Source organism: Dichotomopilus funicola (assembly GCF_033296635.1).
Source record: "Dichotomopilus funicola strain CBS 141.50 unplaced genomic scaffold C8A04scaffold_20, whole genome shotgun sequence".
In the NCBI taxonomy this organism is placed as follows: Eukaryota; Fungi; Ascomycota; class Sordariomycetes; order Sordariales; family Chaetomiaceae; genus Dichotomopilus; species Dichotomopilus funicola.
This window is the reverse complement of record NW_026944041.1, coordinates 108,611-375,166: the sequence shown is the minus strand read 5'-3', so window position 1 is coordinate 375,166 and position 266,556 is coordinate 108,611. Positions and strand designations below refer to the sequence as shown.

Below are 266,556 nucleotides of genomic sequence, written 5' to 3'. Positions count from 1 at the left end.
CGTGTGCGACGGGTCGAGTGCGTCTCGAACGGCCGAGCGGGCATCTCTTGGAAGGGTCACTTGGTGCGCTGGCGGAGTGATAGGGTAAGGCGCCATCGAGACGTCGATGGGCGAATGTTTGGCATCATCCGAGTCGACGGTTTTGGGTGACAAGGGAACTTCAAACTCCTGGTCCCTTGGTGAAGCGCTAGCAGCGATGGGAACTGCCCTCGCGCCCACTCCTTGCCCGCTTGGGGCGGATATTGACGGCGCGGATGGCTCCTCGGATACCCCCAACACTTCCTTTAGCTTTTTTCTGTACTTTTCCTTTTCCTTCAACGCCCTTTCGAGGTCCGTCTTGAGGCCCAGCACCATCGACCGCTGCTTGTCCACCAGCCTCCAGAGCTGCGCATTTTGTTGCGATTGCGACTGCTTCTCCTTGAGCAAATACTGGATGACGGCCTCGGCGCTGCCGGCCGTCTTGATTAGGTGCGCAATCTCGGCGGCGCCATCTTGCGAAGACTTTTGGAGGTTCGATTTCGAGGAAATAACGGAAATGGCTGAGTCGATCGACGACGTTCGTGGGGGGTTCTTAACGGGTTCTACCCGCGTACCCGCCGGGGCAGGCATGGCTGCCGAAGATTGCTTTAAACGAGAGACGCCGGGGGGTTGTGCGGCGACGAGAGGGTTGGAGACGCTGCGGTCAGAGACGCTGCGGCCTTCATTCGGAAAATTCAGCGACCTAGGAGACGGCGACGGTCTGTCACGTTCAAACTGTCAGCACCTATCCGTCCATTTTTTCACGAGCACCAGGACCGTGAAAGAGACATCCGGCACGCCAGACAAAGGACGCACCCAGGGCTTCGCTGCTCGGGCGTGGTGGTTCGAGAGGAATCGCTATCCAGGTATGTCTTCTCTGACAGCTGCGTGCGGTCGTCTGGGGCTGCAGTGGTCACGATGCGTGGAACGGCGGCAGACTGAGGCGCGGGAAACGACGAGTCCATGGACAGAGGGCTAGCGGGCACCTGTCTCGACCTGGAAGCGGGCAACAGCGATTGGGTCAGTACTGTAGCACCGCAGTCAAAGTGGTGACCCAGCCGTTGCACTGCAGGGCAGATGCCAGGTTTTGACGCCGAACAACAACTTGTAGCTCGGAGCAAAAAATGCGGGAGGGTTTGTCCGTCAGGTCTCGTGGAGATTGGCTACAATTACCCCGGCCCCAACAACCCGCGACGTGGATAAGATAGAGAGATAAAGTTCTTTGCTCGGGCGCTGTCGGACCAAGCAAGGCGCCAAACATGAGACCGCAGCATGGGCGAGGAAGCAGGTGGGATGACGGATTCCCAAGTTAAGCCCAACGAATCGGTCGTAGGTGGAAGGAGAGGAGGAAGACGAGAGGAAGAAAGACGACCAATCATGACGTGGGGCTGGGGGGGAGTGAAGGGATCAAACAGGAACGGAAAGAAAGGAATATGAGGGCTGGCTCATCCATACCTCGTGGCTGCGGCGTTTGGCGAAACTGCCGGCGGGCTATTGGCCGTGTAGTGTACCGTTCTCCCGATAGTAGGGCTGTCCTGGAAGGGTGAGTCCATAGAGCTCAGGCGACGGGCGTGATTATGGGAAGCAGGCGAGGATGGTGGCCAGCCAGGCCGTCGAATGTGGTCGGTCGGTCGCTGTGGGTTGAGTCCGCAACAGGCCCGCAAAGGAGTCGGGCAGGGCAGGTCAACCAACACAGGCCGTGGGGAGCTTTCGTTTCGAGATTTCTGGGAGGCCCGGGCCGGCGTCGCACCTCATTGAAAGGCCAAGCAAGCACTCACTCGGTCGGAGTGAGGGGCTTTGGGTGGGTGCCAGAGTAGGTGGTGCGCTGCTGGGTGAGAGCAAAACGAGGACAAAAAGGAAAATGAGAAAAGTGGCCGGAATATTCGTACCGGCGTAACGAGCGACGATGAGCAGCGACTTGCGCGAAGCAAAGCAGGGTCGCCGCCGTGGTCAGCGGGCGATCAGGAATTATGGGTCCCTTGGGGGGTCGATAATTTTAAACCGACTGGGAAGTGCGAGCGACGTGCACACACCCACGGCGCTAAGACAGAGTTTGGAAAGGTCACGCAAGTAATTGCTGCAGGTGCATCGAGCTGCGTCCGCAAAACTCGTCGGTCAACATCAAGCCCGGCCGGCTAACGCTAGTTCAATATTTACTTACTCCGTTCGCCCCGGCACGGCACAATGTCTGCTGAGACCGGGAAGGTTGGGTGGCTTGGTGTTCCGGGTCTGGTGCTGCGTGAGTCGTGACGGGAGTCGTGATCAGCCGAGCGCGCGCTTCGTCTGATCCCGAGCATGGAATGTGGCACTTGAATTGCTGTTGCGGCAGGCCGCTGCGAGCGAGATCCGGGGGCAGGGGCGAGACATGGAAGGGAAAGGCCCGTTCCAGGCATGTGGGCTTCCAAATTGGCGGCAGTTCTGGCAGGTCCCACCCAACCTTCCTTGCCCCCAGTGTAATTCCGAGTTCCACTCAAAGCGAGAAGTGCGGAATCTGCCCACCTCTTGCCCGCAATCGGTCTGCAGCATCAACGTCAATCACTTCAAGTACACTAGACGACAGGCACCCCATTCAGAGCCCATCCGTTGTCCATATTCGTTTTCAATTCCCGATTTCAACGGCTTGCATTCTAAACAAGCATACGACCCCATAATTTTTCCTTAAACTCTAATATTTCGCTCTGGAGCTTCCAGAAACAAGGTCGTCTCTCCTCGCAATTTCCAAAGATATCCTGATCCGAATTATACCTCCCGCCCGGGCACAAAACCAGGTTTCTGAAACAAGTTGCCGTTGCAAATGGTAGAGTCTTGATATTACCCGACCTCCAACGGCCAGCCAAGATCTGGGTCGAAGCCGGGTCCATGGCCCTTTTTTCAACATCCAAGATGTCAGGATCGGTATGTACAAAGTAATACTAGGTATGTATTATGGCATCAAACCCGTCCACCTAGTGGTGTTCCTCGTACTATGTATGAAGGCCGATGCAGAGGAAATGAAGCATAAATTGAACCTATCTATTATTACCACAACGACAGAAAAAACACCGAGGTATGGAAGCGCGTCATTCCGGTACCTCCCTGTCAAGATTTCTCTCGACAAATGCACCTCGTCAGGAACAGTCAACGATCAACAACAAACTGCTCAATTACGGAGTTTCTGGGGGAAAGTGTCACCTAACAACAAATTGCGGCGGGGAAAAAAAGCAAAGCAAATTCACGTTTATCTTGTGAGGTGCAGGGGTTGCAGCAGCCTCAATCAACATTCCCCATGTTTCTCCTCAGCGGCCAACGAAAGACCATGTTTCTGAACATGGCCTCTGCTCAATTGCGGGGGAACAACGTGAACGTTACCACTTGTCTCATGGAGGCATGGACCACAGCCCCCCACGATCCGCCCTGCCCCCCGGCTTCTTGCGCGATGGCTTCATGCAGGGGTTTGCAGTTCGCGTCAAACCGGCCGCTGCAATTCCTCCGGTTGAGGGTTTGCTGCAGGGACACGGGCCAGCAGTGCCGGGAAATAATTTAAACCCCTCCTGATCGTTAGCCGCAGAAGAGCAGATGCAAATGCAGGAACCCGCAGCAGCGCCCCCTTCTGTGAGCACGACCAAACCAGCATGCCGGGTCTCGGTCGAGGACAAGTCGCCCTCAGGGGATCCTTGAAATCGGGTAGTCTGTCAAACCTCAGAATCAAGGTCCGACCACGTCACCCCTTTCGTCCGAATTTTAAGACTACCGACCGGTCCGAGTCCGCATCGGACCCTCTGCTCATCAAGGGATAGTTAACTTAAGTGCGAACAAGTTCCAAGTATAGCCCATTTATCATCAATTTCCGAAAGCGTCCCGGGCCACTGTGCTCTTTTGATCCACAACTGCCGGAGCCGAAATGAGGGCGCCACCATACCCAAACCTTCACGTGGGCAAGCCACCAATTGAGCCACAGCTCGTCCCTCCCCCTCCGTGCCCTCCTTACCACCACACATCGCCACCTGCAACAGGACGGGGCTCGAGGAAACCCGAGCCGACGGGCGCAGAGCAAAGAGCGGTGTGATGGCGGAGAGATGTCTCTCACCTTGGATAAGGTTAATTACTCGTATCCCCCGAGATTGATAGTCCCGACAGGTTTCCTCCAAGGATCCTCCCAGCCTGTGAAGCTTGCCCTCCATCATGAAGCATGGAAAGGCATGAGAGTGGTGGCTTGCCATGCAGCATCGAAATTCCAGTGCGATGGCCAGTTCCTGGACTTGATTGGGCCCCGTGCCTGGCTGAAAAGACGGATCCAAAGAACCGAAGCGCCAAAGCTTTTGCCAATGCAAGTCATCGTTCAAGAAAAAGGGACAGAGCTCCACGCCCATGCTTGTGTGGGCGAAAACACCTGATCCGTCTGCTGATTGGGTTGCGTGTTGCGGCCGCGTTGCCCCTGAAAATCTCCCGACCGCGGCCGAACACCAGCAGTGACCTGACCGAGTAAGTGGTCACGGGACGGCCTCTTCAACGCCCACTACTATGTACACACATGGCCAACAAACCCCCAACGGCTCAGATAATAAGAGAAAAACCCCGTCCCACAAATGTTGCCGAGGTCACCAACGAGCGCAAACACCCGACGGCTGACTTCCATACCCCTGTGGGGCCGTTTCGGCTCCGGCTCCGAACTCGGTTCCACCCAACGTCCACCACTGCAGCAGTCCCGTCCTCCCGGGTGCCGAGAAGCGGTTGACGCAAGCGATTTTCAGGGTCATCGCGTTGCGGTTTCAAGTTTTGAGGGATTCTCACGACACCTCACGCGACACACGATACACGACACACAACCCGCTGTCTCCGCACTTTTTATAGCTTTGCGCCTCCAGAAAAGAAAGGTCAAGACCTAGTGTACTCCCCGGATGGTAAACATCCAGGCCATACACATACAACGTGTTTGACTTGGAAATCATTTTGCCATGGCGTTGTCGTCCGAATTCTAGTGTTCTCAGCGGGCCCTGCAATCATCGGTCTGTAATACTCGACCATCTTTTGTACCGTCAATCGTCACGCGGGAGAACGGGCATCCCGTGGGGATGAATAACCTTAATTCCAGAACAACGTAAGAAGGAGCAACAAGAATGTCCTACATACAGAAAAACGGGTGTTTCCGCAACGGCCCATCTCACAGTTGTTCGCGTTTGGCAACTGCTCACATGAAACAACCACCGGCCGGCCGGAGAGGGAGGGAGCTGACGGTCACAAAACACGGCCCCTCGCGGTTTGGGGGAGGTCTCCCTTTAATCCAACCGCCCGGACATGAAGTCAACAATCAACAACAGCCCTGTCGGTTCGTTGTCTACGAAGCCTATTAATCCAACTCACCAAAATTGCCTTAAAAGTCAATCTGACATAACTATCTTGCCCGGAGGACGAGACAATAGTTACCTTCCCGCTTGGAAAAGGCACGGGCCCGAAACAACGATCCGGGGAAGGGGTTCATCAATCTTCGTCAATCCGAGCCCCTTGTCCTTGTCCTCGTCTTGGCCCCAACCGTGCCTCGAAGCTAAGTCGGTGCACACCCATTTCCCCGCGTTCTGGATCTCGCCGTTGGAGATCTTGTGTAGCCTCCTCACGCGACGAGCTAACTGCACTGCTCATCAAGCGGGAGCTGCAGGCTAGTGTTGCTACGTTAATCGCGGTAGGCTCGACGAAGTATAACCACAAAGAGCAAAGTTCATTACGGCGTAGCGAGGCGAAGCGAGGCCAGACCTTTGGGGTTGCACAACCAACATTAAGCTTCATTGCAGGCGGGGGAAGGGGCAAGGGTAAAGTAAAGTAGGGGGATCAAACGTCGTCGTTCCTGTCACTAGCTTTCCAGGTGAACTGGGCTGTGTGTTGTTTCAGTAGGAATGGTCCGCATGCTCTTAGCGCTGGTTAATGAAGGTTACGGAGGTACCTGCACCTTTCCATCAAGAGATCAGACGCTTTACTCACTTCCCACCTTTTTTCCCGAAGGGGAAAGAAAGCAGGAAGTATGGAAGTAAATAAACAAATTGAAAGGCGGCGGCTGGTTGGTACCGATGGAGGTGTAAGTGCTCCCGTCGGCGCTAGCGGGCATCTGAAACGAGGCCTGCTGATTTGACCCGGTTTCGAGGCGGTTTCATAATGGGACCGGACGGGAAGAAATACTCATTCTAGTTATAAGCCATGGCGCGCGTCGGTGGTATGCTTCGACGCGGTTGTCTTTCGCGTTGTGGAAGTGGGTGATGGGAAACAAGAGTAAACAATCGTAGTCAGAAAATACCCTCTGGACCCAGGCTCTCACTTACGGCTCGACTCAACCGATGATATATTGATCAAGGCATCACGTTAGACCAAGCGAGTTATCTAGATCGGACATAAAAGTCGGTGAATAGGATAGAAGCAGTTTCAAATACAAGGTGTACAAGTGTCGTTGTTGGTCACTATTGCTGGTGACTTCAACCTGGTTATCATCTCTCCCCTGAGCCACAAAATCCCGACGGGAGTTCTCATCACTTTTCCCATGACAGTAGTTACTATGTAAACCACCCAAACACTTGAGGGAGAGTTTCTTTAGGGTAAGTATCCGCTCATGGCCCGTTATCCGAGCTGTGACGGTGATATGGATCGTAGTTGCCTTTTCGTCCACACCTTCAAAGGGAAGCGGGCACAATCGCACCTTCCCTCCGCCCTGGGTATATGAGTCCCCTTCTCACTGCTCCTGCCATCGCCTCCTCCCAATTGAAGGTCAAACACTGGTTTAGCTCAGCGGTATTGGGAGGAGCTGCGACCACGCCACTACCGTCGTAAATCGAAATGGCTCTGGGTTCGATCCCCAGGTCAGCGAGGAAAAACACCGGTTTTTCGTAACCGCCAACCTCTATGCCTCCGGACGGGGATAGTGCTTGGTGGTGAGCTTTTTGTCTTTTCTTTTTTTTCTCCCGTTGTGATCTTGATTTCACTCGTGGCGTTTTGGAAAGTACAGCCTCAGAACTACCTCTTCGGGAAACGCAAGCAACAGCAATGCAGCATTGCCCCTTCCTGACGTAACCAGGGATCTGAGCACACAGCGATAGGATATGTAGCCCCCGGGAGCGCCGGCGTATTTTTACTTTCTAACATGAACAACAACCGACACAGTTACTAGCGGCTATACCACTGCCTATCGATTATCTTCTCCTGACTTAGTTATCTTCCTGGGAACGAGAGCAGCCGCGATGTCTTCGAGCTCTGCACCCATTAACCAGCAGCCCATCTTATGGACGGACGAGGCGTGGAAGGGCGACCCAAATGGGGACTTGACGCTCGAGTTCGAGGGTTACTCCTGGAAGGTCAGGGAGGAGGTGGTCACCGCTCACTTTTCTTGGATGGAGGCCGCCATTGCCAACACCGAGCCGGTAAGCCAAACCAGGTTCATTGACGGCTTCTGTTCCAGTATTCATGCCATGGTTTAGGGATACCCCGTCGTCATCGGCCCTCGGCACTCAGACACCGCTCGCCCGATCGTTTTTGCGTCGCTTTTGCAGTACTTTCATTCGAATAGTAGGACAACCCCCCTTTGATACGGAACACTCCCGCCTGGCCCCCTATCAACTTACTAACCCTCACCACCCCAAACTAGGCCTCCCGAACCAGCTCTGGGAGGACAAACCTTCGTTCTACTCCTATGCCCGATACTATTTCCTTGCCTATACCTTTGAGCTTGGTGGGCTCAAACGCGCGATGATATCCAATTTCGAGGGTCTAACCGACCACGTCTTGGCTCTCAGCAAGCATCGTTGCTGGCACTGCGGCCCTGCGGCGGCCGAGGCTGACGGGGAGGAGATTCAACATTTGATGTCGTTCCTGGATGCGGCGCTTTTTATGGAGAAGCAGGAGTGGAACGCCAAGATGCTCAAGGTCATCTACGACGCCGGAGACAAGCTGAAGGAGAGGTTGATGGGATGGGGGGCGTTTGAAGACTTTGTCCGCGACTTTGCGGTTGGAGCACGATTCGCCAAGGCCATCGGGGCCGATCGATCGTGAATGGGATCAGAGGGCCAGGGCATGAGATCGAGGGACTTGTGGACTGGCTGTTGTTTCTGTCCAAGCTACGAACACTGAAAGCAGACTTATGTGTCGGTGGGTGCGGGCGTGATCAGGAATAGGCATACCAGCAGGCATTTTGTCTTTCTGGAGGAATGATTAATGCTTGAGTTATCCTTGGGATTTTTACTTTGCTGTTTTTCAGAGAATATGGGGGTTTCACCCTTACTTCACGTAGTAGTCATTCAAGAGACAAGTTGGTATTGTGTTAACACTGAACCGCAAAAGCCTGAGTGTCCGTGAGTCATAATTCCTTTCTACCCAAAGATATCTCAACTCATTACAGGCGGCGGTAATATTTTCAAGGCAATTATTATACTTGTGCCACGCAGAAATTATTACTATTACAAAAACAAACCACTATTTTATACCGTGGGATGTACGTCGCAAAGATGATCATCACTTTCCATACCCCCTTCCACTGTATCCACCCCTCTCATACTCCCTATCATAACCCCTATCATAACCCCTATCATACCCACCACTCCCATAGTCACTCACTCTCCCACCACTCCCACGATATTCCCCTCTCTTAGCACCATACCTCCCATACCCCCCATACCCACCGCCTTCAGACCTGCTCTCGGAACCCCCCTCATCCTCCCATCTCTCCTCAATCCTCACCGAAACCCTCCTTTCCGGTAGAGGAGATGCTGATACAGGCGGGGGACTAGGCACGCGAGGCCTGGGATGGTACTCCCGTTCCCGCTCCCGTTCCCGTTCCCGGTCTCGTGCTGGTAGACTGTCAACGTACCGGTATGTTTCGACTTTGACTTCCGGGGTGGGAGGGCGGGTGGGGACTGGGACTGGGATGCGGACGGGGACGGGGTAGGGGATGAGGCGCTCGCGCTCGATTATGACTTCGGTGTCGTTGCCACGGGAGTGGGAGCTCGAGCGGGAACGGGATCGGGAACGGTGCTTCTTTCTGTGCTTGGGTTTCTTTTTTTGGGTTGGGTCGACGTCGACTGCTATGACGTCTATTGTGTCGTCGTCTTCTTCTTCTTCTTCTGGGCGTGGTCGGGGAGGTGGTGCAGGGAGGGCGAGGACGGGAGCTGGGGGTGTGAGAGGACGGAGGATGATGGGAGCCGGAGGAGGTGGAGGTGGAGGGGGGACAACTGTGGTGATTCTGCGGCGGACTTCGACGAGGCCTGGTTGGGGGGGGTTGCTGAGGTAGAGGTACTTTTTGTGGTGGTGGCTGCGGTGGTGGGACACTGGGGGGGGTTAGTTGGTGCTCTATACAGAAGAGGAAGAGGAAGATGTGGACGTACTGATGGTGCTGGATATGGTGGATGTTGTGTAGTGAGGGGAAAATAAAAAAAAAATAAAAAGGTATATTCGTAGTTTGTTGATATATTTAAAAATAGTGTAAATACGGCCAGAGCCGACTCAGTCTAAAGAGAAATTATGACGACTCAAGTAACGTCGAAACCGTTGCAGCCCGTTGTGCATAGATCGTCCTGTTGATGATCAGACGATGGAGATGAGATGAACCTCTGGAATACTGGATGGGGCTTCGCCAATATGTAGGAAAAACTAGTCTCGACAGAGTCCGGCTTCTTGGTTAGAGTCTGGTATTTGGTTTCCCGAGTCTAGCTTATCCCGGCTATTGTGTTGTGCAATACATAATGGGATTGAGAGTCAAAAGGAGCAGGGTCGATGACGTCGTTTGTGCGCCGTGCAAACAGCCCTGCTTCTGGAAATCCGGACGGGCTTTGTCGAATCAGATGCAACGTGCGGTCCTCCTGCATGGTCTGGGGTGGTAAGGTCTGGGCGCATGGAATTCGATCAGGACATGTAGATCGTGACAACGTGTGTTTGTACGCCTGACATAAACAGAGTCTCAGAGTGCATTAATATCTAACGGATACCCCGAGGCTCAAAGCTCATCATTAGATACATACGGTACCACAGCCCGGGCCGGATTCACTTGTATGAGGCTGCTGTTCCCCGGTCTTTGGCGCGTGGGGGATGCATGGGGCCTAAGCTTTTCACCCCACGCCTAGAACACGGTTCGCGGGGTTCTTTTCTGTCGCTTCCTTTTTTCGACACCAGCATTTTGTCCAACCACAACATTTGGGCAATGTCCTCATTCTTTCATACAAATTCTCCAACACGTTGCCAACTCACCATCCGAGCTCGCCAGCGCACGAATGGCTTTGCAGGCGTTCTGACTCACCTCTCAACCGCCTATTCCGAGCAACAGAACCGAACACATGCCGGTCACGGACACCTACGCAATACCGAGCGTCATTGAACCTGATCAAAAATTCCTACGACACTATATATTCCGGCTTCCCCCGTTCATATGGAGACTTTCATTGACGGTCACCGCTCCGCATCCTAACTCTGGTCCTTCCCGGTTCGCTGAAATCTTCACACCGAACCAGTCTACCTCACCTACCTCTTTGCCTTTACACGATTCTCACCTTGTTGCTGTATCAACACGTGAGACTCATTTTCAACCTCCAAGATGATAAGAAAACGAGCCCCCGGGACGAGCTGGGACAACCCAGACGAACTCAGTCTCGCCGTGTTCCCCTACGAGCTCCAAGCCGCCGTTTTCAAAGCCGCAGTCGCCCCCCCGCAAATCATCTTCACAGAGATCAAAGGCGACGAAATGATATTTTCCGAGCCGATCAACAAAGGCCTCGCCCTCGCCTGCAAACTCTCCCGCGAGTTCTACCTCCGCTGCAAGACACGCCACCGCTTCAACCGGCACCTGACCTGGGTCGATCCCGGCCGTGACATCTTCTACCTCCACAAGGACAACCACCTCTTCCGCAGCCAGCGCCCAGCCTCACCTCAAACCGTCACCGTCCCAACCATCGGCTTCTACAACAAGGCCGTCGTCAAGAACATCGCCGTCGACCTGCAGTACCTCGGCCCCCACCCGCGTCACGAAGCCCTCGTCCGTCTCTGGACCATCTTCCCAGCCCTCCGGTCGGTGCACGTCCTCGTCCCGAAGGGAGAGCCGGGAACCCCGACCCCGATCACGCGACCGGACACTCTCGTCCTGTCGGACATGCCCATCCGGCAGATTGTCGCCGCGCCGGGCTGCGCCAATGAGCTCTGGCTTGCGGTGCGCTATCAGATGAAGAAAGTGTGCGGGCGTATTTTGGAGACGGAGGAGGCTTGGTCTCATCGTCAGGTCCCGGATGTTTTTGGGCATTTGGCTGGTTTGGTGCCGTCGGCAGAGGAGGGAGAGGGATTGGCGGAGGTGGTATCGAAGGCGTTGGCTGAGGGTGGGTTTGGCAGTGACGCTAGCGACAAGTAGGAACTTGACGGTGGTGCTACCGAGGCATGGGATTATTTCTGGCGTGCGAGGAGGAGAATGGGACGGACTGATTGAACGGGCGTTGCTGGTGACTCGGCTTCGTTGATTCTGCTCCTTTGGGTTCTTTTGTTGGCGTTGTCGGTTGGGACATGGTCTTGGGTTGGCGTACGGAGGAATATTGACCGGGAGTCGGTCCAGCGACAGGAAGCATTCGGCGATTAAGGGTTCCAATGGGTTTACTAGACTGGGGCAACAGGCTTCGCAGCGAACAGCGAACAGCGAACAACGAACAGAGCTGTAGCGAGCATGTAATAGATGTAATAATGAAAAAATAACTAAAGCAGCTTTTGATGTTGGAGTGTCTCGCGTGACATTGACAAACAAACCTGCCTCCACAGCCACGTTGAAACGACACACCGGCGTCCATCATATCAACACGCGGCCAAAGAAGAGCATCAACAACATGGTATACTCAAAGCTAACCCCAACGCCGCACAAACAGACTTGCCACCACCGTCCACCACCGTCCACATACTCACATAACATCATCGTCTCTCATCTCTTCATGTCCATCCATATATCAATCATGCCACATTAAACGATCACCCCTCACGAAAACATCTTAACAACCTTCTTCAACCCATCCCCCCACTCTCCACTCCCACTCCCATACCCCAACCCATCAAAATCCCTCTCCAAACTCCTCCTCTCCCACCTCATCCCCCCATCCCGTCCCCTCTCCACACTCGCCCTCGCCGCCCCAACACCACCACCCGCGGTAGCATTACTAACCATCCTAACCGCCTCACCCACCAACCCAAGCGACTCACCCACCGCCCCGGCCCCCGCACCCGCACCCGCCATACGCGCCAGAGTATGCAGTGCGCGTTCCAGCATGGGCGGGAGGCGCAGTCCGAGACGGGCGAGTAAGGCCGTGAGGGCGCCACCTGTGATGAGGGGCATGAGGACTAGGGCGAAGACTTTCATGGGGTGCCGCTTGGCGTAGTAGAGGAGGTCGCGGAAGAGACGGCGGAGTTTGCGGATGAGGCGGGAGATGAAGCCCGGGCGGGGACGCCGGTGGGAGGAGGTTGAGTGGCGGGGTTTGCCTCCTGGTGTATTATTAGCAAACTGGATGGGAGGGGGGGGACTAAGATGGTGATGAAGAAGGGGGATAGGGGAAGTGGAAATATAGTGAGGGAAGTATAGTGGGAGAAGGGGATAGAAGAAAAGGGGACATACCAAAATTACTAAAAAACCCCCTCGACACACTCGGCATGGTAAAAAACCCCCTCACACTCTCCTCCCAATCTCCACCACCACCACCACCACCACGCTCCCTCTCCCTCTCCCATTCACCCCCTCCCCGCGACCGTTCCCTCTCCCTCTCACTCCCCCGTCTCTCATAACTCGGCCGGCGATGCGACCCCCGACCATCATCATGATACGCCAGCCCATCGATATCATCGTCGTCATCACCCCCGCCGCCAAAGATTGATGCCGCGATGCCGCTTAGGGTGCCGCCTACACCTGCTGCGCCTATGATGCTGGCACCGCCGCGGCTGCGACTGCGGTGTCGACTGCGTTCTCTCTCCCGATGCCCCTCCCGGTCACGGTGCGACTCCCGGTGAGGTTCCCTCTCAAAATACCCATCCCCAACCACCACCCCGCGACTGTGGCTGTGGGTACTTCCTACATGGGAGCGAGAGGAGCGATGGTGTCTCGAAGGGGAGCGTGAGTTGCTGCGGGAACGGTCTTTGACGTGGTGGCGGCTGCTGCGGTGGGATTTGGAGCGTTTGGAGTGGGATTGGGATTGGGAGGTGCGGGCGGATATGGCGGAGGCTGCGTCGTCTATGAGGCCCATTTTGGCGGGTTGGATGGCTGGTTATGGGATTGTTGGGTTGTTGGGTTGTTGGGTAGGAATGTTGTCCAGTTGTTGTTTTGCTATTTCGGTTGCTTTTCTTGAGATGAGATTATGCGCCGGTGCTGTCAGTTGAGGAGAAAGCTGTGAGGGGTCGGTTGGCCGAAAATGAAGGAGTGAATGTCGCAGTTTAGACAAGTTGTGGTCAAGCCTTGCGTTGCTGTCGTTGTTGTCGTGGCAATGCGCCACCGTACAGAAATACAAAGCCTCAAAAAAACGAGCGAAAGAAGCGACAAGACAACGCGTCGCCTAAGAACAGGGTAATCCTCTTCCACGTCGGAGAAACCTTGCTTCCTTGCTTGCTTACGCAAAATAACGTTATGCACGCAGTCACGACATGCAAAACATCAAAGGATGAAGAAAAGAAAGAGGGGATTTTCGGAACAAGACAAGTTTGTCGCAGCCTTCTTCCCCCGGCAAGTTCACCGCTGAAATTCATGAGGCTGGGGAGCTCAGCTGTGTTTCCGAAGCTGGACCCCTGTTTTTTTTGGTCAGGGGTTGGGATTGGGGGAGGCTGGGGTTTGGCTCGGCAGGAGGCTGGGGTCTGAAACGGATGACAGGGGAAAGAGAGTGAGTTGGACCCTAACCCTGAGACCGGCCAAAGTTTGTTAGCACATACTATGTATGTACATACATACGGATAGTTAGGAGTACCGAAAAGGAAGCAAACAAGTTGGAAACAAACATGTCGAAGCAAGTTAATAGTGTAGATATAAACCAAACAAGAACCAGTATCTATATCCAAGGCTCTATGTTTTATAACCCCGCTCAAAACTCCCAAACTATTGATATACCAATATCCACCGACTACCTCTATCAACTCTCCTCATTCTCGTTGTCAACCTCATTCTCCTCCTCCTCCCTCCTCCTCCTCAACTCCTCATAATCCGGCATGAACCGACTCACCACCACAAACCCCAATCCAATCCCAAACATCAACACCCAAATCGCATACCCCCACAACCACTGCGTCCTCGCGCCCACCGCAAACAAACTCGCAAACAACGCCGGCGAAAACGCCCTCAACCCACTCGTCAACGCCAACGCCAGCGCATTCAACGTCCCCAGCGTCAGCGGCGACGGCGAAACATCATTAAGCGCCAGCTGGATCGCCGTAAACGACATGCTGATCCCCGATCCAATAGCCAGCGCTACCGGCGCGGTGATCCAGAAGAACGTGACCGCGGCCGGGGTGCCGAGGCGGAGAACGGTGTTGAAGGCGGGGAAGAGGACGAAGAAAACGGGGTAGCCGATGGCGCAGGCGCGGAGGACGGTGTTGGTGCCCCAGCGGGCGTGCATGGGTGGGAAGACGAGGAGGATCCAGGTGGCTTGGGCGAACCCGTTGACGGCGAGCATGAGGGAGATTTGGAGGGGGGTGAAGCCGAAGCCGCCTAGCTCGATCTTGGTGAACCAGAAGACGGGCACGATGGCGGTGTAGGAGTGGGCGAGGAGCATGATGTGGCCGTAGGTGTAGAGCACGATGGGGACGCCGGGGGTTTTGAGGAGGGAGTAGATCGTGTGGGTTTTGGGGGGTTTGGGTGGTGCTGCGGATTCCTCCTCGCTGTGAGATCCTCCTGCAGCAACGCTGCTGGTAGGGGAAGGTTTTGGCAGTGTCTCCTCGACAAAGAGGGCCGTCACGACCACGGCCGAGAGACCGACGAGGCCAACGGCAAAACTCGGGAGGGCATAGGGGTAGTCCAGCAGGAACTGGATCCCGCCAAACAAGGCGGGATACTGTCGAGCAGGGTTGGTCAAGGCGCCGCCCATCAACGGCCCAAACAAGATCCCCAGATTCCCGGCAAACGCAAACCAGCTAAACGCGCGTGCCTGCGTCTTGGACGTGCTGTGCTCCGAGATCATCGTCCGGATGGTAACAATCGTCCCCGCAAACACACCCGCAAGACACCGAAACAAAACCATCTGCCAGATCGTCGTGGCCATGCCAAATAAAGCCGTAGCGCAGGAGACGCCAAGCAAGGAAAAGACCAACACCGGCTTGCGACCGAAGCGGTCGGCGGCGCGGCCCCAAGCGACCATGACGAACATCTGGGTGAGCGAGAACAGCGACTCGATCAGGCCGCTGTAGAACCCGACGTCGGCGTCGGCCAGCTTGCCGTTCTCCTGCGCCATCTGGTTGACGTAGGGGAAGATGGAGAAGAAGGCCACGGGCTCGATCCAGCGGGCGTAGCAGAGCACCACAATCTGCCACACGGGCAGTGGTTTGTCTTTGGGGTTGTCGCCGGCGCCATTGTTGCCGTTGATGGCCGCGCTGGTGCTCGCGGCCGCGTCAGCGAGAGCGCCGTATTCCGCGCCTTCGTTGTGGAGGGCTGCGTCGCCGCCGGAAAGAAGGCGGGTTTGCTCGGTGACGGCTTTGACGATGTCATCGGCGTTGGTGTTGCCATTGCGGCCGTCGCGTCGGTCTCTCATCTTCGAATTTCAACTCTTTGTGAAAATAAAAGAATGAAGAAACAAAAAAAACAAATCAAGAATGACACAGGCACAACACCATTGCGTCTCAACTCGGCAACATATATAGACTTCCGTCTGTATCGTCTCCTGGTCTCTGTACGGAGACACTAGTTCCAGTGCGGCCCGGCGAGGCAGGCAACTCGCGGCTGGCGTTGCTCTTTCAACAGTTCCGTGACGGAGTGGAGACTGCGGTAGTGGCCCTGCGCTTTCGGGATAGCATTGGCCAATCAGCTGCGGGTGAGCGGGTTCCCCAAGCCCCCGGAACGTGCGCCCTGGGTTGGATTAGTTGTGGGTCTGCGGCCGTTAACTTTAGGCTCTCACTGATGACTTGCTCTGAAAATCGACACCATTGACCTCGGAGCTCAGCAACAGACCGGCTGCGTAGAGTCCGAGGTCTCACACCTTATTTACCGCCCTATCAAGAGATAGCGGTACCCTCCCTTTACACCTTGACCAGCTGCCACATCCGGAAGGCTGCTCACACCACGCGCCCTGGCGCTCCCAGTCCTGGACAATTTGGTGTGGTCTCACAAACTCGGTCGTCTGGCACGCCATCCAGTGCCGTCAGCATCCTTCAGCATGGTCCTTACCCGTCCGAACCGCCTTTACATAGTAACCTTTAACGTTAATCCATTACCCGACGGTAATAGGCCGGAGTAATAAGTTAAATCGAAAATGGCTGGTGTGTTCGTCAACCTACGCGCCTTAAAGAGAGACGAGATAGTCAAACCTTACTTAATGCGGGATCAGTGAAGAGATCGTAGGATTTGTCATCTGCAGGCTACTTAACGGAGTGAAAGTGTGACAAGCTCTGCCGCTTCTGGGGGGTGTGTACTGAGCGAGGAGACCTTTTAATGTGTAGAATATCCGGAAGAATTGCCCAACTATTCCGTCAACGAGCCTCTTGCGATACAACCAAGGTGTAGGATGTCCTGCATGATTTCGGTATTAGGACGTCGATAAGTCCCTGCAGACAGATGGAAAGCAAAGTGACGGAATACAAGGTACAAGACCGACCGGCTAAGCAAGGGATTTATATAAGAGCTCTGCATTACTATCGGACATTAACGAGTGAGGGTATCTATCATCGCAATCATAACAACATCCAACCCAAAAACGACAGGCTTTTTGTCTTTCCTCTCTCCTCCCTCCAACCCCTTCGAATATAACCCAAAAATCAGAAGCCAGAAGCGACCGTGTCTGACCCGCGCCATGCATGCTATGAGCCCCGACAAAAGAACGCTGACCAGATAAAACCCAACACCAAGCCCGGAACCAAACAAGATCTAACCACCCCCCACACCCTTCGTATACCTCCACAACAAACTCGCCCCCATCAATTTCCACTTCGGCAAATACAACCTCTGCTCCCCAGCCCTCCCCTTCCCTTTCGTCTGTTTCCCCCGCGAAACCCCACACGTCGTCTTGTCACTCCCCCTGCCCACCGAGCCCCCTCCATTAGCCATCTCCCCATCGCCCACGGGATATTCCACTTCTCGACTCCCCTCAGCCGGCGGAAGTGCACAAGCAGCCATCATCCCACGCACCCACCGCCTTCGAAACCGTTTCCAGTCGTCGTTTGTCGGCCATGGATCGCACCACTCGCCTTCTTCGTCGTTGTCGTCGATGATGTCGTCGTGTAGGGCGTGACAGTCCCATTTTGCGATTCCCCCCCCGCTCACGCTACCAAAGGTATTGACGTTATACCCAGCACTATACCCAGCTGATCTCCCCCCGGCTATATCCCCAAAACCGTTTCTAGTGCCATCAACCCCGCTACCGCTACCGCTACCGCTACCGCTACCGCTAGCAGCAGACGCAGACGCAGACCCGGAACCAGACCCGGGCCCATTAACATAAGCCTCATAAGCATCAAACTCATCCCCGCCCATACCCATGCCCATCCCCATGCCCACCCCGCCTGCTAACGGGTAATACAACAATTCATTCGTATGTGGTCGACGCGGAGGGGCGTTGATGTTGGATTCAATGTCGAATTTGAAGCGGTAAGCTTGGTGGATTTGTTGGGGGCGTTGTTGTACACTTGGACTTGATGCTGATGAGGTGGTTGGTTGTAGGCTTGGTATTGCTGGGGTGGTTGGTTGTTGTGGTGGTGATAATAGGGGTTGGAGGGTGCCGTGTGGTTGGGGTGCCTGAGATTGATGTTGGGGAAAGGGAAGGGGGAGGGTTGAGATTGGAGGGAGTGGTAAGGCCGGGAGTGGGAGGGGGGAGGCTGTTGTGCTATTTGCTGGGGTGGGGAGGCCGGTTGGAGATGGTGCTGGTGCTGAAGCCGTGGGAAATGAGTTTCCGGAGTAAGGGTCGAGAGATGGTTTGGCCGTGCCGGGTGGTGATGGGTAGCCTGCCGGCGTGAGTCCGCCGACCCCGGCCGAGTAAGACGGCGACAATACCGTCGACGGCAGGCCGTAGCTTGAGACCGGCGGCATCGGCGTCAACGTCCCCGGAAACCGAAAGTCAAACTCAAACTGAAACTCCTGATGCACCACAAAAATAAGCGTCTTCAACCGCGCAAACTTGGCCAAACTCGCCAACAGTTTCCCCATATTATTCTTCGACACCTTCCGCCCCAGCACCGGGTGGAAGATACCCGGGTATATGCCGTACGACGTCCCCAGCGCCAACCTCGTAGCATGGTCGCGCACCAGCGGGATCTGGCTTATGAAATGCAACGTCCGGTGAAGCCGTTTGACCAAAAGGTACGGCTCCAACAGTAAAATATCCCGCGAGACGTCGACAAATTTGGTTGTCCTGCCTAGCGTCAGGGGCTTGTAGTGGTGGAGGACAAACGACCGGCTTTCTCGACACACGGCTGCGAGTGCTGGGGGAGGTTCCGGGTGGATGTTGGCAAACATGAGGCCTTCTTGGGCGGGTTTTTTTTGTTTGGCGTTGGGCGCGTCTAGCACTTCGTATACCCTTGGTTCGGGCATGGCGGATTCCCAGATCATGTTGCGGATTTCAGGGGGTAGACGTTGGAACTTGGTGAACTGGCCGGTCGTGGGCTGCCCAGGGCAGCAGCATGGTGATACCTCCTCATGGTGCATGGTGTTTGCCTCGAACTTTTTTTCCTCCGTCGTCCCGCCGGCTCTTAAAACGGCCGCAATAAACCAAGCGCCCGTCTCGAGATATATCTCCCCGGTTCTGCCGTGGGCCCAAGATCTTTTTAGCCACACAAACGAGATCTCTTCCCGTGATATCCCGCTCCTGAAAATATAGCCGGCCCAGCCCCTCGGATCGATGACCACACACCAAACTCTTTTCTCCACACTTCAATTTGAGCCGCCTTCCAACGACAAGCCGTGTATTGCCAGAAATAAATAGCTGGCTGGACCTAAGACGTCGGTGAACCTTCCCCCAAATAACAGTCGTCTTGAAACTCGGTGGCTGTAGGAGAGAGAGATATCGGGGGCTCAGGTCCGAAATCTAGAGCGATGAAGGGATGGAGCACGTTCTAGATCGTGTGGCCAAGTCGATAGTAGGTTGAGCAAGCAAATTGGGAAAAATAATATAAAGGACACCAAGCTGACTAGGACGAAGCTAGACAAAAAAAAAACGATGGCGAATAAGAATAAATATTACCGACTGCAGCCCAAGGCCTGATATTGTGTCATGCGACCACCCTCCAAGTCAGGCAGGGTCCAGAGCAAAGCAAAAAAAGGAAGCTGGAAAACAATTTCCCCAGAGAAGAGACGAAGGGAACTCAAGGCACCACCATCCAAGAATTACGGGGGGGCAGACTGCAACTTTAGACCTCCGATACACTTTGACAAGGTGACCGACCAAGACAAGCAAGCGAATCCACCTTCCACCCGGGCCCGGAACCTCACTTCGCCTAAGGGGAAACCAAACCCCGTCCCGTCGTCCTCGGGAGCGAGCCGAGCACAAATACACGTTACATACGTTCGGAAACGAATCAGGGGTCGGTCGGTCGGGGTTTAGGGTAGGGTAGGGTGAAAGGGTACGGAGTACATACGACTCTGATCGATATTTCCGACACACGGGAGTGAACGATGCAGGGCAGCGGTATGTATGTACCGTGTACGCCAACTCACGCATGAAAGATGATGGGCAGTCTGCACGTCTACCCCGGGACATTTCCCCCCCTTGCTGCTGCCCTGCCCGGAGAAAAAAAAAAAGCAAGAAACGGGATGTGCATGTACTACGAAACTTTCCGTCCCGTCCGTCGGGGGGGGAGAACTCTTTCTCGCGCGGGAACTGGGCGACAGGAGTTGCAGCAGAATGGGAAGGAGGACCCGCGGCCCACAGGACTCGACTCGGCTACCAGATCAGATAGTGGAATGGCAGGCTTGGTCATGTTCGTGTCATGTCATCTGGATCGGCGGGGCGAGCCTGACGAGGGTTGAAGGGCAACACGGCTGGGTTGTACTGTGTATGGAGGCCCAACCACAGCGAGGCCAACCCGTCAGCTGGGCCCCGCGATGTGCTGCTGCGGCTTGCGCTGGGCGGGGGAGGGGGAGGCATCATGGAGATTGGGGGTCCTTTGTGCGGACAAAAAGTGTCGAATAGGCAGGCCGAGACAGAACAAGGAGGCCAGTGAGGTCAGTGAAGGGCCTCTGCAGAGCCAAGGGAGGAGGCAACAACGGTACGGATGGGATGGGACGTGGCAGCCAGCCGGCTCGAACGTGCTATTCTTAGTTTGGACGGGCCACGTTTTAGTCCTGCAGTGATCCAATTCATCAGTGAGTTTTTTTCCCGGGCTTACCGATCTGGGCTGGGTTGGTTACGTTAGTGCTTTGGTGGCTGGCATGAGAGTTGCAGTCGGGTTTGTGCGCCCGGGTTTTGAGATCGGAGGGTAGCGTGGGCGTGGGCGGCGGTCGGGGCTCGATCGGCGAGCGCCCGCAGCTTGTGGGCGTGTGAGAGCCCTCCTGGTTCTCGTCTGTAAGCTTGCGAGGGGGTCCTGTGTTTCCTCCAGCATAAGCCAAGGCGCAAGGACCGAGGAGCTGGAGGGCGCTCTGGTGTGGGTGGGTGAGCAAGGACCGGTGATAACGACCAATCGCCCCAAGGTACGTCCCAAACTGAGCGTGAGAGGGCCGTGAGGGCAAAGTTGCTGGGCTGAGATTGGCTGAGGCTGGACCGCGCAGGACACGGAGGAATGTGGGGAGGCTCGGAGCAATACGACCTCGCCCCGGTAATGCATGCAGACTTCAAGGTCGAACAGCCCGAGCGGGAGGGGGATTTTGAGACGGATCACCCGAAGGACCTTCAAAGTGCCTTGTGCCAGACCGAAACTCAAAACAAAACGCTTGTCGATCACTCTCAGGTTGTTTGGAGCTGAGTTTGTTCGAACTGGCGGTCTCTGTAACTATGCGGCGACTCATCAAATCGCTACCGGGTAACAAAGCTCAGCAAGCTAAGTTTAGTGGGGTATCAAGTGTGAAGACAGCCCGAGGAAAGGTAGCTGGGTCATAGCTGTAGAAGAAAGGGAATACAGAACACAAGGCAAGAGAAAAATAGAGTGATAGAGCAGGGCTGAGAAATGCCCAATGCCCAAGTCGCGGAACCGACCCCGGGGGGTTGCAGCTGGGTACCGTCGGAAAACGAGACGTGATGCAAGTGACCCTATGAGCCGGGAAAGCGACAAAGGGTCGATGCACGGCAGTTTCGCCTTGTTCGTCATTCGGTTTCGGCTTTTGTGCGAAAGGTTGGCTTCGGGTTCACCGCATCTTGGGGAGAGTCCGTCCTTGTTGCCTGCAACCGATGGAGAGTGTCAATGGCCGGAAATCCCGGATGCGCGGTGGTTTGGTCGTGATGTTTGAACTGAAGTGGTGGATAAATCGGGTTGTGCTGATACCTTGAAACTCTGGTAAGGTTGACTAGAGCCGTTGCGCCCCGAGATTCAAAAGTGCCGGACCCGCCCTCAAACAGCAAAGGAATAGTCATGAATCGATACAACGTTTCAAAAGAATTCCCGGCATCCGGCTCAGACTCTTGTTAAGGTTTTCGATTTGTCTCTGGCACTTTTTCTTGAACGGCACTGCTGAGACCTGAGTGAAGTGAACGAACAAACTTTAAGCTGAGGGCAACCGAACTGATCTGATTGGAAGCCAGGCCGCCGCGCTGACATTCTCAAACCCAGCTGCAATAGTATACCTTTTGAAACAACTAATAATTCTGTCAAATATCTTGAGCTTCGGCACTTTGTGATGAGACCTCAAAGGGGTTCAAGAACTGATTGACCAGGGATTTCCAGCGTTCATGTCATGAAAGGAATGCACATGGAAAAGAGTGGGTCCTTAGGTCTGGAATCCAGCGGATTATCTCTTATTCCGAGACGCCGAGGTCCTGCCGAAAAAAATTCCATACTTAGTCCACTCTCGCGACACGCGATTTCTTCCTTTCCTCTTTTTTTTCCTCGTGCGGCGCTGGACTTTCAAAAAATCATGAGTTTCTCTTGCACGAAACCGGTCCCCTTTCGGACCTCAATGGTATTCGCGGTGTCAAGTTCCAGCACAGAGCGATCAAAATTGCAGGCCGGCCCCTTCGTCAGTCCAATCCATCCAGCGAAAATCCTCTTTTGGGGGCCGGGTGGTGACGTGGGGGCTGGACATTACTTTTTCCCTTTGGATTATCATGCGGACGACGGCACGCCAATGTTAATGCAGCGGCTCGTTTTGAATTGGCCGATGATGCTCCTCCCTCGTCTGGTTACCCGATGACCGTTCCTCGGTTTCTGGGATCTCCTTGTTTTTTTGGAGAGGGTCGGTCATGCGCCGGAAACGAGATGGACGCTCATGCGGCTATTGTCGTCGGCAGAACGGTGACACTATGCTCTACCTATCCATGGTTGGGCCAAAACCAGGACGATGAAATGTGTTTTGTTTTGAGACGGTGATTTTGTGATCGTTTCATTTCGTTGATCTTGCGGTGGGCATCATCAAAACCCGGGTGACCTGGGTGTGCTCGTTTACCCGTTCCACACACTTCCAGGTCGATGATATCAGAAGATGTATGTGTTTGTTATACCCTAACCGCTTGATCAAATAAGTGGAAATAGAGCCGACAGGCCCAGCCACGGATGGGTGAATAGTGCTCATATCAATGTCATATCTGCGTCTATGCGTGTAAAAAACATCGATCATAGCTCAGCCCCCCCTTACTTCGAGCTGACCGGGTTCGACCTGCCGCGTCCCTACTCGCCAGGCTCGTCCCCGATCTTCTCCAACTTCCCCATCTCCCGCTTCTCACCAGCCTCTCCAATCAACCTCAACCTATCCAGCCTCGTCTTTTCGCCATCCCCATCTCCATCCACAACGAACAGCACGAGGCTGGTGATGTTCTGGAACTTGACAAACCTCAGGGGGATGTTCGCAGTCCCATCGGCGTTCCAGTCATCCTCGGAGATTTCAATTTCTTGCGTGGCACTCAGGTCTTCCGCTTCGTCGAACCCTAGGTTGTGAGGCTTGTTCGTAAAAAGCTTGATCGTCCGCGGGCGTAGGGGAACATCGTCTTCGTCCTCGTCATCCTCGTCGTCATCGCCGCTAGGAGGGATAGAAGTGATCTGACCAGAAGCAGTGTCAGTAACTACCACGTTCATGCGGTTCACCATTTCCTTCCCCTCCTCAGGTTAGCTTACCTGTAGTGTGTGGAGCTTCAGCGCGGACTGAAAAGGCATGAAGAGCAACAACTGCTCATCCGTATCACTCTCCACCCAGTCCTTAGCCGCGGTGCTCTTCCCCCCCGATAACGCGCTCGGCTTCGCCGTATCGAATAGGACCCGTACGCTCCCCACATCCGGGTCAACATTCAACAGCTCGCAATGCCGCACCTCAATCTGATCGGTAACGTCGGTATATCCCCTCGGGAGCGCGGCGCCCTTCCAGTTCGGGCCGGTGGAAGCGCTGCCACTCCCGCTCCCGCTCCCGCTGGCCTCGCCGCTCTTCCCCTTGCTGATGTTCTCGACCTCCTCGCTGAGCTTGTTGAGTACCGATTGAAGCTTCTGGGGATCGGAGCCCTGGACGCGGTCGGCGAGCTTGCCATTGCGGAAGATGATGAAGGTCGGCACGGAGGTGACGCGGTAAGCCTGGGCTACGTCTTTCTGCTGCTCGGTGTCGATCTTGACGAAGGCGACTAGCTTGGGGCGCGAGAAGGCGCCTGACATTTGCTCAAACACGTCGGCGACTTGTTGGGAGGGAACCGAGTTCTCGGAGTAGACTAGTCAGGTTCCCAAACTACTGATTAGCTACGTCGCTGGATCACAAATTTACTAAAGCCATGCCCTCAAAAGATGGCGGGGTACATAACACCAAAGAATGGGATTTTGGGGGGCCCCGTACATTGTGCAATAACCAGTTTGGAGCCCGCCAGCAGCTCGGTGAAGTGCGAGGGCGAGGAGATTTTGATCGACCCTGCCATCTTGGGCAAATATGTGTGTCGTGAAGTTGTTCGTAGAAAAGGAAATTCGAAGCTCTCTGCCCCGCGACAAGCTGCAGGAACAGGGACCTTGGGCATAGGTGGGATGGAAGAGCAGGCTCCATGGGAAACGTCAAGTGGGGAGACCGGAAAATTCGCGCTTGCCTGGTTCCGGCTAGTGGTAAATTGCCACGCAGTTTGACAATCAGCAACACCAGAGGCTCGCGAACCTGACAGAGACAGCTATGTGCAAAAGAAAGTCAACTCTGTTTGTCCCTAGACAGATTTTACATCGATCTTCAGAAAGTGTTAAGCCCTCTCTTAAAGGGCGGACTTACGGAATCAACGTCAATAAGGAACATGTCGAGAAAATACAAGAGTGTCAAGGTGGAGCGACTTGCTGATTCAGGGACGACTTACTCCCCAGACCGTCACACCAACTGCCTGGAGCTTGCTGAAGTCGGGGGGGAGGGTTGCTCTTTAACCTCGTTATTCCTTATTTTCAACGTATGATTCTGGCAGGGAAGCAATATGAGGAACAATTAGACGACAACCAAATAACATGTTATTAACTCAAAACCTCATCTATTTCTGAACGCCCGCCACCTTTTCATCACATTCACCAGAGGGGGGTAGTTAAGTCTCAATAACTAAAAGGAGTATACTGCTCAGCAGTCTTAAAAAAGGATGGCGACAACGGACGACTTATTTCTTTTTCCGGACAGTTTTCGTGCTGCTCGAGATCGATTTGCGCTTCGACGCCAGGGACGGCACTGCCGACGACGACGACGATGACTTCTTGACCGGCGGCGGCGTCCGATCCCGGGATGACCGATGGGACTCCGACGGCAGTGCCAGGTCCCGTCGGCTGTCAGTGTGTCGAGACCGGCTACCACCGCTGGAAGGAACTCTCGCCCCATGCGCGCGACGATCCTCCTCAGACGAGGTCGCCTCTCTAGGGTCGCTGCTCTGTCTCCGAGGGGGTGCGGTGACGTGGTCGGAACCGTAACTAGCATAGACGTCGTCAACCTCACCGACAGTGGTCCGCGTAGGCGCAGTAACAGAACGATGTGAAGCGCGTGGCCCTGTCATGTACTGAAAGGGATCGGACTGAGCGTCGATAGAAGCAGGAGAACCGTCGGTGATAGCCAGCGGTCTGCCCATCGTGGGATCTGAGGGATGGCGGACCGCGGCCGGAGGTTCGCCGCGCATGTAAGTGTAAGTGAAGGGCGAGGAGCTTTGATCCCTGTCCGCAGCGGCCTGGCTCGGGGTTCTCGATGAACTGGCTCCCGATGGATGTCGGCCCCGAGATGCAGGCGGTGGAAAGTAGCCCATAGGTGGGTAAGCCGACGCCTGTTCTGGGCTGCCCGGCTCCGGGGATGGCTCCTCCGAACGGCTGTCGCCGTTCACTGATCCACTTGGTTGCCGAGAGCCGAGATGTGAGATAGGAATCGCAACCCGTTGGTCCCGGCGTTCTCGTCGCTCCTCAGTCGCCATGCGCTGCAACCGCCGCTGGTAGGCAGCCAGCTCCTCTTTGCTTAGTTTGACGTCCGTCCTGCCCTTGACTTGAGCCCGCCGTATTCGGGCCATAGCAGCATCGGCCAATGCTTCCTCCGCCGGGTCCAGCAAAGGGAGTCGGACACTCTCCCCCCCATCCTCGTCCTGCTCTGATTCCTCCGTTGTTTCTGCATCCTCCCCATCCTGATAAGCATAACCCCTCCGCGACCGAGTATTACCTCCCCCCTCCTCCCCTGCCGCCGTTAACCGAAGTGGCCCCACAGCATTTGAGACCGGCCCAGCGCCATAATCATCGCTATCCAGCTCCTCAACTCGCTGGTTCCAATCCCCCCACCTCCCCTCGTCCCCGTTGCGCGTTTCATATTTCCTCCGCTCGCGCCTTGATGGTCTTCCCCAATGGGGCGCAGGTTTGGGAGCTCGCGGCCGACCACCTAGACCGCCTCCCCGGAAAAAGCCTCATCGATAGGCTTATCCAAAAGAGCAGCGTGGCCAAGAATGACCACACCACTCGCGCCAATCAACCACATCATGAGGCCAAACACGCCCGAGAAAAGGGCGATTGGGATGGCGATGACGTAGAGACCGGTGTATAATTGCATCGTCGAGAAGCGTTGCTCCCCGAACTCAAAATCACGGCCGTCGAGCTTGCCGATCACAAACATGCCGACAGACACGAATATGATGTCGAATAGCAGCCATGGACTCGTAAGCAGACCGTAGATGCAGAGCATGCAAAAAACGATAGCGTAGTTACTCGAGAAATGGCCGAGGTTGTAGTTGACACGGGACTGCATTTCGGCAAAGTTGGGGGGCTTGTTGATGCGCTTGACGTCGAAGAACTCGGAGACCGGACGCAGGTTGGCAAAGCGACCGGAGAGCGAGCCAGAGCGGAGGCTAGCGAAGCGATCCCCGAGGTTGATGCGCGACGTCAACACGTCTATCGGGATCTGTATTCCAGCCATGTTGACGGTTGTTGTGTTGTGGAACGTGTAGAAAAGTTCCGGTAGAATGGGCGCGGGGTGTCCAAGGACTCAAGGGCGCCTGAAATGGGTTTTATAGGCGAGAAAAAGGCTGCGGCAAAGAAGTTTGCTTTCTGTTTCGAAGCAAAGATCTGGCAAGAACGCGGAAGTCAGATTTTGAGACGAATAAAAGAATTCCGACCACGCCTCAGCGGGCCACTCAAGACGTCGAAGGTGGCTCGGCGGCGCGAACCTTTTTTGCAACGTATCCACTGGATTACGTCGTCAATTGAGGGCGCTTGTTGTAGTTAGGGGCTTTCCATACCTGCTGCCTTGTGAGGAGACGCAATGGGGGATGTCACTGATGACGAGTCCCGTCTCGTGTGGTTTTCTGTGTGGGTGAAACAAATTATCGTGCTTTTTTCGGCACTGAAGATGTCGGCAGCTTTTTGGAACAGGGGCCTGAGATGGTGATCTCCGAAACAGGGGAGTGGGCGACCCCAGCGCCGCGGTCCTTGTCGGGACCCTGGTCACTCCTGACCCACTGCCAGGGCGACTCCACTCAGTCTCCGGTTCACCGCTCTCCAAAATCAAGTTTCCACGGCCTTGAACTGGCTTCAATCCAGCCGTGGGAATTGGTATGAAGAAAGAAGAGGGAGAAGAGCGGAAAAGGCGGGAAGGACCAGTTTTTCTAGTTCTACCCATGAGTTGTCTCGGCCTGCCAGCTGCCACCGCTGCGTTGGCGGTGTGAAGTGGGGCGGTCCGCTGCTTTCCTGCAGGTCGGGCCTGCAGCTGCCAGCTGTGCCGTAGCACATTCCGAGCTCAAGCAATCAAGACTCGAATGGTGGGCAGCATTGCGGGAGGGAAAGGCGTGGATTGTGGGATCCACGGCTGCACATGGCAGCAGCTCGGCATCGTGCGTAATTCTATCTCATGTGTGCCCAAGTCAAGTCCATCCGATCGGGTGCACACACATGGCATCGCACCAGCTGTCCCCCTCTCGCTCAGTCCCACATCACCTTGTAGGTAGGTGCCCGTTGGGCAAAAGCCACCGGTTGTGTCCTCGTTTTCGCCTCTCGGCTCCGTCGACTGCGTGGGGTAATGTCAAAAGGGGTTGTTTGGTTAAAGAACGCGCAGCCCAATATGCCCCACGACACATCTGTCATCGGCATCGACAGACTGGTCAATAGTCTCAAGACACAGTTCTCGAAGCCACTCGCTAACACGCCGTTCTATTCGGATCTCCTCACTGTTTCACTACGTGGTTTTGGTACCGGGGCACAAGAAGCTCCTTCCGTATGGGCCGCGAACTTCCGCTGTATCGAAAGCATGGCATCCGCGTGTCTTTTCGAGAACTCCAAGATGCCTGGTACGAATGGAGGTAATGCCTGGGCGGGACACTGCGAGGAAACAAAGGCTATGAGACACTTCCGCTATCCAAGACTTTGGGGCATGGGGACCAGGAACGACGGGACCGTCCATCTCCTGGATCCGAGTGGTCTTGTGAGCACTTCGTAAACCGCGCCTTCCGCGGTATCCTAACGTGAACATTGAGAAAGAGCGTCCGAGCCGAGTGTCTGGCCATCTGTTTCTTCTCCTGGACACGGCGGGTGCGAATCAAATTTTAGAAACGACTTTCATCGTTCAAACTCCGGAAAATCGCCTCTCCAACCATTACCCAACTGTTTGTTTCTCTTGGCTACTGGCGTTACTCCGGGTGCCGCCTGAGTACCTAGTAGGTAGTTGAGGGTTCTAGTTTGTAACATTCGACGCACAGGCAAGCATATCTGTATCCTCAAACAGCAACTTACAAGAGCGGCCGTCTAGTAGAGCTTTCTCTCGGTTCGAGGAGCCTCGCAATCCGCAGAATGGGCCGTTTTGACTTCGTCGCCATCATGGCGCTTGCCCTGTCAACTATTACTAGCGCCCTTCCAAGCAACGACATCATAATTCCGCCGCCCAAGCCTGCCCCAGACGTTCTTGAGGAGCTTTTCAACTTTACTGTGACGGGCTTCGAAGCCCAAGCAGTTATCGCAAGTGACAGGACCTAGTAAGCTCCGTAAACCCCCTTTCCCTCTCGCAAATCTCCCTAACAGCTTTCTCAGCATCAAGTTCCACGTCGTCCCATTTGAGGGCGCCACGTCCGCTCACTGTTTCGCCCTCGGCACGACCGCTACTCATTCCCTGACTTCCTTCCCTCAAACCTGGTGCCACCACGGCGGTGACGAGGAGGCCGATGACTCGGCCACGACATCCGTTCAGGACCCCACCCATGACCACCTCTGGTTTTCCTTTACCCTGGGCACCGATTTCGACCCGATTAACCCCACCACCACCGACGGTATTTGGAGTATGAGTAGCGGCTCTGGCGCGTATCTGAAGGTGACACGCCAGGTTGATGCGCATACTCGTGATGAAGCGTTTGTACATATCCAAGACACGTCCTTGACAGTGCTGGGAGAGGGTTTGTGGGCTCATGAGGTGTACACCGGGCCAGTCAACTTTACTATGCCGGCCTTCAGGGCGAAAGAGTTCGGCCATTGACACGTGCAAGGGAAGATAAAAGGGGTGATATTTGTTGTACATGGGGGTGGAAAGGAAATTGTAGCCGTACAGATAGCTGAGACATAGTTGCTCTAGATAGTTGAAACCGCCTTGCACTGTAATAATGTAACTGGTCCTTCAATGACTGAGAGATATCCTTGTTTATGACCACGCTTCTAGAATTGGACTTCTAGATCTCGTTTGTTTCTCCGTTTCCCTCTTTGTTTCTTTCGACCCCCCACCCCTTGTTTACTCTGCTATCTTTTTCCCTGCTTCCCTATGACTTTTTCTTGCTTTCTTTTCCTGTTCAGTCCCAGCAACATCCTAACTCCATTCATCACCTTCCTTCCTTCCCTCCCAGCCTCAGGCCAAACACCCACCCACCCTTTATAAACCCGCCCCACAGCACACTTTCCCAACCGCCCCCCCAAACCGACAACGGCCGAATGGCGTAGTTGGGGGGGCCGTGGGCGTCCACCTGGTACACCACGAATGCTGAGCTCCGGGGTTCGAACCCCGTGAGCGCCACCGAGCAAAACCCTCCCGTGGGTTTTCGTAACCGCCTCCCATTCCTTGACCCCCCACGGGGGGTTGAGATGATGGGGCGGTGAGCTTTTTGATGGGTTGATTTTTGTTTGAGGGTTGGTTGAGGGTTTTAAAATATATTAAGGGGGCGAGGGGTTGATATGTGGGAGTTTGATTGAGTGGTGGTGGTGAGATTAAGGTGGTGATGTTTTTTGGCTATAGGTTTTTATCGTATTTATCATCCGTCGTCAAGGGTTACAAACTCCAATCTTCGCAGTTTACATTCTTCCCTTGCTACTTTCTCGCATCTGCATGTTAGCATGGGAGGACAAGTCAAACGGAAATGGGTATGATGGGCTAGGGACCGTCGGGGAAAGCACACTTCACACGGACTTCCATATAGATCAAGATATCCAACAAAGCGTGGTAATATTTCGACGGCTTTCCAAGCCCGCTATGTCGCAATGACAGGGATCACAACACGGCCTATATACACTCCGCCAACACAGCATTTATGACCCCCCTAGGTATCCGCAGATCCCATCCCCATTTACAGCGAGACGCACCCATCAGCGCCATTCTCAATAAACACGCTGCCGTAAATAATACCCTCGTCAATGCCGCTCTCCTGGTACCCCGAGTTGACAACATCGCTGGTGCCGGTCGGCTTCTTGAGGATGCCGACCTGGTACTGACCCTCGCCGGCGTTGTTGTTGGACACGGCGTCGGTCACGCTCTCGAGGGGGGCGTCGCCTTCGGAGTAGTAGACTTGGAGAGTGCTGAGCGGCGGTTAGTGATTGGTCTCTGGTCGTTATACGGGGGGATGGATCATGGTTTTTGTGGGGCATGAGGGGATGTGGTATGTTTTGGAAGGGGGGAGGTACGTACTTGGCGGTGAAATCGAGGGTGACGGCAAAGTTCTGCCACGAGTCCTCGAGGATGGGGGTAGACCAGATCTGCTTGTTGTTGCGGTCCAGGACCTTGTAGGTGTCCGCACCGAGGCTCTCCTGGCCGATGATGGTGCCGGTTTGGAAGTTGAACTGGTTTGCGTCATCTGGTTTGTTTATTAGCATACACTCGCAGGTTTTAAATGCTACCGCTGCAGTCCAATTCGGTTCGAGGATTGAATTTTGGAGTGCTGCGGTAGGGGGACACTCAGAGGTAACTTACACGCTGTTGACAATGTTAGTAAAATGTAAAATAATTGACAAAACCGAGATATCAAGGCGACTTACCAGCAGACTCATGCCACGCCAGAATATACTCATGGCTGAGGTTCAGGGGCCGCGCCGGGTCAATCTTAACGCTCAGGTGGATGGTCTGGATACCAGTGGTGCCCGGGCTGGCGGTGTTGGTGTCGCCCTTGAACTGGAGACCCGCACGGCGGAAGCCCTTCTGGGTCTGGAAGATGCTGTCATCGGAGATGGTCACCTCAAACGACTTGAGGGTGTCGTTGTCGAAGTGGGCGGTGTCACCCTCGGGGAACTGGATGATCTGGCTCCACTTGAGGCTCGAGCCCTTGACGTAGTCTGGGTTGAAGAGCGAGGTGGAGGAGCTGTCGAAGTCGGTCAGCTCGGTCGTGGCGGGGATGCGCCCGTCGAAAGTGATGGGGCACTGGACGGCGCCGGTTCCGCGCGGGAGACAAGCGGCGCTGGCCGTGGCAGCCGCGGAGAGCAGGCTGAGGAGCGAGGTGGAGTGCATCTTGGGCGGGTTCGGGGGGGGGGAGATCGACTAGAAGGAGTTCGGTGAAGGGATTCCTATCGAGTTACAAACAACAGAGAGATCATTCAGGAAACAGAAACGAGTTGACGCTGCTCCCTCGAACTATATTATATACCCCCGAGATCCCTTTGAGCCCTTCACCCCACGTCCCAGTTTTCAAGCTTTTGGAATCGACCGGCCATAGGCCGATCGTAAATATTTTGGCTGAATCTCCATCTGTTTGGCGAACGGCTCCAGGAACCGTTTCCAGACTGTTGATCGCCCGCAATTGCGGAAATGTATCCCAGTCGCCCCGTGTCCTGAAGGGAGTGTCGTTCCGTGTCTCCAGATGGTAATTGTGGGGATCCCGGCCGACGCGCGCCGGCCCGTGTTCCGACAAGATGAACCCTAACCCTCAGGTCCTCTATTTGCACAAAGTGACAGAGTAATTAAACGGTAGCATTCGGTCGCTTCCCAAAGCCAGAAAAACAGCCCGAAGGTGATAGCAGACATGGTGTGCCGGGCTGTCAAGAAGACGCCATTGCCTGTCCGCGTTTGACAATGTTGCATTCTTCCCGCTGCGGCCTTCAAGAGCCGACCAGGCCTCCACTCAATGGCGAGTAACTTGATATGTGTCTGTCGTCAATAAATGAAATATGTCGGTCAACTGCAGACCTGTTGTCTCCGTAGGTGGTTTTCGTTGCTCGTTTCGGAGTCTCATTGTTTGGGTGCTGGCATAGTTCCGTTGATTCGAAGAGCCAATGTATCTTAGCGCTCCGATCTGCCGTTTCCGAGCGAGGCGAGTTTTCAGGAACCAGATCTGCTTTCTGGAGCATGATTCCGGGGTTATCACATCTCAGTTCTCTTTACGCATACACATACTCTCGTAGCGGTTTCGGTTCGATGTTTCTTTGGTCGGTTCGCATGACTTGCCCTTCAATACCGACAAGAGTATGTAAACACCACCCTTTTTCTGACCCTTTGTCGCCCGTTTCAGGGCAATAACAAAAAGATACGCAGGGACGGCCCTGAAGCTCAACCTGTTTTCCACAAGCGCACATGAGTTTTTCTCTCACGACAAGTCAACAAAGTTTAGCTCTAATGCCCCAACATACTGTGTAGGTTTTGCAAACCATCCAGCAACCGTCAACCTGTGGATCTCAAACAATTTGACACTGAGGAGGCCGTTGAATGTGTTGGCCATCCCCTGACCTGCCAAAATCACGCGGATGAGCCAAGATCCAGCAACTCACGCACGTGACTGAACTCTCAGCACTTTCCGGCTCAGCCCGAGCGGGCCCGAGCTCCTCAGCAAGTCCCGGGCCAAGGCGCCGATCGATGGGCAAGAACCGGGCCGACCATTGGGCAGCAAACGGTAGTGCCACAATGGCGGAGCCCAGGAGGGGCTGAGCTGCTGTGAGTGGTTTGATTCCTTTCCTTCTCTTTGGCCGGTCTTTGGCCGTGTTCGTCGGGTGAGCGAAGAGCGAATAATACGAAATACGGCGGCGTGCGCAGTCTTGGCTTTGCTGGAGCACTGTCGTGGGTGAACACTGGGCTGGCCTCTCAGGGGACGGGTAGAGGGAGATCATGGCTTGTAGAAGAGTCTGGCTAGGGGTGAATGGACTGGCCAAGAGCTATGAGGCATAAAAGGTGTTTAGGATTTTTGTGCGAGGTGTTGTCTATATAAAGAGCGAGTTCTGTCAAACTTGGGAGAGAATGGAAGTTCTGTATCATTCATCCATTCACTGCGTTCCTCATCTGACGTGTCTAACACAACACAACACCATCATCATCACCATCACCAACTTCACCACCGTCACCAGCTTCGTCCTCAACAAAATCACCATATCAACATCACCACAGTTTTACCACTACCACCCCACACCTAAGCCACCACCATGTCCCACCGCCTCACCATGCACTCCAAAGACAAAGAAACAGCAGACGTCCCACCGCAGATCTCTGACCTGCACTGTCAGTCCCCCGATCCATGTACCGAAATAATCTCAAAACCATTCAACCCTCGCCCCCCCAAAGATCCCCTTATCTAACACCACTCTCCCAATCCCCAGGCTTCACCGAAACCAACGGCATAATCACCACCACCATGTTCGACGTCCCCGGCTACCGTGTCGTCCGCGTACTAGGCACCGTCTACGGCCTGACAGTTCGCTCCCGCAACTGGGCGGCGTCTTTGGGTATGGTGCTTAAGAGCGTGGCGGGCGGTGAATTAAGGTGGTTTACGGATATGGTAAGCCACAACCCCCTTCCCTGCCTCCCCCCCCTTCCCTCTCTCCCCTCACTATCCAACGATCACTAATCCGCTGACAACGACGATAGCTCTATAACGCCCGCAACGACGCCATCTCCCGCGTGGTATCCGAAGCCCAAGCACGCGGCGGAAATGCAGTGATTGCGATGCGGTTCGAGTCGGGCGACCTGGGCGGGTTTGCGCAGGTGTGTGCTTACGGCACGGCGGCTATTATTGAGAAGATTGATGAAAGTGTGCAGACGCCGCCGCAGTTGGAGAAGAGTGCTTAGGGTTTTGGGGACTCATCTGTTTTAGAGAGAGCGGGCGAGAGGGGAGGGGGGGATGTGAGGGGTGCGAAGGGGGTGAGGTACACGACGGAATCGGAAATGTTTCTACTGCTTAGTTTATATATACCTGCGCGATACCAATTTCGACATCAAATTATATCCTATTGGAAAAAGAGACCCCTAACGCCATTCCATGCTACGCGCTATCCAAACGCCGCGCCAGTTTAAACGCTATCGTCTCAGTTGCTTAGAAAGAAGAGAAAATAGTTCATACGGCCCTCTTCTTGCCATTCGGCTTTGGGTGGGCAACCTTGAGCCATTCGCCGTTGAAGGCGTTAATCAGCCAGTTAGTCAGTTCTAATTTGTTTAGTTAGCCCCTGATCCGGTAAACAAACACCTCAAGCTCAGCATGGGTCGGCCACTCACTCTCATACACAATCCGATGCGCGTTGTGGAAATAAATGCTGTGATCGCTGTCCGGGAACACATGCACGTCATAGTTATCCACGCCCGCGAGGTCCAGCTTATCCAGCAGCGTAAGCGAGTTCTGGAAATGCACATTATCATCCGCAACGCCATGCATCAGCAAGAAGCGCACATTCTGTGCCAGAGCCGACGTATTGAGGATGGCGCTGGTGTCGTAGCCGTGCCCGTTGGTTTGCGGGGTGAGCATGTAGCGCTCCGTGTAGATGCTGTCGTAGAAGCGCCAGTCCGTGACGGGGGCCACGGCCATGCCGTACCGGAACGTCTCGCCGCCGTCGCGCTCCAGCGTCTTGAGCGTGTTGAACCCGCCGTAGCTCCAGCCCCAGATGGCGAGACGGGTCTCGTCGATGTAGGGCTTCGCCGCCCAGATCTTGGCCGCCGCGATCTGGTCGTGCGACTCGTATTCGCCCAGGTTGCCGCGCACAATGACACGGTTCTTGCGCCCGATGTAGCCGGTCCCGCGCCCGTCGACGGTCACGCAGATGTAGCCGAGCCCGGAGGTGACGAAGGATTGGAAGTCGACGGCGAACCGTTTGTTGACGGTCTGCGAGCCGGGCCCGCTGTACTGCTGGAAGAGGACGGGGTACTGCTTGTTGGCGTCAAAGTGCGGGGGCCGCCGCTCGACGAAGTTGAGGTCGACGCCGTCGACGTTGATGGTGCCGTAGGTCTGAAGGGGCAGCTCGTGCTTCTTGGCGTTCTCGGCCAGGGCCTGGTTCTCCTCCACCGTGTGCTCGTACTTGTGCGGGTTGCTCGGCGTGCTGATGACCTTCTGCCAGGGTATTCCCGGGCCTTGGTATGATAGCAGAGCATAGCCGCCGCCGTTGGAGAACGAGCTGGCGTAGTATCCTTCGCTCGAGACGTCCGAGACCGGTGCCAGGTCTTCGCCGGTGAGCTTGACCTGGTACACATGACGTTGGATGGACGATTCCTTGGTGGCCACAAAGTAGACCACGTTCTGGTCCAAGTCCACAGAATACGGAGAGTCGACAACTTCCCAGTCGCCCGACGTGAGCATCACAGGGTCGGGGTTATCCAGCGGCGTGAAATACGCCAAATGGTTACCATCGCCGTGGATGATGAGGTCAATGTAGCCGTCATGTTCACGGCTCTTGGCCGGGTCGGCAGGGATGTGCTTGGTCTGGTGGGTAATCTCAAACCAGCCACCATCAATGGCCTTGACGTCTGTCGTCCTGACCGTCTTGCCAGCGCGGGCGGCCACATCCACCAACACAACACGCATGACATCGCTGACCCTGTTCGTCTCCTTCACCAGCACTTGGCTGCCAGCCCAGACAACCTCTGTGATGAGGCGGTCGTCATCCGCGAACCCTCCCGAGATATCGACCGAGAAGACATCGCCGCGCGTTACGTCGTAGAACTTGAGCTCGACGACAGGGTTGTGTGCGCCCGCTTTGGGGTACTTGATGTTCCTGACCTCGGGATACGACTCCTCGCCGTCGACGGCCTGCGTCCCGCTAGGCCGCGAGAGGAAGTACTGCACAGGGTACTCGGGCACGCCGGTCTCGTTGGTCCGTAAGAAGGCAATGTAGTTGCTGTCCTCGGACCACCACGTCGCACTGGACCCGGAGAACACCTCTTCCTCGTAGACCCAGTCCGGCACACCGTTGAACACCTCCGAGCCGCCGTCTTTGGTGATCTGAATCACCTGGTCCGAGCCGGCCTTGCGCAGGAACAAGTTATTGTCCCTAGTAAACGCCACCCCATCACCCGCGGGGTTCCACTGGGCCAGCTGGATCCGCGCTTCGGGCTCCCCCGGAACGAGGGGCTCAGCAGTTTGCGACTCGACATCGAAAATCCAGTACGTCGCATACGTCGAGTGGCGCCAATTCGATTCCACATTGGTACCCAGCAGCACCCGCTGCAAGTCCCGACTCAGCGCGGTCGTCTGAACATTATAGTTCTTCTCCCCATACGCGAAGTCCCCCTTCTTCATCAACACCCTCGATTCCGCCACCTGCACGCCCGCGGCATTGGCACTCTCTACATTCTGCGACCGCACATCCTCCACAACCAGGTACCCCTTCTCGCCCGCATCCTTCTCCACCAACAACCCATCCTCACCATTCGGCCCGGCAATCCACCGAATGGAATGTACCTCAGGATGCCAAAAGCTGCCCATGACCTGATCCAGCGTGACAGCCTTGCCCGAGCCTCTTACCACGGTCGCCTGCGGATCGTGCGCCGTCGCGGAGGCGGGCTTGTACGACTTGGACGCGACGTAGACAACGAGGCCGGCGACCCACGCAGCGACTAGCAGACCGGCTGTGATGAGGAGCACCCGGCGCATCCCACGGTCCATGCCCTTGCCTTTACCACCAGCCCCATTCTTATTCTTCTTCTTGTTGGCCGCATGTTGGGCAGAGCTGCCGGTGTTATTGCCGAGGAAGGGGCCCGTCTCGAGGTCATCGGTGTTCAGCTCGTCTTTCAGCTCTTCGTCGTCGTCATCGTCCTCATCATCGTCATTGTCTCCGCGACTGCGGCGTTGCTGCTTCTCATAAGCAGCCGCCTTCTCAGCAGCAACGCGTTCGCCAATGCGGTCGAAGACGATACTAGTGGTGGAAACGGAGGACCCAGACTCGTGCGACATTCTCGATCTGCTCTGGCTTCGCGTTCGACGATCTCGGCTGACCTCGTCGTTGTCGTTCGGATTGGGAGAGCCGAACGGGTCGTCTCGATAGGGAGGAGCCATGGCTGCTTTAGCTACCTATTTGGCGAGCTGCCGCGGGCGAAACGGCAACGGCAAAATGGGGCCGGCTGAAATCGACCGTCCCTTCGGGACGGGAGATTCGTTTGAGAGGGGCGGCGTGCCGCAAGGGCGAACACACGGAAAGCAAACAATTGGACTGGGTCTGCCAATTGAAGGACGAGCAGATTCAAGGGAGTGGAATGAGATGTAACTACGCGGTAGGCAGTGCCACCATGATGGGTGGACCGGCGATTCAAGCCGGAATGGGGACGGATAAAGCTGTGAGCTTGTTGTTTGGGGGAAATGGCGGGTTGATAGACACCGATGGTGTGACGGAGCTGCAGTGACACGAGACATCGGGGTTCGCCGACTGGCATTGTAATTACCTAACGTAAATTCATCCCTCCAAACGCCAATAACACCATTAACCCTAACCCTAAATACAGACAGCCGACAAGCCTGGTATCAAACCCCCCTACTCCTCCCTGGGTACTCCTTCTTACTGTCCGGGTTTCCGGCAAACAAACACATACATCGGAGTGAAGATACCCATTTTGCCCCCCTTAGCCACACCCTTGGTACAGTACCACATAGTGTCCATCAGCGTCGAGACCTCGGGTGGCGTTCGGCCGAGGAGGATTAGGAGGCGGTAGAAGGCATGGGCACACCCGCGGAAGGGCTCCCACATCTTGAACACCTTCCAGAAGTCGGGCCACCCGGGTGTTCTCCATGCCCACCAGATATTACCTCCGGGCCCGTAGTACCAAGGTGCAGGCTCGCTGCGGAAGGCCATGTCCTCCTCGTTGACGAGTTCGAGGCCTAATATAAGTCGCTTCGTTAGTCACCCCAGGGTAAATTACCAAAAAGATCCAACTCGGATTCAATACGTACCAGCCTTCTTGACGCCTTCCCGCATATCAGGCACCCACGGCATTCGGGTGATGCCGTTACCAAACTCAATCCAGTTGCGCACCTTGCGGTGTTCGGGTTTGCTCTCGTCGAACTTTTCGGTCATGGCAAAATCATGGAAAGTAAAGGGTGCGCCTGGCTTCAGTACACGCTTGATCTCGAGGTAGACCTGGGCGGGATCCGGAGCGTAGCACAACGACTCCACCGAGTAGGCCGCGTCGAAAGATTCATCGGGGAATGGGAGTTTCTGACCACATTGTTAGTTCGACTGTCTTTTGAGAGAGTGTAGTCAGTCCCCGCAGACGGCCTACATACCAGAAAGTCCCCATGGACCAGCGAGACGAGTTTGTCTAACCCAGCTTCCTTGTTCAGCGCCGTCCCACGCTCGACGTGCCATGCGTTGTTGGTGATGCCCACGATCTCACACTCAATGGTTGAGGCAATGGTCCTCGCAGGTCCGCCAATGCCGCAGCCAAGGTCGAGTACCCGCATACCCTTTTCCAGCCGGGCGATCTCGGCAAATGTCTTCTCATATGCCGTCATGCTCTCGCGGATGGAGAGGCCTGGCCTGAGGGGTGTGTAGTGGAACTGCTGGCCCCTAGATATGACTTGCCGTTAGTTACTGTTGACTTTAAGAGGGGGGGGGAGAGCTCCTAGAGTACTAGAGTAGGCCAAAGAATATGCGTAAACATACCATCCTTGCTCATACAGCGGCGTGACAAGATCGTAGTAGTCGGATCCCACCTGGCAAGCGTTCTTCTGCCTTGCGAGACGCTCATCCGCTGTCGACCAGCTGATGGCATCCACATCAAGCTTGCGAACGTTGGAGGGGTCCCGGGTCCAATGCGCAAGGTACCGATGCAGTCGGTCTTCGGCATAGCCTGCGGGTATATGGGACGCCATGGCTGTTCTTTGCTGCTGCTTTTTCTTTTTGTTTTGGTGCTGCAAGCTCACAATGCGGGTTCACGGAGCGGGATAAGTTCAAGGCACGCAGTTCTAAATTCTTAAAACCAAGGGAAAGAGCCCCAAATAAATACAAGAGGGGACGGAATGCGCAGGAAAGAGCCCCTCCCTAGGGACGACGACACATGTGAACTCCATCGGACATGTCGGAATACCCCTCGGGACGGCATATTATTGGCATAGTGCAGCTGATACTCTGAATAGAGCCGCTTGACGTGCCTTAGTATTGTTCTCGAGTGGGCTGCATGACGATTCGATGAGAGGAGGAGGGTGAGACTCCATAAAGGGAGGCCCGAAAATGCACGCGCAGCTCGCAACCACTCACATGCTCTTATGGTGGTACATAAACCCTAACCCTGATGCGTGGTGTAATCCACGAAGTTCCCCATGCCAATTGGTCTTGTTCCTCTCAACATCCAACATTTTCATCCGAACTTGTCGTAAAACCTTATTTCTTCCGACGCCGAGTGAGAAAGTTGCCAAATGGTCGCTTCTCTAAGCGGCTATAATATTTTAAAGCCCCGATAATGGTTTTAAGTCGTAGTCTCACGATAATTGATGTTAAACCGAGTCCTTAGCTGCCCGGCTGTTTACTGTTAATGGCTCTGTTTTGTTCCATGTGTCGGGTGTCTTGGTTGGCCCAACACCATGGCCCCGAAACGGGAATCCGCGCCGCCCGCACGTCGGGTCCGGGCCAGGGCCACATATCAAGGCCGGTGGTTGACTAGGGGGGGCACTGCGATGCTCCGACTGCCTTTGTGGTCGTTGTCGATTTGTGTTTGTTGTCAGGCCAGCATGGACGGAGCTGACCTACCTCAACAAGATTGACTATTTCTTTTCTTTTCTCTCCGTCCTAGCCTTCAAGGTTCTACCAACTAGTCATATCGTAAACGACTTATCTTATTGTTCACTTTCCACTGCGGTCTTACCATGTGGCCACCCCCTACGGCCCCCGAACATTCTTTCGTGCATCTCTCACTCAGGCCCTCATGGCCGCCACCCAGGCCGGGTCAGCTCATGATGGCCGGACTTTGGAACGAACCCCCAATTACACCTTAGTGTAACGAGGTAAGGACTCATCAAGTTTGGCCGAGCACCTCTCCCCTCCTTGGTTCACAATTTCTTTTGTTTCTTCGCTTCTTCTTCTCCAAGAACCCGCCAACAAAGAGGGTGAAGAAAGGAAACAAGGCAGCTCGGGGCAGCCCGCTTTCACTTACCTCTGTTCTTTTTTGACAAGTAACCCCGACCACGGCAACTCTTTCTCACAGTGAACCTCTGCATCGCCCCCACAAGGCCCATTCGGCATCGCGAAGTAAACCCGAGAAGAAACAACCCCCGACAAGTGAACCACCATCAAGAATACCATCCACCATGCCCCCCTTCATATCAACCGACCACGCCCACCGGTCCTTCGGCCCCGTCGACCGAGCCGCACTCGCTGAAAAACTCCCCTCGCGCGCCGAGCGCGGCCTCCTGCGCATGGGACTCGTGCGCTCCGACCGGTGGAAACAGATGCCTGCCGAGGGCTTGTACCAGCTTGTTATCTCTGAGGTCCTCGATAACGGCTTGACTTATCCGCTGGAGCGCAGCGGCGGAAGGGCGTTTGCGGTTACGTCGGTGTTGGATTTGGGGCTGCGGATGATGGAGAGTGAGAGGGGGAAGCAGGGTGGGTATTTCCTTTCCCTCTAGGCTTGTCTTATGGAGGGTCTCTTGAATGTCAGTTGCTGATATGGATATTGTCGAGTTTAGCCCTTGAGAACCTCGCGAGGAAGGCCATCTGCGTCTGGCGGGAACGGCCAGTGCCCGGTCCAGTGGTTGAACCGTGGGTTGTCGACGTGCCCGCGGCTGTGGATGAGTTCCTTCGCTGTGTGCGCTACCGTTTCCCCATTGTCAAGCTCGACGATCGCAACGGCTTCTGCCACGAAGAGGAGAACAAGACGTTGCCGTATTCGTGGGTCGACGAGTACTCGACGCTGGAGCAATTCGATTTCAACCCCAAGGCGGCTGCTGTGCTGCACTTGAACTGGCAGGTTAGTCTCACGTTTCGTTTGGCCCTGGGGGTAGGAGAACTGAAGGTGTGTTTTAACAAAAAATAAACTAACACACCCACACAGCTAGTCGAGAAACTCTACTGGACCCGCCTCAAAGCCGACGTCGCCCGACGCCAACAACGCGAAGACGAGCGACTCGCCGAAACCGTCCGCTTCCATCGGCTTCAATTCCACCTCGGCGCCATGGTCACGCACCACCTCTGCCACCTATTCGTCAACTTCCTCCGCGGGTCCGACGACCTGCTCGCGCGGGGCATCACCGACACCGACTTCCTGCGTCTCGTGCGCCGCTACGACCCGGGCGCCGAATTCGAGATTGATTTCTTTGGAGGGCGTCCCAAGTTGTTCATCGATCGCAGTGCCGCCAGCGAGCAGAGCTATGAGGGCCAGAGTTATGTGATTAAGCGCGGACGTGGTGGTGGCCGGATGGCGGCTGTTGTGGCGCAGTACAAGATTGAGAGTTATCTCAAGGGCGGTACGTTATTCTCCCCCCCTTCTCCCTTTCCCTTTGCCCCAAGACCCCCTTCCCCACACCCCCATCAGCACCAACCGTTGGTTTGGTCGACTGCAGAGCGCCAGAAACCCAGAAATCCAGAAAAGGCAGCGAGGCGGAAAACAAACGCGCTAACCCGGAGGGCCTGGCTAACCACCACCAACCAGATTTCTCCGTCCCCCTCCTAACCGAAGTCCAAAGCGAAGTTTTCCCCATGGAGCGCTACCAAGAAGTCCTCCGCCGTCACGGCGGTGCTAGCCGTAGCAGCAGTTCCAAAGAGAACGAAGACTGTGACTGGCGCGAAGGGCAGACACCCGGTGGTCCGAGGCGTGTAGCGACAACGAGCGGTTCGTTTGAGCATCGCCGGATCGGGTCTACTAACAGTATGGGGATGGGTATGGGTTTGGGGAGTGTGGGTGGGAGAAGTGGGACGGCGGCGGCTGGCGCTTACAGCGTGCCGTGGGATGTGAAGGGGACGGAGTACCAGATGTTGAAGCAGGCGTGCTTTGATCCGTGTGTGAAGGTTGTGGATCCGAGGGGGGTGTAAGACGGGCGGATGGATGGATGGATGGATGGATTCAAGGGGGGATCGAGGTGCTTGCTGTTGGGGCATTGTTTTGGAAGGTGGAAGGGGGGGTTCGGTTGGCGTTTGATGAGGATACCCATGGTTGTACTGTACACTTATTCCTGTATTTTTTCTTTCTTTTTTTCTTTCTTCGTTGTGTTTGTCTGAGATAGAGATACAGAGCGAGTTTTGAAGAATTATGGTTGTGAGGCATGAAGAGCTCAATAGCAAAGTTGATTTATTTTAGCTTTTTACGTCCGGCACACGTAACGTCTGGCCTCATGTGAGGAATAGACACCCGAAATCGGTGACTCGGCAGGCCACCTTCAGAGTGAGCGTCCGTATTTCCTGATGATCCGCTGAACCTCTTACTTACCTAGGAACCAAGCAAAGCCGGGGAATCCCTGCTCGGGACTCTTATTTCTCGAGCGAACCGACAGGTCAGAGCAAATGTTTGTTCGCGGATGTTTCTCCGAAGGTGATAAAACACAACTTGCCATTCAGGCACAGAGACAGCTAACTAGCGCCGGGTAACGCGGGACCGCTCGAGTGGAGCGGGGCTAGGACAGGAGGAAGGTGATGAGAGACGCCTCGGACGAGAGCGAACGGTTGCGCAATCAAAACAACATCACAGGGATGAGGGATGATGTATGAGTGCACGGGTTACTGGGACTAGCGACTGAGTGGCTCGAGAGTGGGTAGGTGTGTGGGCTGGGTTGGGTGTTGCGCGGTATTGCTGTCATATGGTGTGGTAAGGTGTGGTATGGTGTGGCCGTGGTGCTGTTAACCGGTGAGCGGCTTCGGACAAGCCCCCGTCCTCGCTCCCTCCGAGTGCGGAGAAAGCCGGGGGGAATGCCGTTTGCCGAGCGGGTTGGGGATGAGACGAAGGTCAGTTGGGAGGGAATGTGGTGCTCGAGGTGTGAGGTGAGTGTAAACAATCTTTTGCTTGCTTTGACCGAAGGTGTGGGCGAGCGACCATGTGTGGTTGGTTGGTGATAATGTTCAAACCCCGAGCAATAGTGTCGTTGGTTGATGGCTTCCTGTCGGGAGAATATGCACATGTGGTCGAGATAGTGGGGATCATGGGCTGAACCCAGTTCATGCGAGGCCGTTAAGGAGGTGGCTTCGCTTGGTGACGCGACTTGGGCGCAGGTACTGTGTGTAAATCCGGGGAAACGTCCAGGGGGGAAAGGGGAACAGGTTCCCAGTTTAAAACAACCAACAATCCCATTTTGGGAGCTGGTGAGGGGGCGAGCAAAAACACCAAGCATTGCACAATCGGCCCCCGTCAGTATTCCCGGCAAGAACGAGCAGGAACTGGTCTTGAGGATGATGGTGCGGTTGGCACCAAGCAAACGAAGACTCGGATTATGATCACGATCACGATCACTTGAAGTTGGGAACTCAGAATCTCCGCGGCAAGAACGAAAACTGGTCAGCCGACGGCGTCGAGCGGCCCCCGAAATGGGCCTGGCTTGGAAAGGAGGCAATTTTCTGATAGTGGAGTGGACCCGTATTTTGATATAACAAAGACCTGTTGGTTGTCTTCACTGCTGTAGGGCATACTCGCAGACGCTGCTGTGAGGTTCTTTCTTGGTGTTTCGGCTGCGGCAGGTGCTGCGTTCCGAACTTCCCGTCCATGTCCGTCCCTCGGCGCCACGTTTCAGATCCCTCAACTCTGTGCACATGGTTGACGATCTAAACACAGCTTTTGAGCCCAACGGCCCCAGCCGCGGTCGCAGTTCCTGCGGCGGAGTTCGTCAAGGTTGCCCGGAACCACCCCGTTGGGAACATCCTCCCAATCACATCGTGGCTAATAGCCGCCCGGTGTTTGGGGGCAATCCCGGAGTTTGGCCGTCAGAACTCTCGCTGCAATATCATGAATGTCATGTCACACAAACAACTTGACGTCGTTGATACTTGGTTCGTCCCTTTTCGTCCCTAATGACTGATCATCCGATCGGTCTGATACAGACAGTTTCGGACCGTTTCGGGCCTTGACGGGCTGACTTGTCCGAGCAGATGCAAGTGCGAGCCATATACCCGAGCAATCTTGGCTTCTCTCCTGGGATGCCAGAAGCAGTTACTCAAGACCCACGTTTGTCCCCATTTGGTCACGATTGACGAGACACTATCAACTAGTTCGGGGCAAAGAGGCAAACAAACCATCAACAAAGTGTGGTATGTTGCACAAGCTGTGAACCTTGCGCGCGCGCTGCGCTTCTTTTGGCGCGGATCGCGCTTAAGCGCGAAACTCGGAGGCCAGCTGATGGTGATGGTCCGTTCGTCTTGGCCGGGTGGTGTGGGGAGTTGGGAGGATGAGCCAGCTTGCCAGGCAAAGAGGGCTGACCGGGCCAAAGGTAACCCTCTCCAAATCTTGCGCAGTCCGCCCTGCCCGTCCTGCCACGAACTTGAGGCACTGATCTTTGTCGAAGGAGGGCGATCACATGAGACGGTGTCGCAATGATATATAAATGTGCCTATCCGCCCGGTCCAGGTGGCCTCCCAAAAAGTTGGTGTCCCATCAACACTTGCAGCCCAACTGCCAACCACCTTTGATCTTGAGTCCTGTCATCCGCCCTCTTACACGCGACTTTGGTTCTTTATCGAGAGATCAACCAGTATGTAAGTGACCTCTTGCTGCCCCAAGAGGTGGGCAAGCACTGACACACGCCGTGATCCAGCTCGATATGTCTCAATCATATTGGAAGTCGATGGCCAGCCCCACGGCGCCTCCTGGGAGCCCTGAACTCCTGAACAGCCCAAAGGTCAACGCACCGGAACAGTCAGGTGGTTGGGTCCATCAAATGATTCTGACCCGAACGCCGCCTCACTCGCCGCCTAACTCGGCGTCAGCTTCGGACATTGGGGCCGACTACGACCACCACCCCAGGCCGCCGATAAGGTCGGCTACCATCCTTCATACGCCCCCTCGCTTTACTCCAGAGCGTACCGCCACTCCTTCTCCTCCTCCTCTTCCTCCTCGTAAACGGGCGTTGAGCCCCCATCCGGATTCGCGCTCAGCCAAGCGACTGAAGACTCCACCAACCTCGACGACCGCGTGGTCTGAAGATGATGCCCCGCATTTTGACGACGATGAGGCCACACAGTGCGGGGATGACCATTACCAAGGTGGCCTCACGCAGGATTACAATGATAGCCTGAGGGCTAGACAACCCATCATCGACCTGACTGGGACAACCGGTTGGCTATCCGGTATCCTCAGCACGACAGACCCCGCGAGCATGAGAAGGGAGCTAAGGGCCAGGGGGCCACGGTACTCCGTCTACGTCGCCGACAATTTCACCGAGGATGAGATTAGAGAGCAGTTAGAACAACTGCTGAAAACAGCCCGCGCCTACTATCTCCCAGCCGACCCGAAAGAACCACAGCGAGTGGTTCACCCGGAGGAAGGGGCCAGCAGCCTGCACATTCTCGAAACCTTTTTCGATAAGTACGTGAATTCGGCCAAAGACGAGGACCCCCTGTTCGATGAGGAGGAAGAAGACGTCCTCGATAAGTTTATCGGTTGGCTCCGGGAGATGCCGATGCCGCCGCAGGTCGGCCGGTTTGGGAGCTTGTATGAGTTCCGCAGACACTTAAAAGAGATGGCCAACACACCGTTTCCCAAGCAGATCCAGTAGGTTTCGGCGAGAAAGGGCGCCGCGCGATCCTGACCCTTCTGCGGCAGCAACCACTAACTGGCTCGCAGCGTCATCGTTGAGACAGGTGGAGGGGCGCAGCTTTCGGTGCCTCTGCGATTCAGCCAGATTGGCGAGGCAGCGGCTGAAATCCGCGATCTTTTGAGGGACATTGCCGGTTTTTTCTAAACTGGCGCGCGAAACAAGAGCTTTCTTGTAGGGTTTGGTGCTTGAGGACCGACGGCTGGGCTTATTTTCCGTGATACACTGTTGGTGGTTTGTTTCTTGGATGTCTTTGTAGTCGTATAACTGTATTTTATCTGCGTTTCATCAACCTTATTTTCTCCCGTTCTCCACAGTATAGTTGAGAGAAGCTGAAGCCATCGTGTTGTTACAAAGGTCGTGTAGTTGTCTGTAAGATGCGAGGCGCTGCTACCTGTAACTAATCCGTATGGCCGTACCTATTTCTCCGGGATTACCCGGAGAACCAGGAAGCCAGGGCTTTCCCAGCAGGTCACAGGTCGAATCGCGGGTGCGGGGCCAATCGCTGAGGGGGGTAACGCCCACAAAATTTATGCTTGCGAGAGCCACGCCGTGGGCTGCAGAAGATCCGACGAACTTAATACGTTTCTAGACGAGCATTCCTTTTGTTGTCAAGGCACGATCGTTTGGAATCTCTAGCGAAGCTGGTCTCTGTTTTTCTGGTTGTTGTTAGGTGGAGTTTCTCGGGAAGCGGTTTTGAACGAGCAAAATTCGAACTCTGAGCTTGATTGGCTGCTGCTGAGCTCGGGACCCGCCGGGCCACTCGAACCAAGCCTGCCCAGTCCTCTCTTGACAATTTTCCTCACGTCGGCTCCCCCAAACTTCCATCAACCTCCCCCGTCTCAAACTCCCCTCAACGCAATTGCAGCTTGATTGCAATTGCTCCCCCTCACCACCAAGAGGCGACACATACCTGGAGAACATGTTCCGGAACGCCCTCCGACAGAGCACCCGCGCCGTCGGCGCCCTCTCTGCCTCGAGCAGAGTGGCTGCAGTGAGTGTGCCCGCCAAATCTCCGCACGCCCCCGACCACCAACCCGACCTCAATCCCATCGGCCAGCGCTCGCGATCCATTTCAATCGGCCCTGCATGCACCCGGGAAGCTCAATTGACTTCTTTTACCGCGATGCACGGCCGTGGAGCGAATGTCGCAAGCTTTGGGGGAGAGCTGTTCCAATTTTTTGCTACCCTGCGCAATGCTCGGTTTTCGGCTAGGCTAACTAACCCGATCCCGACAGCGAAATGCCGCACCCACCGTCTCTGCCTTCCAGGCCCGCACATACGCCGAAGCGAAGGCCTCCCCGACCGAGGTGTCGTCCATCCTCGAGCAGAGGATCCGCGGTGTCCAGGAGGAGTCCGGTCTCGCCGAGACTGGTCGCGTCCTGTCCGTCGGGTACGTTTTTCAGCGCAGTTTGGAGGGGGAAAAGTCTTGGCGACTGAAGGCCGAAACATCAAACGGGAGGACAGGGGGGAGGTGGGCTGTTACCAGCCGGACCACCATGCGACGATGTCAAGGGGCTATCTACGGGACGGCTATACGGGTTACGAGATGGAAATGCGATGCTGACTTGGTGATTCTAGTGATGGTATCGCCCGTGTGCACGGCATGGCCAACGTCCAGGCTGAGGAGCTTGTCGAGTACGTTTAACATATTCTTCGCTATGTCGCCCGTCAAAGCTAATGCGCTTCAGGTTCGCCTCTGGCGTCAAGGGCATGTGCATGAACCTCGAGGCCGGCCAAGTCGGTGTCGTGCTTTTCGGTTCTGATCGTCTCGTCAAGGAAGGCGAGACCGTCAAGCGTACCGGTCAGATTGTGAGTGGACGACATGAAAATGTGTTGGCCCAAGGGTCGGTATACTAATCCTCTGATTTAGGTCGACGTTCCCGTCGGCGCTGAGCTGCTCGGCCGTGTCGTCGATGCTCTCGGCAACCCCATCGACGGCAAGGGTCCCATCAACACCAAGGAGAGGCGTCGTGCCCAGCTCAAGGCCCCCGGCATTCTTCCCCGGAAGTCCGTCAACCAGCCCGTGCAGACCGGTCTCAAGTCCGTCGACGCCATGGTTCCCATCGGCCGTGGTCAGCGTGAGTTGATCATTGGTGACCGTCAGACCGGCAAGACCGCCGTCGCTCTCGACACCATCCTCAACCAGAAGCGCTGGAACAACGGCAGCGACGAGACCAAGAAGCTCTACTGTGTCTACGTCGCCGTCGGCCAGAAGCGTTCGACCGTTGCTCAGCTCGTCAAGACCCTGGAGGAGAACGATGCGATGAAGTACTCCGTCGTTGTCGCCGCTACTGCCTCTGAGGCCGCGCCTCTCCAGTACCTGGCTCCTTTCACCGGTAAGTTTTGTCACCATATTCGCTCTCAGCGGTACCCATGCCGCGCACGTACTATGCTACTTGCCACCTCGAAAATTTTACCATTTTCCTTTTTGCCCGATTTTTCGCCGTGTTTGGATCAGCCATGTCATCTACCGGACTGATATGCGTCCACCCCCAACGACGACGACGACAGCTTGCTAACGTTCTAAAACCTTAGGTGCCTCGGTCAGTGAATGGTTCCGTGACACTGGAAAGCACTCTCTGGTCATCTACGACGATCTTTCGAAGCAGGCCGTCGCGTACCGTCAAATGTCCCTGCTTCTGCGTCGTCCCCCCGGACGTGAGGCTTACCCCGGTGACGTCTTCTACCTCCACTCGCGTCTGCTGGAGCGTGCGGCCAAGATGAACGACAAGCTCGGCGGTGGTTCCATGACCGCTCTGCCCATCATCGAGACCCAGGGTGGTGATGTGTCCGCCTACATTCCCACCAACGTCATTTCCATTACCGACGGCCAGATCTTCTTGGAGGCTGAGCTCTTCTACAAGGGTGTGCGCCCGGCTATCAACGTCGGTCTGTCCGTGTCTCGTGTCGGTTCCGCTGCGCAGCTCAAGGCCATGAAGCAAGTCGCTGGTTCGCTCAAGCTCTTCTTGGCCCAGTACCGTGAGGTCGCTGCCTTCGCCCAGTTCGGTTCCGACCTTGATGCTGCTACCAAGCAGACCCTCGCCCGTGGTGAGCGGGTAAGTTATACACCGATTCCTGAGACATAGGTTGTAGTTGTTAAACATCCGCTAACTGGACTTCCCCCTACAGTTGACCGAGCTCCTGAAGCAGAAGCAGTACGCCCCCTACGCCGTCAACGAGATGGTTCCCATCATCTACGCCGGTGTCAACGGTTACCTCGACTCTGTCCCCGTCGACAAGATCCTCCAGTGGGAGTCTGACTTCCTTGCCCACCTCAAGACCAACGAGGCCGATGTCCTCGCTACCATTGACAAGGAGGGCGCCATCAGCAAGGAGCTCGAGGCCAAGCTCAAGGAGATCGTTCCCAACTTCATCAAGAGCTTCTTGGGTTAAAAATCTACACGTAATACCAAGCGCATTCCTGAAATGATCTACGGGGCGCTTGCCGAGGATGAGGGGATGTCTATACCGCAACGTCCGTGTGTTTCTAAAGCAGGGAGTTTCCATCTTTCGTGTGCTGGACTGAGGAGAGGCGTGCGAGAAAGGGGGTGATAGACCCGTCAGCCCCGTTGTAAAATAGAGAGCAGACTCAATCAAGCACTCGATTCCTTTTGTCCTGAACCGTTGTGCCTTCACTCCTGTCCCGCTTGGTCGTTGTATTCTGTTTTGCGGTTGGATTACGGGTGGGGCGGGGTTGAAACGACTACAATGTGACATCATGAGCCGGCCGTAGCTTCTTTCTTCTCAACATCCAATATCACTCACCAACTATTTGGCGCCAACACCAAACTCAAACCATAAACCGCCTGGATCTTCTTAATCATCGTCAATATTGATCCGTGCTGTATAAATCGCCTAGTTAGTTAACTCACAGCCCCTCAGCAACCGCTCCATCTAACCCCGCATATGAGTTTTTACAACTCCGCAAACATCAAGATCTCGAAGCATAGAGGTTACCTGTGTTAATGATATTGCCAGTACCGACAGGACAGGGACCTAACCAAACGAATAGAAATGTCCCCCGACTCCTCCACCACACCCCCGGACATGTCCCCCACTACTAAAGAGATCCTCGGTCGCGTGCGGCAGATGATCCCGCCAATGTTGGAGAAGTTTCATAAAGGTATGTCTACCCTCGCCTATCAAGTTGAGGAGTTGAATCTGTTTACTAATTATGATGAAATTATAGGCCAGCTTGGGCGTGTGGGTGTTATTGGTGGTAGTGAAGACTACACGGGGGCGCCGTACTTTTCGGCGATGGCGAGTGCCAGGTTGGGGTGTGATATGGTATGTACTTTGGATCTTGTGTGGTGCTGGGTATTTCCGTTTTGTGGCATTTTTCGTTTTTGATTTGGGTTGTATTTGCTTTCTCGTCCTATTATTATCCCATCTCCTGTTCCTCTTACTTATTTTGCTCCTTTATGCCCCCTTTTATCCCTTGTTTCACTATTTCTTCCCCATCCCTTTCGATGAAGAGAGAGAGCTGTGTAGAGGCCGGGAACACAAGAAGAAGATATTTCCTGCTGCAACCGCGGCAGCAATGTCGCCCCCCAAAAGTAACAAAATGCTAACCTGCCCTTCTCTTTAGTCCCATGTCATCTGCACCCCCACAGCAGCCGCCGTCATCAAAACATACTCGCCCAACCTAATGGTCCACCCCTTAATGCGCTCCTCGCCCTCCCCTTCATCAAAACAATCACCACCACCGCCATCAACATCATCACCCCACGCCTCAGACAGCAACATCGACGCACCGTCCATCGCGAACCGCATCATTCCGCTGCTGGACCGCCTACACGTCCTCGTCATTGGACCCGGCTTGGGCCGCGACCCGCTCATGCAGGACACCTGCGCCTTGGTGATCCGCGCGGCACGCGACAAGGGCATGCCGCTGGTGTTGGACGCCGACGCGCTCCAGCTGGTCCAGCGTGAGCCGGACCTTGTCCGGGGTTACCGGCTGGCGGTGCTGACGCCTAATGTGGTTGAGTTTGGGCGTTTAACGTCTGCGCTAGGTATTGAGGAGCGGGCGAAGGATGCTCAGAAGCAGGCTGGGGAAACGGCCAAGGTGGAGGCGCTGGCTGCTGCGCTGGGCGGGGTTATGATTGTGCAGAAGGGGCCGCGGGATTACTTGAGTAATGGGAAGGTCACGCTGACGGTGGACTTGGCTGGTGGGAAGAAGAGGAGTGGTGGACAGGGCGATACACTGACGGGGAGTATTGCTACGTTCCTTGGGTGGCGGAAGGCGTACTCGGATGGGATATGGGAGACGGGAGGCAAATTGGATGAGGAAGAGCTGGTTGGTCTGGCCGTGTTCGGAGGAAGTGCCATTACAAGAGTAAGTTGCGAGTTTCACTTCCTTTTTGCTTGCCACATTCCTGTTTTTTTCTTGATATCTAGCTGAGCCCAAAAAGGGTGTCGATGGCTGACGATTGGGTAGGAGTGCTCGCGCTTGGCCTTTGCTAAGAAAGGCCGCAGTCTGCAGGCCAGCGACCTCACCGATGAAGTGCACACCGCCTTCCTGAATCTTTTTGGCGAGGAAGAGGAAGCTGGTGAGGGTAACAGCGCGAGATTGTGAGAGACCACCGATGCTCTCGATTCACTCGTCTCTCTCTCTCTACCAGAGCGCGGATGTGATCGGTCCTGCGGCGCGACGGGAAGGGCGGGAGATCGGCTGCGCTGTGACAATTTCTTCCGGATGGGCTTGCCTTGGACTTTGACCCCCGACTCCGTCGTTTCACAAGATTTCTCGGCCGACCTTTGATGGGATACGGAGGACGGATGACGGGCCACAAGATGTGTGGTGCTCGAGCGTCCAAAGACACACACACATACCCCCCCACATGCTTCCCACGTATACAACACTAAAAAGGCGCAGGCACACAGACAGATACACAAACACAAGCACTTTGATCTCGTGTGAACTGCTTCGATCGGTCCTTTGCAGATACAGTCCTGGGTACGCCTGAGGTTCGAGTTGTGGTGGGCACAGACGGGGGCGCAAGCCATACGGAGCGCCATCGGGGAATTTCTGTCTAGGTGGCGGTGATATGGCGGTGCCACACTCCGCTGTCCTCGCTTCCCGGCGTCGATGGGTTCCGAGACCACAAGTAATCAACAGAGAAAGGAATTGTTTTGTGCTGTCATGCGATTTTCGTGGCTGTTGGACGGCCCTGCTGTCTCTTGATAAAGGGCGTTGTTCTGATATCAGTGCCTCTTGTTCCCGCACCATCCCCCTCTCGCTTGGCCTCCTGGAGGGCCGGGTTGGACAAGCCCGTGGGACTCGGAACACCACGGAGTCGGACCAACCAAATCATCATCCTCGACCCCGGGGGGGCCCTTCTCGGCGTGGAGGGCAACGCAACATTGGTGAAAAGGCCGGGCATCGGAAACTTAGCGAAGGAGAGAGAGAGGGAAACAGCGAAGCACCACCCTCCGCCCCCCTTTTGTTCTTGCTTTTCCTGCTTGGCTTCACCCGCATCGATTGGGAACTGGGATCGGGCAATGGAGCCGTGCGGGCGGGAGGGAAGGGAAAGGGAGGATCACTACCGTCTGAGGTCCCCGAGAGGCGACGACGTGCAGAATCGAGATGCAGCAGGCTCCGCGGATGGGGAGGGCCGGAAGATCCTCAAGCGGACGGAAGGGGACCACGGGGACCACGGGGGACGGCGGGATAAGGCCCAAGGGTTTGGACGGGCACCACTTTTCTAGCAGGATCTGACAAGCGAAAAACAACAAAAAAGTCGGGGGGATGAGGGGGTTGGCTGCAATGAGCTGCTTTAGCGTGCATCGTGGTGGACTGCACTACAGGAGGAAAACAGGAGGAATCTGTTTTTGAACTTGTTTTCTCTTTGGTGGGTGTGGGTTTGCGTGTGTGGTGTGGTGTTGAAACCTTTTTGCTTTTTTTCTGTTGCAAGTTTTTCTTGGACCTTTGCTCTGACGTCCCATGTCGTGCGCCAAACGGGTGTGTGCGGGGGAAATGCCACAACAGACTCACCCTGGTTAATTACCGTTGATCATCAAGAAGGGTCCTTGGGGCCGTCGTGACTACACGACATAGTAGAGATATTACACTATGGTGTAGTGTAGTAGATGACTCTCGGAACGGTTCCTTGAACCTTTGACGACAGAAAAAGGTACCACAGGGTGTGCGTGACGGCGAGATGAGGATTTCGGGGTCTTGCCTAGGTCGTTCTGTGTGTCTCTTCCTCTTACTCGCTAGTTAGTTCCTCGTAAAACGCGTGCAGCAAGCACATGGGGAACCTCTTACTGGTGGGAGACTGGTCTCATTCTCATTCCCACAAAGTCAACTCACCAGGGTTTTGGGTTTTTAGTGTTGTGAGGTGCTGTGGGACATGCATTAGTGACTCCAGGGGTTCCGCGGAGAGGCGCCGTAGATCCGGCATGTGGGCGCCGAAACCCTGCCACAGTCAGGAAAGAGCAAAAACGACGTCTCTTCTCTTCTTGTGGGCGGCGCAACCTGTAACTTTTTGCAATTGCAGACTGCGATAGGTTCGGGGCAGAATATGACGGTTGTATTCTTTTTCGCTTGATGAAGTGGTCAACGTCCCCAACTGGGATCCGGATCCCACCTATGCCCCGGCGTTTGCCGGCCGTCAACGGAAACGGTTGGAAGGCTCGACCCCCGACCCGCGAGCTCTCTCCTTCACCCCGGTCGGTATTTCGCCATCCACCTTGCGAGGATTTGCCGGTCGGTGTGGGTTGCTTCGGTCGAGGGTCTTGGACCCGACGCCCTGGTACCCACCCTCCTAAATCTCTCCGTGGGTCGGAGGTTGGGTCATCAACTGAGAGGTGTGGTGCGCGCGATTCTCAGAAAGACGGATGGATGTGATGACACCAGAAACGGTAAAATGATGCTCTCTCTTGGGCGTTGCCAAGCTGCGGTCCACGTTGATATCTCACATGGCAAGTGCCATCCATGTTCCCGTTGGTCCTCTTGCCGTTGTCTACCACTCTTGTCTCGAGGCAGCCCACCATCAAGAATCAAGTGGCCTCGCTGATCTCACACAAAAGAACATCAAAATGCCGTCTGGAAGACTATTACTGACGCCACGATTTAGCTCGTACGGCTGCTAGTGGAGGCTCGGGCACATCAACCATAAGTCCGGTGGTGCCATACTTTGGGGTCCTACGAACACTCTCCGTACTCCACAATCCCTTCCATCTTTTGAGAAGTCAAACGGGTACCTCGATGGGCTCCTCTTCTTCGAATTGTTGCGTTGTCCACGATCCAAACCTCTGGGAGGGAAAGGGGACCCCATCCCACGGGGCTGACTGTCCCCACTAACGTGCAAACAAGAAGCAAATATCAACAGACTTTTCGCCTCCAGAAGGAGCGTCATGAGAGACGACATCGCCTCATGCCGAGAGATACATAGCCCGCGAAGAAACAAGTGCCCTTCGCGCCTTCTCGTTTGTCACCATTGTGACGGTGACCACTCACATGAAGAAGGGGGTAAGAGTGGTATTGTCTTGGCGAGATCCGGCCGGCGCGGACTGAGATCCAGCGAGCGAGTGATGACATGCACATCACCCGCATCCGGTCTTCTTCAACGTCCAGGGAGGCTCAAGGGGCCGAGACTGGACGTGACAGGCAAGACAGGCTTGAAATAATTTCGCGGCGAGACCTACATGAGCCAACGACTCGGCACTGCAGACTAGTTCTTGCCATGCATGGTCGATCACGGTGCTGGAGGAGAAAGAGAAAGGGGTCTCCTCCTTCCTCCTGCAGAGAATCTGTATGTATTTCGGAACCTCGTCCCTTGTTCAGCAACAAGCACGGTTCGGGAAGCGACTGCTCATGGGGGAGAGGCGGCGGCGAACGGTGCGTTGGTGCGCGTAACGCGAGGGCCCCAGCATCACGCACATACCCGAGGGTTTGCCATGCGCAGTGCAACAGTCGGTTTGACTTCGGGGGCGTAACATACGACGCATCTCGAATCTGAAAATGAGGTTGAGACACTGTCAAAAAACTCGAGGCGAGCAACGGCAAATGGGTGCGGGAGCCGGGCCAAGGAGCTAAGCCAGGCTGATGAGTGTGAGTTTTTGAGAGTGTCGCACCTGCTGGGTTTGCTGCATGTGACGAACCAGCTGACAAGGCCAAGGGTTCTAACGAAGCAGACCAATCACAGCCCTGATTTTACCCTCTGAGTGGGTCCATTGCCTGGCCTCGCGGTTGTGTCGCGACTTCTAGCCGTGTGAGCTGTGGGATCAATAAGCTGAGCCGCAGCCTGGCTCTTGCTCTTTTTAAGAAACGCCCCTCCACTGACAGCCGAATCCGGCCTCAACAGTGCTTTTTTTCAAGAGTAGCGCGTCCCTCCAGGCCTCGACGGTGGACCGTTCGTCCCCCCACCTCCCAAGGAGATGGTCCGGCCACCACGCCGAGTCACTAGTCGTCCCAGAGACCCGGAGATGCTAAGTTAGCGTCGCGCCGTCGAAGTAGTGACGCTCCGCTGGGATGAAAAGCAAACGTGGGTTGTGGGCTCCCTCTCTGTCTCTCTCTCATTGTCTGCATGTTTTGGCCGAAACTTGGCCGACCGGCCGGCCAGGTCGCGGGTTAATGACGCTTGGGAGACAAGATGGGTTCCACAGTGAGACCTGGTATCACAACCATCAAGGCACGATGGCCGATGAGAGACGCCCCCTCTCGATCCCGTCCGCCCTGGCTTTCTTTGGATAGGTGGGCTGGTGATATTTGGGCCGAGCACTTACAGCTTCAAAATTTGCCAACGCCGGATGGTGAACTACTTCTGTCCGTCGGAAAGCCGGAACAAACGAGTGTTATTATTCGAGTGACTGGTCTTTTCTCCATATTCCTTCTTTTGCCTCCCTCGCTTTTTTTACCCTGTTCCTCGTCTTTCTTGCCTCGCCTTCTGCTTCTGTCTCCCCACCAGCTACCCGCACGATCTCGCCTCTTATTTGTTCTCTCAGCTCCCGTGTGTCCGACACACGCTGGTTCAACGTCGAGAACGAGCCAGTCGAGCCCCCGGAGAAGCCCCTGCTTGCCGTTTGCTGCATCTGCTGCAGAAACCTCCACTACGCTTGCCCTCGGGATAGGTATCTAGCCCATTGGACGATATCTTGCTGCTGCGATTGCTGCCGACCCTAGGCCGGACACCGCGGCCTACTATTCTATTTCTTTTGCCATTTTTTCTTCCTTTGGTGGGGGGAAGCCGGACCACCTTGCAGGTCTTCCCGTTACGAGTTTTCGTCGTGGCATGGCGATATTATACTAAAAAGGCGCGATAAGCAGAGAGCACTGGCGTGGGTTGCTTTTGCCGTTCGTTCTCTTCACCCGGCCGAAAACAGTAACCCCCCCTTGCCTCCCTTATCCGAACTAGGAGCCATCAATTTCACCAGTTCTACGAAGTACTCGAAAACGTGCTAGAAGTTCGGGTGGCTGTCGCGGAGGTGAAAAGAGAAACGATTCCCGAATTCTTTCTTTCAAAACCTGCCCGGTTGTTGATCTCCCCCTCGGACCCCATCCTCCTTCCTTCCCCGACTCCAACAAGTCACCCCACCAAATTCACCATTCTGCAGTGGAAACTTGGATCTCTCTTTGAACCTGCAGTGGCATCTTCGTCCAACCAAACCACTCTTTCCCGTTATTACTTTGCGTTACGGCATTGTATCACCGGTTACGAAACGGGGTTCGAAGTTTGGTGTTGTTGATGCCGATTCGGCCGGCGCATCAATTTCAAGATTCGGCAGCTCGCGCAACCATACAAAGTCATCGCCCAAACTTAAACGTCGACCCTCCTCGCCAACTTTTTAGTTTTATTATTTTCGACCCTCCGAACAGCAAAAAATTGTCAGGCCAAATCGACACTTCTTCCGACTCCTCGACCTCGTCGAGGTAAGTCTACAATATATGCAGTGCAACCACAACGTGAATCGCTAATCATCTCACTTCGTTCGCTATACAGGGACCAGCACAATGGCGACTCGATTTGAGATGCTGGATAAGCAACTCGACCGTTTGGAAAGGCTGTTTGCAAGGAAGAAGCGGGTCACGGAGTTTGACGATAACTCAGAAGTTGCAAGGAAGAGGCCTGCGACTCCAATCCCTTTCTCACCACGCTTCGACGCAACCTCAATGAGCTTTCCGCAACCCTCGTATATTCGGCCAACATCCTCCCGAATGATGGCGAGGGAAGAGATCTCCATGGCACCACAGTACATTCGGCGAGCTCGAAGCCTACCCGAGGCATCTAACACTCCCAGCCTGGGGGCCCCGGCACCTGAGAATGAAAGCACGACCGCTGTTGGCGACGTGCTCAGCGAATTTCCAGCTGTCCCATCGCGCCAGCCCTCAATCGCGGCCAGCATAGCCATGCGGTCGTCTTCAAGCTCCCCTCAGGCCCGCAGCGGTCGCCCATCACCAGAACTAATGGAGTTTACCTTCTCCCCATCATCAGCAGGTCCCGACAGCGACTCGTCCGCCACGGGACGACGCTCCAGGACCGGCACGAGGACACCCATTCGGACGCCTTCTGTCTCCCCGAAAGCTCAGTCTGGTCGGACACGGTACTTCACTGGTGCTCAAGAATCTCCGATTAGCCCGGCATCGTTGCAGCAGAAACTCATGCGTTCTCCGAAGTCTTCACTTCGGAAGTTACTGGCACCACCGCTTTCGGCCCGGCCCACTCTGTCGATCAGGACTAAGCTAGGTGATGATGGCAAGAATATCAACAGGTCTAGGAGTCTGTCGATATCGGGCGCCAATGCCAGGGATGCGAGTGAAGCTCTACGGAAATCCATCAGCCTTTCCAATCTCTTTGCTTTGGCGCCGTCGAATCCGGACACTGCGTCCTTCAAGGAACCCAGCCTGAATGATTTCCTTGCATTGAGCGACGACGACATCGCTGATGGTGAGAACACTTCGCGGGTTCAGCCTGCTAAATTAAACCCCCCTACCTTCGGGTTGCCTTCAAGTCCGTCGCCTACCGCCTCGCCGGTTCGGAGCAAGCCAGCTCACCCCCTCCTAACCCTCTCTCCGCCCTTGGCTAGCCGCCCGGCCGCCGCCGCCGCTTTTGAGGCTGCAAGGATCGCAACAAAGTACCAGTTCGACCTCGTCTACGTGGTCAACCTGTGGCCGAGCCACATGAGCCGGCCCAGCCATTCCTCACCCCTCAGCCGGTCCTGTGGCACACCTGTCGCAACCTCTTTCTCCACAGCCCCGACGCCATCCCCACCCGAATCTCCAGTCTCTCAGGTGTCTGAATATGACAGCAGCCATGACTCCCGAGCCCCGACTCCCCGCGATGTCCCGCGAAGTGGAATCACTGGGCGTTTGCTCGCCGCGTACGGCCTTACATCGCTTATGAACCCCTTCCGTATCTCCGCACCAGCCCATCAAAAGATGCTTCGCACGTCCGACTGGCTCAAGTATAACAATTACACCGGCATCAAAGACGAGTTCGCCTGCGGCTACGGTCGCTCTTTTTACACCGGGCACAGCGCCGCTAGGGGGAGCGACGCCCAACACACCACGACTGCACAGCATAAGAACCAGCCTGCCAACCGTGGCATCGTATTTGCTGCGTTCCGGGTGCCGCGTGAGGATGGAGAACCCATCAGTCTCAACCCCCAAGAGCTTGAGGAACTGCACCAGGATGCCCAGGCACTTGTCGATATGCTCATCGACATGCACATGACCCCTCGCCGGAGTCCCACTCCTATTTCGGCTACACCAAGCCGGAGTCACACTCCGATCCCAACACCAAGTCGATGCCGCACTCCCATCCCAGCAGCCTCGATCCGATGTGCTGCAATGGGTGTGAACACAGGGATGATGGGGCCAAGCACACCGCTGGTTACGGCTTAGAATGCGGACCAGCAGAGCATTTGAGTTCCCTCTCCCCGCGCGGAGTAAAGACACGGCATGGAAATACTACTCAGGGACCATCTCCGTCCGACAACGGCCGGAAGGGTACTTTACGCTCTCTATTATTATTTTTCTTTTCTTTTTTACGTCCTCTTCGCCGTCAGCACAGCAACGGCACCTTCAATCAAAGTAATGAGGCCTGGCCTGAGCAAAAGGTACTACGGCACATCAGGGACACATACCCGCGGATATATAAAAACAACTGCAACAGCCAGTGCAAAAGGGACGGACAGGTGGACGGGCGGCATTACTGATTTTGTTTCTCCTTTCTTTGCGCTCAAAACCGGTGCATCTTACATTTTACCCAGTGGCTCTCCGGGCTTATTATTTTCTTGCTACTTTGCACTCTCTAAAAACTTTTCTTTGTTCTGTACTTCCCACCCTTTTCGTTTTTCTTGACGAGCATATGAACGCAACGGATGGGGGATGACGAAAAGACCATGGGGATATTCCGAGGAATGGAGTTGGGTGATGGATGGAGTTGTTCTTGTGTGCGGTGAACAATTGGCTGGGTATGTATGTACTGTACAAGGACGGCAGGTCTGGGACAACAGCACCGGACGAAGGGATTGTCTGCAATGAGATATTGGAACTCCAATGAAACAAACATGCAAATGAATTTGGCCTTCAAAGTTTTGACCGTCTGCTTCGATTCTGTGATTCTCTTGAAACATTTCTGAGGATATGGTTGTCTTGTACTAACTAAGCTGATATTCGCCCAGTTCACAATGTCCGCGCTGCGCGCGCCTGTTTCTCAGACTGGGCAGCCCTCGGTAGTCCTTTTCTTGAAGACTTACATAAACGCTGGCTGATGAGCCATTAAATGACGTTGATAGAGAGGGTGAGGATTGGACGCCATAAGGTTGAACTACGTTGTGTTCGGACTGGCGGGCTTTCACCATACATACCCATTGAGATATCTAATCTGTAGGCTGATCTCCTCGCCCCTGGCAGCACGTTTGAGGCGGCCGGGAACTGTTCTACACGGGAACAATCTCTAGCTTTGCGTTCCCATTGAGACACTACCGGCTGCTGCTAGCCATCTCGCCTCATCGATTGTATTGCCACGCATCGTGACAGTGTTTCGGCTCACAGAAAGAGCAGGATTTTGAGAAATGTGGTCACGGAAGTTTAGGGATTGGTAAGCCGGCATGACGCCGGTCGGTCTCTGAGGCCGAGGCTCGACTGAAATTCAGACCGAGCAACGATTTGGAGCGAGGGTGAACCCGCCCAAAACGAAGAAGTTGCATTTACATGTCCCACCGACAGAAAGCACCCATGAAACCTGCCCAAGTGATGAATGACTACCCGCCCCCAGAGAGGCCGAAAAAAGGTGCTTGCAACTGAGCCCGAAAACTCCCCACTCCCTAAAATGCTCATGATTTTTTGTCTTGTTCCGTTGTCCAACCCATCGTATCCGTCCCGCATTTTTCATTTAGCGGACGATGGCGTCGAAGCGCTGCTTGAACCACCGGACGGTGTCGTCACGGTTGATGCGGTGGCTGGCACCGATTCTGGCCTTGGCACGACGACGGCGGGAGACACGCTCACCGGGGCGAGTCATGCAGCAGTAGAAGTCCATGCCGTAGATACCGATACCTGGGTCGTACTTGATGCCCAGGTCGATGTGCTCGCTGATACCGAAGCCGAAGTTGCCGGTCTCGCTGAAGTTGCGCTTGCGGAGCTCGTACTCCTTGACCTTGAGGCCACGCTCGAGAATCTCCTCGGCCTTGGGGCCACGGACGGTGACGTGCACGGCAATCTTTTCGTTACGGCGGATACCGAAGGTACGGACGGTGTAACGGGCCTTGCCTGGAAAATGGGGTGGTCAGTAAAACGGATTGAATTTTTTTGAGGGACGTAGATTGGAAAGACTCACTGTACACCGGGGTTTGACCGGAGAGCTGCTCCAGCACCTTGGCGGCACGAGTAAGTCTGTCACCAGACTCGCCGACGGAGATGTTGAGCACGAGCTTCTGGATGCGAAGCTCGCGCATGGGGTTTTGGGCCTTCTCGGACTTTTATCATGTTAGTGAGACTGAACCCGGCATGTTTTATGGGTGGTGGGATCTTACCATGGTGGCGGTGTTGTCGATTTCGGTGCTGGGCGACTCGTCGATGAACAAGATATTTCGAAAAGTGAGGTTGATTTTCGCTCCACGAATTTGAGATTGTGCGTGTGGGGCCTGGTTTGCCGGCCGGAATGAGAGTGTGGTGGGGGACAAGCCGTGGCGCCACCTTTGGCACTAATTGTGGCTCGAGGTTCATGTAAGATGTGGCTGCAGCGCCCAAGCTCCCTTCAGCCTCGCGCGTTCAAATTTCCAGGCCGTTTCTGCCTCCACCGCGCTCCCGATTCAACCATCCCGCGCGTCACTTTGAAGCCTCCACCGAGACCGAGAAGGGACCGCACCTGGCAAAGTCAAAGGATTTTGCCGCCCAAGCCCAATTTTTTGCAACCAAAACGCTACTCTGTAGCACCCGCCGCCAAGATGTCGGCGAGCAACAAGCAGGGCAAGATGGTGAGTATAACCTTCTCCCCGCCCACACCGCTGTGCAGGCTTGCGTGTTGACATTGAAAGACTGACAAGGCAAATTGCTCTTAGGCCGGTTACGTACGTACTATCCTCCCACGACAACTATCGACGCGACGACAGATGAAATGCTAACGAAGCCCCTAGATCAACTACCGGATGCGCGTGACGCTCAATGATGGCCGCCAGATGACGGGTCAGGTTAGTGTTGCCCAACCCAGTGTTGGCAAAACTGGGTTTTAGCATTCGTTAACTTTGGATCTAGATGCTCGCATTCGATAAGCACATGAACCTCGTCCTCGCCGATACCGAAGAGTTCCGCCGAAGTAAGCGCAAGCAGAACAAGCCGTCCGCCCCTGGTGCGTCGTCGTCCGCCACAGTTGTGGAGCAGGAAGAGAAGCGGACACTAGGCTTGACGATCGTCCGCGGTGCCCATATCGTTTCGCTCTCCGTCGAGTCGCCGCCCCCTGCCGATCCCAGTGCTCGCTTGGGCAAATCAACAGGAGCCGGCCTCACAACAGCACTTGCGGCGGGACCGGGTGTTGCACGGCCTGCTGGGCGGGGTGCGGCAGCTCCCATTTCCTTGGCCGGCCCTGCTGCTGGCGTTGGTGGTGGTGCCCCTCCTGCTTTCCCGGGCTTCCCTGGCGCGCCGGGTTTCCCCGGCCGTGGTGGTCGTGAGTACCATTCCCCAGCTACGTTTTCTTTTTCTGATTCTAACTCCTCGGCAGCTCCTCCACCTGGGTTCGGCGGTGGTTTCCCACCTGCCGGCTTCCCTGGTGCTCCCGGTTTCCCTCCTGGATTCCCGCCAGGTGGTGCCCCGCCGTCTGGCTTCAACCCGCCGCCGCGGAGATAAAGGCACAGTGTTAGGCCACAATGCCAACACAAAGACCACGCTTTGCCGTAGGCCTCACATCGAGCGCCCGCGGCAATTTACTTCATGCCACAAAGCTATGAGCTAGGCGAGACATATCTGCCCGGATTTATGGAGATTGGCTGGTTTGGGCGGCGTTCAGGGGTTCATGAAAACTGCGATTTTAGAGCAGGTCGCAGCCTGTTGTTCTAGCCATGGCATGAGGCGGCGATGATACTTCTCCAATTAGCCCAATGAGCGATAATAGAAGACGCCTGCCACCTTGAGGACTTGTCATTGGTTCTCTTCACAACCTAACTATTTGCTATTGTTCCGAGACGTTTGCGTTCGGGCGTGACGCAGACCCGACACATGTATAAGTGGTCCGTGCGCAGAAATCCGGACCCCCAAATTTCTTTGCAAAAGTGCTGGCCATGCAGATCCGATTTCGTCGCTAAACCCATCCACCGATCTCCAATTAATTCCACAACGCATCGTGACCGCGACGAGGGCCCAGCACCAACGCCAAACTCGCAGCACCGCCATCAAAATGGCCGCCTTCGTAAAAGCTGTCAACGCCAAGATCCGGGCACACCCCGTCCTGAACTATGTCTGCTCGACACGTGAGTCCCTGCCTTAAATCCCCTCCGCCGGTCTTCCCGCCAAGTATCGGCCGGCGATCGGACAAAATTGTCCGATATGGCCGGATTGTCCATCCATTCCGAACCGCAGCCCTTTCAACGACGGAGGTTATCCTTTGAGCAGGCCGTATAACATGGAACTGTTCCGGACCTTGTTCTACGAGTCGTTGATAACTTGGAGGTTGCGTTGACTGCACCTTATTGGAGTTGCGGGACTTGGGCCGAGCTTTGCGACTCCTGGTGGTCAACTGGACGGAGCCACAACATTTGCCTGACCTTGCCTTATGGTTTACTGACCAGCTCCTTCGAAATAGATTTCTGGGGCCCTGTCTCCAACTTCGGTATTCCCGTCGCCGCCGTCATGGACACCCAGAAGAGCCCAGACCTGTACGTTTTGACCTCCACCGGCCCTACACCTACCTAACTTCCGCCTATCTCTCCCCTTTCCCCTCATCGATACACGCCAGCAGCACATTCTCCCCTTCTGCCGGTTCGGTGTCACGGTAGCTAACCCATCCCCTTTCTCTCTCTCACAGTATCTCGGGCCCCATGACCGGCGCACTCTGCATCTACTCAGCGACCTTCATGCGCTACGCGCTCGCCGTGACGCCGCAGAATTATCTGCTCTTCCTATGCCACTTTGTCAACGAAGGTGCGCAGCTCACGCAGGGGTACCGCTACCTGCAGTGGACACGATGGGGTGGCAAGGAGCAGGCGTCGCTGTCTGGAGCTGTTGAAGCTGGCAAGGGGAAGGTGGGTGAGATTGAGGGGAAGCTGAAGGAGTTGGCGAAGAAATAAAGGGGATGTTGAGTGGATGGGGGAAACGAAATGAGATGGAGGGAAATACAGAAAATAACGCGGTTTAAGGGGGGTTGGGGACACTCAGGACGGCAGTGGGGGTTCCGTTGCCAGACGACAGGGTTTGTTGACAAGGCTCTTGTTGACAATGCTTGCCCGTGTTGGTGGCGGGTATGAGGGGATTATATGAAGATGTGCTGGGGAGGAACGAAGGTGCCATGGATGGGTTGGTGGTTGGTTGGCTAGTTTCGAGAGGGGTGGGTGATGCAGCGGATCCCCTCACTGGTGGTGGAGGGAATTCATGGGTGAGCTTACCCCCCCTTGGCCTAGGGATCTAATCCTAGAAATGCGGGCATGAGAGCAAGGCGCCGCAAGTTGAAAGGAATCTATAGATGATGTGCATGACGGGGCGGCTGTAAGATTCAAGCGCGGCGCGCCGAGCGGGGAATTGCCTTTAGCGTAAAGGCGTTAGGTTCAACAAGGTCGAGAGACAAGTGTGGCATGCCCATGTCCTCTTAGTGATGTGATAAGTGTGCGTGGTTGTATCAACCACTCTTGTTGGATGGTTTCGTTCGCTGGCGGCACGGATGGTGCCAACATCCGGGGAACTTTGACTCCAACCTTCGGTTTCTTTCTCGGGATAAGCAAGAAAAGATAGCTGTTAATTCGGAGACCGAAGGAGTAAATGTGGGAGGGGTGTAATTGGTGCGAACCGGTGAGTGACCAGCAGATCAAGCTGTCTGTGTTGCCGCCAAGCGTCGAGATTTGGGCTTGCGTTGCTCAAACCGACGCGGCTTTCAATCAAGAGATTCAAACGGCCGAACCCTATCCGTGCGAATGCCGTTTTGTGCCTGGCTGCCGCTGTGTCGAGCCTCCCTTTGGTTCGGCGACTTTCTTGATTCTCTTGGCTTGCCTAGTGATCCCCCGGGAGGAGCCTAAAGAGAGATCTCATCTCTTGGCAAGAGTCCCTTGACTCTTTTTGTATGTGCGTGGACATTGGCTCTCTTGTAACTGAACAACTCAGCCGAGACAACGACTCACCAATCCCACTCAAGAGAGTTGATGAAGAATCGAATAACGAAAAAAAAACTTAAGACACAGTTTTGCCAAGGCGCCCACCCGCCGGACCGATTATCTTTCTCTTCTTTCATTTTCTCTCTGGCCAGATCATCTCAAGCCCTCAACCCCCCCAAAGAGGTAAGAAAGACGACTTTAGTTTTCCTCCGGCGCCGGCGGCCGGCGCTTGGCAAGGGCCTTGCTGGCTCAAGAAGACTTCCCGACTCTCCGAGCTTGCCGTGGGGGTCCCTTTTGACACGCCCACCATGCCAATTGCTGAACGAGATGATCCTTGCCAGGGGCGGGCGGGCGACAGACAGAGGACTCCCCCTCACTTCTCACCCTAGTTCGGCGGTAACGTTCGTTCCAACCTGTCACGGTATTGTCTGTATGTCTCCGGCGAGGCATATGCAACCTTGCATGCTGTCCTACGACTTGGGGTAGATTCGCGAGGTTCAGCCGCCCTTTCACCCAACCGTTTACGGGTCGGCTGCAGTACGTAACAGATTAAGTTTGGTTCTGGCTTTTCCTGATGTGGAAGAGTATGGTATCACTGGGAGGGTCCCGTGACTGTTAGTCCGTTGCGTTGGAGTGTGTGAGCCCGCACTTGGGAGCGATGGCGTCGATGTGCGCTGGATGCGCTTCAATAAAATCACGCATGGCTGGGGAATGCGCGGCGAAAGAGGGCAAAAAAAGATAGGGCGGGGAAATACCGATGCACGACGTCCTGTGCAGTTGTGATGCGACAAGAGGTTCTGATCCGTCTTGGCGGGTTGGTATTCAGCGCATTCCATTGAGTACGAAACCGAAACGCCATGCTTGGCGACCGGAGAGAACGAGATGCGCATGTCTCAACTCTCAGATCCGGATGCACGAGCTTTGCCCCAGACCGGGACAGTTTTGGGAAACCATGCAGCTCCGCAATCTAGTCCCAGGCATGGAAACGGCACGGATAGGCTCGCCAATGGCGGGGTGGTGACGAGGTGCCTGGCTGCGGCTGCCGCTGGTCAATAACCCCCCCATGAGGTGTGTTGGTGAAACGCGTCGACCGGCAGCCCGGATGCATGAAGGATGAGGCCGGTGTTTGGTTTGTCCCATGATTTTGGAGACCGCGGATTGACGAGATCTGACCGGTTTCCAAGATTCCAAAAGATCAACTGGACGGACTTTACCCTCGGCTCAACGAAAACGCCGGGCCACACATTCATCTTCAAAGCCGAAGGAGCGCCTAGGTTGTGCTCACTGCTCACCCGGCCGTCGGCTACTGCGGCATTGGCACGGTTGCGGCTAGCCTCCAACATCGGGAAAGCTGTAAGATGATCACGAACAGAGTGGTGGATTTCTGGTCAGCGTGGTAGTGGTGATGGTGGTGGTCGGCCGTGTCCTCGCAGTCTGAAAACGACCAGGGGGGCTAGGAGCGGCTTTCCGGGGATGTGTGTCCATCCCACCACACTACGTAGAAAGCTCCGTGGGAGGATGGGGGTTGTCTTGTTGACTTTAGCAAAACGACTTAGAAACGGGTCTGGTTTGGTTGGTTGCTCAACAACTCCGGAAGAGCTGGGTGCCAAGCTCCCGCAAGGTAGGAGCGGGGCATCAGGATGGGAGCGGTATCTTGCGTCAGCTTGTCAGATAGAAGGTTGTGACGGCACGAGGCGTTTCGTCGCGCCTGAGCTCGGGCTCGTCGGCTAGGTTGTGTCCTGCATCCTCACAAACATCCCGAAGGTAAAGCCTAGAAAAAGTGGGAAGCCGGATTTTTTTTTCTGTTGCGATGGCATGTGCAAGAAGCACGCTTGTCATTGAGCACCATTGGTGAGCCCCCACTAAGGCCGCTCCGATTACCGGCCTCCAATTGGCGGGCAACACTGTAATTTTTTCTCCAATGAGGCTTGTCGAACAAGGCTGGGCTAGAACGTTACGCGAGCATCCATGCCACTGAGCTGGACCACATCGCTATCATCAAAATACTCTCGCTGTCATGGGGGGGACAAAGAGATTGACCACTGACCGGTCACCGACACCTTGGCTGGTTCATCGATTGTCAACCATTTGAATGAGAGGGGGATGCCGGGTCGTCCGGGGGGGTGGATGTGTAGCATGGGCGCCGCCACGCTGATGCTTGTATTTCATCGTCCAAAGCTTATCTCCATGCCACCTCCACCGAATCATGATGCTCGACTTCCAGCCATGGATGCTTGGCAAGACATCTTATAGTAACTATTTTTCGCCCAACTCTTCAAAGGAACTCATACACAAGGCACCTGGCGCGGGGCCTTGGTCATGGGACCCACGGGAATGGCTCTGGTTGTTCCCGTTCCTGGGCATGGACGAAGGAACGATGTGGGACAGGAGGTGACAGGAGTCCGGAAATCCGCTCAGCACACACCCCTGGCCGGCCGGGCCATGCTTCACCCTGGGTGTTCGCCTTGAACGTCCGTTGTGCCTGCCCAAATGCCCCTCCTCTGTTCGACTCCTTCCTCACAACCCCTCCGGGGCCTCTTGCGTCGGATCTATGAAGTCCCCTGCCCCTACCCCCGGTCTTGTCTCTGCCAAGCTGGCAAGCGGCTGCCGGGCATCCCGCTACACTAGGTAGAAGCTCGATGAGGAATTTTTTCCTTCGTTACCGCGTAGTGTAATTACCTGTCTTGGGAGAAGCTGGACGACCCCACCATCGCGTTCTACCCCGCCGTCACCGTCATGCCCCTGTCTGGCCGTTCCGGAACTTAGCTCGCAGCCACCCCACCATTTCCCATCCCCATCAACTGCTGCTCTTTAAGTCTTGCGCACCCACTCGTCTGTTGGCGCCCCTCTTTGTTTCTCTCCTTCTTCTTCCTGCAAACCGACCGCCAAATCAGACACCAATTGACCCAGGATGGCGTCCAACAAGCCAGTGAGCAACTACGATGAGGACGTCTTCGAGGAGGAGGATGCCCCCAAGGAGGCCCAGACGGTCCACCACATCCGGGCCAACTCGACTATCATGCAACTGAACAAAATCTTGGGTGAGTCCGTCTTGGCGGCGCTGAGGGTGTTGGGATGCTGGGGGCTTCACCAAGTTTCCATCCCCTAGTCCACCGGGCAGAGTTCCCCTGCTACATGGGGGCACGGAAAGAAGTCGTTTGCTAATGCGGGCATTGCTTTGATCCCTGACAGTTGCCAACCGCGGTGAAATTCGTAAGTGAAGCCTACCCCTTCTTCCACCAGCTTGCCCCTGAATGCTAACGTATGGGTGCTAGCTATTCGTGTACGAGCGCTTCCAACTTGACTCCGACCTCCGACGATGTTGAACATGTCCGGCTCACATAAATTCCACCACACAGATCTTTAGGACGGTGAGTCACACCAAGGCTTGGGGAGGGACGGAGCAACGGGGGACATGATCCAGGCCCCCCGTTCTTCTACACTCGATATCGCGCTAACACGCTACGTGCAGGCCCACGAGCTCTCGCTGCATACCATTGCTGTTTTTAGGTGATTACCGACCTTCACAGTCTCACGGCTCCCGCTAACTGTTCAGTTATGAGGACCGTCTTTCGATGCACAGGCAGAGTACGCTTTCCGCCTAACCCCAATCTCCTTCTTTAGTTTGGGTTGCGAGAATCGCCCGCTGACGAAGGGGATGATACAGAGGCCGACGAGGCGTATGTCATCGGCAAGCGCGGGCAATATACACCTGTTGGTGCCTACCTCGCCGGTGATGAAATCATCAAGATCGCCGTCGAGCATGGCGCTCAGATGATCCACCCTGGTAGGCTGCTCACACTAGAATATATGATTGATACCGCCGTTAACACGGACTAGGTTACGGTTTCCTCTCTGAGAACGCGGAGTTCGCTCGCAAGGTCGAGAAGGCTGGTCTTATCGTGAGTATTGCCGGTGCTTTTGTCTATATTACCAACCCGGATATCAATCATACTCACCATCTCTCAATTAGTTCATTGGGCCCTCTCCCGACGTCATTGATGCCCTCGGAGACAAGGTCTCGGCCAGGAAGATTGCCATTGCGGCTAAAGTCCCCGTTGTCCCCGGAACTGCGGGTGCCGTTGAGACGTTCGAGGAGGTCAAGAAGTTTACCGACGAATATGGCTTCCCAGTCATTATCAAGGCTGCCTATGGTGGTGGCGGTCGTGGCATGCGTGTCGTGCGCGATGAGTCTAGCCTCCAGGAGTCTTTTGAGCGTGCCACCTCTGAGGCCAAGAGTGCCTTCGGTAACGGCACCGTCTTCGTCGAGCGTTTCCTTGACCGCCCCAAGCACATTGAGGTCCAGCTCCTCGGTGACAACCACGGCAACATTGTCCACCTGTACGAGCGTGATTGCTCCGTGCAGCGCAGGCACCAGAAGGTTGTTGAGATTGCGCCGGCCAAGGACCTCCCTAGTGAGGTGCGGGATGCTATGCTGAACGACGCCGTTAAGCTGGCTAAGTCCGTGGGACTGAGTAAGTGGAAAGGCTGGAGAGCAACATACATGTTTCTTGACGGCATTGACTGACACATGGAAGGGAACGCATCGACTGCCGAGTTCCTCGTCGACCAACAGAACCGCTACTATTTCATTGAGGTCAACCCTCGTATCCAAGTCGGTATGTGAAGCATTTCCCATTGGCATATACTAACCACCGACGGTGCCCGATCCTTGCTAATATCCGCACCACAGAGCACACCATTACCGAGGAGATCACCGGTATTGATATCGTGGCCGCCCAGATCCAAATCGCCGCTGGCGCAACTCTGGAGCAGCTCGGCCTTACCCAGGACAGGATCACCACCCGTGGATTCTGCATCCAGACCAGAATTACAACGTACGCCGAGGTTTACTCCCACTCTAATTTAGGCAGGTAAAGCTGACGTTGTACGATAGTGAGGATCCGGCCAAGAACTTCCAGCCCGACACTGGCAAGATCGAAGTGTACCGTATGTTCCTCCTTTTCTTCCATTGTCCTAGCCTCCTCCGCCTGGAATACTAACAAAATATATAGGTTCCGCTGGTGGAAACGGTGTCCGTTTGGACGGTGGTAACGGGTTCGCTGGCGCTGTCATCACTCGTAAGTTCCTTGAAACTTCTAAGTCTTTGGTTGGTGACCGCATGCTAACTTTTGACAGCCCACTACGACTCCATGTTGGTCAAGGTCATCGCTTCCGGCTCGACATACGAGATCGCCCGGCGCAAGATTCTCCGTGCTCTGATCGAGTTCAGAATTCGCGGCGTGAAGACCAACATCCCCTTCTTGTGCTCACTCCTCACACACCCGACCTTCATCGAGGGCAAGTGCTGGACGCAGTTCATCGACGAGACGCCCGAGCTTTTCGACCTGGTCGGGAGCCAGAACCGTGCCCAGAAGCTACTCGCGTACCTCGGTGACCTTGCCGTCAACGGGAGCAGCATCAAGGGCCAGGTTGGCGAGCCTAAGTTCAGGGGGGATATCATTATCCCCGAGCTGTTTGATGATGCTGGAAACAAGATCGATACCTCGCAGCCCTCCACCAAGGGCTGGCGCCAGATCATCGTGGACCAGGGACCCAAGGCCTTTGCGAAAGCGATCCGTGATTACAAGGGCTGCCTTCTCATGGATACCACCTGGCGTGATGCTCACCAGTCTCTTCTCGCCACCCGTGTGCGGACGGTTGACCTGTTGAACATTGCCAAGGAGACCAGCCACGCTCTTCACAACCTGTACAGTTTGGAATGCTGGGGTGGTGCGACCTTCGATGTTGCGATGCGCTTCCTCTATGAGGACCCGTGGGACCGTCTCCGCCGGATGCGCAAGCTTATTCCCAACATTCCCTTCCAAATGCTTTTGCGCGGTGCCAACGGTGTCGCCTACGCCTCGCTTCCCGACAACGCCATTTACCACTTCGTCGAGCAGGCCAAGAAGAACGGTGTCGACATCTTCCGTGTGTTCGATGCTCTGAACGACATCCACCAACTCGAGGTGGGTATCAAGGCTGTCCAGAAGGCTGGCGGTGTCTGCGAGGGTACCGTTTGCTACAGCGGTGACATGTTGAACCCAACCAAGAAGTACAACCTGGAGTACTACTTGAAGCTGGTTGATGAGCTTGTTGCTCTTGACATTGATGTCCTGGGCATCAAGGATATGGCTGGTGTTCTCAAGCCTCATGCCGCCACTCTCCTCATCGGCGCTATCCGCAAGAAGTACCCTGACCTGCCCATCCACGTTCACACTCACGACTCGGCTGGTACTGGTGTTGCTTCTATGGTTGCTTGCGCCATGGCTGGCGCGGATGCTGTCGATGCTGCCACCGACAGCCTGTCTGGTATGACATCGCAGCCCAGCATCAACGCCATCATCGCTTCGCTCGACGGCACCGACAAGGATCCTGGCCTCAACCCTCACCATGTCCGCGCTCTAGACACCTACTGGTCTCAGCTTCGTCTCCTATACTCGCCTTTCGAGGCTCACCTTGCCGGCCCCGACCCGGAGGTGTACGAGCACGAGATCCCCGGCGGTCAGCTCACCAACATGATGTTCCAGGCTTCCCAGCTTGGTCTCGGATCCCAGTGGCTCGAGACCAAGAAGGCGTACGAGCACGCTAACGATCTCCTTGGCGACATTGTCAAGGTCACACCCACCTCCAAGGTCGTTGGTGACCTTGCTCAGTTCATGGTCTCCAACAAGCTGTCGCCGGAGGACGTTAAGGCTCGCGCTGCCGAGCTTGACTTCCCCGGCTCCGTCCTTGAGTTCTTTGAGGGCATGATGGGCCAGCCGTACGGTGGTTTCCCCGAGCCGCTGCGCACTAACGCCCTCCGTGGCCGTCGCAAGCTGGACCAGCGCCCTGGTCTTTCCCTGCCGCCCGTGGACTTTGCCAAGGTCAAGAAAGAGCTCTCTCGCAAGTTCGGTGGTCCCCTTACCGAGACCGATATCGCGAGCTATATCATGTACCCCAAGGTCTTTGAGGAGTACAAGCAGTTTGTGACCAAATACGGCGACCTCTCGGTCCTGCCGACCAAGTACTTCCTTTCCAAGCCTGAGATTGGCGAGGAGTTCCACGTCGAGCTCGAGAAGGGCAAGGTTCTCATCCTTAAGCTCCTCGCCGTTGGCCCGCTCTCCGAGAACACTGGCCAGCGTGAGGTGTTCTACGAGATGAACGGTGAGGTCCGCCAGGTCACCGTTGACGACAAGATGGCTGCCGTTGAGAATGTCAGCCGTCCGAAGGCCGATCCCACCGACACGAGCCAGGTCGGCGCCCCCATGGCCGGTGTGCTGGTCGAGCTGCGTGTGCACGATGGCACTGAGGTCAAGAAGGGCGACCCGCTTGCTGTGTTGAGCGCCATGAAGATGGTATGTTGTTACCTTTGACCTTGCATCAAGCATTTCACGATCCAGTCTTTTTGGTAACTAATGACAAATAGGAAATGGTCATCTCCGCTCCCCACAACGGCGTTGTTTCCCAACTTGCCGTGCGCGAAGGTGACTCAGTCGACGGCTCGGACCTCGTGTGCCGTATCACCAAGGCCGACGCCAAATGAGTGGGTGGGCTATGATGGCGGCTGCTATCTTAAGCAGCACCCGTAACCCTCCGCCCCGCTATACCCCCCTTTCCAACGCCGACGACGCAAAAGGGGCCGGTCGAGCGGTCATCCCGACGCCGCGCTGCTCCGCCCTGTCCCCAAAAGAACCGCAATTCCCAACAATATCATATCCTGCTATGTAGCACTTAGCAACTTAGACAAGTATGAGATATGGACATGGATCAAAACACAAAGGGGGAGTAGAAAAGGGGTAGGGTGCTAGGACGGGGGATGGTGAAAAAACACCTATTGGACACAGATCATACAAAGATTCTGTCTCCGGTACGGAGCCCAAGCCAAATAAGGGGGGGAAGGGTAATATACGGGACACGACCCCCCTAGAACGGGAAAGGAGGAGGATGTGTGCATTTGGTTGCTCTTCTGTTTTCTTTTTGCGTTTGGGAGGGTCAATTAAATCATCGTGATCGATCGATCGATAAATCCAGTATTGGATATGACTTTTCGTTAGATTAGGCTATTCATACTTGGTTCATATGCTGTGTCTTTCTGTTGGATGGTTGGCGAGTGACTGTGTGATGATATCCCAAAGTTTGTCTTCGTATTTTGAACCTACTTGTGCGGTGACCGTCGTAGTCTTGAAGGGGTGATCGTGAGTAGACTAGGTCTTGCTACGAGGGGCACGGTCGGGACGGAGAATTGTTATCCCATTTTAAGGGCGGTTGGCATCGTCACGAAGATATCACAGAGAGCGGGGCGGAAAACGTAAGCGAAGAAGCAACAATCTTGAAAGCAAAGTTATCATACACATGTTGTACTTAACACAGGGGAAAGACATAATGATAAATGGCTCCTCCCCCGCTTTTTTCCCCCTTTCCTCCCCCCTTATCCATCCATCCATCATAGCCAGTACACGCGACAGAGATGTGGAAGCAGGCGGCAGAAGAAAAAGAGAAGACAAAAAAAGAAACCCCCACCTCCCCAGCGCCCCAAACACGATCCCGTCGCAATCAGCTCCAAGATGAAAAGAAAGAGATAACGACGTCGGCCTGCCCCAACTAGCCAGTCAAGCCTAGCCACCATGTTCCCCAGCAAGCACACGCACCCCCTTCCAGAAGAGACCAGGGAAATCCATCCTTCACGCCCTAACCCCCTTTTGTTAGATCTAATTCATGCTGCTTCATTCCTTTTCTTCAGATCTTGTGTCACAGCGCCCATTGCGAGTGCCAAACATGTAATATCCATGGACTGCTATTGCTGTTTCTGTTGTTGTTTCCCCCACTTTTATCACCACCACTGGCCCCGAGCGTCCCTCGGGGGTGGGACAGCCCAACCGAGGTCCAACACTTTGACGGGCCGCCCTGGCATCTGGTTGAAATCGGGTGATTCAAAGGGGTAGAACCAACGCTGCTGGCTTGGATCGAAGAGGCAAGGGCGCTCAAACACCACGGGGACAACCTTCTAGAAGCCGTAGCCGGTTGGCTGGGGCGCGAAGCCGTTGGTTTGCATGTAGGGGGCGGGCGAAGGGGCGCCGCTGACACCGCCGCCGGGACCGGCCGTGATCATGAGGCGGTTGCCGCCCAGGATGGGTGTGTTGTCCTCCACCTTCTCCTGCTCCTTCTCCTTGGCCTTGCGGGCCTCGTTGTCGGCCTTGAGCGCGGCCATCTCCTTTGTCTGTTGGCAGAGAAGGTTGATCATGAAGGGCATGGTGAAGTCGTTGAGGCCGTTGCGCCACGACAGCTCGAGAACCAGGTCGGGGCGGATGAGGTCGTAGCATGCGTACAGCATGCCCACATAGCACTCGCGGTTACCAACGTCGACAAACTATCTCAGTGTTAGTACAGGTGACGAAGGGAACAAAACATGTTGAGACTTACGTAGCGGAGCAGCTCCTCGACGATATCAGGCTTGCCCGAGATCGCCGCGGTCTCGATAGCGTCCTTCCACAACTTGTCTTGTTTAGACAGGTTGATGGATTTCTCCCACCGCTTGTTCTTGCGGTAGATGCTGGCGGCAATTTGGCGGAAGAACACCAGGTCGTGCTTCTCAAGGCGGCCAGCGAGGTCGACGGCGTCGTAGTTGTCATAGTTCTCGACCGAGTCGCGGAGTGTCTTGTAGTCCTCTTCCTCAATGAGCAGGTCGTTGATGGCATCGTTGACGGTGCGCTTGTTTTGCGACTGCACATTGAGCAGGAAGGGCTTGATGAGCGGCAAGTTATCCGACTTCTGGAACAGACGGACCACGCGATTGACGTCGATCCGGGGGGTCAGAACCTGCAGAAGATCGGTGAGAAGCGAGGGATGCTGCTCGAGGTAAAAGTTGATGGCCTTGTAGTACATCTCGAGATTGGCAACCTTGACCGTTATCTCCTTGAATTGTTGGTGTTCCCAGGAGTTTTCTGGCCGCTCCATGACGGCGAGCGCGGCGTTGTCGAATTCATCGTAGTGGTAATAACAAAATACCAGCTCAGGCCACAGGTTGGCCTCCTCGCAGGCACGGATCATCTTCGGCAGGTTCATCCTGCTCCAGAAAAGCTTGAGATGCTCCATCAGCCGTTCGGGGTGGTATTTGGCAAGGGCAATACCGAGTTCGGTGAACATGCCCATGTGGGCGCGCTCAAGGCCGAGACCTTGCTCAAGGAGGTTGATGAGCTCGTCAAAGTAGCCCTCGCGCTCGTATTGCTTGACAAGAGCCTGCAGCTGCTCTGCGTCGACAATGAGGTTGAGACCGCAGATCTGGGCAAGGCGGAACTCCTTCTTGCCAACACAGGCCTCGTGAACCTCCTTCCAGACCTTAATGTTGTTGGCCTTGCGAGCACAGTCCACAGCGGCTTGGTAGTCAGAGAGGTGGACCAACGTGGTGGCGAGCTTAGCCCAGTTCGAGATGCTGGTGTAGAAGATCTTGGCCGCTTCAAAGAAGCCTTCCGCATAGGCCTTGTCTCCCGACTCCTCGATGTTAGCGACGTTTGTGGCCCGCAGGAAGTCTTCCAGCTCCGGCAGCTGGTCAAGGCGGGCATAGCAGAAGGCAAGAGCCGTGTCGATCGCGGGCTCGCGAAGCGTCTTGCGAGCCATCCGGAGGAACTTGATCAGCTCCTCGTTCTTGCCAGCCGTCACCGCAATCTCAATGACTTCCTCGTAATTCTTGGGATCCTCGGCCTTGATGTATGAGTCGATCGAGTCGCTAACTCGAAGCCCATCAAGCTGAGCCTTAGCCACCTTGCTCCAGACCTGAGGAATGTCAACCTCCTCAGCGTAGGCTTGGGCACGATCGATGCTGACGACGTGCTCGACCAGAACATTGACCGCTGCCTCCTTGTTGTCGATCTTCTTGTAGACCTCGAACGCCTCCTCATGCAGGCCGACTTCAATGCACACATTGGAAATTTCATCCGACGAGAAGTTGTCAAGGCGGTGGATGTAGTCCATGACACGGGCCTTGTCCGCCTTGGCGGCAGTGAACAGGAGAAGGTTCTGAAGGTTTTGGTTGTCGCTGAACGGCGACGGCTCGAGCACAATCTTCTCTAAAAGCTCGATCAGCTCGGCAGGAAGATCGGCATTCAGGAAGCACGACACGGCCTCGGAAACCTTGGCAGGATCCGTCGACTCAGGAACCGCAGTGGAGATGACCTGGTCGACAACGGAGCGGCGGTGGAGGTTGTTCTCGCTCAGGACGAACATCCAAAGCTCACGATCCGAACGCTCGAGGAGATACCTGGCCTGGGCCTTGTACATGGCGTTCTCGTTGGTGATGTTCACCAGCTCAAGGTCGTTCTGGCCCTTGCGGTAGGCAATGTAAGCCAGGTTGGGATCCCGCTTCTCACAGTACTTGCCAACGGTGAGAGTATCATACTGGTCGTTCTCCTTAAGGAACTTCTCCGGATTGTTGTTCGAGTCAATGTAGATCTTCGCCAAGGCGTTGTACACGGCCTGCTGTTGGTTGCCAGCAGCCAGCGTAGCCTCAAGGAAAGGCAGAAGCAGCTTGAGACGGTTACGCGTCTCGACTTCCTGGACCAGCTCATCGATGGGGATCGACGCGGGGTTGACGGTAGAAAGGAGATTCTTGATGATGTTTTCGTCGCAATCAACGTCCAACAGACCGCCAATAACACCGGGGGTTCTGGAAGGGTTGACCTGCTGGACATAGACCTCGATGGACTTGAACTGTTGATGTTGGTAAAGGTAAAGCACCAAGTCGTGCACAAAGTTGTAGCGGTCGCATACAACCATAAGCGGCAGCATCTCGCTGAGTTTGGCCTCCTTGAGGAAGTTCTTGACCTTTTCCGGGTTGTAGACGTTGTTGTCACGGCAGATGCGCTCAACCTCGCGGATCTGGCCCATCTTGGTGGCAGCCTCAACGTACTTGAAGACGACCTCGGGGTCCTCGCTGACATTGACGATACTCCCCAGGAAGTAGTAAAGTCCCTCGGCGGTCTTGTACTTCTCGAAAAGGTCGATCAAACGCTGGGCGCCGAGAAGCTCCGCGTACTTGGTGGCGATTTGGACGACTGACTGCAAGTTCTGACGGATGTTGTGCTTCATCATGGCGTCGAGGCAGTCAATCGACTGCTCAACGGAGAGACGGCCAAAGTATTCGATGAGCCACTCGGCGTTGAAGTTGGGCGAGCCGGGGATGTTGACAACGACTCTCTTGACGGCGGCGGGATCTTCATACAGATCCAAAGCCTTCTGCAAGAGCCCAGCTTGTTCACACAGGGTCGCGATGCGGCTCTTGTCAAAGTGGGAGAACATATCATTACCGAGAATCGCATCGGCGACCTGAGGAGCATTGATGAGGTTCATCTCCAACAGGCGGGTCTGAAGGTGGCCTTGCTCGGGCTTGTTGTCCTTAAGAGCATCCAGGAGGAAAGCTGTGGCCTGTTGGACCATGCCTTGCGACTGGAAGATATCAACGACCCGTTCGAGATCGACAAGAGAACCGCCCTCATGGTTGGCCAGAGATGTGGCAAACTCGGCACCCTTCTCCGGGTTGACACGGACGATATGCTGAAGGAGCTGAACAAAGTCGGGCTGGTAGCTCGTCTGAGCGCAGTAGGGCAAGATCTTCTCGAATTGGCCGGTCTCGGCAAAGCCAGCGACCACCTTGTGAGGCACATTCGCTTTCAGGTAAATGGCCAGCGCCATCGCCATGTCGTGGGGACGAACCATGTCGCCAAAGGCTTCGGAGCACTCAAGTTTGTTCTCGCCGAGCCACTTTTGTAGCAGCTGCTTGCGGTTCTGGGCGAGCACGGGCTGGGCCAATTCGATCGTCTCGTGCTGGTTGAGCGACCCCTTGTCGAGCAACAGGCCGAAATACTGGAGAATGTTGGACATCTGCCCTGGTTGCGCCGGGAGCCGCTTGAATCGCTCAATGGTTTGCGGCGTTCGTAGGAAACCACGGGGAGAGTTGGCGGCGACCTTGGCGGCCTCCTGGTAGTTTCCGTTGGAGAAAAGTTGCTCGAAGCGCTGCTGGTAAAGGTTGTCGGCGCCTGGGAGACCAGCCCGCGAGGCGAGTTTGAGGGCCAGCTCGGTGCCGTGGCTCTCCATCACGTACTGCACGATCGTGTTCTCATCGGCGCTGACGAAGAGAACCTGGCCCTTGCGGTTGATACCAAGCACACCACTCGAGTCTTTGTCGCCGCAGGCTGTGAAGATGGTCTCCCCAGAAATACGGTTCATGAAGATGCATGTCGCACTCTCCAGATCGTAGAGGTGGATGAAGCCGTACTTGGTGATTAGGTAGATGATCCCGTACTTCTGGGAGACCTGAAGCGCAACCGGGAAGTCGCTGGCGGCTTCTGGCGGGAAGAAGACGTCGACAGCCTTCTTGGGGAATGTGGGGTTCGTCTCGGCGTGGTCGACCTCAACGATGTGCAGCTTCGCGCCGACGGCGGTTCGTACGGCGAATGTGAAAAGCTTAGTGTCCTCGGGAGCACCGTCCAGCCGGATCGTACCGAAAGCGGCGGCATGACCTTCGATTGCCTGGCTGATGCCGCGATCTTTCGAGTATAGCTGCATGGCACCAACGACGCGCCCTTGTTGTTGAGAGATGCCAACCACGGCCATCCATTTACCGTCTGCGCTGGTGCGGTAGTTGATGATCTGGTTGCCCTGCAGGGTGTTAGCGGCCACCTGCAGTCACTCGGTGTTTTTTAAGCAGGAATCCAATGCTTAATACATACCTGGAGGTTGCTGTTGCGGTCAAACACCTTGACGGGCGCCGCCTGGGCGGGGTCAAAAACATCCCAATGGTAAACGGCCGTGTCTGTGACCAAACCAAGGGTGGTTTCGCTTGTCCACTTCCAGAAGGCAACATCCTCACTCATGGTGGTAGACTTGAGCTTCTGCTTCTGCTCCAAATCGAAGATTTGAAGTGTCCTAGATTGGGCCTTCAGGGCAATAACTTGGCGGGACCAGTGCATAATTGCGCTGTCGGCCTTGATGGGCCGTCGGATGACGTTATTGCCATTCTTGAGATCGACGATAAGGACTTCGGGGGACGACGACTCGTCTTTCTTGTCTCGCAAGCAAATGTAGGAGTCTGATTCTAGAGTCTATGGTAGTCGTCAGTGGATGTTCGAAGCGGATGGCTAAAGCGTGTGGTAATTTGGGGTGAACCGTACACAGGTGTTGAATGTGATTGCCGTTTGGTTGACGCCCAGGCTGCTGAGTTGGAGCAGCTCCTGGAACTTAATTGGCAATGCCGGCGCCATAATGTATGTGATGCGCTCGATTGCGCGGAGTTAATGGCGAGCAGCAGCCAACTTGCCAAACCTGCTGTGTTGTAGTTGATAGTCGAAAGGCCGGGGGAATCGTCGTGACGTTTCGTTGAAAGGGGCGGAAATCGGTGGAGAACCCGAGGAGCTGGGCTGGGACAGCAGGCGAAACGAGAGCGGAGCCAGCGATTATTAGCGATTACCCGCGACCAAAAGGCTCAATCAACAAAAGGTCAAGCGTTTCGTGAGAAGAGAAGTAAAAAAAAAGGCTGCTTCTAGGTTGAGTTGTTGTGATGCAAGGTGGAAGCTCGTGGTGGCCTAACGCGCAATGCAGGAGCGGAAAATGAGTGTTCCTCGTTTGTGCTCGTTGTGGGTGGCAGGAGCGGCAGCCGGATGCGCCTGTGTGGGTAACTTTTTTGGCTGATCTGTTAACAGCATGCTTGGAGGTGGGTGCGATGCTGTGCCAGGCTGAAAACACAGGGGAAGGACGACTTGAGGGCGAGCAGGGATGCTGAATTCGGCTTAGCCGGCAACGCTCAAGCACCAATCAAGGCCGCTTCATGAACAAGTTCTCGAAGGGAAGCAGTGGCCATGCTCTGTCCTTTCCGAATTATCTCATTACAGGTTGGAACTACAACGGCAGGCGCTATCTACAACGCTCGTTCTTTCCCTTACTATCTAGACATTAAATCTCCGCCTCCGGAAACAACTCGAGTCACTGCGCAATGTTTTTGAGAAACGTGCTTCAAAAGGCAAACCGGGCAAGTGCCAGGTTCTGGCCCAAAGTTGTCTATGCTGAGTCAGCCGATGCTAGTGGTGGGGATGTTTGCCAAGACTGCGACTGTTATCGATAACACTTTTCGCAAGAAAATTGGCCAAGGGACCTCGAGAATTTGGCTGGCTCGCCGCGACAGTGCTTGGTTACTGCTTGTCCCTCACCAAAATTTGCGACAAAAATCCGGATCCCTACGGACAAACTTCTCATAATGGGTGTCGGACGTCGTATGAAGAAGCAGGGCGCTCCTGAGCCGCTGTCAGAAGAACATTTTGCCAATCTCAAGCGGAAAAAGGGACTCCCCGTCGACGACGCCCCGGTCGAAGCTCGCTCCAACAAGAAGCGCCGTACGTCGTCCAAAGCGCAAAAGCCTGTCAAGAATGGAGATGCCTCGAAGGCGGTGGGGAAAGAGTCCAATGGCACCGAGAAGGCCGCAGGTGCATTGGGAAATGGTATAAAAGTTGTGAAAGGGAAGCCGAAGAATCTTGCGACACTAGCATCTGATTCGGACGAGGAAATGGCCGATGAATTCGACGCTTCTGACCTCGAGGTTGCTAGCGGCTCCGAAGGGGAGGAGGCACTTGGCGATGATTTCATGGGCTCTGACTCCGACAACTCGGTCTACGACTCTGACGAAGGCAATACCAAGAAAGAGAAGTTCGTTTTCTCAGACGACGAGGATGACGACGACGACCGGGAGGAGAGGTTGACCGCTGCCAACATCGAAGGCCTTTCGAAGAAGCTTGACCAGCAGCTTACACGGGAGGCCGAAGAAAACGAGGCGGAACTGCGTCAGGAAGCCCTCCAGACCAACATTGACGGGGACAAGCCAAATGTTCTAGACGACGAGGATGACGATGATGAACTGGCGGCAAAGACGAAGGGCCTTTTGGCGCCTGACCTCCAGATGTTGAGAACCAGGATAACGGAGACAATTCGGGTGCTTGAGGATGTCGCCAATCTGGCCGAGGATGGGCGGAGCCGGGCGGAGTACACCAACCAGTTACTAAAGGACGTTTGTGCCTGTACGTTATGATGCTCGGATGGTTCACCATTTTGGCCTTGGGTGGTCGTGCTAACCAAAGCCCACAGATTACGGATACAACGAGTTCCTGGCAGAGAAGCTCATGTATGTGATCCACGGACGGCGCAAGCAGCCGAAGCGGCAACATAACGGCGGCCAGGGCTAACAAGACGCAGGAACCTTTTTCCACCAAGAGAGGCATTTGCCTTTTTTGAAGCCAACGAGGTACGTTGTACATAGCTGGATTGTGCCGTCTCACCTCACTAACCAACATCTAGACGGCGCGCCCTGTTGTCATCCGTACGAACACTCTCCGGACACATCGTCGGGATCTTGCGCAAGCCCTCAGTCAGTATTTTCTGTGTCCCGGTTCGAATTGCGAACACTAACACCCCAACAGTCAACCGTGGTGTCACCTTGGAGCCAGTTGGCAAATGGTCCAAAGTCGGTCTCCAAGTATTCGAGTCCACGTAAGTAAACACACCATTTACACTTCATATTTTGGAGACTGACTTCCGATAAAGTGTGCCATTAGGTGCAACTCCGGAATATCTCGCCGGACATTACATTCTGCAGGCCGCCTCTTCGTTTCTTCCCGTGATGGCGCTGTGCCCCCAGGAGAATGAACGGTGTCTTGATGTAAGCTACCACAGCCATATCCGAGCTCCGGTGTCATGTTGTTGACTTATTTTGTGATACAGATGGCCTCTGCTCCCGGTGGTAAAACAACGCACATGGCAGCCTTGATGAAGAACACGGGCGTCATCTTCGCGAACGATCCTAGCAAGTCTCGTGCTAAGGGTTTGATCGGAAACATTCATCGCCTTGGTGCTAGGGTAAGACTCGACCTAGGAACCCCGGATCCACGCCCCTGCTAATCCACTGAGTAGAACGTGATCGTTTGTAACTACGATGCCCGCGAGTTTCCTCGGGTGATGGGTGGCTTCGATAGGGTGCTGTTGGATGCGCCTTGCTCTGGTAGGTGACATCCCTTTTTATTCAAGCTGCGTCAACTAACCCACCCAAGGTACCGGCGTTATTGCCAAGGACCCCTCTGTCAAAACCAACAGGGATGAAAAGGACTTCATTCAGTTGCCCCATCTACAGAAACAGCTTCTTCTAGCTGCTATCGACTCCGTAAACCACGCGAGCAAGACAGGTGGCTATGTTGTCTACTCGACGTGTAGTGTGGCCATCGAAGAGAAGTAAGTTGGGCCGGATTTGCAGCACTGTTGAAACAAAGATGCTAACTCCTTCCCGCAGCGAACAAGTTGTGGCGTATGCACTCAAACGGCGGCCGAATGTCAGGCTTGTCGAGGTAAGCCTTAGTCCGCGCGCATCACCGACATCGTAGTATGTGTAATCTAACTCGTTCTCTAGACCGGTTTGCCTTTCGGCAAGGAAGGATTTACCAGCTACATGGGCAAGGCGTTCCACCCGAGTCTCAAATTGACCCGCAGGTACTACCCCCACTTGTACAACGTCGACGGGTTTTTCGTCGCCAAGTTCCAGAAGGTCGGCGCCACGCCGGCCAACGCCGTCCTTGCCAACGGCAAGAAGGACAAGGATGCCGCGGCTGTCAAGGCCGCTGCAGAGGACGGTGACGACGAGGTCATCGATAAGACCCCCATCGCTTCGGAGACTGAGAAGGAGGATAACGATGACTTTGGCGGGTTTGATGACGAAGAGGATGAGAAACATATTGAGCGGGCCAGGCGTAACGCTATGAGGAGACGTGGTCTCGACCCGAAGGCTTTGAAGAAGGGGCAGGAGAAGGGTGCGGCTAAGGATGGGGAGACCTCGAAGGCGGATGTCAAGGAGAAACCCAAGGATGCACCCAAGCAAAAGACAAAGGTGAAGTCGAAGGCGAAGGAAAAGAAGTAATTAGGTGGGAAAAATATCACGCCATGTTGCTAGTTTGTACCTTAATAGCCCCACGTCTGGTTCACGGATCGGATAACAATCAGTCGCACCGCGTCAAATTAGGTTCATGCCATTGAATTGAGGATAGTGTTGGCTGGCGTTTGAACAGTATAACTAATAACCCCAGAGTCGCAAAATCACAGAAGTCCTAGGGAAGCTGTGAAAGCAACAATGACACAGCCTTTTCACGCAGCAGGATCGCAGTTAATCATACCAATACCGCTCTATTTTCGGTTGTCCCAGGCTCATCCCACGCAACTTTTATTCTCACCTTGCTGCTATGACACGGGGGGAGCTCGCCAAGTCTGAGGTTCGCTACACTTTCCCTGAATATTCCTCTTGTCGCCAAGGCGAGAACCTTGACGGCTTCAGGAATCAACCGATCACACGAGAATACCGTCTAGGGGTGAGAAACGGGTCAAAATCCCCATCGCCAAGCAACAAGACCAGAACCTGTACAGGATTGCCCCCACGTCAGAGCGGACTTGATTACTTTAATTCTTACCGAGGATGTATGGTTACCATGTCCCTCGCCTTCTTGTTCCTTCGAGATATCGTTATGGTCTTGATTATCCACACTATGCTCATGGAAGGGGCAGATTCCCCGCGTGCCAAGTAGGTTGAAGTACCTTGATGGCCTTCTAGGTGATGGTTTTAGTCTAGTGCAGCCTTGGTACGGGCACCCTTTTTGACCGAAGACTCACCGTGTCGTCGATGAGGGCCTCTCTGTTTCCGCGCCAGGGGAGTCAATAATAGCGACACCGAGACTACGACTTGCCATGGCACACATCACGAAGTTTTCAAGGCCAAGGCCGCGCGTGGGGGTTTAGCCCGATGGGAGACTGTCCTCGCGTGAGTAACTCTGATTATTTAACCAGTGCCTGCCCTCTCCCGGCATCCTCATAAATCCCGCGAACTCTACTCCCCAACCGCTCCCCAGAATTACTCAAACGGTCAAGAGATTTGAATCAGGACCTCGAAAATGGCGCCCGTGGGATACCGTACTTTCCTCATTGCCCTGCTCCAGGCATGGTATGTCGTGGGTTCGCCCCAAGGGGTCACACCTACGTCGTCCACAACGCCGACACTTCCCCCGTCCCCGACGGGGTCTCTGTGCAGCCCGCACGGCGATCACTGTACGCAGTCGATACCTGTTCCATAATCCCACAATCCACAATCCCAACGAACTTCACTTTTTGTCTTGACCAACTAATTAGGTACTGACCGTTTACCAGGGCATTGCGAACGCCACCCAAGTAGCACGCAGTCATCATCCTCACCATTCAACGACCCAACCCAAAAGTGCCACGCCCACGGCGACCACTGGCACTGTCCCGACGGCGTCCCCGAGCCAACCACTCCGCCTCCATCCACCATCAACACAGCGACAACGACGATGACGACGACTACCTCGGCCTCGGCCACGGAATGCCACGCACACGGTGATCACTGGCATTGTCCCGAGGGCGTTCCGGAGCCGACCTCGCCGCCTGAGCAGGTTGAGTCTGGGACGGCTACGACGACGACCACAGCTGGGCCTACGGCGACGGGTGGTGTAGGGAGGGTGGGTGGTGGTGGGGTGAGTGCGGCATGGATTGGGTTGGTGGTTGGGCTTGGGGTGGTGGTTTGGGTGTGATTCCTCCTCTACTAGGAGGTCATATGGTCATTAATTAGGTACGGGGGGGCTTCTGGTGGAATAATTTAAAACCCATTGGCATCGTGAGCTTCGGATGATGGGAGGAGTGCACTCAAGGGAAAAGCAAGCAGGTGGGAATACAAAATCTCCTTCAATAATCAACGCTGAACTGTGGATTTATTTTATAGCCACCTCGCATATCATCTAAAGTATAAGATTCTACAAGAGCTGAAAATTTATGCTATCTCTAAGGACTTCACCGAACCTCGCTTCTCCCTGAGACCTTTAGGCTCGAAAAATACCCTGGGGTCCGCATATGTCCCCCCTACCCTATCCCACAAGGCGGAAAACTGCCCAAAGTTGAACTGGATGCTTTTGTGATGCACCGTGTGGAACTGGTCGCTATTGTCATCTGCGGAAGGGCAAAGAATGAGCACATGGACAGCGTTACAGCACAGCATTGGAGAAACAGAAGGGGTGAAGGACAGGAGACTTACGGAGTAGAAAGGTCCAGATGTTGCTGATGAAAAAGACAACAAGGTGTCCCACATCCGACATGGGGAAGAGGAAACTGTAGGCGTAGACGGGCAGGCTCATGATCCACCCCTCGATCGGCTCAAAGGCGTACGCGGCAAACGGCGTTGGGATGACATACCTAGAGGTATCCACGATGTAAGGGTTAGCAAGAGGTTCTCAACCTTGACAACATTGGTGACTGGGTGCCCAGTCCAGGGTCCTCACATGTGGTGCTGGTAATGCGACAGCTTAAACAACATAGGATGATGAAAAGCCCTGTGTAGCCAATACATGCACGTATCGCTAAATAGCGCAAAGAGCGGGTACTGTGCCACCTCGTACCAAGTGCTGCCCGTCCCGAACGGGTAGATCTTGGCCCACCCGCGCACCTGGGCCATAAAGATAGGCACCGTCAGCACGTTGATGATGAGCAAGGCGGTCAGGGAGGCCGTGATCTCGGCGCGAATCTGGTTGGGTCGGTACTTGGGCTGCTTCTTCTGGGTCTGGTCAAAGTTGAGATAATAGCAGACGGTGCCGAAGAGGAAGTAGAAGAAGGTGCTGGAGATCCAGGTTAGGAAGAAGATGCTGAGGCTCTGGCGCCATATGCCATCTCGTTGCCAGAGGCGTGGGTCTGCCGCAAGGTGACAAAGCCATGCCCTGCTCTTGTCGATAATAACGCCGGAAGCTTGTGGAGACGGTGATGGTATCCACCAGTCTGGATGGGTCGTGTTGGAGACTCCCGCGCCACAGGTGGCCTGGGCTAGCCGAAAGGCCGAGCGGTAAACGTTGTCCAAGAGGACTGGGTCGAAATGGTTGAGGACTGTTTCCATTGTCGTTTCGTCAACGCCCTTGGTAGGTTGTTTGTAACTAGCACAGAGCTGGCTTGGGAGGAGGATAGTCAAGGGGGAAAGTCTGATTAATATTGGGAGGCGGCGGCAGGTGCGTCCATCTTGCGGTCAACGAGGTACCGCTGAGTACTTTGTGATTTCTTTTGCCTGTGGAGTTGATCGTCTGATAACCCATCCATCTAGACCAAACATAGACAGTCATCAACTACACTTGTAGACGTGTCAGTGCCACCAGAGCTGAATATTTAGTTTCGGGTTTTGTTTGAGACATGCAGGACCCGCAACAACAAAAGTCTCGGGAGATCATCAATGAGTTGGACCAGGCGGTCTGGGCCCGACGATGAGCCCGACGGTGGAGGTCGTAGTTACTTGTGATCTGCCACACAGGTGGGTAATATAAGACAATAGAGGGCGTGTTGAGACTTTGAGTAAAACATTCCGTCGGTAATTAACGTTAACTTAACCTCCTACCAACACTTGACATCGGCAACTTTGTGCACACGCACAGACTCAGTTGCACTGATAGTTCGAGGATGTATGAACCAAGAGCTACCGGCTGGGTGAGCGTGATCATCAATGAGCTTGTTAGCTTTCAGATCATAGCAACCTGCCCGTTGCTGGACTGGTTCGTCTGCATCGCATACGATGATTTTGATTCCTCATTGCTTTCGGCTTCCGAGGCCCTTCTTTCTGAGCCACTCTCTTTTTTTACTTCTCGTTTGCCGACTGTCACGGCCACATCCATCGCAGCTTACTTGGGCTGGGTCGTTTTCCAGGCGTTATTGTACGTCTTTGTTCCGGGACCTCTCCACCAAGCGCCACGAACTCCAGGAGGGAGACGCCTTTTTTACCGGCTGAACGGATTTTGGGCGTGGATTTTGACGCTGGCTATTGCGGCCTATGCCTCTTATGCCGGCTTCCTTGACCCGGCGCTTCTTGCAAAGCACTGGACCACATTATTAGCCACGGCTCTGGTATATTCATCCGCCCTCATCGGCATCTTCTACATCAAGGCCCGTGTTGCGCCCGACGACAAGGGCGACACACTGTTGACCGGCAAGTTCCCCTTTCTTCCTTGACGTGTAGCCGACATAAGACATCTAACACCATCTAGGGCACTTTTGGTATGACCTCTTCAATGGCGGAGAGCTTCACCCGCGAACCGGACAGTTGTTCGACTGGAAGCACTTTAACGCCAGCCGAACGGGTGGGATTCTACTATGGACCTTGATGTACGTACAAAGTTCAATCTCCCTCCATCGACCTGTCCATTTCAGCTGACTGGTTTCACAGCGATCTTTCATTTGCTGCTTTGCAGCACCAGAGATTTGGCTCCGTGACGAATTCAATGATTTTGGCTACTGGATTCCGAGCCATTATTGTTGCAGAATACTTTATCTACGAAGACCTGTGAGTGCAGCCATCTCGAAGCTGGTCAATAGTAACATCTGCGTACCCAAGTGCTAATTCACGGCTGGCGGGCAGATTCTTTGAAACACTCGATGGCGCCCACGAACGTTTCTCATTTTATAGCATTTACGGCTTCACTGTGATGATGCCACATCTGTGGACCTTGCAGACGCAATATCTTGCCTCCCATCCCGTGAAACTTTCCACAGCGACGGTGGCCCTGCTTGTGCTTGGCTTTGCTGTAGGCTGGACCATTAACCACGTCGCCAACGACCAAAAGAACCTTTCACGGCGGACAAACGGGAAATTCCGCATTGGCAGTCAAGAAGCAAAGACTATCGAAGCCAGATATGAGACTGCAGACGGGAAAACACACCGCACTATCCTTCTCTGCTCAGGTAGGTACCTCCCTAGCTACATGATCCCTTTCCCAGGATTTGGCTGCTCCCTAAGAGACTTAACAAAACATGTACTAATCGATACACGTTTGTTGTTCTCACAGGACTCTGGGGCATTGTCCGTCACCCAAATTACATCGGGAGCATCACCTACACATGGGTTGCGTGTTTGACCTGCGGCAGTGGTCATATTCTGCCTTACATGGAAGCCATTCTCGTCGTCACCATGTGTGTGCACCGCTGTTTCCGCGACGAGGCACGATGCAAAGCCAAATATGGGAAAGCATGGGCTGAGTATTGTGAGCGTGTCAAGTGGCGTCTGGTTCCGGGGATCTTTTAAAATGATCGGGAGGAGGAGGGAGGAAAAGAGGAAGGCAGCTGAATAAACGCCTGACAAATTTTGTATTATTCGGTAATTAGTAGCCATGACCTTTGATGCTTCCTTAGTCAAATTGGTACATACCTAAGATACCTAAGCACGCCGGTGGGAAAACAGATCTGTTTCGCAATTGTTTGGTAATTAATACGAGGCTAAATAATTACCTTATGACCAAATCTCAACTTTTCAGGAAGGACACGGAAACCACCCGGAAGCTGTCCAAGCAAGTTATCTGAACTTTCATCTACCTAGGTACTTTCATTTACCGCCGCATCTTCAGCAAGGCCCAAGCAGCCAGTCTGTAACCCAAAATAATCGCCACCACGATGCCCACATTCCGCCCCTGATCCCCCGTACCAACCCCGTACAGGTCCAACACCGCTCCCCCGTCAATATGACATTGGCCCGGCAGTGATGGGTATCTGCATTGGCATCCCACGCCACAGCTGTACGTCGCCCCGTCAAACTGCGTGACCATCATACCCTGGAAGACATAGCCCTGCGAGTTCCAGTAATGAAAGCCATACTTGTAGAACGCGTTCAGCTTCGCCGGTGGCACTAAGGTCCCCGCAGTCGCGAAGGCGAGGACGTTCAACAAAGCTGTGACCACCAGCGCGCCGACAAAGTTGGGGATGATGGTCACAGACAGGATGACTATCCCCTCAGCGGCCAACAGGTTCAGATACAGCCACGCTATCCACGTGAAAAACGCACCGGCAGACGGGCGACAACCTGCCAGCCAGTAAAACAAAACAGAAAACACAGCGGAGAAGAGAAACAGATAGGGGATCCCCACGACGAAATTGGACAGCAAAAAGGAACCGGGTCCATACAGGCCATTACGGCGGTCCAGACGGAACTGACGATAGTCCTCAATGAAAGCGGGGACATACGTCACGGCCATGAAAGACATGAAGCCACAGCTAACCACCAAAGCGTTGATCAGTAGCTGGATCGAGTCCTGGTCGTCGCGGTCCATCTGCAGCCAGACAGTGCCCGCCAACAGACCCAGCCCTGCGTACATGGCTAGCCGCAAGGTGTATGCCAAGCCATCGCGGTACGACTTGACGAAGCTTCGGTGGATGAGAACCACCAGACGGGTCAGAAACGGCGGATTAGACCCGGGGCCTGAAGGGGTGAGACCAGTGAGACCAGCGAGTCCTGGCACGAGCTTGACCGAGGCAGTCACTGCAGCGGCGGTTTGTTGGCGGAAGGACGAGCTGTGCCAGCAAGACGCGAGCTCGGCCACGCGCTTGCGCTCCGAGACCGCGGCTTCGTTTTGGGCTTGGGCAAAATCCGTGTTCACCAACTCGAGCAGGAAGTCGGCCGGGTTCATTCGCTCCGGGACCGTCACGCCGATACTGGCGTAGTAGTCCACCAGCTGGCTGATGGGGCCGAAGTAGTGGGGTTTGCCGGCTGAGAGGAGGAGGAGTTTGTCGAAGAGGTTGAAGGTGGAGGTGGACGGCTGGTGGATGGAGCACACGACGATCAGACCTGTTTGCTTTGCAAGCTGTTTGAGGTAGCTGACGACGTGGCAGCTGGCCATCGAGTCGAGGCCGCTCGTGGGCTCGTCAAGAAAGAGGATGCCAGGGCCTGTGACGAGTTGCTTGGCCACGGTCAGGCGTCGTTTCTGACCATGTGATATGCCGGTCCCCACGCGCTGGGTCGCCAAGCTGCTGAGACCAAAGGACGCCAGCAGCGTGTCGATGCGCGCTTCGGCCTCGGCCTCGGCCCCAGGCCCCCCACGAGGGACGCCCGCGAGACGAGAGGCAAAGTGGAGCGTCTCTCTCACGTTCAGCGCGCCGATGAAAATGTCGTGGTCTTGGGCGAACGACGTGACGTGGCGGAAGACGTTGATCGGCAGCTCAACGCCGTTCACGAGGACTTGCCCCGTAACCTGGGCTGCCTTGATGGGGCGTTGGGCAAGCACATTTAGGAATGTGGTCTTGCCGCACCCCGACGGGCCCATGACAGCGCAGCATTCACCTGCAGATAGTTAGTTCATGCTTAGTACTCCGTGCCTAGCCATCCTTGATTGGTAAAAATGGGGGATGGTAACCAACCAGCTTGCATGATTCCCTCAACATTGTCAACGAGCGTCTTGGGCTGGCCGGTCTTGCCCTCCTTGACGGTGACTGTCAGCCCGCTCCATGATAGCGTTTCCACTGGGGCGTTGAGAAGCCGCTTCTCGGCGATAGGAAGTTGTTCGGGGTCCATCGCCAATCGTTTCGGTCCCCGGAAGAGAGAGTATCGTATGGTTCCAGTCTTGCAGTTGCGAGATTGGATTCGGAGACGGAGATGGGTTGCCTTCTTCAAACGAAGGGAGTCGAGGGACCCAAAAAAGCAACTCTGCGAGGATCATGACTGAAAGTCACGACGGCTCGTGAGATAGTTAACATTTTCTTTTATTTTCTAGGCTATTGGCCCTTGGTCTAAAGCCCGCTAGCAAGAGTGAATCATGAGATCTTGGTTGATAGCCGATCATGCTAGATTGGGTAAGTCTAGCAATAAGCTTTCTGAGACTCTGAGTCTCTGACCGCCTCAAAATGATACGATCGTGGATCCACCAAGACCCACGTCCGTTGAAGTTTAAACATCAAACACTGTTGGGGTGAAAGAATGTAAGACATGGCTAAATGACAGTGTAGGCAGACCTTCGGACTTCCAAATGCGGAAGTTAGACGGGTGACAATAGAGAACATTGAAGATGTCGAGTTGCAACATCATGACCACATCGTCAGTTGTCTTAGGTAGCTGCCGAGGTAATTGCAGCATTTTGCCGAGCGTGGCGAAAGGTTTCGTAGCAATATCAACCGTGGCTCCAGCAATTCAACCCGGGCGCCCTACCTCCACAGGGAACCTGCTCTACATCAGCCGCTAGGTTGCCCGAGAAACGTCCCCCCATGTCCAAAGGCGGTAGTCGGCCCGGACCCTGAACTCGAGAGTTGGTGCCTCGCTGATCCCAACGTTCTGATCGACAAGTTGGTTGAGACTAGGTACCATACCGCACGGGCTCGTTCCTGCCGTTGTCATGGAGTTTCACTGGAACCACGGCAGGAGGGGGTTTCTCCGGGACATCGGGGGAAAGTAGGTAGGTAGGTAATTAGCTCTTTCCGCCACGGCTTCTTCAGCGACAAATATTACAATATCCACGAGCTGTAATTACACGCGGATAGCAACAGCATGTCTGAATGGCATTCCAAGTCGACAATGAATCAACCCCACCCCTAGCGTTTGCGTCCCGCACTATCTCCCCTTCTGCATCGCGGGTTGGTGTAAAAAAAAAGGGCCGAACGCCGAGACAGTTCCAGCTGTACCTCGCCCAACCTACAAACTCCGAGCAAATACCCGACCCCGTCGTACTAAAATTCGGTGTTTCACTTTTCGGGTCCAGCCCCCTGTTGGGCGCGAGGGACTTGGGCAGTGGGAGTGACCCGAGGTCGGTTAGTCAAAGTAGCTTGAGGCCTGCCGTTGACAGGCGGAGCAACACGAGGTCCGGTACCGGTATTGACAGTCGAGGTAGCTCGGGGTCCGGCACCACCGGCAGCTTGGGACCCAGAAGCGGCCGCCTGCGGGCCCGGTTTCAGAGGGGTCTCCTTACCCCCAAACATCATAACCATCCGTTTCAGCGTCCCCTCGTACTGCGGCGAGCCTGACACGGTGAAAGACGGGGTCGGCTTGACCTTTCGGTTGCCACGCCGCACACCTCTCTTCTTTTTGGGGTTGCCCTCATGGTCCACGCCCGCGTTGATCAGGGCAATCGGCCGGCCTGACCGGGTGAGTTTGGCTTGTCTGCGGGTCAATCTGCGGCCGGTGCTTGTTGTGACCTCTGAAACGTGGGGTTAGTATAATTCTTTTAATTTGACAAGCCGGGTTGAGAAACTCGCCTTCATCAAGATATTGCTTGTGCCTTGCGGCGTCGTATCGATAGCGGGCCACGGTGGTGCCCAACCACATAGAGGAGGAGCCGGGCATTGTGCACTGGAGGAGGTCTTGGTGGTGTTTAATGGCCATGATCCCTTCCATCTTGGATTCGCATAACTTGGAGGCTGCGTCTATGATGCGGTGTGCGTGCGAAGGGCGCTTGCTCGATGGTATGCCATAGACCTATATCAAAGAGCTCTTGTTGTTAGTACTCTACCTACCTACCTTAAGGCATAAATATGAGAGGTTGTCTGCCAAAACGGGACTGCAGCCTTCGAATTGGCCAGGGGTATTAGGGTAAAGGCCATCATCACCTGAATATCGCCGTTCATATCGGTGTTGTCAGACGTAGCGTAGTAACCTAGCTGCCCATCTACACAGGGACTGTACTTTAGCTTCCATAGGTTCCATAGGTGGGTTGCTTCATTGCTTACATAGTTCGTCCAGAACGTCCCAGTTACCTGGGGAAAAAGTCCGATCTTGTACTCTAGCTGCGTAGGCGAAGCAATCGGGAATTTCTTCCCAGGTGTTAGGGATCATGATGTAGAACTTGGCGCTAGGCGCCCGCGCAAAGTGGCTTCTCATATATCCTTGAATTTGCCCCTCTGGCGTTAGGAAGTCATATCCACCGCCACCGGGGCGGCCTTTCCGACTGTTATTCGCCATGGCGGCACCGGCAGCGGCACCGGCAGCCATGATTAAAGCTAGGGGGAATTTGGCGGTTTAGGGAATTGTGACGAGGCCGATTAGGCTTGATAGTGGTGTAGCAAACGAATGTCCTGACTTCCCAAGAAGAGGTGAGTGAGATGGTGCATTTATATTACATTAAGACTTTAGCGATGGTTCGATGCGTCGACTGTCGCGGTAATAAATAATTCCAGATGCGTTGGGCCAGGAGGCAGTGAACATGGCCCAGGACGGGTCACCATTGTTTTAGCCAAGACTCATCGGTTTGGGGCTTCGTGATGGTTCAAGACTCCAAGCAAGGCCTTTAACAAAAGGCCGCTGGAATTGAGGATCGAGACTCTGCCATACTAGAGGTAGGAGTTATGCTTTTGGCCGTCTTGGGAGCGGCCCGTCAAAGAGGCAGTGCTGACTCCTGAGTGCCCGAATCCTGCGCTCGCTCTGGCCTGGCAGCGAGGGGCCGGGCTGGAAGCTCAGAGCTGGAATACTCAGGAGCCAGCGGCACGGGTGCCCAGCCCCCAATGTGGAATTGCTCTCCAATGGAATGTTGATTCCATGTTTGGCCGCATTCAACGACCTTGCTATCATCAAGTACTTTCATTAATTAAGTGTTGACCCTAGGTAATAGATTGGTGTTCGAGAAGCCTAGAAATACGGTAACACTAACATCACTGCACCGCACCCGGAAAACGGTTGGAGCACGTAATTACGCCCCTCACCATGGGTTACTTCGACAAGTATCACCTAGATTCGCGATTCAAGTCGATACGCACGGGTTACCATCCGGGCGACCCGCGCTACCACTATCATGTTGTCGTGGATTGGGACCAACGGCGCACCATCACTGTCGGCACCTCAGAGGAGAAAGACGAGGATTTCGTCTTCGAAGCCCTCAATGAACATATCGATGATCTCCCCGAAGACGTTGTCTGCATCATCATTTCAGATGACTTCGAGCTGCTATCGTCGTTCACCGACTCTGCCAAAGATCGGACCTTAATTCCTTACTACCCCGAGCCTCTCGATTTCCCATCACAGTTGCCAACCATACGCCGCTCGCAACTCACGGAAATCGACCGGTTAGGAGTCCAGACTGATCGCGTCATTTACGAATCCGTGCCTGGGAAGACAAAGCACGCCGTTTTCAAGTATTACATAAACGAAGGCAACACTGCCATGGTCTGGCACGAAATCAACTGCACTTTAAGAATTCCAGTTCACCCAAACATTGTCCCCTTTGACCGCCTTGTTGTTGACTCAGCCGGCCCAGGGTTCCCGGATAAGGTTGTGGGCTTTACCACTCCCTTTATCCCAGGGGGGACGATCAAGGATGACATCAATCGTGTCTTTAAGCTCAAACATCTCAGACATCTTCTAACGGTTCGTACCTCCATCATCTGGTCATGGAGAGAAAACGGAGAGAACGAAGGGCATGCCGCTGACCTCCTTCAGGCTATCGACTATCTCAACCTCAGACTGGGCATAGTCCACGGCGATATCTGCAGCTGGAACCTTCTCATCAACCCGGAGACGGACGAACTCAAGATCTTCGACTTCAATCTTGCCTCCAAATTGGGATGGGAAGGCGACAGGAAGAACCATGGTACGTTTGGCTACGAGGAAGAGCGCAACGATGTCAAGCTGGCCGCCTTCACGCTCTACGAGATCATCACACAGGACTTGTCGTTTCGCGAAGAGCACTACCCGGAAGATCTCGATATCTCCATGGTTTTGCAGAAGGAAGAGTGGGTACGACACCCCGACGTTCGTCTTGAGGAAGGCATCGAGGTCTCTGAGTATCGACGCGTTCTTGAGGACTGGGTCGAAACTCGGAAATTGGTTGATGCCCAGATGAAGGACTACAAGCAAGCGCCTGACTTTATCGACTGGCCTTCTTCACCACCTCGCTTTCCGATCTTGGACGACGAGGAGTGGGCTAGTTTTGGTGGTCGGTATCGAATGCGACAGATGTTGATTAAACGCGGTGAACCGTTCATTAAATGGTATGTAATTCATTGGCTTTCCACCAGAGATCTTGAATATGTTCTAATGCTTGAAGATAGGGTGCGTCCGCCCTCTGTCGATCTCCCTCTTCCAGAGGGTCAGCGCCTCCTTGCCACTGGAGAGGTAGTTGGCTAGGTAGCGTAGATAGGTGGTAGCGTGTTGGTTACTACTTGAGGCTGAAGGATCAGTCGTCGGATCCAGCCGTGGCGTGGCTGTGGCCTTTGAACATGTAACCAACACACATCAACACGCAAAAAGTTACGGCAGGGCTTTCTCACAAGCTTGTTCCTTCGCGGCCATGATGAATTTTGCCAAAGCCGTGTAAATTTCACCTGCGCATGGAGTGAAGATAGGATCCAGGTCTAGCGTTCAAGGTCTCCTCTTGTCCTTGGCAATTGCAGCACCGACGCGGCGCCGATTCCACGGTTGACTGCTGCGGCTAGACGCTCACGAGAGTAACATTAAGGATAATACGGTCACGAAAAGCCATCACGACTTGCAGATGTGTATGAATGTACGTCCAATCATTGCGGCCCTTCCCACGGCGGAAAAAGGGAAGAACCGCACCCAAGATCGAGCGCCAGGAAGAGTGAAAAGAATCCCACTCCCCGTCTCTCTCCATTCTGTTCGAAAACCTACGACTTGCGTCCTGGGTCACAAGGACCTCCGAAATCGCATTTGGATCTAGTTCCGAGAATGTGAAAATTTGCGTTGTTCATGGAGAGGAAAAAGGGAAAGAAAGAAACGGCGCGAAATTTTCTGGTGGTTTTGAATGAACCTGAGTGGGGCGCGTCATGGGTTTGTGTGGCTCAACGCATTTGTGGCTGGTGGAACTGTGGCGCAGGCTGGGCGAGCTCGGCTTATAACCCCTGTGGTTGAATCAAGGAAGCCGCTAGCAGCCGAGCTAATTTGAGACAACCCATTCTCCACCAACGTCGGTCGACCCGCGGAATTTCCAACCTAAGAGGATTTATTGTCGTTCGCTCGTCACTGAGGCCCTCCCCAATTCCACACACAGCTCCTAGATTCCTATCCTTACCCAACATGAGCGTTGCGCCGACAGTCCCCCGGTTCCTTCTTCCACGGCTGAGCTGGGCTGGCCCGCTTTCGGCGAATCCCGGTTTCCAGGGAGCTCCGGCAGCTATCCTCAACCAAGCAAGGGGTGCAAGCAAGACGGCAACATGGCAGCAAGACCAGAGACGGTCAATTTACTACAATGGACATCATATGAACAAGGCAACGCCGCTACGGGGTAATAATGGTGCCCGACCAGCAAGGAGTCTGAGCAGCATGGTTCGCAACCCAACCTTCCGCCGCTCATTCCACGCCACTGCCCCACGTATGCGAGATCACCACTTCGACACCCTACGCTTTGTGCAGCGCCTCCAAGAAGAAGGGTTCACGGAGGAACAATCGGTGGCTATGATGAAAGTTCTCAACGATGTCATCGAGGAGAGGTAAGACATACCCCTCTTCCTACCTCACAAGAGTCAAGCTAACCCATCTCACTCCCACCCCTCAGCATCCAAAACCTTACACGAACCATGGTCCCCCGCGAAGAAGCCGCCAAAACGACCTACACGCAGAAAGTGGACTTCGCCAAGCTGCGCAGCGAGCTCCTCTCAGCAGACAGCACCGAGTCCAACGCGACACGGGCAGCACACGAGAAGCTAACCAACGACATCACTAAACTCAACGGCCGGTTGCGTGACGATATTGGGCGCACCCAGGCCAGCGTGCGCTTGGATCTGAACTTGGAGAAGGGCCGGATTCGCGAGGAGGCTGTCTCGCAGGAGCTGAAGATCAAGGAGACGGAGACGAAGATTGAGCAGGAGGCTGCTGCGTTGCGTCAGCAGCTGGAACAGGTCAAGTTTCAGACGCTGCAGTGGTTGATGGGGGTGTGCACTGGGTTTGCGGCGCTGCTGCTTGGTGCTTGGCGGTTGTTGATGTGAAGGGGAGGCCGTGTCTGGCGTTTTGCATGGGAGGGACCTGGGGTGATATATGGCGGTACATAGGCGGTGGCAGACACATAGCATGCAATCTGCGGAGCGAGTTGCGATGGTTATCTTGTGCTCGGTTTTTCGCACCAGCTTGAGAGGAGCTTGAGATACAGAAAATGAATGATGTCAACGCAGCGGAATCACGGCCCAGCGCAAATCAAATCAGAGGCGGGTGAGCAAAGAAAGATCACAGAATTTCAATTCAAGGCGCTAACGTGACAGGAAATAGAGAGTAGACCACCTCGCGGGCCCTAGTATATTCCCCCACCCTGGACCATTGATATACAAAAGCGACTGCCTTTCCCTGGCAGCCGCATATAGGGGTAAGAAAACAAGCCATCTAAGGCTGAATGAAGCCCAGGCTTGGAGAAGAGAAAACGGTGGGTGAATTGGTGTTGTGTTGCATGGTATCGTATGTGCGCGAGGTGACGTCCCCCTTCCTTTTGTCCCATCCAGTGATGCACGCCGTCTCCGATCGAGGGAAAAAGAATCTCAATAACTCGTGGCCGCCCAGGTCCCCCCGTGCGTTACCCATTGATTCATTCGTTCATTTTATTTTTCTTGAAACTATACGCTGACCCCGATCCAAGGCGTGAGGGGATGGAAAGAGAAAAGAAATTCGTTGAGGAAACCTGTTCAGGTGGCCCGATGTCAGCGACGAACTTGGGAGGAAGAGAAGTCAAAGCAGAAGAACAACGGGCCAGCAAAACAGGAAAATCGGAACGGACCTCCTAAGCCTCGATGATGGTACGGGCAGCGTTGTACATGGCGTGCAAGTCGCGAGTGGCCTTGGTACAAACGCCAGCGGGACCGTGGCAGGTGGCATCACGCTTCCAGCAAGGCATGCCAAGGAACTCACGACACCAGCCTATCTCAAACTGGCGCGCCTTCAATGAGCTGCCCTCATCAATGGCGTTGATGACGGCCGCGGCGGCCCGCTTGGCCTTCCAGCACGCCTGGCCCTCGTTGGTGCAGCGCTTGACCTGCTCGAGCGCCTCGGCAGTTTCGTCGCGCTTCCAGCACGAGGAGCCGGTGAAACGGGTGCAATACCGGTCGGGCTCGGGCTCGGCCTCGGCCTCGGGAGACGCCTCGCGCTTGTCGATGGAGGCGTTGTGGTCGGCATCTTCAACCGGTGCAGGCTCCAGGGCGGCCTCGCGCTTGTTCTTCTTCCAGCACGGCTGGCCGAGGAAATCGGTGCACCACGGCTCAGGCGCACGCTTGACTCGGTCGGGAACGACCGGGGTGACCGGGGTGACCGGGGCGCTGCGGCGGGTCCAGCATGGCTGGCCGTGGGCCTCGGCGCAGAAGGGTTCGGCCTCTGGGTTGGGATTGGCCTCACGTTTCCTGCACGGCATGCCGAGGAACTGGGTGCACCAGGGCGAAGCCTCGCGCTGGACCTTGTTGGGGATGTCATCACGCTTGGTGTGGGTGGCAGCGGCTTCCTCGTTGGCGCCCTCGCCCTTGAAGCCGAGCGCCTGGTAAAAGGCGGCCGGGTTGTCGTGCGAGGCAGCAATGGCTAGGGCAAGCTCGCGGAGCTGGCGGGCGGCGATCACGGAGGTCTCGCCCTCGGTGATGTCGCGGGTGACGAGGTTGTGGTTCTCTTGGATAGCGTTGGAGAAGGCGGTGGTTGCGCGCTTGACGGTGTTGCAGGCCTGGCCATCGGCCTCGCAGTAGCTCTTGTCAAGGTCGGAGGTCAGCGCCGCGGCGTCGACCGAGGCGGCAACCGCCAGGATCGTAATTGGGAGAGAGAACTTCATGATGTGCGCCGGTTGTTGAAGGCTAGGGGGAAGAGAAGATGGTAGTCAAAGAAGGCGGAGGGGGGGTGGGTATATATGAAGATGGAGTACCGGAACAGACTGGAAGTGTGGTTAGATGAGTCTCCTATTATCTTTTTCAGGCGATGAGGACCGTTGGAGAGACCGTTTGCTTGTTGCGGTGGAGAGAAGAAGGGAATTGTACGTTTAAGGTTGAGCATCATGATGTTCTTATAGACGGGTTGTGTGGTGGCCTTCGGTCTATATAGAGGTGGTCGCGTTTATTGTGTCAATAGGCGTGTATAAACTTAGACACGGCTTAGCGACTTACAACCAAACCTCAACGCCAGAAACCCGCCACCTTCAATGCCTCGTCAAAGAGGCCCCTCAAAGTTTGATACGCATTGACAGGGCGAAAAACGAAGTATACCCCCAAGTACCACCACACAGTATCGGCCTGGTGTAAGAGGATCCGTCCTAGCAAAGAACCTATTCAGATCCTAAACCGGTAATTGTTGCCTCCTGAGTGGAAAGGCTCCCTTATTTCAGTGACAAAGCATCCCGCTTCTACGCCCATTTGCGACCGTCCGCGGACACTCTCCGTAGCCCGTAATCATCAGCTCGGGGCCGATCTATGAATGCCCCTCCCGAGGGTGCCGAGGGCCAAGAAGTCGTGATACCCGGCATGGCGGGCGGAGTTGTTTGGTCGTCAAAGCTGGAAGCAAGGGAATACCCCTTTTAGGTGTTTATTCAAACCCCGTTTAGGAAGGTGTGGCTAGAGTTGAATGGCAACCACGACCAACCAGATTCGCAGCTGCCCCAGTATCCCAGCAGAAGTTCCTGCTTAGCTTGTTTGATCAATTCGTTTTCAAAATTTCAAAAGGAGGGTCGTTCCTGGAGCGGGGACCGGTGGGAAGGAGGTCCTCGGGAGGGTTACAGCCTGGGTCGGGCCTGCCACGAGGAAAATGCCCCCGTCCTTAACGGACATTCGCCGCCCCCTCATCTCCGCTCCGCCACCCATTTGTCCGCTAGCATGAAGTTTGCATCGTTGAATTCAGATCGCGGTCGGCAAGGCTTGAATTTGGGAAGGGCGGCAGGGGAAAAGTCCCCTGCATCTTGGAAGTTGGCGATCCCTATCGTTCGCCGGTCTGGTGATCAAAGCAACATGAGCAAGTTGTGTTCTCTTTCTTGGCCTGACGGCTGTCGGTTTTCCAGCTCGTCTCGGGACAGGAGCATTCTTGCGGCGCAAGACTTTTGTTCTCGCCACTGAGCCATGTCATGAAAGAAGTTGTCTAGTTCTTTGGCCCGAGCATGCTTCATTGTTGGTGAATTTCCACGTACGCTTTGGGGGTGGCTTTTGGAGGCAACCGTGGGGTCCATGTACTCGGGTGAGCCTGCTTCTCATTTTCAATCTCGTCAGTCGTGCCTGCTTGACGCCTTTCCGAGGGCTCTCGGATAGTTCCACAGCATAGAATTTCTCCTTCCCCTCGCGTCGGTCTACAAGAATTTCCCAGATCTGCCCCCACTATCGACCCAGGGCTAAGGTTTTATGAATTTCGGGTTTCCCGGCACTCTCTGTAAGCGAGTTTGCAATCAGAATGGTCCAGAAGCCTTATTCTGAACCCCTTATGGGTTATCAAGCTCCTCGGTTACCGTTAAGCAAACTTACCAACGCCCTAGTGGCGTTCGCAGAACACGTTTGTACCCTGACATTGCAGCAAAAGCTGTGTAAACGCCATGTAGAGAGCTGCTGATTATCTTTATTTCCTTCATTCTTCCACTGTGTCGGAGGCAGACCCGTTGGACAAGGCCTCAAAGCAGGGAGATTTCTCGCTGCAAGACCCTTCCGTCTTCCGTCATCGACGGATCAGCTGATCTTGGAGGGGGGACGAAAGAGGTCCATCCCAGTATGGTAATGGCCTTTCTCAAGGGCCATGATTCGAGCTCGAGAACTGTCAGGATGCTTCAGGAGAATAACAGGAAACAGCTAGGTGAGGCGATGGGAGTGTAATCGGCATCGGCTAATTATTCGAAAAGAGTTGTTTTATAATTCCCTTCTCACCTTAAAATTCTTAAACGTGTATTGAAGCCAAAACACCCTGTTTACACCGAAAGACACATCAAGGCTACTGAAGAAAACCAAGATGAACCGGTTCACATCTCCCTTGCCATCCACGGCCATATGCCAAACGGGATAGATTCAAAACAGCCACAGAATGCCTTGCCTCGCACCCGCAGACATCCAACAACTCACTCCCCTTCACGGAATACAAGGAAAGCCACGTTACCGTATACGGCTATGTATATCCCTCCCTACCACCCATTTTTCGGCCCCGCAGTTGGGCATCGGCACCGGTGCCGCAACCCGGCCTGGGTATCGAGAAGGTTTTCAAAGGACCCGAGCCGCCGCCTAGAACACACTCGATCCGGCTTGGGTCGCTCGCATACTCCCCTCCTGGTCTCTTCCGTCTTCCATTTCTCGTACCACCATCCTATTCACCTCCCAGCCTTATCGATGTTTGGCCCCTGCATGGGAACCAACTGGTTCCCCTTTTGGACCAGGAGCAGATATTAGCGCCGCAGGCTTTGTGTCGACTCTCTTGGGGTGGGCTCGAGGTTAACGCCGAGGCTTTTCTCTGCTTCTTCGTCTCGAGGCTGGGCTTGAGCTGCCCCCACCCTCCTGGGCATGCCAGAGTTCGCCTGGTAGTATGATTCCCGAGCCTTTTCTGAATTTGATGATGGCCGGCTAGTATATCAAGCCTACGCCCGAAAACTGGGCTTCCGATGACTCGGACATCCGTACACTGAGTATCTAGTGGGATGTTCCCAGCGCCCGACAAGACCGACTGGCGAAAAGATGTTGCCGATGGTGGTTCAGGGCTCGGGGAGAAAGACGGGCGGATACATCATAGGCTCTTCGAAGGTTTCAACTTTCAAGCGCTTGAACATTCGACATCACGCTCCTCTGGCGCGGTGCCAGTGGTTTCAGACTTTCAATGGGATTATGGGAGTTTGGCCACAATGATCATGGACTGAGCGGTCGATTCGACTGGATTGGGGGTTCAATGGTATTCCAGGAAGTCCCAAGCAGTAGCTTATCGTCGGAGACTAATACATTATGATTAAACCGAGCGAGGGGGTCATTATAGAAACTGACAACAAAGCTTGAGAGTGACCGTGAAACCGTGATTAACCATTGGTTTCACCATACCTTGCCAGCTTGCCTTAAATCTCAACGATATGTTCCTCTAAGCAGACTTTGCTCAAGATATTACAGCCATTCCTGTCTGCCCTAAAAACAACAAACCCCCTCCAGAAAAACACAAAAAAACAAACACCAAGGCCACAAAACTTAAACCAGTGTGATGCGTCAGCCGCGAATCGAACGCGGGGCCCATCGATGGCAACGATGGATTTTACCACTAAACCACTGACGCTCCGAATTAGGATAAAAACTTCTTCCCAATGCGACCTTATATTAAGGGGTGGATAAGGTGGGGTGGTATCCTCAGCCCTCGCACAAACCAACCCCTGAATGCCGCATGAATCTCGACCCGGTCTGGTCTGTGTGGAGAATTGATGGAATTACTCCGTAAGATGTGTTGGAGAAAAGAGGGTTAATTGTAAGGCCCAGCGAGCAATGAAGGTTGAGAACTACCATCTTGAAAATACACACATCGAACTCGAGAAATAACTGGGTTCGAAACCTTACACAGGATGTTCTTCAACTTCTTCTCTTAAACTCTCGATTTCATGGTCTGATTACTCGACCGATATTTGACATTTTACTTTGCTTTAATTATCGACGATGATATGAGAGCAGAGGATGAGCTCACCGGATCATAACTCCAACCCAAACTGCGATAGATGACCCTTGTCCACAAATGAATCAAGGAACGACAAAACATGCTACACTAGTACACTTGGGCCGAAAAACCTGCAAAAGCCTTCCTCTCTTGCTGGGCACGGCTCCCCATGGGTCGAGGATGGGGTTTGTGTACGCGGCACGGGGAGTAGACGAGCACGCGGGGTTAGGACTGAGTTAGGAAATGAAATAGGAATTGGTTATGATCTTGGCCAGTCTGTATAATTGAACCCGAGAGACTCTCCTGCTAACTAATGGTCTTCACCTTCCTAATCATTCCACCCTGTCTACCCCCTGCGAAAACGCACCGCGCGTACGGTCGGGTCACGTACAGCACGGCAGACAAGCATGTCGAAAGCGGCAGTGTCAAGGCGTATCAGCCGTTGCAAATCAACTTCAGGGGAGCGCGGCCTCGGGCGATTGGGAGCCATGATTGCAAGATCAACCGGAAGACAACGACAGCGATCCTGAGAAGTTTTAGACAATCTGTGGATAACGGGGAAGATAGATTTTTCCGCGGGTGGAAAGGGCACTTACGATCTTCAGGACATCGAGTGAGGGTGATGACTCCGGTTGAAGGGAAACAGGCTTGATTGAGGGCGTTGTCCTGGACTTCTTCGCCAGGAGTTGGCACAACACGCCGTTCCTTGTGGATGGAAATATTGAGACCCTCAGCGTAGGCGATAAGCTCTGCTGCGGAAACTCGGTTCCGAAGACACCGTGTGCTTCCCAAGTGGATTCGGTGGGCGATGGTCGCTTTGTTGGCTCGGCTGAAGATGATGGGATTAGGTTGGCGGTGAAGATGGGAGGGTATGAGACGGATGCATTAGAATTCGGCTTGGTTTGTTGCAGTTCGGCCGACTCGCAGTCTACCAGCACGCCGAAAATCCCGGGTGATTGGTACACAAGAGTGAAGGGAGAAGCACTCGTCAGGTCTATGTGCTTTTGCGGCGGATGCGCAAGGGGCCGTGTAAAATTGTGCGGCAACGGTGGCCTGAAGGGATTGATTGGTACACAAGAGTGAAAGGAGACTTATATGAAGGGGAAACGGAGAGTTTGAAATGCTTTCACTGTCATTTTTGAGGATGGTGTCGGCTTATATCGTGTTTTTCGGATACAGGGGCTTATATCGTGTTTTTCGGATACAGGAGGCGGCTTCCGTGGGGCGGAAGAGTACCTATGTTCACTATGTGGAAGTGATTACCTCGACAGCATGAACGGGGCCGAGGGAAGGTGGGTTGCCGTTATCAAGGTTTGTTCGGCAGCCGAGACTGCTCTGTCAGCGAAGCAGTTACCTCGGGACGTTGGAACTGATTGTATTTTTAGCCTGAAGGCGATGGTTTAACTGTAGAAATGTGCCCTTTAAGGGGAAGGAGCGTCCAGAGTTGTTTTCCTAGCCATTGATTCATTTCAATGGCAAGAGGCCTACTACCGCATCCTTTGTCACCCACTGGTGGCAGCTTCAACAACAACAAGATCATAACTACACCCTTCTCTATAGAAGCGAGCTGGTCATATTGACTAGGTATGAGTTAGGACTTTAACCTTACGCTAAGAAAAGAGTAAGTGCCTACGTTAGTAGCAAGTGGCAACCTAAGCGGATGTAAGACATGAAGATCTTATTGTAATTACTAATTAACTAAGGGTTCACAGAGTTAGACAATGCAACATACAGTCAGAGACAAACGAAACCTTATAATTCAATCTCCATCGGATATTTCCATCGGATCTCCGACGTCTACATCCTCAGGGCCTGCGTTATCTGCATCTCCGCCATATCCTCCCATAACTACATCCTGATTTCCGGCTCCAGCAATATCCTTTTCAGCTGCTTTATCTGAGCTCTCATCGCTACCCAGGAACTCTTCTCTGCACAAAGGACACCTTGGCGGCGGCCCCTCCGCGACCGAATTGGGGGCAAAAGCGGTTACATCATCCGATATCGCCCGACCAAATTTTAGCAGACACACCGCGCCGCACCAATGGCCCCTCCCCTTCTCGTAACAAACCAGGTTCTGCCACGGCCGCGAGGAGTACTGGGTCGACGGCAGGTGCTCGTCAAACGTCTCGAAGCAGATAGGACATGTGTCGTCACCGGCTCGGCGCAGCGCGTCAAACTCAGCCTCCGTGGCCTCCTTGTGGTTGTCTCGGATCAGCCAGTACCGATAGACCTCGTGATGGATGTAGCTGGTCGCCGCGTCGGCAAAGGGGTGTTCAAAATCCCTGGCCTCAATGAATGGCTTGGTGGTTTCCCTGACCCACTCCGTCACAGCTGTGGGGTGCTCGTTGACCGTCTCATTGATACACCGGGCAAAGTCGACGGGATCCGGCGCCGGCAAGGGCGACTCCTGGGAGTACGGGCTTGGGCGGGGGTCGAACCGGACCACGAGGCCCGCGAAGACGGCGAGGATGTCGCGCGCGCGGGATAGGCTGATCCCGATGTCATGGACCAGGATGAGGCGCGCCCACGTGAGAAGCTCACCGCGGGCAGTTTGCTCCAATGGGTGGTTGTATAGACCGCTTGGGGCCCGAGCCTTCCCCTCGCTCCGGCAGCGGTTGAGAAGGGCATCACAGTCGCGGGTGAGGGTATAGTACCGAAACACCCGACTTGACATGCTTGGACGTATTATCTCTAGCACAGGCAGGCTGGTGACGGCCTTGAAACGCTCATCTCGCTCGATGGCCGCCTGCAAGGCCTTTTGTCGCGCAAAGACGACCTCCTGGTGTCGAAGGGCGGGTCTTAGGTCTTGGGCCAAGCCCCCATTTCCATCCGCCATCAGGGCAGCAAAAGCCTCGTTGGCCAGCTTGCGCCGGATGTGGCTCGCCCAGTTGTTGAGAAACGGTTTCTTTGTGAGACGGCAGGAGCATCCACTCGAGGGAAATGCGAAGCCCATGCCATCGTCCTCGCCGCCCTGTTCGTCTAGTGGATAATCGTCGCGCGGCAGCAACCGCGATGGACTGGGGTGAAACGCGGTCGCTCTGCAAACCAGCTCATTGAAAAGATACACCATATCATCGGCCATCTCTAATAACTGGAGTTCCTCATCGTCGTCGTCCCACCCTGACGGTACGATCGCCGCGTCGGGGAGAGCTTCACAAAGGCTGCTAAGACGGGAAAACATACGCGTATACAACCAAATCAGCAGGCTATTACAGTACTCCATCGCAAAGTTTCCCCCCGACCTCGCCATTCGGGAAAACTCAAAGTAGACCCGCCGCCTCTTAGTAGCCATCGGGCCGTCATCATCGGGTTCTTGGGAGCCTTGCGGGTTTGTTCCAACTTTGACAGGCTCGCGCAGAGGCACGTCACCCTCGCCTGTGCAATCGGGACACCGTTCACGATTGTCGTCCTCCTGGGCGGTATCTGTGGGGGTATAGTACCATTCTTCGCGAAATTCTAGGTTCTCTTCTTGAAAGCAAAGTGGCAGGTTGTCGTCCGCGATAGTTCCAGATATGAGGTGGTCGATATTGAAGGTTGGGTTGCTACACTTGATCAAGTACTCACATGTGTGATATACGCCTGGAGCGCACAAGAAGCGCCGTTTTAGTTTTATACACATGGTCGATCCCACTTACTCGACGTCTTGGTTAATCTGTTAATTAGTGATAGTGTCTTACTTTCACAAAAGCGACTGATCCGTCGCCGTTTGTGTTAATTAATCCGAGTATGAGTTGTCCTCTCGGGATCCTGTTGTAATTCCGGTGCGTTAGCTATCCGCCCAAACGTCGAGGAGGAAATTACCGTATGCTGGTATCTTGAGGCGAAATGTTGACGGATTAGTAGGAGTCTTTTCAAGGCCATTTTAAGACAAAATGGGGTTAGCATGGTGCTTAAGTAGTATATGTACATAGTTCTCTAGGGTATCTGAACAAACCCCTTGCTCACCTTAAGACTTGAGAACAATGGAACAATGAAACAAGGTGAACCTCGCTCTTGAGAAACAAGGAGGCCTAGTTATAGCGGTCTTTTTTTTCCCTTGTTACCAAAAACAGATCATCATTGGCTTCGTGTTTGGTCCTCGGGTCTTTGAGCCATTCCCCGTGGTCACTCCCTCGAGGCAAACCGACTGTTCAGACCATGATCAGAGTGGTCATGATAAAGGCCGCTATTTTACTTGTGATCAAGTTGCTCAAAAACTTCTAGCCACAAGTGGAGCTGAGAATTAGGCGAAAACAAAATAAAATAAAAAACGATGGTAAATAAAATTTCTCCGTTGTTTAACTCTAATGCATGTTTACCGCGCCAGGGGCAGTCAGGGGAAAGCAGATAATCACGGGCGGGGGTTAGGGTTGGTTGTGCGATGTCACGAATACCCCTACTTGGAATGCAACCAACACCCTGCTGTGGGCAATGGCTATGATTTTAGGACTTTCGATTTATCACTAGTTATTTGAACCGGCTCGCCCTAAACGCAAAGCTTTCAAACCATCTGGCTCATAACGCCCAAAGTCCCGCTACCTGAGACCTTCATCCATATACTCCGACATTGCAGGGGCCAAGATTCCTGCACATCAACCAAACCTTCCCTGTACATGTTGTACATACCAAGACCAACGCTATCAAACAACGCAAAAGACTTCCCATTCATGTCTTTTCTCGTCTCAGGCCAGATACCGATACGCGGAGATATCGCTGCCTTCGACTCTCTCCAAGTACTCCCGGGTAAGCAGATCCTCGATCCGCTTCTTGATCATCGAAACTTCAGGCTTGAAGCGACCAGCAAGCTGCCCGATGACCTCGGTAGTGAGTTGAGTGTGCGATAGCTCCTTACGTTGCCTACAAGAAATTCTAGTCAGCTCACGTTTTCTGAAGGGGGAGGAAGAAAAAAGGGGCAAAACTAACTTCATAATCCGCACAATCGCGGCATCCACCACATGGGCCCTGGTCTGGTCGTTCTTGCGTTCGGTCTCTTTGCGCTCGTCGTTGTCCTCAACCTTGGAGGTGCTGCTAATAACGGGCGCCTTGATCTTGATGGTCTTGCTGACAAACTGGGCGTTGAAGGCAAACTTATCAGTCGGCTTGACATTCTTGGACATTGGCTCCTTGGCGAGCACCCGCGACTTGGGCGGGATGGAGAGTGATCCCAACGTGCGGATGAGGTCAGAGGGGGGGATATTAGTTTTGGCCTGAATCTCTTCAAATGACAAGCTCGCGTCGTCGGCGAAACCGTTGAACAACTCCAGCACAATCATGCCGTAAGTCGAGACGTTGAGTTCATACCGGCGCTCCTTGCTGAGCGGCCCACTCTCCTTGCCGGGTATTTTGGGAAACACACATTTGACGTCGGCGCTTCCCGCTGAGGCCACCCAGGATAGAACGCGGCCACTGCGGTCTTTCAGGTAATACTTAAAGAAGCTTTCCTGAAGTCGCTTGATGGCTGGTGGGAAGATGCATTCCGCTCGGGCACTGCCATCTTCTTGAGCTGCGGTGCGATTCATAACCTCGGGTGGCCAGTTGTTCGTGGTCAACACGTGGATACCAAGGTCCGATTTGACATCGGCATCGCCCAAATTCCGGACGTGATCCCGGTAATTTTCTGTGAGGTCCTTCGACAGCTCCATGTCCTTGAACATGCCCTCAAATTTTGTGGTGAAGTGGTTACCCAGCTCCCCCCTCATCCTGCGAACGAGTTCCTTCTCGATGTGAATTTCGGATTTGTTGTGCAGCAACCTCCTGGCGAGGTGCTTTTGGTGGTACCGCTCAAACATGTCGCGATCGGCGAGGTACCGGAGGAGAATGATAGCCTTTTGCAGGACCACCTCCACATCTTCGTCCGACTTGCCCTTGAGGCCCCGCTTGAGACTATCGTCAATGAAGAGCGACACGAACTCTGAACTCCTGTTGAACATGTTGATGAATTCAGAGAAGCTCTTCGTCACGGCGGACTGAAGAACTAGATCTTCATTGAAACATGTTTTCGACAGGTTGTCAAACTTGTCCTTCAGCTGCAGTACATCGTCTACCCACTTAATCGAGGCGGCCGTTTGTTGCGCCGCCGCACTCAGGGGCTGGATTTTGGCCTTTTCACCAGCTTCGGCTGGCTCTTCCGCCTCGGGGCCCGTCGCAGGCGCGGAGAAATCTGTGTTTTTAAGGGTCTGCTCAATTTCGAGACCCAAGTCCATCACACGACTCTGCAGAATCACCCTCAGAGCGTGTTTTGTCTTGTCAACTCTCGAGATAAGTTGGTAGAGTATCGACAAGTCATCGTGACGGTCGTTGTCAATCATACTCTTCAATCCACTCCCCTCCATGGCCAAAAAGTCGCCGAGCTTCGCGACAATCAATTCCTTCTCGACAACCAAGGCAATCTTGTCCGTGGTTAGGATAGAAAGCGATGTGTCGCAGCGATCTTGCTCTTCGCGGAGCCGGCGTTGGGTGTGATGAAGCCATGCACTAGCGTTGCCCTCGCGGAGCAGTTTCTCGCACTCATTTTTGTAAAACCCCTGACTCGCACTGAGGAAACGAGGCTCGAAAACGGTCAAGTAAAGCTTCGCATTTTCCAGCTCGTCATCGGTTTCGTACAGAGCTTCCAGCATTGATGTTATCTGGCGGAGCAAATTCCGATCGATGATGTCGCCATCCCTCTCCATGTTGATCAGGTCCAAGACCACAGCGTTCAAAACGTCAAAAATGACGAACGGCTGATTGAGCTGTTCTGAAGCCTCGCCCAATGTATTCCGCAAGATGTGGTCTCTGAACAACCCGATCGTGGCCGCAAATATGGATGGTCGTCTCGACTCAGCGACGTATGTTCGTTCGAGATACATGAGGATGTCGGCGACCATGTTCATCGACATATTGTGGTCCTCCCATGTGCTGCGAATCCCTCTCAGAAACCGCTCGCCTGTTTGGCGTCGTTCGTGCGCGCTGGACCCAGGTACCTGGAGCAGCGCGATGCTGATTAGATTTGCGGAGACCAGGTCTTCGATGGGTTTGAGGACGTGGTCGCGGAACCATTGTTCCTCGAATGTTTTGACATTGTTGTAGAGTAGCTCGCCTTTCTTTCGGAGGACGATCTTGTACGAAGCTCGGTAGAGGTGCTCGAACGAGAGTCTGCTGGCGTTCTTGTTGTGGATGTCGGTTAAAGCACCCTTGAGGATCTCCCAGCACGGCGTAAATTCGCTGTTCTCCTTATTCATAATTGGCTATAACCGTCAGAATACATAACCTCAAACAGCTAGTAGGGCCTTCCCAACAACCACGAAACCAGAACAACATTGGCCACCCGAGAAAGGCCGTCAAACGAGAGAGAAGGAGGGGGAGGGGGGGGTTCGCGTGGTAGGCGTACCTTCCGGATTGGCCGGATCTTGTTTGGCCGAGACGCCATTGTAACAATCGCCAACTATCGGCCACCGGTTTGAAGGAAAGGCCAAATGGATAACAGCAGTTAGGTTGGAGAGAACGAGGATGCGGGACGGGGTCGTTGAGCCGGTGCCGAGACGATGGACAAATGAGCGACGCCAGATGGGGGTTCGATCGTGAGGGTCGTGGTAAGGGGCGTTGGAACAAGAAGTCGTGCGGAACCCCTGTGGTTTATTATGAAAGGGTTCCGCTTTACTGGTAATCTAGGCACGGCGATGAATAAAGATTTAAGTTTAAAGCCTGCTGGGCAACAAACGGTGATAACCTCAAAGAACGGATTTCGCAGTCACCATCTTTGTTCAGTGCAGCTTCTTCGATTTGTTCGCGGTTTGTTTCAGGAGCAAGTAATGAAATGGAAAGGAAGAAGGGAACAATAATACGCCAGGAAGCTGACCCAACATCTCGGAACCTTAGGAGAAGCGCTTCGCACCCAAATAAGGTTCCGAGGCAAAGATGGGCGGGAACAACCCACCCCGATGGGCACGATGGCGGAGGTGCCTGGACTGGACTGAGCTGCAGCGCGTGTCCCCGCCTGCCCTGACTGCCCCTCTGGAGAGCTCACAATTTACAGGGGCTTTCTTATCTTATCGGGGGGTCCAACCCCGGCGCGTCTCGCGATCCTTATCGATAAGAACTTTTTGTTAGTGGCGGCGGCAAATGTTCGGATTTGCCGGAGAACCAAAGCAGCATTCAAGGGAGCTCCCGTTCACATGCCCGCCTTTTAGCAACCCATTACATGCAATACAAGCATTATTTTTCTTACTCGGCGATCACCACACATAACCTCTTCTGTGAAACATGGCGTGCCAACGACCTCTAGCCTCAATTCTCGGCATATCAAAGCTGTCATCGCCCGTATCGGCCAGAACCTCGACAGCTTTCCTTCGCCCAGCACGACGAGTCCCCAGGCCTCCCCCATCCGCAATGATCCGTCTTGCCCACAGCATCCCACGGCCATCGCCGTTCACTCAACCAGAACATCAACCCACATCCACAGCGACTACCCCCCCCTCATCTTCCTCAACACCATCCACAACACCAACATCAACAGCCCCCGGATCCCCAACACCATCATCACCAACAACCCCCAACATCCTCCAACAACCCCACTACGAACTCACCTTCACCTGCCGCCCCTGCAGCACCCGCTCGCGCCATCGCATCTCAAAGCAAGGCTACCACCACGGCACCGTCCTCGTCGCCTGCCCCGAGTGCAAGAACAAGCATGTAATCAGCGATCACCTGCGCATCTTCAGCGACGCTTCCGAGGCGCGCACGGTCGAGGAGATTCTGCGGGAAAAGGGAGAGACCATTCGGAAGGGGACCGTTGTTGTTGGTGGACAGGAAGGGGAAGGGGAAGGAGGAAGTGGGGATATGGAGTTTTGGGAGGATGGGTCGAGTAATCCGCGCCAGCCGTGGGAGGATCAGGCTGGGGTGAGGATTGGAGGGTGGGGGAAGAAGGAAGGGGACGCGGAAGTGGATGAGAATGCCGCGCCTGGATCAACGTTTAAGAGTGTAAAGCCGGGGGATAGGTGACAAGGGGGTAGGAGATGGGACTCAGATGATGACGAAACGGCGATGATTGGGCATATCAGGATGGATGCGGCTAGATGGCTGGGCATGTTTTGGCCATGGCCAATGCTCATGCAAAATTAATTTGTAACAAAAAAGGCAAACCGACCGGCCCTATATAATCAAGAACTCCCACTGACCTACTTGGTCAAATCCATGAAAACACCCAACATCCACACCTTTGCCCGACAGATTCACCCACATCTCGTTAACTCTGCAGGAAATTCCGCCGATGCTCCCTTTGCTCCTGCCCGCGCACCTTTCTCTTCTCCTTCTTCTTCTCAAACTTCTTGCGCTTCTCGCGCCCATACCGATCCGGCGCCGTCAGCGCCTCAATCTTGCGCTTGCTCGACCGTTGCTCGCGCCGCTCACGGATATGCTCACCCACCGCCACCAAAGCCCGCGTGTACTCCGCGCTCCCCAACCGCCGCTGCAGTGTCTCCATAGTCGTCTGCGCCTTGGCCTTGAGCGTCTCATAGCGTGCCTTAAAGACATCGTTGAGCGAAAAAGGCTGCCGGATGGAAGGGTCTGTCAGGTTGCGCAGAGGGCGGAGGATAGTCTTGGCGGATGCGAGTAATGTGGCGGTTGGTGTCTTGAGGGAGAATGTCTCGAGAAGGTCGATGGCGGCAAGCTTGCTAACAAGCATTTCGGGCTTGGGCTGTCGCTCCCTGCGGATGATGGAGGCCAGCTTCCAGAACATGTATTTGATGTCGGCGTGTTGGGCCTTTTCTTTGGCGTCGTTGTCTTCGTTTTCTTCATCTTCGTCACCCTCTTCCTCGACCTCTTCTTCGCCTTCCTCCCCCTCTTTAGCTGGCTTCTCAGTTTCGAGGTAGCCGCCCAAGAACGTGATTATTTGCACCGCCTCTTGTGCCAGCCCCTCATCGACTTCGGGTGCGGAGAGAATTCCGAGCGACAGCCTCACCAGGTCGGTCACCTCATCCGCGCCAAGCTCCAAGCCATAGGACCCGGAAAGGGGCAGTGTTTGGCCCTTGGCGGCATTTCGAGCAAAGTCCGCCAAGTACATGCTCAGTAGTTTGATGGAAGTGACCTTAACTGTGGTGTGCGAGTGCGCTAGGCAAGTTTGTATTTCGGACCACAGTTCATCTGCCTCCGGAGCGAGCACCTTCTGCGGATGTTTCTGCACCAGTGTCTGAACTGCAGTCAACGCAATGTTGGCTAGCTCCCAGTCCGCTTCAAGCGCCTCCTCGTCGCCCAGCACGCTGACCAGCTTGCTCGTGATGAGAATAAGGTCTTTGTTGTCGTTGGCGCTCGGCTCTCGGCCCCCGAAGTAGAGCCCGAAGGCGTGTAGAGCAAGCTTCAGCACCGCCGGGTTTGCATCCTGTCCCACCCATGATCGCAGCAGCGTCATGAACTTGGTCAAGCGCTCCCTGTCTGACACTCGGAACACCTCCTTGATCAATTCCCCGGCCGCGAGTCGACACTTCTCGCTGTCGTCATTTGCCAGCACAAACACCAGCGGGATGAAGCAAGTCGCGGCGACTTCCTGGGTGAATTCGTCCGCCGACTTCTTCAGAAGCAGATTGATAACCTCCATGACTGACAGCCGGCCGCCCTCGCGCTCGTATTTGAGGTTGGCAACGATAAACTTGAGCTGCTTCTCCCACCGGTTCCGCTTCTGAGGGTACTCGCGCAGGAACTGGAAGAAGGCGCCGCGAGCCAGGTCGCGGGTATCCTTGTCGTCGTTGGTGATCATCACGGTACCGACGTGGTCCAGCGTGTCGTACACTGAGGCAGTCTCGAGCTTGCGATCTAGAACGGACCGCAGGAAATTGAAGGTGACATGCCGGTACATGGGCTCCGTCAGGTCGTCCTTGAGTTTGCTAAGTAGCATGTCCAATGCAGCGTCCCTCATAGGAATCTCGCGACGGTCGCGAAGAATGACTGAGATGAGCTTGAGTGCGGATTGAGAGATATCTGAGGTGGTTGTTGGCGACATGGAGATGGCCTTAATAGCTTCCTTGTGAGCAACCTTGTATAGCCCGCTCGAGTCCCCGTTTTTGAACGGCACCTTGGCCAAAACAGGGAGAAGCTTGAAGGCTGCGATCTTGACCTCTTCCTCGGCTGATAGGACAGCATCGCCAAGGATTGGCAAGAACCCTGCGATATTGCTCGGTGTGCGAAGACCGTCGTGCTTCTTCCACACAGACCGCAGGATATCGATGGCGAACCGGACAAGCTTGTAGGTGTGTCTGCTGGTGACGCCGCCGTCACTCTTCTTGGCAGCCTTCTGAACTATGTATCTCTTGAGACGAGGGTCAACCTTGGGCTCGGCATGGGGCTTTTGGCTGTTGTACACTTCCTGGATCACCTCGTAGCAGAACACCAGGATCTGCTGTGACGCTGCGGCCGGATTCTCAAGAAGGCCCTTCGTGATGCGAGTGAGGAGTTCGTCGATCTTCCTAACCGTGCGTACGTCAAGCTTTTCAAGGAGCAAAGACTGGAGAGGCATGGTGAGATCACCAAGACGGATGATAGAGGCTGTCTTGGAAATAAGCTCCATGGAATCTTGGCTTTTACTGCTCTTCACCTCCTTCATTTGGCTCACGTATTCCGCAGCGTCCTTCTCCTGGCCAGCAACACCAAAGATATCGTCCATGATGACGGCCATGATAGAGGACAGGCAGTAATCCAGGTCACCTTGATCAAAGGTTGGGATGGCGACTAACAGAATCGAGTGCAGTGTGTATGAGAGAACATGCAGCTGATGACCCCTGACGAGAGCGCCGCGCAACTCTTTCAGAATGAACTCCAATTTTTCGGGGCCGAGGATGCCGGAAATCTTAGCCAGCGTGTCCCGGGCCATCTCGCGAGATTCCCAAGACTTGCTGCGGAGGATGTGGGAGATGTCGGTAAGCACACTGGGAAGTTTCTCGTCCAAGCGCTCTTGTGGAAGCAGGGTGAGCAGCTTCGCAATGATAACGCCCACGGGTACTCTGGCGCTGACCGTCGTCTCGTCCTTCTCGTGTATGTACTTGAGGAGCGTAGGCAAGAAGTTGTTGACGATTTCGGCACCGAGTTTCTCTTGATCTGGCAACGTCCTTGCAAGGCGGCGAAGGTCCGCGACCGCAATCCCACCGTCCACATCCATTGCATCGCCCGGTCCTTGCGAGACCGCCGTCGTCAGCGCATCGACTTCCTTCTCCAGTAGACGAATGACGCGCTTCTTCCAATCCGGTTTGGATTCAACGTAGGAAATAAATCTCCTGAGAATGGCACGGTACTGCTGCCATTCAAGCGACGCGGTTAAGACTGCGATGGTGTTTGTCGCTTGCGCGCTTAGGCCATGATCGTCGCCACCCTCGGGGCGGTCGAAGATGAAGTGCTCGAAGAGAGGAATGAAGAACTGGCTGATGTGTTTGCTCCGCAGCTCGCTCTTCTTGTTCGCCGCCTCGAGTAGACGGATGGCTTGCAGCTGTCTCGACACAGCCGGGCTGAGAACGTGGAAGAAAAACGCTTGATCCGAATCCTCTGAGACTGGTACTAGTGGAGCGAGGTCGGAAACAGGCTCCCACTGCGGCAGATGGGCAACCAAAAACCCGAACAGCCGCAGTATCTCGCGGCGGACAGTCTCCGAGGGCTCCCTTGCCCCAGCGTAGATAGCCGGCAGAATGGTAGTCGACAAAATTTCGACGAAGGTAGACTGTTGAGGCCCAGCCCAGGATTGTTCCGCAGCCGACACGAACTTGCAGAGCCCGTCGGCGGCGTTAGACGAGAGCACCCCGAACTCTTCATCCTGCTGTATGTAATAAAGAAGGTTGTGGATCAGAGGCATCCATTGGTCAATTGTAAAAGGGGTTTCTCGGTCCTTCGTGATTGCATTTAACGCCGAAAGCCGAGTGTTGTAGTCCGGTTGGTCCAGGCGGCGTTGGGCGTACGAGTTGAGGTCACGACAAATATCAGCCACCTCCTTTGCCCAAGCCTCTCGTGAAGCAAACACCTCCAAAACCTCGGCAAGTGTCTGCCGGTTCTGTTGGTCTTTAAAAAACCCAAATAAGGACGCGATGGTGGCGTACACCTTGCTCTTCAGCTCAGAATTGCTCTGGAGATCCTCCAAAACGATGAACTTCTTCAGGATGAGCAAGATTGATCCCTTGATTTTGGGGTTGACCTTGCGTAATGGTTGGTTGAGCAGGAACGTAGAGATCTCAACCATGTCCTGAACACTCGTCGAGGTCTCCACGACAGACGAGATGGCAACAACCGTGTCCACCGCCGTTCCTAGCAGGTTTCGCCCAATCTCAGGTTGGTTGCGGAGCAAGGAGCTGATTTCCTTGAGAATGAGGTTAACATTGGGGTCTAGCAGGTCCGACTTGATCAAGTCATTGAACTCCGATTCGACAGCAGGGGCTTCCGCCAGATGAATTAGGCCTTTGAGGATATCGAGTGCATGTATCTTGACCTCATCCCTAGCCTTCTCAATCCCTAGTGTCTCAACGATTTTCGGCAACACTCTCTTGTCGGTGGAAAGAAACAGAGCGGCCTTGGGAAGGGTAGCCCACGTGCCAAGGAGCCTCCAAGTCGCCGACACACCCTGAGTGGTCTCGGCCGGAAGTCTGTCGATCTTGGGGGCGATGACTTCGTTGACAATGGCCTTCTCATACGGAGACCAATCAAACCCAGGAGCGTTTTGAAAGAGTTTGCACAACGACTTCAAACCCGTTGTCCGCACAACCTTGAACAAGGACGAGTTCTGGACCTGATCTGTTTCCTCAGATTCTTGGTCTTCGGCCCCTGCACCCAGCTGTCGACAGGCAAAGATGAGACAGTAAAGGACAGCGTTGACCAAGGGCACCATGAACGACTCAACGCTCGCGCCGAGTTCATTGATCACGGATTCGATCATGTTTAGCAGACCGACCTGCTTCCGAACAGGGAGAGTTTCGTGGACAAACACGCTCTCGCGGAGGCCCTGGGAGTCAACGACTTTGATGCTGCGGAGGTCGCCAAGTGCAATGTCCAAGAAACTTCCCATGTCTTGGACATCGAGCTGCCGAATCACGGCCAATCGCGTGGCATGAAGGCCATGGCGGCCACTCGCCACACCCTTCTTTGAGATGGTTCGCCCATAGAGCAAGTGGAGGAGAACAGGCATGACATCTGGGCGGTGTTGAGGTTGAATCTGGTTGTCACCCTGAAACAGCACAGTGAGCTCATTCTTGAACCTCGCCTCGTCGAGAAGATACTCGAGATGCTCCTGGTATGGCTTGATGGCGTCGTTTTTCCAAGCAAGGATGGACTTAAGAGACTGTTTCTGTAAATCGACGTCGCCATTCGCCAGCAGCTTCAGCAGTGATTGATACACTCGCTGGCTCTGGTAGAGCACGCGCGGGTTGTTGAACTGCGCAAAAACACCAACAAGCGCCTTCCTATCAAGGAGGGACCAACTCCCCTCGGGCGATTCTTCGGCGTCATCCCCAGCGGTTTCGGACGATGCCGTTTCGCCATCCTCGGTAAACGAAAAGAGATATGGTACCAGTCTCCTCGACCGCTTTTCTGCCAGCACAGGCAAGGCAGCGAATGCCTTGAGCGCCTTGCTCCGTGCCCTTTCCAAATGTGACTCAACGATCTTCTGGCCGTCCTCAAACGCGCCAAGCATGTCTTGGGACGGGTCATCCATGACGCTTGTTGTGGCGGCGGCCGTCTCGCGAAGAGACATGAGGTTAAGACAGTCAAAGTTGGTGAGCGCCTTGTGGTTGTCTTCGCCAGGTGGTTTGTACGGTCCAGTCCATTGCGGTGCCGGCACCTCCAACCATTCGAAAGCAATGTCCGCCAATGCTTCCTCTCCCGGCTTGCTCTCAGCGACCTTCTTCATCGCCTCAATAGCATCATCCCAAACAGGGGACAAGGGCACCGTTGTCATTCCAAACAGATACGCCGGGATAGCACGCTTCAACCAGGAGTCCGACTCAATGTGAGAGTAGATTTGGCCAAGCTTGCGAAGATGGACGGCAATGGTCCGCACGCTCTGGAGGTTGAGGGGTAGTTCTTCAACCTGAATCATGTTCGCCAGGGCGGAGTTGGAGTCAGGGGTAAATTCCAAAATTTCCAAGATCTTCAGAGACGCGAGGCGAAGCTCGTGAGATGATGTCGAGAGGTTGTCGGTGAGACACTTCACTAGAGGATCTTCCTCTTCTTGCTGGCTATCACTGCTGCTTGTGCCTGGTGACCGTCGGAGTTTCTCGCTGACGATGCGTTCGTATTCAAGGAGAGCCTCCAGGAATGCTGGCGAACGACAAAACCGAGGCGCGGCCGCTCTGAGTAACGGTGCCAACGCTTGATCAACAGAGCCAGCGGCCGCACACATACGGAGATAGGCGCGGAAGCCATCGCTGAGAATGAAATTGGCCTCGTCGGTCGGAAGTGAGGAAGATGGCCGAAGGGCCAGCTTCAGCTTCTTAAGCAGCACCTCCGCTATCCTTGCGTTGGTTGAAGGGTGTACCGATGTCGATTCCAATATTCGAAGCCGCGCCGAGTATTTCGGCAAACACTTGTCCCTCCATGTTTCCGGGTCCTTCCCGAACCCACCACTTTCTGGGAAAGGAGTGTCACCCAGTCTGACAAATTTTGTGACAATCTGGTCCTGCCAGGATTGTGGGAGTTGGAATATCTCTTTCGTTCCCGGTGTGGGAAGTCCACCGGCCTCAACCATCCGCGGTAAAAGTACACAGAGCGTTTCCTCGTTGGTCCCTTGAGACCAATGGGCAACGATAAATCTGACCGCATTAGTAAGAATTCGAAGTTAAAAAGTAAGGTGAAACACACTTTTGAAAGTCTTTCATGAACAAGCCACGGAATCTCTCAGGATTCAGATCGGCCAAATATGAACAGAAGAGGATGTACCATCGCATCAACGGTTCCTTGACCATCGTCGCGTTAAATGAAGACAGAGAAGGAAGAATGGCATCAATGGGGGCCTGAGCCCACACAATGGCAGTGTTGACGATGATTCTTTGGAAGACCCGCGCTGCATTCATGGCTTCCAAACGTTCCTTCTGAGAAGAAATCGACCCGAGAAGTTGGCCCAAATCCTTCAAAAGCCCACTCCAGTCATGGATACGGGTGCCTTTCCGTACGCCAACCATAGTCCCCAAGATCAGGACAAATAATACGGAGCGCTGTCCAGCAGCCGCCTCAATTGCCTCCTCAGCCACCCTCGTCTCAATGGTCCGGAAGGTATCCACATTGGAATGGTGTATGATGCTGGTGAGTACGCCGCAGCAGACGTCTGTCCATACAGTGTGCTCGGGTAACTCCAGCTCCTTCTCAGGCACCTGCCGCAACACGGACGCATAAACCTCTGGCCCCGTCGAATGTATACCATCGCCCACCCCTTTTATTGCCTCGGCAAACATGGTCATAACACCTTGGCTGTACAACTCGAACTGCCTATTCCCAGCGACGCTTTCAAGATCTTGCCTGACGTGCTCGACAAATAATGGCAGAGCCTTGTCTTTGTGGCTGGGCGCCGCCGCCTTCTTGACTAGAAAGCTCATAGCCTCAGCGGCGAATCGCGCAATGTGCCCGGGGTTGCGCGCCTTGCCCATCAGCGGTGCGACAGCGTCATACGTAGCGCGAAGGTCGGGGACGAGTAGTCGCGACAGGTATTTGAAGAGGAACGCCAACGCGGCGAATGTCCACTCGATCACCTCAACGTCATGGACCTTGCCGGCAAGTTCCACAATGAGGGTGAGCGCGCGGGGGTAGTGTTTTTCGAAGCGGACGCCGAGATCGTGCGCAAATGCCGTCACCAGATCTAGGAGAGGCTCAAGGGCCTCTTTCTCGTGCTTCGCGATGTACTCGACCAGCAGGTCCATGATGCGGTCCTCATGGTAGAGAATCTGGGCGAGCGATTCTGTTAAAGGGTTGATTTGTCGCTTGAAGGCCATGTACGGTCGGGAGATGTTGAGCTCAGCCCATTTGTCCAGGCCATTGCGAAGATATGAAGTCGTCGCATCGAGGTCTTCGGCGTCGAGATCGTGGCGTCGGACTTTGCGGAGGGGGTCGAGGGAATGGAGTTTCGAGATTTTCGTGCTGAAGGACTCCCATCGGTGATTCTTTTGGTGGGGGGTCTTTTTAGACCCCCTCGTAGTCTTTATGATGCGGCCGGATGTTGCGGACGGCATGGTGGCGGCTTCCCAATTGCCGTTCGGTGCCGGCGTTGTCCTGTCCTGCGACGGCTTTCAGCCTTTCTTTCGATCGTTGGACAAGGCGCTGATGGGAACCGCTGCACATAATTTTTTTGGCCGAGGGAGCGCCAGCCGAGCTCAGATAAGACGATAAGAGCGGGGCCACCGCGCTTTCCGCGTCAGATATTCGAGTAAATGCATAGTTGGTTTATTACATTTTCATGCGTCAATCGGCAACTTCACGTTCTCAAAGCTATGCTTGCTTGCTCAAGCAGGAAGGAACGAAGCAAAAAGAGATGAAAGCGTTGGATCATGCACCTTCCCGCAAAGAACAAAAGGGTTTCTAGAGTAAAAAATGCTAGCAAGGACTTCACTTTTCCCACTCGACCTTAGAAATGGTGTCGTTTTCCAAATATCACCCAACCAAGGTGTCGACTTACACGCCTTCATCATCCCTTCGATAGAAACATAGCGTCAACTGGATCCCAGGCTTTGTAAGACGACTTTCCGTTGAGAATGTTTCGCCGCGAGCCCTACGTCCCGCCGGTAGCTCGGTTTCAAACAAAACCTCAGGCGACCACGACCGACGCTTCCACTCCCTTGGACAACGCCAATGGTACCGACAACACTAGCAGCATTGATAATCAAACGGCCAAAGGCAACTCCAACCAGGAGGCTGAAAACAGCCTCGACGATGACATAGCCACCTTCCTCCTCCCGCAAGCCCGCCGACAAACAAATATTGTCAACGCGACCACGGCCGCCGCCGAGAGCGCCAGCGCCCACAATCCGCACGGAGCTTCTCTCACGGCGAGATCGGCTGTCCAGCTTCCAATCCGAGCTCCCTACGCCACGCCCGACGGGCGGGTATACTACGTATGTAACCAGTGCAACCAGAGGTCCGGGTTCAAGTCCAACGAGATGCTGCGGTGCGTGAACTGCGGCGGGATGACGATGCTGAAACCGAGGGCGAAGACGTACGTTTATTGTGGAAATGACGGGCTGGCGTGTACAAACAGCTCAAACTAACTGTGATGCTTAGGATAGCTCAGTATTCCGCCAACTAAAACGCAGAAACAGCGCGGCGAGGGCCAGGGGGGACAACCAAGGTACTTGACTTCTAGCCTAGGCCAAGAAGCAAATTCAAGGAGGAAGGGCAAGGCAAAGCATAGCCGCGGTTGTACCTCCTTTAAGATAAATCCCAAGGTTCCGATTCGAGGTCCGAAAGGATATTTCAGCTGTTTAAGGTCAGCATATTTTGCAACATTTGTGCTGGCGCTCCTCTATCCTCTGCATATACCACTTCCCGATCTTCCTTGATGCACTAGCGCCTCCTCCATTAACCCTCCCAGGTAGCCGACCTGCCCCTTAACCCTCCAGCGTAAAGTCCCACTCCTTGAATGCCTTCCTGAACGCCACCACATCCGCGGTCTCCTCCTCCTCTGACTGGGCTACATCCTGCCAAAACGTCCGGTCCTCCAAACCAAGCAACTTCGCCATAACCTTGCGCGGATACTGAAGATCAAACCGAATGCTCTCATCAAATGGCAGCAGCAAACTCTTGCCCACCACCTTCCCACCATCCTCCCCATCCTCCTCCGCCCAGATCCACACCCGGAAATAATCGCCTGGTACCTCATCCGCCGTATCAAATTCCTTAGTCACAAACTTGCCTAATTTCATGTCCTCAGCCAGCACCCGAAAGCCCGCCTCAACCAGGCCTTGGCTCACCATTGTCGCAGGTACCGGTAAAAACTGCCAATGCACGTGGATGTTGCGCGCCCTATTAATCTCCCAGGTAACAGCGCCTAGTTTCCTACCGGAAGCTCCAGCTACCATGCCTTGCAGGGCGTCACGGAAGCGCTTCATCTCGGCGAACGTCTTCTTGGCCTCCCCACCATTACCATCAGCGGCGGCGGCATCACCGTTGTCATCATCGCCGCCCATGGCTGCTGCGCTAAGTGACGCCGCATGTGTAAGTGGCGTGATGATGAAATGACCCGGGAACTCCAGCCCTTGCTTCCCAAACGTGCCGGCAGCGGGGAGGGGGCCTTTGGCAGTAGCAAGGTACGTATCCTCGCCTACACAGGCAACCATATGCGTGGGCAGGTTGGGGTTGGACAGGCAGAAAAAGCAGCGGTCCGGGCCGGGAGGCGGAGAGCGCTCGCGACGGTGGTGATGTTTACGCCGCCTATTGTGGTGATCTTGATCGTGTGAATGGGCACCGAAACGGCTGAACTCGGCTTGATCGGCGGTGCGCTTCTTGGGGACGGGCTTAGTGTAGAACGGCGTGAGGGTGCTACCCACAGGGGGTGTGATGATGGCGTCTTTGTTGAGGGTAAAGGCGTACATGGACTTGGCCTTGGCGGTGTTGGCCCAGGGGGCAAGAGATATGAAGCGAGTGAGAGCAATCCCCTTGTCTTTATCTTCCTCTGTCTCCTGGGCGAAGAAGGGTTCGCGCTCAAACGCAATGTTGCCGGGTGACATCGCGAAATGATACCGAGGTTTCAGCACCTCGCAGAGTTCCGCAATGGTCTGGCTGGAAGGTGCCGTTTCCGCACCGATCTGCAGTTCCTTCCCTTTGGAGCTGTTCTTCCATACGCCGGTCGGCCACATGGTAGTCAGGAGAATGTCTGCGTTGTTGGCTCCCCGGAGCGCTTTGGTGTCCCCTTCGGTGTGGATTGGCTCATGCTGATCTTTAGACAGCCCAGCCACAATGTTCAGGTCCACGATCCCGCCCAACGCCACGATACGCACTCCCTCAGACGTCTTCGTGACACTCCGTTTGCCCAGATAGTAAAGATTCGGGGCAACTTCCTCGTCTTTTGCCACCCTTTCAACCACCCTCGGGGGCAGCTGAATGGTGCCCACGGTGAAATATGTGGGGCACGGGATCTCAATCCGCCCCTCGAGCAGGTCCGTTAGCTGGTCATCGTCTTGGGCCTCACCAAATAGGTTTCCCGTCACCATGACGAAACTGAAGACATTTTTGGCGTGGAGAGCGGCGAGTTTACCGAAGGCAGACCGAAGCTGGCCATTAATGCTACCGAAAACGAAGCTGATGTGGTCAGTATGGGTGATATTGTTAAAATTGAGGGTGCCGCGGACTAACATCTTCGTTGCCATTTTCAAGGACGCAAATGCTCACAATTCCTTGGCTAATGGTGGATGCGATGAAAAGAAAGGAATCGAAAGGTTGAAGCATAGAAGGAAGGATAATTATAGGCGTGGCCATATGGCGGAAGGAAGTCCTCAATTTGAAAGAAACAGTATGCAACCACAGAAAGGTTAATACATTGTATGGAACTCTCAATGTTTAATCCCTAACGGTGTTGATGAAAAGTGTCGAACATGCGACTTCGTAATATGCATTTCCTGCTTTGGGGTTGAACAACCGATGAACCTGAGCGCGGTCGCGATGATGCAGGACGCGACAGGTCGGCTTATCTTATCAGTCCACCCCGCTTAAAGAATACTTCCCACAACGATCAATATGTACATAACTTCACCAAGTCAATGATGAGGGTGACCAAGACGAAAAACATGAGCCCGTGGTGAATACAGGCTGGTTTTGAAAGGGAAATATCTCTCAACATATTTCTCTCTTGTCTCATACTTTCCCAGCCCTCTCATCCAGGAACTTTCCGCAACCGGTTGTACCCGCAACGCAGGCCAACTTAGGTAAAAACAGTGGGCCTTCCGGCCCCATACCTTCGGCTCCGGCTCCGAGACCTCGGACCCAAACCGTCGGGTGAGCCCCACAATTGCCGTCCGGGTTCGGCACCGCCCGTGCCAGCCCGGCAAAAACAGCGACGTGTCCATGCCGGCCCAGTCCCGGTGTTAGACAGTTTTCCCAGTGTGTGATTTTTTGTTTCAGCCGGATTCCACTAAAGTGAAGGCATTTGGGGCATCTGCCCTTGTTTTTATGGTATTTCTTTTTTTTTTCTGATCTTGTTTTAATTATTGTTTCCATCATCTCTATTTCTCTTTCCAAACACGGCACCTCCGAAACATCCTTGTCCTAACGCCTTGCAATCCCAAGAACCGCAATATCTTACCAGAGATGACCACGCCACCAAGCAGGCAAAATCACCTCCAAAACAGTTAGAAACACGAGCTCATGAAACCCCTGCCCTATATCAACACAACATAACCTTTCACCCATGTTTCAGCCGTGTTACGCCAATCCCGAACAGGTATGCATGAAGGTTATCATTCTCCTAGTACAAGCCCTCGAACTGTTGACGACTAAAAAAAAAACAGATCGATGTAACCATCTGTGGATATTGCTGAAATTTTGAGTGAGTTATGTTTCATGCTCCGCTGTGTCGAACATTGTGGAGCGACGACAAACAATAACGCCGGACACACAAGTCCAAACTAAGTGCAAACGTCCCAAGCAGTTGCACCGTGACCAAATTACAAACAGTTCACGCCTACCATAGCAAGAGGAACACTCAGGATAATAATAATTTTTGACTTTTTTTGGGCTTGTCTGGTTATCTGTCTCAAGTAGAGTACAAAATGCTTTTCCTCCTCCCCCCTCACACATCCCGATGCTTCTCTCTTTCTCTGTAAATCACCCAGAGTAAGAACCCGGGGGGTGGGGGGGAAAGATAAAGAGAAAAGGAAATATAACAACAGAACTGGTTGCGCAACACAGCTCGGGGTAAAGGAGCAGAGAAGGCTCTCCCCCTTCCTATGCCCACATCCCACTCCCGCAATCACGACAAGGAGTAGGAGGGTTGGGCGCATCGCCATCAAGGAGAGGTGTTGGTGGTGTGTGGGTATATACAGAAGAGATGGATGGGTGTGTCAACACAGGGGGCAGGGGCTTCTTGTCCCATCACAAAGCGGCCTCCTCCGTGCTTCTCCCATCTTCTCCTTCCCCCCCACAATTATCCGGCTTCCTCCCAATCCCATGGTTTCGAGGTGACCAAGCGTAACCACCAAGCTTAATGACCCTTCACACGCTCCTCCCTCTCTGCCAGCAAAAAAAAAGGGTCTTCTCCGTGGTCTTCCCTGGTGAACGTTCGGATGCTGGAGATCTATCATCTTTCAATCATCTCCATCGTAAAACAAAAAGCGACCCATGCGTACAAAGCCGTCGTAGGCAGAATCGCAGCCTTCCATCCCCAGAATCTGGAGGAATGCCTTGGCAAAGCGACTCGAGGTATTGCGTTCAATCGACAAAGGGAAAATATGTGATAAAAAGGGCTGCGGTGTATTTCATGCCGAGCCGGCGTGGGGAAAATGGGGAATCCGTAAAGACGTGCGTAGACTGACAATGTTGAGGAAAAGGTTTGTGGCCGCGTCCGGGGATTGGGTGCGATCGTGGCAGCCGTGTGGTATAGATTTCGGTGCGGTGGTAATCCGGGCTCTAACAATGAGCGCTGGGAACTACCACCACCACCGGAATCGCGATGCGAAGGGATAATTAACAAATAAAGGCCGGTCCCAGAGCCACGATCCGAAAATAGTGACAACACAAACGGTGAGGCGTTGAGAAACCCAACAGCCAGGCCGTTGCTTGGCTGTCAATTGATGGGTGGAAACATCTGCCGCATACTCGAAAGAGGTGATGCAACGGTGAAAGATGCCGACGTGATGACGATGCCTTATGGAGAAGAAACCGGGGCGAAAAAAAGGCCAGCCCATGGATGCCGGATCCAAGGCCCCTATGCCTGGATAAAAACGCCACGCTATGCCAACAAAGGTCTAATGCCGAAAACAAACATGCTTTGGATTTGCCGGCGATTGTTAGATGATCAGTCCTTCCGCCGGCGAGCCGGTCTCCAACCTCTCAGTTAAGAGACGCGAAGGAGAGCATGGTGATGAAGAAGTTGTAAAGACATAGGAGATTATTAGTGTCCGAGTGGTATGGTTGTATTCACATGATGCCACCGATCGGGGGAACGGCCCGTCGGTAGCAAAGGTGGTATGGCCGCTTCACGATATAGTGCGGCTGTCGATACTGGAGATCGAGGTTGAGGGTATTAATAAGATGCCATGCGGCGCGCGGGTCCACGGCTGGAACCGAGGCAAGGAGAGGCCCCGAGCATCTCTGAGAGTTCACGCTCACGAGAGCCGCCACGGCTGGGGGCGGTCGGGGAGTCCTGAAGGCCTGGGTCTTGTTGACCAAACGCGTATGTCTGAGCACGGCCCAGACCCCTGCGGCCCTGGCGCAGTCGGTTCATCTCCCGCTCGCAGGTGTTAACGTGCTCGGCGGCGTTCATCTCCACGTAGGCCTGTGGGTAGCATCGCTCGCGATGCTCGGCGAAGAAGCCGCTGTAGCCGCCGTCGAGAATGTAGATCTCCGGATAAAACAGCTTGGGATAATGGGCCGCGTTCTCGTTTCGGTCGCGGGAACGAACATGCCTGGCCATGATTGGAGCCCGGTGGGCGGAATACTCGCAGTGAAAGATGAGAAGCGTGCGGCCCTGCATTGGGTTGTCGACTAGTTGTCCAGCAAGCAGCTCCTTGTCGTTGTAGTTGATGGCCCCGTTAATGTGGCCTCCCTCATACTCGTACTCAAAGCGGCAATCGATGATCATCTTGTGGTCGTACTGGCCGCTGAACTTCCCGTCCAGAACCTCGAGCATTGTCTCACGCGAGATGCGGGGAATGTTGTCACACTCGTCCTCTGGGAAGAAGTGGGGCAGGATTGGCTCGTTCTGTTCCTCAAGGTCCATCACAGATTGCAAGGCCGAGCAGGCAAACGCTGGCCCATCCTTCTTAGGAGCGACGACATCGCCGGGGTTCTCAAACATGCTCAACGATCGTCGATACTGCTTCCGGGGGCGGAGGAACGGGTTAGCTGACCGTCTCCCTTGGCCCGTGATGGGCGATCCGTTGCGCGATCCACTTGTGGAATTAAGGCTGTTGAAGAGTGCCTTCGGCCGAGAGGTGGCCATGGAAGCACACGGGCTGTTCGCACTCCTGGGACGGCGCTCCTGTGGCGGTGAGTCCTCAAAACACTCGCTGAGCGACAGGGACGAAGCAGGAGAAACGCCGAGATGGCCATCCCCACCAGCTCCAAAGCGAAACGGGGGAGGCTGACTCTCTCCCTGAGGTCGTCCGATCGTGCCAATAGCAGTAAACCCTTTAGTACGGGTGAGGGAAGGACGCCGAAGCCCGATCCGTTTGCGCCTAGGAAACCTGTGTTAGGAATAAGAGAGAAAAGACATGCCGCAAAGGAACCGAAGCACTTGTATACTTACTCGGCCGCAACAGGCTTCGTCGGTTGGATGGAAGCTGGACGGGGTATCGGGCTCTCTGCCATCATATCGTCTGAACCAGGAGTCGGCGAGGGGAGCTCAACGTGGGCTGTGAATGGAACCTTGTGCGGCAACGGCGACATGTCCATCATATCAACACACCCTGGAGAAGATGCTGGAAGGGGCGGCGTAGTCACGTAGCCTATTCACAAAACAACTCGTCAGTCCTCCCATTCATGGCCTCTCCAACCTCATTCGAGCGTTTTCGGGCTTACCGCGGCCATCCAAAGCATCCATCATAGCAGCTGTCGTAAACAGGGCGCGTCGTGGTGTTGGGAGCATCGGGCTGCTGTTACATTGAGAAGTGTGTAAGCCATTGAACAAACCAACGATCCGAACAAACGAGCCAACAGAAAACACTAACCTGGCATCATTGAGCTTGAAGTTCTGCGACAAATCGGCTGCCAATGAAGTGCCTGGTGAGGATACACGAGCTGGCCTGCTGCCAAAATACTCGGAGCCTTGAAGCTGGAAGGTGAATTGGTTCCGGCCAAGGGGGCTAGGAACTAGGCGTGGGCCGAAGAGGTTGGACTGGCCAAAGGATGAGGGCGGCGCTGGGCGCATTGCGGCCAACGGGGAGGAGGTTTCCATGGCGCTGCACGATGATGGTGATGCATGCACAGAGACGGGAAGATTGTAGGGCCCTTCAATGGCTCAGCCGTCAGGGGTGAACGGCGGGAAGCTGTCGCTAGCAGGAAAGACAACTGTCTTGACGAGCGACGGCAACGGTGCGTTGAAACCGAGATGAGCCGTTGTCGACGACGATGAGGAAACTCGAAAGTCGAAAACCGAAGCCGGAATGGTATCGGCGTGGAAGTCCAGTCGACGTCAATTGGCGATAGCTACCTCGGATGCACCTGTTGCGAAGGTGGTAGGATGGAAAAGGTGTGAGGCTGCAGGAGCCAAACTTCGTTTTCTCTCGTCGTCCGGTGCAACGCGGGCGGTCTGACGGTTTTGGGGCCGGCAGAACAAGGGAGGATGCAAGCCTGTGAATTATAGCGGGGGTCCCGCTTTCTAGCCCAGGGCAGGAAGGTTTGCTCAGGGTGTACCAATGCAGAGGGTTGTTGCCAAGGGCAGGAAGGGGGTGTGCGCTCGGACGGCTAGCTGCACGAAATCGTCGAAGAGTACAAAGAAAGAAGACCAGAGTACCGAAAAAGGCAGAGGCTGAGTGGTGAGGTGGTGAGGTGCTGTTGGCCGTGTTCAAGTCGATTCCCGTGTAGATGGCGTGTCGGGCAATTTCTTGCGGTTGAGGGTGCGGGTTACGGGAACCTAGGAAAGTCCAAGCGACTGACCTGTTGAGCACACGGAGTAGTTGGATGGCCGGGGTGGTGCCGGTGCCGGGACGGGTTGTTCATGCGACTTCTCTCCGTCTGATAAGGCAAAATACGGCACGCAGCCACCGCTCACTCCTGTCTGCTTTCCCGGATGCCAGAAACTCGATCGCCGCTCGCCAGGTTCGCTGTTGAAGGGGAACAGAGCTCACGATCACTGGGTTGGCGGCGGTTAAAGAAGGATTTTTTCCTTCCCGGCCTGGGTGCAGAGCGTCGACAGGGAAGCCTGATCCAGCACTCGAGTTCCTCGCGGGCAGGTTGTCAGGGGCGATTCGCCGGGTTTGGCATGCCCGGTTGTTGCGGTTACTGCGCACTGGCGCCAGGGACATCAGCAGCGGGGGCCCCTGTTCGAGCAGAGAGCTTGTGGGGTGGGCATGGTGGGGAGCTCCTTCCGACAGGGGAGCTCGCACGGGACGGCGCTTGGAGGTTCGGGACATTAGGAACCCAATCGCTGTGCAACGTAAATTGAAGTCACATCACCGCCAGCAGACTAGACACGGAGCCTGCATGTACCCCCTAACGCAGCAAATCAAGACACAAGTACCCGGCCATGGGCCCACCGATCTCGACTCAGTACCTTCCCGCAGCACCAAAATACTGGCGTTGTCGGATGGACGAAGACGGTCTGAAGAGGGGACGCTTTTGGATCGATGTGCCTCTCGACGCCTCCTGGCCGCAGCCCCGGGCGGCCGGTCTGAAGCTCATGGTCGGGCGCAGCAGCCGTGAGGATGGAGACGATGCTCTTGCAGGATTCGTTTCTTTAACGACGTCGGCTCAAGCCCATCAGGATTATTTACGGAGCTGGGACAACAAAACATCAAACGATCAACGGGACAAGGGAGTGAAAGATCCTCACGGATGGGAAGCAACCTCAACATGATTCCCTCTCAAACTGACAAGACGTTAATTCTTGAGGAATCCATCAGAACGATAAGCCCTCGGTCTGGTTCATCGCCGATTTCAAGAGTTGATCCGATCGTCGTCGTTTGGTCTCAAGCCAAGCTCTGGGCCTAGGTGGGAGGCCAGGCCAACTTCCGATGGGATGCGAAAAACAAGGCGATCGGGGTTGATCGGTCTTGGATGCCATTCTTGCCGCCGTCCCAGTTGCGAGGTCAAGACGCTGAAAACTGGCGCCCGGCTCGGTGACGTTTTCGTCGCCCGCATTACATATTAAGCACCTCCTCCACACCCTTTCTCCCTTGTTGGGGGAGAAGCCTCTCGCTGTTGAGCGCTCGTTATCCTTCGAGAGCTGGTCAGTGCCGGCCGGCCACTCAGCACCGCGAACCTGCGAATTTGCGGAGGGGGAAATCCCCAAGAGATTCTCTGGCTCTGACTTGGCCATGAGGGTTCGAAAAATCACTTAAAAATGTGCGAGAGCTTCGGGTGTTGGCCATGCTCCCTTTGTTCCTCTCCGGGCAAGACAGACAATGTCGAGGTAGAAAGTTTATCCTCATGTCAACAAAACCTTCATTCTTTTTGGGGGTGACAACCTTCAGCTCCAGCTATTTCCTGGCCGCGAACAACTCAAAAACTCCAGGCTTTCCCCGGATTCGATCCTCTGTCTTCAGTCTTTGCGTCATCGCAGAAGCACGCGACAATCCCAATACAAGATTTCGACAGACGATTGCGTCAGAAAAGCGCCGGGCTCATTTGGATTCGACGTGTCTAAATGGACGGTACAGCCTGTCTATTGTGACGGTGCAAACCTCAACACGGCTAAAGACAAGTTGATCATCTCCACACCAATTCTTGGCGGCAACCTTGATCAACGTACCTCTTCCTCTCCTCTCCATGTACCTGAGCAACATACATCACAATATATAAACGAAGACGTTGATTCAACGTGATTCCCAACATTCCAACCGTAAGTGCCGTAAGTGCGATACGTCTTGCCAAATCGCCTAAAAGTACGGTAAAATTCAATCGTAATAGGGCTTCAATAAAACACATGACTCCTAGCATCGCGATCGTAAATCAATGCGTTGGCGTAACGCATTGGTCACGATGGATAATTAGGTAGGTAGGTACATGAAGAGCAGAAGAAGAGGGACTTGAGTCGAGGTTGAAGCCAAGAGTTGGTGTGGAGGCCTCTAGCCGTGTTGAGGTTTGCACCGTCACAATAGACAGGCTGTACCGTCCATTTAGACACGTCGATTGGATTGAGTGCGGGCAGCGGCGCACATCGCGCCCCTGGCAACGGGTGGACTAGGGGCCCCTGCTAGCCCTGCGAGTCTCAGGTTCAGAGCTTCGTCGGTCCCTTCGAGACGCTGCTCCGTGAAGCAGCCAAGTGTGGTTTCCGGGGCAATAACTTTTGGCATGTGTTCAGAGCGTCGACCGAGTCCTGCGCAGTGGAGTGTCCACGCCTCCGTCCACAGTACACTAGCGGAACGAGAAACGCCTCTGAGGATATTCTTTCCTTGCTTCCTCGGCCACCTTAGACATCGGAGAATTTACTCGCCGTGGCGCCGCGAACGTGGACAACGAGCAGCCTCTTTGAATCCAATTTGGTGGATGCTGTTTACTCGAGTACGATGTATCGTGTCGATGAAGGAACTCTAAAAAGGAACTTGAACCCGTCGATTGCAAGGCTGGAAATAGCATCAGTGTTGCCTGGCAGGGAGTTTTTGACCTTGCTCCCTCGTCCCAATCTGGCAAAACGTCATCCATCCCGACAGGGCTGTGGCCGTCCCCCCCTTGCTTCGCGTCGGCGCGATTTTCCAAGGCTGAAAAGGATCGCCGGATAACTCGCCAGCCGGGGCCAGCCGACCCGTGGCTTTTTCTTGCCTGCAATCGAATGGCTTCATGTTCGACGCCCGAGTATTTCGAGACAATGAGCGAAAAGGGGCCTCGAAATGTTCAAAACTCGAAAAATCCGGGCAAGGGGCCACAAGCATGATTTGTTTACTTTGCTCGGCGCTGGCTGACATCAAGTTTTTGTCGTCGAGTCGATCACAACCAACGACCCGCATGACCCATCGCGAAAGGTAGCGGGATGTCGGGCACCGATCTAATCGCACCGCACGTTGAAGACCTCGGCGAGATCCCCGAGAGCTCCCAAGTCTATTCGTACTGTGGTAATTTCACCCAAGTTCAGCTGCCACGCGCCGATGGCTTTTGCTTTCCATGTTGTGGGTTACATTCCCCAGCGAGCCCAGCTCACATCAGCCACGAATGAGCCTTCCGAATGGCCCCATCCCCGCTCATACTTGACGACTCGGTTCCCGCAAGCGGATTGGGTATGAATCCGATGAACAGAACAAAGAGGGGAAAGGAACCTGGAGCCAGTTACCAGGGCTCGCAGTTTGCTTGCAGAGGCCCACTTGAGGAAGAAAGCCCCCACTGCGAAAGAAGCCAGCGCCGCAGGGTTTGCGGCGGCAATGCAATCAGGGTCAGATGCAACTCATGTTGCGTCGGCAGCACACTTCACGCAATGGGACGTGGGATGTTGGCTTGGCGATTGATCGAGGTTGAGTGGTTGCTTCACATTTCCCCTCTTTTGTCTGATGTTGAGGGACATCCGACGCGGGGTAAAACATGAGGCACACCCGGCACAGAAAGTAAACAAAACGGGACGCGCCTTCTCGGGTGCTCAAGTAAACATCAGCTTCCCCGCGTTGGGCAGCCTCTGTCCCGTGTCTCCCGTGGCATGCTGCGGGGTCGCCCAGCTGTGCCAGAACGCGGTGTCACCTGATGGGGCCGGGGTGTCCAACCCGCTTTGGAGCGGGTTCGAGGTGAAACCTCGGGCCTGTGACAGCCGAAGCGCGCGCTTGAGGGGTTGTTAGTTTGTCTCCAACATTTCATCACATCTGTGTCTTTGAAAAGCATAACCACACTACGAGTAACGACGCTACATAGGACACTAAACGCTCGGGCAATACCGCCACTTGTGTCTCACTCACCAACAAGTCACGTTGACGGCAATTCTTCTTGCCTCAACCCTATTCCCGTTTTATCGACGCTTGCGTGGGGCATGATGAGGTGAGACTTCAAGTCTTGAAGCGGGGTTTCTCGTGCACTGTTTTGTGAATGGGAAAGGAAGAGCAACCGCCTCCCTTGTTCTCCGAGACACAAAGGTCACAATGCTTGCTGTCGTGAGCCGAAGCTTGACGATTGAGGGGGAAACGGATGGCGCGGGGTATCTGGACTCTGCAGTGCCGCAGCTTGCCTGGCACAGCAGAGAATCCTTGATGGAAACCGCCACAACAACCGGTCGGATGGTCGAGTTCACGCCGCTCGGGTTGAGCCGGTGTGGCCCAGGTGGCGAGAGCAAGATGCGGTGAACATTTTTCCACCTCGTACTTCGTCCGTCGTGTACTTGATACCTGAAAAGTTTGATGCGCGGCTTGTCTGGATCCGCATTTTCGGCATCCTCTTGTCCTGTTTTTAGAACTCGATTACAATCGCCGTTTTCCCGTGTTTGGCCACCCAATTGCCAACGGATAGTAGTTCCGTGAGATGTCGAACCTGGTGTCAAGAATTGAACCGTTGAGATACTATAGTTAACTAACAACTTAAGGTATGTACTCCGAGACACTATGACAATAAAAATGTGAACTAACTATATCTGCATTCAGGATTAACAAATTACTTTTGCTGGGAAATTATTGACATTAATATCAACTCGTCGAGCCCGTGTAGTAGTTAGTTAATGAAAGAAATGCTATCAGACATTATTTTCACTAATGTATGAAAATTGCAACTAACACTTTTTCCTACGCAGTACTACCCCAAGTAGATTTTTGATCGAGTCGTTATTTTCGTTGGTTAATCTGATGGACTTTGGGAATATTTCTAACGCTGAATAGTCTTGCAAAGTATTTAAACCGAAACTGTCTAATAAATTTTCATTTTGCATATCTCGCTGAGCAATACTGTGTCATTCCAAGATGGCTAACCTGACCTAAAGTGGTAAATCCACTCCACTATTTTGTGTTGTTTCAATCATCAACAACTCTGTTACCTATTGCAAGAACTCGTGACAACCACTTGGTTGAACCATTTCATTCTCACACGATTTTCAGCTCCTGGCCAAGCTTTGAACATACCATGAAGCAAAAATCTCATTTCGCTTTCCCTGGCCGGAATGAACCCCTTGAACCCTGAATGCATTGCGCTAGCTCACTCAGGGTTTGAACGGGAAGCTCGGACACAACGGGTACCTACATCTCCTCAAATAAAAGTTTAGGGCTGCGTTGACTGATGCAAGGAACGTGTTCAAATTCCCGGAATCCAAGACTTGAGGTCCACATTCGTCTTGAGACCTGACAAGTCCGATTTTGGGGGGTGGCTTCCTCAACCGGGGTTTCACGAGCGGATGCTGGAGGGAAGAATGAAAGAGAACACAAAAGGAAGATCTCTTCGCTCCGATCGGAGAGATGGCGGTGAGGTTGGCGATGGTTGACGCAAGGCACAAGGGGCACAACTCGTGATTGTCGCGGAACTTGGGTAAGGTGAGTGGAGAGTGAAGTGATGTTGGCTGGGAAACTGAGTGGTGGTCTGTGTGCTTTGAACCCCTGAGCAAGGACCCCTGGGATGGAATGGTTGAGTTTTTTTTCCCTCAAGGCAGGCACTCAACGATGAGGCGAGTTTTGCTGGTCATCTGACAATGCGGAGCCAGCCGGTTGCTGGAGTTATTCTGGCGGTGTTCCATTTGGGGCTTCGTTCATCTCCGGTCTTCTTGGGGACAGCGGTGGTCAGGCAACCGTGGTGTGTGAGGGCGGAGGTTGAGGTGGTTAACGTTAGCCTTGGTACAGGGCTCCTTGCGTCACCGTCGCTGGAACTGATCACCCAATATCGCAAGGAGGCCTGAAACCTCCATGAGGCGGTGATGGGGGTTTTGGAGTTGGAGTGAATTCTGAAACCGAGAGATTCCCACTCCTGGAGCTATTTCTTGGTATTTGGCGATAACGTACAGCAAATAAACGAAGAGCTAAGTGTTGTCGAGAGTCATTCGACGGAGAAGAAATGGCAAAATCGAACCTCTAACTACAGAGTCACGATATCCTCCTTCAGAAAGGTGTAACTGAAAGAGACACGGGTGGTTGATGAGAGCTCAAGACACCGGGGTTCGTCATTGATGGAGGACAGTGCGGCAGGGAAAAGCTTCCGTTATAAAAAGCTGATGGTATTTCACACTGTGTGGCTGTTTCAACGAGTGTTTTTTTGTCTTTTCCTCCTGAGATGACGGAAAGCTTCTTTCTCGTTTGGAGTTGCGAATCGGGGGCCTCGGTAGTGTAAATAAGCTTGTAATTCACTTAAACAAAATTGACGCATGAAGGGAGGTGTCAACCAATTCTACATATGCGACAATGGGGGGTGCCTTGCAGGACCCATATGGCCCTACCCCCGTTTCCCGTTATCAGATGGAAGCGGTCAATCACGGCATAAAACAAGCCCCGCTAAAAACTTCTGGGTGGTGCGTTTTGCGCGTCAAGTGTCAATGCATTTAGATGAACAATAATGTAGCTCCGGGATTAGACCGCAACAGCACTCGACAGACCACCAAGTATGGCTAATAAACGGAAGCGCGCGTCCAAGGAGGCAAACACAGACACTCTACCTTCCCATAAACGATCGAAGAAGGATACCCTCGCCACCAATGGCTCAGCGAAAACCAAGTCGGGGAAACCACTTGACAAGTCGCGATTCACCGAGCACCCGAATGTCGACGAGCGAAAGCGAGAACTTGACCTGTACAACCGTCTAGGGAGCGAGGATGTCGCCGATCGAATCGAGGCCGCAGATGCGATTGTGTCGGGCTTACTGGGAGACGACTGCGTTCCGGAACCCGTGCTTCTGCGACACCTCGAAAAACGCCTTTTCCGTGGCCTTGCGAGTGGGAGGAATGCCTCGAGATTAGGGTTTAGCCTAGTTTTGACAGAATTATTGGGTCAGCTATTTGGCGACAAGGACCTGGCGAGCTCCAGCTACCCGGGGTTGACCTTTGACAAGGTGCTGGGCATTTTGTTGGAGAAGACACAAGCAGGAGGCAATGTCCCTGGACAAGAAGAGAGAGATCACTACTTTGGCCAGCTATTTGGTCTCGAGTGCTTTGTGCGCTCTGGAATCCTCTCAGATCGGGCCCGATGGTTGTCAGTCCTGGAACTCTTGTTGAAGTTGTCCTCGAAAAAGACGTGGCTGAAGTCGCAATGTGGCTATGTCATTGTGCAGGCTATCTTGCAGATAGACAAGGAGCTCGCCGAGACCACTTTTGACAAGCTGTTCGCGGAAGGATTTGCCAAAACACCAGAAGGTGTTGGCATCTGGATTGCGGCCCTTGACCGGTTCCCCTCCATGAAGGCACCGTCCCAACCGTGGCGACACCCCCTGGCCACCACGTCACTGGCGGCACTCCCAGTTGCCTTGAAAGATAGTGGGAGAGCGGCATCGTCGGAGGAGAGTGGTGGTAAAAACCAGCCTAACCAGGGAAGCTGGTCCGCCCAGCTCCACTTCGTTTGGGACCTTATTCTGGCCCATTACATCAAGCTTAGCTGCAAGTCCGCAGACGACGCTGCCGACCAGTTTAAGCAGTTTTGGAACCGCGTTGTTGACGGTCAGTTTGTGATTCCACCTCCCAACACGCCCTGGATTAACTAACAGTGTCTGTAGAAAGTTTCTTCTCGAAAAACGCTTCAGAAAGCCAAAAGTTCTCGGGGTTCATGATCTTCCAAAAGATTCTTGAAGGGGCCAATGAACACCAATCGATTGTCGCGGCTCTTTTCAGCAAGAACTTCATGGTTTCTCTAATGAACCAGGCAGCCAAAGAAGACCGTTATCTCCATCGCGCGGCAATTAAGGCTCTGAAGGGCATTGAGAGTGTCGTCGAAACGACCCCTGGTCTTCTTCCCACCGTTGTTAAAGAGCTTCTTGGGAAACATGGGGCTTACAACTTTGACCAACGCACCAACACCAAGACTTTGGAAAAGCTGCTCCAACATACAACGCCCGCCACAGTGAAATCGGTACTCAAATCGGTACAGCTAAAGGACCCATCCAAGAGTAGGCTCGACGAACCCAAGTACTACCAAGCACTTGGTCATTATTTGTTCAAGCTCGCTAGCGTACCCGCCGATGAGACGGAAACCGATGCATCGGGCAATTCAGTGCCTGGCTTAGCGATCAACGCCCTCACCGAGCTAGCCTACTCGAACAACTCTGTACCCGAAAACATCAAGGAAGCCTTACGTTCCAGGTCGACATCGGCGTTTGCCAAACTGGTCCGAAGGCCGGAGGATTTTGGGCATCTCTGCAACGCTATTTTGTCCATCGAGGCGGACATCAATCCGGATGACGAAATTGCCTCCACGGTTCTTCCCGATGTGTACGAACGGCTGAAAGACTTGCTCGAACCTGAAAAGTGCACAGATAACACAAGGGCACCTCGGCAAGCGTTGGCCTTGCTGCATGCGGTGGGAATTTTGCAATTCTATAACCAAGATCCGGATGTGATTGATCTCTTCGAGGAGCTCGGGCAGTGCTATGAGAAACTGGAGAACCACGACGAGGATTCACACGAGGGTATCTCCGAGTACCTGGTTGAGATTCTCCTTGCTATGGTTGCCCGGCCATCCTCGCTCATGCGGCAGGTGTCTCAACAGGTTTTTGAGGCTTTCACTGCGTACATGTCGGAAGATGCACTCCAGCTCTTGTTTGACCCACTCTCTGCTGAGGAGAGTGCAAAGGGGCAACTGGCGCTGTTTAGCACCGAGGATGAGGACATGATGGAAGTTGAGGCTGCCGATGGCGAAGAGAGCGATGAGGAGCAACTTGACTCCGACGTTGAGATCGTCGACCTCGAAGACGCCGGTTCTGAAGCCTCCGATGGCGGCGAAGACGGGTCTGATGATGATGAGGATGAAGGGGAGGAAGAAGACAAAGACGATGATGGACCTGAAGACCCGAACCAGGAAGCTCTCGATGCACTCGACAACGCGTTGGCTGAAGTCCTCGGCAGCCATCGACTCGACCAGGACAAAGACGCCGACTCAGCTGCATCAGATGACGGGAGCGATATGACTGACTCCGAAATGATGGCGGTAGATGAGAAGCTGGCCGAGATCTTCAAACAACGTGCCAAGGCAAGCAGCAAGAAAAAGGAGAAACAGGATGCCAAAGGTACCGTGGTCAATTTCAAGCATCGCATCCTCGACCTGCTCGCCATCTACGTCAAGAAAGAAGCAGCCGTGGAAAAGCCCGGTGCGGCCCACGCCACACACGTCTTCCGCGTCCTCCTCCCCCTCCTACAACTCATCCGCACCACAACCACCAAACCCTTGGCCAACAAAGCTGCCGACATCATCCAGACTTTCTCCAAAACGCTCAAGCGCGCCCGTAGCAACACCAGCACCAGCGCCACCAACAGCACTCAAGCTACCGCATCCACACCCACCGTCGCCCATCGAGACGAACTGATTACCCTTCTCGCGCAGCTGCTCGACGAAGCGGGGCGGGATGCATCACACGCCTTCGCACGGTCGGTTTCAACAGCATGTCTGGCCGTGGCGTCGGTCGCGTGCAGCGACGAGGAGGGCGAAGCCGCGGTCTTTGCGCTGTATTCGGCGACTCAGCGGCGGTGGTTCCGTGGTTCCGTGAGGATTCAGCCGGCTGTCTTTGGCGATTGGTTGAACTGGTGCCAGAGTCATGCTGCGACGGCGGCAGCGGCGGCAGAGAAGTCTGAGAAGGTAGCGGAGGTTGTGGAGACTGCGGAAGCTGCCGAAGCTGCGGGACCGGGAAAGAAAGAGACGGGGAAGAAGAAGGGTGGGAAGGGTAAGAAGAAGTAGGGCTGTGTTTGAGGTGGTAATTCGAAGAAACATATAAGAATGCTTGTTGGCTAAGTACCGCCGGAGCGTAGTCATTAGCCAAGGCCTATGTTAATGATGTACTGTTGGTTTCATGTCACTTGATATCAAAGACAAACCAATATTCTTGCGGTCATGGCCGTTGCGGGAGCTGTTCATGCACCACTACCGTATGGGAATTGATATATTCCCCCTTCAGCAGCGTGAAAAGTGGAAGAAAGGAAACCACAGTTTGTCGCTTTCCTATGGTACACTCAAAACGCCCGCCCATACCCACGCCGCCTATTTGGGCCTTTTACTCATCCACCTTGTCCTCCTGCGCCTTCTTCGCCAACCGCTCTGCCTCCTCCCGCAGCGCCTTAGGCACCTCTTGATGCAACCCCTTAGTCGGGCCATCTGACCCGCTAATCCACGTCATCTCCAGCTCAAACTCCTTGTCATCGTCATGCGCAACATAAATAATCCGCGCCGCCTCCTTGACAGCCTCCTCCAGCGTCAGCGCGGGCCCCCCAGGACCGCCCAGGTCTAGCTTCTCCAGCTCCGCTTTGGCCGCTTGCCGGCCCTTGCCGGTAGCAGCTCCGTAGTAGCCCCAGTAAAGACCAGACGGCTCGATCATGTAGAGGCCGGGACCGCCGTGGGTCTTGCCGGCGACTTTCCCACCGGCACCGACCGAGGGGCCCGAGCCAACTTCGCCATCGACCGGTAGCTCGGCCGTGCTGTCGAAGCCACCGACGATGGCGGTGATACCGAATGGACGTACGGACTGGTATAGCGTGTATGCCTGCAGGTAGCCTCCCATGCGCGAGGCCAAGTCGGCTGTCGCGATGGGTGTCTTGAAGGTGTCGCGCCAGGAACGGGCCTCGTCGCGCGCGCGCTCGATAAAGTGCCGGCCGTCGGGGATCATGCCTGAGTATACCTGTGTGAGGAAGGGTGGGGTTAGCTCGCGGGTTTGTCGAGTAGAATCTAGAGAGGGGAGGGGGACGAAGGCAACGTACAACACCTAGGTGCCTGTCGACTGTTGCAATGCGCTTGTTGGCATTCGGTTTGAGTAGCTTGGATGTGACGAGCTTTTCGACGGCCAGCACCACGCCGTCCTTGCACCGGATACCGACCGAGGTCCCGCCATTCTCAACTGCCTTTACGGCGTACTCGACTTGGAAGTTGCGGCCATCGGGGGAGAAGATGGAGTTAGCGAGATCGTAGCCTGTACCTATCGAAGTCTATGGAAAGCAGCAGTCATGTCAGCTTTTGAAATGCGTTGTTGCTTGGATGTCTATTGTTGGAGGGGAAGGACGAGGGCGGGGGGTAACGGCTGCAGCAAACTAAACGTACCATTGTGAAGGTAGACTTAGGGTAAAATCAGGTTGCGAGGTGACGTTAAAATTTCCGACAACCAAGAGATTACCAGACGTCGTTTCGTGGTTGCTCGTAGTGGTCCAGTTGCGGCGATAGTTAGGGTGTTGGAGTTGGCGGCCGGCGGGTGGGAGAGCTGTTGCTGCATGAGCTCCCATCAGGCAGCCTGGAGCTGCGCGTTGCTTCCCAGCAGGGTAGCTGGGGTTGGAAAATGTGGCGCATACCCCGCCTTGTTTTCAGCCTTGGGGCAAGCCACAGTTTAAGTGGGGCCCAACTAAGGAAAGATAAGATAAGACCCGGTTGCCCCGAGTTTCGTGCCCATTGTTTGGGTTGCCCCTTTTTCTAGGAAGCTATAGCCATGAGTGGTTGAACCACACATCTGTCGATGCCGTACTGCCCCTTGTCAATTCCGAGGTGTTCATTTTGCTTCTTTGGAAATAACCTTTGAGAACTTGACAAAATGACCCTTGAGGCACATCGCGCGAGGCTCAAAGAAGTTATCAAAAGGAAGGGTTAATAATGCCTAAGTTCGGAATTCACAGGCAGTGGATAGTTTTCAGGGTTAATTCCATTGTTCGAGCAACACAAAGTTTATTCATGGTTATTCATGGAGGGTTATCATGATCTTAGAGCTGGATTACGTGGCCACTCATGGTTTTGGCCGAGGATATGTCAGGGCCACTCTATGGCCACGGTGTTCATCTCAACATCTTGTTCTATATCTTGAACAACTAATAAAGATGCTTACGTGTTACGATGTTCTGTGTTAAGAAGCATGGAGAGGTCAAGCTTGGCCGACTCTGATGCTCAAGCTTGGGGATTTGTAACCACTGAGCTGAGATGGGTTGAGCTGGTAGGTGAGTCGTGAATTGCATCTTCCAGCCGAGGCTACCTTTGTTTAGAATTTTAGGTCATTAGACTACCAGCTGCCCGGCTTCGGGGTTATGCGTTGTCATATTGAACTCTTAGACGGAACAGGCCATCGTGAAGCACCCTCAGCTATAAATGCTTCCCCTAACCCCTTTTTTCTAGTCATGTTTATGATGTTAAGCGGCCGCAATTCTTAGCACTATCAACATTCACAGCAACATATTATAAAATACATAGTTAACCACTACCATGGAATCTCTGCCGAGCTACCCTGACTGCCCGGGGCGATATAGTGTCCCGGGCTGTCTGGAGACGTTGCGAGATGGGCAGCTCTTCTGCTTGTTCTGCCAGCGCGTGAGTTCCCTTCCTTTATTCGCAACAATAGCAGCCTATAAACCACTGACACAGAACACTAGAGGTACACGCGTATTCTGGAGTATTCAACAGACCTTCTGCCGGGAGACGCCGAACCGTCTTTCGCCCCCCCTGTGCCCGGCGTGTTGCAGTCACACCGCGAGATCGGCGAACCTTCTGGTAGCGTACCGCATCTTGTAGTAGACCTTGAGGAAGATTTGAGGAACGAAGAACTGCTGGCCCAACTGCGCCCTTTATTCCCTGACACCCTGCTTTTGGACAATTGCTGGATTGGCCGAGTCTACGACAATTCTGAAAGCGACACCAATGGGTCGGTCTGGGTGCTGGTTGAGGTAGACACGGAGGATGTGAATCACGCGGTGGATGTGCCGGCCCCTCTTCCGACGACCGATAGTCCCCCCAGTCCTGGCGCCTCTAGAACCGAACTGTTTACGACTTCCTCTGGCTTTGAACCCCAATCGGGCAGTCGCGAGACTAACTCCCACGGAATTCACGACGGTACAACTCACCAGATCCAACCCTCACCTTTCGCCGGGTCCTTCCTAGAAGAACGCCGACCCCAATCTGAGTCTTGGGTCCCTATTATATTCATCCCCAGGCACACGCGTACAGTATCATCTCAGGCACCGCAGAACAATACAAACACTAACATCAATGAGGAACGTGACCATTCCATTCCTCTGCCCATCGATAACCATGACGACGACGCCGACAACGAGAATCACAGTACTACCAACAGCGATGACACCCTGACCTCCATGACCTCAACGGAGCTAAACCGTTATCGCGAAGCTCTCGCCAACCTAAGCCGTCCTAGGCCGAATGACCTGCCCCGTCACACCGCTCGCGAAAGAAACAACCTTACGAACGGGGTTAACGGCCATACAAATGGGGTCAGCGGCGTCAGAACACCAGAACACCTCGCCGTCGAAAATGGTAGCCGGTTCGCCGAACATTTCAACTGCCCTTTTCAGGGGCCACAGACCGAGGACGAAATTGAGCAATGGATTGCGGGCTTAATAGACGTCTCGGCCGCGGGCCCCTTGGTTAACGCCCACACCAACCATGTCAATGGGAATATTGAAGAGGATGGCGATCCAATTACCTTGTGGGTGTCTGCTGTTCGCAGGCTGAACGAGGAGTTCGAGTCGGATAACGATGAGAGTGCTTAGCTGTAGTGCATATTCCTGGAGGAGGGCAGAGAGCTTTTTTGGGAGGGTGAGCCTGTTTAAGAGGGTTGGGGTAGGATAGTGCCCTGAGGGTTGTAGTTATGCCGGACTTTTATTGCTTCAGTGGAGGAAGGGCTAAAACAGGAACGTCGAAGATCTTAGCGATGATTTAGCGTTGCGCATATAGAACAACACAATGCCAAGTTTGCACTTGAAGTGGTTGATATATCAGCTTGTGTGACGATCAAAGTTGACGTCGTCAACATCTCACACGGTTCTAGCGCGATATCCTTACGGACTGCCTGTTAGGCTTGTACCGTCTAATTAAGGTGGCTATGGTGTTTTCAGGAGCTCAAACTTGACCCCCTTTACCCCAAGCCACCTTGAACGCTCTAACGCAAGGAAAAGTGTCAATCTACCCCTTATTAGGTATCCTGCTCATATGTACGTCTTACTGGCGTTCTTGTACCCAACATACATCCCACGACGTAAAAGATCCAACCCATGCCATTACCCACCAAGCCTCAAAGCATCTCCTCATCTTCCCTCATTGCCATCGCTCTCCCGTACTGATCCTCCATCGCCGCCTGCCTCCCCCAATCCATACCCGCCCCAACATTTGTCGTCTTGTACACAGGGTCGGCGTGGGACGAGTTAAAAGTCCGGGTGAAACACCCAGCGCTGAGAACAGCAGAACCCGCCGCCGCCGCCGGTCCCTGCCGCGGTACCGCCGCGGTGTCGAGCGAAAATGTCGGCATCGCTGTGGTGGACGAGATGGTCATCTGCTTGTTGAACGGCGGTATGGCCGCAGCCTCAGCATACGCCCGGCGCACGGAGTCTTCGTACTCACGGCGAGCCATCTCCTCATATCCCGACGCCATGTACGGCTCCATGTCTGCATCCTGGTGATGGGTTGGTGGCTGGTATGGTGTGCTGCTCGGCGAGGCGATCGAGATCCACCGTCCATCGCCCGCTTGGATCGGTGTCAGCGGCGTGCCATCCAGCGACATGACTGTCTCGGGTTCTGGTTCTGGTTCGTCCTGCATCATGCCGAATTCTTGTTGGAGCTGCTGGTCGATCAGGTCTTGCTGTTGTTGTTCGAAGCGTAGCCGGGCGAGGGTCTCTTCCTGTTCCACGGATGTCATGCTCCATGTCAGGGTCGGGTTATCCGTGCTATTGCGTGGTGGGCAGGCCCGCCAGAGCTCCATTAGGCGTAGCTTTTCGGGTGTGTCGACGGTCTTGAACAGCTCAAGTTGGGCGGCGGAGAGACCGGAGGTGTCGACGCTGTGTTCGCGGAGTACCTGCTCCACGGCGGCATACTCACTTTGGGGCGGCTCTGATGCGGGACGAGGCGGCTGTTGATGTTGCTGCTGGGTATCCGGCTTCGCGACGTGGGCTGAGTGGGTGTAATGCTGTGAGATGTAGACGATCTTGTGCTCCTTCTCAGGTTCTTCCACCGGGGCTGGTGCGGGTTCAGGAGCGGGCATGGGCTGAGAAACAGGGCCCAACGTGAGGTTGCGGTGGAAGAGTGCCGCCAGTTCCTCCTGCTGCTGCAAGTGGGTGTACACGGTAGTCATGATGTAAGTGGTTTTTACGCTATAGCGGACGGTCAGCGTGTCTTGGTCGTCGCGGAACCTGCGTTGGGCTTCGGAGGTAGTATAACACCCTAGCCTGTTGCCTGGACTTCCTCGTTTCGTACTTTGTGTGTGTCTAGCCGGTTGGCGGGTAGATACGGCCCGAGTAAGGGACTGCAAGGGGGGTGGAATGGTGTTTGTGCTTCCGTTGAATGCGTAGCGAACTGCTAGCAACTTCGTTTATTGACTATGCTAAGTACTGTATACTCCGAAATGCCACTTTTCGAGAACGGTCCAGTGACAAAGGAGTGGAAAAGAAGTACAGAAGGGAGCGTGGTTGCTTTGGCAGGTAACTCGGAGCTTTATCGGGGATGGCGGGGCAAAGGAAAGCTTCACTTCTCACAACGGTACGAAGGAGGCAAAAGAGAAGTAACAAAGGGAGGGCCTCGGTGGCAGTTGGCGAGTTGGTATCACACGAGGAGTTAGCAAGTTGAAGATACAATGCAACCAATATTCAGAAAGAGAAGAAAGAAGACGAAACCCCCAACTTGATCCCTTTAAAAAGCCGCTTTAAAGAGCGTCATGGATGGACGGCTGTCTGGAAATGATGAGGGGCTGGCCGGGGCAGGCTAATTTTGTTGAATGGAGGGGTGAAAGGGGCCACTCGCGTGGTCGATAGGCACCAGCTGCCCAATCACGGGAGCTTATTAGGCAGTGTGAAGGAGGTGGCTTCGAACAGCTGTCAGGCTTCAACGGCCACATGGGCAGCGTGCCTCTTTCCGGGGTCGAAAGGGGCAATTTGCGGCCATTGGGCATCATTTTTACCTGACACTTTGCTGCCCACCACCGTTCTGTGGCCGGCGGCACGCGCCCTGAAACAGGCCTGCGGCCATGGGTCGGTTCGGTCGAGTCACCCCAATGAAACTGTGACACGAAGGGTGATGGGTATTCGCCGAGGCGGATAAGTACAGAATGAGGGAAAGACGGTATTGACACAGAAAGTACCCGACCCGCGACGATGAAGAGAGCGTGTAAATAAATGTCCATGGATCTGAAGATGAGATGAAAATGGATGAATTCGGAGGAGATCCCAAAGTTGCTGGACCCACATGGAGGGGTGTGCAGGGACTGGGCCAGATGCGCAAGGGTGCCAGCCACAAAGGCTCAAAGCCACACTGGCCGCCACAAATGACGTCGACGTGTCACCCTGGTACCCCCGCGGTACAGAACATGGACGGATGGCCTTAGGGAGGAAACTTCCTGGGAAGAGCCGATATGCAAGGTGCAGGCTCAAGGCTAGCTTTACTCCGGGCTGGCGAGGCGCGCATAAAAGTCACTTTGTTTCTGTTTTCCTTAATCTCTGCCCCACAACAACTACAACTCGACAAGAGATAACACCACCTGCTTCCACATATCGTCACCATGGCCTCCAAAACTAGCCGGCCGCCTAATTACTGTACGTAATACCAGTCACCTCCAGCCCTTACTCCCCGTTAACAACCCCAGACGCGATCCTCGAAGTTCCCGAGAACGCCTCAGCCTCCAAGATCCGCGATGCCTACAAACGGTAAGCCCATCCCTTCCTACCACTTCCCCACAACTCTTGTCACCCCTTAGAACTAACTAACACGATCGCTTGCCTGCAGCGCCGCCCTAAAAACACATCCCGACCGCGTTCCCGCCGACGCCCCCGATCGCGCCCAGCGCACCCGCAAGTTCCAACTCGTCAACGATGCCTACTACACCTTGTCCGACGCCTCGCGACGACGCGAATACGATGCCCAGCGCAAGCTCTTCGGCAGCGCTGATAGTACCGCTGGTGCCCGGCCCAGCTCTGGAGGGGGAGGAGGAGGGAGAATGCCAGGCGGGTTCAACTTCCCCTCCGGCGGTGACCCGTTCGCAGAAGCCGACGCTGAGGCGGCGAACGCCGGGTTCGGTCCTGGTGGCGGGATGCCCGGCGGGATGCCATTCTCGTGGGCGTGGGACTTCTTCACCAACGCCAACCAGCAGCAGCAACACGGCGCGCAGGATCAGGAAGAGCAGCAGCGGGAGCGGGCGCGGACTGAGGATGCGCAGTTCGCAGATGTGTTTGAAGAGATGCTGCGTGAGGAGGGGATGGCCGAGGAAGGGCCCGGTGGGGGCGCTACAGGCAAGTTTTGGGGCCTGCTGGGCGGGCTAAGCGGTGGTGCGTTGGGGTTTATCGTAGCCAATGTACCAGGTCTCGTGGCGGGTGCTGTCGCTGGGAATCGGCTCGGCGCGGTGAGGGATGCGAAGGGAAAGAGTGTTTATGCTGTGTTTCAGGTAAGGCTCATGACCTCCGATGGGTAGTTGTAAGAGAGGATTAGTCACTAACCTTGGGGATAGGAACTGCCGCAAAGTGACCGGGCAAGGCTTCTCAGTCAGCTGGCTGCTAGGGTGCTGAGCCATGCGGTTGGAGTTTGAAAATAGAATAGGGGTATGCTCGAGGGGTAGAGGCGTTGGTGGCTTGGGTTAATGGGATTTGGGTTGATTTAAATAAGAATTAAGGTGGTCATGTCAGACGGCGATCTCGATTCTCTTAAACAATGACAGTTAACTGCGCACTTGAACACTACAAAGGGAAAATAGGGCGCTTTTCTGTCGTTATAAAAAGACAATCGAGTGATAATACCAAGCAAGGCCCGTCCAGTCTATCGATAAACCTAAGCCCGCCATAATATCTACAATCATCTCATACGGCCGTTTCCTAAATAAATACCTAACCTGCGCCAACACCCCAGCACCCCAGCGCCCGGACCACCTCATCATACACCTCAGAGATCACTTCCTCTTGTTCTTCCTCTTGCTCGCCTTGCCACCACCCTGCTTCTGCGTACCGCTCGTCTTGGCCTGACCAAGCTCGTCCACCGACTTCTCAAGCAACTCAAAGTCATCGGCTGACCCACTGCTGGGCGTGGCCTTACCAGGCTCCGAGTCAGTGTTGTCGTTATCTTGGTGCTCGAGCTCAGTGACCTCATTGACGTCGTACTCTACGTCTTCACCGGAATCGCCATTGCGCTTTGAGAGGAAGCGACCGATCGCAAGATGGTAGGCCCAAAGGGGAAGGCGCACGATGGCCGTGTCGTAGACGGTGGGACGGGTAAGCTCGTTAGGCTGTGGAAGTCATGTGAGTCAATTGCTTCTCTTTTGGGGAGTTAGGGGGGTAAGAAAATTCCCAGTCAGGGGGTTGAGAACTCACATCAAGAAGGAACTCGGCCACATTACCCTCCTCGTCCTCCTGCTCCAGGTAGACGTCTCCAAGTGAATCGACAACCAGGATCTTGCCGTTCTCAGCAACGACCCGCTTCTTCGTGCCCGTCGGCCCGCTACCCTGAGTCTGTGGTTGGGGCGTTGCGGACCCGGACGCGGCTGGTGATGTACGTCCGCGACGAAGCTTCCGCACATTGCCGCCACCGCTACCCTGGGACTCCTTCTTCGCGTCACGTTCCTGCATTCGGCGCATCTTACGGTTCATGGGCACGGCACGACCCTCTTCGTCCTGGTACATCTGCTGTTGCTGCGGAGGAGGTGGAGCCGGGGCGGCCGCAGTCTGGCCATCCACCCCAGGGACGTCGATGCCGAGGTTCTCGCCCCACGCGGCGTGGCGGGCAAACTTGATGTAGCGTTCGACGAACTCACGTTGGCGCTTCCAGCTCATGTACAAGGCAATGTAGTGAGCGGCGCCGCCGGCGAAAAGGAACACGCCAAAAATAGCGGTGCCCAGGCCGGGGCGGTAGCGGTTGTAGTAGTACTCAGTGCCTTTCCATGTGGGGAATCCATTGGACAAGAAGTAGTCGTAACGATCGCGACCTGGCCCGCGCAGGACGTCGGCGACGATGGAGAGGCGCGCTTGGCGTTCCGAGGCGCGCTTCACGGCCGTCTTGAGCTCGGCGGCCGTCGGCTTCTTGGGCACCTGTACGCCGCCAGCTTTCCCACCCTTCTTTTTCTGTTCTTTCTGGGCTTTCGTGCGCTCAGCCGTCAGCTGTTGGCGGACCTTGTCCGGGTGCAGCTGGCGTGACTTTTTCTTGTAGGCCTTATTGATGTCATCGTGGCTTGCGGATCGACCGATGTCGAGGAAATCGTAGAAGGTAACATCTGGGCCCTCATGGGTCATCAACTCATCGCGGACGCGGAAGATCTCGCGGTCTGGGGAGAAATCTCTCATTAGCTTGGACGAATTCACATCGTAGTGGCAGCAAGGATTCTTCTGTCCAAACAAACAGGAAGCCAGGGTGGACAACTTTACCTTCTTTGGACCAGGCTGCTGTCAAGGGCGTGAGGAGGGCCAACAGGCCAACAGAGATTGCCGAAAACTTCATGATAGCATAATCGCATGCGCGAAGAGCCGTCGTCGCAGTTTTTGGTCGACACAAACGGTGTGGTGTTGTGTCCGGCACCAAAACTTTTCTGAAGTGACACGCTGGAAGTTTTGGGACAGCATTGACAGGGCCTTTGCGATTGCCAAGACCTGTTATTTCGGCGCTACAGCAGGGATAAGAGCCAACCCCAGTCAACGTCCGCTGCCTCAAGTCAAAAGGGACAGCAGCCGAACATGCACACCAACGACAACCTGGAGTAGGTGCGAGACTACACTATGAATACAAGCTAACTTTATTGATTTATTGAAATCCACAATATGAGAAGATTATTGTGCTGGAGCGGGTGGACTCGGTCCCACCCGCACGCAGCTATCGGTACAGAAGGCAGTGTATGTACCTAGGTCTTTGTCTTGATGGCATCAGAACCATGTTGGAACACATCAATGTCCTGAAAGAATAATAAGGCAACAAGCCGAGATGATCTCATCCGGCGCAATGGCTCGCGATTCTAGTTATTAAGAAAGCGATACTTGGTTGATAGTGACTTAATGAAACACCTAGACTTAAAAGATTGTTGAAGTAAACCACCGACCTATCCTAGAAAATCGACAACTTCCCGTACTTGCTCACATGTGGTTTCTCGCCGCGAAGGCAGATAAGCCTGTGCCAAAAACTGTCAGATCTCAAGCACAAAACAAGGAGAGTGAGAGATGGGATCCGGGGCAAAGGTAGATGGGAAGCGACAAATTCAACTTACGGAGTCCGCTGATCATACGACAGCTCCATGCCATTACGGCCCCACTCCTCTTCCATGCCCAGCCGATGTTTTGACTTAGGCTTGCCTTCCTTCACCCGCAATTTCTCAAAATACACATAGGCGCCGTAAAAAAGTGGCAACTTGGCGCCCGCCGCCGGGCCCTTCGCCTTGAGGAAGTTTGCCATCTGCCCACCCGCGAAGGGCTTATCCGGCCGGGAGGGCCCATAAAGCTGCCCGTAGATTTCCCGGTAAAGCTGGGCTTGTGTGACACCAGGCCGCTTGAGATGTGCCTTGATCTTGCGCCGAATTTCGTCACAGGTGTCAAAGACGGGCACGTCGTCGTCCTCCTGGCCATCCATGTAGACGTTGCTGACATCGTAGGCTTGAGCCGCCGCCACTTTGACTGCTGTGCTGCTGCCTTTGGAGAACGGTGCAGCGGCACTACTGGGACCCGAGGAGTTCTTGCTGTTGTTGCTGGTCTTGGCCTTCTTGGCACTGGGGGCGGCCACGGCCTCGGAAAGCCCGCGTTTGTGGAAATAGTCTCGCGCGGAGCGATAGGCGACTGACCCGGCGCCGTTGTGCAGGCCCTCCTTCGCGAGGAAGGTGCTCAGGGACGACACGCCGATGCCCAACTCACGCGCAAATGCAGTCTTGGTCATGCCGCTAGCCACGAAGAAATTATTAATCCTGCTGCGGAGTTGATCACAGTCCTCATCCTCTGCAGGAACATCGGCCGGGCCCGTAGAGTTGTTCATGGAGGGCAGGGGAATAGGCGTATGGCTCTCAGTGGACTTGCGCTTCTTGCTTGCGCTCGCTGACTGTTTGGCTGCGGGAAGACCGTTCTCTTGGCCACTGAGCTTTGTGGGGTTGTTACCGGAATCTCGTTTGACTGGCGAGTTGATGGCATTGGGCAAGGCCCCCAGGGCAGTACGCCCATCATGCATTTATTGTTGGTTTTTGGCGAGGCGAAAGAAGGGCGCGGCTTATACAGACCTGAGGAGTCATTGTAAACGGAATGCTGAAGCGTCACGCGTGTGGAGCGCGTCTTTAGAACTTTGTGTCTGCGATATTTCCCTTGAGGCTATTTCGTGAACGATAAAATTGAGAAACTGAGGTTCCTTGATGGTAAATCCGACACGACAGTGAGAAGCAAACTGATCGCGCCTAGTGGTAGTGTAGTGTTTGTTTAGTTTGGAGAGGGCGATGGACGGGACAGACAGCACGCCTCGACCGAGGGGCAAGTAATAATGACAAGGGTACCCCCGTCAAACCAATTTCTGGGGCCAACTCCTCGAGTCCATTTATTGAGACAATCTTTGCCCAAAATAACCAGAAACAAATTCCAGCAAAATAATTACCCCGTGACAATTGCGGTGACGGCACGTTTGTACGAAGATGTCGTCATTGTTGTTTTCCGAAATGTAACGTCAGTGTAAGAAACGAGGAAGCAATGACGAAGATTTCCTCGCAGGTCATCGAGCGGGCATTCGCAACCCATGAAAACTCATTTTGGCCCAGAACAGACATTGAGATCGGAGGTGACGCCATTCATCGGTACGGTTCAACGATGCCAATCTTGTTTCAACTCATTTGGCGAGATCCATAAGTTATCAGAAAGCAGAGCTGGCAATGTCGTCAGGGTTAGGGTCACTTACACGTCAAGCCTCGGTGAAACTCGCAGTTCTTGGCCCGTCACTGTGCATCATCTAAGTTCTTATGAGAGAAAATGATTAGTTAAGTAAACTAGACGCTTATCTATCCCTCTGCTGTCTTGCCGCGGGTGATAATTTTGTTGCGAGAGATCCACGATTCATAATACCACTGCATTAGTTGACCAAAGGCCTGTTTGATCACTAATTACCTGCCCGTGTAATTCACTTGGTCTTTAGATTGGTAGTGAGTAAGATAGGCATTTCTGGAGGTCTCCGCTAGGTAGTGTAGTCTAAATAGGTACCTTAGGGAGGTATGTAAAACGACAAAATGAAATTATCCTCATACCCTCCCCTGCCTTAACTGTTCTGCGTCTGAATGAGAGGCCATGTGCCCCAGAACGTAACACAACCCAACATTCTCCCGATAATACCAAATACAATGTTCTTCACATGGCTTACGCCGCATCATTTCTTCCTTGGACCTTTTCCTTGTCAGTTGGTGATATCCAGGTAAAATTTTAGTATACCCTCGATAGCGGCGTTCCGTGGCCGGAATGGCGGGTCGAGAGCCCATTTGTCCCCCTCGCCGGCGTCCTTCTTCTTTCTCCCCCCCTTACCCTCATCGAGATACGGGTGCATATGATCCAGCGCCCCGGGGATGGAGTCCTAATCCCTGCTCAAGGTAAATCCTCCAGCCTCCATACCATCGGGTCGAATGTCTGCCAGGACTGCGAATAGTGCTAACATCGCTAACGGCTCCGCACACACGGCGGCCTCTCCCTTCCAACTACACATGACGGACTTCTAGCCGCCGGTACCATTTTCGGGGGAATAACTATCATCGAGGAGGTAAGGGTGTGCGTGCAAAAATTCGTGGAGGATGGTCATGGGAACCAGATTGAATGATAGCTTGTGGACATTGAGAGGGTTAATGGCCTGGTTAATGGTACCTTGGTTATTGCATTGGAGGAGGGCCGTATCAAAGGCGGAGAGTACGATACTGTGTGTGGACAAGGTTGCGCTTGGTTTCCACGAGGGCGGGCAGATGTCGATGACGCTACGGTGCTCCTTTTCATCTTTGTACTCGGGGGCCTGGTAAGGACGACTTGCGCACCACCCGTAGCAACTTCTTGAGACTTCGTCGTCTGTGACAATTCCATTTTCGCTGTCGTACATACGCCCCTTGGGCAGAGGCATCCACCGCCTGAGACCCCGTGCGCCAGCGTAGATACGCACGTCAGCTTTTTCTCGCTTGTCGGTACGAGCCCAGTTGTAAGCGGAGTCGTGAAAGACACGAAGAACGTGATTGACTGAATTTTCTGAGCGTTTATCGTAGCTACCAAACCATTTCCGCCATCTTTTGGACATGGGGTAGCGTCTGGTGCCGTTCTTGGGCGTTTTGAAAATGACGTTAAAAACGCGGGCAAAGTCTTCATCTGTGTCGCTTCGGAGGCGTTCGAAAGCTCGTCTAGCCCAGCGGCGGGCTTCGAGGAGATAGAGCGCTTCAAAATCTCCGCCAGCTTCCTCATCGCATGAAGGGTCAATGAAATACAGATTCACCGGCGATTCGCCTTTGGGGCGTGGGAGATCGATGTGACGAGGCATTCCCAGAAATAGCTAGGCTGGGGTCTTGGCTCGGCTGTGGTGTTCGACATGTGGTCGTTGCTGGCTCTCATGGATGGCTGGGGTCGATGGCTCAATGGGATGAGAGGGTGATAGGGTAATGAGTCCGAATTAGAGGGGGATGGGAGAGAAGGAAAGCCAGGCTTTAAAACCCTGGGTCATTATATAAGGACACATTCTATGTTTGAGACTTCTTTTGTCACAAAAGCTTCGCTGTTACAAGCTGAGTGGTAAGCCCAATTTAGGAGTATTATAGTGCGGGCACCTTTGCATCTCAGCTTATCCACTTATGTAGTTTGATATCAAAGGAGATCAGCTTTCTACCAGCGGAAGTCTTGTTCTGGCGAAATAGGAACTCGAGATAATTAGAAACAAAAGTATCCAGTGTACCTAGTCTAAGGTACTCATTGAAGCACCCATTCAAAGGTAACTCTAAATCATACCGGTATTGTTTGAAATAAGTACTTCACGAGGACCAGGATGGTCTTCATAATGGTCGGTTTGAGATACAGATATTCCCAACAGACTTGAACTCTACCGAGGAAGCTCAAAATCTTTGATGATGACTTTACTCGTTCACGGGCAGTCACGGCAGTGCGCCCGTTAAAGGCTAAGGAGTTTAGTTAGCGGTGTACTAATTACTCTCTTGGCGGGCAGCGTATAGTAATTTTATCTAGGTATCTATATGGGAATTCCTCAATCTTTTGCTAAGTATTAAATACCTGTGTCATACACAGCAAACCCCCCAGGGTCGGTAATGCTAGGCCGACCTGAGCACTGAGGTGACAGGAAATGCAGGGTTAGGGTACACACTGTGTGTGTTTGGTGGTAGTTTAAGCGAAACCGAACACGGGGAATACTAGTATTTGACCCACAGTGCGGGTGTCCTCCCCACAGCCTCCTAACCTGGGACGTGGGTGTCCATATTGGGAACCACCCCCAACTTTCAGCCTGTTTCGGTCTCGGACTTTCAGTCTCTTCTCTTTCAGTATAACTCAAAATTCATAACCTCATTACACCCAGTTGAACAACAATCAAGTCTATAATCTTACGAGAATGCTCCGGAGGAGTCATAAAAAATCCCGGGCTGGCTGCCTCGAATGCAAAAGACGACATGTCAAGGTTTGTTTCACTGTTCTGGGATCAAATATACTGGGGCTGGGGAAATAATGTTAAGATGGCCTTTGTTTTAACTGTTAATGGCTTGTACTTAGTGTGATGAACAGCGACCTCGGTGTATCATTTGCACCTTGTCAGAACGAGAATGCAGTTACCCGCAGCAGTCCGCCAGCTCGCCACTCTCGCCAGCAGGGTCAACACCAAGTACTCCAGGGCCGGTTACAGCCCAGGAAGCGACCGCAGACCCCCCTTCGTCTTTTATAGCTGCAATTGCGACTAGTAACGAGACTAGCGCGAGTCCCGTTGCCGGCGTCCCTCTCCCGGACATCTCGGGTCGGGAACCTACGCTAACACCAAATACAAACCGGAACAACCCCGAAGTCAACATGGCCCACATGGAGTTATTAGTCCGCTTCGAATTCGAGGAACATGCCCCTGAGCTAAACGTTGAGCTGCGCGACTTTGCCTCAGAACTTTTGTTCAAATGCAGTCTCGAAGCCCCTTACTTGATGCACCAGATTCTTGCCGTATCTGCTCGACGTCAGGCGGCGCTTCAGTCCGAACGAACCGGTTATTTTCTAGAAACCGCCATACACTTACAGACTAAGGCTGTTTCCATTTACAACGAGACGGCGGCCAAGGCGCAAATCGATCAGACAAACTGTTCTGCACTGTTGTTGTTTTGTTCCCTCCTTGGCCGTCATCTGCTCGCCGACCTTCTGGCAAGGAGGGATGCAAATTTTGGCGAATTTCTACCTCGCTTCCTCGAGCTACTTTCCATATCCCGTGGTCTTATGGCCATGTCTGTGTCCGCCTGGGACCTTCTGCTTCAATCCGACATCAAACATCTTGTTCTATGGGCGCTCGAGATCTCCCAGTCAACACCCCGGGGACATCACTGTGACGAGCTGCAGCGTCTCGTCGCTGAGTCTACGAACCTAGACGCACCTTCCAAGGAAGCTTGTGTAGCGGCTATTGCCTCTCTTCAAGTCGGCTTCGACAGCATTCTCGGGGGCGATGCACGAAATCAGCGGTACCTGATGGTCTTCATGTGGTAATTCTGAGCCATTCTAGCTGGTTAACACAGTCGCAAGAGTACTAATTTGGTGAATAGGGCCCCTGTTGTTCCTCAAAAGTTTACCGACTTGCTATCCCAACAACGACCCGAAGCTATCGCCATCATGGGGCACTGGGCACTCCTTCTTCATTATACAAGGAGCTTATGGCACGTGGCTGATTCTGGATCTTATCTTCTGAAACGCATCTCCGAGTATCTCGGCCCGAGTTGGGCCCCTTGGCTATCGTGGCCACTTTCTGTTCTCGCAGCGGATACACCAAATTGAAACTCCGCTGGAGCCTCCGATCCCTTGTTTTATTTCTTAGTGAAACTCCTGGATGAAATTTGAACCTTGGATCCGCCTCTATTCATGGACTAACTCGAGCTGGGGTTATTGGCCGCTGAGGTCCAGATACATCATGACCTTATCCGCACTGAACTGACAATCAAACGGAATACCAACGGGAGGGTCATTGCCGTGTCATGATCCTCCCCATTGCTAACTCAACCTCATACAACGCGGCCCTACTAGACATCGATTCTCATCGCACCACCAAATCTATCTGCCGGAGGATGCCCCAAACGGATTCCAAGCGGCATCATTCGCCGACTCATTTTTCCATCTCTCAAGGCCGGTGTGGTTGCTAAGGGACGATGCATACCGGTCCTTGCTGAGGATTGAACCGATCGAGCCTTTGCTGCTCTTGCTTGAGCCCGTGTTTGTGCTGGCCTTCTCCTTGCCTTTCGATTCAGGCTTGGAGCCGTTTCCTAGATCTGTGATTCTCAGCATGGCTCACTTTGTTTGATTCGGGAGAACGGTGCTTACAGGACGAGGCGGTGGACGACGAGCTGGGCATGGTGAAGGTTTGAGCGGTGCCAATGACTACGAAACGATAAAGCTAAGGTTTGAGGAATCTTGGGTTAGCTTGATCAGAGAGGTGGAGTAGTGTTGTTCATGTCCAAGACACACCACAACTCCCCCTTTTTATAGGTTTGGGGTGAGATAGCCACCCGTTGGATCCTTACCGGCAAGATATCCCTCAAATTGGGATGACATAGGATGCCATTCTGCGCTCCATCCTTCATCAAGCACGAGACATCATCACTGCCTTCGCTGCTCACATGCCCTTCAGGTAAATGTCCAAGGGTCACACCCGGGGTGTCTCGGATAGTCCGACTAACGTTGACGAGTACAGGCTAGATAAAACCACTGCATACGTCGCCGTATAGCCTTTAGACGAAGCCAATTGCTTCCAACATTCGAATCCATGGTTCGCTCACCGCCACAATAAGCGTCGATTTCTTGGCTGGCCCGGCGGTATTCCTGTACGACGTTCGATGGGACCCCCCCAGCGGAATTCGTCAAGACACCACTGTCATCCCGCATTCACATTGACAATCCTAACTGTTTAGCATAACCAAGCCCCCCTCCGCATCAGGGGGTTCCCTGCCCAGAAGCCCGGGCATGGCAGACTCAGCTCGCGCAAATCACCACGTCATTCGAGAGGCACATAAGAGTAGAGTTTTCACCGCTGGTCCTCAGCGCTGACCTTCACCCGATTCGCCGTCTTGGGACGGATATGCCATATGTTAAGTTGTACAGTACGCTCAACAGCGACTTCGGAAGCCGAGTTATTGGGGGTGTTGATTCGTCCTGGGAACCACGGGTTTTATCGCCCCCCCACGTCCGCAGGAACCAAGAGACATGCTCCAACCGAGCGGCGAAGCCGAACTTACACATCGGCTACCTGCATTACGGGGGATCCCATTTGGCCGGCGCCCAGCTCTAGGATTGGGCGTGACCCGCTACCCCTGAATTAAGACCTGCAGCAAAAACAAACCCAGTCTTGAGACAGCGGAGGGCCGTCCACATGGCCTATGCTTGATCCGAATGGTCCGGTTCTTGACAGCCGGCTGCGTTTGTGCTTTGACGGCTCATGCTTGAGCGAAAGCAAGGCTGCTAGCCGAAGCCGGGAATGGGGAAGGATAACTGAATCGTTCATGCACATGGTCGGATGATCGCGTGAAAGAAAAAGGTTTCGACCACCAGGGATAGCTTGCAGCACCGGAAGCGAGACAAAAGCAGCCGGCGGATGACACTCTTCTTCTTGCAGTCTCGACGGGAGACTGAAGTAGGGTACCCGAGGAATGGCAACCGAATGTGGCGCCTGCGGTCATTGGCCATGACATATTTGGCGACACAGATTACTTTCACGTGGCAAGGATTGATTATAGGTGAAAGACACCCTGCTGTGTGGTCCGGTCTCTACCACATCAACAAATGTCGGGAATTCTGGCTGTGGTCACGATCCATGGGGGTAAGGATTCCCGGGCAGACAGACAACCAGGTTCGCTCGCCCTATCCGAACCGGGTACCGGACCCTGACTTGTCTCCCACTCTCTACTGAATGGCGCATGATTAATTACTGAGAGGGCATCTTTGACGAGGAGAAAGTATGTCAATGTCCGTAATGCAGAAAAAGAAGATAATTTTCTTCTCTAACCTCGAGGGATTCCATCCGTTAGAAACTAGTTGTCCTCGTGAGCGTTCGCATGCTGATGCGCCTAGGTTCTGCATCCCGGGTACTGAGTTAAAAGTTCCGGTTTGGAGACACCGCTGCGGTGGATAGTCCCGGAAACCGCACAACCGGGCAACTGGAGACGCAGGCCATGCGTGGTTGTGAAGTTACCCGTCAACACGGGGATAATACAGCTGTCTTACATTCCGCCGACCCATATGGCTCAGGTTCCACAGCATCTTGCGACCTTTCGTTAAGACGGAGAAACCCAGGCTGATGCGCGATATTTGCCGGTTCGACGAAATGCCCATAAGCACCTCGCATAACCACTCATCGCCGATTATAGCAAGCCTCAGGACCGAGGGCGGGTGACGATTCCCTCGGCCGGCAGATCAATGCACCAACATCCCTTTTGTCTCGGCCGAAAGGTGCCCATCACGGGGTACTCTACCCCGGCCGGTTCCTTTCGAGAATGCTGTCAGTCAACTGGCCCGACCGTTGCCTCATCTTGGCATTGAAGGCGTCCGAGCTGCTGATCGGCTCGGGCCCGACCTCGCGGTAAGGCGACTTGCCTTCCACACCCCGTGTGTGTGTGTGTGTGGTCGATCCCGCCGGAGCCACCTGAGAATGCCGTGCGAGTCCAAACGGGACCGCATGACTGGAGCCGGTCACCGGTACGCTGCCGGTATTTTGCACGGGGGTGAAGGAAGCCGGGTGGGATTTTCTCGAAGTCGGGGGAACAAGGGTGGTCACGCAACACTATTTAATTATCCGGGAACGGTGTGCCCAGGGATCTGGGTGGTGGTAAACCACATGTTGACCTGCGGGCCTGCTTATCAAGGTGTTTGATGCCATGCATCATATGAAACCGCCCGTAGAAAAATCCTTGACGGGAATGGTGAGGCGACAGAATTGCCGATCTAGTGTGGGTAAGAGTAGCCGGGCTCGGCTTGATAGGCTGCTTGACAAGCAACTTGATAGGTAGATGGGGGCGTTGTGGGCGAGCTTATGGTAAGTACTTGATGTCGTGTGTGCAGTTGAAAGCAACAGCTGAGCCGCGGAACCGATGCCGACAAGGCTGTGGAACAGTGACTAGGGTTGCTACCTACCTGTTTGGCTCACGTGTGGTTATCACGGAGTATCATGAACCTTTAATATTGAAAACATCCCTTTAGTTGAAACCCTTCGAGCGCCGAACAGTTCCGTGGCTGAATTTCTAGACAAGCTTCAACCCTAGACAATGGCTTGAGGCTTGCGCAACAGTCAAGTCAACGTGAAACACTTGATCAACTTTTCTCCAGAACAAGTAATTAGAATGTATCCTCGACCGCAGGATGCCTCGGGATGGCAAGCATATCATTCGCCGTTGGAAATGTTGCCGCATACGTACGTACTGCATTCATTCCCGCGAAAAAGCTAGCCGATGAAGGTTGTTGGTAGCACATACATTCGAGAGCCCTCTGACCTGACCCCCACGCCTTCTTCACCGGTGAAGCTGTGAATTAGCGGTGTCAACGGCCCACGCTCCAATAGTCTGGCACTTGTTCATCTCGACGGCGAACATTGGATAGAATATTCGCATGCGATCTCATCCATGTGACCGGTTGTGAGTGGGCTAAATAACGTCCTAGTCCAGTTCCAATTGCGGTCCTTCTTCGTGAACCATTGTCTGGCTTACCGGTCTACATACCGGCTTCCTCCACGCTTATGCGCGGTTTTACAAGGGACCGATGATTCCGTGAAGGCGAAAATCCCTCAAGGGGTCGGATCAAGAACTGTGAGGTCGCATGGGCCGGTTGGGTTGATCACAAGTGTTGTCATTAAAAATTTATGTTTATCACCTCTACCATGCTCCTGGAAAGGATGTCCAAAACGTAATTTGTTCACCGTACGCAGCTTTCTCATCGCTCATCTAGTTCCTTTGTTCCCCGGGGGGCTGCTCTGCTCAAGTTAACAGAGCTAGGGGCTGACAAACCTGAGTCTTTGGGAAACAGAAGATATCAAAACGTCAGGGGACAGACCTAGGGATGTGGCCAAAAGAGGGAGGGTAAAGCGACGTAATAAGAAAACAGAGGAAGAGAACAATTAAGACAATAGAAGAATAATATAAGCACAGTATGATAAAATAGAACACAGAAAAACCCCATAATTTCCATACGTCGTGGTGGAACTTAAATTCGAGAGTTGCAAGTTGCAACTCGTTACAAAATTAGGTTCAAACAGTTTCCGTATATAATAGTTATATTGTATAAAAGTGTGAGATTTCAGCAATAGTATTAGCCATGGCCACGAGGGCGTCCCGATTTCGAGCTATATTATGATGCTGTTGGCGTTGAATCGTGACTGGGAGCCACCTTCGTGATTCAAGGCGTGGGGGGGCGGTCATTCATGGCCCAGTTCACATGCTAGGCTACGCGAACGGTTGGATTGTGAGCCGCAATCGAAGGAGGATATTTGTAATAGCCTGGCCCAGCAAGTGCAAAGCCGTTATGGCCACTACGTGTTCATACGACACCTCGTATGACTATTTATCATGATGCCACGACTACAACAAAACTATCTTGAGATTATTGGAAAACTATGGTGTCGTGTCTTTCCAGCCCGGATCGAACCGACACAGAGCCACGGGGTTGAGAATTTGAGACGGGTACAACAGAAGCGGCCTTATTCATTTTGATGATGGTGATACGAAGTAGAACATCGAATATTTCGAACAACATTCCAATTTCCCCTTCATTCTCCCCGTTTGTTCACCTGGCGAGATTTGGGTGGTATACTTTTGTTTTGTGCGTGCCACAGACACTTCCCGAAGCAGCGACATGATACGAAGTACACTGGGTTGGATCGATATCACGTTACTGCCGGAGACTCGCTAAAGAATTGAATGTCTACCTTCGTGAGTGCTAGCGATCGGGATTTCGCACGGGAGAAAGACAGGACTTTCGACCGCAGCTTCCGCTTCAAAACACCCAGGTCGAAACAGTCATGCAAGGGGATCGATGGAACCAAGATGCCCTTGCAGGGTGGACCGTCAAAGAAGCAATCTTGCGACAGCGCCAAAAAGACTGCGTATTTCATGCAGCGGGGCCATCTGGAGGGTGGGCAAAGTCGTATTTCGCATGCCACGCGGCGCAAGTGATTGGCGAGATTGCTAGATAAATGTGGGGATAAACCTCAAGCACCGAACGGTGCCTGGTTTCTTGGAAAACCCGCCGGGAATGGAAGGAGCAGCCGCTGTTGGCCGCTGATCCGCGGCCGTGGAAGGTCCGGCTCGCGGCTGCCCCAGTTTAGAAAATCCGTACTGTGGATGGAAGGGATCGATTGGCAACGAGCCCCCAAGCTCAAGACAGCAGGCGCTCGGGGAGCCCTTTGTTCTCTTTCCGTTACTGGAATGGAAAATGGCCAGGCGGCCTCCGCCCAGCAACACAACAGCAAGCGCAATCATGGATTATTGGCGCATCAAACATACGAGTTCCGGAGCGTCCGCCCACCAATCACAAGCGATTTGCCCTCCCGGAGTCTGTGCTTCAATGGTCTGGGCCGGACACCCAATATGGCTTGGCAGCAAGTTCGATCCCCTGCTTGGCGGCCTTGGTTGTGGCTTTGGAGGGGCCGCGAGGTCTCACTCAGCCGAAGCGCCGCTGGCCACTTGCACAAGTCTGGCCGTCTTTGTGCTGGCCAAGTGCTGCCAACATCCCCAACACCGTTTCTCCCGCTCTGTCGTCACTCTCCCGTTGTTTTTGGTTTCCCCTTCCGATTTACGGATCGTTCTCCTCGCCTCTCCACCACAACCTTGAAAACGAACCCCGTCGACAACTGCGTGATTAGCGACTAATATCTTTGAAACGAAGGACGCCGAGCTAGCTGAGGACCACAAAAACGTTAGAGACCGGCCAGGGCGCCCTTCCGCTCGCTTAGAATCCGATTTGCGCTGGACAGACGCTTCGAAAGCTTCAACCGGAACCACATCCCACGGGCTTCACCTCACGAGGCTTTCATCCACGACCCTATTGAATAGAGATTCGGCGTCGCGATTTGGGCGAAGAAAGTGACGGGAGATCGGAAGGAGAATACGAGAGTCAATCGACCGTTCCGATTTGGAATCGCCGACACGAACGATTCACCGAAAAGGGGAGGGGGATACTTTTGCGGAGCCGTGATCTTGCGGCCTTTGACAATCTGAGGATTAGGTGCAGGTACAACAGTCGTTCGTCCGAACTTTTGCGCTCCGACCATTCCGGTAGCCTCATCCGGTGGCTGTGTCGTCATTCTTTTTGGCCCATTTGTTTCAACCAGGCGCTCGCCAACCACGCCAGTGCCAATCGACGCTCTTGATTTCGGGGGTGTCCATTTGCCCTTCGTGAGGGTTTTCTTCCACTTCTCGCTTTGGAGTTGCGACACTAGCCGCGCCGCGGCCCGACGGTATCTGCATAATGGGTATGTAGTCCCCGTGCTGCAAGGAGCGGATTTTCCATTCACCGAGTGGCGGCCCGAGCTGGCTAACGCTGTCACAGAGACAACAATTTTCCCAATTTCAGCGTTACCGACGTGCGTGACAGCTTGCGGCCATTTGTACGACGTCAACGGGGCCTGTGTGCCACCAGCAGCGCCAACGGCCAACGCAGACACGTACGACAGCTGCTTTTGCAACAATCCACTACTCGCTCCGTTCAAAACTGGAACGTCTGGGGTATGCGACGGCGCATGCCAGGCGAATGATTTGAGCAGTATCCAAGGCTGGTTTACTAGCTTTTGCAACGGTGTCGCAGGAGGAAATGGGGCGGACCCGACGTCTACCGCATCTTCAACATCACGCCCAGGAAACAATGGTGGCAATCAGACATGGTATGGAAATCTTTGTTTGAACTCTGGAAAGGCGACTTTACTAACCAACATACTTGGAAAAGGCTTGGGAGCCACTACCAATGGGTCATTTTCCTCGTTATCATGGTTGTCGCCATCATCGGTATTTGGGTAGGCGCTTGCATTTGGCGTCGACGTTACATTCGCAAAAAGGATCGGGTATACGCCCTCGGCTCGAACCTTGCACACACGACGGAATCAGGACGAGTTGTGCCGAACGCTAGTAGCCAAGGCTCGGTTCATGTCCCTGGGCCGGGGATGTTCGACCCGGCCCCGATCAGCTCCGCCGGAGTGTACGGTGAGAAGTCATCGAAGAAAAAGAAGTGGACGCTAGGGGACCGTACGTAAATGGGGCTTCCACACAAACGACACCATCTCGGGGAGAAGACAACACATCAGGAACGGATTCCACACAACCCGCCGTAAATACCTTTTTTCTTGTTCACAGTCTAAAGGTGGAACTTGATGGCCAAGCAGGCTTAAACACTCGCTCTTTCCGACCATGCCTGCTGCGCGGCCTGCGTACCAACGCGTGATTGCACGTTTACGGGACTCTTTGTAATCAGCTTGGATTACTTTTTCCTTTTGGCATTTTTTTTTTCTTTTCGGAATGGGCGGTTTGGGGGCTCAAAACAGACCGGTGGAGGGGCGGCACGACATGATATTTTCTTGCATTTGGCGTTCAGGACCAGGCGTTCTTGGTGGACGTTTTTTACCAATCGTCCCAGTCGATGGGAACAGAGCGGCAGTTGATGGTTGGCGTGGAAGGTTCATATCAACCCTTTATACTCCCATAGTTTTTCTTGCATTTTTACATAGATCTTCCCAATTTTTTTCAGCTCTTTTATTCCTTCAACGGATTTTAAGCGTGTGACGTTTTTTTCTCGTCGGTGAACGGAGTCATTTTCTCCACCGGCCGACGTCACGGAATGCTAGCCTCCGCCGGGTTCGGCCCACCAAGAGGCCAAGTTTAGACGCAGGAATGCAACACATGATTAATCCCCTTGTGGTGTAGTTGGCTATCACGTTCGGCTGTAAATGGAATTTATTGATACCGAAAGGTCACCGGCTCGATTCCGGTCGAGGGGACTCAATTTTTTCGCATTTTGGTTTTTCCACCACAAGTTCGACATTTTGTTCACCGTTCAGACTCGCCGCGACTGGGCACCACGCATCTTTTTGGTATACTTTATCCACCCGATTTTGTTAATTCTAAAATTCCACACTCCTACTTTCTCTGATGCCGTGTTGGTATTTGTGTTACGTTCAAGGTCTCTAAGCTGATAACCGTTGCTTCCACAGTCTCTCCTGATTCACGACGCTTGATTCAACGGAACCTGAAACTCAAAGACAGCAAATAGGTATTTGGGCCATTCATTATGCTGTATTGTGTTTAACCACCTTTACCCAATTTTGTCTTTTGCGAGCATAGAAAGATAACCACGAAAAACAATACGGCCTGCCAAAATATCCAAATCTGCGTGTGTAACCCGTCCATGATTAACCCCCATCTATAATCCATCCTCCTCAACCATCTCACCCCCCTATCGCTTACCATACTATCAATCAACTTCATTCACCCGTCTCTGTTTGCGTTTTCCTGTCTCGTCTTGTCTTGTTGGTTGACTGGTGCAACCTCATCTCAGCGGCAGGGCCTGACCCTCGTCCACTTTGGCCTGTTCCTCGGCCGCATCCATGTACAAGTCGATGAGGCAGCCAGCAGACCATGCTTGAGTAGGGGACTATTAAATAGGTATTTTGTTAGCTGAAAATATCCCCTAGTCTAAGTTAAGGAAGGGAGAAAAGTGAACGTACCGAGTCATGGCATTCTTCTCCCGCTTTCTGGGTCAACTCAGTCAACCCCGCCCATGGGCTGCGCCGGATCATCTCCTTACACTCCTTCAACCGCCTCGTCACCTGCTGGAACGCCTCCGTGCGACCCTCAGCGTCATTCTTGGCACGGCGCCTCAGGTCGAACTTGAGCAACGCGCGCAAGAAGAAGCCCGTCGGCCACAACCACTCGGGGCCTTGGTGGTAGTTGCGCCCCTTGGATGTCGCGAAGTCCTCGCTGTCCTCGCTGTTGCGGTAGTATGGCCGGTAGTTGAGATCGGACGGGTCGAGGGTGGCCATACCCGTGGGCCCGCGTAGGGCGGTGTCGGCGATGCAGAGTGCGTGCATGGCGTGCGAGGGGTCGAAAAGCTCCGGTGCAACGGTCATGGCGATGGGGAAGTTGGGGCGTAGTTGGTAGTCTTCGTACTCTTTACCGGAACGGTACAGGTCCTTGTAGATGCCGCGTCGGTTGATGACGGATGGGTTGACATCGTGCTGTGCGTCCTCATCGGGTGCGATGGGGACAAAATAGCAGCGCTCAAAGTTGTCTTTGATGAGGTCTGCCCAGCCACGGAGGGTGATCTCAGATCCATCGGCCTTGCGGACGGAGGATTCCGCATATTTGCCCTGTTCGTTCAGGGTGGCAACCCAGTTGAGGGAGCTGTAGAGGAGACCGGTGATCTCTACGGCGGCGCCATCACGGGGCGTTCCCGGCACACCCTTGGACCCTGCACGATCGCTCTCGCCCATCTTGTCCATCCAGGTACCGCAATTATCCTGGTTACCGCCAAAGACGAACCCATTGGTCCAGTCGACCTTGATTTCCTGGTTGAAACCGTTGTCTTTCATCTGCATGTCAAGGTTCGGGCCGGCGTTGGCCTCGCGGAACTTCATCCCTTCGGCATGACGCTGGAACACTTCCTGGATGACCTCGCGGATGGTGCTTTCCTTGCTGTACGCCCGAGAATCGTCCGAAGCGAACCAGGTGTCGTCATACGGCAGAAAGCGTCTCTTAACCTTCTCGTCAAGTAAAGACAAGCCGTTCGGTGCGAGACGCGTGTAGTCTTGAATACACTGCAAAAAGAACCAGACAGAGTCTCGAGCGTTGTACCGGGGGGTATTGCCGCTCCCGAGCAAGTTGGGAATCATCCCGTGCTTCAACACGCTCGCAAAGGCACGGATGTGCTCTTTAGCCTCATCAAACCGGCCGGTACCGAGGTAGAGACCCCGCAAGGAGATAAAGACATCACGCCCCCAGCAGCGCGCCCATTCCACCGCAAAGTGCGGCAGCCCCGCAGCGAGCGAGGGGACAAGATGGTTGGGATAGAGAGAAGCCGACTTTACGAGACCGGTCTGCTGCACGCTGACCAAAGCCAGTCTCTGAGCGAACCATTGCCCGTTGCGGATGTCGTCGCTCATGAGCGAGATACCCCTTTCCGTGGCAGCCGTGTAAATGGTGCGGAGGACAAGGCCAAAGTAGCGCGGAAGAAGGAAACTGGGGATGCTGCGGATGGCGTCGAACCGCTCCCGGATCCAGGCGGCGGGCTTTCCGAGGCGACTGAACAGCTCTTGCTGCGAGGCGCGTTCCAACCTCCCGACTATGTAGTCGAGAACCCACTGGCCATCACGCAGATTCTGACAGAGGGGGTGGGCGAGGTTGTTGTCGCGTATGATGTCCTGAAGAATACTCCACCATCCTTGCAAGCCGGCATACACAAGTTTGCCATGCCCCGGAATGTCATAAACACCATCGCGGCCCTCGCTCGCATCCCGCTCCTCCGGCTCGGATTTGTAAAGCAAAAAGTTGAGGTCGACGAGGTCGAGCTCTTCCACCGCAGCCTTGGCGCCTGACGTAACAAAAGTATCGAAGCCACTCGAGTGCTCCGCCGCGGGGATCCAAGTCTCGAACAAGGCGATGCTGCCGGGTGGGAACTTGTCGCGGACGGTAATGATGGTATCATCGCCCTTGACCTCGAGCCGGATGCCCGGAACACCGATAAGGCGGCTGGGCAAACCACGCAAATGCCGTTTATCACTCAGCACCTCGTCAATAACCTCCTGACTGGTATCAACTTCAAGCATCCAGCTGCCGAGATGCTTGGCCTTGGTGCCGGTCAGCTTAACGGGGTTGAAGGCGCCGTTCCCGTTTCCGTACCCCGGGAAAGCCGTGTGGGCTATGAGGAAGTAACCCTTTCGCGACTCCGGGTGAACTCGGTGGACGGTGACATATTGATCCTCATGGTGGATGTGCGTCTCGTCATAACCGTCCATACCCATCAGGGTATGGATCTGGTTGAGAAGTTTCTTCACTCCGGCAATGCCGCCCTTGCCTTCCCCAACCTTCACCGGGGCCTTAGACGACTCCGAGGTGTAGAGTCGGGTCTCTCCGACGAGATCAATGAGCTTGGGATAGATTTCATCGTAACCCATTACACTGCCAGTCGCACTAGAACACATGCTAACTAGGGCCGCGTTGGGTAGTGTATCCCGAGCGTCGCGCTTCTGAGCCGGGACCTCATTGTCGTGCGTGCAATCCATGAAAAGGGCTTGAACGGGAACAGGCTTGATGCGCCGGATGATCTCACGGGTATACTGGCCATCGTTTGTAGCAGCGTCGCCCTGGTCCTGGCCGCTGCTGCGCACTTCGGCGCTGGAGATTTCGTCCACCTCAAAGCTACCGATCGGCCGCCCGCCGTGGCGATGGACCAGCCTGCTCAATTCGCCGGTGCTCCAGGCCTGCATGGCCTCACGAATCAGTGCGCTCAAACCGAGGCGCTTGACAAACACGTAATCCATCTCCTCAGAGCCGCTGAACAGCTCAGCGACGACGTAGAGGTCGGGCCGGACCCGTCGGGCCTCATCAAGAATGTGCTCAGCCACATGGATGGGAGTTGAATGGCAGTTGTCGATGCGGAAACCGGCAAAATACTTGGCGAGCATCTTTGCATAGTTGGTCATGTGCTCCCACAGCCAGGGGCTGTCCTCGGGCCCGGAGCCGTATCGCAGTTTGGTGCAGTCGCCCCAGACGATGACCTCCCGGCGAAGGTAGACCCGAGATTCGGGGCCGGCATTGTCTACCAGTGCGTTGCCCCCCCAGACCCATCCGTTGTTGACAAGAACCAAGTCCTCTTTCTTGTGCTTCGAGGTGACTTCGTTCTGGGGCAGCCGGGTGAAGTAAGACTCAATCAGAGGATTTTCCTCATTAATTGGCCCCAATTTTGGCCCATTATCCTCGAGGCGAACGTACTTGATACGGTTGAAAAGCTGCTGGAGGATATCGCTCACTTCGGCGTCGTATTCTTTGTAGTATTCCACGTTGACGATATCGAGGATTTCGGCAGCCTTCTTGCGGACAGCCGCCTGGTCGGTGTTCCCATCCTCCTTCTTGAACAAGGTGGAAAGAAGGGCCGCGGCAATGGAGGGGTCTGCTCTCCTGCGGAATCGTTCACCGAGACGGTCAGTCCCCTGAATGCCGTGTTCCACGAGCCACTTTGCCAGCTCTTCAGGCGTCGCGGAGCTCAATGAGTCGAGGCTGCCGGCATTCTCGGGGAACGTAGTCTTGCCAGACGCCCAAGACTCAACCGCCGCATCAGCGTCCCGGTCGACATCGATTACGTAGTACTCCCACAAGCGGATCGCAGCCACAACCTCCTTCTTGACGCCCTCCATAATCTTCACAACGTCGTCCAGCTCCTTGACTTCGGTGGGCAGCCCAAGTTCCTGCAATTTGGAGCTCAGCTCGAGCAGCTTGGTGTCGAGGAGGTAGGCAGACTCCAGCCATGGGGCTGTTGTCAAGTTGTAGCCAGCTTCCGGGTGCTCCTCGAGCCACTTGCTGTTGTTGGCCGTGTGATTTAGGACGATATCCGTCAAGCTTAGTAGGGAGTGATTCTTTTCCAAGCTTTCCACCATCTTCGCAACGTCCTTCTCTCCTTCGGGAAAGCAGGTAGGATCCCAACCGAGCTGGTCGTACAAGCTGTAAGGTGAGTTGGACTCGCCCCTGACCTGAAGAGGGGTGAAGTGGACCATGTTGTAGCCGCGGTCACTGATACCCCTGAGATGGCGTTCCCAGTCCTGAGGGTACCTGCCCATGAACTTGCTGATCAGGGAGAAGACGGACAGGGCGGGCAGGGGCAGTGGCTGGCCATCGAGGGACAGCCGAGGGGCTACGTCGATGTAGTACCATGGTGTCGTTTTTGTTTCGGGCTCGGAATTGTCGCTAGAAGAGTTCAATTCGTTGGCTAGATCGGGCAGCTCGGCGTAGGTGGTGTAGAAAGCGTAGGCACCAACTTCGTAAATGGGAATGGAGATCTCAATCGTGCGATTGAAGTCTGGGACAAGCCTGTAAGGGTATTATTAGTACTTCAATGCCCCGCCGTTTGGTTCAATTCCCCAATTATTAATTTGTTCCTCTTTCTTCACAAAAGGCACGTACTTAAACTCCCGGAACTTGTCACGGCGGAACTCGGCGCCCTGCTCCGGGATGTTGACCCACAAGCTTCCATGGCGGCATATGCTGGAAGTACCCTCGATCGCGAATCGGATGGTGATTGGGTCGTTATTCTTAGGGGCCAGGTAGACGTACTCGCCCGCGACCTGGGGCGAGCCGTCGTCGTTAAGCGGCAACAAATAAACCTCGTTGGAAACCATGGTTTTGGGGACCATGTTATTGGGAGAGGGCGGAAGCTTCGGGGTGAAGTTCAAAGGAGGTACCTAAATAGGTACAGGGGAGTGTAGTGGGGTGGTGAGGGGAGCTTCCGGGTTCGCTTGCAGGGCCAACAAAGTCTTGGTCCAGTCGGTTCTTTTTTTGGTTGATCGCCTTCCGCGTGTCTTCTCAGGTAGTGTCGACTTAACGGTGGTGCCGATCAGAAGAACCCAGGCACCAAACAAGACACAGGCACAGGGCGAGAGATCTGATGAATCTCGACATGAGGGAGCGGGCCACCCGGACCGAAAGCGCCTTTATGTACCGTAATACCAGTTGGTTCAACTTGAAGATGGGGAGTAGTATCTCACCAACCCGGCAGCGATGGCAAGCGATGGCAAGCGATGCAGGTGCGTGCAGGCGGGATGAATTGAGCAGTGGGGCGAAACGGGCAGTTTCCAGGGTGGTTTCCAAGATTTTGTCAAAATCGGGGGCAGAGGAAGCAGCGGAAGCAGCATCAATAAAAGGTCCAGAACCAGGCAGATGCCGCGCACAAGGAGCACCACCGACGGGCGCCGGCATGGGTCTTCCAGTTGACCTCGCCTGTGGGCAGGAATGACAACTAACCGGGCACCGCGCCCGACGCCGCCCGGCAGAGCTTCAGAACATGAGCCTTCTCCATCAAAACAACAGGAAGTAAACGGGGACGACAAGGACGGTGGATGGCACAGCTCGCTATTGCACGACCTGAATGGACAGGTTGGGTCAACTGCGCGGCCTAGGTAGGCCTGAGACCATGGATGCCCGTGGGGCACGGTGCTGCGCCCGGCAAAGGTGTTGGTTTCAAGTCGCTGAGAACGTAAAAGGTGAATCAGCAGCGAATCCCGCCGCCCACTCCGAAATACCAGCCTCGATCTTTCTCGATCTCTTCGTCCTGGTGCTCGTGTTCCCGTAGGTAGGAACGAGAGTGGAGAAAAGTAGGGAGCGATGCGATAGCTTCCATGCATTGAGTTGACTGATGACCCCCCACCTTTTCGTTGGAGCTTTCCGACTCGGAGGATCAATGTTACTGTCTCTCTTTAAAGGTGAATCAACGCGGTATTTTTGTGTTTCGGCGCTGTAAAGCAATTTTATGGAATGAGATGAGCACGTTACTCCCGATGCTGTTGCCAAAAAAACATTGAGCATTCCGCTCGCCCTGAGACCTCGAACGCGTTGTCAAGCTCGATTTTTTTTGTCCAATGGGCTGGTGAGATTCAGCCCCGCCCCCACTTACCACCTCCCAGGGATGTTGATGACATCAGTCCATCCATGGTACAGGCTTGGCAGGTCTGTGCACTTCGCTTCGACATTGGCAGATTGGCCAGACCGCAAAGGTGCCCCTGGCAGTTTTCTTGTCGTTTTCTCCGGAGCTTTTGGTCCCATCCTCCATGCAACACTGCGCTCCCATTGTATTCGTAACGCTATGTACATATCCGTACAACTGCACTTAATTACAAGTGAGTCTCGACCTCCGCTCAACATTCTCGGGGAAGGCACGTTTCGTCCTGTTTATTTCGTTTCGGTATCTCGCTGAAATGATTTCCAGATCGTTCGCTGGCTAGTTAACGACTACCGGGCGGCTGGATGCCCATCCCTGGCTTCGGCCAGTCTGTTGACGAGGCTGTACATAGGAGTGTGCACAGTACACTCGACACATAGGTCCCCCCTTGCAGTGGATTGGGCATGCCATTTTTTCACGTTCGGCACTAGTGTAGTGTACACTACGTGCGCGTGTGAGCCTAGAACTCCATGAAGACGTCGATTCCGGAAATCCTGTTTTGACAATTAAGCTTAGATCCTTGGTGGGCCCATCCGTCGATCGCCGGCTTCCATTCACTATGTACACGTAAGTACACTACGAAGTACACCAATATTAAGGGTTCCTCCTGTCAAACTGTTGTACACGGATGTGGAAACTTTCGCCTCCTGCTCTTGTCTCTGCTCCGGTCTCCGCCCCGGCCCCCGAGCCCCCATGTCCATCCGGCCCGAGCCGGGTGCCCGGTGTGCCGGTGCCACAAAAGAACCACCGGCCCGGATTAAACAGAATTATATTCGGAGATTTGCAATGTCCGCTCATCGCTCGGACGAGCGCTGATGAAGACTTACCGCGGCCGTCTCTGTTAGCTCCGCGGTTGACCAAACTTCCTCGGCTCATGAACTTGACGATGTGGCTGGCGGGCGTGTCTCCGTCGCCCAGCTGTTAGTGGCTGTGAGTGCTTGGCGGTTCCGTGGCCTTGGCGGGCGGACAAAGCGATGGGCTCGGCCTCGGCGAGCAAGGGTCCACCAGGGTCTGAGTCGGGGTCACATGGAAGATTTGCGCTGCTCATTTCGAAAAAATTCAAGCCTAGACCATCGAAAAGGGAAGGCGGCCTCCCGATTCTGCCGGTCTTTGCGTCATGGCCCGCTGAATGGGCCAACGGTGTCGCAGAGAATCTTCCAGCGTCGGTGGCGGGCGTGCCGTCCCACTTACGTACAGCACATTGTGCTAACTAAGGGAACGGGCTTCAACTGTTCTAGTCGAAATCCTGACACCGACAGACCATGCAAGCGCATCTGACGAAGTGGCCATTGCCGGCCACATACAAAAGGAGTCGTGGACTCGTCCTCAGCTGTTGTTCGATCCCATTTGAGCCACCCCGTCCCAGCGGCAGCATCCACCGACCGTCACCGCCTGCCTTTTCTTTAGCAAACGTGACCAATTTCTACTCGAATATCCACTCACAAAGCTGCACGTTCCGACCCGACAGGCCTGAACCTTGTCAGCCATTCTGGGACTTTTCATCTCAACAATTCCACCATCCTAAGTTCTCGCCAACAGCACCTCATCCCAAATCCTCCAAGACTGGATCGACCGTGCGAGTTCACCAGCGCCGAGACCTCACAGCCGCCGTTATACCACACCCACGCACACGCTCAACGATTTCTCGGTCATATCATACATCCGCAAACATGGCTGGTCCAACCGATGCGGCTCGCCGCAAGCACAAGGTGACTGTCGTCGGCTCAGGGAACTGGGGCACGACCGTGGCTAAGCTTGTCGCCGAGAACACGAGGGAACACCCAGACCTCTTTGAGGAGGATGTGCAGATGTGGGTTTATGAAGAGAACGTTACCATTGCGCCCGACTCCCCTCATTACGACGCGGCTCTCGGCGACGAGCCGCAAAAGCTCACCAAGGTGATCAACACATACCACGAGAACGTCAAATACCTACCCAAAATTCCACTTCCCAGTAACGTGGTTGCGAACCCGTCCCTCCTCGACGCCGTCCAAGACGCCTCCATCCTCATCTTCAACCTCCCCCACGAGTTCATTGGCAACGTGTGCAAGCAAATCAAGGGGCACATCCTACCTTATGCCCGCGGCGTCAGCTGCATCAAGGGGGTGACCGTCACAGACGACAAGGTCGAGCTGATCTGCGAGTACATCAGCGAGTCTCTCGGCATTTACTGTGGTGCCCTAAGCGGTGGCAACATCGCCAATGAGATCGCCAATGAGCTGTGGTGCGAGACTACCATTGCATACAACACACCGCCGTGCGACCAGCGACCCCAAAACGGTAACGGAACAGGGACACAAAACGGCACCAGCAATGGACAACAAGACGGTCACTTCCGCGATTCTCGCGGCCGCCCTAGCGCGACGGAACTCACACCCCTGCCCACCGACTACCCGCCCCTCGACCACGCCGAGCTCCTCAAGCTGTTCGACCGCCCCTACTTCACCGTTTCTATGGTCTCCGACGTTGTTGGCGTCTCGCTTGCGGGCGCCCTCAAGAACATTGTCGCTTTGGCCTGCGGATTTATCGAAGGTCATGGGTGGAACATGACGGCCAAGACCGCCGTCATGCGGCGCGGGATGCTGGAGACCATCCAGTTCTGTCAAGAATTCTTCCCGGAGACCATCCAGGAGATGACTTTTTGGGAGAGCGCCGGCTGGAGCGACATGATTGTGTCGTGCACCTCGGCGCGCAACTGGCGGTACTCCAAGATGGCGGTTGAGCGCGGCGTGTCGCTGCACGAGATCGAACGCACCGAGCTCAACGGCCAAAAGCTACAGGGCATCTCGACTACCAAGGAAGTCATGGGGTTCCTCAAGGCCCGGGGTGTTCAGGGCAAGTACCGGCTATTCCAGGCCGTCGAGGGGATTGTGGACGGGACGTTCGATGTTGAGAATATCCCCCAACTGTTTAGGAGTTGAGAGGTTCTGTTTCTTTAAGCATTAGACGGATAGAACGTGGGTATTATGGCAACTGCAACGAAATCGGAATTATGGTCATGCAAAATAACGTAATGCGATGGTTGTTTCAGGAGATGGGCGGAAATTCAGGAACGGATTCATTAAAGGCTTGGGGCTCAAATGTTGAAGAGTTTCAGTTTTGAAGTAATTTGGATTCTATGCATTGCTTCAGGCGAATGCTGCATCTTCTATATAAATCATGGCTAAGCCATCGGAAGCTCCCAGCTGCCAATGTTCGTGACTTTATCTTGAACCTAACGACGTCGTACCGACCTCCCTGCTCTGTGAACATCTCCAGTATATCCTCGCATTATATCTCTCTCAGCGATGCCCGTTCATCGACACCTTCTTCTCCTCATCAGCCACCTCCTCCATCCCCCTGAGGCCCGCTAGGCTGCCCCTCCTTGCCCTCGCCTTTGTCTTGCTAACGATCGCCGTCTCGTCGCTCCCACCCTCTTGTTCCATCGTCCGTTCACCATCCCCAAAGATTCTCTTAGCCACCGAATCGTAACTGATCCAGACCAGGTTAAACATGATCGTGGTTGCTTTGACGATCAACGGCGGCGACCGTCCACGCTTGTCCGCAAACAACCGGGAGGCAATCATGACGGGGAGAATGACGGGGAACCAGAATCCGAGGAAAATTAGCTGGCCCCACCTCTGCCGGTCTGTTGTCGCCGTGTATGGTTGCAGGGCCGCCAAATAGGCCTGATACTCCTGCGGCAGCTCATGCTCACGGGCACCGTCGGCGAGGAGCTTCAGGTAGCGCGCTGACGGCTGTGCATAGTCTGGTTGGGGCCGGCGGCAAGGGCTCAGTAGGCGAGCGAGCCACGAAGGGAGGCGTAGTTTGTGATTATCCTCGTTCCCGCCACCATCGTTCCCAGCTTTTTGGTCGCCTGAGCCTGGGCCGTTGGGCAGGCGAGGAGCGTAGAGCGTGTGTGCGAGGAAAGGATTCGGCGAGCCTGGAACGGCCGGTTGCTCAGAAAGTCGCGCATCCTGAGAAAGCATGAAACAAGGGACGAGAATGTCGTGGTAACTCGCACCACCGCCCTCGGTAGCTACGATTCTAGCGTAGTCCTCGGTCGTGACTTCGTAAACGACACCATAAAGACCCCTGTCCCACGCCGGCCGTCGGGTTACCTGGCTCCGTTCACTCTCGTGTACCTTCTCTTCATCGCTTGGTGCCGTGGTCCCGGGAGGGTACTTGGGCGGCTCGCCGGGAACTTTTCGGATCGCAGTGTTGGCGAAACACGGCTCCCGATATGGAATCCCCGGAAGGTCAAATGTTAAGTCTAGCGATGGCGCTGCCACGTTGACTTGGCTCAAGGGACGGATGCCGCGCACGCCGAGAAAGGTTTGAGCACACATATTAGAGCCATAGGCGAGGTATAGGACGGTTTTTGGGTTAACGGCCACATCGTGGTGAAATGTGTTTGCAAGAACCGGCTCGCTGGGAAATGGACTTGGTGCGACGTCGGGTTCAGAGAGTCGTGCAAAGGACGTTTGCGGAATCGAAGAAACCGGAGGATATGACTTCTTCTTTTTTGGGTCCGGTCGCGCAGCCCAAGACCACAGAATCTGGATATGCCGAAGACTCCAAAGCGCAGTGTCGTCTTTCGATTTGGGGATTTGTGCCTCTTGCTGCGCGGCAGGCTGACATGGGGTTTTAGACGAGCCCATGGTGTGACGTCAGCGTTGGGGTCCGAATTTGGTGATACGCAGCGCTGGTTGACGCAATTCGGGACGAAATGGCGAGATCTCCTGGAGGTTTATATAAGCCCCGGGCTCCCCCAACACCGCCCACGACTCGCTCTCTTGTTAACTTCCCGGCCCCGTCGGCTGTCGGGGCGAGTGGGGCCCGAGTACCTTCTTGAATCCTGCCTCTAAAAATCCTCCGCTGTTCCGCCGATCCCGAGGAGGAGAACGTCGACGGATAACCTCGATAGCGTAATGCTGGACTCGAATGGAGCCGGACCGGTTTTACCGTCCGTCTCACGGGATCGGATTACGATGGTAGATGGATTGGATGGGAACCGTGCAGACCTGGGAGCTTGCCGAAGATGATACTGCCCAAGGCAATCTTGGCAATATCTCCGATAAATGTCTCCGTGGAAAAGCTCACAGTGAGCTGCTCTCCTTTGCAACGCAGAAATCGCCCCTTGTGTGTATATTTCTCAGGTCCTCCATAACTAACCTATTAATAAACATGGAACCCATTGTTTCCTCGCCTTCTGTCTACCAACGGGACAAAAAAGAAGATGATAACTGCCGAAACTCTGAGCGACATCCACAACCACTGTCAGGTGGCAGCCTTTGGCTCTAGCTCAACTACGCCAGCCAGTACCATAGTAATTATTGGATCAAAAAGTCCGAGCCGGCACCGGTATCCAGGACCGGCAATACTTTGCTCAGATAACAAATCTCTACCTTAGGTACCGATTGAGCCAACTGTTAAAATAGACAGAAAATGTTCATCTAAAGCCACGTATCCATGGATTCTCTGCTTTTGAACCACCGTTATCTGGGCCGGCCGAAGAGACCGCCGCACAATGGAAAGAAAGGAAGTTGCGCGCAACTCGCGACTTCCGCGCTAACATTTTACCACCTCGACAAAAGGCAGCAGCGTCCCCGAGACCCTGCCCTAGATTTTGACAGCCACTATTTTGTGAGGCTCCCTTTGGTCATTTTTCGTTGACTAGGAAGCGCTTAGTTCCGCATGTCGAAGTTCGATGAAACCAACAACCCCTCGCTGTTACCAGTAGCGCTCGAAAAAGGTGGTGTTAAGATCCCACCAAGATTCCTTCGCTACAATGGACTACACTCGATATTCATCCCAACCAGCCACAGTTGACCTGGTTCGGGCAGATTTGGCGGAAATCTGGTCCGTCGACGTCTCCGAAGACGACGGTCCGAGAAGAGCGCCTTCGATTTCTGGCATTAGCGATATGCTAGACCTGGAGTATATTCCAACGCCGAAGCCGCGGCCTTCCAAAATCTCGAAGCTCAGCCCTCTCCCCGACTCGCCGGGTGAGCTTCTCCAGTCATCACCCACTCTAGCAAGGCCAAACGGCAATCGCCAAGGGGGGCATATCGGAAGTACCGTGTCCCCGCGGGACGAGGACAAAAACATATCAGAACCTTTGCTCTCTAACCTGCAAGATGGGCGGTCCTCGAACAAGAACAATGATCCAAAATTTGAACTGGGTGTAAACTCCCCAGTTGAGCCCGCACCGCTTACCTCGCGCGTGAAGAAACCGGCGCGAAACAGCAGGCCAGCGTCGTCGGATAAGGTGTCGCCTGTTCCCTCAGCCCCAAAGCCCTCAAACCAGCCCCAGCCAACAAACAAGAACCCATCTCCAGCAATTCGTGACAATGCCGTGAGGTCCTTGAAGCCTGCTAGGCCCAAGCGGAAGCGACAAACGGATGGTGACGACGTTTTCGAGTTAAGCGATGACACGGACACGGAGTCTGGGCCGTCGCCACAAAAGGGGAAAACCAAACGAAGCTCTGCGAAGAGAAACCGCACCCGCCCTGGACCGAAGGCAAAGGTATCTGGTCAGAAGGCACCCACTGCCGTTGCCCCTACACAAAAAAGCAAGCCTTCTCGCACCCCAAAACAGCCACTGGCTGGAGATCTTCCCCTGGAAACGAAGCGGAAAGTGCAGCCTTCGAATTCTGCGTTCGGCTCCAAGCGGGAGGGTGTGCCTCGTCGGGGCCAGATAGCTGATAATGCCGTTTTCGTCCCGGAGCCAAACCCAAGTACAAAGTTGGCACAGGAATTGACGCCCGAAGAGACAAAGCCTCGCAAGACTACAGCTTCCTCAGGATCTCCAGCAAGATCGCCAGCGCTTCCACGAGAAATTAGTCCAGCACATCCAGGCTCGCCCAGATCCCGGGATGTAATTACCATATCTAGCAAAAGCCCCGTCTCGGTGGCTAGCGACGCACCCGCGCAGTTGGCATCGCCATTGTTTGTGGAACAGATGCATGAAACTCCCGCTAAAATGGAGCCTCCTGAGAAATCCGCCATCACGATGGTAGTCGGGCCAGAGCTTGGTCAGGGGTCATTCATTCAACGAACATTGAATGGCGCGCGGCTCACAACTCCACCTCTATTCCAAATTTGCACCACACGCGAGGATCACAAGGCGAGCCGCGAGAGACCTAATCATATTTTGCCGGCTGCTATTAGAGACGCATTCTTATCCGACGACCATTTGGCGGTTGACTCGCCTTCTCCGGATCCTAGCGAGCAACCCAACACTAAGGAACATAGTCTTAGTCCAGGAGACACCTGGAAAAGTGTAGTAGAGGACACTTCTAGCCCTAAAGTTCTGCACAGGATCGTCACTGTGAGTGTCCCGAATTTTGTGGACGGTCTTTTTGACAACGGATGACTGACGTGCCAAAGTTGCTGCATCGGTCCCTCAAACCGAAAGAAGATATTATCCGCGACATAGCAAGCGATTTTCGCAGGGACGCTCTTTGTTTGTTGGACAACTTGAGTCTGAGACATGTTGAAGAACAAACCAATACCTCCGCTACGCTCCGAAGCGCATATCGGGCAGCCTTCTCGGGGTTCGCTAATGCAGCACAAACTATGCAGGTCCAGGTTGAGAAGCTTCGGAGGGTTGACATCACACAATCAGTGGCCACAGGGAAGCGGCCACCACTGGCAGAGAAGCTGGAGATCGTTACTAACCTATGTAAAGCCAAGCTGGGTGGCCTCGTTGAGGGAAGCGCGTTCGATGGGGATGACACCTCCAGGAATGATCCGGACAGTCTCGCAGACAGCTACCGGAATAAGCTAGTCGACGCAACACGACGGGCGAACGACAAGGCTGTTGGCGATTTGGGGATCGCAATCGCGGAGGCGGATGAATTCATGCAGCAATGTTTTCGTGGAGGGGCTCGGAAGGCTCAACGAACGGAAATGAGAAAACCAGACAAACCTACTCGAGACGCAGACGAAGCCTTGGGGGTGTTTTTGGACGGAATCATCAATACGCTGCAAAAACAGGAAGACGTCGGCGGCCGTCACCCACACGATATGGGGGTCCTAGTCGGAACACTCTCTGAGGGGTCGGGGGTGGGCGCCTAACTTCACCTACGCTCTCGCTGTTAGGAATGGGGAATGCTATTTCACAAGGGTAGTTGACCGGCACGATCTGGGGTGGTGGGACCTGCTTGCTGAAGAAAACCGGCTTTTTATCTTGAGATGCCCTTTAATTTGCAAATTACATAGCTAAAGTTTGATAGTTCCGGTAAAGTAATTTAGAGCTGTTGAAAGACGATGCTCCTAGAGACGCGATCTAACACTGGTTGAGGACGGTGTGACGGACGGGCTTTGAGTTAAGCTTTGGCATGGACAGCACTTACCAGGAGGAGAACTCTTCGGTAGCCATATTCGTATATGGTACGGTTGCTTTCTTATTGCCGCCTGATATCGTGACTTTGAATTGAACTCGGCTTCTTGCTTGGTAATGGCTCATCATGCAAGTCGGCGCTTATGCTGCAGCTTTGGAGCCGAACCTGACCAGCAGTGTTACACCACACCACTAACCGTACTCCCGTACTAATACGTGTGTCGCAGGCGTGCCAGCAAACTCTTCGCCTAAAGACGAAGCATCTCGTGAACGACCTGGATCAATCCCTTTGCCGCCCATCTCCAGACTTCCCGGGCGAGCCGGGGTCATCCGACGTGGTTTCGTTGTGGTTTTGTTGCGCCTAGACTTGCCCTGAGAGAAACACTTGTTAAACCTTGCACGGGCGGCGTGACGTCCCAGTTGCCGAGGCCAGCGCACGCATTCCCGGAGCGAAGCGTCTTGGCGCAGGGTTCAACCAATCAGTTGGTTTCCGATCTGTCGTGGTCCTTGACTGGCACACGGCACGCCAGGGCGTAGGGGATGATTGGTGACGTCGGTTTTGGGTTTAGGGATTGACACAGCGACTCATTTCCTCTCACGAAAAGTGGCCTCAGTGACACTGATCCGTTAAGATATTGTGGGTTTGGTGTATTGGAGACGATTTGAGAATCAAAGAGAATTCCAGGAATTACTCTACCCGCAGTTCCTCTTCAGTCTCTTCCTCATTAAAATCCATGAAATTTTGATGATTCCCTGACAAGTACGTGGCTTGGGCGTGCAGGGCGCAGCCACAAATGCATGGGTATGGGGGTGCGTTGAGCGCTCTCTGCGGGGCCGCGAAATTCAACTGGCCGAGAAAGCCTCGCTTTTCATCCTCGCTGTCGCCTCGACTCTCTGCATTACCCGTCCACGTCTTTCTTCTCCGCAAACAGCCCAAGTTACGATTGTCTACGACCGCTCACGATTTAATAAACACAAAGTCATTGTGCCGAAACGGTAATCGACTCCTTCAGCGACCATAGTCCGTTAAACTGACGCTTGCTGTCTAGACGCGCCCCTCTCTTCATTAAACGAACCGCTACGAATAGTTGTCGAACAAAACAATCCTACCTTGGCTTCGAGTCCCCTTTCGATTCACCGATTCATTCTGTGCCTGCCTGCGACCGCCCGTGATTCCTTTAACGAGAGACATTGCGTTTAGTCCCTTCCCATTCCAGCCGATCCGAAGTCGCGATCCACCGACCACCCCACCTCCTCTACTGCGGTAATCTGCCCCTGCCGTCCGGCACGACCATTGGCAATATGCGTTTTCGGCAAAGTATGGCCAGGCATTTCGGGGACAGTGTAAGAAAATACAGTTCTTGTTTTTACGAAAATTCCGCATCCTTGTGGTTTTCTTACGTGGGGGTTGTGTACCAGCGATCTAGGTCACTGCACATGGTAGGACGGGAACATCTTTTGCGTGGTGGTCGGTGTGAATTGGAGGAACGCCATTGTGCTTCCTACCCAATGGTGGTGTTCATAACACAGTGCGAGCCACTGGGCGATTCATATTGTCCGCCGTCGAGCACGGCCGGTGTCCGAAGGAAATTCACGTTTGGCTTAAAAGCAAATCACTGATCGATACGCAAATAGCTCGGCATGTCGTCCCCAAAAGCATATCTATCATGTAAGTAATCCTTATTCCGAAAAGTCCCGGCTCAGATAACTCACATCCGCATTCGTCAGATCATGATATCCGTCGTATGTAATAACGTATCCCCTCGAAATACCTTCGTCGCCAAGGAGACTGACGTAGGCATAGTCGACACGGAGGATATCAAGGCGCTGAAAAGCGATTGGCTCACAGATAGTGTATGCTTTCTCCTGATATTTCTCATTATCCGACGGTTTACTAACAGGGTTGTAGGCCATTGCATTCTGGGAAGAGTATGCGCATACCCCTCTGCCTTCTAGTTCCAACGTCACTAACCCCACCAGATGGCTTGAGCGGGAGGTTCTCCCGAAATACCCTCAGGCGCGAATTGTCCTCCTCCGCCCCGTCATCTCGCATCTTTTGATGCAAACTACGGATCTCAAAGCCGACGCCTCCGCCCTCCCCGACTTCAGCAAGGTCACCCACGTTTTCCTCCCGATTAGCGATAGTCGGGACCGCTGGAATGCTGATAGTGGCAGCCACTGGTCGCTGCTCCTTGTTTCGGTCATCGACCGTGTAGCCTTCCACTACGACTCCCTTGGCGGCTCAAATTTCTCCGCTGCCAAGCGCGGCGTAGACCGGCTGAGCTTTGTGCTGGGCGTGCCCCTCCGGTTCCACCAGCTGGAGGACACACCCCAGCAGGAGAACAGCAAGGACTGCGGCGTGTTTGTTTGTATCTTGATGAGGCACCTCCTCATCAAGCGCCTACTCAACGCCAACTCGACCGAGAAGGTGTCCATGTCAATGGCAGGCAAGATGATCGATAGCCGTGGGGGGCGGAAAGAAATGCTTCGGATAGTGGAGTCATTACGGAAGGAGGGAGAAAGGAGACGGAGCGCGAGTCCGTTTGCGGGTTCACCAAATGACCCGCCACGGATCGACTAACCGTGGGCCGGGGCTGGAAACCGCGATGGGTCTGATATTTTTGTGGCGTTTGGGCAGGGTTATGGAGGGAATGAAACAGGCAATTCTTGGGCATTGGTGGGCAAGAGCAGGCACTTTTCTTTAGCATGGCGTTATTGAACGTGGGAATTGGGAGTTGGGAGGAGGCGAGTACCCCAAGGTTTGATCATTGGGCTGTGACGCTTTTGATTTCGTTGCGAGGAACGGAATTGGAGCGGTGCTATATACGCTACAGACGATAATTACGGGCGTGGGGATTATATTCTCGGACCCCATTCTGTACCCATCCATTTCTCTCTTTGGACTCGTCAACAATCCTTTGGGGGTCACTGCCACGGATAGCTTTCACCGCCCTCATTCCATGAACCTCATTGTTCCGAATATCATGATGGGGCGGGGAGAATCGTATATTAACTCAGAAGAGTACATTCAAGTTTTCCCTAGAAAGGCGGGATTCTGCTCCATCGTTGCAGAAATGAACCCGCGCAGAGCTGCCCACCGATTCCCGGGAGCTCCTGGCTGTGCCTCTGGTGGTGCCTCGTTCCCTTCTCCATCCTCGGTATCCATCTTATCCTGGTCTGCACCAACATTCCCCCTCTTAGCCTTCTTCGACGACGAAACTGTCGTACTCCCAGATTTAGGCGAAGGAACGGGCGCCAAAGTAGCGGAAGCGCTAGAAATCTTTGCCAACTCCGCTAAACTCTTCCCAAACCGCTCCATCTCCCCTCTCACCAGCTTCTCCTTCCTTTTCAGTGCTCCCGGTCGGCTCTTCAGACTCTTATGTCGAACTTTTCCTTGCCGCGCCTGCTCTGCATCCATCACGGCTTCGCCGTCCGAATCTACTTGTTCTGCAGCATCCTCCTCATCGATCTCAGCGCGAATATCGTCTAGTGCGTCGCCAAGCGACTCGAGCGTCGCGACGAGCTTCTTGTTTGGGCGTCGCCGCTTCTTGATCTTGCCGTTACCTCCTTTCCCTGAGGATGTCGCAACGCGCGAGAGGAAGGCGGAGTGTTTGATGAGGCGACGGTCTTGCTTGGAGTCGATGAAGGAATCGATTACCACGTTGTTCTCGCGATGGAGTTTGCGCGGGAGGAGGGGGTCGGCGAGACGGGCGCGGGCTTTTTGGCGGGCGGTTGGACGCTTGGATGGTGCTGGAGCTGTTGGGGCCTACGAACTAAGTGTTAATTTAGGGAGATATGGAGGACATCCGTGGAAACAGAGGATTTAAGGAGGAACTGAGTGAATGACGCTAATTCGAAATCGGACTTACCATTGTGTGATGATTGTGGGGAAATTTCGAGGTATCAGAGGGAGTAGTTGTATATCAAAGGGAGTAGTCGTAGAATAAAAGTAGGATTTTCGGCAGGGACTTCGCGCGTAGGATTTGAGGTGGGTGGGGTGCCAGGAAAAGGCGAGTTGTTTTCGATGTTGGACCTCGTCGAGATGCTTTGAGGCTTGAAGGTTTGGGGAGTGAAACCGACAATTGGACTTTTTAGTGGGGCATTTCTCTCACCGCCTTTGAAACAGCCCCACATCACTGGTTCGCCAAGACTGGGCTTTGGCGGGGGAGGGGCTTCATTTCAGCCCTACACGGCACATCGGACCCGCCGTGCATCGAGAACGGCGCAGTGCAGACCCGAGCAAACGGTTAATTACTGGCCTGGCTTCCGTTCCCTGGGCAAGGGTTGCAGCCACAGTAGCTTCTAACTCGAAATTTTACACACATTTCATCCTATCCATTCTTTCAGAGCAAGCGAGTCCCTTTGGAAACGGTTAGCAAAAGGCGCGGGATACTGCCTGAAGCCTGGGATTCTAAAGTTTTTCTCATACAATCCAGTTGATGCTTTCTTTTCTGTCACAGACTCGGCACCTGCACTCTGGTGGGCGTAATGGCAGGGGAGACTAAAGACAATTCATTGCCCAAAAATGGCCTCTTATCCGCCAGATCATCCGACGGAAAATTCAGTCGGCGGTTGACCGACGATGAGTTCGACCGATACTCACGCCAGATGATCGTCCCTGGCATGGGAAGGGAAGGTGAGGACATAAGTGGCAACAATATCACCACCTAGGGTTCTAATTGGTGATTGTAGGTCAACTTCGTCTTATTGAATCTCGACTCCTCATCATTGGGGCTGGTGGTCTCGGCTGCCCCGCTGCCCAGTACATTGCCGGGGCCGGGGTTGGGACCATTGGTATCGTTGATGGCGATATCGTTGAGGCATCGAACCTTCATCGTCAAGTTGGGCACGCGACATCTCGGCTCGGCATGAAGAAGGTTGACAGTCTTATCACACACCTTAAGGCCCTCAACCCCTTGCCGACTTATATCCCCTACGACTTCCAGCTTACTCCCCAAAACGCCGCAGATATCATCTCACAATACGATCTCGTACTAGACTGTACCGATCACCCAATCACACGTTATCTCATCTCCGACATCTGCGTCCTCACACAGAAACCTCTCGTTTCGGCGGCAGCCGTTCAAAAGTCCGGTCAACTGACTGTTCTCAACTGCCCACCAGCGCCCCAGGGCCTTGTTGACGGGGAGTACCCCCCTTGTTACCGGTGTTGCTTTCGCAAGCCCCCACCGCCCAGCTCGATGGTCTCTTGCGGCGAGGCCGGCATCATGGGTCCCGTCGTCGGAATGATGGGTATGGCCCAAGCGGGCGAAGCCATCAAGATTCTAGCATCCGGTCTGCACTTACCACCCCCAACATCCGATGATAACACAGCACCGCCGCTGGAACGGAACCTCGCCCGACCCACGTTATTGATCTACACCTACGACTTAGACAGTGCCGTTGGCCCATACTCTTTCCGGGCTCTCAAGATGGGCGGGCGCAAGAAGAACTGTTTTGCTTGCGGTGAAGGCTCAACACTGACCCTAGACGGCATCAAGACGGGCAACCCAGACTACGTACAGTTTTGTAGTGCCCCCACGATCAACGTTAGACTCCCTCCAGAACAGCGGATAACTGCCGTTGCGTATCATGCCGCGAAGGAGAAGGGCGAGTTACCGGCACATATCCTGGTTGACACACGGGAGAAAGAGCACTTCTCGTTTGGGAGTCTTGAAGGCGCGGTGAATATGCCGTTTGGCCGGTTTCTAATGAACGCTGCTGCGGTTAAGCGGACCGGGGGGTCGGCAAGGGACTTGTTACCAACAGGGGCGGCGGACGGGGACGCCCCTATTTTTGTGGTTTGCCGGACAGGACAAGACTCACAAGAGACCGTCGAAAAGTTGAGAGAGCTAGGGCTGGATAATGGCGGTCAAAGGAAAATTGTGGACATAATGGGGGGACTGAGAGCGTGGAAGCAGGATGTCGATCCCACATTTCCGTTCATATGATATACTAAGGGCTTGTTGTAAGGGAAGACATTGACTGGCTGTGGGAGATGTCCTCTGACTATGTTACAGTAAAGGAACCCCCGATACTCCGAAGGACGATGATAAACATTTTGAGACCACTGGGAAATCCCTTTGAAGCCAACTCTCCACCCATAGTTTGAGTCATTCACAAACCATCCCGACTCGTAAAAGCAAGAGCCACCTATTCTTATAAAGATAATTTATACAAGGCCACCCTTCTTGCGGTTGAAAGCCCGCTGATCTCTCAGCCACTGCCGGTAGCCAGCCACGCTGGAAATCTTCTCACCGTAGAAATCAGGTACTTTAAGACGTAATTAGTAATGGTTTACAGCCCGGCGGGTGGTCAAAAAGGGGAAACGTACCAGGATTCCGAACGGAACTCGCACTGGGATCAACGCGGTGTTTCTTGACGCGCGCGAAGAACTCGCTTTCCTTGATCGCCATCGGGCCCTTATATTTGCTCTTCGTCGCATTGAACACCGCCGAACCCAAAATAGGCCCAACCAGCCAGCCCAGTGCCGCGCAACCCATCGTCATCAGGCCAAGCGTGAAGAACGGGTCCAATGGGATTTGGCCCACCACGCTGTCGGCCAGTCCCGAGCTTAGCAACAGGCCTCCGGCCGAGCCGCTGCCCAGCGCACCCACAATGCTGAATCCAGACTGCCATCTCCGCCGTGCTTTGCGCAGTGCGAAAAAGGTGTTCCAGTCCAGTATCACTTGCTCTGGGTGGGCAGCGGCCGCCGCTTTAGCTGCTGCTTGTGCCGCGCCAGCGTCGGCAGCAGCGTCTGAGGTGGAGGGTGCCGACCGAGAGGTGGAGGCATGACGACGCGAGGTTTGCGTGGCCACACGGCATTGAATGAGGAGCGGGGAAGGCCGCTGGTGCCGTTGTGTACTCGTTGAAAGCGATCGGGTGATGTGTTTTTGTGGTTTCGAAACTGGGGTGGTCATCGAAAATGGAGACATGGTGGTAAGGCCCGCTGAGTATGGGCAGGTGGCGGTGCGTAGGAGGGCGGGTTGCAGGGCGCCCGCGCGAAACATCGTAGTCGTTTTCGATGCGATCATGGTCTCGAAACGGGATGGGGTTGAGCTCCCAACTGGGCGGGGGAGATAGGTAGGACGTATCGTCCGCGTGTTTCAAATCGGGCAATCGAGGACGGCGCGCGATATGAGGTAGTGTGGGAACACCCTGAAAAATATTTTCCGTGGTTGTGGCGCTAAACCGGAGTCAATTGCTCATGTGCAGAAGTCGTCATGGTTGGCGAGTCGAGCCAGTGCTGGTGATGGAATGTTGAAGATTTGGTGGGGCCAGAGCCGCATTTCTATTTTGCTGCATGGTTTCGCCCCGCAGAACGCGCCGATAAGTGATAAGAGCTCGACTGGCAGTGTAAACAGCCACGCTCGCTGAGTGTGGTGACCCATCAATTGAAAACAAATAGAGAGATAGCGGAATTAACCCGAATTTTTGATATAACAGAACTTTCTCTAAATAGCGTATTTTGCAGAATGTGAACCCTGTTGTGACTTCTCAATAACACAGCGAAAGATATTCAGAACTTGACCATTATCGAGTTTAAAATAATTGTTCCAGTGACGATGTCAATGGTTTACGAAGGTATCAGAAACGAACACACGAGTCTTTTTTAGATTCAAAATCTGCACTGCAGGGATTTCACGTAATGTTTCAAGGTACCTCGATTTGTCTTGGGCATCTTCCCAATATGTATTGATATTTTCGTGTTGCTCGCCGTTTTTAGTTTTACGCTACACGTCAACTCCACCCTGCTTACCTAACTACACCCAACCTCTCGTTCTAACATTAGCCCAGCTCCCAATTAATCACCTATCAACATCAACCCGTGCATAGTAACCTTTGCTCTGCCGCCATCAGGGCGCGCAATTCAGCTCCTGGCTGATGCGGTCGAATTTTGAGCCAATGGCTTTTCTCCGTTTATTTCATTTCTAAGCGTCTCTTATTTTTCTCCTCGTGAATGCTGGGGAGCTTCAAGCACCGCGAGGCGCGTTCGGTCGAGTCTCCCGGCGGCTGCACCATGGCCCAACCATCCCAGTCACGGTCAAAGATGGACATCGAAATCCAGCTACCTTCCATACGCAAATATGTGCCCGGATCCGGCCCCCCTCCGCCACGAATTTCGCTAGCTCCCCCCCGGGACTCGACCGCGTACATCATCAATCAATTCATCGTTCCCACCGACAAGGACATGACGCCCACCTCGCGACGAATGATATATTACCACATCGGATTCACGGACCTTCCGTCGGTCAAGATCTTGGTTCCCTGTCATAAGGTGCTGGACTACGTTTCACCACGCGAGGTTGAGGACTGGGAGTATCAAAACCTGGAGCAGAAAGAGGAGGAACGCGTGCGCAGACTGGCCGAAGCGCAACTGGCTGGCCCCACCAAGGGGAAGCCTGGTCGACCGCCCAAGATCCCTTTAGAGGACACTGGAGTCTTGATGTCCGAGTCAGCGAACGAAGCTCTCCTTCTCGTTCAACAGGTTTCCGGCCCGTCGCTGTCTACGCCACAGAAGAGGAGGCGAGAGAGTGTCACTAGAAAGGAGATTGGGGATTCTTACGGCGAAGAGGAGGACGATGACGAAGCTGAATATGGGGTTGATGAGGAGGGCGACGACGATGATGCTGCTATTCAACGGCAGCTCCAGGCGGGAGACTTCGATGGCATGGAGATAGAGGGCCAGCTGGACGGTGACTCGGAATCGGTGGACCAGCTCGCTGCGGATGACTATGCGCAAGCTATGGAGACGCCGTCTCGGGAGGCAGCCTTGGCTCGACCCCGGCAAGAATTGGCAATACATCCCACACCAAAACTACCGGCCCTCAAACCAGAAATACCAGCCCCCTGTTCAAGTTTTGGGACCACGCTGGCTCCCCTAGCTCATAATGTTTCCACCAGCAGAAGTTTACACCCAGCATGGACAGGTGTATTCAACCAACCGCCTCACTCCGAAAATCCTGAATCTGTGCCCGCCGAAGCTCTCAACGATAGTGTCTCCCAGGGTCGATCTGCCTGGACGGCGTTAGGTGGGTTACAGCCCAACTCGCCAGCGACTCCCGCCGTACCTCTCAGCCGATCCAAGACCCCGAATTCAAGAACCATGACCCCAGATTTGGCGGCGGTTTCCGCGAGTTCCGCAATCTCTACGGCAAAAAAGCGTAAGGCTCCTCCGTCAAACGGGAAAAACTCGGCGCACAAACAAAAGAAGCCCAAGAAACCGACGGTCAAGAGCCAAGCCGAACCCCCGGTAGATGAGTGGGAGGTTAAGGAACTGCTCGACGACCAATGGTTTGTCGTGGAAGGGGTCAAGTTGCACAAATATCTGGTGCTCTGGGAAGGAGATTGGCCAGCGGACCAAAATCCAACGTGGGAGCCGGCGTCAAACGTCCAAGACCCTAAGCTTCTCAACCGCTACCAAAAAAAGAAGGACGCTGGTTTAATCAAGCCCCGAACCAAGGCACAGAACACGTTACACCAGTACTTATCAGGTGCTAAGTACTCCAGCGTGGCGGAGGCGTTCGAAGGAGGGATTGATGAACTAGCAAAACAAGTCGACGGCACCGTGGACAGCGATACTGATCCATCTTACGAGACATTCCTCGTGACGGAGAGTATGGAGGGTATGACGCCCAGCAGCGCGAAACCGGCACCGACACCTGGCTTCGGATCCTTCGATAACATGCTCGCCCATTATAACCAGAGTTTCCCACGACGATGAAACGAGATACCCCTGTCTAGTATTTGCCAGAAATTTGAACTAATACTTACCCGACCACCAAGTATCCTAAAAAGACGCACGTTCAGAAGGACACAAGCAGGGGGGTGCCAGCAAGTCGAGCTTCGTGGGATCATGAAAACGCGATCTCGTAACCAAACTGGGCCTACGATCCCTTACCGCTCCCGCAGTGAAATCCTACCAAAATCAAGATTCCGTGCTGTCACCAGAACCTTTTGATAAAGGAAACGGGTTCGAGTGCCCATTGCGGCCCTCCGAGCAAGCGTGGGGGAGGAGGGAAAGGACGCGGCGTTTTGACAATGCCACCGGGTGTCCAAGCTCTGAATCCGGCTCATGAGCCGCTTCATACCGGCCCAGGGAAAAGGTGCATGGAACTGGCCTGATTCCGATGATTAAGGGACCGCAAAGAAGTTGAGTTCCGTCGTTACATATAGGTCAACTGAAAAAAAATGAGAAACCAGATTTGAACACCAACACAACGTTCCGGTTGCAAGCTACAAGTTCAAAATTGCCAGCCTCGTTCAGCCCCGTGAACATGACCTGTGGGCGAGGCTGCCAATGAGCCAAGCTCCATTAGAGCCGATGACCTGCACATTCGGCGTGACAGGGCCTCTCCCTAGTCACACTCCGATCCACCAAGACGTCCGGCCTACATTTCGGCTTCTGAAATGTCTATGCTGCTCGAAAATCGACATACGAAGCATATTGGGTAGTATGTCCTAACAGCCAAGTATCATCATCAAGATTCCAGTCTGCCAGCAACCAACAACACACATGAAAGAGCTTGGATTAGTGGGCTCGGTCGGCCCACATGTTCAATGCCAACGGCAAGCGTATGCTTTGATAGCCCCGATCGATTAACCAACCAACCCCCTGGACCGGCAACACGTTGACAAGACTCGCGCCGTAACACTACCGCCGACATAATCATCTTATTCCCAACGACCGGCTCATTGGAGAGTTCATTGATGAGTGTTTTCGTCTTTCGGGTAACCAACTGGCCGAGTATCCGAAATACACGACACCCCACCCCTCAAGAGAACAGAAAAAGGGAGTTGTTGCGGCAGCGGCGGTGGCGGGGGGTCCAAGAGCCTCGATCGCCCAAGCAGGGGTTAACGGTCTCGACGCCGGCCCACCTTTTCTCTATGGAACTGGAGACCTGGACCACTGCATGGATTTCTGGATAGGTACTGTGTAACTGTGGACTCGATGTGCTGGCGCGTGGGGGTCGCGGAGGAAGAACATTACCGGAGGGGCTTTCAATGCGAAATGACTCACGGCAGTTGTTCTTCCGACGTCGTCTTGGGCCTTTACGCCGCAACCTCGGGTTAGGCGCGGCTGTGGTTTGCCCGGCCCTAGTGTGCCTGATAGCCACTTGAAGGCTGAGATGTTGAGCCGGTTGGGGTGGCCGGGCACCAGGACGCCAACGTGGTGGGAAGGGTTGGCGGGAAGAGAGAGGAGGCAGCGAGAAGGGTTGAGTCTATAGCTCAAACGATTCAGGAGTAACCGCCTGAATTAACACAATCACCAACATCGATTCATACTCCACACACAATATCCCGGTTATGATTGAAGAGTCTGCTTGCGCGCTCTAATGATCTATCTAAATTAACCCCAAGAGCTCACTTCCAGGAAATTCCGTAATGCCGACATACGGACGCCGCGATTCATTACACAGTCATAGACACAGAGAGGAAGAGGATAAACACCCAGGTACACTTTCCCATAAAGGTGATGCAGACGACCACGCGACATTGCCCTGCTGTGCTCAGCACAGATTCAGGTCGACCATGGACACCACCCACGGGCGATCATCCTAGCTCGCCAGCACTTCCGTCGCCAACTTCCGTTCAATTTCCAGTGCTCCCGCCATCCCTTCTCGAATCTCACCAACCGCACGCCCTTGCGGATCTAGTTGCTCAAACGGCAGCCTGGGCACGGCGCAAGACACCTCGGTGGGACCATGGAATATAGGCATAGCCGCCTTGACGCCAACAAACCCATACCTAATAGCCAGCCAATCCGCCTTCGCAACCTCGTGCTGTAGCGCGCGTGCCTCCGCGATGTGCCCAGCCTCGTACAGCTCACCAATACGCACGCAGGCCCGCGGAGCGAGGTTGGCAAACCCGCTGATGGTACCGTGTGCGCCCACAACCAACCCTTGCAGGATGAAGTCGGCGCTGCCACCACCAATGAAGAACTCAACGAATCCTGCCGCGGTATTACCACGTACACGGGGCGCACCTTCGACGAGCCGGGCGAGTTTGCCAGTGTTGCCACAGGTCAGCTTGACACCGACGATGCGTGGATGGGCTGCCAGGCGGAGGATGACGTCAGAGTCAAGGTCAACGCCGTTCGCGGCGGGTGGGAAGTTGTAGATGACGATGGGAAGAGCACCATGTGTAGCGAGGTGCTCAAAGTAACCGACGATGGCTTCGGAGTCCATCAGTCCCCGATAGTAACCCGGAGGTAGAACCAGAGCATGAGTAGCACCAGCATCACGGGCCTCACGGCAGAGCTCGAGAGTCTCACGGACTGATTGGGCCGAGCAGCCAGCGATGATGGGCACAGGGGCATGGGAGTCCGTCTCGTGGCGCACCGTGTCGGCAACGGCTTCAATCATGAGCCGACGCTCACGCTGCGAGAGGTGCACTGCCTCACCATTCGACCCGTGAACAACCAGACCCGTAACACCTGCCGCCATCAGGCGTGCGGTATGACGCTGTGTCGCTGGGATGTCTATGCTGTCGTTGTCCGCCGCATGGAAGAAAGCTGGCATGGGGACATAGACACCCTTGTGAAGCTGCATTGGGAGCTGTTGGGGAGATTGGTATGATGATGGGGCCAGTAAATTGTCAGAAAGAGGGTGAGTAGGCGTAGTTGGGGTGATGGGTTGCGACGGGAGCTCCATGGCGATGCGGCGGGTGACGGTGGATGAGCACGTAGGTAAGTGTGTTTGGGAGTGAGGGACAGTGGCAAGGCCGAAGAAAGATATCTAAGCAGGCGTCTTCGGTGGCGATCAGGTGGAGTCAAAGTCGAATGCGCTGTCAAGCAGTGTTACGCACCCGTCGAGTGCTGTTTATTTATAAATGGAATAGGAGAAAGGCCGTCTGGGGAGCATAGGACGTGGAGGAGCAGATGGATGAGAGTTAGGCACACATCTGGATCGGTGGGTATTGATGACCGTCTTATAAATTTCACTAGAAACAGGGATCAGCAAGAATGTCGCCAGCCAGCCATGCCGGATGAGGCTCTGCCCTTGTACCGGGTAGCGATCCCAGCTGAGGGGGCGTCGTTGCCCAGTCGGCCGGTCTGGTACAGCGTGGGGGTTTTCGAGACGAACCAGCACATCTGCTGCAGGTTCTCAAGCCAATTCAGGGCAACAGTATCAGGGCACATTCGGACCGTCCCAAACATGGGCGGATGGGGGTTGGCGCCACCGTGGAATGCGTGGCATGGCTCAGGGCCAGTTTGCTAGTATAGAGGTCTAAAGGTGGAGGGTGATCACGGGATCGGGTTTGCCAGCCAAGAACCTGGAGCAAGCCAACATGTTGATGAAAGTGGTCGGCTGTGATTCGGGGGGCTTTGAGCCCCGAGGTTGTCAGACAAATCTGACTTTCGGGGTACTGTCCCCGACGAATGGTCGTGGAGGATTCGGGAGCTGTCATCCTATCAGAACCATGACGATGTTTGACGCCATCAGTGCCGGGAATCAGCGGCAATACGTTCGATATCGGGATCTCGAGCCTCTCAGGTTGTATTTGATGTGTCAACATCGGTCGATGAGAATGGTGCGTGCCCGATCATCGGAAGTAGAACCCGGTACCTCGAGGACGAGAAAAAGATGGGCCCATAAAAGATAACTATGGGTGGGCTTTGTCTGACGGGAGACTTCCGAGCAAAACCTCCCATCTCCAAGTTCTCAGTCGAAGCTGCCCGTTTGGGGCATGACCCCCACGCCGGGCAAAGGCTGAGGAAGTGGGAAGAGTCCCTGCGCCTGCCCCTTGAGGCTTCAGACCCCGCTATTCGCCAACAGTTTCAGGGGCCAGCCGTCCGAGAACCTGCAGCTGGCAGCAGCGGTTTGCACTTGCACCAATCATCTTGCATCGCCCTCGAAGTCTGTTTTGCAGTCTTGAAAGAGACCTCGACGATTCGCCGATTCCCATGCCTCATCCCGTCCCCACCCAGTTCCAGCAGTCTGGTCAATGGGCCGCTGGGAGCGTGGTAGCGGGACAAGCGAAAACAACCCGCATGGCAGAGGGGAGAAGGATAACACACCCACAAATGCTGTGCAAGAGCTGCCGAACTGGAGTTAGTGACTCCACAAATTACTGCACCGCCGGTCGGTCGAAACTTCCATGCCGAGATTGAAGCGGGAAAAACACCACGATCCCTTGCATAAAGTGGTTCTCACGTGAGACGCGACCAACTCGTTGCCCACGACGACATCGGAAAAAGAGAGGCGGAAAGCTCGCGGGTGGGATATCCTGAGGGGGGAATTGGAGTGGAATGGAGTTCTTCCCCGGGTTTGCTCCATCACCCAGGCTCCACTCTTGACAACTTCCCCGGTTTTTCGAACGGGCCTCCCAGGATGACCCCGACACGCCATTTTGGAAGAGCGAGCAGGGTGAGGTGCACGAGGGTTGTTGGGGGTCGAAACAATGCTCAAAAAAAGACCCCGACCTACCCCATTGGTCCCTAAACCGGTCTTGTGACCAAGGAGGCCTCTTTTCCGATTCTTCGTGTTATCTCGCCCTTAGCGATGTGCGACTTGCTTGTCATCAACGTCCAACCAATCTCGAGCTAATTTAGACCGCTTGCTCCCTGTCTCGAGTCCCGAAGATGTTCACGGGACCCGAAGATTCTGATTCCTTCGTTCCAATAGCATCCAGAACCCGAAATCCTCCCCGAGCGTTCTAACGTTCACGCGTGGTCTCCGAGAACACCCAGGCACTCCTCACCTCCCGACATTCATTGCCTACCCGATTTGGCCGAGCCACGACGCATCACTGGGTGTGAGCACACGCACGCCACTCCCGCATCGTCTCCAGGCCCCAGCTGACCTGGAACATCGCGTTCCTGCATTTTGTGAGACTTCATTGCCAAGCCACCGACCCCCATCCGCAACCTTGACGTGCACCCCAGTGATGAAAGAAGCAATGGCAATAGCCACTTCTCTCATTCCTTCCTTTTTTCCTCCTCCCTTTGCTCGTCTCCGTGGATATAGGAGCTTCCGCTGGAGGGAAATGGTCGACCTTGCCTCGCTGGTCGTAGTGGCAGCCGCTCAGCACAATGTATTGGTGTGTATGCCACGATGTCCACCATTAGTTCGTACCGGGAAGTGAATCCAAGATACCGCCGGCTGGCCCCAAGTATTTAGGTTTGCCGGACGACTCGACACGCCGTTAATAACCAAGACAGGTGGGGTTGATGAAGCACTAGAAGCCAAACCAGCCGAATCTTAAAGACAGAGCCCGATATCTTCCCTCGTAGGGATGAGAAGAGGAAAGAGATTTATCTAGGTTTAGACCCGGCTGCTAGGACTCAAGATCCCCTGAACTCGTATAAGTTAATACTATCAGACCAGCAACGTTAAAGTAATTACGATCCAGCTGTGAAGTTGCATCAAGTCAAAGCTACTCTCATGAGACCATGTCATTCAGTCGTCCATCTGTATCTGCGAGAAGTCGCAACCATTTCTTTTTGTATGTACCGTGTTGTCCCCAACAAGTACGCAGACAATGAGAACAGGGTGTCTTGGCCCTTGGCGTAGGCGTGGTCTACTCCGGCCATATCAGAGAGCAATCAAGGTTTTAACAACCGCCAAAAGAATACTCACATAGTCATCATCAAGTCTAAAACGGTTTGGTCTTTCCCGTCCTTGAGGCGAGCGTTCGGCGGCACACATTATCACATACTGCTCCACCATCCTAAGGATAAGTTAAATAGAAATGCCTAACTAGTAATCCTCAACATATCGTGTACGGTTTGTTATCTTTATTTTGTAGTCAGACAGCTAACTTTAAAGTTTTTCTGATTCTTGATCTACTCAATCCTCCAGCACTGGCAATATTGAGCATTGCATTTCATGCTCGAAGTACCAGGATCGGAAGTTTGAACAATAGCCTGTCACGACTTCTTTCTAAATATTAACAAATTACTTTTTGTTCTTTATGCCCTTCCTATCACCTGGGCTTGGTTCCCAACATGTTTGTCAAAATGATTGGTAAGCGCAGTGCGAAACTGCAATATGAACGTTATATCATGAGAAGCCCGACCATTGTTAACGATTTCGCACTTTTCCTCCGTACAAGGCTCCCTCCTTAGGTGATCACTACTAGAAAGAGCGTTGAAATTAGAGTCATTAGACGCTACCAACTCATTAAACCCGTGCAACAACACAACAGCAGTTATACCAACTCAGCAACAGAAAGCACAGCAAACAGACAGCGGGGGTCACAAAAGTGACATGTTCTTTGGAACTCTCGCCTGGATCTCACAATCAATAACCTAGCTCTGTTTCGTCCTTTAATTTTGATAGATTGTAAACTGTTCATCCTAGGCTGATTTTAAAATAGGAGTGTTTCCCGCCTTGCGGGCGGTCCGCCGAGCCACGATATTCATGGTTCTGCTTCTAGCCGCAATGCGGGTCTCACCCGGGTGTTGGTTCTGACGTAAACATCATGGAGGCATGGTGAGAAGGGGCTCTTAGGTTTAGGAGACGGGTACCGGGACGGCAGGGACGGTTTCCACTAAGCCCGTTTCTTTAGAACCCAAAATGATGTTCAGTTCAACTTGGGGCGTCTTATACGCCTCCCCACACACACCCCAACACCAAAAAATCCGGCGATTGTTTTATTTTCTACAATTCTTTCCCTCACCATCAACATTCGTCTTCCCATCAAAGAAGAACATCATCGCCATCTCCATCCACCACCACCATAATCATCGCCATCATCATGCTTTTCCCCAGAGATGAGCAGAGTCACCCGCCCCCCAGCGACCACATTGAGGAGCCATCTCCCAAGCGCCGCAAGACGGTCAGTTTCTCGGAGTACGTCGAGCTACGAGTGATCGACGCGACGAACGGTTCGCTATTGAGCTCCGAGGCCAGAAAGATGAGGAACCGCCGCGATGGCCTACCGGACAGGATTGAGCGCGAGTTCCAACTCATCGACAGACGTCTTAAAATCCTCCTTTCCAGGGGCTTCTTGGGCGATACCCTGGCCCACAATGTCCCGGCTGTCCAAAACTGGACTTATTATGCCGTGACAGAGCTGCTGAACCATTTCTTGAGGGATAAACAGACCGCCCGGCATATGTGCTATATCGCTAGGGTATGTTGTGGCCGCCGGGTCATGGCGGTCTTTGTAGCCATGGGTTCAAAATAAACCGGGTGAGGAAAGTATGCTGACAGCCTAAATAGAAATTAGGACGCCGCACTAGCTCGATCTATCTGGCGCTGGCAAGGATTTTCAAGAGGATGGAAGACCTGGCGAAAGAGCAACTCGCCGAGGAGAAGGACGACTACGACGATGACGACAGCGACGATGATGACGATGGCGATGAAGACGACGATGAGGACGGTGATTGGGAAGATGAGGATTACGAAGGCGCACAGCCCTTGCCTTTTAGACGACAGGAGGACACTGACGACCAGGGAGACACCGAGGAGCAAGAGGACACTGATGACGAGGAGGATACCGAGGACCAAGAGAATACCGAGGACGAGGAGGACATTGAGGATGAGGAGGACACCGAGATTGAGGAAGATGCCGAGGACCAGGAGAACACTGATGCCCAAGAGAATACCGTGATTCAGGAGAACGAAGAGAAGGAAGAGAACGAGGAGGGAAATGGTGAGATTCACGGCGACGAACACGAACATCGGGCCATAGAAGCCAGTCAAGGTGGCCTCGAAAAGGTTGAGGAGAGTCAAGAGAAGAGCAACGAGGAGAGAGGCAAACCTGTGGGTGACCAGGAAGCCTAAGAGAAGGAACCCAATTTGGAGGAGCAACCTGAGTATAATTGCCGACCGAGGAGTATGGGTCTCCTTTTCGCACGCGCGCAGAGCTTTCATAACGAGAGCCAAAGGCGGGACTGGGCATCTATAACTTCGAGTTCTTTGAGAGTTAGAGCGAGGCGATGCTATTCACACCCATGTTCTGCTATGATTATTTGTTAATTATTGTGATGATACTACCAAACAGACCCATCGCTATGCTAAACTCAACCCCGAACACCGACAATGAAACCTAACAACCAAGACACTGGCACACCCATTCCCACTGCATCCATCGCGGCTCACTTCCTAGCGCAATCTCGAGAGACCTTTCAGGGCTAGACAACTGCAGTCCACCCTCTATCCCGTTGCTCTGCCCAGCAACAACATATCGCCCCACCAACTTTAATTTCACACCCCTTAACAAACCGAGCCCCTTCTCGTCGCCACTAGGTTCCATCAGAGCTGGCGCGTCCATTACCTCACGGAACCGGCACAGCAACCACATCAGCCGTGTCAGGTGGGTGTAGTAGCTGTCATTGACGTAGTACGATGACGGAGGTTGTGTTGTGTACCATACTCCGTCCTGAATGTCCGGACTGCCCCCCTCCCAGAGGCCGCACGCCTCCCTCCTTTTATCATGTTCCGAGCCACTAATGACTGCCGTATCTACCAGGAGATACACCCCTTTCAGCGAGCCCACGTGTGTTGCCCCCTTCTCTTCTCTGCCGTCAGGAGCACAACACCTCTGCCCTATAGCTGACACCAACCGTATCAGTGCCGTCACAACGGCCCTCTGATCAACCCCACGGATGGCAATCTCCTCCAATAAGCCCCGCACATCGAGCCCGATATGGCGTACCCCAGATAGCACGCCCTCTAACCCGAGCAAAGTAGAACAACCACGCCTATCCTGTTCCCCATCTCCAGCCCTTCGTTGCGGTTCCTCGCCGAACAGCCTCAACAGCAAATCCGACGTCAGCCCTTCCAACACGACAAGGTCGGTGCGGAGGTTACACCGGAGAATGCCGCTTCCTATCGTTCCTTTGTCTTGGCCGTTTGGCGAGTACCAAAGAGGAACGGTATCTGGAAGGGAAAGGGGGACGCTGTTGTGCTGGGCGAATGAGATAGGATTGTTATGGAGAAGGGGGAGAAGCTCGCAACGGGCTTCGGGGCAAGATGCTAAGAGGGACCGGATGGACTGGGTAGAGAGGGCGAGATGGCGGGTGGGAAGGATCTGGAGATGGCTGTTGGAGTGAAGGGAACCGTCGTCGTTGGCGTCATGGGGTGGTTCGGGAGAAGTAGATTCGGCGACCGCTAGACGAAGGCGAAGGACGCGGCGTTGAGGACAGGCCGAGTGCATGGCCTCGCGCCATATTTGTAGGCGTATTTCCGTTGGGAGATAAGGGAATAGGGAGAAGATGGTGTCGTTGGGCTTGGGGCGTTGTGCCGCTCCCGGCTTGGTCGTTGGTTGACGACCATGGTGATGATGTGAATGGTGTTGTTGAAGGTGGGGTGGCCTTTTCCCGGGGCTCGGCGTCCTCGGGAGGTCTCGGAAGGGGTACGGCGAGTATGGCCGGCCGCCGGGTGAGGTGACGGTCTGGGATACCGGCAGCCGTTCGGGCTGGCCGTGGGTTGGGAGGATGGTGAGTGTTTCCCGCATGGTGACGAGGCAACGTCCTGATTTCATGTGACGAGGTAACACAGAGTGGGCTGGTTCACCTCATTTTTTGTCGACCATGCATGTGGAAGGCTGCCATGCCTTTTGAGTGCCCGACATCGAACATTGATACGACTGGGTTGCGATGACAGCGGCCCTGAAACGGGCTAGCGGACTGCCGAGAAAAATCGTGACTGGGTGTGCGAGAATGGACGCATCTGCTGACGGCCGGTGGCATTGCCTGAGACGTTGATCCGGCGTACGACGGCACGGTGCTGCGTCTACCCGAATAGTTCCCGGGCCCAAATGACGCAGACGCGGAAATGAGGGGTTTGGCGGTGTGTTAGTGCTGAGATATGGTAGGTCGCGGGCGAGGTGCGTTGGATGAGAACACTGTCAAGAGTGCGTGCATACGCTAGCTAAGTCCGAGAAGAATGAGATTGATATGGTTTTGGTTATCTTGATGTTACCAACTTAAGGCAGCTACTGAGACTAATGTGGCTGGATAAGGATAACGTATCGCAGAGCGGTCTCATGGAGACAAATGCTCATGTATGGCAATAAATTAGTAGTAGACAGCGAGGCTTCCCGAGATTGTCGTCCACTCCACGCCCATAACTCCAGATAAAATCAGTTAGATCCCAGACTATTACCCCCCCGAAGCAATAAACACACCGCCACTCGCCACCAAAATCGTTAGCATATAGAGATGTCCTTCCTAAAAAGTTACGACCTTGAAGTCGAGGCGCAGTCGCGCCCCTCAGTTCACGCGATACGCGTCATAAACGATCTCTGCGCCACGGCGGCATCCGCTACACAACCACATGGCAGTGTTGAGGTCTTGGTAACGTTCGTCGCCCGTCTCGAGCTGCATCGTGACGCGCAGGCGGTAGCGACCGGCCGCAACATTGTCGGCGGCCACGGGATCCTGCAGGCGTTCCATGACGTCACGCTCGCCAGTCAACCAGCCGCTCATCTTGCACACAATAAGCGCCGGCTGATCGTCGCTGGTCTGCATGAGGTAGGTCGAGTCGATGCGCGTGGCCGAGTCCTTGGGGGCAAGCTGGATATCTTGGCCACCTGGCTATAGAGGGTAGTATTGTATTAGCCGACTACGTTCAAGTTTGGGTCTGGGCGTTGAGCGAACTGGAGGGATCTGAAACACTAGAGAAGCTGGATGTAATGGGAATGGGCAGCGCTTACCAGGAAAATGCCCTTGCCCCAGTTACCCGCCCACTGCCCGCCTACACACGAAACCCAGCTTTGACGGACCGACGCGTTAGGTCCAATGCTCAGCTTGGGCTTGACGCGGATGCTCATGCGGAAGTCAACATCGATCGTCGGGACCGGCAACACCAGCGAGCTCGCGATGTCGGCCTCGTCAAACTGATGGCGGAGGTTGTTGGCCGGGATCTTGTCCTTGAGCACAGGTTGGTACCCGGCGCACGCCATCAGGTGTTCCCTCTGACGAGACGTGTTCTTAGCCCGTATCTGGTTGCAGTAGATGCAGCGCACCTGGGCGCACTTTTGATCACCTTGCGCAGGCATCTCAACGAACGCGGCATGGACGTCGTGGAGCGGGATTTCGGGCAGGTTGGAATTGCCGGGAGCCTTGATCTTTTGCTTCTTGGCCGGTGTTCCCTCGCCGCCGAGAGACGGCCTGGGATGGCTGGGCGAGCCGTTGACTCGTGCGTTGGGCATGAAGCTCATGTTGGTATGATCGGCCTGGCTGGTGGAGGTAATGGCCGCAGACGCAGCCGCTGCGGCAACTGCAGCGGCGGCTGCACCAGAAGCACCAGCATCGTCGTGGCCATAGTTAGCCGGCGGTGGGGGCAGAGAAGGGACATGGGCGGCGTGCTGTGGGGTATGCTGCGCATCGTGGGTGGCAACAGGCTGTTGTTGTTGTTGCTGTGATTGCTGTGGTTGGTGTGGTTGGTGTGGTTGCTGCGGTTGCTGCGGCTGCGGCGGCGGTAGTTGAGGAGCAGGCGGGGCCGAGGGAGGAGGAGCGGCGGTGGCCTGGGCTGCGGCCGCAGAGGCTTGAAGGGCGACGTCGGGATGTGCTTGGAGGTAGGGAGCGCAGGTCAACAGATGCTGCTTCTGGCGAGTAGTGTTCTTAGCCCGGATCTGGTTGCAGAACAGACACTGGACCGAAACGCAGCGCTGCTCCTCTGAAGAAAGTTAGCGCGATGAGGTAACGTTGAAAAAATACTGCGTTATGGAATACTTGCCATTTCGAAATTCCACAAACGCCGCCGCGACATCCACATCACTGTGGCGGGGCATGCTGGGCGATTCTGTATGTATGTAAATTGATGAAAGATTAGCAGAGGTTTGTTTCAAGAGCCCGGGGTAAAATTACGCGACTCCTGTCGTCTGAGGTTGCGTGTCGTGTTCATCACGTGGAGACAGTCATGTGATGTCCCCACGTGACAGCTTCATTCTGCCACTTGCGCCTTCCTTTCTTCTCGTTTTAGGGGCACGAAAATGGGAAGTTATTTGCAAAATCTGGAAGAGAAGGCCCGTGGGCGTTTCGAGACGCATTCCTGGGAAAGTTATCGATTAACATACCGCTTGTAAATGGTGTCATTTGGACGCGGAACAAGGAGCTGCGAGCTGACGACCGAGGTTACGAACGCCGAAAACCTGTACGGTATCCCGAAATGTCGTAAATACATACGCCTCGAAAGATCAGCGGTTTCTGGTGGTTGGGGATGGGAAAGATTGCTTCGCGAAAAGGAAGAGGAAATATACGAAAAAGATAAATGCTTCTAGTCACGCTACGAGCGGCCCTCTTACGATGTATGCGGCGAAAATAGTCACAGGAATCCACCTCGCAGAGTCGCATAGTGTACAGCCGACCAACTTACTGTGTAAGGTAGGTAGTTTACATCGGCCCCGGGTCCCCGTATCACTTTTTAGTTTCTAGTTGCAAGGTACGGTAGTGTGAGAGGCTTGAATTTGCGAACGATTTCGTGCTAATTCAAGGAGACCTGATTCCAGCTCAGGTCCAATCCATCAAGTGCGACGCGGCGACGCCCATGCCCCATAAGAAACCCTCGCAGTCTGTCTAGTGTAACACCGTCGTCTTTACCCAATATACCAAGCACCTTGCCAACTCGTCGAACCGGACAACCGCTGTGATTGGCATTTACCCCATCTCGGAGATCAATAGGCACGCCACGAGGGCCCTTACATCATGTGGCAGACCCAGACTATCAGTAGCACCCGCGCGAACAAGTACAAGTGATCTACCCTTAATAGGGGCCTCCTCCATAGCCCGGGGGATAGCCCTGTGGGGGATAACCCGGCGGATAACCCTGCGGTGGATAACCCTGCGGCGGGTACGGTTGCTCAACGTATCCCTCATGACGTGCGCTAGGGAGCCGCGGGCGATGGGTGAGTGGGCGGGGATAGTCATCTGGTGACTCGTCACGCCGGCGTGATGGACGGGACGCTGAAGCGCGATTCATGTACCCCGGGTAGTCATCCGGCGACTCGTCACGCCGGCGTGATGGACGGGGCGCTGCGGAGGTGTTGGTGCGCGCCAACGGACGGACGCGCTCGTCGGGGGAATCGCGGCCGCTGTCCGTTTGGCGGTTGCGACGGCTGCCAGCAAGGGGGCGGCGTGGAGACGGAGAGCGCCGACCGGAAGCAGGTGGACGGGTAGAGGATCGCGCCGGTGGGCGGGAAGCTGAAGCGGATGAGGGTGGGCGCCCGCCGGATGCGCGCGGAGCGGGGAGCCCAGGTCGGGAGGAGCGCTGATCGGGCGGGTCGTCTCCACGCCGCAGAGCGCGCTCGCGACTGTTGATTTGTTTCTCGGTGTAGAACTTTTCATCTTCATACGAATCGAGGCACCACTTGAGCCAGGCGACAAAACGGTAGCCGTGGCAAGTGTCAGGGAGTTTCTTGATGCAACCGGCGAGCTCGCGGATCAACTCATCACCGTAAGGGACATCCCGCCGGCTCGCAGCCCCGGCAAAGTCGTAGCGCAAGGCGCTGACATGAAACGTAACGGCTAGGAGCACGCGTTGGATCACAGTGTATGCAGAGGCCGCGCCAGCCTGGCGACGCAGCTCGACGGTACCCAACCGCTCAAAGGGGGCAAAGCTGGTCGAAATGTACCGGGTTTCGTTCGCGCCGCCCTTCATGAGGTAGATGAAGTTCTCCAGCCCACCCCGGCCTTGGATGGATGTCGACAACTTGGAGAAAATAGGTCCCCATCCATCATACTGGACATTTCGGTATTCATCCGTGGCGTAGACGGTCCAGTTGGCATTCGCGTAGCGGTTCTGGCGACGCTCCGGCGGGATCAGGTCGCACAGAGCATCCTCCCAGAAGTAGGCGCCCTTCGCCATCTTCACGAGCTGGTCCGAGGTGTACTTGTTGCTCTTCTTAGGGCCTGGCGACACGTGGACGTGGCAGGCGCAGCACTCGTTGGTCCAAAAGTCGAACTGCTTGCCGACGGCCGCGAAGACCGTCTCGATCTCTTCCTGCCATTCGGTCGCAACCGACAGGGGCGGCGAGATGATCTCGATACCCCCTATTCTACATATCAGCGTGTACTTTGTGGAGGGGAAGGTCACGTTGTCGCGTCACTGGGGGCGGTTAGATAGGGGCTGCGCGGAACATACACCATTTCCTGGGGTCGGGAGGGGCCTCGAGCTGGTACTCCTTCAGACTGGCATCCGCCTCGCAATGCCAGCCATTGCCCGAACCCAGGGCTGTGTCGATGATAGACTGGATGGCGTTCCCGACGTGCTTGCGTTGGAAGGCCTTTCCCTCGACGTTTCCGGTGCCGTTCTTCAGATCGAAGTCGTAATATCTCCAGTGCTCCGGCAGCGAGTTGTAGTTGCTCCGCTGCTTTGCCCGGATCCTATCCTCCACGGACGGGAGGACCTTGACGTAGATCTCGATCTCTACACCGAAGAGCGGCTTCGGGCCAGCCGGAGCAGCTCTTGCGGTGTTTGAGGATGAGGGCGGCATCGGATAAGTAGGAAGGGAATACTGGATGAATATCGAAACTTTGGGGTCTCTGTACTGATAGTGGGCGCTGAATATCTTGAGATCAACGTAGGTTAATCATCCTTTATAAGAGCACGCAACGGGTCATTTTGAACTTCTTTTGACCTCAACAAGACTTTAGATTCGGATTTACGTCCCCCTGATGACCGGCTACCTAGCTACCAAGCCGTGTCAAACCGCTCGGGGGCCTAGTACTGTGTCGCATAGATGGCTGCAGCAGTTTGGTACAGCGTCGCGGCCATATACTTGGTCACGGCCGTTCAACTTCGGCCGGGTTGACTTGGGAAAGTTCAAAATGATCGTTCCGATCATGGCAACGGGGCCATCACCGGGGTTCTGTATTACAAGTCCGATGCAGCGTCGTGGCATTATGGCATATCCGGAGCGGCATTAATGCGAAGTTGGCGGAAGCCTTCTTTGCGATGTCGATGTGCGCGGCGAACCGATTTCAAAAAACTCGGACTCAATAGCAGGCCGAGTGTTTCTAGCCACGTTAGAGATCGAATTACCAAGCATAAACGATCGTGGCCATAATTCGTCGATATCGATGCTCGTCGCTCGAAACATACCCCTCGTCTGAACTCTTGGCGCCGTGTGATGCCTAGCATTAATTATTTGTACTGCCTTGGAGGCATCCAGAAGCACACCAAAACCATTCGGACTTATCGCGACAGCGGCCGTGTTTCACGGCCGCGTTCTGGGGGCTACGCCGTAACAAAATGTCCGAGGCATCAACACAACTGCGGGAGATCCGCTCACCATGCTCGGGCTCCATCTCGCATTCAGGCTTCCAAGAAAATCGATGCCCAAGGTGCTTTTTTGTGCGGATTGGCTCTGATTATAATATGGGTTGGCTGCTCGCCAGTCGCGACCAAATTCAACCTCAAATCATAAGCCCTTTGTCGTTTAACATTGCGAGATTGCCTCGAATCTTGTCTTTTATTGCAGTTGTTTCCCTTTTCAATTATCGAGACGTACAAAGACAACAACCCGTCTTTCTCACATTACCCAACAAAAGATAAACTGACATTCCTAATCAACATGGCCGACGCCAATAGAACCGCCCGCCCGTCCAAGGCCGCAACCGCCTCTTCCACTCCCAAGACGGCAACCACCTCTGCTACGTCTAAGACGGCGACCACATCTGCTACGTCTAAAACGGCAACCACATCTGCTACGTCTAAGACGGCGACCAACTCTTCCACGCCCAAGGCGACAACTAACTCTTCCACGCCCAAAGTGACAACCAACTCTTCGACATCGAAGGCGACAACCAACTCTTCCACGGCCAAGACGACTACCGCCCCTTCCACCTTCGGCTCATCCGCTACTTCTAAGTCTCAGTCTCAGTCCCAGTCCCAGCAGTCCCAGCAGTCCCAGCAGTCCCAGCGGTCCCAGCAGTCCCAGCAGTCCCAGCCCCAAGCCCAATCCCAACAACCGGAACTATCCCCAGAGGAAATGCAGAAATTCAACCAACAACAGTCCGTGAAAGACGCGTGGATGCAAGAGAACTGGCTGCGCTGGTCTGCCGTCGCCCACGTCGACCGCACCTACGTGGTAGTCCTCGACAAGTCCCCGGCCCCGGTGGCCGCCGAAGTGAAGCGGTTCTTCGACAGCCCGGACCACAAGCCCAACAAGACGGCTTCGGTGCCGCGCGTGGCTGGGCTGGACGAGGATATCGACGACAGCAAGGACTTGGGCAATGTGATGGTTGGGCTGGTCCCTGCGCCGGTGTATACGGCGGCGAAGGACAAGTTTGTGATGCGTAGCATTACGGTTAAGATCAGCAGTGGTGGTGGCGTTGGGGCCGACGGGACTGGGGAGAGGACGGCGTATGTGCCCGTGGGTATCAAGCAGGCTCAGGCGAGCCAGGGGGCTCCTGCTGCTGCCACTCCTGCGACAGGTGGGAAGCAGCCCAGTGGAAATGCGGGTAATGGGAAGGACAGGGCTTAGGTAGAGAGAGAGAGGAGAGAGGGAGAGAGAGAGAGCTTATAAAAGAAGTTCCCGAGAGGATCTAGGTGTATGATACTACAATGCTTGTTTGCCAAGGACGATCTGCGAAAGCAAGGAGCTGTGTAGGGTTTCCGTTGACTTTATGTGGATTCAAAATGCTAAGTACGGTACGCTTGCTTTATCCCATCCTTAACACCGCTTCATGCCAGTTGGGGGTTGGATCAGAAAGAATCAATGTAGTGTAGCATATGCCACTATCCCAAGAACCCTGAGGGCCTGGGCCGAGAAGACACTACCGTAGATTTCAGTTGCCGGTAATACCAATACGCTCCATTTAAGCGCCGGTCCAGACCGGGGGGCCCGGGACGGTGTACGTTTGGGGGATGGAGTGGTCGTTGATGGGGACCTAGGTAAGGAATTAGCATAGATCTTTCTCTCTCTTAGGTAGGTTTTTGGTGCTCACCCTGATGTTGGAGTCGCTGTCGCTGCAGTAGCCGGGGATAGAGGCCTTGTGGGAGGAGTCGGGCTGGGCGGTGCCGGAGCCGGTGATCTGGATCTGGGCGCACTCGGCGTAGAATTGGGGGGTGTTGGCCTGGTGCAGGGCGATGAGCTCGTGGCGGATCAGGTAGTTGCCAGGGGCGAGGCCGGCAGGGATCTTGCTGTCCCACTGCTTGTTGCCGCCGACGAGCTTGGCAATGTCCCAGCCAGAAGGCGTCTCGGTGTCGAGGAAGACGCTGGTGCCGTCGCCGTGGAAGCCAGCCTCGTCGATCTTGAACCAGCCCGCGCCGGAGCCGTCGCAGCCGCTGAACTCGCCCGCGCACTTGTACATCCACACAATGATGGGACCCTGAGAGTGAGTCCATTGACCCCAGATGGCCGAGACGGTATCGCCAGGGGCAGCCGGGGCGAACTTGGTTGCGGAGGTGCCACCGTTGCACTTCACCTTGGCGGCACTGCAGCTCATCGTGGGGTTGTAGTCAGGCCATTGCCACTGGATGACGTCCGGGGAGTTGCTGGGAGAGAATCCCTGGTATCTGGAACTCGTGTGTTAGTCTGGAAATGATAAACACAACAACGTATCGATCATCGGATAATCATGATCGGCGTCATGGATGATGCAGCCGGTAGCGAAAACACCACTCACCCAGGGTAGTTGGTGCCAGCAACGATGTAGCTGGTCACAGCACCGTGGGCCGCAGCACCTCCTGCAAGAAGGGCGACGGAGCCGAGGATCGTGGAAATCATGGCGGATGTTGTTGCGTGAAGAATGACGCTTAGCGGGATGCCCAGTGAAGCCGTGGAGGAACAACTGCGTCGTGGGCCGCGAGATTTATGTATTTCTGCCCGCTCCACGGAGAACTGGGCTGCCCCCCTCCATCCATGCTGTTATATTACGCTTTTGATGCCGGCCATTTATTCCTGCCCCGTTCCGAATCCATCATTGTCGACTCCCGCCCTGATCCCCCCATTCAAAATCTCATGTGTGTTAGGCTCGGCGCCGAGCCGGCGCATGCTTGGCGTCTTCCCCAGCTTTTCCAGTACCATGCGTTTCGCGGGACGATTTGCCGGGTAATCTCAAGCCACGGTGGGATCACGGCGCTTTTAGCCCCGGGCTTGTTTATTTCGCCCTTTGGGACTGGCCAACAGGGAGGATGAGGTGTTGGCATTAATCTAATCGAATGCGGCCCATGCAGCGCGGCTTGTTGTTGAGCCACTCGAGCTTCCGCAATAGGCATGCGACCGGGAGGAGGTGCCGAAGGCGGCATCGCCATATTGACTGCCCCGTGGGGTGTTTCTGGGGCGCTTGACCATGACGTCGCGTGCCACACGGGAGCGCGCCTTGCTTCTGATTTCTCATAAGATGCCAGCTCATGTGGACCGCGACGCCCCGGAGTCGCATGGCGAGTTGGATGGGAGGTAGTCTTGAAATCACGCGGGCCGATTCCGGGCGCGACAAGAGCCTTCCCCCTCTGTATTGGGTAGATGATTGTGAGATTGCGAGAATTGCATCGTCTTTTGTTCTTGGCGGGTGGACAGCGAACCCGGAAGAGGAGACGCCTTGCCGCCGGACCATCAAAGGCCGATACGACTGCTTGGCTCTTTCATCTTCAGGGGGCTGGCGGGCGTTACGGATCACTTTGGGATCATGTTATTCGACCCGATTCGATTGCGACGTGCACAAGGTGCGAGATGATCGCTTCAAATCGGTCGTTGTTGTTACCCAGTTGCCTAGAGAAAGAGAGCCAACCCGGGATCGCCGCTTCTGGAATCCATGCTCTGGCCCGCCAAGCAGTCAGGTCTTCCGGAAACCGGGCAAAAGTATGATGGCGTGCATTTTCATTTTTGATAGTCCAGATGGTTCTCTTTCACGAGCAATGGCTAGTTCTATTGATAGAAAGGTCGGTGTCAGCATAACCTGCAAATGTCCGTCGATAATGCTGCTGATATCAAGACTTTCCGACCGTTCTCAACCTCGAAACTATTCGACAGTGTGAGAAAAGTCTAGATCATCAGTAGTGATTGCTCAAGAGATAAATTTTGAGTAGTTGCCGCGGATATAAGAATTTCTCGTTGAACTGTTGATGCAAGTAGGATACGGTGTGGCAGACCCACTAGGCAAGCCGACATGACCCCGAGAGGTTGAAGGGGGTCCCATTTCCGCGAAGCAATCAGGGAGGAAGGCGCATTCTAGTTTGTTGAGGTGCTCCAGGTGGGACCTTAAACTGAGATAGGGCATCTAACCCGACCTTGTCGAACTTGAACAAACGGTTATGGATTAGGGTTGCTCTTTCCCTTTCCTTCAAAGAAAAGGGCCTAGATACTACAAGCCGTGGGAACCACTTCCCACAGTTGTAACAGTTCTTGCTAGTATTTGGTAGAATTGCTCTTTTCGCTATCATTTCAGAGAAAAAGGGGAAAATTTGGAGCCGAGTCTACTAGATAGGGGGGTGAGATAGGGTTCTAATGATTGGGGATTTTAGGCCCAAGTACGGAATGGATATGGTGATGGGAGTTCATTTTGGGGGTGGGGGCGAGCACTGGTTTGTTTCGGAATGGGATCATATCTAAGACTGTTGCTCAGTTGAATGACCTCCGACTTAACATACCTACATACTACCTAGGTACATGTACATGTATGTACCCAGCATGTGACACTGGATGCCATTGTGCCGCGTTGGGTAACTCCTGTTGAGCCTCGTTATGGGAGGAGATCGCCCAAAAGGTCACGGAAAACAAACTACCCCCCCGCTCAACCATGTCATTAGTGTAGGATGAAAGGAGGAAGTGGGGATCGGGACCAAGAAAGACGGTACCAGTTGAAGTGTTCTTGTCATTCCTGGCTAGGTAGCAAGGACTGGACTGGTCTTAGTAGATTTCCAGGCGCCTGGGTTCAGCATTGTAACCTACGAACAGGGTTCTCCTGTTTGTTCCTTGATTCGTCGTGCCAACGTCAAGGAGCAGAAATTGTGTGCATGCGGAAGGAGGAGTGTTGGGACAGAACACGCAATCTACGCGGAGTAACAAGAGGTAAAGAGAACGGGCCGGCTGTAGCGTGTGGTATGGGTTGTACTCAAGTTTGGCCGCTAAGGGGTGGATTGACAAATCACACATTTTTTGGGCTAATATCACTCGCCCGATTGGGACGGGTCAGGTCCCCAACCCGACACAGAATTTATTTTACTGAAATGGGGACACGTTCAAGATGAAACCGCACTCCCGGCTACTCCGTACGTCCCACCTAGCATGGCGCAACATGATACGAACGATCAGAATTCCGAGATGCTTGAATTATGTATTTATCTCAGTAAAATGCTTTGAACGAACTACCAAAACTGGCCGTCACGATTTATTTCGTCCAACCCGGAAACCATAGCAGAGAAGTTTATCTCCCTCTTCCTCTTGGTCGTTACGACAACACACAGACCCGCCCCTCACACACTACCGTTTGTTCTTTTACACTTTTATTCGAACTCCAATCTCCACCGACCCCATCCGCACCTAGCTGCTGCTGCTGATTCCTTCGTGGCAAACGCGCCTTCAGACTTTAGCTCTCGTTGCAGTCGGCGTCGGCGTCGAAATTCAAGTTGAAAACACACGGTGGAATTCTTGAAGCGTCGAGGGCACTCCCAGATTTGGTACAGAATGGAGATTTGTTACTTGCTCTTCCGGGGTTGACCCAAATGGCTATGGATATGGATGAACAAGTCCGTCATAAGGCTCTTGATGCAATACTATCCTCCACCTCTTGGTCATGATGTGACATGTCAGTGACCTTGACTTTGAACAGTCGGACGACATGTGCTTCGATATCTGTGATGAGTAGGAGGTAGTGTTGAATTTTAGAGTAGGTTTGAAGTTGAGGAGAGCAATGGTCTCTTGTAATTATGGAATTAACTTTGTCTTGGGGCTTGCCACTTGTGCCTTGTGGAATCCCATCCAGTGTGGGGGTCCAAAGTCAGTGTTGGTTGGGCCTGGGACAAAATCTCAAGGGTTTGGGTTGCAAAGTTGTCGCATTGTGTTGCCTTTGGCGGAGAGTCGTCAGATATTTCTTCTTTACCGATAACCGAAAAATTAGAAGAGAACCTTTCCCTCTGGCCGAACTCGGCTCGCGAGCACTAGCTCATGGGACGAGTTACTTTGTAGATCAGAAAATCGGAAACACCTCGCGTTTAACATCACAACGAGACGCCGAGGTGTTCAGCCAATCAGCAACCTTACCGGAAGCACGGGCCCACCTTTTTGCCGAAACAAGCCTTGGCGCCATGACGTTCTCTGGAGCTGTTTCTGCAGACTTTGTGACAACTCCACCATTGCCACTTCAGGGCAAGGAACACCCGCGGGATCTAGCACGTGTATTGGCTAACACCGAATGAGTTGGGATCTAGATCCCTGGTACATTTAAAGAGGCACAAAAACTTGCCGCGATAACAATCCGCGATCGTGCTTCGCGACTTGCTCGTGGTTAACAACATAACCTGAGTCGGCTGCCAAGAGCCAAACTTCGAGCGACTCAGAGACTGCATGATCGCGATGGCCGCGAGCACGCCGCCGTCGAAATGGATATAAACGCAGCGTGGGCCAGGGCTAATTTACAGGTTCTTTGTAGTTTGGCTGCTGTTGAAGCTGGGCGCTGCGTGTGGGTATCGAACAATTAGCACGCACCACCGTTTTGACTCGTATTCTCACCGTCCAATTTGATTACTTTATAACATACATCATAATACATTTAGACCTTCCTCTTGTGTCACTTCGGACCTCATTACTACTTTATCGCCACTGGTCTCGACGGAAACATTCAGCGTCTGTGGGGCATCTGCGAGTCACACAATACTAGTTGATTGAGCACTCCCATCATGGAGAAAGCTACCAAGCTCCCCAATGGGGAGACTCGTCAAGAGTATAAGCTAGTCAGCTTCGCGGAAGGCGACCCGGAGAACCCCAAGAATTGGTCCAAGGCCCGAAAATGGTACATCACCATGGTCGTGGCCGTCACTTGCTTCGTGGTGGCGTTCGCATCTAGCGTCATTACTGCCGACGTGCCGGGGGTCTCTGAATCATTCAACGTTAGTCATGAAGCTGCATTAGTTCCAATCAGTGTGTTTGTGGTCGGGTTCGGCGTTGGTAAGCTTTTCTAATTCTTTTCTTTCCCCCTTTTAGGTTTCGCAGTGTGTTTGTTTACTTACCCCTGAATGATAACCCCGAACTAACTCGGCCCCACCTCTAGGCCCAATGATTTTTGCTCCTCTTTCTGAGGTCTATGGGAGACGCATCATCTAGTAAGTTTCAATTTATTGGCAGATATCAGGTCAACTTCCACTAACTATCTACTCGCTAGTGGTTCCACCCTACTCGTCGCCGTCGTCTTCATCATCCCCTGCGCTGTCGCCCAAAATATTGGCACCCTCATCGTATGCAGAGCGATCGATGGTATCGCTTTCTCAGCTCCCATGACACTTGTCGGCGGTACGCTGGCGGACCTGTGGCGTAACGAGGAGCGTGGTGTCCCCATGGCCGCCTTTTCTGCTGCCCCTTTTATCGGCCCCGCTAGTAAGCCCCCCCTTTTCCTTTGTCGGCTCAATGTCGTCTTTGTCGTCCTGACTCGTAAAACCCATTATCAGTTGGTCCTCTCATCGGTGGTTTCCTCTCCGACGCCGCCGGCTGGCGTTGGCTGTACTGGATCCAACTCATCTTCGCCTTCATCGTCTGGGTGCTCATCACTTTCACCGTGCCCGAGACATACGCGCCCACCATCCTCGCGCGGCGCGGCGCCCAGCTCCGCAAGCAAACCAACGACCCCTGCCACGTCAGCGAAGCCGAGCTCGATCCGCGACCCTTCTCCCAGCGCCTCGGCGTGTTCCTCGTCCGCCCATTCCAGCTCCTCTTCCGCGAGCTGATCGTGCTCCTCATCAGCCTTTACATGTCGGTGTTGTATGGCCTGCTGTACATGTTTTTCGTCGCGTATCCCATCATCTTCGAGGTCCGTAAGGGTTATTCCTCAGGTACCACCGGTCTCATGTTCATCCCCGTTGCGGTGGGCGTCATCTGCTCCGCAATGTGCGCCCCGTTCGTCAATCGCCACTACCTCACGCTCGTCGTGCGCCACGGCGGCCGACCCCCCGCGGAGACCCGACTCATTCCAATGATGGCGAGCTGTTGGTTTATTCCGATCGGCCTATTCATTTTTGCCTGGACATCTTATCCGCGGATTACGTGGGTAGGGCCTTGCCTTGCCGGCTTCCCCGTCGGGTTCGGTTTTATCTTCCTATACAATGCCGCCAACAACTACCTCGTCGATTCATACCAGCACCAAGCAGCCTCCGCGCTCGCAGCTAAGACCTTCCTTCGCTCATTTTGGGGTGCTGGTGTGGTTCTTTTCACCGAGCAAATGTACGACCGCATGGGCGACCAGTGGGCGTCGTCATTCCTGGCATTTTTGAGTTTAGCATGCTGTGCTATTCCCTTTTTGTTTTGGCGATATGGCGCTACGATTAGAAAGCGAAGCAAGTATGCGTTCGGCGGAGATGAAGAGGAGGAAAAGCAGCAAGGGAACGTCACGTCGGACTCCGACGTGGAGAAGGCGAATCACGCCCCGGTCGTGGATCCCGCCCAGCCGTTGCACGATGATTTGGAGGACTTGGAAAGGGCGAGAAGCTATGTGGCAAATCCATGACGGGTTGGACGGCGATTAAACGCTCAGGACGGCTCATAAGCACCTACTTGATATCAGAAAGGGGAATATGCTTCTGATAAGCGGGGTATGGTGCTGTTGGAAGAACCGCGGGCAAGAGATTATCCGGGACATTAGATATAGACTCAGGGTACGGAATGACAAATTAAGGAGTAAAAGTAGATTGGCGTACCCGCCAATTGCCTGGAGCCCAATACCGGTGACGACACCGTGTGACACAGTCACACAGCCTCTAGGGAGGGTAGCAACAACCGCCTACCATCGCCTAAGTACCTACCAAAACGGCACCATTTCCTGTTTTAAACCCTCCTAGTTAGATGGTGATGGGGAATACTGACGTCTGCCCAGTAATTATGATTAATTATTGGGGGCTAAACGGTGCGAAAAATGTCTGGAGGATGAGGAAAGTTCAGTTGAAACCTGCTTTTGTTTCTTATCATCTACACTCTTTTAAAATTTCACCCCTTAAACCCTGTTAAGTCATTTTCCCACGCCCTGTGCAAGCAAGACTCCGCTTAAACAACAACCACCACGTCTTGAAAGAAGAAAAAAAAAACAAGATTAAAACATTGACTGAACCATAGGGTATCTGCATCCCACAAATCACTTCTTCTCAGCCTGCCGATGGTGGCCTTTTCTAGCACCGGCGCCACACAAGATCCCACTCCTCGGTGTTGGTCTTGAAGGAGGCAGTGCCGTCACCCACCAAGGCGCTACGGAAGTTGATGTTAAGAATGCCCGTGAAGCCGTCGCTGCCAGTGCACGACGACCACACCTTGTCGGTACCGGCGGAGCCCGCCAGCGAAACGAGTTGATCGACAGTGCCATCGCCCGAGTTCGAAAAGCTCGTCTGGATCGTATCCTGTAGCGGAAAGAAAACATCGTTAGTCGTCTGTCCAGTCCGGAACACCGTGTATGATGAAATGATCACTCGGTAAGACTAGAGATAAGAGTAGAATGGGAATCTCACTGTGTTTGCAGCATTTTCGCTGAAGTACACGGTCGTGTAATGATTCAGCGTCGTCCCTGGTGCCAGCACAGCGTGCCCACGGACCCGGGTCGTCTGCAGAGCCACCTGCCAGCCGGGGCTGGCACCCTTCGCTTCGAGATGCACTTGGCAGTTAGCGGTCTGGGTCGTAGCCCCCGGGAGGTTGGTGTTGAAGGCAGAGAAGGACAGGGTCGCGTCGTTGAAGCCTCCGGTGAGCTTGGGATCACTGGTGCACCCGGTGCCTGAGTAGGTGATGCTGGTGATGCTCGGCACTGCGGGGGCTGCGACATCCGCCGTGTCGGCAGTGACGCCCGCTGCGGCCGCCGCGAGGAAGACAAGGTTGGTGAGGAGGCCCATGATTGTGATTTTGGGGGCTGTGGATAAGGAGCTGGGATAAAAGTACACGGATGAGTGTGTGGTGGGGGTGGTGTTGCTGGTCTGACTTTTTCTGGGGAATCAAGGCGAAGTTGCTGCTGCGTTGTTGCGCCTGCTGAGCAATCCGATGGAGATAATGGGTGTTGGATAAGATCGTGAGAATATCGGTGTTTTATTCTAGAGAGGACTTGAGAAGTATGGTCTCAGAGGGGATAAAACCCGCTTCTTTATATCCCGAAAACGCAACAGGCGGTACAGACTCGATTGCAGCTCAATCTCAGCAGACTAGCTTGCGCGGATGTGCTCGAAATGATACATTGCAGCATCCCACCTTGCAGTCGTCTCCCTTCTCACCTCTTCGTAGGCGGAATGTTGTGTCAACTGTCCGTCTCGTTGCCACTTATCCCGGGCGCCACCCTCTGGCGAATCCTCGGTCAGGTTGGAGGAAATGCCTGGGTGCGGAGGTTTTCCCAATTTATCCAGATTGCAGGCCGTGAATCCGGGTGCCAGGATTGGCAAGGTCCAAAGTCTAAATTGGGCCCAAAAATAGGTTCCATTTACTGTTGGTGCATTTTGTGCCAAGCCGACCTGGGGATTGGATCGAATCTTTCGGTTCGGGGCGAAGGGTCGAGAACACGGAACGTGAACCGGGTGAGAGGCACTGTGAACCTGGGAATCTGGCCGCATCTAATTTCGCTTTATATTGCTAGGGAAAACATCGCCCGCAACATCGCCGTCCCACCACACGATGCGTCCCTTCTCTGGTTAAACCATACTTCTGTCCCGGGGTTCCATGGCGTCACCGCGCCACCCTCAATCTGTTCTTTTCGCCGACCTCAACCTGCGACCCCTGAAATCCGGATTCAGGACTCAACAGCAGCCGTTTGCTTCATCGTTGATCTCACGGGGAACGCCCTTTTTGGATTACTTACCTTACGTAGGTTCCTGCACATGCCCTAAAATATAAAAAGCTGGCCGGACCTCATTTCCGCCTATTTATTAATTACTTGGATGCGACCTCATGTTATCGGCCGGTGTGGCCCCTAGTCAACATACAGGTCCCGAGAGAGTAGTTCCAGGGTCTCGCTCCCCAGATCTGTCAAGCAGCGAGATTCCTTGGCATTTTCTAAGCTTAAACCTCCCGTCCACGGACGAACAACAGGTTTTTCCAGTTCCCCGGATTTCTGCCTGTGGGCGTTTAGCCCCTGGGTACAACGTAGAATTGCATGCAACAGCTTGACAGCAATTCCTATTTATGGCATATCTGCAATCTTTTCTCAAGAAGATGAAACCTTTCAGCGGCGGAACGTGGTGAAGAGCTGGGATCTGAAAGGTGTCTTTTTCGCACCGGTCTGTATTCAGTTCATACCACCTCGGTGGTCTAGCCCGGGACAGAATCGCAGCGATGATTTCCGATTTCCCGACGCCACGGCGGTTGTTCGGTGGTTTTCTAACGTCGGGGGTTACTGATGGCTCGCATTGCAAACTCGCAGCGGCACTTGCCGACGGACCTAGGGTTCCCTCCAACAATATCTCGCGGTATTTTGGGGCAGAGTACCAACGACAGTATCGATTGGCGAAAACCGGAAGTATGGCCTTCTTGTAGGAGCACTGGTTGTAGAGCCCTTGGTTATTCCATCGTAAGAGTCTGCTTGTCGGTCCTGGACACGGTCTCGTGGTTTTTTGTTTGTGTTTGAAGCCACCTCATCCTAAACACAAAGACAGCCCACAGCACAAGCAAGATACCGCTTCCGGTCAGACTTGCCCCCCAATTCCCTACGACATCTCTTGGAAAGCTAGCTAGGAATAACTCCAGCGGTGGGGGCAATCTAAATGGCACGATACGCGCAGCACGCTAAGGGGCTTGGTGGGTCGAATCATAATGTGAGACTGGAGCATGCTCTTTACAGAGTACCTAATCACACCACATTGGGCTGAGAAGTACCTGGGTACTCCGTAGCCTCGGATGTGGTGCGACCCCAGGGGCTTCTTAAAATAATGAAGCGTAGGGAGCCAAAATTGTCAGCGACGGAACCATGGCATGGGGTTCTCCCAGAGTGAGATATAAGAGTTACCCAACTCCGTCGGTCACCGTGTTTCTGCGTTGGATTCAGGGGGAGGCTGGACTATCAGGGTTAGGGTTTCATTCCCCTCTTAGCCTTTCTCGACCCCTGGGGATCTTCGAACTGGCACTCTAACTCCTTTTCGGGATGTTCGAAGTTGAGTATATTCGACGAGTTAAAATACATTATCAAGAATGGTATCATACGTGCGTGTCCATTTACCGTGACTTATGAGATGCCCGAGCTGCCTCCCGATCCAAATCCAGCGCTGATAGGTAATTTCCAACAAAAATGCGCCATGCGTAGCGGTAAAGACCGTGACTCGAAGAACCCTTTTTGTAGCTTAGGCATCACATCCCATGCTCCAAGACGTGAATATGCAAGCTTATAAAACCCAGGAACCCAGTTTTGTTTTGTTTTGCCGTAGACAGATACCCTCACAGCCCCCCAGGCGAAGCGGTTGGTGACACCGTTGGCGACGAGGGCCCCTTCCCAGATTCCGCCTTTGAAACGGACCCCGATCCCGACCCGGGACTCCGTTTTTCCCACTCCTCTCCACCAACAAACCGCGGCATGTGCACCGCCAACGGCAAATGGGCTCGTGGCGGCGCCCGCAACGGATATGCACCACCCCCAAGCGGCGTGCCCAGAAACCTCTCGCCATCGGGTAATACGTGGTTATCGTCACGAGGACGGTTACCCTGCTCCCTACGCCTGCCTCTTTCTTGCTCCTCTTCTTTTTGTTCTTCCCTTTCGTGTCCCCTCCCACCGTGGCGTCTTGCCATGTTATGCTGATCCTTTTCAAGATCGAGATGATCGGGGTCGCCGATTGCGCTGCTGGCACAACTACAACTGCAGCTGCCTGGCCCTCCTGCTGCTCCCCCGCAGCCGCCGCAACTGCTGCAGTATCCGCACCCGCTTCCACTGCCGTACCCACTGCCGCTACCTGCATATGCTGGGTTCTCGTTCCCGTGGCTCCCGTTCCCATGGTGGCGATGCCCGTCCCTGTGTCCGTGGTCGCCGTGGTTGGTTGTGTGAGTGGCCGCTGTCGTCGTGTTGTTCGCCCGGTGCGCTTCAAGATCTAAATCTCGATCGAGATCGTAATCTGGACCGTCCAGTCCATCGGCACCTCCATTGGTAAAGTTGTGGTAGTATCGCGACTTCTCGAGTGCGTCATGATCATGACGATAAGGGGATGTTGAGTGGATGGAGCGCCCGGGGGTTGTTGGAGAGGAGTGGGAGGATGGTTCCGTCAGGTTGGGGAAAGTGGAAGCGTTTGTGTTGAGATTGGGGAGTGCGTATGCGCGAGATGGGGGAGATCCGGTGGACTGGGAGTTCGAGCGACGTTTGCTAGATGTCTGGCTTGTGTGTTGAGGTTCGGAACCCGTTCTGTCGGCGAGTGTCGTCATCCCACGGAGGAATTGGTAATGCTGGTGTGGTTGGGTGATGGTGGTGGCCATAGGAGGCTCGGCACGGGTGGCGTCTTGGTCGTTATTTACCGGGGTGATCCAATCGAGAGTAGGAGGGTCGCGAGTGTCGCTAGTTGGGGACAACAGCCTGGGAAAGACGCGCTGTATGAGGGGTTTGAGTGTCATGATACAAGCGCAGCAGATGGCTGCGTTGACCTCGATGTTGGTCCAGTACACAACAATGGTATTGGTGTAAGGACTATCAAGGGACTTGTCCTTGGTTGATTGGACGAGACTGCCGAGACGGACGGCTGAGATGATACAGACACTGTAGAAGAGAAGCTCGGGAGTCAGCATTTACCGACCTAGGACAAGAGACCGGCAGCCTTACAAAAAGCCGAGAGTGAAAACGCCTACAATGGCGAACTTCTGTCTCCGAGGGAGATGGAGGGAGTACAGAACAGGCATCTCGTGTTGTGTTAGTAGGAAATATTCCAGTCATTCAAGGGGACGGACCGGTACGTACAGGAAGTGCCATGATGACTAGATCGCTGCCGATGTGTAGTCCAGCATTCGCCCACCATAGGTTTGCGGGTTGGCAGAACACTGGGCCTTTGAAGAACAGTGACCAATCCCAAAATGACTCTAGAGGGACACAAGCCGTGCAAACAGTTGCGACGAGCCATATGCCGATGGCGGTGACGATGACGAGTACAATTTGGATGGTACGCCTGATCCAATTGTAGGTGAAAATGACCCGGAAAAGGAGGAGAATTGATATCCTGCTAAGGCTGAGGCTGAGGTTGTAGAAAAAGATGCCGTACCAAACCGCCTAGAATGCCCATTAGTTGTACTGACAGTATGTCAAGACACCAAGCAGCGGGAACTCACCTTTTGGAACGCAGCGAGAGATGTTGGGTCCAATTCCCACGCATGCTTGCCCGCGCCGTGAACCACCTCTACAAAAGCCTGTGGGTTAGTCCCGGAAGTAAGTAGGACACGTGCTGCTTGGATGGTGACATACGTTCCAGCGCGCTCGCTGCCACGCCAGCCGCACATAACTATTAAAGGGAAGTGATTAATTAGTTCGAAATGGTTCCAAGAACCAACCGCCACGAGAATGACAAAAACCGAGTTCCATACCAGAGCAGGCAAGATGCACCAGTCTGCAGCCCCCAGCCTGACCTGGCTGACCCATCTCCGCGTGTAAAACCTGAGCCCTACAAAGAAACATGCAATGAGGAATGTGATGACAGCACATGCAACAATATCTGGCTGCAGCGACCGTCCGGGATTTGGTGGGATATCCCATACTGTGGCGTTTGGTGCTGGGAATGTCACGATATTATCGCCGCCCGAGGTCGCATTCTGGTTCAGGGCCCCATTGCCGCCCGCGTCCGGGCTCGTCCATGTTGTGCTGCTCCCGCCTGGCGCCATTTTTTGATGTTGATGCTACCGGTGGTGACTGAGGCGCGCCCTTGTCTAAGCTCTCTCCAACTTCCCTTAAGGGGGAAGCCGAGGCTCCGGTTCGGTCCGCGATCAGAATTTCCGAGTAGTTCTGAGCGATGTTGGTGCCTCATCAAGGGTGCCAGAGGTATGTGTTGTCGTGGTGTTGTTAGAGAGTATCAATGTACAAAAAAGGGAGCAAAGAGAAACAGAGAAAGGGAATAAAGAGAATAATTCAAGATCGAAATCAAGACTCCCGGCACATAAACCCAGGGCGGCAGTAGGCCAAGGCGCCGGGAAGATATACCGGCTATTCCCCGCAGTTTCCAGCGTTACAGAAGGTCCAAATATCCCCAATAGCGGGCTTGCTAAGCCGTTGATCGACATGGACGAGCCCCCCCCCCGCGCAATACGTGTGTTTTGTTGCGACCCGCCTTTGGAGCTACACTAAGCTGGGAGGCTGGCTCGAGCGACCAGGGTTAACGATATTCATCAAAAGGTGATTTGTTTCCTTGAACCGAATAAGGACTCAACGTTTTGGGGAGACATCAGGCGTTGCTGCGGGGACTTTTGGAGACTGACAAACTTGACGAGTCTCGGTCCATGCCGAAATGTCATGTGCGGCGGCGGCACATTCGGTGCGTGCCGGCAGGACCGGTCAGCCAGTCCTTGGGTCTTTCCGCATCCATTCTTACCATGCCATAAACCATTTCCCCTGGCGTCCAGCCCCGCAAACGCCTCTCCTTGTCAGCAATTTCCCAGGCCATGATGCCACCGAAGTTGACAACCACGTCCACCAGCTGACAGAGCCCAAGCCCCCGCCATTATGCTGCGTCATCTTCTCGTTTGGTTTGCAGGGTTCGAAGGATGAGGGATCAATGGAGGCCAACGGACAACATGAAAGTGCAAAACAACGTTGTATGGGCGGCGGCCACCAAGCCCAGATCGGCATTGTTGAGTAACAGCACATGTTGCATGCCATATTCGAGATGGCTGGTTCTGTTATAATTAATTAACAAAATCTGGGGTTCATGCCCATTGCTGAAGCTACCTGACTTGGCTCGAGATCACACAATCGACTGACAGACTGCGATGACCTTGTTCGTATTTCCAGGGATTTGAGGCTTCAAATTTATGGCGAGACTGTCCATTTGTGTTTCGAGTCTGGAGCCATTCCCTCATTCCCTCCCAGGAATTTTTGCGGATTTTTCGTCGTTGATGAGGCGCGGTTCGCCGGTGGCTCCAAGCCGTACCGTCAAAACCGTGCATGCAACCCGAAAAAAAAAAAAAACGTGTTTCTCCGCGCCGGGAACCGAGCACGGGCGTTATGAACCATGGGTTTTAAGACGAACCTCGCTTAATTAGGAAGGCACGCGCAGTACGCTAAACTGCAATGGACTTCCGGCTCCTTTTCAGCCGCCCGTTTCGTTCTCGGTTTGGAAGATAGGCTCCAAGCTTCGCTTGATTCTGCCGATTCGGATTCTGCCGGACGTCGGAACTCGGCAGTCTTGTAGATTGATTGACTGCATGGATGAAGTCAATGCGGCAGCACTCACCGGCAGTCAAAGCAAACTTCTGATTCTTGAATTACGATTTCTCGTCTGGAATAGGCTCGATCTCGCGGTCGCTTTCATACGCGAAAAAGATTCCTTGGCTTAAAATTGGGCGGTCAATAAAAATTGACTTCGCTTCCAGTTTGTTGCATCCACTTGCAGGGGGATGCGACGCGCCGTCTCTTCTCACCGGCCCCAAGCGTCATGCCCCCAGGCCTGGGCGGTGCAGCCCCACCCAGGAGACACACCCGCCGTCCTCGGTCGGGCTTGTTCATCGAGGACCTCCAAGAGTCCAAAGGAAAGGGGGCTTAGCCAGGGCTTTAAACCACGAAGCCGGGGATAACACGGCACGCAAGACGAAAGCAGGGGGGACTGTCCTAAAGTTTGCTTATGTCTTAGATTCCCGACTTTTTGTTGATTAGCGAGGTCTTGGAATACAACAGGGGGGAACTATTGTTCAGGTAAGAAGAACGAGAATCCAGCGGCAAGCTCCGACTACGGTGGACTTTTCGAGGCAAGATTGGGGGGAAAGGTGAAGGACGGCCGCTCAGATGCGCAGGCATTTCAAGACGGAGGGAAAGACTCCTGGGCCCAAGAGACCAAGACTCCAAAAGTCTCAACGCCGTTGTCCTCAGGTATCTGTATAACAATAACGTCGTCTAGGAACCTCACAGACCAAAAGCCCTGGTAGTGATGGTAACCCCGAGTATGTGTGGTAATTATGAACGCACCGCGCTTGGCCGTAGCCCAGCCTGCATCCTGTCACAACAGCCTCGTCAGTGACACTCAGAATCAGCGTTCTGGGGTGTTACGCCATATGGTTCACTCCCTGTCTCCCCTGTGGGATTTACTACGGTAGGTATCAAAATGTTATTTATGCACGATGTATACCTAACCCAGGACGTAAGCACAGGTTTCATAGTTATAATCTCGATCGCGAAGGATAGAGTGGGGGCCGGTACGTCGCCAGATGTGACATGTGCCCACGCAACCACGGCAGTTGGTGGCCCACAGCCAGCCGTGAAGTGGGTATCATGTTGTATTTCTTGGCTGGCAAACCGCCGCATGTGGTCTTGAAGGCACTCTTATTGAAGTGGCGTTGCATCGTGAGTGATGTTTCAATGCTGGGACAAAGGGAGATGAGGCCTTTCTAAAGAAACTTGATTTGAAACTTTGTTGCCGGTACTAAGGCCATTACCCCTTTCGAAGAGCGATATGAAACCGTACAGATGATGCAGATGATGCAGGTAACAGCCTGTGCTTTTGACGACCCTGATGTTGTGATGACCAAATTTTGAAAAGGACTGGCCAAAGGAATATCAAAGACAAAACACCAGGCCGAGAGTGAAGGACTGGACTCCTGGACCCAAAAGCTTAGGAAGTCCATCCGGCCCCATCTTGCGTCTCGTTTAATCGTACCTTAATTTTGTTCTACGTAATTAGATCCATGGGAAGTCAGATATGGCCTTCCGATGTATTACTATCCTAATTACCTTACTCTTCAACTACCTACCCGGGTAATTACTGATTATAAAAGTGGAGTTGGACGGAATAGAGAAGTCAATACAATTAGTCGCATAGTATATTGGCGATTAAAGATGGGAGAGAGAGTAGATAAACTTTCTTGTGTACTTCAAGTCTACCTTAACTCTACTACCTTTATCATTTTTCGATCTCTTGATTTACTTCGTACGGTTCTTCCTTTGCAATCCACTATATTTGGTTGGCTTACATGCAGCCACGTGATTCCCGTTGTTGGCTCGCCATATTTTGTGGCTGGGGTACTGGTGGGTGCCTTGTGATCCGAAAGCAATCTTCCCTGACATTGTCGATACATAGAAAACAGGCTATATGGCTAGGATCAGCGAGCTCACCCACCATGGACGATCTCGGACAATTCGTGGATTCGAATCTTCTCTACACCCAGGAGAGAATGACTCGTTACCGCCCACCAGGCTTTCATCCCGTCAAACTTGGCGACACATTCAAATTTGGCCGGTACAAAGTGTACCACAAGCTGGGCTATGGAGGCTTCTCAACAGTTTGGCTCGCAATCGGCCAATCGTATGTATCTGCTGGCAAGCTCTTCATGGTGTCGAAGAAACGGTTCGCAGCTCGTACTGACATTGCGTCGCTTCCTCACAGACTCAAACGATGGGTTTCTTTAAAAATTGCGACAGCCTCAAGCAGCGAGTCCCCCCAGGAGCTGACTATCGTTAGGGGGTTGAAGGAGGCCCGTGTAGGGCACGTCGTCAAGTTACTCGACTCCTTCGTTCACCAGGGACCCAACGAGACACATGCATGTTCCGTCTTCGAGCTCCTCGGGCCTACGGTTGACGTTGTGGTCAGTAACTACCGGGACGGAGCAGAGCCAGGCGAAGAAGACCACCTCGAACCCGCAACTATCCTGAGAATCACGGGGCAGCTCTTACGAGCCCTTTCAGCTATGCACGGGGCGGGTTATGCGCACGGAGGTTCGTTTTCCTTTCGCTTTTTTCCCACATTAAAAACAGTAATCATACTGAGAGTGATTTCAATAGATATCAGTGGAGCAAACTTGGTTTTCACTGCTCACAACCTCCAGGAGTTGTCGGCCGAAGAGATGTTTGAGGTCATAGGTGCCCCTTTTACTGAGCAACTTGCTCGCCACGATCAGGGACCAGTCCACCCTTCAATGCCTGAGCAACTGGTCCAAAAGGCTGGCTGGGACATGTGGATTGATGAGGACGAGGAAGATGTCCGTCTCATTGATTTTGGCAAGGCGTTCTTTCATGGCGCCGAACCTCACCAGCTCGCCAAACCGCCGGGATTGGAGGTGCCTGAAAGAATCTTTACCGGGAGATTGACTACAGGGTCGACCTCTGGCGAGCAGGATGCTTGGTAAGACGACCCTGTTCAGATGAGCTACGGAAAAAGACGTGGAGATCGAGTGTCTAATATAACCGCACAGATATACACCCTATTATTCGGTTCTAGGCCCTTCCAGTCGCTTGGGGATGTAGATGCTGTGGTAGCGCAGATGATACATTTCGTGGAGGGCTTACCAACGGCGTGGCGACCTCAGTGGGAAGCCCGGAGACATAGCTCTGAACTGGCCTTTCCAGGTAAGTTCATTGCCCCCCCTCCGATCCTGGTTCCCCTTTCGATCCTCAATACATAGATTGGGCTCGCTTACCATGAAACAGATCCAGACGAGTGGGAAGGGCCGTCGGAACTAGAGGTAAAATTCAACACGCAAGTCAAGAACACGAGCTTACAGCGCCTTCTACCCATTATTCAGGGGCTCATGCGGTTCGACCCAGAGATGCGCCTCTCAGCGGAGCAGGTGTTGGGAATGTTGGATGGTTATGGCCGAGGTTAACCTTAAATATTGTGGGAGATGCCGCCATCAGGGTTAAAGTGGCCGAGGTTTTTTCGGCGAGTTTCCGCGACGGACGCCGTTGCCATTGGAATTTCAATCTGCAATGACTGCGTGTCCTGAGGATTGCTTCGCGGCCGGTCGAGGTTTTCTGTTCTGCATGATTATCAGGCCTAGAGCGCGGGTCATTCCGAGCATTCGCTATTATGAGGCCCAAATATCTAGTACTGTGCACATTCACTTATTTCCCGTCCCTATCACGCCTTAAAACCAGCACATGTCCCACAGACGGAAAACCTTTAGGTCTGGAAGAGCTTAACCTGTCTTGGCAGAGGAGGCACGGGGCGCCGAGACACGGAGACAGCCCAGATGCGACCCGCGGAACATGTACGTCCGTGAGCAAGTCAGCCGCTTCACGATGCTTTTGTCCACGGTTGCACGCCCAGCCCGGCTTTTGGGGAAGGGACCGCCCGCGCAAAATTGAGGAAGTCAACACCAGCTAATGCAGCAGACCAGAAGACCTACGGCCCGGAAACCCTCACAAAGATCTTGAGAGTCCAGCTGATCCCGCCTTGCTCAACCCCCCGACAGCCCCACGGCCCCGCCAGAAGCTCCGGCCTTGACTCTGCGACTTTTGTTCCTTCAAATGTTCGACGGCCCGGGAAAATCGAGCGTAGTACACTTCTGGCAATACCGGCTTGCGCGCCCCCGCGGTTTCTCAGCCAAGCTGGGAAATCTCGGCGGTCGCGACTCCACGCTGCGATCGCAGCAAGCTGCCATCTCATGCATGGAAGCCCTTTGCGATGTCGCTCTAGTCCGTTCTAGCCGCCGCCTCGCGCGCTCACAACCGTTCGGCGATGCAACCTTGGCCCACAATTACCTAAATGCAAACCCGGAAATGGGAATCCAGGGACGATTTAGTGCGGGAGGCGGGGGGCCCGTGGGGAAAGACGGGACTCGAGAGGGTTGCAGAAGCCCCTGAATAGCTACAGAGAAGCGCTGCGAACCGGGAATCCGGAGCCGCATGTGAGCGTGTCCGACGCGTTGCTCGGGAGCCCCTCAGTCCCTTCAAGGGATTGCCCCCATCGACCAAGACCCGTCCGCCCCGGGTTTGTCAGGCCGCCCACCCGCAAGACCACAGCTCCGAGACAGGGGACAGGATGGAGAACGCGGGAGCTCGACATGTATAAATGGCAAGAGGTCTCGGCGAAAAGCTTGACCGTCGATCTCTTCATTCCTCGGTCCCACCACAGCAACGCCTGAGCCTGTCCTTCGACCTCGAGTCAGCAGACCAGATATGAAGTCTTCATTCCTCGCCGGCCTTTTCGCCGTGGGCGCCGCTGCCCAGAGCCCTGCTTGGGGACAATGCGGTGGTAAGGACTGGAAGGGCGCGACGACCTGCGTGTCCGGCTACACCTGTACCTACTCGAACGACTGGTACAGCCAGTGCATTCCCGGCTCCGCGGGCCCCTCGACCACGCTGCGGACGACCACCACGGCCAAGCCCTCAACCACCACGTCGTCTGGCCCGACCGGCACCTCGACTCCCGGCAAGTTGAAGTGGGTTGGCATCAACCAGTCGAGCGCTGAGTTCGGACAAGGCACCTACCCCGGCATCTGGGGCAAGACCTTTACTTTCCCCTCGACTTCGTCGATTCAGGTATGTGCATAATGTGCTGAGAGCGGGATGATTAGTTGGTTTCGGTATGCTGACTGGTTCCCTCGTAGACTCTCATTGGCGATGGTTACAACACGTTCCGTGTGTGCTTCTCCATGGAGCGCCTCGTCCCCAACCAGTTGACTGGCTCGTTCGACGATGGGTACCTGCGCAACCTGACCCAGGTGATCGACTACATCACCAACGCGGGCGCCACCGCCGTCATCGACCCCCACAACTACGGCCGCTACTACGACAATATCATCACCGACACCAACGCCTTCAAGACCTTCTGGACCAACCTGGCGGGAAAGTTCGTGTCCAACTCGCGTGTCGTGTTCGACACCAACAACGAGTACAACACCATGGACCAGACTCTCGTGCTCAACCTCAACCAGGCCGCCATCAACGGCATCCGCGCGGCCGGCGCCACCCAGTACATCTTTGTCGAGGGCAACGCCTGGACCGGCGCCTGGAGCTGGAACACCACCAACACCAACATGGTCGCCCTCACCGACCCGCAGAACAAGATTGTCTACGAGATGCACCAATACCTCGACAGCGACAGCTCCGGCACCAGCGCGACCTGTGTCAGCGCTCAGATTGGTGTGCAGCGCGTTATTGGTGCTACCAACTGGCTGCGCGCCAACGGCAAGGTCGGTATCATTGGTGAGTTTGCTGGCGGTGCCAACTCGGTCTGCCAGCAGGCTGTCAAGGGGCTGCTTGACCATCTTAAGGAGAACAGCGATGTCTGGCAGGGCGCTATCTGGTGGGCTGGTGGTCCCTGGTGGGCGGATTACATCTACTCATTTGGTTAGTTCTTCCTGTTTTCCTTTTCTTTCTCTTTCCTTCCTTTGTTGTCCCTATGCTTTACCATGAACCCCGTTATTAACACCTATTTCAGAGCCTCCTTCGGGCACGGGTTACAGCTACTACAACTCGCTCCTCAAGCAGTATACCGTTTAAGAAACTGCAGCGCCGATAGAGCATGGGGTGGTCGGGCCCAACCGCGGTCTAACTTTATCAGAGTCAACGACAGTGTGTGGTTAACTCTTCGTTGTAAATATTTCTCGCATCACGCTAGCGGGCAACCGCTGGCGGTCATGCCAAGTACATACCTCTTCAAAATGGGAATGCGCCAAATTTTGGCTCAAGTCTGACTTTCGATAATCGTGTTGTGACCGGCAAAACCTGGATGCACAAGTACAAATCTCTTTCAGGACACCACCCAACTTTAGCAAAGGGGACGGCTTGAATTCCCACGCCCTTTGCTGTGTATACACTTTAGTGTACCCCTAAAGCTTTTCAAAATAGTAATTACGGTACCTATCAGGCCCTTACAGTACCGGGGGGACAGTTGACGTTGAGCTTAACCCTAACCCCAACACCATTAGTACTCGAACAAGATTTAGTTTAAGGTCACTTCGCCACCTAAGGTACCTTACATATCTATGTTTACTCGGTACATTCTCGGAGTGGGACTGGTTGTTGCCTCAATACCATGCGGGCTATCTACCGAATGAGAACAGAATCCTGTTTGCGACGAAAGATTGGATTATCCCGTATCCGGGCAACCACCTTACCCTCTGCGCGCACAAGTTCCCTACATTGGTACTTAGGTACTTACCTCTTAGGTACCTTAGGAACCAGACCTTCCCCTCGCATTCCGACAAGGATCAACTATTGTTCTTCTTTTCCATCACACAAACTCTTCCGCAAAACGTCACTCAACAACAACCACACCATCCATCATCATCGACACAAATTCCCAAAGTCGCGCAACGTGGCTTCCGTCACAAGCGATGCGCAAGTCCAACAGCCACCTTACCCCACCTACACCGCCATCAGCGAAGCCAAACGAGTCATCAAGCAAAACCGCTCCGGGCTCCCACTCCTCTACTGGCCACTAAACGCCGACACTCCCGCAACCCTCAAAATAAGCGGTCTCGCTGTCATGGCAATGGGACCCAAACACCCAGACCCGGACGTTCTCGCGCCCTACTGGGACGCATCAGCGGGCACGTGGCACCCTATTTCGAAGCAGCCCATTAGCGAGCCGAAAGTGTCGGAAATTTTGGTGCAGATGCGGGATGTGATGGAGTGGGAGAGGACCTGGAAGGAGTTGCATTGGGAGTGTCAGTTGGATGATAATCGGCTTGAGTATTACGAGCAGCAGGGGGATGGGTTGTGCCATGGTTGTGATGTGCCGGAGGGGGGATATTTTGGGCGCGCTTGGGACGTCAACCGGTCGACACGGCCCTTTGGCTCAAGAGACGGAGCTGATGGTTCGCGAGGGAATTATGCACTGGCTGAGCTTGGAGAAGCGGGAGGAATGGGTGCGGAACATCAAGAAGCAGCCGGCGCCAGGCTGGATTAATCCACGCAGGCTCATGCAGCCGAACGGTATGGGCCAACTTAGTCCTTTTGGCGGCTTCCCTGTCCCACAGCAAGGTGGCAAACGGTGAGACCACAATACGCCTCGCCCCTGCCGCATGTCCCGTTGAGATTGCAGCAGTCGGCCCATTTCCCAGCGCATAGCCGGTCGCCGTAGTCTTTACCGCACGTACCGTCGGTGCTGTACACTTTGTCGCCGACGCAAGCGCCCTCGTAGCAGGTGCCAGCCGCGCAATCGTCGGTCGAGTTACCGCATGTCCACATCTCCGAGTTGCAACATTGATAAGCCGTTCCAAGACATGTTGCGTTCTGGTTGGGTGGGCCACAAAGTCCGTCAACTGCTCTCAGGGGTTCGATGACTGGTAATTAATAGGGACTTGTTAGTAGATGTCCGCCAACTTTGCGCTTGGCAAAGGAAGAAACACACATCCGTCAGCACAGTACTCGGTGTTGGGCTGGATATTGCTGCAGTCCCGTTCTAGTGTTGGATTCAGTGTGAAGAAGAGGTCGATGGAGACGCCGAATTTGGTAGCCAGTTGCGTGCACGTATAATAATTGACGTCGTTTCCCGTGGTCGCTGAGTAGCGGCAGTTGACCTCCCCTGCGGTCACGTTGCCGGTGGTAATCAAGTTTAGAATTCTCGGGGCGGCGTTGTTGGTACGAAACACTTTAGTGGGGGGCTTGTCGTTTGACCATTGGACAGGTTGGCAGTCGTCATCGGCCCTCACACAGCCGAGAAATGATATGAACGAAAGAAGGGCAATGGAAACAAGCACCATTCTGGGCAATGATCGATCTGAAGTTCTGAATCTGCGAACCCGTCGTAACCACCAACTGGTGGCTCGATTCGCACGTTTTGTCCTACAACGAAGTCGAGCTTGCCTGATGACTGACGACCGGCACGGGTATCGCTGGCGGCCAGCGTGGAGCAAAGCAGCAGATGAAAAACGAGCAACTTTTACAGACTGAAACCCCGGTGTACGAGGTCTAGAGCGCTGCCCGGTCTCAGGGGTGTTATCGTGCCAGCCAAAACTCAGCCCATGTCAACATGAACAAGTAACGACCGGCAATAACGGCACCGGAAGAAAAGCACTAGAGCCTATGTGGATGTGTCCCTCCAAGTACGAAGGGACTTTATCTTCCCGATGTTTCCTCCTGTCGAATCTTATAGCTCGATTCTCACACGACTGGACATGAAGGATGCACTAAAACCCAATATTTCTCTTCCTTTTCATATCGGCGCTTTTGTGATGGAGAGTCGAGGCGGCCCGATTTGAGGGCTTTACGATGAATAGGCCGGAAGGAGGGGAAGGCACTCTCCGTTCGGTGGTGGATAGAACCCAATTCAAAAGCTACCTAGAGGTAGGTAGGTAAGTACTTATTCCCGGGTTCAAAATCCTCCGCTATGCAGGTACCATCGTCTACCCGACCTGGTTAGGGTCGATTCTGGGCCTCGTTTGTTATCCCCGCTAATTTATCTGGTGACACTCGATGGACAACTGAGTCTCGTTTTGGTTTTAACTTTCATTCTCTGGCGCCAAATCCAAAATTATGTCCCCGCGTCACCCATCCACCCCAAACCAATAGTTACCTACCTATCTGACAGGCACAATGGTAAGTACCTTGCCTTAGTGAGGTCGAGGGGGCACGCCGAGGTGGGAATTGGCACGATCCTACCGAGAAAGCCCGTGTTGCGTTGAGTGGGTTTTCAACAAGACATCACCTTCAAGTGTCTCAGTCCAAACAATTCTTTGGTCAGCCTCAGCGCAGCCGCACAGAAAGACAAAATGATGATTTAGGTCGGTTTGCAGGCTGTTGACCCAGACAAGGTCGGCATCCAAGACCTTCGTGCCTTGTACATACATGGGCGCCTTCCCCAATATAATAATCTTACGAGTCACAAATATTTACGGGGCGAAAGTGCGCAGTGTTTTTGTCCCAACCTCGCTGCCTTGCACGCTTCTGGGCAGATCGAGATGATGATCCTTCTCCTTGTTTGCCTCTACATCACGGCCTTGCTCGCCTACGGCCATGGCTCCCTGGCTCAGTACCAACAGGATTATATCTACGTCCCCGCGGAGGACACCAACTTTCAGTACGTTGAATCTTGAATAGGTCGATGACGGACTGAATTGTGATACCCTTCTGACGAGGGCTAACCATCGAGGGTTTCAAGCCAGCCTACTCCAGCTGATGTCCCACGGCAAATGTTATGGGTGGGCCCCGATAAGCTCGTCGTCCTCAGCTATAACTGCTTTTACATGCGAGATATCTGCCGAAACGTGGCAACTTTCTCCGCCACACCGAGGGGTCTAAACCTTCACCCCAGGAGTGGCATTCCGAATGACTGGTTCGGCTTTGACTTCAACACCTAGCTGCGAAAAGGCAAACGGCGTGACCATAACTGTCCCACCAACTGGAAGAATGGCCATGGGAAAACCCCATAATACCCATGAGGCACGACGGGCAATGGTACCACAGCGATCTAGAACCCGGCACCACGGCGAACGTGATCCGGCATCTCCGGGATTCCCACAACAATATTCAACTCTATTCGGGCATCCACTATACGTGCGATGAGTTCCCACCTGTTACTTGGTTTGAAGGAGGGGACGGAGAATTCGCGGACAACCCCGGGACGACGCGATGTGCTGCTATGCGGTGCGCCGAGGGAGTCAAGGCGGAGCAGGACTGTAAGTAATTACAATATTGATAATCAACAACCGATTGATGGATCAAAGATCCAAGGAATCAAGACAATCCCAGCTAATTCTCTCCGCAGGGCAAGCTACTGCGCATAATGCACCCCGTCTCGAGCTGCAGGCGGTTGTCGAACTAGATCCAACAATCAAGCAGTCCTTTAATTCTTCCCACTCTGTCGTATTTTTCAGGTTCACGACCAACACGGCCCCGGATGGAGTCGCGGCAAGAGTCGTCTCATATGACGTCGATCCCGACAATGGCTTTCCGACACTGGACAATGAAAGAACGGTCCAACAGGGATTTCGAAAAAGGAACGACGACGAGGGCATAAATTCCACGTCTAATTCCAATTACCCGCCGAGAGGGTTATGGGATCTCAGCCACGAACAGCTTCAAGACCTCGTTGATGCCGGTTTTGGAACCGAGTATGCCGTCCCAGCAAATGATTCGTACGTCGATTGGGCAGTGAGTGCACCGATCCCGGGCGAGTTGCGGACGTTGGACCGGCGCTTCCGCTGGGACATGGAGGATGACGAGGCCATGGGTTTGAGCAATCGGATTCGGGTCACCAAAGAGGATCGTGCGCCAGGTTCATTCACGAAGTGGTTGACCAAGAAGAGCCCGGCACCGCCCACTACGACTCAGCGAAGCATCCCCGACAGCCTCGTCCAATCGCTTCTCAAGAGAGCCGTCGCTGGGGACGTGGCGAATGCGCAGGCCATCGTCGACAAGGCCAAGGCTGAATCGGCCAAACGCAACGCCGGTCGTCTCGCGCGGCGCCTCCGCAATGCCTACGGCCTGCGGCTAGGAACCATCGTTGGAAGTACGCACACCCAGGCTGAAGCTGCCGAGTCGTCAGCCCTGTCCGTAAACAAGGGCGTTGTCCCACTTCTCAATATTACGGACGAGATCGCCAACGCGGCGGCCCTTGTGGCGGAGGCTGAGGCTAAGTCTGAGCTAAACACAACATCGACAACCGCTAACACGGCCAAGCGCGCTACCGCGGGCGCGTACTGGATGGGAAGCCTCGCTCGCAAGGGCATAGTGCCCTGGGGCGACGACGCATCCTACGTCGTGTTCCGCAACGTGCTTGACTACGGCGCTGTCGGCGACGGTGTCACGGACGACACGGCCGCTATCAAGAAGGCCATGACCAGCGGCAACCGGTGCGGCGTCGGCTGCAACGGATCGACAACCAAGAACGCTATCGTCTACTTCCCTCCCGGCAGCTACCTCATCTCGAGCACGGTGCCCATGCCCTTTGGTACGCAGGTCATTGGTGACGCCATCGATCGGCCGACACTGCTGGCCTCGGGCAGCTTCGTGGGTCTGGGCGTGCTGTCGACGGACGAGTACACCGGCGGCCAGGGCGGGAGTGAGGAGTACTATATCAACACGGCCAATTTCTACCGCCAGATCCGTAATATTGCCATCGATATCACGCAAGCCGGCGCCAACATCTCCTGCCTTCACTACCAGGTTGCGCAGGCCACCAGTCTCCAGAATGTTGAGCTCATCGCGTCGACGGATGCGGGCAAGAACCAGATTGGCATGTATGCTGAGAACGGCAGCGGCGGCCAGATCTCAGATGTCACCTTCACAGGCGGCAGTATTGGCTTGTATGGCGGCAACCAGCAGTTCACAGCACAACGGCTAACGTTCGATGGTTGCAACACGGGCGTGCACGTCATCTGGGACTGGGGTTGGGTCTGGAAAAGCGTCACCATGAAGAACGTCAACATCGGCTTCCAGCTGACGTCGGACGACGGTACCGGCAATATCGGATCCGTGGCTGTCATGGACTCATCCTTCTCCAAAGTTGGCACTGCGGGCATCGTGATCGCACCACCGTCGTCTGACGTGGGTAGCGGCAGCACAAGCGTGGTGCTCGAGAACGTGCAGCTTTCCGGCGTCGCGGCTGCGGTCCAAGACACGGCCGGGACGGTTCACCTCTCTGGGTCCGACGGCACCGTCGGCGAGTGGGTGCTGGGCCCCACGTATGAAGGCTCGACGATCGCGCGCGCCTTCTCGAAGGTGGCAAGGTCGGCGACCACCGCCGCAACGCGGGGCTGCTCGACAATTTCACGGGAGCCTACTTCGAGCGCGCCAAGCCCCAGTACGAGGATAGGAGCGTCGATGACTTTGTGCACGTCAGGGACTACGGCGCCACGGGCGACGGGTCCACGGATGATACGGCTGCCTTCTAATCTGCTATTTACGGCAGTCTTGGGAAGATCCTGTTCGTCGACGCCGGCTCGTACATCCTAACGTCGACCATCATGGTCCCCGACGGAGCCAAGATCGTCGGCGAGACCTGGTCGCAGCTGGTTGCTTCGGGCGCGTATTCCAGGATGCCAGCAAGCCTAAGGTCCTGATCCAGGTCGGGCTTGAAGGTTTAGTCGGCAACGTCGAGATGCAGGACCTCCTCTTCACGACTCGCGGGCCGACGGCCGGCCTGATTCTTGTCGAGTGGAACATCCGGGCGGCCAGCCCGGGCTCGGCCGCCTTGTGGGACTGCCATGCTCGCATCGGGGGCGCCACCGGCACTGAGCTTACACCGACCGAGTGCCCACCATCAACCAGCGGCACTGATGCTGGCTGCAGCGCGGCTAGTCTGATGATGCGTTTGTCGCCGCACGCTTCGGGTTATTTTGAGAATATGTGGCTCCGGGGAGCGGATCACATGATTGAGTGAGTGGGCCTTCCTCCTTCTTTTCTTTGTTCCTTCTTTATTTCCTTGCTTCCTTGCTTCCTTCCTCCATCTGCCGTGAGTGAATCACCCCGTGATGCTGACCAGATACTGAACAATTGATAACAGCGACCCTGATCTCACCGACCCTGCCAATGATATGACACAATGCTCAATTTATGTGGCCCGAGGTTTTCTGATCGAGAGCACACACCCGACATGGTTCGTCTTGCTTCACCCGTCACCCTGTCAATTTTGGTTACTTGTTGCCCATCGGTAGCATGTGGCGCGACTTGTATTGGGGCATAGGAGACCAAGCTAACATGATCGGGACTGGAAACAATTAAAGGCTGTATGCTACTGCATCAGAGCATGCGGTGTTCTATCAGTACAATTTCCACTCAGCATCCAATATTTTTGCCGGCATGCTCCAAACCGGGTCGCCCTACTTCGCAGCCGTCGTTGGAAATTTCCCTGGTGACCCTGATTACACGTGTGCTGCAGATGACGGGTTTAGCGGCTGTGACGAGTCTTGGTCTACCATCATCACGGGCTCCCAGGATATCTTCATCGCCAGCGCAGGTATCTACTCGTGGTTCTCAACCTGCACCCAAACCTGCATCGACACGCAGGAATGCCAAACGGCTCTGATCTTGCTCGAGAATAACTTTGCCAACGTACGCTTTCAGAATCTGATCAGTATTGGCTCCAAGTACATGGCCGTTATGGATGGCCAGGGGATCACGGCCGCACACAACTTAAACGTAGAGACACATCCCTTTTGGTCTCAAATCACTATCCTGGACGTCGGGAGCGACGGTACTACCAACTTCAACGAGTTGGTCTGGATCGACCCCATATGGGACATGGAGAACCCCTCCTTCACCTGCCTGCCGCCCTGCCATATCAAGCTGCCCCCCTACACCGCCGCCACTACCACCGTCAACTATCCCCTGATGACGGTGAGCGACGGGACCTAGACGAGTACGATCACGAAGGCGCCCCTGATGGTCTCGGAATGGGTGCTGGAAATCGTCACCATCACGGCGGACGGCGGGAGCAACAACAGGAACAACGCAAAGCGAGACAGTGTCAAGAAGTGCAGCGCCCAGGGCTTCAGCGAGTTCACGCCTGTGCCGGCCACAACGCCCTTCTGGCCGTCCATTGTGTACGAGGGGATCAACGGGCACCGGACGACGACGGCCCCATCGGTGGCCTTCCCGACGCCGCCCCCCGGTATAGTCCAGCGCGGCGTAATGCCTTACCAAAGCGTGATGGACAATCCGTTCACCGAGATGTGCGGCTTTTTGGACTACTCGTGCGTCAACCTGCCCTGGCTCTATGGCGACCAGGGTACCGGCGTTGATCAGCCCTTCAACCCGGACGATAACCCAGCTGACGAGAACGGCGAGGATGAGGAGGTCAAATGCCCCGGTGGAAAGCCCTCCGTCGTGCCGATCGACCACAGCAGCTCCTCTTCCTCCACCGCCACCCCCTCGGCCACCACAAGCTCGACCTCGACGTCGCCGGAACCCTCACCGTGGGCAACCGGCAAACCGGAAATCAATACAGTGGGCCGCTACAACACCGGCGAGACGACGGAAAACGAGCGCATGCAGAACGCCGCCATAGACTTCTGCAACAGCATCAAGCCCTCGGGTTCCAACCTCGTGCTAGGACCCAATTACTTCTCGGGAACAAAGCCTTACGACTTCCCCTGGAACGGCGGTATCGGTACTGTCGAGATTGTCATCTCGCTCCTGATCGAAGACAAGTGTCAATGGTCGTGGAATATGGCCGAGTGCCAGCACTATTTGTCGGTGCCGACCGACTCATGTAATTGTGGCGGTATCAACGGCAAACAGGGCGGCATCGTGTCTAACAATTGCTACTCGTGGCGGGTTGATCCGAATCGCAAACTGTTCTAGTTTTATCAGATTTGCAACGGAAATATAGAATTGTACACGGTCTATTTTGCCTTCCCTCACTACGCACTCTTGATATTTTGAAAACAATCCCTTTATAATGGAGTAAATATGGTTCAGGAGAAACATAGTATGGCAGAACCTTGGCCCCATTGAGCGTCCCAACGTGTATGATATCGAAACTGGCGGAGGTTTAGGATTGGTAGCATCTGAGCAACCAACCTTGACAAATGGGGCGTATTTCTCATACCTACATAATTATCAACGGCTCCGATAGATCGAGCATTGGCGCTCCAACCAACGCTTATAGCGGAGATGGGTCGGGGGTAGGGAGGTAAGGCCGAAGGAACGCAGGAATTACAGGATTAACTAGGGCCCAGGAAACAGTAGTAAAGTTACGTCAATGAGAACGGCAAGGCGGTGATGGATGTTCACAGGGCAGGACTGAGTTTTCAGGGTTAGGGTGCTCGATGGACGGAAGGCCCTTGCCCGGAAGTCGGCAAGGACGGCCTGGCTCCCTGGGCAAGCCCTTCCCGAGAGGATTCCTGCATCTTCCACAGAGCATATAAATAGCGACGCCCTGCCTCGTATCGTACATCCTGCTCTCCGCAATCTTTGGAGGTTTGCCACCGCGAAACGCCCTTCACGTAGTATTTTCACAAGTCTCAGCGAGCGGCAACGCACGTGTTCCCCAGCTGAAGAGCTGGTAACTCACGAGAAGCAAAACAACGAAACAAGCGAGGGAGGGGAAAACTGCCCGCGGCGGGGTTGCTTGGCGGAGGGGCAGTCGTTTCTTCCAGCGGTGCAGGGCCTAGACCATCCCTTGAAAATTTCGCTGGAGGCTTGCCGAGCTTGCCAATCGTGTGCCACCGAGGGTCGATCGGGCTTTCTGGCGCGCATCGTGGGCGGGCTCGATTGGGGAAAGACTCGGTTTGCGGACCCACTGTTGGGGACGGAAAGAACGGTGCTGCAACGGTAACAGCTGAACGTCGCCCCCCACCGGGCTGTGCTCGGCATACTTTAATTTTTTTCTTGCTCTGTTTTTCTGCTTTTGACAGGTCCTGGCGAACTCAATGTCCAATCACTGCCTCCGGAGCTGGTTAGTGCAGCTTGCGTCTGCACGCCGTTGCTCGACGGGGGCACCGGACAAGCCTGCTTCCGGTTTGCTAGTGGACTGTGAATGTTTCTGAACGTCCCTTGCCGCAGTACATTTGAGGACTTCGTGGGGCGCCGTGCTTCCCAGGGAGAAGCCGAGGCACGTATTCGACAGTCCAATTGAGGCCGAATCGCGGGGATGGGAAGTCGCAAGGACAACAAAATTCCAGTCCAAGAACAGGTATCAGTTTCTTGAGATCGGGGGGATCGAAGATAATGGGAACTCGTTGCCCAGCGTGTGGGCGGGGAAGGAGGGAAGGCGATGCTGCTGACCATTGTTCTGATTTGCTTGGGCGGGTAGCGCTTGCTGCGTCACAGGCTGGGATCACACCACTTGGCAGGAGCTCTCCACCTTATCACGTCAGGGGAGACAGGGCATCTGCATCGGGCGCATCGGCTACCTTGAACCAAGCTCAGCAAAAAGAGAGCTGCGTCCGAACTTTGATCGTTCTGATCGAGCTCTTGTTTTCTCTCATCTCTCTCTGGTTTTTGACCCACGCACCATCTGATTATTTAGCATTATGCAAACACCTCCCTCTCCAAACCAAGACGGCATTGTTCTTGACGCGCAGGTAAGTGTTACTTTGGAAGTCTCTGCTGTCCCGAGGCAACCCGAGATCGAGCGGAGATGCTGAGGTCGTGGCGTTTGCAAAAGACACGAGAACATCAAACACCGGCAATCGTCCTAACTTTTCGTCTCAACATAGGTCTCGATGCGTCGCGACTACCCCCAGGATGACTTCGACTACACGGCGCCTGTCGACCACCAGCTACCCACTGGTCATGGCCTGTGGCAGGTGCCCGGCGGTCTGCCCCTGACCGCTTGCTTCGATGCACAAACCCCACAACCAGCCTTCGAACTCTCATTGAACGGCTCAGTTTTGCCAGTATACGGTACTGCTATTTCGCACCCCAGCTGGGACCCCTCAATAGGCGGTGGCTCGCCGGGTTTCGGTCCATATCCTTCAGCGGTCTGGCCATTGACCCCGGCCGACACGATGAACCACAACCCATGGAGCCCGACGGACCAGCCGCTACCATCACCGCTCTCCGAGGCCCCATCCTTTGTCTCCTCGCACAGCCCAATGGGAGAGGATTATTTTAACGCCAGCCCCCGAGGCTCCATTTCTATCCTTCGCAGCGGAACCAACTCGCCAGCCACGACGCCCGCGGCTACATATCCAACGACGGCAAGCTCCAGCACGAAGGATAAAGCCAGCAATGCCAACATGAAGAAAAAGTCTCACTTACCCCCCAAACGCTCCGCCGAATCATGCACCGCTTCTCTTCCCACCCGACCTCGCACGCTCAAGCGTCACCGTTCCGATACCCCTTCAATCGCTTCGATCTCCACCGACCGCATGACTGGTAGCATGTGTGCGACCATCGCTACCCCTCTTACACCCACCGCCACCATTGGTGCACCGACGCACATTCCCTTCAGCGGCGTCCTCCCATCCAACGTTGACCCCCGTGTGGCCTCGGAACAGATACGGCGTGAGGCGTGGGACCGATGCAAGGCGGAAGCCCACGAGATGTCGCAGCGCCGCATGATGCTGTTGGACCACGAGCGCGGTGCCTTGGACCGTGAGGCCCAGCTGCTACAAGTCAACTTGGGGAAGATGAGGGAGACGGTGAAGAGGGGGCTGGAGGCCGATCGAGCGGAAGCCGAGGCAGAGGTTGATGAAGAAGCAAAGGGGAAAACGGAGACAGGGAAGAGTGAGTTGGGCTGAGCACATAGATCTTTCTGAGCGGGTTGTTTCCATTTAACATTGGTATCCTCGTTTCATTTAACACTGGACTGGGATTGGGAGGGAATCTCGTTCGAAGGGCATTCAATGGGCATAATTTTGGAGATGATTAATGACTGGATATAATTGTACTGGATTTGGCGTATGGGCGCGGTTGGGACGGGTTTAAGGCAGATTTCTGGCGTTCGGTCTTCCATCTACGGACTACATGTAAATATGACATACATGTTCGTCTGAATTCGGGTCAAATTAAATTGCCACAGCGATTTCGCGGTCCTGTTTTCCCTTGCCTCTTCTATTGCGGTCTAAGTAGAGAAACACACGATTTTGGGTGTTTTATTCGACAACCTCATCAACATTTCTAATTAGGACATTCTCTTCCGCTCGTCTAATATGGATATCGATACTATTTACTCGACGCCACTTAACTCCCCGATTCTCGGGCTCTTTCGGCTTCTCTTGGCGGGGCACCCCCGCGTACGTCCCCGATCTAAGGCGGACTCCGAAAGTGTTGAGATCGGAGGAGCTTGCCTGTTTCCGAATTCCGACTTCTTGGAGCCAGGGGGGCGCTGCTGGGTTGCATCCGCGTACCACGTGGACGGTGCTTGCGCGAAAGTCCGAAGGCATCCCGGCGGGTACGGACCTGTTTTCGCTGTCGTCCGCGCGACCTTCGTTGATATTTTTGGTCGCCTCATTGACTCCCATGCCTCGACAATCGGTGTCCTCTGCCATTGCGCTCCTCAATTTGGGAATCATAGCTGGCCATGTCGTGCTTTGTCCAAGGCGGTGGCCATGTCATCATGGGTAGCCCTCCCTCGCTCGGGTGGCTTGCATTCCCAGGCTTCCCAGCTCAGCGGAACCGAGCGGTTGAACGCCGCCGCTGGGTGGTCCTGTTGGTGCCAAGAAACGCCCGCCACCGCCGTGCTGTCACCAATCATTTTCCCCGGCGAAAGTCCCAGAAAATGTGGGGTGTGGGAGAGAAAGCATGAGAGATCGCGGAAACAAACTTTTTATCTGAGCGGAGCGTTTCGCCCGGCCGATTCGGTTCCGGTAACTTGGACCGGGGCGCGAAAATGGCTTGAATGGGCAACGCTGAAAAAAGCAGCCAACCTCGGCGACCCCGCATGATGTTTTTGGTCGTTTGACCACGTGGGTGAAGGTGGCGGTTCCCGGGGGTTTCAAGCTGTTTTATTTTGTCCATTCTGAGCCTCTCGTTTGTCTCGTAACACCTGCATGTCTTCCATCTGGTGACCGAACCGTCCTTGTGTCAGCTCGGGGTTGACGCACGCACGCAATCCGTACCGGGTGAGAACGTTTCTTCGGAGGGGATCCCATCCTAGTTAGTTAATACACGTAGTCCATGCAGGACGGGACAGGACCTGGTGTTGAGGACCTGAGCTCGCAGATAAGGACCGCATAACACGCCCAATGTGGTAATGGCTCTGTCTGTTTCGCCTCCGTTATCAACTCGCCATCGCGTGTGGAACCTGTTCCTGGAGGACCTTCGAATGCCAATGGCACGCGAGATCCTGGACTTTGAAACTTCCTCTCGCAATCGGAGAGTCCTCGGTTGCAGGTGTAGAACGGATTACCGTGTTTGGTATTGCATCGGTCATACGTGTTCCCCCGTCTGTCAAGGGCTGCAGCTCGGCCATCTCCATTTGTGATCTTGAAAGTAACCGTGTTTGTCTAAGGAAGATTTCTTTTGTAACGCCACGATTGACGAGAGACTCAATCGAGGCGTGGTGTCGGGGCTGACCCCGGCGTTGGTTAATTGGTTGATGGTTGGCACCAGCCTCGAAAGGGAGACCTTGGAAGATATTCTGGGATTGCTTTCGTTGGACTAGTCTTATTTCAGGAGATGGGTAACTACGTATGTTTAGGTACGTCTTGGTTTAGTTAATATGTGGCTTTGAGTCAGGAAACCGACCGTTCCAAGCACATTTCCCGCACAACGCCTAGCTAAAGCTGTCGCCGCTTGATTGTGTCCTGAACTTCACGCTTGAGCAACCGAGTCTCGAAATGTCCTCGTGTAGTTGATTTGAATTGAGTAGCATGTCCCCGGGGGCCAGGTATGATCTGTCGGTCGGGCGGTGTTCTCAAAATAGGTAGTTTCAACGTCGTGGGTTCGCCTTGGACTCATCAAGGTAGGATTCTCTAGCTGTGGTTGATCCGCAAGAATTATCAGCATCACCCCGTCAGACTCTACTAAATGTTACGGGCCTCTAAATCACGTACCTCTTTGCTCCCAGGGGTGCTTCGAGTTAAGGGCAGAGAGCCCTCCGACGACGTGTTGATGGGCTTCGTATGCACCGGGGGGGGACAATACACTTTTATGGCAAGGCTCTTGGGGTAGAGTAGTCGAACGCCTGCTTCCAAAGGCCAGACGCGAAATATATTGAAGGGTGGTTACCCTACTTGAAGACCGGCTAGGTGCGGAGGGGTCACTCGAGGTTTAGGACTGGGACTGTTTTGGGTCGACAACATTAAGGCTCGGCATGAAACACATCGCGATCGAGGGGGGCAGGACAATCAAGGCGGATGCACAACACACATAATCAATTATATGGGAAATTTCAAAATCAGGGGAGAGTTTTGTTGAATGTTAGCCTTCCGCATTGCTCTTGGAACCCACAGCAAGGGTCGCCAGTTCCAAGCCGGTCATGGTGGCTATTGTTTACTTTCCGCGCGGCTGTTGGGAAGAACAGATGGTGTTACCATTCTCCTAGTCACCGACGCGGTTTGGGTATCGCCAAATCCACTTGAATTTGAACGAGCCCAATATGATATGATTTTTGAAAAAATGTCACCAGGCATCCCGCAACAACCCTGGCAAAAGCTATCCAAGTATGAGGCCAGGTTGCGCGATTGTTGCGGTAGCTAGGAAGGATTATCTTCGCCCGGGTATTTTTGAGATAGTTGTGGGACTACCAACTACTCAATGCTTGTTGGAGCGGTAAAGTGAAAACCTGTCCGACAGAGAGGAAGTCGATGGGGACCAAGACCCAATTGGGGACCACATAACGTCCGCCATAGAGGGTACTTGATTGCCGATCAAGGCCAGTACTGAGGGAAGGAGAGAAAAAGAAAGAGAAAATTGGGGAAGAAATGTCCCGGGCACCTCGGCCGAATACTATGGGTAGACGGCGGAACAGGATTCCAGTTTTAATATTCCCAATGCATCAGACCCGATCCCCTATAGATGGGAGAAGATTGGGTGGTCTGATTGGGAGGTCACTATCCAGCATTGAAGGCAGAACACTGAAATATCAGGGCTGCCTTTGTTTGCTGGGCCAACTGGTTCTGCCACTTGGAAGACCCAGTCGGCTGTGTGTGGAAAGGAAGAAGAAAGTGGGAGGAAGAGGGAGGTGAGAGGGTGAATTTATAGTCCTCTCAGGGCGGCCTGTGCACGTGTGCAATTTTCAAATCAGTATCTTCTTGGGCTGGCATTTGCAGGTGCTGAATTACGACTAAGCGACGGGGATCATGGTGGTGATCGTGTTGTGGACGAGGGGGTGTGTGAGCAAAGGCGTGTTTTGCGGGCTGATTTGGGAACGGACCCGCCTAGGGCGGAACTTCTCGCGGGTTTGCCAGGCTTTCAACAAACAAGAAGAATTGTGACCGAGTTGTGAAGAGGGATTCAAAGGGGATGTTGATTCGAGACTGACATGTGTTCACATATAGACGGCGATTGTTGGCAATAAAGGGGCCAAGTATGCCCAACATTTATCCTGCGAACTATGGACGAGTCTTGACCAGCTAATTATAAAGAATCACGATAGATTTATTGCTAGTCAACTAGTCTGGTCGAGCTGAAGAGTATCCGACGAAGAGAGGAACAGAGACACTAGCCATATATTATGATCAATCTTTGGCTCATGGGAAATCCGTAACTCCTTATGGACCACTCCCGTGGCTTGATGTAGTGCTAGGTAGGTAGGCGGGAACTACTTGGGAATGGGCCTCATTATGTTTGAACCTTTAGCCACCAAGTAAAGGAAGTGAAAGGGATCATTTTCCCCAGCTTTAGCAAGAATTTGGGACCTGGTTCATGTCTGCAGATAACCGAAGAGAACCTGGAAGAAGACAAGGAAAGCAGGTTAGCCTTGCCCAAAGGACCACAAGGCGCAACACATGTTCAAAGGTTTCTCGAACAACGGGGCACGCCACAAAGGAGGTGTAAATTCAGACTTGCCATGTTGATCGGCCGAAGCCTTGAGGAGTATGTGCAACGAAGAGCTCTCTAGCAGCTGATTAACTGGCCTACTGGTCAACCGGAGAATGTAATGGGGACTAGAAGAACCACGTAACGACAAGATTATATAGGTGGGTATATTTGAGTCATTTAGGCGCTTAACGCGGTTAGAAACCCTAAAATGAAGCATAGAGAGGGAGAGAACTCTTGTGATATCAGCAGTATATCGACCATAGTCTTGATACGAACCACCAATCCTGTGTCATCGTTGTCCTTGGGCAGTAATGAACACATTCCCCAATGAATTAAGTACTCTTTTTTCATTACTTCATTACCTTTGCAGAGGGGCAACTGTTGTCGACATGACTTTTCCAGATCCGAACCGTCTTAGATACCAACCTTTCAATCAATAACCATATATCCCAACTCCTTAATCCCAGATCGAAGGACGGAGCAAACGCAAATTCAGACCCCAGAATGCGCCCACAACCGTGAATCCATATTCCTTTTAAAGTATCCCATTCTAAAATCCCAGATGACAACGCCGTTATTGGCGCTATAGACCGTGTCCATCCCAGATGTGTGTGCAATAATTAAGTTGTAGGCCTAATGGTAAACGCCATCGAGATCAACCAGAACTTTGCGAGCTTTTCTTTGATGCTGACCCGGCGCCGGTGTAGTAGTGCCGTCCTTGAGCATACCAGAAGCCAAGAGAGAAGAGAGTGACGAACACGAACACGACGCTAGCGTAGTTCATCTGTAATCCCGATGTCAGCGATATCCAGTGCTGAGCCAACAGCTCCCAATAAAGAGAAAGGAACTCCAAAATAAAGACTCACATTTTCGTTTGTCACAGGCAGCTTTGTCGGGAGGAAGAAGATCACCGAGACAAAGACGTTCCATCCAACGGCCACAATATTCATGGGCAAACTCCACCGGCCGAGATGCCACGGGCCCCTCTCAAACCGTCCATACATCAACTTGCACACAATCGGCAGCACATACGACAGGTTCAGCGCAACGGTGCAGATATTAAACACCGCCGCCACAGCCGCCTCTTCCCCGATTAGACCCAAAAAATTAACCGCCACAGATAGCGCAACGAACAACCACACAGCCGCTACGGGCGTGCCGGAGCGCGTGTCCAACCGCCTCCAAACACCCGACCACGGAAGCAGGTCATCGCGCCCATACGCAAAGATGGTCCGGCTCCCGCCCTGGATGCCGGGGATTGAGCACAGGTTCATGACGCCAAAGCCGGCCAGGGTGAAGAAGACGGCCGGGGCGCGGCCGAGGGTGTTGGCGAAGAGCTGGGCGACGGGTTGGCCGGTGGGGGACTGGAGAAGGGCGGATGGGGTGCTGCCTGTTGCGGCGGTCATGCAGACAACGAGGACGAGGTTGAAGAGGAGGCCGACGAAGTACGTGAAGGTGGTTGCGGTGGCGATGGCGTTGGGGACGACGAGGGCCGGGTTGATTGCTTCTTCGGCGAGACTGGTATGGATGCGTTAGTAGGAGAGGTAAGTTGTATGTTTTATGTGTTTGTGGTACGTTTCTAGGGGTCAGGGTGATTGCTGATAACTCACCGAGCAGTACTGTCCGCATTGGTCATGATCCACGCCGGCGTCAAGCACCCGAACAAGAAGGCAAACCCGGGCGGCGACCAGCCCGAGAGTGCCGGCTCGAATTCCGTGAATGCGTACGCGACGCTATTCTTCCCTTCCGTCTTGACAAGCAAGCACACGCAGGCCCCGACGAGCACGCTCATGTGGAACACCACATACCCGCTCGTCAGCCGAGTCAGCCAGCGCGTGGGTAGGCTGTTGATGGCGCCGTGGACGACGGAGAGACAGACCATAACGCCGAAAATATGGCCGGGTGTCGGCACGTAGCGGAAGTCGGTCGCGATGGAGATGGCGGCCAGGAGCATCTGGCTCGAGGCGTATTCCCCGCTAGCCGTGCCGGCGATGATGCCAGCGAGACTGACGTAGCCTGTAACATCATGTAAGTTAGGTTGTCCGTCCCTAGTAATATGGAATATTACGAGACAAAGAAAAGAGGACTAACCCGACATCCAGCACAGAAACGGAGCTTGCCCTTCGGGCGCGACATACCGGAGCACCGAATACATCGCGCCCGCGCTCGGATACGCTGACGACAACTCGGCAAGACTCATAGCCATGGCCCAGGCACCCGCACCCCCAACGATCCAACTCCACATGACGGCCGCGGGACCACCAGCTTGGAGGCCGTACACCCAGGCTGACATGAGCGAGCTGTAGATGCCCGAGATACTCATGGCAAAGCTGAAGCTAGACCAGGCAGAGAATTCACGCTTGAAGACCTAGGTGACGGTGTCAATACTATCATACTTGCGGAAGCAGAGTATCGGGCGTCACGGCTTGGGTTGGAGGTCAACCTACTGGCTTGTACCCCATGGCTTCGAGCTTGCGGTCAGCATCACTCAACGCCGGCACATTCTCGCTGGGGGGCAGTGTTGGGGTTGTGTCGCCGCTGGATATCACATCCACCGGAGTGACCTGAACAGCGGCCTGCTTCTTTTCGGTGTCGGTTGAAAACATCGTTACGGCTCGTTCCTGTGCCTGAGAATCTGATGGAACTCAAACAAGACGTTCGACCATGCTCATCTGCCCTTCTTCACCATATTCGATTCTGCGGACGGTGGCATTTTGTATCCGAAACGTATTCAAGGTTCCCTCGCTCGCCATCTTGCAACTTCACCGCTTCCTAACAGAATTTTGCTCCTGTGAGGTAATCACAAATTCGAAGACCGCATTAGCAACGAGCCGCGCCTGCCGGTCACTGACCGGCTTCTCGGGGATGGCATCCTACGATCCGGCGTGCAGTCTGGACCTGCCGGCATTTGCGCCATGAAGCGAGTGTTGGGATGCACCGGAGCACGGAGAAGCATGGAAGATCGGTCTAGTTCGATCTGTTTGTTGCGCCAAAGTCGGTCCGTCTACGTTCTGGTGTCGGTACCCGAGATGCATTGCTTCTCGATGAATGTGATGTGTCAGGCTCTGGGGGGCGGGGGAAAGGGGAAAATCGGGCCCGTCCAGTGTTCGATGTGTTCCAGGTTCCAGATGTGCAAGGTGCGTTTCCCGTCGGACTCGCCATGAAGCGGATTTAGCGAAAGCGCGTGCCGCATCGTGACCCCAGCGGATGGTCAAGAGGGGAAGAGAAACATCCGTTATCGGACATCAGGGGGGTTGCCAGCAACACGATGTTCCTCCAGCCAAGCGCTATTCTAGGCACCTTGATATTTAGTAGGAACTCGGTGTCTTCCTCCGCGGGGCCAAGCCACGTGCGGAGAAAGAGAACATCTCCTGGAAGCCAAGGGACTGCATCTCGTTGGCAATATGAAACATTCCCAATCAGGGGTATCCGTTCGCAAGGTGGATGGGAGCGAGCAGGGAGGGGACCTTTTTTTTCGGGGGCTAGCGAGTGGAGGTTGTCGGATGACAGCTGACTTCTCGGCACGACAAGATCTGGAACATGGGTCAGGCACCAGATGAAGACATTGGACGGAGGTATTGGGTTAAGTTTAGTTACTTTGCGCGACATCGTGAACAGCCTGGGTCACCGTGCAGGATGACTCGCCAGAACAACTTCGGCTTTAGCCGGCTCCAGGAGGGATACGACCTGGATGGATGGCAACCCGCGAAGTACCTAAGGTAGCACCAAGACAAGTACTGAGGTACACACCTATCCCATCGTGCAAAAAGTTAGATTTTAGAAGAAGAGTGGAGAGAAAGGCTCGAGGTCATATTGCATTCTGAAATCTATTGGGTGTAAAAGGGAGCAAGAAGCCCGAGTTGCCGAGCGAAATCACCGGCCTCCCATCGCAGTGTGCCATTGCCAAAATCTTGGTGTGAAGTTGAAAAACCCATCCAATATTCCAACCGCCCGTCTATGTTTGACCCGTTCCCGCGGAAGATCTCCCGGGGCCGACACACCTTGCAGCTTGTCCAGGACCCCGAAACTCCCAGCAAATCAGTGGCCTTCAACCCAGCGGCAGTGCCCCCTGCCTCTGCCGATCGACACCGGCCCAGACCGTACAGCGGGTCCAGACGCGACCTCAAGCCCAGCACGGTCAGCTTCTCCAACACCCACCCGACATCCCCTCATCTTGTCCATCAAACTTAATTTTTTCCCACCGACTGAGGTCGCCGTTGTCGGGAGACCCACGATCGGAACGCTCACCCGGGGAGACGGGGAAAGGACTGAGGAAAAAGAAGAAGAAAAAGAGTGGTGTCCTCGTGACGGGGTCTTCCCCCTCCTTCGTCGTGTTACCCCCCGAATTGGCCAGACCGAGGTCCAAACTCGCGAGTCCCCAAATCTCACCGCCATGGTGCGTTCTAGATTATCGTGAGTGTCGCCGTCGCCGTCGCTTTCCCAAACTAGGCCATCCCGCCCGTTTGAAGTCAGCCCGCCCTTTTTTCTCCCTTTTTTCTCCCTTCTTTCTGTTGAAGGGACCTGCACTACTGCAGCCGGCATCGGGCCGTGGCCATGCTTGAGTCTTGAGACGAAAAATGGAATCAGAGCGGTACCTCCGAGGTTGCTTCAGTTGGTTGCTGACCCGGTCGATGGAAGGTCCCGTTAAGAGATAACACCGTCGCATGCAGCTGAATCCTCGGCCTGTGTTGAGGCCCAAATCGAGCCTGCCGTAACCATGGTCCCCAGAAGGAAAGCCCGACCCAGGTGTCGCCCCGGGGTTCCCCGTTTGGGACCGGTGGCGTATCCGCCGTTGTGTTTCGCGTGCTGTTGAACAAACTTGTGGGAGCTGAGACCAGAGAGGAAATGCATAGGACTCTGCTGGCCCGCTTCTTGACGCTAAATGCCGACTTGGCAACCCTCCAGGGCCGCTGGATCCAAAACCACGATGCAGATCCATGGTGTTGAAGCTGAAATCGCATTATCAATCACAATCGATTTTCATGGGCGGTATGCAGATTTGCAACTGGTTGATTCCCGTGGTTCTGTTATTCCCTTCGCGCCATCCGCGGACTAACTTTAATTATTTAATCATAAATTCATTGAAACAAAAGGCCGATCCATCCCAGTCTTCCTATAAAACCGCGTCCAATCCTCTCCTGGGCTCCCCTCACCTGCCCGGTCTCTTGAATTACTTCTTCGGGTTTGTCTTCCATTCTCCGGCATCTTTGACTCCCTGCGCGACGGAGGCCACGCCACCCTCGATGCCCGTGCCAATGTTGGCTACGCCGTCGCCGAGCGGCTTGCCCAAACCGCCGGTCGCGCCGTTGACTGTCTCACCGACACCGCGCGAAGCAGCGCCCAACACGCCGCCCACGGTGTTGGCCAGCCCGCCGACAGTGTTGCCAAGGGTAGATGTGACGGTCTTGCCCGCGCCGGTGAGGCCGCTGTTGGTGTTCTTGTCGTTGTTCATGTTGAGGGAAGTTTGATGGGTTGTCTTTTTCGGAATTTGGTTGTGAAATACGTGGAGATGAACTGGTGTTTGCTTTGATGGGATGGTTTTATTGTGAAGATGAACTCCCTCTAGGGTCTGAAGCCGCCTGGGCTGTTCTTATATGCTGTCGATGTTTTCCCTTCCGGTCAAGCTCCCCCGTTGAGATCCTTGACGGAAGCTTTCAGCTGCTTCCCCACTACGTCATCATCCCACATTTTGCCCCCCGTTTACGAGCCCACCCCTGGGAGAATGGCTTCTGACTCGTCCAATTCGAACGTTGTGTGACTCCATTTGAGTCTCATATCGGGGATTTTAGCGTAACGGGCGAGCCTTGCATAATGAAGATGACGTCGAGCTTCAGGCCATGACGACGCAGGCTCGCCAGGGAGCCAAGCCATGGGTGCATGGCAGCGCGAGTCGGAGGGGACAAGGCTGTTTAACTTAATGATTATTGTTTCTGACGCCGTCAGATCTCCCGCATCTCACCTTTCTCCAATCATCGGCACATGGCCTAGTACGCAATAATATGGGATGGTATTCTGCAAATGCGTTGGCTAAACTAGAGATGGCAGAAATTGCTCTGCCTTCGGCTTGCCCAATAATACCCATTCCATGACTGCTCCAAGCGCCCAAGTCTATCCCAGTCCCTCCAGATCTATCCCAGTTCTGGCGTGGCCGATGTGAGAAGTCCCGAGGTTGGTAGCCCTTGTATGTCTCTCTTCCCGCCAGACAAACATAAAAAAGATGCCAGCAATGTCACCCCAAAGAAAATGACCTTCTCTCTTCCCACCTACTGCTCTTCAAGCAACCCTTCTTTCTTGATCTTATAGCGCATGGACTCGAGCGCATTGCGGGTACGGCCGTGGAACATGGGAATCTCGTCCTGGACGTCAAGAAGATCAGCACACTAACTCCTTTTTTTTCCTCTTTCCCTTTTTCTTCCTTGTGATTTATCACAAAGGAGTTATGAAAGCAGGGGTTAATATCTTACAATCATTTTTTGATAACTCCATCCTAGGTCATGCAGGTAAACAAGCATCTGCTTCATTTCATCGGTCCATCCTCCACGACTTGTGGCCGCGGGGTTATTGTTGTTGTTGTTGTTGTTGTTGTTAGCAGCGGCGGGCGGTCCGCTGACAACAACCTGTCCAGTGGCGTTAGGCTGTCCACCGACGCCAGCCGGTCCACCGACGCCAGGCGCACCGGCCGCCGCGAAGGGTGAGCCACCCGGGGCGAAGGGCGAGGCAGCGGGGGCATCCACAGCTGGTCCCTGCGCGGGCTGGAACTTGTCGGCAAATTGTTGCTCCTGCTGCTGCTGGCCAAGCAGGGTTGGGTCGATGAGATGGTCACCCCAGCAAGCCTGGTAACCGCCGCCAAGGGCGGTGTGCGACTGCGTCGCGTTTGGCATTTCCGCCGTGTTAATAGACGGCGTTTGGCCGCCATCCTGCCCTTGGCGCTCGTCGGCTTGTCCAAGTGCGATGGACAAGACCGAGCGGTCGGTGCCAGGGTTCTGCCCTGGGTAGTAGAACTGGACGCAAGGAAGACTTCCTTGCTGGTTGGCGCCCATTTTCTGGGTCATCTCCTCACGGACGGCGTCCACGCGGTTGAAGAAGATTTTGGTCTTGATTACCTGGTCGTCTTTCTTGGTCCATTTGTTGGTGAAGGGCCAGTCGTAATTGTTCATGTGGCCGCCAAGGCGGCCGTTGTGAGCGTGCTCGGAAAACTCCTCAAAGGAGACAAAGGTAAGCCCATCGATCGCTGGCCGGGGGACACAGGCCTGTTGAGGCTGTGCTTGGTCAGTGAACCTCCTCTTATGAATACAGCCGAGTCCACCAGTGTCCTTAATGAGGATGCGGAATGTGTAACGAAAGGCGGAATGATGCTCCCGACACGCATATAGATCCCCGGACTTGAGCCTCTCGGCTTCCTTGTCGCAAGGTTTGATATATGACAGCAGGCGAGTTGACTCCTTGCAGCGGTCGCAAACTTCGAAGAGGTAGAGGCACATCTTGTCTGGTGCTGGCCTGGTGATTGACACGAGCGTCTGGTGGTTGAATGGTGAGGTGAACGGAGCAGTCCTCGCTGGGGGGGGTCGGTCGGATGGTGAATATGCACCGGGAATCCCGGTGGTTTTGGGTGAGCGCGCTGGGGTCGTGAATATCGCGGCGCGGTTTGGAGATTTGGAGGTTCGGAGATTGGGAAAAGAAAATGAGGAAAGATTCAGGGGTTGGTCTTCGTCAAGTACCTGGTCGTGAGATACCGCGATATTGGGAGGTCACTCCCAACGCAAGTTGAAGGAGACGGCGGCGGGATATCTCGGCTAGATGTCGGCGAGATGAATTTGAGAAGAAGGTCGTGGGAGGAAGAGGGGAAAAAGTTAGAAGTGAGGAGAGACAATCAAATTTTATAGGCATTGGTGGCCTGCACGCGGGTCCGGCGATTCATCGAGGCCGGACAACAGACCAGAATTCCTGGCGTCGTGAGTTATTCCTGGTTAACTGAGGCCATGACACAATGCAATTTAGATTGTCTCCATTTAAGTGAGAACTGCAACATTGATAAACGAACCTGAGTTTCCAATCAATCATCTTCCCTCCACCTTGTAATTATGTACTGAACGGTGTTTCTATGCTAATCGAGGTTGACTTGGCGGTTGATCTTGTCCCTCGCTGAATTCCACCATCTTCACTTGGCTTTTTTCTACCTGTGAATCTCTCTGTGACCTGTTTGTGACAAGATAAATTTTTACCATTCCGGAGGCAGCTAAAACAATAAACCCTGCGTGGACGATGCTATTGTTGACTTTGGTCAGTGTCCCATTCTTCTCCACAACATCATACGACTTGAAGATTCCTAACACATCAGGAAAAGCTTACCAGTAGGCAATCATAAAATACATGGCATTCTTCATGTCCATTGCCCAGTGCTTCCGTCGCTCCCCAACACCTCTGTCCACCATACCCAGGACCAAGAAGGCGAAAATACCAGCACCAATAAGGGCGATGTCGAAGAAAGTGGCGACGGCGTTGATAGCACGCTTGCGAATGAAGAATAGTATCGATACTATCTCGTACGTATCTGCCAACACTCCAAACACAATCTATTTAATCAAACAGATCCGCTGTTAGTCGTCAAGATTCAACAGAAAAGGGTTCAAGCACAACCATCACATACCGGGAAGAAAGACGGGACCAGCACGTCTACTCTTGCTGTCGGCTCGTCTTGCCAGTAGCTATATAGCCACGAAACAACCGCCAACGCGCCCAGTTCGAGCAAAACGGATAGAGAGCGCCCGATGAGTTGTACCCAGTTGAAGCCGGCGCCCAAATGTTCGACACCTCGAACCCGGGGAACACATTGCCTGCCTTCAAGATCGATGCTTGCTCCTATCTTGACCGTTGCTACGAACGCGCTCTGCGCGTAGCTGCTAGATGCCTCGATCATGAGAAGAAGAAACCGTTTGAACGAGGGCGGCGACTCTTTTGCCTCCAATCATCCGTGGTTCGTGAATACAGGGATAGGAACTGTAGTGCCGGGTGTTGTTGAATTAAGGTAATTAATTATTAATTGAATCTTGATCTTGTCGAGTTTCGATAGCCAGAGGGAAAATTGTAAAGTTTGGGTTCCAAACCAAGGATTAACCAACGGGACTTCCACCGCCCACGAGGCCCCGAGGTTTTGAAGAAGTTGGGACACATATGAACAAGGTGCTGGGACGCAGGACGCTAATTATTAATTAGAGGCAATTTACAGGAAGAGGCTTGGCACAAAGAACAGTCAACCAACAGGATGCGGACTACATATGGCGCAGCGTGACTCGCAGGAGGAAGAATTCTGACGGGCCCAGCATTTCTTTAATTATTTGCTGCCCTTGTGCCTGCTGGGTGTGAAACTCGACTCAGCCGCATCCTCATGGGCGGTGTCTCGCATTACATGCGGTTGTCGCTTCTTCCTTCGACGAAAACAGAAACATTATTAAAGCAAAGTTTGCACCGCCAATTCAGCTTTGGAATAGCGTTCTCCTCGAAAATGAACATCGCTCACAGTTAAAGCATTAACGTTGGTGGGCTTGATGGTTTTGATGTGTGCCGTACATAAAAATGCCGAGCCCCTGAGGGATGCGCATTTGCATCCAAGGCCATGAATTTACATCACAACCAGAATTAGGATCAACTCGGCGTTCAGATCATAAACAGCAGCCCACAATTCGTCTTCTGCTGATGAAGATGGAAGGATATCCATGGTTGATGTGACGGTGTTTAGAACTTTAGATCAGGTAATATTACTTAATACCTACCCAATCAATACTCCATCAAGCCCACCACGAATACCACATCTCGTCTAATTATTGCCCCGAACCAAGCCTTAAAATGATGGTGTAGAGACGCAGGGTAATACAATGCTACTGAAGTAAACAAGGGGAGGCGGCGATGAAGGAAAGCCAAAGGACAAAAGTCCAAACACAAAAGCCCTAACGTTATGGCAGGCTAGACAAGTCAATTAGCTGTTCTCCTCCTAGAAAACTACACTGAACAGCCAGAGTGATCAGCTCGCGAGTCCTATCATGTGCAGCGATTGTTAAAATGCTCTCGTCCCGTATTGCACCGCGGGCATAGTGGTAGAAAGGCAAAGGTGACGCGCAGAGCGCGCTCCATGTTGTCTTCCCCTAAATCAAAGCCCGACCGACCGATCATCCGCACCGCAAACATCAAAATAATAACCGAACCATCACAGCACTGACCAAAATCCTGATTGTTTTCCGACTTTCAGGACTGGTTTTCAAATCACCGCGATTTGGCGCCGCCTTGCTTACACCGATAGTGAACCTCTCTGCGCCTCAAGAATCGTTATCCGTTCAGAAGGTTGTGCTACAATCAGCTTCTGAGGTAGCCCTTCCTCACTTCTCCCCCGAAGGCACATAATTGACTGGACTCCCCCTCTCCCATCAAACGATTGTCAAGCTGACCAAGTCTTCGACAGACACTCAAAATGGATGCGCCGTCTCCTTCAGCTACCATCTTCGCCCTTACCCAGTTCCACACCATCCTCGGCACCGTGCTCTTTATCACCAGTACCAACAGTTTCAACAATACTGATTTGGCTCTAGCCAACACTCTGGCCTACATCCACTTCTGGTGTGCCACTCTCGGGTTTCTCTGGTGGTACTACCACGCCGCTACCACCAACGATCAGAACGAAGAACAGCAGAAGAACCCGACCGGCTAGAAGCCTGTCTTTCATGTGCTCTGCCTCGGAATGGTACTTGCTCTGGTGGGAGAGACTATGATGGTTGGATTCCGAGCTTTTGATGCCGGAATAGGCACCGGCGCCGACCTTGCGATTACTGGGGCTGGCGCGAAAAAGAACGGTGGCGACAGCTGGGACTTTTGGGAGAACTGGGACTTTTGGGGCATCGATGAACCTGTTGTAGTTGCAGGTCAGTCATGGTTGGACTGGTTGGGGTACGGATGGGTGATGGAGTGGCTGACTGGCTTTGGTGCGTGGCCCCCCCCCCTTGTTTGGTTGACGGCATGCCCTGGAAGCTCTAAGGAGAGTCTCGCTAATGCGCACCATCCTCGGGAACAGTGTCAATAATCGCGGTCGGCGGCCCCTTGGGACTTCTGGCCACTGTTATCTGGCCCAACATGGCTTGGTACTTCCGCCGGATGGCGCGGGTCGTAAGCTGGGGGTTTCCTTATACCACTACCGCGGCCTGGTTCTCTGTTAGATGGCTTGCTTGGGGTTTCGGTATCGCCGTTGCGTGGTTCTTATGGGCTGTTGAGATTGCCTTCAGGCTGTGCTTCGATACCGCTTAACGACGCATCTAAGTGTATGTTCGGTAGGGTAAGGTGGTACTAATGGGAGGGAAACCCGAGAGAGGACAAGACCAGGTGGAGGTATTAGTACACTAAAGTCAGAAGAGGGATTCAAGCAGGCTTAGTACCTGTGTAGTACAGAAGAGAATGGGTGGGCGAATTGTAAACAAAGCGTGTCCAAACAAGGTTGACTCCAGGGTCAAACAACGGGACTAATGGAAATTCTTCTCGGAGATTAGTTTCTTTGGACCTGTGACAAATGAGGACTGGTTGAAGGGGTATGTCCACCACAGACTTGATATGATTGCGTCGTCAAGTTGTCCTTGGACTCGAGATACCAGAACCCTAACCCTAGCCCTTATTCGAGGAAACTAACCCCTGAATCGCAAGTGGTCAACTCCCATCAAGACAGAGAAGACAAACACCTGAGGTGAAGAGTAAGATTTTCAACTTCAGTCAAAGGATTTATAGTTCTTGTAATGATTTGGTTGATCGAGGGTTCACATTGTGATCAACCGCACGCTTCATTACCCCCGTGACTACTTTGTGTACATAATTAATCCTCCCAGTTCCGCAGGTTAACGTTCATACGAACGACATTCTCCCTCGTTGCCCACTGTTCCATAGTTTTAGCATTGAACTTTGCAAACTTGAGGCACAAAGCTGGTTCCAAAGTGGATTTATCCTAGGCTTCAAGTCACTTGCAGCAAGCGGATTCTCGACCCGGGCAGCAGCCCCGGCTGCGCAGGCGGGAGCCGCGATACGGCTGGTGCTTCACGATCGAGCGGCCAATGAGCCGCCACGATCCCAATGTTGCCCCTCGTTTTTGGAGGTTCCTCAAAGAAGTCACGGTTTCTTTCTCCGGAGCGACTTTCAAGAAGCCAAGGAAAAGAAACTCGAACCACCACCGAAGGATGATGCTAAAAACAGGAGGACATCGATATCTTGATGGTATCAACGCATCAAACTAAGTAAAGCCGACGAGGTATGTATGATTCAACTCTTTTACAGAAATGTTGTTAGTTCCAGGTCGAACTTTGACCCTAGGGGCCGACGGAATAAACGTCTTTTGGCATACTCGGTATTGTGCTGGATCGGAAAGCCCCCAGCGTCCTCAATTCAGAGGCCATGGGTATTCACGGTTTACTGACAAGTTTGAAGCCAGGACTCTGGGAAATAGTAATGGTGCATACTCGGCACCCGGGGCTAAAGACACTGCGACTGACGATCGAAAACGCGACGATTGAAGCTAGATACAAATGCAAGAGGATGGGCATAAGAATACCATTAAGAGAAGAGAATGGACGGATGAGGTCAGCAAAGAGGAGGAGACACGGGGCTACGGATGAACACAGTTAAGAGGAGGACAGGGACCGACGGATGAATACTGTTAAGAGAAGGATACGGGTAGACGGATGAACACAGCTAAGAGAAGGATTGCGGGCCGACGGATGCACACAGTTAAGAGGAGGACTACGGGTCGATGGATGAATACTGCTAAGAGGAGGAACCAAACAAGGAAAGTTGAACACGGTAACCGTGTTATCATACCACATACGACGGATCTACGACCGAGTGAAGAAATCGCCGTCCCAGAAGCGATCAAGGGATACACGAAGCTAGAAATACACCCGCCAGAAACAAGTCAAGGAAAAAGGCAGGGGGTAATATCCCGAATATTACCAAGCAACAGATGGAACAATTTAAAAGACCAAACGACCAAAGAAGTCCGCAAAGACGTCGGTAAAGGTAGGGCCAGAATCTATACAAGAGGAGGGATGTGCTACAATTGAGATCGCCGACATATGACCGGCCCTCGCCTGTCATGTGACGGCTGACTCTATGGAAAAGCGGTGTCTCGGTTCCCGCAAGACACATGAGAACGAAGACGGAAAAGACACAACACAAGCATACCAACTTTGAAAAGTTATCTACCCGCAAGAACCATCATCGAGAAAGGGCCAGAAGTTGGAAGACCTGGTTCGGAATGGGGACTATAAGATACTTGCAAATCATCCGTCAAATACCCCCCAAATGTAACAGGAGGATTCCACCCAGCTGGATACCTACACGAGGAACTCAACGGCCCTCTGACGAGAACTCTAGGATCGCCACCCAAAAAAACACTCAAGCAGCACTTTTTGGGAATCCGGAGCAAGAATTCAAAGACAAGCATTCTCGAAGAGCCTCGAGAGCCCCGAATCTCGGAAGCAAGGGACGCTGCGGAGAGCAACGGAAAGGGTCGGTGGCAGTAAACGCAGCGAGTTAAGACACAACCAGGCAAGAAGCGGTTAGGGAGAACCTGCAGGAGGATCAAATCGATAAGCCGCCACAACCATACGCCCAACCTGCGGGTGCTGCCTTTTCGGCATACAAGCAACGGGGCTGGACGTGATGAGATAATTTCTCAAGCTCGGTGCTAGCGTGGGCAAGTCGAAGGGGTTACAAAAGATTCATGAATATTACTCAAATCTAAGTTCGGGACAACGACACCTCCAGAAACCAAATCCAAATATACCCTGAGGGCCAAAGAACATGAACGGAATCAAATACACTTGAAATTGGGGCCGAATTACACGAAGACCTTAATGGAGGTTTAGCAGTTCGATGCAGATTGGTACTAGTGATCACGGCAACCAAATTGTACAATGCCACATCGCAAGGATAATCGCACATGATTATTTTTGGATTGTAGGGACAGCGAACACTCAGGCAGCCCGGCCATAATTGATGAAGAACCTTACGCAGCGCTATAATTAATATAGATCTAGCCAACAGAGGCGTCAGGCGATATATTGACAATTTTACGGTGGTTCTTCACGGGGGGTTCTTCACGGAAGCTCGGATGTATATTGCAACGAGATTTATTTCGTTCAACTGCACCGGTTGTTGAACTTGAAATAATCGTGAGGGGAGATTCAGAACTCGACATTCGCGATTCATGTCATAGTCACGTCAAAAGGGAGGGTCACAGCGATGATAATGCTCCGGGTGAGCGTCGTCTCCATCCGAGATTCCGTACCTAGTAGGGTCACGCATTGGGGAGAGACATGTCCTCTTCGGGCATGACACTGAGAAGGCACTTTCAGTTCCCGATCTACAGTTTCAAAGTCGAAATTCAAACCATGCCCGTCAGACATATAGCCTTTTCAAACATATCCCGACTCGGGAGCATATTCAGGTTCGCCCCCAGCAACTGGGAAATCAACTATAATTAAGTCTTGGGGTTTGTTCCCCGGCTTCGGGTTATCATCTTGCTCTTTTCAACATGAGTAACCAAGGACTATTTCAAACCGTTCGCCAACGTTATCGGGTCTCAACGGGGCAGCCAAAAGTCAGCCTTATCTACCTATGCGGTTTGGCCTCTGGCTTCGTGATCAGCTCCACGGTACACCCGACATGACGGGTTAGCTTCGACACGGAACAAAGCCATGGATGAGATCTTCTTGGGAACTCCGTGACAAAGTCCAAGACGGTCGGCCGGTAGCAGCCAAGTACAGGGGAGGACCCGCCAATATGGAGATGTCTTGGGGGTTAGCTAAGGTGATGGTTTGGGCGCAACAAAATCCCCATCACACCACCACCCTAGCATCTGGGTCTTCGTCTTACGCAGAATACATTGAAAGAGGATGATATTCTTACATATCACGCTAGATCAGCGCGTGTTATAACATCAACTGTCACATCTCAGCGACAGAAATATCATCCCCTTGGCTTTCTAATTAATTGTGTCCCAGCCTGTCGCATCGTCCTCTGCCGTCATTATGTCTGCTTCAGGACACAAGAAACCTGATACAACTCCTCAGAGACGTTTTTTTATCCTACAGCATCACCACAGATGATCTAGAACAGCCTTGAGATGAGGCTCGAGAGCTTGCTATTTGAAAGGTGGAGAATGACAGCTCGACCGCTCAAGAATACTACCCAAGTATGCAAACCCTCCAACCATGGTTTCTGGTGCCCGAAACCTTCTCCTCCCAAGACTAGCAGGGCGCCAAATCTTCAATGACATCTTGGCCGGTTTCATTGCTTCTGCGACTCAGGAAGGCCCTTCAATCGTCACGGCCGGGTGACTTTTGGGCAACACCAAGACCGACAGCCAAGGAGCGCCAAACAGAAGGCGAAAGGCCACACATGGTGAAGTAACCCAGGCCAAGGAACAAACGGCTCTGGTGCCCCAAAGCAAGACCCAATGAGGATTGGCCTGAGAGAAAAGGTTGCAAGGCTTCAGCAATGGACCGCAACCCAACACGGGAACCAACTGCAACTATGTCGCCAGCGAGAAAAACGGAGAACTCGCTGTGGCCTTCCAAGCCAACAGCCCCCTCTGCACGCAACAAGAACGCGAGATTGGCACGGTGGCTGGTGCTGCACAGCCCAGGACAGCAAGTCTTCCCGTTGTCTTTTACAGGATACGAATGGGGCTAGAAGTGGCAAACAATACCCATTGTTTGCTAATTGGAGAACCTTTGGTCTCAAATCGTTTTGTATGATGAGCCACAAAGACAGATAAAACAACGACACGTAATTGCATACCAGCCCTTTACCTGGCCCCAACTCATATTGAACAGAGAAACCCGAACAATACACCCACCGTTTCGGTTCCCAGAATTCCGATCCGGTTGGGTGTTACATACCATCACCAACGCCACATTCCTCCGTCACATTCCGTTGCCTTAGCCCGGCTGTTACATTCCTGACAGCAGTAGTAGCGGGTAGTTGTGAGCAATGAAGATACGGACCAATACCTGACCACCGTCATACCTAACCGGCTTTTGTAACGCTCACTCTACTAGAGAAAGTGGTACTCGCCGGACAGTACCGAGAATTACAGACAGCGAAAGCTCTTACCGCCTGCTAGACCGGTAGTTCGTTAACCCCTTGGCAGAATTAAACTACCAACCTCTGTACTGAGTCCCTGGGTAACAATAATTTTACCATAAGACAGGGTTATAGCGACTGGAATTGGCCCTGCCGATCAACATTGTATTTAGTCTGGACAGAATACATCAAGCTAGCGATCGAAAGGGTCTATGCTATAGGGACGAAAAAGCCGTATTGGTCTATCATGTATAATACAGGCTAAATTATAATGATAGCTTGCTAGCGAAAGTTTGAAATACATCACCAGCCAAGTAACAGAGTAGTTAGAGCTCTGCTAAGATGGACACTAGGGTGCCGCCTACTCCAATAGAGAATAGAGTATAGAAACTAAGTGTGAATACTATAATAAACGTTAAGAAAAGTAGGAGAGTGGTTATTTTACAGTTGATCTTACAATGCCAAATACTGATATTAGTCAACTTGGGCTCTCAGCGTTACTAGCTGAAACATTATGATCCAATGCACTAACACCTGACTGTATATAATTGATTATACGGGTCTTTGAAGTCCACTTACCAGCTAGAGTAGGGCGTCTATAAAAACGATATCATGGGTATCGAGTAGTACGACACTGAGAGATGTTCTGTCTGTTCCCTCCAGCAGGAGAAAACCATTGAGTTGTTGGTTAGCTAATTGTAAAAATGTAATCAAGGCACTGGGCAAGCAGGCGAGCGCACACAATAATAGTATAGGGACCTCTTAAATGATAGCATAGCATTGCATAACGAGTAACTGACGTCCTTTTGAAAGATACCAGCCTGAAAACGAGTTGCCTCCAGAGATCAACCGGGAAACCATAAAAGACCGCAAGGGCAGGTGAAAATACCAGCCAACCGCGCCCAGATAGTTCATAGAGAAAAGAATCTTTGAAGATAACTTTCCTTCCCCATCCGAGGTCCAAATCAAATGAGCCGAGCAGACCAAAGATCACTCGCCCCCTCCGATTGTACCTTGATGAAATCCATCCCGGAAACAACTTGACGTGATAAATAGCTGCATCAGAGGACAAACGAAACGAAAGCCTAGCCGGCCACATAGTGGCATAGGGCGTAGCGCGTGAAACGCAGCGAAACAAAATGAGAGAAATTTCCTCGACCATCCATCATCCCTATCCGTTCCTCATGTCATTCGTCATGAGAACATGTCGGCGAGAAAGTCAAGAAGACGAAGAGCGGAACCGGAAAACGCCGAGCAATGCCCCGGGAAGACAAAGCAAGAGATCGTAAAAACCGAATGAGGTCCATGATGGTGAAGAAGCCAGGCAAGTCCGAAAACATCAAACTCCTAATGCTTTTCCCATGACCAAGACACCGCCCCCCGAACTCCACGCGAGGAACGATTGACCAAGGAAATTACTGTGAACAATTGTTAGCTGGGTGTAGGGAGGGACTAGGTCCTAGAAGAAAAGATTGTAAATTCACTTACCGGCAGAGGGCCGCCGGGAGGAGGACCCTGCGGAGGGTTGCCGCCGAATGGAGGGCCGCCATAAGGACCGCCAGGACCAGGGGGGCCACCATGGGGAGCCAAGCCGCTCATGTAATGAGGAGGGGGCGGGGCTGGGCGGTACGGGGTGCCAACGCCAGAGTTGTTCTGGGAGCGACCCCAAGAGAGGCGGACACGAGAGTTACCAATTGGGTAGCCCTGCATTTGGTTGATCGCCATCTCAGCTGCGTGCCTGTGCACAAATTGCACAAAACCACAACCCTTGCCAGGCGGGATCTTGACATAGGTGATTTCCCCAAAGCCTTGGAAGAATGAACGAAGCTCGTCCTCTGTGACATAGCCAGAAAGCCCGCCAACAAACACGGTAGTGTTGTTAGGATCGGTAAACTGGTTCATCGGCTGCATAGGATTAAAGGCAGCAGCACCTTGGCCATAAAAAGGCGGAGCTCCCCACATGGGAGCAGGATGGCCGGCCACAGGAGCGACCAGTTGGTTACCACCCTGGCTATGACCGCCACCGCCATACTGGTGAGAGCTAGAGATGAAGTTAGTTGAGGGGAAATCAATGCTGGCAACTATTTTAGGAGGTCGCATACCGAGTCTTGGGGGTAGCGGTAGAGATGCGCATGGGGCGGTTGCCGCAGTAAACACCTTGCATCTCGACTAGAGCCCGTTGCTGATCTGACTCGTCGCTAAAGCGCACGAAACCATAACCTCTGGATTGACCGGTCATAGCATCTGTCATAATCTTCGCAGACTTGCACGACGGAAAGCGAGACTGGAATAGGGAAACCAACACAAATTCGTTAACCTCCGGGCCGAGATCGCCAACGAAGATGGAGAATTCAGGGCCACGGTCGTCACTGGAGTTGAAGTTAGTAAAATAAGATTGAAAAATCCATGTTTGGGGACTATACCGGCGATCGACCAAACCGCCTCCAGAGGCCCAGTTGAGCTTGAAAACACGAGTCGAGTTGGGCACTGGAGTACCATTGAGGTTAAGGGCCTTCTGGGCAGCCTCGGCAGTCGAGAACTCAATGAAGCAATAGCCGGCGTTACTGTAGATATGTTAGCCTACTACTAGAGTTGTGCGATCAATGCCGCGACGGGGTGGAAATGTGTCGGGAGGTGAAACAGAAGGCTAAGAATGGGAAAATACAAACCCAGAGTTACGGTCGCGAATGACTTTGACTTGCACGTTCTCAGCGAGGACAGTCTGGAACACGTTCTTAATGAAGTTCTCGTCCATCCAGCCTTCCATCTCGCCCATCCTAAATGTAATCGTTAGTACGAATGCCGGTAAAATACAGGTGATCAGCGACTGTCTTTTAACATACCAAAGGGTCTTCGCAGCCTCATTCGAGGACGGCATAGGGGCCGGCGGAGCAAAGCCGGTATCGCTAGATCCGTTCATGCTAGGACCGTTGGAGGTGGTACCCGGGGGGCCGGTAGGGGTATACTCCGCCATTCTAACGGCTGATATGAAAGTCAGTAATCTGTTGGTGCTCGATGAATATAACTGCGATGAGGAGCGTTGATGATGGTTAAGAGAGGATACAGAGCCCCAATGCCCAATGTAATGAATGAAAGTTGAAGAGAGTGGGAAGATCCTGGAAATAGAAAGGAAACAAAATATGTTTGGTATAGAGGGAAGGAACGGATAGTTGGAAACACAACTTTGCGCCCTTCTTTCCAGGCGGCTGAGCACATCCAAGGAATAATGCCGGAAAGAATAGAAACCGAATAAACGGGAAACCGGAGATTTGAGAAAGACGGAAGATCGAGGGATCTCAAGGAATAACGCCGGAAAGAATAGAAACCGAACAACCGGGAGAAAAGCAAAGAAAACGGACCGATGAACTTACTTGACTCAACGGAAAACTGATGAACGAGTTTTGATTGATGCCGAGCACTAGAGCCGGCAAATTATGTAGTTAGTAAACTGTTATGCCGGATGATCGGTAGGCGTTGGAAACACTTGAGAAGACCAAGTGTTGTGGAAGTTGTTTAGGTGTAGAAGGTAAATGTGGGAGGAGGGCAGAGAATCGTGGATTAAATAGGCTTGGGGAAGGAAGCCAAATTATTGACAGAACATGAGATGAGGGTCACGTGCAACTCCAAAGGAGCTACTGGCTCTGGGAAATAGCTGATGCAAGGCCCCGATATGCTTTGAGAACAATAGAAGAAGGTTGTGTTCAAAAGAAACGGAGCATTATACACCTTCGATCAGAAGCATATATATGTTCTTGATGCTTTGAGCGGACCCATATCTGAACGCAAGGAGACCCAAGTAAACCATAATAATATAGAGGAAGATGGGTATAAATCCAGAGGGCGTTCCTAGCGGAGTACAGCTTGCAAAGTTCCAGTATTACCAGCGACTAATCAAACCAGCAATCGTCTATATCCGAGGCGAAGGTATATGGGCTTCCACATATATTTCCTCAGGATGATAGAGCACACATAATGTCAACGAAACCATACTCCCTTACAACAAGCACGGTATAGAGTGCGATGGATGCCTTCTGTGGTATAACCACTTGGCTATTCGAGACACCGGCCCGGACCGAGCAGATCGAGATTATTGGAGAGACACAACTCCAGGCCATTGGCCATGGACTATTCACCACCGCAACGGCATAGCATAGGGACGTTCTGAGCGTGCCATGTACTCACAATGGCAGCTTATATCATCGACCATGCCGTTTGCAAGGAGGCACCCGAAACACTTGGCATAAACACGATAGAATAAGAAATCATAGGATCAAGAACATGTGGCCATTCCAACGTTTCTCAAGTAGAAGGTTGAAGCGTGCATGATGGCAGCCCATTGACCCAACCCTAAACAGGGGAGGGGGGACAGACGGAAAGAAACGTAATTTTATACGACATCCACGGAATCGCTGGCATTTCATACGCCTGTGTCATCGACACAACCGCCAGGCCGAAAGATCGATCCAAGGAGTGGAAGAGGATATCCCTCACGTTGTAAGCCAGGCCCGGTGAAACTTTTCACACTTTCCCCTATTCATCAGAGGAAATTGGTACCATAAAGTTGCAATGATAACCTGAGTCGTCAACTACAACAAGGCACTCAAAAATAAAAGGGGGTAGATGGCAAGGTACAGATGACAGGAACCTAAGCTGCTAACTCCCGGCCTACTGCCACTCCAACAATAAGACTAAAGAGGACAGAATTGGGGCAACCGAAGGGAAAAGCGAGTATAGTTTAGCTGAATTGATGAGCGCCAGGACTTGTGCGCTAAAACAACCGTTGTTCGAAATGAGGAGACAATGGAGCGGCAACGAAGCCAAGGCTGAAATAAGTGGCGATACCAAAGTAAAATGTCACTCACCAACGCTGCTCAGAAGACGGTGATCGTTTAACGTAGAAAAACCAGACTAAATGGGATGTCAGCATCAGGAAGGTGAAAGAGGATTTGGTATGCGTCCCACGACTCGGGGGGGAGGGTCCAATGGAATGTGGATATGAACCAAATGGAATGTCAGAAGCGGTGCGTGGCGCAGGGAGGAATGTAAATGGGGTAGAATAAACCAAGGTGGGCAATGGAGATTGTTCAAGGAAAATGGCGATGCACCACTTACACTGAGCTTACTTCGAGGTTGCCGAAGTCCTTGGTGAAGATCCGAAAGTGGAAATCTAAGCAGACATATCAGTAAATATTTTCGTTCCGAGGCAGCGAAGTAAGTAGAAAAAGCCCAGGGCACACGAGCTTTGTCCTAGAGGAGAATCGCTTGAAGGGCAAGTCGTCGGGAGTAAAAATCGTCGTCATTGCCCTTGGCAATTGTGACACCCATCCAAAATGAGAGGTCGGTTGGAGGTGAGGACAAAACTATGCGCAGCCTTTTCTTCCATGCATGAAGAGGGCGAAAACTTGCCGGAGTAAACAAACCGGTTTGAAACGCAAAGAACGATCGAGAGAATTCTCTCCTTGAAGAACCGGCGCAGAAAGAGAACGATACAGAGTAATGTAAAAGCACTTACGGATCGAGTCGATAAACGGAGAACGGAACGCCACACAAGGAGGCCAAAAGGTTTGTGGAATAAACCGTCGAAATAAGGGGCAATCGACGCGAAGGTATGGAGGACTCGAAAAGCAGCGTTTTACGGAGACCCTTTGACGCCGCGAAACTGAAGAACCCCGACGAGCACCAAGGAAATATGCGCTGAGATGAACCGTTTGCAGACAGCACGACGGCAGTAGACAAATCTTTGAGAACGGAAATTCGAGGGCCAAAATCGAAGGTTCGAAAGGTGCCGACTATCAAACCCGGTGAAAGAACGAGATCCGCCCAAACGTCCAGATGGGTGTTTGGGCCTGGCGGAAGGGAAACTATTAAACCATCGTTAGTAATGATAAACGGCGACAAAACGACGATATGCCCTATGGACAAAGGGTACAAAGGTGAGTGATCAGTCGGCGTGATGGTCCAGATTGCGTTTCGTTTGAGGATGACCTGGCACCAACACCATCGACCCAGGCCCATCTGCATCGTGTAGCCAAGGAGTTTCGGGGACAAGGAAGTAGGATCCAAATCCAGACAACGGGACCGAACGGCAGAAGACGTATTCTCCGTCCCCATAGACGAAGCGACACGAGAAAAGATGGGTGTAGGCTCAGTGCAGCTAGAATGCTGCAACAATCTATACTGGAAAGCGGGCAGAGACGCCGATTCGATGCCAGTGCATGGCGGTAGACAGTATTGTGCCGGCTCAACTCCGATGCCTAGGCTCGAACGGGACTCAAGATGTGGCGTGGCGAGCTTTGAAGGATCCTGGGGCATTTGAGGTTCCTCAAGAACATGAGAGAAAGAGCAACTCAGCGCCGTTTATCCCCCGTTGCATGTGTGTAGTTGGCCAGCGCCGCACGGTCCCAAGGATAGAAGTATCGGCGAATGACAGGCTTCCCGACTATTCTGGTTGTGTTGGCTCTGAGAATAGGTGCGGTAAAAGGGGCAGCCGAGTGACATGGCTGACTAGCCTCGACGACTGAGGGACAAGGGTCGGGCAGCCACGTGCAACGCCAACAAGGGAAGAGGCGGCCGAGATGAGAAGACCGCTCCACGTCATCTGGTAATTTCACCCCGAGTAGTGTTCTGTCGGCTGGAAGGTAGGCTAGTTCTGCGATGGATTGTCACGAGGCGGCTGTAAAATTGGGCGAAGGTGCTTCCGGCGTCGATCAGTATCGCAACCAAGGCGCAGGGATCGTAGGGTTTTCTCTTGGAAAGCCGGGAGCACGTCGGCGTCAGCCACGAGGTCCACGGCTTCATGAGTTGGATAGCGAAACTCTCAGGAGGGCTTCGCAGGTGAGGTCGAGCAACGGGTCCAAATTTTCCCAGCCCGCCCCTGGTACCATGTCGGCAGTCTATCCTCCCTCGATTCTGGTCCGTCGTCGGTGAGTGCCGAGTGAAGCCCATAAAAGTGCTGAAGGGAGGCAGCACGTTTGGCCGAAAAATACCGGTACGAGGCGCCAACAAGAAAGATCCAGGTGTAAATCCCCGAGCATACATCGACGCCATCCAGCCGCCCCAAGTTGGGAGGTCCGAAATACCAAAATCCCCAATCTCAGACGTCGCACGCCATAACCTTCCTTCAGCCCGCCGCCAAAATGGGCGTGTGGCAGCCTTGAGTGTACTTGCTTGGTATCGCCCAGATTCCTAAAGGGAAACAATAACCAACGACCGACGGGTTCTGGGTTGTACAAATCTTTAGCTCCCTAGCAGCGTTCGGACGTAGCGGACTTCGGTAGCGTCGGGGGAGGGGATATTTCGGTAATCGTTTTGCCCGGACACAAGCTACCCGGCTGCTGAGTGTAACTTGACTTTTTCGCGGATCGATTCTGGCGGGGGAGTTGTTCCATATGAAAATTCAGGGAGGGTGAGGGGAGCCGATGCTGCCACCACTATTCGATGGCTACTCGATTCGTTCCTCCGCCGTTCCAATACCACACAGCCCAAGGGGCTTAACCCAGTCGCCCGTAATTACCGGAGGAACCACCATTTTTAACTTTCTGAACAAACTCTTCCGGTCCAAGTCGAAGTCGCTTGATTCGGGTAGGGTCCATGTGCCAGGCTGAGAGGGGAAGGTGAAGGGAGCTAGGTCAAGCATGGTCGCGCAATCTCAGTCGTTCAACTTACTCTTAACAAAGGGGAGGGAGGAGCACAGCACAACCCTTAAGTTATTCAAAGGGGTTCGGGGACCTTGAAGTTTGATTGTCGATTGGACGGGGCGCGACAAGGGGATCAAGTCGACTGCCAACGGAAGAAGGCCGGAAGGAAAACGTCAAGTGCGATACAACCACAACAAAAGACACGGTAAAATGATGCTTCGAAATCGCAGTAAGTGTCGAACCGCAAAGAGAGAAGCAGGCAGAGAGAAGCACGCGGGGTGCGAGCGGTGGAGGGGTAAAAAAGGAAAAGAAAAAGAAGAGACCAGAGACCGAAGGGGCGCTGTGGAGAGTCCGCGAACAGGTGAAAACTGGGAAGGCACCGAGCGTCTGGGGAGAATTTGCCCGTGGGTGGATTCCAATGCAGGGTGGGGAAAGCCCAGCCCAAAGCGGCCGACCCAAGCGCACCTGCAAGATCGCGTCAGTCCTTCGTTCGCCCCTGCACGACGATGTGCGCCAAAAGCTCAACAATGTTCCATGACACCTTATATGCTTCAGTAGCAAGCCCGGCGACTCTGTGCGACAAACCCGGCAGGACTGAACAGAATAGCAAAGCTGCAGGCACCTGGAAAGCACTGGTGGAGCTGCAACACGACAAAATCTCGCCCACGGTCGGTCACTATGACCGTCGCACTAGCCATGGCGAAGCGGGCAAAGCACAGATTTCCGGAACCGAGTCGGACGACGAGATTTCTACGTACCAGCGTCTACCCTGAAGAAGCAAGCCCATCCACCCACACAGTAAAGGCTTGTGACGCAAAGGTTGCAGGCCAGCTTCCGAACAACAATTTATTCCAAAATGTTGAGGCATTCCCGCGAGACGTATTACGCCTGGTTCACATTCCTCCACGTCACCAATTGGGAACAATTACAGTGCCGCAGCCTTCAGGCAGCGCATCCTCCCCGCCAGCTCTGGCCAAATTGACGACCTCCATTGCATTGATCTGTTTCCTCTCAAATTCCAAGATGTCACGGCAATGGCTGTTTCTCGCACAGTGGGGTATTCCAAGATCTGTTGGTGGGGCACAACCAAAAGCGACATCCCGATCCCAGTGTTAACATCTCCTTGACCTCGGGGACCGACTTATTTACAACCCCCTCCGTGTAAAGAGGCTCGATTATAGTATCGTGGTGGGCAGTTTCAGGTATGCCACGGCTTCTCTACCTAAGTACTATACCTCTGTCGCGCCGTGAACGGCAATGGAAAGAAAGGAAGATGCAAGCAATGACGCCTACGCAAATCGCGAAAGGCATGCGGCAACTAGTCCTTATTCGCGGTACTCTTAGCAAGACCATGCGCCGGGAGAGGGAGGACATGAGCCATCCAATATTCCCGAGCGGATTGCCATGCTAAAAGAAACCTAGCCCGAAAGCAGTGGTTCAGATGCTCAGCCCAGCTGGGCCTTTTCGTTTCATGGTTGGTGAGAAACAAAAATCCCCACATGCTTTAGGGCTCACAGGGATCGGAGCACAGGCTAGAAGCCGTCGAACCTGTCGAAGCTTTCCCACTGGCCAGCTCCGGCATTGAGCTCGGCTCAGTCGGACGTCATGGGGTAGGGGTGGAGCGAGTCAAGCTCAAAGAACCTGGAAGCTCCTCATTCCGGCGGCGATGGCCGCCCTTTCTTGTACCTAGTGTACTTCATACACAGTGTGTGCCTCGGCACTAGCCACTTGGCAAAAAGGCCAGGTCAGCACCATTCTTCTTTGTGGAGCGGATCTTTATTTTTCTTGACGCCTTGACTGCGCTCTAGCACGAGAAGTGATAAAGAGCGTGGCAGCTTCTATTCCCCCACCCCGCAGCTCAGAATCTGGAGCCGAACACTGGACGTCCGGGACCATTGCACACCTCAGCGGTGTTGGGCGGCAATTTTCTGGATAGAAAGGCTAAGCGACGGCGATATCGTGAAACTTGAGGGCCATTTCTCAACGGAATGGGCGGCATATAAAGTGTCAAACCACCATTGGCAACGCGATTTAGCATTCATTCCATCCCATGGGAGCTATTCTCTCGATTCTCGGGCTTCAAATCGGATCTCTACCTGGTAGGTACCTGGCCACCTAATATGCCACATGGCCCGACGCACTATGCCACAGGGGGTACCACAGTACCTACCTACCTGTTGGAAAACAAATCTGATCTTCCCGGACAATTGTCGCCATCTCTGTTCCCCTGCATGCGCCCCAGCGCGATCTCAGCGCCTCTTTCCACCAATTCCCAACGCACACTTGCAGATCTCTTCACCAACGACCTGCATATCCGTCACGTGGAAAAAACCATGGAACGGAGATCATGAGATTCCGCCGGCCACCCACGACCCCCTCGGCAAGACCTATTTTCCAGAAGACGATTGTTATTGAACGACAGTAAACGGATCGAGTCCCCCAACAGTTACGCCTTGAAGGATCCGGAGAACAGGATGAGCCAAACGGTGAAGGTCCAAGTTTACACATCCTCGTGATCTCATTCGCTCTCCCTTCGCCAGGGTCGTCTTTGTCAGCCCGCAGATGCCGAGGGCACACATCCATGCTGCTTAAGAAAGCACTCCGAAGGGGGCCGACATATCGCATACTACACATTTCGCACGTAAGCTCAACCCCAAGCCACGCATTTTGCAATTCCACATCATGCAATCTCCGTCCGTGGGTCGCGGCTCCTAGGCCTCAGCAAAGTTTTGTTTGGGGTTGAGAGTAAACAGGGGCGATGGCCAGATAAGCCACCAGCTTCGTTGCCGTGATGTGGCCATGGATGTAATACCACAGTAGGAACCTTCCACAACTAACAGCCGAAACC

The 266,556-nt window shown here is 54.0% G+C and overlaps 80 protein-coding genes and 2 non-coding genes across 82 annotated transcripts in view; 38 read left to right on the top strand and 44 right to left on the bottom strand.

The window, feature by feature from the left end:
* The window catches only part of C8A04DRAFT_11131 (uncharacterized protein), a gene marked incomplete at both ends in the record, with an annotated part of 4,997 nt that extends 3,426 nt beyond the window's left edge, over positions 1-1,571 (bottom strand). Inside the window, 3 exons of the mRNA XM_062776846.1 lie at positions 1-739; positions 835-1,014; positions 1,474-1,571. The exon at positions 1-739 is cut by the window's left edge and continues 3,426 nt beyond it. Of these exons, the coding sequence (XP_062638295.1) occupies positions 1-739; positions 835-1,014; positions 1,474-1,571 (1,017 nt within the window). The remainder of the gene's footprint in view (positions 740-834; positions 1,015-1,473) is intronic.
* Positions 1,572-7,214: 5,643 nt separating this feature from the next.
* On the top strand, positions 7,215-8,022 carry C8A04DRAFT_36276 (uncharacterized protein; the record flags this gene model as incomplete). The annotated part of the gene is made up of 2 exons (XM_062783466.1): positions 7,215-7,394; positions 7,633-8,022. The coding sequence occupies 2 exons, from the start codon at positions 7,215-7,217 to the stop codon at positions 8,020-8,022; spliced, it is 570 nt and encodes a 189-aa protein (XP_062638294.1).
* A 459-nt stretch (positions 8,023-8,481) lies between these two features.
* C8A04DRAFT_27421 (uncharacterized protein) lies at positions 8,482-10,333 on the bottom strand (the record flags this gene model as incomplete). Its single annotated transcript, XM_062780292.1, has 3 exons — positions 8,482-9,293; positions 9,351-9,358; positions 10,317-10,333. The coding sequence occupies 3 exons, from the start codon at positions 10,331-10,333 to the stop codon at positions 8,482-8,484; spliced, it is 837 nt and encodes a 278-aa protein (XP_062638293.1).
* A 219-nt stretch (positions 10,334-10,552) lies between these two features.
* C8A04DRAFT_36275 (uncharacterized protein) lies at positions 10,553-11,356 on the top strand (the record flags this gene model as incomplete). Its single annotated transcript, XM_062783465.1, has 1 exon — positions 10,553-11,356. The coding sequence occupies one exon, from the start codon at positions 10,553-10,555 to the stop codon at positions 11,354-11,356; it is 804 nt and encodes a 267-aa protein (XP_062638292.1).
* A 609-nt stretch (positions 11,357-11,965) lies between these two features.
* On the bottom strand, positions 11,966-13,217 carry C8A04DRAFT_27419 (uncharacterized protein; the record flags this gene model as incomplete). Its single annotated transcript, XM_062780291.1, has 2 exons — positions 11,966-12,465; positions 12,596-13,217. The coding sequence occupies 2 exons, from the start codon at positions 13,215-13,217 to the stop codon at positions 11,966-11,968; spliced, it is 1,122 nt and encodes a 373-aa protein (XP_062638291.1).
* Positions 13,218-14,090: 873 nt separating this feature from the next.
* On the bottom strand, positions 14,091-15,701 carry C8A04DRAFT_11139 (major facilitator superfamily domain-containing protein; the record flags this gene model as incomplete). The annotated part of the gene is made up of 1 exon (XM_062776850.1): positions 14,091-15,701. The coding sequence occupies one exon, from the start codon at positions 15,699-15,701 to the stop codon at positions 14,091-14,093; it is 1,611 nt and encodes a 536-aa protein (XP_062638290.1).
* Positions 15,702-17,029: 1,328 nt separating this feature from the next.
* Positions 17,030-18,802, bottom strand: C8A04DRAFT_27417 (uncharacterized protein; the record flags this gene model as incomplete). The annotated part of the gene is made up of 1 exon (XM_062780290.1): positions 17,030-18,802. The coding sequence occupies one exon, from the start codon at positions 18,800-18,802 to the stop codon at positions 17,030-17,032; it is 1,773 nt and encodes a 590-aa protein (XP_062638289.1).
* A 4,106-nt stretch (positions 18,803-22,908) lies between these two features.
* C8A04DRAFT_36272 (PITH domain-containing protein) lies at positions 22,909-24,131 on the bottom strand (the record flags this gene model as incomplete). The annotated part of the gene is made up of 3 exons (XM_062783464.1): positions 22,909-23,277; positions 23,353-23,930; positions 24,053-24,131. The coding sequence occupies 3 exons, from the start codon at positions 24,129-24,131 to the stop codon at positions 22,909-22,911; spliced, it is 1,026 nt and encodes a 341-aa protein (XP_062638288.1).
* A 702-nt stretch (positions 24,132-24,833) lies between these two features.
* On the bottom strand, positions 24,834-26,608 carry C8A04DRAFT_36271 (putative prenylated rab acceptor; the record flags this gene model as incomplete). The annotated part of the gene is made up of 2 exons (XM_062783463.1): positions 24,834-26,101; positions 26,152-26,608. The coding sequence occupies 2 exons, from the start codon at positions 26,606-26,608 to the stop codon at positions 24,834-24,836; spliced, it is 1,725 nt and encodes a 574-aa protein (XP_062638287.1).
* A 1,892-nt stretch (positions 26,609-28,500) lies between these two features.
* C8A04DRAFT_36270 (uncharacterized protein) lies at positions 28,501-29,149 on the top strand (the record flags this gene model as incomplete). Its single annotated transcript, XM_062783462.1, has 2 exons — positions 28,501-28,655; positions 28,711-29,149. 2 exons carry the CDS (start codon positions 28,501-28,503, stop codon positions 29,147-29,149), a joined length of 594 nt encoding a protein of 197 aa, XP_062638286.1.
* Positions 29,150-30,224: 1,075 nt separating this feature from the next.
* On the bottom strand, positions 30,225-31,375 carry C8A04DRAFT_27412 (uncharacterized protein; the record flags this gene model as incomplete). The annotated part of the gene is made up of 3 exons (XM_062780289.1): positions 30,225-30,453; positions 30,563-30,728; positions 30,910-31,375. 3 exons carry the CDS (start codon positions 31,373-31,375, stop codon positions 30,225-30,227), a joined length of 861 nt encoding a protein of 286 aa, XP_062638285.1.
* Positions 31,376-33,273: 1,898 nt separating this feature from the next.
* Positions 33,274-33,916, top strand: C8A04DRAFT_27411 (uncharacterized protein; the record flags this gene model as incomplete). The annotated part of the gene is made up of 3 exons (XM_062780288.1): positions 33,274-33,349; positions 33,448-33,626; positions 33,716-33,916. The coding sequence occupies 3 exons, from the start codon at positions 33,274-33,276 to the stop codon at positions 33,914-33,916; spliced, it is 456 nt and encodes a 151-aa protein (XP_062638284.1).
* A 265-nt stretch (positions 33,917-34,181) lies between these two features.
* On the bottom strand, positions 34,182-37,106 carry C8A04DRAFT_27410 (dipeptidyl peptidase IV N-terminal region-domain-containing protein; the record flags this gene model as incomplete). Its single annotated transcript, XM_062780287.1, has 2 exons — positions 34,182-34,270; positions 34,340-37,106. The coding sequence occupies 2 exons, from the start codon at positions 37,104-37,106 to the stop codon at positions 34,182-34,184; spliced, it is 2,856 nt and encodes a 951-aa protein (XP_062638283.1).
* Positions 37,107-37,602: 496 nt separating this feature from the next.
* On the bottom strand, positions 37,603-38,915 carry C8A04DRAFT_36281 (S-adenosyl-L-methionine-dependent methyltransferase; the record flags this gene model as incomplete). The annotated part of the gene is made up of 4 exons (XM_062783469.1): positions 37,603-37,882; positions 38,108-38,259; positions 38,328-38,610; positions 38,707-38,915. 4 exons carry the CDS (start codon positions 38,913-38,915, stop codon positions 37,603-37,605), a joined length of 924 nt encoding a protein of 307 aa, XP_062638282.1.
* A 1,431-nt stretch (positions 38,916-40,346) lies between these two features.
* Positions 40,347-42,066, top strand: C8A04DRAFT_11066 (uncharacterized protein; the record flags this gene model as incomplete). The annotated part of the gene is made up of 5 exons (XM_062776822.1): positions 40,347-40,641; positions 40,725-41,050; positions 41,090-41,501; positions 41,687-41,891; positions 41,973-42,066. 5 exons carry the CDS (start codon positions 40,347-40,349, stop codon positions 42,064-42,066), a joined length of 1,332 nt encoding a protein of 443 aa, XP_062638281.1.
* A 2,708-nt stretch (positions 42,067-44,774) lies between these two features.
* C8A04DRAFT_27407 (uncharacterized protein) lies at positions 44,775-45,914 on the top strand (the record flags this gene model as incomplete). The annotated part of the gene is made up of 2 exons (XM_062780286.1): positions 44,775-45,724; positions 45,797-45,914. 2 exons carry the CDS (start codon positions 44,775-44,777, stop codon positions 45,912-45,914), a joined length of 1,068 nt encoding a protein of 355 aa, XP_062638280.1.
* A 775-nt stretch (positions 45,915-46,689) lies between these two features.
* C8A04DRAFT_11107 (P-loop containing nucleoside triphosphate hydrolase protein) lies at positions 46,690-49,163 on the top strand (the record flags this gene model as incomplete). Its single annotated transcript, XM_062776839.1, has 7 exons — positions 46,690-46,761; positions 47,006-47,160; positions 47,349-47,405; positions 47,459-47,579; positions 47,641-48,106; positions 48,306-48,826; positions 48,900-49,163. 7 exons carry the CDS (start codon positions 46,690-46,692, stop codon positions 49,161-49,163), a joined length of 1,656 nt encoding a protein of 551 aa, XP_062638279.1.
* A 621-nt stretch (positions 49,164-49,784) lies between these two features.
* C8A04DRAFT_27405 (H-hydrate dehydratase) lies at positions 49,785-51,345 on the top strand (the record flags this gene model as incomplete). The annotated part of the gene is made up of 4 exons (XM_062780285.1): positions 49,785-49,893; positions 49,960-50,057; positions 50,359-51,105; positions 51,208-51,345. The coding sequence occupies 4 exons, from the start codon at positions 49,785-49,787 to the stop codon at positions 51,343-51,345; spliced, it is 1,092 nt and encodes a 363-aa protein (XP_062638278.1).
* Positions 51,346-56,724: 5,379 nt separating this feature from the next.
* C8A04DRAFT_36262 (uncharacterized protein) lies at positions 56,725-58,614 on the top strand (the record flags this gene model as incomplete). The annotated part of the gene is made up of 2 exons (XM_062783461.1): positions 56,725-58,489; positions 58,577-58,614. 2 exons carry the CDS (start codon positions 56,725-56,727, stop codon positions 58,612-58,614), a joined length of 1,803 nt encoding a protein of 600 aa, XP_062638277.1.
* Positions 58,615-60,109: 1,495 nt separating this feature from the next.
* C8A04DRAFT_27403 (ribosomal protein L5 domain-containing protein) lies at positions 60,110-60,752 on the bottom strand (the record flags this gene model as incomplete). Its single annotated transcript, XM_062780284.1, has 3 exons — positions 60,110-60,486; positions 60,554-60,692; positions 60,750-60,752. The coding sequence occupies 3 exons, from the start codon at positions 60,750-60,752 to the stop codon at positions 60,110-60,112; spliced, it is 519 nt and encodes a 172-aa protein (XP_062638276.1).
* A 411-nt stretch (positions 60,753-61,163) lies between these two features.
* On the top strand, positions 61,164-63,494 carry C8A04DRAFT_11153 (uncharacterized protein; the record flags this gene model as incomplete). The annotated part of the gene is made up of 7 exons (XM_062776858.1): positions 61,164-61,193; positions 61,278-61,286; positions 61,353-61,406; positions 61,471-61,809; positions 62,573-62,678; positions 63,011-63,083; positions 63,233-63,494. The coding sequence occupies 7 exons, from the start codon at positions 61,164-61,166 to the stop codon at positions 63,492-63,494; spliced, it is 873 nt and encodes a 290-aa protein (XP_062638275.1).
* Positions 63,495-67,419: 3,925 nt separating this feature from the next.
* C8A04DRAFT_27400 (carbamoyl-phosphate synthase L chain, ATP binding domain-containing protein) lies at positions 67,420-72,033 on the top strand (the record flags this gene model as incomplete). Its single annotated transcript, XM_062780283.1, has 15 exons — positions 67,420-67,549; positions 67,701-67,721; positions 67,784-67,791; positions 67,868-67,879; positions 67,981-68,018; positions 68,065-68,096; positions 68,176-68,295; positions 68,349-68,410; positions 68,482-68,983; positions 69,047-69,127; positions 69,202-69,346; positions 69,406-69,458; positions 69,524-69,589; positions 69,648-71,845; positions 71,917-72,033. 15 exons carry the CDS (start codon positions 67,420-67,422, stop codon positions 72,031-72,033), a joined length of 3,585 nt encoding a protein of 1,194 aa, XP_062638274.1.
* Positions 72,034-73,494: 1,461 nt separating this feature from the next.
* Positions 73,495-78,742, bottom strand: C8A04DRAFT_11127 (uncharacterized protein; the record flags this gene model as incomplete). Its single annotated transcript, XM_062776843.1, has 4 exons — positions 73,495-73,857; positions 73,911-78,131; positions 78,212-78,583; positions 78,653-78,742. The coding sequence occupies 4 exons, from the start codon at positions 78,740-78,742 to the stop codon at positions 73,495-73,497; spliced, it is 5,046 nt and encodes a 1,681-aa protein (XP_062638273.1).
* Positions 78,743-79,731: 989 nt separating this feature from the next.
* On the top strand, positions 79,732-82,428 carry C8A04DRAFT_11075 (NOL1/NOP2/sun family-domain-containing protein; the record flags this gene model as incomplete). Its single annotated transcript, XM_062776826.1, has 11 exons — positions 79,732-80,545; positions 80,613-80,628; positions 80,721-80,769; positions 80,823-80,892; positions 80,945-81,014; positions 81,069-81,183; positions 81,246-81,380; positions 81,435-81,522; positions 81,572-81,749; positions 81,808-81,862; positions 81,925-82,428. The coding sequence occupies 11 exons, from the start codon at positions 79,732-79,734 to the stop codon at positions 82,426-82,428; spliced, it is 2,094 nt and encodes a 697-aa protein (XP_062638272.1).
* A 1,021-nt stretch (positions 82,429-83,449) lies between these two features.
* On the top strand, positions 83,450-84,103 carry C8A04DRAFT_27397 (uncharacterized protein; the record flags this gene model as incomplete). The annotated part of the gene is made up of 2 exons (XM_062780282.1): positions 83,450-83,603; positions 83,703-84,103. 2 exons carry the CDS (start codon positions 83,450-83,452, stop codon positions 84,101-84,103), a joined length of 555 nt encoding a protein of 184 aa, XP_062638271.1.
* Positions 84,104-84,339: 236 nt separating this feature from the next.
* Positions 84,340-85,738, bottom strand: C8A04DRAFT_36256 (uncharacterized protein; the record flags this gene model as incomplete). The annotated part of the gene is made up of 4 exons (XM_062783460.1): positions 84,340-84,515; positions 84,601-84,758; positions 84,962-85,467; positions 85,679-85,738. The coding sequence occupies 4 exons, from the start codon at positions 85,736-85,738 to the stop codon at positions 84,340-84,342; spliced, it is 900 nt and encodes a 299-aa protein (XP_062638270.1).
* Positions 85,739-86,000: 262 nt separating this feature from the next.
* Positions 86,001-86,881, top strand: C8A04DRAFT_27395 (7-dehydrocholesterol reductase; the record flags this gene model as incomplete). Its single annotated transcript, XM_062780281.1, has 3 exons — positions 86,001-86,523; positions 86,582-86,699; positions 86,761-86,881. The coding sequence occupies 3 exons, from the start codon at positions 86,001-86,003 to the stop codon at positions 86,879-86,881; spliced, it is 762 nt and encodes a 253-aa protein (XP_062638269.1).
* A 1,035-nt stretch (positions 86,882-87,916) lies between these two features.
* C8A04DRAFT_11064 (P-loop containing nucleoside triphosphate hydrolase protein) lies at positions 87,917-89,871 on the bottom strand (the record flags this gene model as incomplete). The annotated part of the gene is made up of 4 exons (XM_062776821.1): positions 87,917-88,076; positions 88,122-89,035; positions 89,138-89,640; positions 89,718-89,871. 4 exons carry the CDS (start codon positions 89,869-89,871, stop codon positions 87,917-87,919), a joined length of 1,731 nt encoding a protein of 576 aa, XP_062638268.1.
* Positions 89,872-91,031: 1,160 nt separating this feature from the next.
* C8A04DRAFT_27393 (uncharacterized protein) lies at positions 91,032-92,274 on the bottom strand (the record flags this gene model as incomplete). The annotated part of the gene is made up of 4 exons (XM_062780280.1): positions 91,032-91,483; positions 91,542-91,761; positions 91,893-91,951; positions 92,013-92,274. 4 exons carry the CDS (start codon positions 92,272-92,274, stop codon positions 91,032-91,034), a joined length of 993 nt encoding a protein of 330 aa, XP_062638267.1.
* Positions 92,275-92,982: 708 nt separating this feature from the next.
* Positions 92,983-94,401, top strand: C8A04DRAFT_36254 (CBL-interacting serine/threonine-protein kinase 16; the record flags this gene model as incomplete). The annotated part of the gene is made up of 3 exons (XM_062783459.1): positions 92,983-93,642; positions 93,715-94,265; positions 94,326-94,401. The coding sequence occupies 3 exons, from the start codon at positions 92,983-92,985 to the stop codon at positions 94,399-94,401; spliced, it is 1,287 nt and encodes a 428-aa protein (XP_062638266.1).
* A 909-nt stretch (positions 94,402-95,310) lies between these two features.
* On the top strand, positions 95,311-96,218 carry C8A04DRAFT_36253 (uncharacterized protein; the record flags this gene model as incomplete). Its single annotated transcript, XM_062783458.1, has 2 exons — positions 95,311-95,723; positions 95,789-96,218. 2 exons carry the CDS (start codon positions 95,311-95,313, stop codon positions 96,216-96,218), a joined length of 843 nt encoding a protein of 280 aa, XP_062638265.1.
* A 779-nt stretch (positions 96,219-96,997) lies between these two features.
* C8A04DRAFT_27390 (uncharacterized protein) lies at positions 96,998-98,023 on the bottom strand (the record flags this gene model as incomplete). The annotated part of the gene is made up of 1 exon (XM_062780279.1): positions 96,998-98,023. One exon carries the CDS (start codon positions 98,021-98,023, stop codon positions 96,998-97,000), a length of 1,026 nt encoding a protein of 341 aa, XP_062638264.1.
* Positions 98,024-101,386: 3,363 nt separating this feature from the next.
* On the bottom strand, positions 101,387-101,457 carry C8A04DRAFT_t54. The gene has a single exon. It is a non-coding gene; the product is annotated as a tRNA-Gly (tRNA).
* Positions 101,458-103,585: 2,128 nt separating this feature from the next.
* Positions 103,586-105,445, bottom strand: C8A04DRAFT_11105 (uncharacterized protein; the record flags this gene model as incomplete). Its single annotated transcript, XM_062776837.1, has 1 exon — positions 103,586-105,445. The coding sequence occupies one exon, from the start codon at positions 105,443-105,445 to the stop codon at positions 103,586-103,588; it is 1,860 nt and encodes a 619-aa protein (XP_062638263.1).
* Positions 105,446-106,487: 1,042 nt separating this feature from the next.
* Positions 106,488-109,025, bottom strand: C8A04DRAFT_36251 (Cullin; the record flags this gene model as incomplete). Its single annotated transcript, XM_062783457.1, has 2 exons — positions 106,488-106,662; positions 106,729-109,025. 2 exons carry the CDS (start codon positions 109,023-109,025, stop codon positions 106,488-106,490), a joined length of 2,472 nt encoding a protein of 823 aa, XP_062638262.1.
* Positions 109,026-110,046: 1,021 nt separating this feature from the next.
* On the top strand, positions 110,047-110,784 carry C8A04DRAFT_11141 (DNL zinc finger-domain-containing protein; the record flags this gene model as incomplete). Its single annotated transcript, XM_062776852.1, has 1 exon — positions 110,047-110,784. One exon carries the CDS (start codon positions 110,047-110,049, stop codon positions 110,782-110,784), a length of 738 nt encoding a protein of 245 aa, XP_062638261.1.
* Positions 110,785-111,028: 244 nt separating this feature from the next.
* On the bottom strand, positions 111,029-118,964 carry C8A04DRAFT_27387 (armadillo-type protein; the record flags this gene model as incomplete). The annotated part of the gene is made up of 2 exons (XM_062780278.1): positions 111,029-117,554; positions 117,604-118,964. 2 exons carry the CDS (start codon positions 118,962-118,964, stop codon positions 111,029-111,031), a joined length of 7,887 nt encoding a protein of 2,628 aa, XP_062638260.1.
* A 519-nt stretch (positions 118,965-119,483) lies between these two features.
* Positions 119,484-120,034, top strand: C8A04DRAFT_27386 (uncharacterized protein; the record flags this gene model as incomplete). The annotated part of the gene is made up of 2 exons (XM_062780277.1): positions 119,484-119,944; positions 120,010-120,034. 2 exons carry the CDS (start codon positions 119,484-119,486, stop codon positions 120,032-120,034), a joined length of 486 nt encoding a protein of 161 aa, XP_062638259.1.
* A 301-nt stretch (positions 120,035-120,335) lies between these two features.
* Positions 120,336-122,093, bottom strand: C8A04DRAFT_11096 (CwfJ C-terminus 2-domain-containing protein-like protein; the record flags this gene model as incomplete). The annotated part of the gene is made up of 1 exon (XM_062776833.1): positions 120,336-122,093. The coding sequence occupies one exon, from the start codon at positions 122,091-122,093 to the stop codon at positions 120,336-120,338; it is 1,758 nt and encodes a 585-aa protein (XP_062638258.1).
* Positions 122,094-124,963: 2,870 nt separating this feature from the next.
* C8A04DRAFT_36247 (Rhodanese-like domain-containing protein) lies at positions 124,964-126,484 on the bottom strand (the record flags this gene model as incomplete). The annotated part of the gene is made up of 3 exons (XM_062783456.1): positions 124,964-126,116; positions 126,188-126,386; positions 126,460-126,484. 3 exons carry the CDS (start codon positions 126,482-126,484, stop codon positions 124,964-124,966), a joined length of 1,377 nt encoding a protein of 458 aa, XP_062638257.1.
* Positions 126,485-134,082: 7,598 nt separating this feature from the next.
* On the top strand, positions 134,083-137,354 carry C8A04DRAFT_36246 (DNA polymerase phi-domain-containing protein; the record flags this gene model as incomplete). The annotated part of the gene is made up of 3 exons (XM_062783455.1): positions 134,083-135,127; positions 135,184-137,255; positions 137,310-137,354. 3 exons carry the CDS (start codon positions 134,083-134,085, stop codon positions 137,352-137,354), a joined length of 3,162 nt encoding a protein of 1,053 aa, XP_062638256.1.
* A 313-nt stretch (positions 137,355-137,667) lies between these two features.
* Positions 137,668-138,707, bottom strand: C8A04DRAFT_27382 (nucleophile aminohydrolase; the record flags this gene model as incomplete). The annotated part of the gene is made up of 3 exons (XM_062780276.1): positions 137,668-138,288; positions 138,368-138,592; positions 138,705-138,707. The coding sequence occupies 3 exons, from the start codon at positions 138,705-138,707 to the stop codon at positions 137,668-137,670; spliced, it is 849 nt and encodes a 282-aa protein (XP_062638255.1).
* A 1,137-nt stretch (positions 138,708-139,844) lies between these two features.
* C8A04DRAFT_27381 (uncharacterized protein) lies at positions 139,845-141,142 on the top strand (the record flags this gene model as incomplete). The annotated part of the gene is made up of 2 exons (XM_062780275.1): positions 139,845-139,949; positions 140,012-141,142. 2 exons carry the CDS (start codon positions 139,845-139,847, stop codon positions 141,140-141,142), a joined length of 1,236 nt encoding a protein of 411 aa, XP_062638254.1.
* A 521-nt stretch (positions 141,143-141,663) lies between these two features.
* C8A04DRAFT_11062 (uncharacterized protein) lies at positions 141,664-142,716 on the bottom strand (the record flags this gene model as incomplete). The annotated part of the gene is made up of 2 exons (XM_062776820.1): positions 141,664-141,820; positions 141,911-142,716. 2 exons carry the CDS (start codon positions 142,714-142,716, stop codon positions 141,664-141,666), a joined length of 963 nt encoding a protein of 320 aa, XP_062638253.1.
* Positions 142,717-144,135: 1,419 nt separating this feature from the next.
* C8A04DRAFT_11135 (uncharacterized protein) lies at positions 144,136-145,155 on the top strand (the record flags this gene model as incomplete). Its single annotated transcript, XM_062776849.1, has 4 exons — positions 144,136-144,169; positions 144,220-144,280; positions 144,360-145,014; positions 145,078-145,155. The coding sequence occupies 4 exons, from the start codon at positions 144,136-144,138 to the stop codon at positions 145,153-145,155; spliced, it is 828 nt and encodes a 275-aa protein (XP_062638252.1).
* Positions 145,156-145,512: 357 nt separating this feature from the next.
* Positions 145,513-147,050, bottom strand: C8A04DRAFT_36242 (uncharacterized protein; the record flags this gene model as incomplete). The annotated part of the gene is made up of 3 exons (XM_062783454.1): positions 145,513-145,845; positions 145,931-146,877; positions 146,978-147,050. 3 exons carry the CDS (start codon positions 147,048-147,050, stop codon positions 145,513-145,515), a joined length of 1,353 nt encoding a protein of 450 aa, XP_062638251.1.
* Positions 147,051-147,803: 753 nt separating this feature from the next.
* On the bottom strand, positions 147,804-148,751 carry C8A04DRAFT_11100 (uncharacterized protein; the record flags this gene model as incomplete). The annotated part of the gene is made up of 2 exons (XM_062776835.1): positions 147,804-148,649; positions 148,698-148,751. 2 exons carry the CDS (start codon positions 148,749-148,751, stop codon positions 147,804-147,806), a joined length of 900 nt encoding a protein of 299 aa, XP_062638250.1.
* Positions 148,752-150,263: 1,512 nt separating this feature from the next.
* On the bottom strand, positions 150,264-151,064 carry C8A04DRAFT_27376 (uncharacterized protein; the record flags this gene model as incomplete). The annotated part of the gene is made up of 1 exon (XM_062780274.1): positions 150,264-151,064. One exon carries the CDS (start codon positions 151,062-151,064, stop codon positions 150,264-150,266), a length of 801 nt encoding a protein of 266 aa, XP_062638249.1.
* Positions 151,065-152,138: 1,074 nt separating this feature from the next.
* Positions 152,139-153,544, top strand: C8A04DRAFT_11106 (uncharacterized protein; the record flags this gene model as incomplete). The annotated part of the gene is made up of 3 exons (XM_062776838.1): positions 152,139-152,204; positions 152,297-153,255; positions 153,316-153,544. 3 exons carry the CDS (start codon positions 152,139-152,141, stop codon positions 153,542-153,544), a joined length of 1,254 nt encoding a protein of 417 aa, XP_062638248.1.
* A 273-nt stretch (positions 153,545-153,817) lies between these two features.
* C8A04DRAFT_27374 (uncharacterized protein) lies at positions 153,818-154,115 on the bottom strand (the record flags this gene model as incomplete). Its single annotated transcript, XM_062780273.1, has 2 exons — positions 153,818-154,032; positions 154,085-154,115. 2 exons carry the CDS (start codon positions 154,113-154,115, stop codon positions 153,818-153,820), a joined length of 246 nt encoding a protein of 81 aa, XP_062638247.1.
* Positions 154,116-160,210: 6,095 nt separating this feature from the next.
* Positions 160,211-160,988, top strand: C8A04DRAFT_27373 (uncharacterized protein; the record flags this gene model as incomplete). Its single annotated transcript, XM_062780272.1, has 3 exons — positions 160,211-160,214; positions 160,292-160,622; positions 160,685-160,988. The coding sequence occupies 3 exons, from the start codon at positions 160,211-160,213 to the stop codon at positions 160,986-160,988; spliced, it is 639 nt and encodes a 212-aa protein (XP_062638246.1).
* Positions 160,989-161,640: 652 nt separating this feature from the next.
* Positions 161,641-161,729, top strand: C8A04DRAFT_t55. Its single transcript has one exon. It is a non-coding gene; the product is annotated as a tRNA-Tyr (tRNA).
* Positions 161,730-162,277: 548 nt separating this feature from the next.
* Positions 162,278-167,132, bottom strand: C8A04DRAFT_36238 (glucanotransferase domain of glycogen debranching enzyme-domain-containing protein; the record flags this gene model as incomplete). The annotated part of the gene is made up of 3 exons (XM_062783453.1): positions 162,278-162,382; positions 162,456-166,809; positions 166,903-167,132. 3 exons carry the CDS (start codon positions 167,130-167,132, stop codon positions 162,278-162,280), a joined length of 4,689 nt encoding a protein of 1,562 aa, XP_062638245.1.
* Positions 167,133-170,103: 2,971 nt separating this feature from the next.
* On the top strand, positions 170,104-171,354 carry C8A04DRAFT_11144 (NAD-dependent glycerol-3-phosphate dehydrogenase N-terminus-domain-containing protein; the record flags this gene model as incomplete). The annotated part of the gene is made up of 1 exon (XM_062776854.1): positions 170,104-171,354. One exon carries the CDS (start codon positions 170,104-170,106, stop codon positions 171,352-171,354), a length of 1,251 nt encoding a protein of 416 aa, XP_062638244.1.
* Positions 171,355-171,714: 360 nt separating this feature from the next.
* On the bottom strand, positions 171,715-173,073 carry C8A04DRAFT_36236 (uncharacterized protein; the record flags this gene model as incomplete). The annotated part of the gene is made up of 1 exon (XM_062783452.1): positions 171,715-173,073. One exon carries the CDS (start codon positions 173,071-173,073, stop codon positions 171,715-171,717), a length of 1,359 nt encoding a protein of 452 aa, XP_062638243.1.
* Positions 173,074-174,203: 1,130 nt separating this feature from the next.
* C8A04DRAFT_11114 (uncharacterized protein) lies at positions 174,204-176,494 on the top strand (the record flags this gene model as incomplete). The annotated part of the gene is made up of 3 exons (XM_062776840.1): positions 174,204-174,685; positions 174,794-175,745; positions 175,805-176,494. 3 exons carry the CDS (start codon positions 174,204-174,206, stop codon positions 176,492-176,494), a joined length of 2,124 nt encoding a protein of 707 aa, XP_062638242.1.
* Positions 176,495-178,079: 1,585 nt separating this feature from the next.
* On the top strand, positions 178,080-179,340 carry C8A04DRAFT_11093 (uncharacterized protein; the record flags this gene model as incomplete). Its single annotated transcript, XM_062776832.1, has 6 exons — positions 178,080-178,103; positions 178,395-178,428; positions 178,488-178,502; positions 178,564-178,613; positions 178,669-178,688; positions 178,740-179,340. 6 exons carry the CDS (start codon positions 178,080-178,082, stop codon positions 179,338-179,340), a joined length of 744 nt encoding a protein of 247 aa, XP_062638241.1.
* Positions 179,341-179,787: 447 nt separating this feature from the next.
* On the bottom strand, positions 179,788-180,631 carry C8A04DRAFT_27367 (ribosome biogenesis protein SLX9-domain-containing protein; the record flags this gene model as incomplete). Its single annotated transcript, XM_062780271.1, has 2 exons — positions 179,788-180,525; positions 180,629-180,631. The coding sequence occupies 2 exons, from the start codon at positions 180,629-180,631 to the stop codon at positions 179,788-179,790; spliced, it is 741 nt and encodes a 246-aa protein (XP_062638240.1).
* Positions 180,632-181,247: 616 nt separating this feature from the next.
* Positions 181,248-182,710, top strand: C8A04DRAFT_27366 (uncharacterized protein; the record flags this gene model as incomplete). Its single annotated transcript, XM_062780270.1, has 2 exons — positions 181,248-181,395; positions 181,452-182,710. The coding sequence occupies 2 exons, from the start codon at positions 181,248-181,250 to the stop codon at positions 182,708-182,710; spliced, it is 1,407 nt and encodes a 468-aa protein (XP_062638239.1).
* Positions 182,711-182,931: 221 nt separating this feature from the next.
* On the bottom strand, positions 182,932-183,793 carry C8A04DRAFT_11151 (mitochondrial import protein Pam17-domain-containing protein; the record flags this gene model as incomplete). Its single annotated transcript, XM_062776857.1, has 2 exons — positions 182,932-183,032; positions 183,094-183,793. The coding sequence occupies 2 exons, from the start codon at positions 183,791-183,793 to the stop codon at positions 182,932-182,934; spliced, it is 801 nt and encodes a 266-aa protein (XP_062638238.1).
* A 986-nt stretch (positions 183,794-184,779) lies between these two features.
* On the top strand, positions 184,780-186,483 carry C8A04DRAFT_11140 (uncharacterized protein; the record flags this gene model as incomplete). The annotated part of the gene is made up of 2 exons (XM_062776851.1): positions 184,780-185,295; positions 185,338-186,483. The coding sequence occupies 2 exons, from the start codon at positions 184,780-184,782 to the stop codon at positions 186,481-186,483; spliced, it is 1,662 nt and encodes a 553-aa protein (XP_062638237.1).
* Positions 186,484-188,317: 1,834 nt separating this feature from the next.
* Positions 188,318-189,412, bottom strand: C8A04DRAFT_11099 (uncharacterized protein; the record flags this gene model as incomplete). The annotated part of the gene is made up of 1 exon (XM_062776834.1): positions 188,318-189,412. One exon carries the CDS (start codon positions 189,410-189,412, stop codon positions 188,318-188,320), a length of 1,095 nt encoding a protein of 364 aa, XP_062638236.1.
* Positions 189,413-193,460: 4,048 nt separating this feature from the next.
* On the top strand, positions 193,461-194,491 carry C8A04DRAFT_27362 (uncharacterized protein; the record flags this gene model as incomplete). The annotated part of the gene is made up of 2 exons (XM_062780269.1): positions 193,461-193,838; positions 193,928-194,491. 2 exons carry the CDS (start codon positions 193,461-193,463, stop codon positions 194,489-194,491), a joined length of 942 nt encoding a protein of 313 aa, XP_062638235.1.
* A 265-nt stretch (positions 194,492-194,756) lies between these two features.
* Positions 194,757-196,166, bottom strand: C8A04DRAFT_11147 (uncharacterized protein; the record flags this gene model as incomplete). The annotated part of the gene is made up of 2 exons (XM_062776856.1): positions 194,757-195,036; positions 195,274-196,166. The coding sequence occupies 2 exons, from the start codon at positions 196,164-196,166 to the stop codon at positions 194,757-194,759; spliced, it is 1,173 nt and encodes a 390-aa protein (XP_062638234.1).
* A 757-nt stretch (positions 196,167-196,923) lies between these two features.
* Positions 196,924-198,446, bottom strand: C8A04DRAFT_11142 (uncharacterized protein; the record flags this gene model as incomplete). Its single annotated transcript, XM_062776853.1, has 4 exons — positions 196,924-197,247; positions 197,367-197,888; positions 197,934-198,329; positions 198,360-198,446. 4 exons carry the CDS (start codon positions 198,444-198,446, stop codon positions 196,924-196,926), a joined length of 1,329 nt encoding a protein of 442 aa, XP_062638233.1.
* Positions 198,447-199,417: 971 nt separating this feature from the next.
* Positions 199,418-201,146, bottom strand: C8A04DRAFT_36227 (putative amidoligase enzyme-domain-containing protein; the record flags this gene model as incomplete). Its single annotated transcript, XM_062783451.1, has 3 exons — positions 199,418-199,686; positions 199,717-200,703; positions 200,795-201,146. 3 exons carry the CDS (start codon positions 201,144-201,146, stop codon positions 199,418-199,420), a joined length of 1,608 nt encoding a protein of 535 aa, XP_062638232.1.
* A 1,080-nt stretch (positions 201,147-202,226) lies between these two features.
* On the top strand, positions 202,227-203,138 carry C8A04DRAFT_27358 (uncharacterized protein; the record flags this gene model as incomplete). The annotated part of the gene is made up of 1 exon (XM_062780268.1): positions 202,227-203,138. One exon carries the CDS (start codon positions 202,227-202,229, stop codon positions 203,136-203,138), a length of 912 nt encoding a protein of 303 aa, XP_062638231.1.
* A 334-nt stretch (positions 203,139-203,472) lies between these two features.
* On the bottom strand, positions 203,473-204,383 carry C8A04DRAFT_11083 (cellulose-growth-specific protein; the record flags this gene model as incomplete). Its single annotated transcript, XM_062776827.1, has 3 exons — positions 203,473-203,544; positions 203,602-204,172; positions 204,283-204,383. The coding sequence occupies 3 exons, from the start codon at positions 204,381-204,383 to the stop codon at positions 203,473-203,475; spliced, it is 744 nt and encodes a 247-aa protein (XP_062638230.1).
* Positions 204,384-208,492: 4,109 nt separating this feature from the next.
* Positions 208,493-210,309, top strand: C8A04DRAFT_11067 (uncharacterized protein; the record flags this gene model as incomplete). The annotated part of the gene is made up of 4 exons (XM_062776823.1): positions 208,493-208,760; positions 208,864-208,915; positions 208,975-209,186; positions 209,258-210,309. The coding sequence occupies 4 exons, from the start codon at positions 208,493-208,495 to the stop codon at positions 210,307-210,309; spliced, it is 1,584 nt and encodes a 527-aa protein (XP_062638229.1).
* A 655-nt stretch (positions 210,310-210,964) lies between these two features.
* Positions 210,965-211,672, bottom strand: C8A04DRAFT_27355 (uncharacterized protein; the record flags this gene model as incomplete). The annotated part of the gene is made up of 2 exons (XM_062780267.1): positions 210,965-211,189; positions 211,298-211,672. 2 exons carry the CDS (start codon positions 211,670-211,672, stop codon positions 210,965-210,967), a joined length of 600 nt encoding a protein of 199 aa, XP_062638228.1.
* Positions 211,673-215,249: 3,577 nt separating this feature from the next.
* C8A04DRAFT_11132 (uncharacterized protein) lies at positions 215,250-216,599 on the bottom strand (the record flags this gene model as incomplete). The annotated part of the gene is made up of 6 exons (XM_062776847.1): positions 215,250-215,490; positions 215,554-215,630; positions 215,689-215,994; positions 216,054-216,121; positions 216,187-216,223; positions 216,306-216,599. Coding segments are annotated over 6 exons (1,023 nt in total), but the record flags the coding sequence as incomplete, so codon positions are not given.
* Positions 216,600-220,040: 3,441 nt separating this feature from the next.
* C8A04DRAFT_36223 (kinase-like domain-containing protein) lies at positions 220,041-221,522 on the top strand (the record flags this gene model as incomplete). The annotated part of the gene is made up of 5 exons (XM_062783450.1): positions 220,041-220,225; positions 220,307-220,635; positions 220,702-221,041; positions 221,138-221,265; positions 221,347-221,522. The coding sequence occupies 5 exons, from the start codon at positions 220,041-220,043 to the stop codon at positions 221,520-221,522; spliced, it is 1,158 nt and encodes a 385-aa protein (XP_062638226.1).
* Positions 221,523-222,816: 1,294 nt separating this feature from the next.
* On the top strand, positions 222,817-224,142 carry C8A04DRAFT_27352 (glycoside hydrolase superfamily; the record flags this gene model as incomplete). Its single annotated transcript, XM_062780266.1, has 3 exons — positions 222,817-223,179; positions 223,248-223,989; positions 224,081-224,142. 3 exons carry the CDS (start codon positions 222,817-222,819, stop codon positions 224,140-224,142), a joined length of 1,167 nt encoding a protein of 388 aa, XP_062638225.1.
* A 988-nt stretch (positions 224,143-225,130) lies between these two features.
* C8A04DRAFT_27351 (uncharacterized protein) lies at positions 225,131-225,553 on the top strand (the record flags this gene model as incomplete). Its single annotated transcript, XM_062780265.1, has 1 exon — positions 225,131-225,553. The coding sequence occupies one exon, from the start codon at positions 225,131-225,133 to the stop codon at positions 225,551-225,553; it is 423 nt and encodes a 140-aa protein (XP_062638224.1).
* A 2,469-nt stretch (positions 225,554-228,022) lies between these two features.
* Positions 228,023-232,890, top strand: C8A04DRAFT_36221 (pectate lyase superfamily protein-domain-containing protein; the record flags this gene model as incomplete). The annotated part of the gene is made up of 8 exons (XM_062783449.1): positions 228,023-228,263; positions 228,353-230,256; positions 230,316-230,452; positions 230,498-230,576; positions 230,624-230,964; positions 231,092-231,184; positions 231,312-231,903; positions 231,943-232,890. The coding sequence occupies 8 exons, from the start codon at positions 228,023-228,025 to the stop codon at positions 232,888-232,890; spliced, it is 4,335 nt and encodes a 1,444-aa protein (XP_062638223.1).
* Positions 232,891-234,563: 1,673 nt separating this feature from the next.
* On the top strand, positions 234,564-235,775 carry C8A04DRAFT_27348 (uncharacterized protein; the record flags this gene model as incomplete). The annotated part of the gene is made up of 2 exons (XM_062780264.1): positions 234,564-234,614; positions 234,750-235,775. The coding sequence occupies 2 exons, from the start codon at positions 234,564-234,566 to the stop codon at positions 235,773-235,775; spliced, it is 1,077 nt and encodes a 358-aa protein (XP_062638222.1).
* Positions 235,776-240,616: 4,841 nt separating this feature from the next.
* On the bottom strand, positions 240,617-242,567 carry C8A04DRAFT_11071 (amino acid/polyamine transporter I; the record flags this gene model as incomplete). Its single annotated transcript, XM_062776825.1, has 5 exons — positions 240,617-240,745; positions 240,828-241,479; positions 241,572-241,977; positions 242,053-242,320; positions 242,409-242,567. The coding sequence occupies 5 exons, from the start codon at positions 242,565-242,567 to the stop codon at positions 240,617-240,619; spliced, it is 1,614 nt and encodes a 537-aa protein (XP_062638221.1).
* A 2,564-nt stretch (positions 242,568-245,131) lies between these two features.
* On the bottom strand, positions 245,132-245,413 carry C8A04DRAFT_11125 (uncharacterized protein; the record flags this gene model as incomplete). The annotated part of the gene is made up of 1 exon (XM_062776842.1): positions 245,132-245,413. One exon carries the CDS (start codon positions 245,411-245,413, stop codon positions 245,132-245,134), a length of 282 nt encoding a protein of 93 aa, XP_062638220.1.
* Positions 245,414-246,224: 811 nt separating this feature from the next.
* C8A04DRAFT_27345 (uncharacterized protein) lies at positions 246,225-247,442 on the bottom strand (the record flags this gene model as incomplete). Its single annotated transcript, XM_062780263.1, has 2 exons — positions 246,225-246,317; positions 246,426-247,442. 2 exons carry the CDS (start codon positions 247,440-247,442, stop codon positions 246,225-246,227), a joined length of 1,110 nt encoding a protein of 369 aa, XP_062638219.1.
* Positions 247,443-248,060: 618 nt separating this feature from the next.
* Positions 248,061-248,878, bottom strand: C8A04DRAFT_11086 (uncharacterized protein; the record flags this gene model as incomplete). The annotated part of the gene is made up of 3 exons (XM_062776829.1): positions 248,061-248,226; positions 248,311-248,534; positions 248,609-248,878. 3 exons carry the CDS (start codon positions 248,876-248,878, stop codon positions 248,061-248,063), a joined length of 660 nt encoding a protein of 219 aa, XP_062638218.1.
* Positions 248,879-250,423: 1,545 nt separating this feature from the next.
* Positions 250,424-250,660, top strand: C8A04DRAFT_27343 (uncharacterized protein; the record flags this gene model as incomplete). Its single annotated transcript, XM_062780262.1, has 1 exon — positions 250,424-250,660. The coding sequence occupies one exon, from the start codon at positions 250,424-250,426 to the stop codon at positions 250,658-250,660; it is 237 nt and encodes a 78-aa protein (XP_062638217.1).
* A 6,826-nt stretch (positions 250,661-257,486) lies between these two features.
* Positions 257,487-259,045, bottom strand: C8A04DRAFT_27342 (uncharacterized protein; the record flags this gene model as incomplete). The annotated part of the gene is made up of 6 exons (XM_062780261.1): positions 257,487-257,489; positions 257,560-258,112; positions 258,174-258,440; positions 258,495-258,635; positions 258,741-258,848; positions 258,915-259,045. 6 exons carry the CDS (start codon positions 259,043-259,045, stop codon positions 257,487-257,489), a joined length of 1,203 nt encoding a protein of 400 aa, XP_062638216.1.
* Between the last annotated feature and the right edge of the window lie 7,511 nt (positions 259,046-266,556).